General features: G+C 47.2%; 1 protein-coding gene across 2 annotated transcripts; it reads left to right on the top strand.

Annotated features, from left to right (window-relative positions):
* Nucleotides 1-27,982: 27,982 nt before the first annotated feature.
* On the top strand, nt 27,983-221,966 carry HIPK2 (homeodomain interacting protein kinase 2). Of its 2 annotated transcripts, none has more exons than XM_052638357.1 (15): nt 27,983-28,122; nt 92,331-93,414; nt 166,152-166,275; nt 166,665-166,784; nt 168,875-168,961; nt 170,908-171,092; nt 176,857-177,019; nt 180,563-180,689; nt 181,768-181,889; nt 191,182-191,324; nt 194,705-194,884; nt 198,992-199,273; nt 214,288-214,532; nt 220,178-220,338; nt 221,496-221,966. In XM_052638357.1, the coding sequence occupies exons 1-15, from the start codon at nt 28,104-28,106 to the stop codon at nt 221,964-221,966; spliced, it is 3,513 nt and encodes a 1,170-aa protein (XP_052494317.1). In that variant the 5' UTR covers nt 27,983-28,103. The 2 variants fall into 2 exon arrangements, with proteins under 2 accessions (XP_052494317.1, XP_052494316.1); XM_052638356.1 differs by having other exon boundaries at nt 180,482-180,689.
* The last annotated feature ends 23,226 nt before the right edge of the window (nt 221,967-245,192 follow it).

The following is a 245,192-nucleotide window of genomic DNA, read 5'->3' as shown; positions in this document are numbered from 1 at the left end:
TCTTGGAACTTAGAGTCCAGAGGGCAGACAGCCAAACCGCAAATAAACAAAATAACTGCAAATTAGGATGAAACATTTGGAGGAAATGAACATGGCAACAGGAATAATGGTGGAAAGGAGCAATGACAGTGCTTAGGGAGGCCCAGAAGGTCTTCCCTGAAGATACGATATTGAAGCCAAGAGCCCAGAGGTGAGAAGGCACCTGCCATTCAAGCAGAGAGAAGGGTGGTCCAAACGGGCAGTGGGCAGAGACCCTGGGTGAGGTGAGACAGCGGTGAGGCCAGTGTGATCAGGTGACGTGAGGTCTGGGGGAAGGAGGCAGGGAGGCAGTCATGTAGGACCTTGGAGGTGACAGCAGGGTTTTGAATTTTTATCTGAAGTGCAGTGAGAAGGAACGGGTGAGCTGGTACCACCAGACTGGCACATTTGTCTCCAGGCAAGAATACTGGAGTGGGTTACCATTTCATTCTCCAGGGGATCTTCCCCATCCAGGGATGGAACCCATGTCTCCTGCATTGCAGGCACGCTCTTTGCCGCTGAGCCTCCAGGGAAGCCCACAGAGCACAGTGGTGGATAAAAGAAAAGGAGGAGTACAGGGTGATCCACAAGTTTCCGGTGTGAAAACTTGCTCCCCACAGGAAGAGATGTGGTTGGAGGGTGCCCAGAAATGAACAGATAAGACTTGATAATAAGTCAGGCAGGGCAGGCTGAGGCTGGCTGCCAGGGCAACACAAAGACCTTCTGGGCTCTGAGACTGGATTCGGATGAAAGCGATGTTGAGAAAGTTGTTCTAGGATGAGTGCGCCATGAATAAAAAGAGTGGCGAGGCAGGCCAGTAACTAAGGAAAATGAAAGGGAAAGTCACTCGGTCGTGTCCCACTCTTTGCAACCTCGTATCACTTGGAGAAGGACATGGCAACCCACTCCAGTATTCTTACCTGGAGAATCCCATGGACAGAGGAGCCAGGTGGGCTACAGTCCAAGAGTCGGACACAGCTGAGTGACTAACACTTTCACCTTCCCCTCTATACAGTGGAAGTCTCCAGGCCAGAAATACTGGAGTGGGTAGCCTCCCTCCTTCAGGGGATCTTCCCAACCCAGGGATCTAATCCAGGTCTCCCACATTGCAAGCAGATTCTTTACCAGCTGTGCTACCAGGGAAGTCCACGAATACTGGAGTGAGTAGCCTATCCCTTCTTCAGGGGATCTTTCTGACCCAGGAGTTGAACCAGGGTCTCCTCCATGAGGGCAGATCTTTACCAGCTGAGCTACCACAGAAGCCCACCGCGGCAAAATTTAGGGCAGTGAGGATGTTGAGGAGTGACTGAAAAATTTGGAAGAAATAGTTAGCAGCCCTTGGAGATAAAGAAAAGAGAATCAAAGGTGAAATGAAAGATGAATGATACCAATGTTCCAGAAAAGGACAGGTGGAGAGATGAGGCAATTTCCGATAATGTTTTAAAATGATGACAGGACTCCCAGATGGAAATGTCCATCAGCCAATAAACACAGTTAATGGCATCAGATCTGATGTCTAAACTGGTTGTCAAATGAACTGCATGCTGATTTTCTCTTTCACACGTGGATTCACAATCTTCCAAAAATGTGAAGATACCAACATTCACTTAACATTCACCAACATTCACTTAACATTCAATCTGCATTTGCTAGTCAAACCATACTCAACATAACTAATCTCTGAAAATTCAGAAGTTTCCTTTAGGTTCTTACCATGCTTCAGGGTCACCATTAGGAACATGAGTTATGGTTGGTTTGAAACTTTGAGATAGAACTAACGTGGTTTGGGAAAACGTCCTCTTTGAACCTTGATAGATGAAATGTACAAAGACACTGATCTCTACCTTAGAGGGCTCCTGTTCTCTCCCTTCTCAAAATTTACACGTTCTTTTTCAGTGTTAGCACAGCTGACTAACCTTTTATTTTCTGTCTTTGCTTTCCCCACCTATCTCAGAAGCCATATGGTAGGCAGCTAATAATGTGGTTTGCAGAACAATATACCTGGCTGCGTCTGTTCATAGCACAGCAAAAATTTGCTCCACCCACTCAGTCTCCCCAATCCCCCCCTGCTGACAAGCCCCTTCTTCCCTCCTAGCTTCCATGTTTTATCTTCCTTCGCTTAAATGCCTTTTTCTCTTCCTGCTTCAACAACTTCTTTCTTTCCCTCTGGCTCACTTGTCGTCTGTCTCAGTTTGCCTGCTCACCCAACTTCTCCCCTACAGAGCTCAGAGATTCAGAACAACACTTGTCTGAGCAGTGACTGTCCTCCCTGACTTCTGTCTGTTAAAAAAGAAAGAAAGCAAGAAAAATCCTTGTCATCCAAGCTTCATGACTGCCTGGATTCCAGATAAACTAAGATTTATTATGTGTATACAATGGTGACCCCCAGGCTATGTACCTTGAATGAATATCACGAATCATCAAGGAGAAGAGTCGAAGCAAGCAGTGTCTTTTTTTATCTGGAAAACATTATTTTTGTAATTATTGAAGAAGATAATAAACAGAATCAAATTAATACTTTGCATGGCCAGAACAGCGGTTGAGGTCAAAAGTCACTGAGAGGGCAGCATGGCTCTCCTTGGGAAGCTGGAATATTGCGTCCTCTGTGTCCTGTTTGAGTGGACCCAGGGGACAGCAGAGCGACCCAGGGACACCTGGGAACCTTCATTTGCTGACCCTTGACTTAACACTTCTCTTTCCCTCTCTTCCCCCCAAAGCCAAAAAGCAAACAGGAAGGTAAAAGAGTTGGGACATTTGTTTGGGATTGAAAAGGATGGTTGAGTAGAGGGAAAGCTTTCCTTTTTTCTCGTCTCATAATGGATCACTTTCCACCCAACCAGCTGAATCACTGCACGATTAGCTTTACTTGTTAAGAGGAACCAAATACTAGGACTTTGGAATGGTCACTCTATCAATTCAGGCTTTTAAAAAACCAAACAAGATGATATTATGTAAGAATCAATGTGGGGCAAATGGCTAATACTGTGGCCAAAATCCTTGGTTGACCTCAGAGTAATCAATTCAGGCAAAAATAACCTTGGGGGAGAAGTTTCCTGGGTCAGTCACCTCTAACTATGTTCCTTCAAAGTTGAGAACAAGACTCCGTATTGGCCCTTTACTCACTAAACTGATATTATGTGGCCCCAAATACTCATTTTGTTCCAGAGAGATGAGGCTTTTCCTCCAAGCTTATGTTAGGAGTATAGACAGAAACCAAGAAAGAACTCTTTTAAGCAACTACCATGTCTTGGTAGGCCTTCTTTCCGTTTATGTCTGACTCACTAATTACATGCTAATGGGATTTTTCACGTTGAAATGTGTATTAAATGTTGAATCATTGCACTTCCCTGGCAATCCAGTGGTTAAGATTCTCCACTTCCACTGCAGGGGCCCAGGTTGGATCTCTGGTCCTGGAACTAAGATTCCACCTGCTGCATGATACAGATAAAATAATAGTAATGATAATAATCATGTCGAATCTTTCATTGACATTAGGATTGGACTGAGCCTATATCATGAGAACTGGAGAAGGTAATGGCACCCCACTCCAGTACTCTTGCCTGGAAAATCCCATGGATGGCGGAGCCTGGTGGGCTACAGTCCATGGGGTCGCAAAGAGTCGGACACGACTGAGCGACTTCACTTTCACTTTTCACTTTCATGCATTGGAGAAGGAAATGGCAACCCACTCCAGTATTCTTGCCTGGAGAATCCCAGGGACAGAGGAGTCTGGTGGGCTGCTGTCTATAGGGTCGCACAGGGTCGGACACGACTGAAGCGACTTAGCAGCCGCAGCATATCATGAGAACATAACTTAATATTAATAATTCAGTTAGTTCATTTAAAAATCCTGGATATTATGTCACCATGATATCCAACAGCAAGTTTAATTGACGTTAACACCAATAGATACAGCCTCTGAAAAGCTAAAACACTTGCATCGCAGCTACGAGTTGTATATTCTCTATCCCAATAGTCATAGACTCATAGTCAAACACTCATAGACTGTATTTTTAGGACAGTTTTAGAAGTTCAGAAATTTTATAGAAAAAGGAAGCAGAAAATACAGAATTCCCATTATTACCCCTCCCCAGTTTCCTCTGTTATTAACATCTTAACTTAGTTGACTTCCCTCAGTGGCTCTTTGGTAAAGAATCCACCTGCCATTGCAGGAGACATGGGAGACACAGGTTCGATACCCAAGTGGGGAAGATTCCCTGGAGGAGGGCATGGCAACCCTCTCCAGTGTTCTTGCCTGGGATATTGCAGGGACAGAGGAACCTGGCAGGCTATAGTTCACGGAGGTCACAAAAGAGTTGGGCACAACTTAGCAACTAAAGAACAACTACAAACCTTAGGATAGTACATTCGTATAGTTAATAAGCCAGTATTGATATATTATTGACTGAAGTCCACAGTGCACACTAGGGTTCACTCTTGGTGTTATAAGTTCTGTGGTTTTGACAAATGTGCAGTGACATGTATCCACCATTACAGGATCAGAGAGAATGGTTTCACTGCCCCCCAGATACCCTGAGATCTTCTTTGTTATCCTGCCCTCCCCCCGGGACCTCTGGAAACCAATGAGCTTTTTAACGTCTCCACAGGCTTGCCTACTCAAGAATGTTGCAGTTAGAATTACATAGCATCAGGCCTTTTCAGACTGGCTTCTTTCATTTGGCACGATGCATTTCAGGTTTTCGCACATCTTTCTGTGGTTTCATAGCTCATTTGTTTTCATCACTGAATGATATTCCATTGTACGGATGTACCACAGTTTGTTTATCCATTCTTTTTTTCTATTATTATATACCCCCCATGTACTCTGTATTCTACCTAATTCTATGAGGGCTACCAAGTATTCTGAAATAGCTTTATTTTCAAGGTTACTTCTAATTGTGACATTAAAATATATGTTAGACAAAATAACAGAAAAGTATATTTGAAAGCATTGAAGTATATGGTTTGCACCAGAGAAATGTGTCCTATGAGAGTGAAGTTCTCAAGGAAACATAAGTCTCTTGAAATCAGACACTTTTTTTTTTTGCCTATATGCGTCCAGTGTCCAAAGCATTCATTGGATTTTCAAAAGGATATGTTACACCTCCAGCTCATAGTAAGAACCATTATAGAGATGAGGAGGGTGCGCACAATCACTATGGCACAAACAGATGGAGAGGAGTTAGTGATGGGTTAGGGCTTGGCCTGAACACTGAAGGGTGATGGTAGGACCTGTTTTGGTGGAGCAAGCAGTACACTGCAAGAGCACAAGGGGGAAAGCCGGGGGCGGGGGCGTGGGCTGTGCAATGGGGAGGAAGAACAGACCTGAACCAGGAAGCGATGAGAGGTAAGGCTGGCTAAGAAAGAGAAATCCTTCAAAGTCCAGCAGTTACTTAATCTGAAATTATCAGCTGCAAAAGGTCTGCTACTGCTGTTGCTAAGTTGCCTCAGTCGTATCCAACTCTGTGGGACCCCATAGATGGCAGCCCACCAGGCTCCCCCGTCCCTGGGATTCTCCAGGCAAGAACACTGGAGTGGGCTGCCAGTTCCTCTCCAATGCATGAAAGTGAAAAGTGAAAGTGAAGTCGCTCAGTTGTGTCTGACTCTTAGCGACCCCATGGACTGCAGCCCACCAGGCTCCTCCATCTGTGGGATTTTCCAGGCAAGAGTACTGGAGTGGGGTGCCATTGCCTTCTCCGGCAAAATGTCTTATTCACCCCAAATACAGTGCCCCATGCCAACTGTCAGTTTGCACGCACGCACACACACACACACACACACACACACATTCGTGAGTGATACTCAGAAGAATATAGCTTTCTGGTTCCCTTTGCCACATCTGTGGGGAGAAATTCCCCTGTAGAAGAGCTCTAGATTAGCAAGTCCATGTGAAACCATGAACCCTGACCTGGAAGAAAGCGTGGAGGCGAAAGGAGGGATGGGTTCCCTTCTGTTAAGCCAGCTTCATCTCCGCTCTTGGCTCTGAAACACTTTGCTCATTTTCCACTCTATAGCATGGATGAGAAAACGCCCTGCAAACCATAGAGCACTTTGTAAATGTTCCTGCTATTATGCTGCCCCAACTCTGTGAAATATGTTTCCTTTTCTTCTCTGCCTTTCTAAATCAAATCCATCCCTAAATGTCTGGCTCAAAATTTAAGCTTTTCTTGACTATTTCAGCAGACTGTGATCTTCCCATCCCCTAAAAGTCAATAGAATTTATAATATGAATCTTTCATTTGGCCAGTATCACATGCTGCCTGGATATTATTTGTTTGTTCATTTCTTCTGGGTTTCTCTTCTGCCTAGCACTACAAGATGGTAAGAGGTGTTCACTGATTGATGCCATGTGCTAAAACAATGTCTGACACATTGTAGATGTTCAACAAATACTTTTAAAATGTACCAGTGACAAATAGGATACATACAGAGATGTTTTATGCTATTTTTCCTCCTCATGAAGTTTTAATTTATGCCATTCAACTGATAGATAACCCCTCAATTGCATGTGTAGAACTGGTGATCCTAGTTAGCCATGAATCTGGCAGGCTATAGACAAATAGCCCACATTGCCCTTCTTGGTGTAGGTCAGATGACGTCATATCGAACACACATTGCTCCTCTCTTCCGTTACCATTTCGCCAGTTTCCTACTAATGGCCTCTTATCTGCACCTCATGCGTGTGTGCTAAGTCGCTCCAGTTGCGTCCGACTCGATGACCCCGTGGACTGTAGCCCGCCAGCCTCCTCTGTCCATGGGACTCTCCAGGCAAGAACACTAGAGGAGGTTGCCTTGCCCTCCTCCAGGGGAGCTACCTGACCCAGGGATTGAAACTGCGTCTCTTATATCTCCTGAACTGGCAGGCAGGTTCTTTACCACTAGCACCACCTGGGAAGCCCCTGTCTGAACCTCAGATAATACCAAGTGGTGCTTATGACTTAAAAAGTGCATTTTTTGAGACATTTCTTTTGGAGGAGAGGAGTGAGAGTAAGCCTTTCTCTCCTCCCTCATTCATCCTTCGCAGCAGACTTGACCTTAGTAGACAAAGGCCTGGCTCAGAGCAAGCTCAGCTCCTATGACTGTCTAAGCAGACAAGGTGCCTGACCCTTCTCACTGTTCCACATCCCAGCTAACCAAATTTGCTTTGTGGAATTCATGAAGCATAACCACCTGCATGGCTATGAATGTTTTAATTCGAATACTGGAGTGAGTTGCTATGCCCTTCTCCAGGGGATCTTCCCAACCCAGGGATCAAACCCGTATCTCTCAAGTCCTTTACATCGGCAGGTGGGTTCTTCACCACTAGTGCCGCCTGGGGAGCCCAAAGTTCTCTGGTAAACTGACCTGAAAGACAGCATCTTCAACCTGTGGGAACTGCAGAGAGAATAAAGACAGGAGAGTGGTGATAATACAGGCCAGAAGCCAACCACCAAACAGATCATGAGTCAGGCTGCTTGGCTCTTTGCCTGAGAGGGAATGTCTCTCCACCAAATCTTGCAGAGCTGGGGTCCAGGTCTCAGCCTTGTGGTTTTGATAACTCTATTTTTTTGTTTGTTTGTTTGTTTGTTTTCATTTTAGCCAAGAGTCATCAGGATCTGATGAGTTGATTCACTCTAACCAAACCACAGACTGGCTTTGTTTTCTCCCCCACATCACAGCACCAGTGTATGAGAGCGAGAGATCTACAGTCCAAGTATTAGTCCTGTTCCCTTCTGTTGTATGGGCTTCCCAGATAGCTCAGTTGGTAAAGAATCCACCTGCAATTCAGGAGAACTGGGTTCAACCCCTGGGTTGGGAAGATCCCCTGGAGAAGAGAAAGGCCACCCACTCCAGTATTCTGGCCTGCAGAATTCCATGGACTGTATGTGGTCGCGTGGGGTCACAGAGAGTTGGACATGATTGAGCGGCTTTCACTCTCACTTCTGATATACACAAAACTGATAAATTACATTTCTAAAGGGGAGAGAGCTTGCCAGGCGTGGAGGCAGAGTCTCCAGGGCACTTGCTGTGGGGAACAGCATAACCTGATACACACACAAGTCCTGCTTTGGAAAGTGCTTTCCCAGGGGATAGAATGTTATGGTGTGGAGACACAGAGATGCACTCTTCCGCATCACTTTTTTCTAAATTTCATGAAAACTACCACCCGTTTACATGTCATCATAAAATGCATCTTTGGTTACTTCCCTGGTGGTCTAGTGGTTGAGAATTCGCCTGCCAACGCAGGGGACACGGGTTCTATCCTGGGTCCAGGAAGATCCCACATGCCGAGAAACAACTAAGCCCCCACGTCATGAATACTGAGCCTGCACTCTAGAGCCCAGCTTCTGAGCCCATGTGTCGCAACGACTGAAATCTTCACACGTAGAACCTGTGCTTTGCAACAAGAGAGGCCACTGCAACTACAAGCCTTGCAACGAAGAGAAGCCCTGGCTCAATGCAACTAGAGAAAGCGGGTGTGCAGCAACAAAGACCCAGCGCAGCCAAAAACAAATATTTTTTAGAAAAGAAAAGAAAATGCATCTTTGTTTATGTTTAATATCTTTATCCCCCCCTCACACTTTAAAGGGGCTTCCCTGGTGTCTCAGATGATAAAAAAATTTGCCTGCAAGGCAGGAGACTGGGGTTCCATCCCTGGGTTGGGAAGATTCCCTGTAGAAGGGAATGGCAACCAACTCCAGTCTTCTTGCCTGGAGAATTCCATGGACAGAGGAGCCTGGCGGGCTCCAGTCTATGGGTGCCAAAGAGTCAGACACGTCTGAGCAACTAACACTTTCACTTTTATTTGCCCCTTTAAAATCGGAGTATATGTGCCTTGCAATGTTGTGTCAGTTTCTGCTGTACAATGAAGCCAACCAGCTATATGCATACATATACCCCATCTCTCTTGAGCCTCCCTCCCACCCCAACCCCACCCCACCCGTCCAGGTCATCAGAGCACTAGGCTGAGCTCCCTGCACTGTACGGCAGGTTCCCACTAGCTGCTGTTTCACACATGGTGGTGCGTCCGTGTCAGTCTCGGTCTCCGGATTCATCCTCCCCTCCCTTCCCCCACTGTGTCCGCATGGCCATTCTTGACTGCCTCATCTCTATCCTGCCCTGCAAATAGGTTCATTCTTCTAGTATCTTTAAATCACACTTAAAATTCTTTTAATTCCAAAGTATGCAATCATTGGCTCAGTGGTAAAGAATCTGCCTGCCAATGCAGGAGACACAAGAGACACGGGTACAATTCCTGGCTTGAGGAAGATCTCCTGGAGGAGGAAATGGCAACCCATTCCAGTGTTCTTGCATGAAGAATTCCATGGACAGAGTCCACAGTATCAAAAAGAGTCAGACAGAACCAAGAAACTGAGCATGCACACATGCATGCAATCATTGCCAGAAAAGGAAAAAAAAAAGAAAAACACAAAACTCCAAAGATGTGCAAAGAAAGTTAATCGCCTCGCATCTCCATTCCTGACGCTTGTCCTGACCGAAGCGGAAATGACTGGGGTAAGCAGCTTTTTGCACCTTTTGCCAGGATCTCACAAAGACACATGCAGCACACTTAGGAGTTTTCAAATTCTTTTTACAAATGTGGGCTTACCTGAGGCACCTGACTCTGAAACTTACTTAATTCATCAGTGAATATAATTCAAATCCGTTATTTTTTAGTAGCCACGTCATATCCCCTGCTTTGGGTCGATATGCCTAGGGTCCTTCTTCAGATCAAAGTCTAGTCTTTGACCGTGACAAGAACAATAACGTATTAAACAGTAAAGTGGCAAACACTCCCAGGCCTACATTGTTACATATTGATCTCACTTCTAGAAACTGGATTCCCCAAAGAGAATGCCTTTTTTAAAGAAATGGTAGTTTCAGTTGTATAAGCTGTTTTTCATAAATTGCAGTGAATTTTGCTGACCATTTCTTAATGACACAAAGATAAGGACCTTATTTTTATCAGAAAAATCTGTCTCCTTATTACACAAAAGGGCTGTTAAAACCTATGGGGTGTGAATTCTTGTAAGAGTCTCTGTCACCATGGGAGAAAGTCCCTGATTTAAGCATTTTGCCCTTTTCGTAGTGTCTGAGAATGTTTGAGCTGGTCTAGCCCAGTGGGCACTTAAATAAATATTCGTTGAGTGTTGAATACATGAAGGTCATCTTGTTCAAGTTTCTCATTTCACACATGGGGAAATTGAAGCTCAGAGGGTTAAGTGAGGCACAGCTAGGGTGAAAGGGAGGAAAAAAGTCCAAGCGATCTAAGCTGCAAAGAGATTTAGGAGCTTGGAGTAGGGAGGAGAGGACTTTGGGGGGTTGCCATGAGTACTTGACACACACAAAGGTTGAGAGAAGACTTACAGAGTTTGTGCACTAAGAATACGATTCTTTTTTGATGTTTTCTTGAATGGCAGCAACCAGGGTTTAAATTTAACTTCCTTGTGATGATTTCTTGTGACCTCTATTTCTTTGAACATGACCTGGTGCAGACCCAGACCTTTGGTGGTTCCAGGACTGTGAGGTTTCCTATAATCTGCATTCCTTCTCCTGGACCCTCCCATAGACCTGTTTCCTAGTCCCCCTGTGGTTAGATGAAGCCACAAGACTGAGTTACACCCTTGGAGTGAGGACAGAAGAGAGGAACACCACGCCTAGGCCTCACCCATGAAAACCTCCCACTGGGAATCCCCATTCTCTCTTGTTTCTCAGCTGGAAGCCAAGGACCCCAAGGTCCCACACACCAGTGGAGGAAGCCTGAGTCCCTGCATCACTGCTCAGAAGGCCACCTGCTAAACACCGACTCTGGACTGTTATGAGAAGTCAACTTCCACTGTGTTAGGCTGATGTAGCTTTTGATCCGTTACATCAGCTGTGTTACATAACTGGGACCATGGCTTCCACAGTGCCTATTAGGGTTTCTTTTTGTTTGTTTGGTTTATGAATAAGCAGACATAAAATCCAGAACCTGTATCAATCAATGGTGCCATCATGATTACACCCACTAAGTCATACAAAGTTCATGTGGAGACCTAAACCTCCCACCTTAATTACCATGAGACTGAATACATAGGAGCAAGGGAGAAAATAGTCTGACATTAACATTTTTCCTTACTACCACATAACTTAATTTAGTTTGATCCCAGTGCAAACTTGATTTCTTTCCTCCAAGAGTTTAAGGAATCATTTCTCTTTTTGAGCATTGTTTTTTTGCCAATTGCTCTTGCCCAATCACTCATGCTATATTGGTTGTCTTGACAGGAGGGGAGATTTACCAAATAATTGTTTCAGTTTTTCTTGCTTTAAAGGTAGGACAAAAGGTGAATAGAAAGAAAACAGTTGTGGAGGAAAAAGAAAAGAGGATGAAAGGAAGCTAGCAGGACTTGAGATGTTCCTGGGCTTCCCGGGTGGCGGTTGTGGTAAAGAACCCACCTGCCAATGCAGGAGATACAAGAGACGCAGGTTTGATCCCTGGGTCAGGTAACTCTCCCAGAGGTGGGCATGGCAACCCACTCCAGTGTTCTTGCCTGGAGAATCCTGTGGACAGAAGAGGCTGGTGGATTACAGTCCATAGGGTCACAAAGAGTTGAACATGACTGAAACAACTTAGCACACACACAGGCACAAGCTGTTCCCATTGTCAAAAAATCATACTGTTTAAAAGTAGTGGTTGAAATAGGGGACATTTGAATATTTCTTCCAAGCATGAAACCCAAAGGATGCTCCTGGCCCTACCTGCACTTTAAACTATAGCTCCACTGGCTCTATAGCTAAGACAAATTATTTAGAAAGCCTGAGATCCTGATGCAGCCTGTCAGGCTAGAGTGATTGCCACGTGATCACAGGTACGTGGGATAAAGGGACATTACTGTAGAGAGGTAGGTACACTTGATGATGAGGAGGAAATGATGGAACATATAAACAGATGCCTTGGCATTTCACCCATGGGCCTAACTAGCCGTATTGTCCAGATGACAAAGTCAAAGTTGCTCAGTCACATCCGACTCTTTGCAACCCCATGGACTATACAGTCCATGGGATTCTCCACACTGGAGTGGATAGCCTTTCTCTTCTTCAGGGGATCTTCCCAACCCAGGGATCGAACCCAGGGCTTCCACATTAAGGGCAGATTCTTTACTGTCTGAGCCACCAGGGAAGCCCAAGAATACTGGAGTGGGTAGCCTATCCCTTCTTCAGTGGATCTTCCCAGCCCAGGAATTGAACCAGGGTCACCTGCATTGCAGGTGGATTCTTTAGCAACTGAGCTATCAGGGAAGCCCTCAGATGACAAAGCAGCAATTAAAGTTCAGTGGGGGTTGAAGGAAGAATTGACCTAGAACTAGACCTCAAAATACTCTAGAAGAAAATTCTCTTTCAGGATACAATGATCTGAGACCATAGTAAAAAGATCATCAAATCCTAGTCACCAGGTTGGAAATGTTATTAATAAAGAGATATTAAATGCATAGCTATAGCCTCCATGATGGCTCAGTGGTGAAGAATCAGCCTGCCAAGCAGGAGACGAGGGTTCAATCCCTGGGCCGGGAAGATCCTCTGTAGAAGGAAATGACAACCCACTCCTGTATTCTTGCCTGGGAAATCCCATGAATAGAGGAGCCTGGCAGGCTATAGTCCATGGGGTCACCAAGAGTCAGACCCGACTTAGTGACTAAACAGCAACAGCAGGGACAGGGGAGCCTGGTGGGCTGTCGTCTCTGGGGTCGCACAGAGTCAGACATGACTGAAGTGACTTAGCAGCAGCAGCAGCAGCAGAAAATGTGTAGACATTTTCTGTAACTTCTCCAATTATTACAAAACAGACCAAAAAGTGAACAGGTATATCTTGGGGTGAGGGTGTGTGCTAAACCGGTTGGAATGATACACCATCACACCAAGGAGGTGATTCTGCAAATAAGTAGGTGTCAGGCATACAGAACTGGGAGAGGGATTATGTCTTCTTTTGGTTATAGTTTACAAAGTGGGATTGATCCAAACTCAAAACCTTATAGCTTTTGTTTCCAACGCCCCTTTCCATTTTTCACTCCCTACCAGCTTGGACTCTTGCTCCAAAATATTTAGTGCTTCTCCCTTGCTGATAGAAATATAGAGTTGAACATCCTTGCTTGGTACTAAAGGCCACCCGCAGTATAGTTCCAACCTAACTGTCTACATGCATTTTGCATTCATTCTAGCTGAGCCTCTGTCCTCTGTTGAGCAGGGCAGTCTCCGTTCAATGCGTGACATTCATCCCTCCATTCCCAGCCCTGAGCCTTTCCTCCCTGCCTCCCCTTGTCCCTCCAGTCGGATCCTGTGATGCTCTGGGCACAGCTCAGCATTCTAATGCCTCCCTGTTGGTCTAACTCCCCGCTCCCAAGGGCAGTACACAGGATCGTGTGCTTGACCTGATGCTCTGCTGACACTGTCCAGAAATTCTCAATAATTTCTGAATGAGAGGCTCACATTTTCAACTTGCACTGGGCTCCACAAATTATGTCACCAGGCCTGTGGGTGGGAACTATTTATGTGGACAACTCCAACACACTGCTTTGTGTTTTTATTTAATTAAAAATGAAGGCAAAGTTTTTAACACACCCAGAGCACTTTCTGTGTACAAAGCAATTTTACACACACCACTGCACCTAAGGACTTCCCTGGTGGCTCAGCGGTAAAGAATCCCCTTGCAATGCAGGAGACTTGGGTTCGATCCCTGGGTCAGGAAGATCCTCTGGAGAAGGAAATGGCAACCCTCTCCAGTATTCTTGCCTGGGGAATCCCATGGACAGAGGAGCCTAGCGGGCTATAGTCCACAGGGTCACGAACAGTTGGACATGACTGAGCAACTAACACCACACCTAAACCACCAGACAAGCCCATGGAGTGAGGAGGCTGAGTTCCAGCAGCAGCTGTGGGTCTCCAGGCATTTCTGAATCCATTGGAAGCCTTTGGGCCTTTCCATTTTAGCCTGTGTTCACATTTCCCAGCACCTCTTGCTCTGTAATTGTTATAAAATCAAAGTTCAGAGTAGCTTATGCTCAGCACTCTGGCCTCCAGTACTCGTTTCCTTTAGCTGGTACAATCAAGTACCACAGACTGGCTTAAACACCAGAAATGTATTGTCTCACAGTTCTCGAGGCACAAAGTCTGACCTCAGTGTCTACAGGCCACGCTCCCTCTGAAACCTGGAGGGAGATCCACCCTTGCCTCTTCCTAGGATGCTGTGGCAGCCCTTGGCACTCCTTGGTTTGTGGGTACATCCCTCCAATTTGCCATTTTCACAGGGCCTCCTCCCAGTGTCTCTGCCTTCACATGGCCATCTTCTCATAAACAAGAACATTGGCTCTCTTGGAGTAGCTCTCACACTACTCCACCACCACCTCATCTTGATTTAACTAATTACATCTGTAATGGCCCAGTTTCCAAGAAAGGTCCCATTCTGAGGTGTTGAGGGCTAGGACTTCAACATGGCTTTTTTTGGGTGGGAGACACAATTTAACAGGTAATACTCCTCCCACCCCCACCCCTACCCCATATACTGCTAGTCATTAAGATCTATAGATTCCAACTCTAGAATGTCTCTCTCTTTTTCTTAAAAAAAAAATGAAAGAAAGAAAGAAAAAAACGTATTTGACTGTGCTGGGTCTTAGTTGAGGCTTGTGGGATCTTCAGTTGCAGCCTGTGGAATCTAGCTTCCCGACCAGGGATCAAACCCAGGCCCCTGCATTGGGAGTGCAGAATCTTAGCCATTGGACTACCAGAGAAATCCCTGGAATGTCTCTTGAAGCCAGTCATTTCTGCTGTCACACCACCATGGCCCAGGTCTCACTCATCCTCTGCCTCCTAATCTCCTGGCCTCTGATCTATTCCCACTTTGCAGTCAATAAGGACTTTTAAAACCCTGATCTTGCACCCTCTAACTTTCCGTTATCACTTTCTGTTATCTCTTAATACATCCCAATGTTTTGATGAGGTTTATAAGGCCATGTGTGACTTGGCCCACTGCCCCCTCCCATCTCCCTCCATTCCACCTTCCCCATCACTCTTCCTCTTGCCAGCCTCTTACTCATCCTCTATGCTCCAGGCAGACTGAATTCCCCCAGTCAAGGGCCATGACCTCTCATTCCCTAGACCCCCACGCTACCAGGAACTCTGACCCGCTCTCTTCATCCTTCAGTGTTTGGCTTACATATCACTTTCCTGGGATGTCAGGGCAAAATCAGCCCTAAGGGGGGCATCCACAACCCCCTCTTTTTTGTTATCTATCAAAGAGACTGTAAGAAGGCCAAACCAGTCCATCCTAAAGGAAATCAGTCCTGAATATTCATTGGAAGGAGTGATGCTGAAGCTGAAACTCCATTACTTTGGCCACATCATGTGAAGAACTGACTCATTAGAAAAGACCTTGATGCTGGGAAAGATTGAAGGCGGGAGGAGAAGGGGACGGCAGAGGATGAGATGGTTAGATGGCATCACCGATGCAATGGACATGAGTTTGAGTAGGCTCCAGGAGTTGGTGATGGACGGGGAGGCTTGGTGTGCTGCAATCCATGGAAGTCGTAAACAGCTGGACATGACTGAGTGACTGAACTGAACTGAATCAAAGACAATCCTGAAATTGACAGCCATGTAATTTCTGCCTGCTTCTTCCTTCAACTCCACAAGGAAGGCGAAGGTTTAAGTCCATCCACACAACAAAATCCCGAGGTGCTTGGGAGAAGAAAAACCTGAGGGTAAAATGAAAGGAGATTTAATTATTCTTGTCAAGCACTATGAGTTTGAATCCACATTAGTGATTTTCCGGAAACGCAATATGTGTGTGTATATATCTATATCCATATATAAATTACTTGGAGCCAATGGATTTTCCCTGATTATGGCTTTAAGGCTGAATTTCATGGGCCTCAGAATTTCATGAGTTACTCTCCTATGCATGTGCCTTTTGTCCATCAGAGCATTAATCACATTATACTCTTATGTGTATACTTGTCTCTCTCCCCACTAGACTGCAAATACCCAGCACAGGACCAGGTGCATGGTGGATAAGCCCTCTACAGATTGACTGATGAATGAATAAATGACGGAAAAGAAACGAAGTCACGAGAGATGAAGAGATTTGCCCAGGGTTGGACCACAAGTAGGATGTAGAGGCAGACATTGAACTTGGACTAGCCTAAAAGCCGCATCCCTGGGCTTCCCCGGTAGCTCAGTGGTAAAGAATCTGCCTAAAATGCAGTAGATGCCCGTTCATTCCCTGGGTTGAGAAGGTCCCCTGGAGGAAGGAATGGCAACCCACTCTAGTATTTTGGCCTGGAGAATCCCATGGCCGGAGGAACCTGGTGGGCTACAGTCCATGATGGGGTCTCAGAGTCAGACACGACTGAACACGCACACACAAGGCCATGTCCGTAGCCAGGGGGCGATGAGCTCTAGGAGCCCGACGCCTGGGTCTGCCTAGTCACAGTTGCATTGTCAGTATGATCATCCTTCGGTTTCCATGGGAGGGGTGGGATTCAGGATCCTCCATGGATATGAAAGTCTGGGGAGCCTCAAGTGATAGACCGATAGTAGAGTCTTCTCCTTAGAAATTACTCACTGAGGTTGGTCGAATCTGAAGGTGAAGAACCCTGGATATGGAGGGCAACCGTACATACGTGTTGAATGAGAGAGAAATAAAAAGAGGCTAATAAAAGAGAAAGGAAAGGAGAAAGAGAGATTGTAAAGATAAAGAAAGAGGATATAAAATGGAGAAGGAGAGGAGGAAGGGAAGTCAGAGAAAAGACAAGAGAAGTCCATGCCTCCTACCTAGACTCAGAGCTAGTATCTTCTGGCCTCTCTCACTCCTCTAGTATTTATGGTTTTCTATGGTGTGCCAGTGGAGAAGGCAATGGCACCCCACTTCAGTATTCTTGCCTGGAAAATCCCATGGACAGAGGAGCCTGGTAGGCTGCAGTCCATGGGGTCGAGAAGAGTCGGACACGACTGAGCGACTTCACTTTCACTTTTCACTATTGTGCATTGGAGAAGGAAATGGCAACCCACTCCAGTGTTCTTGCCTGGAGAATCCCAGGGACGGGGGAGCCTGGCGGGCTGCTGTCTATGGGGTCGCACAGAGTCGGACACGACTGAAGCGACTTAGCAGCAGGATGTGCCATACACTGTTCTAGATTTTCACGACACATCAGCAAACAAAAGACACAAAGACTCCAGACTTTGTGGCACTTACATTTTAATAAGGAGAATCATATGATTAAAAGTGAAATTAAAGATAAGAAAATAATATATTCAGTTCAGTTCAGTCGCTCAGTCATGTCCGACTCTTTGCAACCCCATGAATCGCAGCACGCCAGGCCTCCCTGTTCATCACCATCTCCCGGAATTCTCTCAGACTCACGTCCATCGAGTCAGTGATGCCATCCAACCATCTCATCCTCGGTCGTCCCCTTCTCCTCCTGCCCCCAATCCCTCCCAGCATCAGAGTCCTTCACATGAGGTGGCCAAAGTACTGGAGTTTCAGCTTTAGCATCATTCCTTCCAAAGAAATCCCAGGGCTGATCTCCTTCAGAATGGACTGGTTGGATCTCCTTGCAGTCCAAGGGACTCTCAAGAGTCTTCTCCAACACCACAGTCCAAAAGCATCAATTCTTCGGCACTCAGCCTCCTTCACAGTCCATCTCTCACTTCCATACATGACCACTGGAAAAACCATAGCCTTGACTAGACGGACCTTAGTCGGCAAAGTAATGTCTCTGTTAGTAAATAATAAATACTATGTAGAAAGATAGCAGAATAGAATAAGGTCAGGGATTCTTATCCTGGAGTTCGGTATCCATGAGGGGTTCGTGGATAGAATTCAGGAGATCTGTGAACTTACATGGGGAAAAGAAATGACTTCTTTATTTTTATGAACCTTAAATTCTCATATCTGACTAAAGGCAGCTAACCACAGGAGAAACTGCAGAACCTGTGACGTGTTACCAGTGGAAGTCACAGGTATTTTCATATTGTATTGACAGTTGCTATGGGTGTCTTGAATTATTTTTCATATTCATTAAATTTTGTAACTATTGGGCCTGCAGTTAGATTTTGTTATTTAATGTCTTTAATCAATAAAGAAACATACATTTGGTAAGTATCTCAATATGATTAGATTTTTTTGTAACCTTATGTATCTTTCTAAATGCATCTTAAAGCATTTCTCTAAAAAGCCTGTCCCTAGGCTCCACCAGACTGTCCAGGGAGTTCATGGAAGAAAAAAGGTTAAGAACATAGGGGAGGGGAAATGGGGTGCAGCAGAGGATGACAGGGGTGAGTAGACAGGGCGGGCAGTCAGTCCCACGCCTACAGTCTCGCTGCCCACAGGGCGGGCAGAGTCAGTCCCACGCCTGCAGTCTCGCTGCCCACAGGGCGGGCAGAGTCAGTCTCACGCCTAATGTCCTCTGAGCTGATGTAATCCATGCTCTCCTGGGCCGTCCCCAGGCACGGCCTTGTCTTTGCGCGAAGTTCAGACTCAGGTGCCCCGTGATGTATTCCTGTTATTCACCAATGTGTTTTCCCAATGAAAGAACTCTGACCTCTCCCTGCCGCTCACCACCTTCCCCTCTCAGTGGTTATTTACCACAGGATATAACACCTGGGCTTCCCAGGTGGCGCTAGTGGTAAAGAACCTGCCTGCCAAAGCAGGAGGCATAAGAGATGCGGGTTCGATCCCTGGGTCGGGAAGATCCCCTGGAGGAAGACATGGCAACCCACTCCAGTACCCTTGCCTGAGAAATCCCGTGGACAGAGGAGCCTGGTGGACTAGGGCTACAGAGTCAGACAACACTGAAGTGACTTAGCACGCATAACATTCAGGAGTTTAGAATCAACAAAACAGGGTCGAAAGAACACAAGGAAATTCAAGAAGATTAAAAAGAAATCTTACTTTTTGTTATTGTTCTGCCTTCTATTGAAACATCTAACTCAACCAGACAAATTAATCAGGCAGTATATGTCTCCTCAAGAAAAGATAAGCAAATCGGCAGTTTCTGAGTGTTGATGAAGTGTATCACCTATAGTGAATGGAATGTGAGCTGAAGATACTGCCATGTTTCAAAACAAATTCTTTAAAAATTCAAATTTATCTCACATGTACAGTGAAAGTCCTCAGGCTTTTGTGACAAAAGATCCTTTTTTAAAAACAAAAAATTACACTTTGAGGCTGCTGAAGAGTTTTTAAAAATCTACAAATAGACTAAAAAATAAAACTATCTGGAAATCACAAAATTAAATTTTTCCTTATACAAATGAAGATGCTGTGAGCTATAAGTTGGGGGCTTCCCTGGTGGCTCAGCAGTGAAAAAAAAAAAAAAAAAAAAAAACTCCGCCTACAATGTAGGAGATGAGAGTTTGATCTCTGGGTCAGGAAGATCCCCTGGAGGAGGAAATGGCAACCCACTCCAGTATTCTCACTGAGGAAATCCCATGGACAGAGGAGTCTGATGGGCTGTAGTCCGTAGGGTCACAAGAGTTAGACACGATTGAATGCCTGAGCGTACACACACACGAGCTGTAAGTTATGAGAGCCCCGGCCGAAGGAGACTTATGACCTCACTCCTCTGATTTAACAAGAAGCTTGAAAATTAGTGGTTCATGCCCAAGATGTCAAGGCTCTGGGTTGACACCTAACACAGGCTTTTCTCATACCAGTGGCTGCCCCAGGCCAGTGGCTGTTGAACTTCCCTTCTGTAACAGTATTCCTTAGGGAGTGAATTTAAAATGCAGATTCCCAGGCACTACCCCAGAGATTCCTGAGTCAGTAGGCTTGGGGTTCCCCCTGAGGAATCTGCATCTTTAGAAAACCCCTCTGGAGTTTTGAAGCAGGTGACCCAAGGACCTCACTTTGAGAAACACCATGTATCACCTCTCCCTGTGTGATCTCCCCGTTCCTAGGGATTAGTCACCCATTTTATACTGATGACTCAAAATTCTATCGCCCAGCTCCCTACACCCACTTGGCAACTGAGCATCCCTATCTGCATATTTCATAGGAACCTTAAACTCAGCAGTTCAAAATTGAACTCATTTTCTCCCCACACCTGGCATATACAGAATAAAGCCCAAATTCCTTGACTTGGCATCCAAGACCCTGCCTCTGTCTTCAGCCCATTCCCTGACCACCGCCTGGGCCTTCTTCTCCACGTTTAGCAACATTCTGACTTCTTACAGATCCTGGACACACATGTCTTTCTATACATTGTCCCCTGGGCAGAATTCATGCTGCTGGACTCAGGCACCAATCTTCCCCTGCCTATAAACACACTCTTTGCTGTTTGTCCTTCTGTGCCATCTTTTGACCACATGCACCCTTTAATCGCTGTGCTCACCACCCTGTATTACACTCTTTACCTGGCAGTTGTGAACCTGAGCTCCTCGAAAGTGGGGGAGCGGGCTCTGCGCCTTGTTCTTTTTTTACTCTCACCTGTTGTGCAGAGTCTAACACAGAGTAAGCAATCACCGAACATTTGATGAACTGAATTTCTGGGTGAAAAAGAAAGGAAGGAAGGAAGAGAGAAAGAAAGACAGGAAGAGAGAAGCTTGATTTGGAAAGTTGAAAGGAAATTCTAGAAGTGCTTTGTTATGAAAAGGGAGGGGATTGATTCAAGTAGGATGAAGGGATTAACAGCGTCTAACTAATGTTTGTCTAGAGATCAGCCAGGGGAGGGGTCGAAGAAGGGCACTCGATTTGGCATCCAGGAATTCACAGCAGAGTCGGCCCGGCCAGCCCTCGGCCATTACGGTCAGTCTCCCTCCGGGGGTTGCCACCGAGGGGCAGTCTTACCTTCATGCCGGTGGGAGGAGACTTCATGACACAGTTTTTGCACAGCACAAAAATGCTCAATCCCACTGATCAATCACAGAGCTAGCTTTAACTCGGCTTAACAGGACCCTCGGGCTTTTTCAAAGCGCTCTCCTGTGCCCACCCTCTTTTCCACACCCGCTCCTGAGCTGGTGGCTTCTCTCTGTACCCCTGTCTTCCTAGTATGTCGAAGTTCAGCCTGGACTGCATGTCAGGCAAGCCAAGCTGTTATCCATCTCCTCTCATCACAAACGTTTCGCTGCGGGGCTGGATTGCTTTTCTCCTCAGATCTGCCCTCACCTACCATTCCTGAAACCCCCAACACAAACACCCTGTCTTCTGTGTGTCTACATCACACCTTCTTTTACATTCATAGGCTGATTATGGTTTGGGGTGTTTTTTGTTTGCTTTCTTCTCTTTTCTGCTGAATGTTGTTCCCTCTCTCTGCCTTTCCTGAATCCCTGTTCAGGTGTCTGATCATTTTTCTTCTATGAGCAGAAGTGGAAAATGAATGCTGTTTCCCTATTCCCCTGATCTTGTAATTCCTCCAAGGCTGCCATTTCCACAATCAGATTCCCTTCACCCTGCCAAGCCTCGCTCTACCCTTTGCCCTTAAAGCCACAGCTCCTGTTTTTCCCGGTTTGAGGGCAGTGTCACATCCTCTGTGGCATAATACCGTGCCTCGGAAGGTTTTGTTTCAGGAGTGTCTTGTAGTTATTAAATATCAGTTCTGTGCAAAATGTCTCATTTAAGACAATCAAAGGTTTAAAGCAGAAATATGAAGTAATTTCTTTTTTAAAAAGTTATTTATTCAATTTTTGGCTGTGCTGGGTCTTCGCTGCTGCCTGGGGCTCTTCTCTAGTTTCGGTGCTCAGGTCTCTCCCTGCAGTGGCTTCTCTTGTTGAGGTGCGCAGGCGCTAGGGCCCTGGCTTCAGTGGTTGCAGCACGTGGGATCAGCAGTTGTGACTCCCGGGCTCTAGAGCAGAGACTCAGCAGTCGTGGCACAGGGGCTGAGTTGCTCCTTGGCAATGGCATCTCCCCAGATGAGGGATCGGATGCATGGTCCCCTGCATCGGCAGGTAGATTCTTGACCACTGAGTCAGCAGGGAAGCCCAGTAATGTCTTAACAGTAACTAAAGCAAATACAGGCTTGTACTGGGACTTGTTAAGAAACATACTCATAAAAAGGAGGAAAGGAGAGAAGAAATCATGTGTGGAAGAGGGAGAAAGACGCAGAGAAAAAGAAGATGAGACAGATACACCGTTAAAGGGGCAGAGGGAAACAAAGAGAGGCGTGATCTGAAAAGTAAAAAGTGAATCACCTCCCTGCCATGCACAGCCACATCCTCAAAGACAAAGCCACAGGCTCCCACCCAGAAATAAGGACCAGGAAGGAAAACAGGGGTAGCACACAGCAAGTCTGAGTGAGGGACAGCTGGCTCAAGCATCGGACGGACGGTGAACACCCTAAAAGGAAGAAGACAGGCACACCTGAATACACACACCTCACAGAGAAATGTCTCCATCTTGTGGCCTCGAGAATAGTGTGATGCCATGCATTTTCACAACTACAGGCACAAACAAAGAAAAGACCTTTCGTCACCAGTTCTGTGAACAACATGAATTTGAAATGAGGTCCAAGCTCCCCCAGGTTTGCTCTACTAACCCCTGAGAAAGATTGTGCCATTTTGTAGAAAGGCAGAGAGAACTGCTATAGAGGATTACCATATCCTTTCCAGTTCTCTTGCCTTTGCTTATGCTTCTCAAGTGTACCGAAGTTAAGTGGTCTTTCGGCAAACCAGAGTTCTCTGTAGTGTAAAATATTGGATTTGTTAAATGAGCTAATATTTGTTAACTTCTTAGGTGGCTCAAATGGTAAAGAATTTGCCTGCAATGCAGGAGACCTGGGTTGGATCCCTAGGTCAGGAAGATCCCCTGGAGAAAGGAATGGTTATCCACTCCAGTATGCTTGCCTGGGAAATCCCATGGATGGAGGAGCCTGGAGGGCTACAGTCCATGGGGTCACAAAGAGTCAGACAGGACTGAGCAGCTAACAATGGAACACTGTCTAGGAGCTCATGTGTTTATTAAATAAGCAAAATCCAATGCCCACAGTCTCTGAACCGATCATGCTAGCTCCTGGCCCTATCTCAGGTCTTAGTGCCCTCTGCTGGTATCTCCCTGACCCTTCTCCCCTCCTCCCGTCTCCATCTATCAAACCCTGCACATTCTTTTCAGCTGAATTAAGAACCCTACATTTGCCCCATAATTAGTCTCATGAAAGGCACTAATGTCACTCTTGTTGCTCAGTCCTTTGGATGCCCCCCCACCTGCGTCTCGTGTGACCTCCGATTAGCACGGCTGACCTCACCCCCCCTTTGCAGTGGTTTCTGCCCTGGGATGTCGAGGGGCCGTGCATTGAAGCTGTCCTGCTTCTTCCCTGCTCTCTCCTGCTCTTTTCTCTCTTCCCGTCTTTCCAACGCTAGTGCCCTGCGGGCCTCCGTCTCAGACTCTCTCCTTTCCAGCTCTCAGGCTGCCCCTCAGTGGCATTTCACTGTGTGGTTTATATCCCACTCTCACCTGATTGCAATCACTGGAGAGAAGAGAAACAGGTAAGTGGACTCAACCTGCCAGTTCATGAAAACATACCTAAATCCATTCAAAGAACATCTCCCCACCTATGCGATGCCAAGTGTGCTGGCTCAGTTGACCGTCTTCTGCTGAAGTTGTGTATCACGTGGTTCAGCTTTGGCCACAGTGACTGAAGAGCAGGTGGGGGTAGGAGGGGGCCTTGTCTGTTTGGCTCCATCATCTTCTCCTTTTATGGGACTCCAGTTTCAGGCTCATTTCCTCCTTCCTGTGGGAAGGAAGCTGCCTTCAAGATGTTTCTACTGGACACAAGTGATCTTTCTTCACTTTAATTCACCTCCTAGGGGGTGTATATTAGTTTGCTTGGACTGCTACACTGCAGGCAGCTTTAACCATGGAAATTAATTTTCTCACAGTTCTGGAGGCTCTGAGATCAAAGCGTTGACAGGGTTGGGTTCTTCTTAGACCCCTCTTTGGCTTGCAGAGGGCCTCCTTTTCCGTGTCTTCATGTGATCTTTCCTCTTTATGTTTCTGTCCTAATTCTCTTTTAAGAAGGACCCCAGTTGTACTGGGTTAGGGTCCACCCAAATGACCTTCCTTTAACTCAGTTACCCCTTTAAAGACCCCCCACCCCCATCTCCAAATATAGTCACCATCTGAGACACTTGGGTGTTAGGGTTTTAACATATGAATTTTGGGAGGACAGAGGAGGCATTCCAGAGAGTGAAACTGCCTAGAGTCACTCATGGCTAGACAGCAGCTAGGACGAAGTTAGAAGCAACTACTAAACATGGGTGAGTGCAAGCTCTGAGCCGAGGGACATGCAAACAAGTGTGTCATGGACCTTGCCCCAGGATGCTGCCAACCCAGTTGTGGGATCAGGGTGCTGATACAGAAAAGAAGAGTCAGCCATCTAGACTGGAGTGTGCAGAGCACAGCAGAGTGTGTATAACAGGCAGGAACTGTGCTTCCTAGAAGAAGAGATAAACATCAGCCGGATTGGTCACAGGGAGGTTTTCATGATAAAAATAACCACCTTTTATGGAACTCTACTATCTGTCAGCCCTTTGTACACATTTTATCTCTAATCTAATCCCACCCCAGGGGCCGTGGGGAGGACTGTACGAAATAAGTTACACCAAGTTCTTGGTGTTGTGCTTGGCATAAGGGAGCAAATGACAGCTAATTATTCATCAAACAAATATTTGTGCAGTACCTGCCATGTGTCGGGCAATGTGCTCATTGCTGGGGACAGAACGTCAGCCAAGATCGTCTCTGCCCCCATTGAGCTTACAGTTTACGTGCATTATCCAGTATGGTAGCCACTAGCCATATGTTGGCTATTAAAATTAACTAAAATGAAAAATTCAGTTCTTCAGTCACACCAGCCACACTTCATGCACTCCACAGCCAACCAAGGGTTACATTTCCATTCCTGCAGAAAGCTCTATTTGGTAATACTGGAAAGGGATGAGAGATAAAACCTGCATGGTAAAGGTCATGATAGAGACTTACAGGGAGCATGGAGGAACAATTACTATTCATGTTATAATCAAGATGTGGAAACTGAAACTCCGAGAGGATAAACTATTTTATCAAATTCACACAGCTACTAAGTGGAAGAGCTGGGATTGGAACCCAGGCCTGTCTTAATCTCATGCTCCCTCAGGCTGTTTTGTGGAGGAAATGAGTCAGGCACAGGTAGAGTCTGTTTAAAGACAGAAGATGGAGAAGCCATCCTTGGTGGGGAAGTAGCAGCTTGGACAAAGGCACAGATGGGCAAGGCTGGCAGAGGACCATGAGGGAACCAGTCCGGCTGGAGAGGCAGTGACTTGCTGAACTCAACTCATGTGCTTAAAAAGGTAAGTCAGAGCCTGCCTGCCTTGATTAAGAGCCAAGAAGCAAGGAAATTCAGCTCTGAGCGCAGAGGTTGACTCTTTGAAGGATGTTAGCAGGAGCATGGCATGGACAGAGCTGTGTGTTTTGAAGGTGGAAGTGCTTAGGGTAAACTGGGCTGTGACCTGTAGACGACAGGGGGATAGAAGGAAGGGATGAATGATGGTGTGAAGCAAAAAACACCAGAGTGGGAGCCAAGAGCTTAACCCCAAGGTTGATTGATTGATTGATTAATTGATTGGTTTTACTCTCTCCCTTTTTTTAAATTTTAATTTTATTGGAGTATAGTTGATTTACAATGTGGTAGTTTCAGGTGTACAGCAAAATAATTTCAGTTACATATTTATATTCATTCTTTTTCAGATTCTTTTCTCATATAGGTTATCACAGAATATTAAGTAGAGTTCCCTGCGTTATACAGTAGGTCCTTGTTGGTTATCTTATGTATAGTTGTGTGTATATGTCCAAAAGTTTGTTTTCAATATCTGTGAGTCTGTTTCTTTTTTTGGAAATAAGTTCATCTATATCATTTAAAAAATTAGATTCTACATATGAGTGACATCATGTGATATTTGTCCTTCTCTCTGACTTACTTCACTCTGTATGATAATGTCTAGATCCATCCATATTGCTGCCACTGGCATTATTTCCTTCTTTTTTATAGTTGAGTAATAGTCCATTGTATATATGTGCCACATTTTTATCCATTCTTCTGTTGACGGACATTTCGGTTGATTCAGCGTCTTGGCTATTATGAATAGTGCTGCAATGAACACTGTGGGACATGGATTTTTTCCAATTATGGTGTATCTCCAGATATACACCCATGAGTGGGATTGTTGGATCATACGGTAGTTCTAATTTTTAGTTTTAAAAGGAATCTCCATACTGAACCCCAAGATTTAACACTCTGTATCACTGGACAATATACTTCATTTCCCTGGGCCTCATCCTTTCAGTTCTAAAAGGGCATGGCTGGCCCAGATGATTTCTAGAGCCCCTTCAGCAGTGGTAGTCAAGGATTCTGCAAATCCGAATGACATTAGGCTCAGAGAAGCAGTGCAAAGTGTAGCATTAAATATGGGGACAAGGAAGACATCAGAGTCAAAGGTCATCCGTGGCAAAGGGGGAATGATGTGCTACTAACAAAACAAGGTGAGTGTATAAAAGGGCTTGTCTTTGGAGGTTTTTTAGGGGGGGTTTGTCACAGGGCATGGAGATGGGGAAGGATAAGTAAGAGGTGGCAGGAAAATAATGGTTTGTTCATTATTTTACATCCCCCAAATACAGACTTTAAACTTTTTTTTGGACCCATGACCCACAGCAGGAAATACAACTTGTATCCTGGTCCAGTACAGTTGTCCAGTATATATAACTGAAACAAAGGGTTTATGAAACAAATAATTATTCTAAGGGCAGTGGCATCTAATTCTATTCTAGTACATTCATTATTTTAAAAAGTTGGTTGCCGTCCATTGAATGTCTGTTATGATCAATTACTGCGTCACGACCCACAGTTTTAAAAACACTGCCTAAGAGGAAGATCAGGTCTTAAGTTGGGGGCGATGGCAGGCATCCCATCAAAGAACCCAAGACTAGCTGCAGGAGGGGACTGGCAAGCCTGGGGCTGGGGAGTCTGGAGCGCGTCTGCAGCTCTGTGAGGCATGAGCGTTGAGGAAGGCAGAGGCCTGGGAAACAATCGGTGGCAACCACTCGTCTCGGTGATAGGGGCTGGGGATTAACCCTCCAGACCTCGTAGACCTGAGGATGGGGGCGGAAACCAGATTCCCGCAGGAATCCAGCGAACATCCGAAGGCTGCATTTCATAAGCGTGCGCCGAATGGCTCCCGCATCTCTGACCTCATTTGGGTTTCCAAAGCTCCTCCACTCACTCGAGAGTCCGGGGAGGACCGCGTGCGCCCACTCCTCCATTCATTCATTCATTCCAAACCCATCTCGGGGAGCGCCAACCAGGTGCGAGAAAGGGCGAGCCGTCGGCGGCCGAGGCTTCCCTTCCAGTCGGTTCCCCTCCCGCCCAGCTGGCGCGCACACGAAGTTTTGGCTGCCACCCCCGCGGACCGGCTCCCCCTTGCCAATCAGAACCAAAGCGCGTGCACCGCCGCCCGGCGGAGCCGCCTAACCTCCCCGGCTTCCCGGGATCCGCCCCCCACCCACCGCCTCCCCGCACCAGCCCGGCCGCTCCTGCCCTGCGCTCGGCCTTCCCCGCCTCGCATCCGTGCCATCGGCGCTCGATTGCGCGCGGACTCCTGGCTCCGGGCTCGCTCGTCGCTCGCGCTCGGCCGCCGCTCCCGCCCCCGGCCCCCGCCCCCCGCCCCTCCCCCGCCTCCTCCCGCCCCTCCCCCGCCTCCCGTGCAACTTTTGCCGGAGCGCCCCCCTCCCCAACACACACAGCCATGCTGAGCTGAGCCCCGGCCGGGGACTGGCCGCGCGCTGCCCGCCCCGGCTCCCGCCCCACCGCGGACCCGCTCGGGGGCCGCGGCCGCTCGGCCCTCGGCCTCGGCCGCTGCGCCCGCCCGGCCGCCCCCCGGAGCCCCCGGGAGCCCCGCGCAGGGCCCGGGCCGCGGCGGCGGCGGCGGCGGCGGCGCCCGGCCCCCTCCCCCGGCGCCGGCCAAGTGAGGCGGTGATGCGGGCGCTGGCGGCCCCGGCTGCGCCGAGAGCGGAGACACAGGCTCAAGATGGCAGATTCCGACTGAGGCTGGGGGGGCCGAGCTCGCGCGCCGCGATCCCTTCTCCGTTGCCATGAATCGCGGACACCCCGGCCCCGATGGCCCCCGTGTACGAAGGTAAGCGGCGCCCGCCCGCCGACTCCGCCGACCCCCCGCCCGCCCGGCCGCCCGGCCCCCGGAGCTTTGTTCTGCCCGCGGCCCCGCGCCGGGCAGCACCCCCACACCCCCGGCCCGCAGCCCCCCGGCGCCGGGTCCCCGCGCCCCACCCCCGGGGCTCGAACCGGTCGTCCGCCCCCCTCCCCGCCACCCCCTCGGTCGCCCGGCGATCGGCCGGGATCCGGAATCAAACAGATCTTATTTCCAGGATGGAGAAAGAGGCGGGGGGTGGGGTGGGGGGTGTGCGACGGTGGGCTACTGGCCGAAGAAAAGAAATTGGGTGGGAGGGGGCGCCAGGAAAAAAGACAGACCCGTGACGGTGCTTTTTATTTATTTGTAAGAAATAAAGGTGATGCGGTGTAGCTTTCCATCTCCACCCCCCCCACCCTAAAGAAAATTACCTTTAGGGTGATCTGTTTCCACTCTCCCAGCTCCCTTCCCGTTTCCCTCCACTCCCCCCACCCCCCACCCCCCGCAACACACACACACACACACACACACACACACACTCCTTTATTCTTGCGAGCCTCAGATTTTGGGGGGCTGTCGGATCGGAATGTGCGGGGCTAGGTGATGAGAGGGGGGCAGAGAGGAAAAGTCCATTTCAGAGCCAGGCAGAACAATGAAATAGGCGAAAATCTCCCCGCATTAGCGTGTGTAAGGGAAAATGTAGTTTGGGTTTGCCAGTCGGGGAGGCGGCCAAGACGCTGGTCTCCGCCGGTCTGGATAAACCTGCGCGGTGCACCTTCACCTGGCGTTGGGTCCTTTTTCTCGTCTGTCTTTAGGAAGAAAGACAAGAACGGAAGGCACAAATACTCCGTTTCCCCTGCAGTCCCTCTTTCGTTTTTCTTCAGTCAGTTCTGTCAGTTTCCAGCCAGAAATCAAACCGGAATCAACTAAGTTTTTACACTTCGATGTGTGTTTTTTTTGTGTGTGTATGCTTGTAGTAGGAGGGATTTTGAACCAAAGGGTGTCTGATTTTTTTTTTTTTCAGTCATTTTCCTCGTGAAAATGTCTTTCTCATGAAATCATTGAAGTAGCAGCCTTTACATACTTTGAGCGTCAGTCCATCTGGCTTTCTTTCGGTTTTGTTCAGATACCCTGTGGATGAAATAGCAAATGAGAGGAGGCAAGGGTTTGTGCGGAATGGAGAGGAGGGGCGAGGTTTTAATCCTCTATAAATCCGGAGAACAGTCATGGCCAGTGAGACGGGGAACGCATTAATAGTTTTATCTCTGTTATAAAGGCAGATTAGAAAAAAGAAAAACTTATCTGAAAAGAAAATCTGTTATTAGTTCCAGAGCTCCAAATGAATTAGGTTTCTGGATGGAATAAAGTTACCAGTCAGGCCCTGGGTAACGAGGCTGTAAATAACCTATGGACTGTAAATATTTTTTTTCAGACTCTCTTAGAAACAAAGGGGCCTGTTTAGAAGGCAACAGAGAGATGTTATTCCAGGGGCTTTCCTCTTTGATTCTGAAGAACACAAGGTCCATTTAACCATTCAACAAAACAAAACAAAATTTCTGATCACTCCACCACACAGAATGGAGCGAGCCCGGTGGCTCTGTGAACATACTAGGAGGACCCAGTCGGGCATTCATTGTTCCTCTGAGTCTCTGGGAGGGGGCTACAGTCAATGCTCCCACTGTCTATGGAGTGTTAAAATGAAACAATTTTCTCTTTATTAAGTACCTCTTTGAGACTCCCTCTGCTGGACACTCCGGGTGAGCATTGGAGAAGGAACTTGGCGTTGAATTCAGAACTATAGTAAAACAGGCTGCTTTCCCTTTCTCAAGGGGTTGGGTATGTGGGTTGAGAGGTATTTTGTCAACTTTGTAGAAAGCCGTCCTGGGAACCGTGCTGTTCCCCTCCTGTTCTTCTCATCTAAATCCATACGGAATGTAGGCCATCCCCCTGCGGCTAAGCCTTGGCACTCAGGCTCTTCCTACCCTGCTCTTTTAGCGCATGACACCAGATAAAGACCTGTGGGTGTGTAAGACGTTGTGGTTTAAGCATAATCTCAGATCTCAAAGGTCTCAAGCTCACCTTTTTTATTTGCAAGCCTGCCTTCTGTGTCCCAGCCGACCTATGTGGTCACTTCTGCCACCCCTGGGCCCCTCCGTCTTGTGTGTGTGCTCTCTTGATCATTCCTGTGCATTGTGCCCTTTGATTCTGCGAGAGTTTCTTCGAATCTTTGTAATTCTCTCTTCCTCCTCACCCCTTTTGAACCAGTCCAGCATCACTGCCCGACCTCAGGCCTGGGTCTTTTTTGAAAGCAACTGTTGGTCATGCTCTAAAGCAGACAGGTGACCCCTCTAATCAGGCATTGCACTGCGGAACCCACATTTACTTCCTGCGATGAGTGCCTCTAAGACTTCAGTGACCTCCTTTTTCCCTCCTTTGGCAATGCCCCCTGCATTTAGGGAACCTGATTTTTACCACATCCCGGTCGGAGCACATGGACTCCTTGTGTGTATCCCAGAGGAGCAGGGCTTTTCCTGTGGAATTCTCCAAGAGCGATTTCTGATAGTTTTCACCCTACTGAAAGATTTGAACCCTGGATTCTTCTCAGGAGAAGGATAATGACAGGTGAGGCATTTAAGCCAGAATTCAGGGGTATATTCATTTATTTAAATAGGGTGCAATTGCCCGAGGCTAGGATTTGATGTAAAGGCCTGAGTGCATTAGTGGAGCATCCTGAACTGCCAGGTATTTAGAGAGAAGTGATCTGTTTGAAACAGGGTATGTTTGATAATACAAATCAATGGGTAGGAAAGTGTGATCAGCCTTCCACAGCCTGCTTTTAAGGATAGGTTTCTAAATAGCATAGTAGTTTTCAATGGCTTGGTACTGATCAAGTTAAACTTCTTTAAAAAGGTTTATTTTCTTTAGAAGGTTAAACATTCTGCTTGCAGTTATGTTTACTCCATCAACTTGCTTTGCAAGGCTTTTTCCAACATGTAGTGCAGAGGCCAACCACAAAGGTTTCTAGTGCCACAGGTGCTAAATTAGAGGACCCTAAATTGTATTCTGTTCTCCCTGGGCTGTGCCTTGTCCACTATTGTTGGCTCATACAGTCAGACTTCCCAAACTGTAGCATCAAAGTCTGTCATCAGATGGGCCTGAAGACACCTACCAAGAAATGGATTCTGAATCATCTTCCATTAAAAGAATTTGATGACACATGTTCAGAAATATCTTTTCCTGTGTTTATGTTTTATATTTTTAAAAGTGAGTGAGTATAAATATTGTTTTCCTTCTTACCACATTTGAGAAGTGAATCAAGGCTCATTAATTAATTTTAACCCCTGATCCTGGACAGTGTGGTACAATACTCGAATCAGAGAAACCTGGACTTTGACCCTAGCTGTATGGCTTTGGGCATGTTACTTAACTTCTCTGAGCTTTTTTTTTTTTTTTTTCCTTCTTTTCAAAGCCTTATTTGATTGTTCCAGGGCTCCATTAGAAATAAGTATATGTAAAGCATCAGGCTGTAGTAGGCATTTTCTCAGTACATGTTAAATCCCTCTATCTTTTGAGCTGCTTACAGGCATGATGACTCCAGGGAAAGAATAAGCCACAAATAGTTTAGAAAACCAATAATAGCAACATTTCAATTATTAATCTCCTGCCATTCCTTTTCCAGTTTGGACACCAGCAACAATAAGCCCCCTATGGCCAGGGAAGAAAGAGCCTCTTTTGACCCTCTCTGTGACCTTTCCAGAGTCTTTATTCCCACTGAGCTTCAGCTGGTTTCAGGTAGAGGATTTCTCTTCTCCCATGGCACATTCTCTGCAACTCTAAAAATGAAGCAACAAACCATTCAAACTGAGTTTCAGGGGCTGCAGCTGTGCCTCTGGGGAAATATCCCAAGGTATGAAAGATAATCTTTGCCCTTTTTCGGGATCCATTGGTAACCCAGACTGCCAGCCAGGAAAGGGAGCACCCTGAGGTGGCTTACTTACCAATGGCCTCCTCAGAGGGGAGACATCCACCCGATCACAAGCCAGGGACTAGATCCATGCATCTAACGTGATTTTCCTACAAAGAAAAATTTGGTGCTTTTTGCAAGTTGCAGCTGCTCATATTCTTCATATTTTATTTTTTGTTTCTTTATTTCTTCCTTCCTTGTGTAGAGACCGATCTTGAAGGAACCACCTTTGAGTGGAACAAAGTAGCGACGCTCTAAAGGGTATGATACGTGAACTTTTTTTATTGTTCTCCGAACATGTCATTTGCCAGTGCTTTCTGGTGGTCTCACGATGACAATTCAAGCTCTTCAGGTTGCTGTCAAAGGCGAGTTTCAGAATAATGCCAGCAGATGTTATATAACATCCGATGAAGCATGAACTTGAAAGGCCCCAAATCGTAATAGTTCCATTTCGTGTGGCAGTACTGCATTGGGAGGGGTGAGGATTGGAGGCAGAGAAAGAAAATGGAAAACCTGGAATATAGGAAGGTCTTTATTTTTCGTCTAAAAGAAGCCAAGATGCCTGAAGTTCATGGTAATAATTGTAGCTTAGTTTCTGGCACACCCTCTCCCTACACTGACCCACTTGTCCTCCTTACAGACCCACAAAGTAGATACCTTCACCCCCACTTTATAGACAGGGCACTTCTTTAGAACATCCATTCCACAGACGTTTGTGTGGGGTCCCTGTCCTTGAGTTCAGGGGGGATGGGAAGTGAAAATCAAAACTAAACAAGAGATGAACTGTGGTCTGACTCAAGATAGAATGCCTTTATGTTTGTGCCTTTAAGAACTTTAACCAGTTCTTAAGTCTTACATGATCATGTTTCTTTTCTTTTTTTTTAATATGCATTTATTTATTTTAATTGGAGGTCATGCTCATGTTTCTTGAGGTATAAAGGGAAGACCTCCATTTCTTTATTTTCTCTAGAAAGATTTTCTTTCTTTGGGATCAAAAAAGTATTTATGAATGCAGAAAATACCTATTACAAATCTCCTTAGAAATTTCCTTGGAAATTAGCATCTCTAATTTGCAGAAGATTCCATCTCCCTCTTTCATTACTTACATTTTATACCTTTGTAAATGCACCACGCTTCTGATTTGCACATGCTGCTTGGAGACTTTCTGTTTTTGGCATTTGGCGTCCTCAGCTTTATCACCAGTGGACCTATTCATCTTACATCGCTGTCAGAGAATGAATTCCTGACTTTGCTGCCTGGCTGAGATCCTTGATTCCGGGTAGCTTTGGGATATAGATCAGGTGGTCACTCTGTAGATCCCTCAGGGGAGGAAGTTGTGGAAGACCAAACTCCGCCTCGCGAGAGCACGGAGCTCAGAACAGGAGAGGACCTCGGGAGAAATGAGTTCACCCTGTTGCATTCAGGAAGGTGAATGGTCGTGACTTGGAATAGTCTGTTCACCCACAACATTTTTTTCCAGGAAAAGGCCACCCTAGAACTCCCTCAGTGACCAGTTCCAGCATTCTGTGAATCTGATGGTCAAGAAGCTCTGGGGTCGGCCTGAGATCTTGTCTGTTGTCATTCCAACCTGTTCTCTTTCACGCCTCAGTTTCTTTTCCTGAAACCTTTCATATACTTGAAGGCAGTAACTGAGTCACTGTTGCTTTTTCCTCACAGAGCCTGTTTTGGGTCCTCTGCTCTCAAAAAAGAAAAGAGCTCTCATTTCTCCACAAAACCAGAAAAAATGGTGGTGATCAAAGCTGGACAGAGTTCTGTAATAATGGTCCCCTTACTTCAGGGTTCTTGCCTCATGGAGAGCCCCTGGAGGGCAAGAATCAGGTCTGAGTCATCATTGTGTCCCCTGTAGTAGCCACGCAGTTCCTAAACCTAGTAGGTGCTTCGTAAATACTTGTTGAACTGATACTTCCTTTTAATATATCTAAGTAATAACTTACGTCATACCGGCCCTGGACTGGTTAGTTAGCTTGCTCTCTCCTCAGTTCTGATCTTTATTTTTCTTGTATGTACTTGTGTCTAACCATCCCTCACCCTAACAAGGCCATCTTCTGTTTGACCCTTTGAATTTCACCCTTCTGTTTGTAGCTCTCTAGAACCTTACTTAACAGATCCTACATACAGAATGCAGCTGACATAAGTCATTAAAACAAACAAACAAACATAAAGTTGAACTACTGTCGAAGGAAGAGGAGAGAGGGCTCAGAAGAATCTTGACAACTTGATGCAATATTGGTTCATTCAGGTTTAGAAAGGACACTTGTCAGATTCTTTAGAGGTTCTGAGTCAGTCAAAGCCATACCTGTTTTTCCAGGTTCTCTACAACGAGTCAGTGAGGTGTTCATGACACTGGCTACAAGTCAGACTTGTAGCCCATATCCCTCCATCTTTGGTCTAGGGCCAATGGAAAAGACAAAAGATGTGATGGGCAACATCATTCAGTTGGCAATTTTCTGATGGGTGACTTTACCATTAGAAAGTAAGCTACTGAAATAGTTGCCAATTTTTAAAAAAGTAGCAGACTTCTAAAACTGCAAAATAATTGTGTGGTTTTCCAGCCACTTATTTCTAAACATAGCATTGAAGAGATTTGTAGTGTTTTTGAAAGTGGTCTGTTTTAGCAATTCTTGCCTAACTTCTTTTACTCTAGTAGGTTCTGATTAATTAAATGCCACTGTGTTTAAGCAGAATTAAGATTGATTGACTCTTGCATGTGCTAATGCTGTAAACTTCATAAAACCTTGTCACAGAAAGAATGCGGTTTAATATGGGAGTGGACGAGGGATTTTCTCCCCAGGTTGTGCTGTCTGTCCTCAGTGAAAGATCGTTTTGAAACCTGCCATAACATTGGGTTATGGCACTTTGGGTTTATGTAGTTACAGACTGCATCCTGATAGTGCAATAAGTTTTGTTTTCTCCCCTATATTTGTACCATTTTCCTCTATATCAATATTACCCTTTGATTCAACTTATGGAGTTGCATATAACTGGCTGATTTTCCAAGGACTTACATAATAATAGTAATCCATCATGTCAGTCCTATTGAGAACTTCTCGTTTCATAGCATCAAGGAAGCAGATTTAATGATAGATGTGTCTGGAGTCCTTTCAAAAGTCACATGGTAAAGCACTTGGGAAAACTCTGGTTTGTTGGTAGTTGTGGAATTTTGATTTTTTTTTTCCTCTGATGAAGAATGAATAGAGCTCTGACCCAAAAAAAAAAAAAAAAAGCAGTGTATAAGTTCTTGAAATTTTGCAGAAATTGTAGAAAGGCAGCAAGTTACACCCTCCAGAGTTCTGTGTCTACTACACACTAGAATCCAGGCTGATAGAAGGAGTTTCTGCAGGAAAGTGAATTTCAAGGAAATTTGTAATGGTGGGTGGGGCTGGTGGGAACATACACTGCTGAAGCAGGTACAGTTTCAGCTCCAGCACACCTGTGATCACCATTACTCATTAACGAGTGTGACCTGCACCATCAGGAAGAGGTTAATCGATGGTCAATCGATGGTTGTTATGTTCTGTTAAGTGAGACTGGGAATGTCTCTAATGTGTTACAGAAATGTTTCCATTAGAAAATGGTTATAAATAAAGAAACTCTTTGATTTAATTGTTCATGACTTATTCCCCAGAAAAGATTTAAGGTCTCTTAAAGAGTTAAGTTCCTGGAAGAGGGGAAATTAATTCATATAGATCAGTTCTGTGGCTCGACCTTATTTCCAAAGATGTCAGATAAGTGAGGTGGTCCTACCCGGAGCGACAGCAGAAGCCGTCAGATCGCTTATGCTGGCGTAACCAGGTGAACAAGCAGAGGGCCTAATGGAATTCATTTGCAAAGTCATTTTTGCTTGGCTAGAGTGGTAAGCACAAAATAAAACAGCAGACGAGATCGGTAAGTGTTTTGGATCAGTTGTCCAAAGGCTTTTTAAAATGGGTGCTAATTTGAGAGGCATTTTATGGTGCAGAGAAGGGGACTAATATAATTGAAATGATTCTTAAACAAGGTAATTTTTCCCGGCCTGGGCATAACAGGAGTGAGGCAGCCAGAGCGTGAGCCATGTGGTGCAGGGGAAGGTGTGTGCACAGTGGTGATGGACCTGCGCTGCTGTCGGGGTCACACAGGAGAACGTGGTAGGGCACCAGGCAGCGTGCCTGACCCGAGGCTTCAGCGAATATTTACTCCTTTCCACGTTCCTCCCCAGCCCATATGGCAGTGGTCTGGGACCAGGGAAGCTTGCTGGTGTTAGCAGTACCATGATATTTACAGTCTGCCCTCTGTATCCATAGCTTGCACATCTGTGGAGTCAACCAACCACGGATTGGACATATTTGAGGAAGAAATTGCAGAAAGTTTCGAAAACCAAAGCTTGAGTTTGTTGTGCTCCTGGCCTCTATCTCCATAACATTTACATTGTATTAGGTGTTGTAAGTATCTAGAGCTGATTTATAGCACACAAGCAGATGAATGTAGGTTATGTACAAATGCTACGTATTTTTACGTAAAGGACTGGTGTGTACAAGGAGATTGGGCTCCTGGAACCAACATTCCTCAGCTACCACAGGGTGACTTATTCTGTATTTCTAAAGAATCTCTTCTTTTTTAGGCTCTCTCACAGTCTACACTGGCATCACAGTATTTCAGGATCTTACTGGGTTACAGTATAACCCCAGGGAAGGCTTCGCACACTTGTATCCACCTTAGACACTTGAGGAACCTGAGGCCAGAGCTGTGAGAAGAGGCTGCCTCGGCATCGTCTTGAGAGTAGGAGGGGGGCAGAGTGAGGCACCCCTGCACTGCGCTCCCCCAGCCGTGGGCACAGAAACTCCAGGATGTTGGCCACTGAGTGAGCTTCGATGGGCTGCACAGCCCATGGGAGCTCCACCAGGATGGTTCTCACAGGGCTGTCAGAACCACAGACCTTCTCCCCAAGTCCAGAGGGCGGTCCCGGGCTCCAGTCCCCCTGGGTGCCTTGCCTGAGCCTATCCCAGAGGGCTCCTTCCCACTATCCCAGGAAAGCAAGGCCATGTGCCTTCAGCACCAGTGTGTAAAGGGCCTTCTGTCAGGAAGGCATTCCTTCTGTTTCCCTGAGCAAGTTCTCAGCTTGTCACCACGAGCTACTTTTAACAAAAACACACGCACACAAAATCGCAGAAACCAATACAATTGTGACAGGTTTCACAGAACCTCAGAGCACTTTACAGTCATTAAGTGGCTTAAAAAAAAAATTGTTGGGGATTCCCTGGCGGTCCAGTGGTTTGGACTCTGGACTTTTGCTGCTGAGGGCCTGGGTCTGATCCCTGGTTGAGGAACTAAGATCCCACAAGCTGCGCCATATGCAGAATTAAATTTTTAAAAAATTAATTGATTTTAAAAAAGACTGATTTTCTAAGGTAGAGCTTCAAGTCATCCTTTCCCTTTGACCTGACCAAAGCTTGACCCTATCCCTGTTGTCAGGCATGCCATTGTAACCCCAGACCGAATCCCGCTGGGGTGGTCTTCCGTCTTGCACTGCTCCGCACCTCCCTTGGAGCTCCTCCATCTTGACGAGTAACCCTGCATAGTACTTGAACACAGACTTTCACGCGAAGGGCTGGCCTGACGTGACATTGGTGAATCCTGGGGCGACGGTGCAGGGCGGCCTGCAGCCCACTAGTTCCTGGGGTGCGTGTCCAGCCTACGACCACCTCCACCTCCCCTTGGACCTTGGGGTGCCTCCTGGCCACCTGCTCGGTCCCCTGCCTGGGGAAGGGACCTGCCCTGGGAAGGCCTGCAAATAGGCAGGAGACCTCTTGGACAGGGATTACCAGGGACCCAGAGCATGGTCTGGGAGAGCACCCTGTCCTTGGGAAGGGGTGTGGCTGAGACCTGCAAAGTATGGGGTTCAGGGCTGGAGCCCCGGGTGCCCTGTTGTGAGAGCCATGCTGATAAAAGCTTGGGCAACAAAGGCGACCCGGCAGTATTTCCTGTTTATACAAAGTCCTGGCTGCCGATTGCTTCACTGGATGCCCTGCTCCTTTCTTTCCCTCCTCCACCTTTATCTTCTACTTAGGGTTGCTCCATAAAGCAGGGTTGATGAAACTGCCCCATTTCCTGCTCCTGGCTGCGGAAAGTCTTTTCCTCCCACAGTGAAACTCACCAGAGAGCCCAGTGCATCCCGCAGCTCCTATGTCTTGTCCGTCTCTGCCCCAACACAGGCAGCCGCTCCTCCTCCTGTCCTCCCCTTTGATGTCATCTCACCTCTCTGCTTCCACCTGCTTATTATTTCCCACTCACCTGCCCACAGCCAGCCGGGCTCCTCCCGTCCCCGACTCACCTGCCCCCAGCCAGCCAGGCTCCTCCTGTCCCCGACTCTGTGTATCTTGGCCGTGTGTCCGCCTCGGTACACTCCTGTAAGTGTCAGGGTCCGAGAGCAGGACACTGGGCCTCTCTCTCTGGGAAGCATTTGTGTTGGGGAGCTGTTTGGGAAAAGTGCTCCTCCAGCTTTGGAAACTGTCAGTCACCCGGAGGGCCTGTTAAAACAGATCACCAGGCCCCACCCTCACAGTTTCTGTTTCAGTAGGTCTGGGGTGGGGCTCGGGAATTTGCATTTCTAATTGAGAACCCCGATTTTAGAGGAATGCACTCAGAATGAGAAATCAGTGCATATTTAGAGTCCGATGGTAGTTGCTTTGATGGAGATTTGCCTTGGGTGGGTGGGAGTCAGAGAGGCCTGACAGGGCCTTACTGCAGCTCTGGCACCCTTCCTAGCTGAGACAGCCTCCAGCCTCCAGCCTGCCTGCCTCAACTCCGGGAGGGATGAGGCGCCATCTTTTCCAGGCCCATCTGTACTCGCAGGGGCTCCTTTCTCTTCTCTCCCCAGAGCTGGTCAGTCTGTAGTTCATCCAGTTTAGTGCTGGGAGCCCAGAACTGAATGGGCAGGAATGTCTCCCACTAACAATATATGATTATTATTAATTGACATAACGCTATGATTTTCTCCATTTACAGAAGAGGAAATTGTGGCTTACAGAGACTAACTAACCTGTCCAGGATCTCATAAGGCAGGGCTGGAGCCCTCCTGACACTGGAGTGTGTTCTTGGCTTGACCAGCCAGCCACCCAGCTCCACATGGGGCAGTGGGAGGGGTGCAACATTCAGCGGAGAGGATGCCCGATAGGAAGGATCTGGGATCCTTCTTGGAGCGGGGGCGGCCATGGTGGGGGCTGATGGTGCTAGAGCATTGAAGTCACAAATGCCCGTTCCCCCACCCTACCCCCGCTCTGCTGTCCCGCTTGCCTCCTCTCCATCCATTAGGAAGAAATGAGATGGTGTCAAGGTCTTAGTCCGGTAGCTGGTGCAGAGGAGGGTAGAGTTCGGGCCAGCCAAGCCATGAGCCCGTTTGAGCAGCTAAAACAGGGATCTGAGGATAACCTTACTGAGACCTCTAAGAAAAGTTATGGAAAGATGGTAACAGCTAATAGTTACAGAGCCCTTGGAAGTTCCAGTTTTGTTCTCAGGCTTCAGTTCTGTTAAATCATTGTCACCTTGTAGTAATGCAGCAGGGTAGGTTATGTCCCCGCTGTGTTACACTCCAGAGGTAGTGGAAGGTTCAGCTGCTCCCAGGTGGCTGAGCTGAGGTTACCCCCATCCCCGGCTCCTCCTGCCCCCCAGTAGCCTGGACCCAGAGCCCCTGCCCCTGTCCACTAGGCTCTAGCTGCAAAGCAGAAAGTCCTTCCAGTCCCTTCCTTGATAAGAGAAATTTGTAAATATATTTGTTCTGCCCCCGAATATAAATGTTGTTTGTTTCAGTCAGAACCTGAATAAAGGTTTTAAAATTTGAAACGCTGATTCCTTTTGGTCTTCTTGAAAGAGAAGGTGTTGGGCGCATAGAACAGTCAGGTCTGAAAGATAAGAGCAGTGGAAGGACCAGCTCTGCCATGTGTTAAGCCAAACCATAAAGCTTCAGATTTGGCACGAAACTTGACAGCCCCATCAGCGGGCAGAATAGGTGCTCCAGATTTAAGGCCCCGTTGTCTGTGAGCATTTAATAGATGACAAAGAAGTTTCCACGAAGCAGTCGGGGAAAGGAAACCTGATTTAGCAAATGGGGACGGGACCACGTGATAGCAATTTGAAAAGTCTCAACGGATGTTATCACCTCACATCATTATACCAACATAAATTCTGTGTGATTAAAATGTTAAATTCAACAAAAGTCTGTCGAGCGCATTCAGGAAGCCAGCGATTGCTCTAGGTGCTAGGGGTGCGGCAGTGAGTGAAACAGATGAGCGCCCCTACCCTGAAGCAGCCTGCATTTTCATGGAGAAAGGTAAAATATATCAATGGATTTTTTTTTTTTAATCCATTTTTAAAGAAAGCTGGGAGGAAACAGAAGTGGTATTTATTAAACCTCCAGAGGGGTTGACATTTCTAAGTTTAGAATCTGTCAAAGAAATCACAAAGGAAAATATTGCTAGTTTTGTTAGTGTGACATTCCCCAGATGTTAAAGTTGTTTCTGGTTCTTCTATCCTGAATCATTTCTCAGTGTCACTCGGGGTAACATTAAGGGGTGTCTGGGTTTTAGGATCAGTTTTTCAAAGAAGCATTATTAGATCAAGGAGTATGACCATTAATCTGGTTCTAGATACAGATACTGGTTCTAGATACTTCCCTGGTGGCTCAGTGGTAAAGAATTTGCCTGCAGTGCAGGAGACGCAGGTTCGATTCCTGGGTGGGGAATATCCCCCTGGAGGATGAAATGGCAACCCACTCCAGTATTCTTGCCTGGAAAAGCCCATGGACAAAGAAGCCTGCCAGGCTACAGTCCATGAGGTCACAAAGAGTGGAACACGACTTAGCAACTAAACAAAGATACAGGCCACCAGGTTAACCTAATTTCCTCCTCTAAGTGTTTTTATATTAAACAAATCAAAGCACCTTGATAAAGATTTAAGTTCACCTGCCCACAAATTCAGGAAGGCGCAGAGTTCCTCCTGCTCTTGGGGGACCATAAGCATCCCCGAGGGCTTTCACACACCACCTCTGTGTGTCAGTGACTCCCAAAGTTGTGTCTTTACCTAGACTCCTTTTTTTGTGTGCTCCAAAGTCACAAAGCCCACAATCTACACGACATCTCTGTTTGGATGTCTCACAAGCATCTCAGACTTAACGTGTAAAAGAGAAAAATCTTGTTCAACCACCCAAAGTGTGTACTTCTCCCAGAAATCTGTATTTCCATAAACAACATCTTCTTCCACCCAGTAGTTCATATCAGAAACCGGAGAGTTATCCTCAACTTCATTTTACTTTATATTTAATCCATCACTGAATTGTATTGATTTTTGCCTCCCCAGTACAGCCACTCTTGTTTTTCACTGTGGTTACATTCTGTGAAGTCACTGCGGGTGCCACGTTAGGGGACGATGAACCACTGCCCCTAGGATTGGCTTTCTGTGAGTCTCTGGTCATATTTTCATCAGCCGATCACTGCAGAACCTTGTGTTTTATGTGTGTTTTTGTTGAATGACACCTTCTTTAATACACACTGTTGATTGATTAGTGTTGAACTTGCAGCCCACAGCACTATAACCCATGCTGGAATGAAGCTTAGCGAACACGTGTATTTTTCTGTAAGACCCGTCTCAGCCTGCTCACACTTAGAAACACTAGACACCCATTCATCATGATGCTTGGGGGTCATTTAAAAATCCCAAGCAAAAAACACCCCCAAATGTGAAAAACGTGGTCCTAAATAGACCATGGAAAGTAAGCTCGCTTATAGTATTGATATAAGAGCTGAAGCAAGAAGTCAGAGCCCGACCTCGTTTGACCTCAGCTGGGAACACAGGCATCAGGCATCACGCAGCCCAGATTTTTCCTGGCAGTGTGTGCGTGCCCGGGGTGACTGTGAAAGCACCTGCCGAGGATTGATTTTGAAGTTACAAATAAATATTAGCGAGATTATGGAATCTGCAAATAGCGACAATCAGTTTTACACAGTGAACTTTGTCTCTCTCCACTGCCACCCTGCTAGTCCATCGGTCAGCAGACTTTCTCGAAAGGGCCACATAGCAGATATTTTAGGCCAAACGGCCTCTGTCACAGCTACTCGGCTCTGCCCTGATAGTGAAAGCCCTTGTAGACCATACGTAAATGAGCAGGCGGGGTGGTGTTCCAATAAAGCTCTGTTTACCCAAACCGGCTTTGGGCTGAATTCTGCCTTCAGGGTATAGTTTGGACCCCTGTAGCATCAACCAGCTTCCCAGGTGGCTCAGAGGGTAAAGAATCACCTGCATAGCAGGAGACATGGGTTCCATCCCTGGGTCAGGAAGATCCCCTGGAGGAGGGCATGGTGACCCACTCCACTAATCTTGCCTGGAGAATCCCATGGACAGAGGAGATGGGTGGGCTACAGTCCTTGGCATCACAGAGTCCAGCACGACTGAAGTGACTGGCACACACGCAGCCTCGTCTAATCCAGCTTCACATCTTCTCTGCACTGCCTCTCGACCTGTCCCGCCCACCCAACCCTGCCATTCATTCTTGAGCTTCCAGCCAATCTCCACGTTGATTCTCAGTGTAGCTTAGATGTGACCGCTGTCCCGTTTGGGATGGCCAGCGGCTTCCCCTGACACTTGGGGTAAAATCCCAAATCCTGAGTCACATGGCTACCGTACAGCCCTTGTGGATTTCTGCAGCCTCACTTTAGGTCAGTCTTCCCTTTGCCCCTGGGTGACCATCCTCTGCTCCTTCCTGCTTCAGCACCTTTGCTCACAGTCTAATGTGGAAGGCTCGCCCACTCTCTGCCTGGCCAGCTCCCACTTACTCTGTAGTCACAACCGAAATGTCACTTCCTCCTGTAAAGTAAATGCCCCCTTTCTGATCTCAGGACACCCTGCTCTTTTTCTTCGTGGCGCTTGGCGTGTTCAGGCATCCATGTGTCTGGGTGTGTGTGTTTTCCATCTGCCTGCCCCATCAGACCACACAGTCTAGGAAGATAGAGCCTCAGCTGTCGTTTCTGTCTTCTCTGCTCGAGTCACCTTCACATGCATTGTAGACACTTCCCAAGACTTGTTAAAGCAGCACACATGACTTTTGTTTGTACAGATCTTTGTATGAAGATCTTTCTTTGTATAGAAACCTGCAGAAGTCACCCTTCTAGAGCCTCTAGTGTATCTTCTCAATTTGAGAGTGATGATTAAAGAAAGTCGTTCTGATAGCAAGTCTGTCAGTGGGTGTGAATGTGTCTCTGTTGTCAGAGGGTGACTCTGCCATCAGGCACACCTAATCCGTGGCTTTCTCCATGGGGCTCAAGTGCTGTGTTCAGTCCTGCTGGTCTCCTTTTTCTCCGAAAGATATTTTGAACTCTGCTGGTAACGTTTTCACACGACGGAAGTGAAAGTGAAATGTGCTTGACAAGGCATTTGTGGTACCCCTTTAGAACACTGACTTTAATTCCTTCTCTAAAAGCGTCACCCCACCCCTCTCAGACCTTAAGTGGTATTAGTTTTTTCCCTGCTGCTGCTGCTAAGTTGCTTCAGTCGTGTCCAACTCTGTGCAGCCTTATAGACAGCAGCCCACCAGGCTCCCCTGTCCCTGGGATTCTCCAGTCAAGAACACTGGAGTGGGTTGCCATTTCCTTCTCCAATGCATGAAGTGAAAAATGAAAGTGAAGTCGCTCAGTCATGTCCAACTCTTCTCGACCCCATGGACTGCAGGCTCCTCCATCCATGGGATGTTCCAGGCAAGAGTACTGGAGTGGGGTGCCATTGCCTTCTCCTACAGCATTGCTGTATAGTCTGGGGAAGAAATCTGATTTCTCAGAGAATCGTCTAAGCAGCAAAGTTCCAAACTGAGGAGCATCCCAAGAACTCTGCCTGCTCTCGATGGACAGACCACTTAGCATATTTTAGGAATATCGTACGTCGTCTTAGATGGTCTTTCATAGATTAGCAGTGATGAAATTTAAAACCTTATTTAAAGTCTTCAAGAGATGTACTATAGAAACATCACTTAGGCATCGCAAAAAGTTAGAAAATAAAAAGGCAAGCAAAGGGCTTCCCTGGTGGTCCAGTGGTTAAGACTCCTTGCTGCCCGTGCAGGAAGTGTAGGTTCAAACCCTGCTCAGGGAACTAGAATCCCACATGCCGTGTAGTATGGCCAAGAGATGCAAAAAAGTAAAGGAAGGCAAGCAAACACACCCCGCCCCCTTCTCTTTCCTTTCTCCAGAGATTATCGCTGCTATCCTTGTAGGTCTTTTTCTGTGCAGGTGTATGTACATATATATGTTCATATACTCTTTTCTTTTATACCAAAATGCTGCAGTAAGAGAGTTGCTTTTGTAACTGGCTTCTTTTTTTTTTCAATGAACAGTTTCCAACCTTTATTTCAGCACATGTTTTTCCTTTTGTTCCTTGTCCATATTCCCAAATGTCCTTTGAAGCCAGTTTGTTGAAATCAGTATCTAATCAAGGACCATGCACTACATCTGGTCGTAACTTTCTTTTCATTTCCCTGCCTGGCACACATTCTCTCTCTCTCTCTCTCTCAAGAAATGGGCCAGTTGCCCATAGAAGCTGTGGTCTTCTAGATGAGCAGGGTTTCTTCCTTGGGTGGCGCTGAGTTTGATTCTTCATCTCCTGTATCCTGTATGTAGGGGCTTGATGAATTCAGGTTCATCATTTGGGACTAGAATACCCCAGTGTTGATTCTGGGCACCAGCTTCAGTGTCCAGGGACCCACTCTTAGTGATGCTCAGGTTAACCTCTGGATGAGGGTTACGACAGCCTGGACCCTCCCCTGTCCATTCCTGTTTTCACCCGTGAGACCAAAAAGTGCTCTGTGAGGTATAACTTTGGCATATAGACCATTTACTGAGGGGTTTAAACACCAAATAATAATTCTTGGCCTGCTGAACTCATACATTTCATCAAGTTTTGTAAAATGGTGTTTTCCTAATTCTTTTCATATCCTATGTAAAGGAAAGCTTTTCTTCTTGCATTGGGGCCATCTGGTTACCCTGAACCCTAGTTCCTACTAGGAAGAGAGGGTCTTTGCTAATACTCACCCTTTCATCAGGCTTCCCAGGTGGTGCCAGTGGTAAAGAACCCACCTGCCAATGCAGGAGACATACGAGAGGGCATGGCAGCCCAGTATTCCTGCCTGGAGAATCCCATGGACAGAGGAGCCTGGCGGGCTGTGGTCCACAGGGTCGCAAAGATTCGCAAACGATCGAAGTGACTGAGCACACACATGCAGGCACCCTTTAATCCTTCATTGTCATTCATAATAGCTATTTAAAGGAGTGAGAAATGAGGGGTTTTTCTGCCTTTTTCAATCATGTAGTCACGGATTTTTATTGATTTGGCATGTTTTAATCATTAGTCTTGTTACAATTCTAGGCAGTGAGACCCCTTCAGCTAGCTCACGTGACCTCTTAACAGGACCTCTGCAGTCTTGAAAAGCTTTCCTGCTCAGTGGCACAGATGCTCCAGACTCGTCTTGGACTTTGCAGTGGCCTTGGACAGTGGTGGTAGACACCCCAGGTTGGACGTTAGGAGTGACTATTGCTACAGAGATGACTTTTTTCTAGAGAATTTAAGTGGACAGAACTGGAAAGTACATCTTGTTAAAAATTAAGAGTTTAGATACATAATTAGTTTAGTTTTAATTACCCTGTGCTTTGACTTACTTTCCTCAATGGTATCATTGTAACTCCTTTCTCTTCTCTAAGAAAATCTTTATTCTAGAAAATCTGTATTTCTTCTTCTAAACATAAGAATTAAGTTTCAGAATACTAATATTTATATTATTACAAATGCTAAAACTACGAAAGAAAGTTCAATACATCTTTGTATTTTTGTCTTTCCCTTGGCATGCATCCATCTATGGATATACAGTTGACCCTTGAACAACACAGGGGTTGGGGTACCAACCCCCACCCCTACCTCCCTCAAAGTCAGGATTTCGTGTATAACTTTTGTCTTCCTCAGAACTTACTACTGATAGCCTGCTGTTGACTGGAAGCCTTACCACCAACTTAAACAGTGGATTAACTCACATTTTCTATGTTACCTGTGTATGTTAGTCACTCAGTCGTTTCTGACTCTTTACGACCCCGTGGACTGTAGCCTGCCACGCTCGTCTGCCCATGGCATTCTCCAGGCAAGAATACAGGAGTGGGTTGCCATGCCTTCTTCATGTTACATGTATATCTATATATATTTTATGCATTCATGACATAATCTAACTTTTTCTTGATTTTTGTTTTGATATTTCTAGGGCTACACAGTTCATCTGTAAGTTTTTTCAAATTGTTGCAAATCTACAAAAAAAAAAAAAAATGTCAACATGTTTACTGAAAAATAGCAGTGTATAAGTGGACCCATGCAGGTCAAACCTGTGTTGTTCCAGGGTCAATTGTGTAATTAAAACTGTGTTCTGAAATATCTAAAAGTAAATTTTTCGTCAAGGTGACTGTGTCACAGTTTAGCATATAATTAGGTTCGTAGCTTTCAGCTTTGAAATTTTAATTAAGAAATTTTATAATTTAACTTTTTTGAGAGATGTAATGCATTTTCTTTGAGCCCCCTTTTCAAAGAGCTCAAAGAAAATGCATTACCTCTCTCAAAAAAGTTAAATTATAAAATTTCTTAATTAAAATTTCAAAGCTGAAAGCTACGAACCTAATTATATACTAAACATCACTGACTCGATGGACGTGAGTCTGAGTGAACTCCAGGAGTTGGTGATGGACAGGCAGGCCTGGCGTGCTGCGATTCATGGGGTCACAAAGAGTCAGACACGACTGAGTGACTGAACTGAATGCGTTTTCGTGACCAAAAGGTCAAAAGTATACCAATATTAAATGTAGATGACAGGTCTATGGGAATTTAATAAGTTATTCTTTCTACATTTCTTGTTTGAAAATTAAAATAATTATATTTAAACTATATAGAAAGAATCCACTATATATGCACAATGAAGTTTTTAGTTTGTTCTCTCAGGATAGCCATTTTTATTAGTGTCTTGCTTGACGCTTTGAGTCTTTTGTTTGGCAAATTCAAATTGTGTGAGAGTGTGAGTGTTTGTGTACAGGCTTATTTATACAAAAGATAACATATATATTGTTCTACATCTTAACTTTTCTCTTAAGAATATCTTCTGGAACTCTCTCTATATTAGTATGTAGAGATTATCCTCAGTCATTTTTATGGCCACAAAGTACCTATTTTGTTGACATATCAGGTTAATGAAATATTAACATAATCTTGAATTGTATCCAGTCCTCTGCTGTTAGCAAACCATCTGTAGTGTGTCATCTTATAAACATGTCGTTGCATACTCATGCAGGTGCATCTGTAGGACAGAATCCTGTAAGTGGGATTGTATGGTCAGAGGGTAAGTGCATCTGTAACTTTTAAAAGACATTGACAAATTCCTTCAGTTAGGATTTGTATCGTGTTTCACTAGAACAAGGCATAAATGAATGTGCCTGATTCCCCAGAATGTTGCCCATAGACTCTGTTGTCACACTTTTGGATTTTTGCTTGTGGGTGAGAAATGGTATTTCAATGTAGTTTTTTAATTTGTATTTCTTTTATTATAAGTGAGGTTCCCATTTGTTTAAATGCCATTTGGTATTTATTTTTATACCAGTTGTTTTCCTACTGTTGTTGATCTTTTTCTCCTTTATTTCTAAGAGCTCTTTACATATTGTTTGTGATACGAGTTGCAGATATTTTTTTAGGTTGGTCATGTATGTTTTGATTCACTGATGGTGGTGTTTTTTGCTCTTTAAAAATCTTTTTAATTTTATGTAATCACTTTTACCTTTTTGTTTATAGCCTCTGCCTTTTGAGTCAGAGTTAAAAAGACATTACCTATTTCAGGTTTTAAGTTCCCTCTGGTACTTCTGTGATTGTGTTTTTCCATTTATATCTTTGTTCGTTTGGTGTTTATACAGGGTAAGCTCTGAGACTTGGTGCCAGCCTTATAGTTTTCCAATATACAGTTGTCCAAACATCATTTATTTAAAAGTTTATATTTTTCCCACAGTATCATAATGTCTACTTTATCGTATAGTTAATTCCTGTAGTGTAGGCTCAGGGATCTATTTCCAGACTTTCTTTTTTTCTATTGGTCTGTCTGTTGCTAATCATTGAGATACATGTTCTCTTTTAATATATAAAAGGACTAGTTGTCCCTCATTGCTGTTTTCAGAGTTTTCCTGGCTGTTCCCCTTGTTTGTTTTTCCATATGAACTTTGGAATCAACATGTCTTGATTTTAGAAGAAATGTGTTGGTATTTCCATTGGGATCACATTAAATTTATAACTTGCTCAGAGGGAATTAACATCTTTACGAGACGTTGAGTCTTACCTGAGTTCATGTGTGCTTTCCATGTGTTCTCTTTTGTGTACTTTAGTAATGTTCAAAGTTTACTTAAAGCTTACTTAGTTTACATCTTAACTTTATGCTTGTAAATAGTCTTTCATTGTATTCTAATTGGTTGTTATTTGTATGTTGAAGACTGTTGATTTCCATATGTATTTTTAGCAGCTTTACTGAGATAAATGGTTTACTGTAGTTCACCATTTAAAGCGTGCAGTTCAGTGGATTTTAAGATACATGCAGAATTGTGCAGTCATTAGCCCTATGTAATTTTATGTTTCCTTCACCCCCAAATAAACTCTGTGCCCCTAGTAGTTATTCCCTGGTCCGATTCCCCCCTCATTCCCTGGAGACCACTAATCTGCCTTCTGTTACACAGTTCCATATAAATGAAGTCATGCAACACATGATCTTTTTTGTACCTGGTTTCTTTCATTTAGTGTGATGTTTTCAAGTTCTTCCCATGTTGTACCTCATGTCTTTTTTTTATTTTAATCATAGCCATCCTTATGGGTGTGAAGCAGTGTCTCATTGTGGCTTTGATTTGTGAATTTCTGTGTGTATTTAGTTTCTTTTTGTCACTCACTCTAGTGAGACTTCATGAGGACAGGAGTGGGCTTTCAGTTCTAAATCCCCAATGCCTAAATAGTCCCCAGCAGCCTGGCAAATATTTGGTGTTACTAGATGCTTCCTGAATGAATGATTGGATCTATTTTATTTCTAGACCACCTCTACTTTTAAAAATTACCGTGTGGTTTAGCAAACATAAATTAATTATTTTACCCTAGGCAGAATGTAATTAGAGGATGGATTTTTTTTTTTTTCCCTAGGAAGGAAAGTCGTGTGTTATATCCAACAGCCCTGTAAAAACAATTTTGTGTGATATATGGCTTGTGATGGCTAATGCTACATTAGCATGAATGACTGAGAGTTGCTGAAACTTATGTCTAGGAGACTCATTATCTTTGCAGGAGGATGATTTTATGCCCTAGATGCTATTGTTGGAGACGTCTTTGTAAGATACATAAGATAAACATGAGAAATTAGGTAAAGGTGTTCTGGTCCTGGGAAGGGAATTTTGAATGAGACAGATCAGCTCAGGAACATTTCAGAAGTTGTACGTTTACTAGGGGCTGTGTTCCAGAATTTCTTTTAGAAAGTGGTTGTGTGGATACACAATAGAAAAAAGTGGTACATTTAAGATCGAGGTCTCAAGCCAGCCTGAAAGAACATTGAAGAGCACATGGCTGATGAATGAGTGTGGGTAGGGGGCACGGTGCATGGGAAATCTCTGTGCTTTCTGCCCAGTTTTGCTGTGAACCTAAAAGTGCTGTAAAAAAAAAAAAAAAATCAAAGTATAATAAAAATTTTGAAAAAATAGCATAACTTAAAAATATATTTTATAGGAAAAGAGAAATAATTTAATGTCAGAAAAATAAGACTGAATACAAATTACTTCTCTTCAATATCAGCATATGAAGAAAGATACTTTATAAAAATAGGTAAGATTGTGTGTGTGTGTGTTTACAGGAGACTTTTGATCATTGTCCAAGGGTTTCGAGATTGGCAATACTGGGTTTTTATTTTGCCTCAATTTTGTTCAAAAGATGTGACTTTCTGCAAGGTTACCCTTATGTTATTAGGCGTTTATGGGTTGAGGGTGGGAGAAAGAGACAGATTGATTAATTCACCGATTCCTTCATTTAGATAGATTTCCTTAAAGCACCTGAGAAACGGGAGCAGTAGGATAGAATGTGGTCCTAAAGCATCTGAATCAGCTACAAGAAAACATTCATCTGAAAGGCACTAATTGAGAATTGAACGGTGCGAGACAGAAGCAGTATCTGAGGGGCAGGTGGGTCAGATGGAGAAGGCGATGGCACCCCACTCCAGTACTCTTGCCTGGAACATCCCATGGATGGAGGAGCCTGGTAGGCTGTAGTCCATAGGGTCGCAAAGAGTCAGACACAACTGAGCGACTTCACTTTCACTTTTCACTTTCATGCATTGGAGAAGGAAATGGCAACCCACTCCAGTGTTCTTGCCTGGAGAATCCCAGAGACGAGGAGCCTGGTGGGCTGCCGGCTATGGGGTCACACAGAGTCGGACATGACTGAAGTGACTTAGCAGCAGCAGGTGGGTCAGAACAGTAGCTGTGGACCCACCTGGAACCAGTGAGCTGAGGAGCCACAGGGGGCACATTTAATCAGACCCTCAGGAAGAACGTTTTCATGCTGAACTCTCTACACGTGGACAGCCCTCCTACTGGAGGTGTTGGAAACGAGCACCTTCTGGTGGGACCGCTGGAGAAGTTGAGCTTGGTGACTTTCAGAATTCCTCCTGAGAAAGAAGGTACCAGTCCTGGTGTGTCTGATGAGTGAGGGTCCAGCTCTGCTCATGACCTCCACTCAGAGGTGCTGATACATCGGTTCTCTTCTCCACCAGTGCCAGTGAAGCTTCAGCTGGGCATTTCCTTGACCCCCAAACTAGGTGACGGCATGGAGTAGCCTCCCATTCCTGCTCCTTCTGTTATTGAGAGAGACTTGGATAAAGTCACTGTCGCTCTTCACATGGTTCTGAAATGAAAGGACAGGGTGCCCAGTGTGCTGTGTCCTCTCCCCAGCCCTGCAGTTCAGGCCTGACCCGCACCTTCCGCCCACTTTTTAAGGATGTAGATGCAGGGATCACCTGGATACAGCCCTGGGCCGGAGCAGGGAGCCGGCTCCTAGCAGTCCCCGCTGCCCTCCACACTGCTGCAAAGCCAGGTTGGGCAGCCCAGCTGCTGCCCTCCTGCTCCTCGGTTATTCAGTGCAACCTTTAGTCTAGGAAAGGTGCCAGTCTTCGCTTCCAAGAATCATATCTCCCTAAATGGGGCAATCTGCTTCAAATGCCTTCTCGCCTGGCGCCTTCCCCGTCCCATGATTGGCACAATTAAAGCAATGGTTTTACCTTTTTAACTGCATGTGTGTATGCATGCGTGTGTTTTCATGCCTCTCTGTGCGTGCGTGGCCATAGGACCAGCACACCGTGCTTCCACCCTCAGAGTGGTCATTTTCAGAAGTGTGAAGTCAGAGATTAACATCTACTTCTGTGTTTCTCTTACTGGGCTCAACCTGAAACAATGTTTCAAGCAGTCTGGCTATTATGATACACTAGGTTTTTTGCACGCATGCTGGACTGAGAGATACCTGTCTCTCTGGGTGGTCCCAAGTTGGGATTTTGCTCCATCGCTCATGACACTGGGTATCTTTCTCCAGTTATCTCTCCCTTTTCGCTTCCTGCACTCACCATTCTCCATCTGAGAGAGAGAGAGTTGGGGCTGGCCTCAGCAGGATGTGGAGAAGCCTCCCGTGGTTGCTCATCCTCTCTGATTTCAGTTCAACCGATAAGCCAGCCCCTTCAGCTGAGCTCCTTTGGACTCTGAGTTTTCATTACCTGCCCCTCGTCTTAAATCAGAGGCTTCTCTTTAGGGCGTGCCGGTGACAGCTTGCTGCCCTCTCCTATGATCAGATAGCCGGTTACTGCAAGCACTTTACTCTCTGCAGTCAACCTTGCAGCAGCAGTGGGGGCCCACTGGGTGTAGAGCCCTGCATTAAGTGGTTCAGCCGGAAACAGAAGACGCCTAAAGACACCAAAGAACCTTGGGGCAGACGGCCACCCACGCTCTCCCAGCTTAGAGGACACGGAACTGGCGTTGACTTCCTGGCCTCAGGGACAAACCTGTACTCACTTCTGCCTTGTCTGTCACCTGGGTCCCCTTGCAGTTAAATCACATGTGCAGACATTCAGGCCATAGCAGTGGTGTTGGGCTGACATTGTAACTTAAGGAATTTTCGACCTGACAAGTAGAGCCCCTCACCTTTCAGCCAAGCAGGTGTGGCCAGTACCCCACATGCTGGGCAGAGTTTTATGGTTGTTTCATTTCTACTGTGAGGAAGTACAGACTAGTGAGAAGTAGGGTTTGCTTTACAGAAGATGACTTTGGAGAATCATTCCCTCCTAAGCAAAAGCCTAAAGGCGTGAGAGGCTATTGGGTGTCGTGGTCCTGACCCCAGGGAGTTAGCTTTGGGTGCCTTCAGGAAGATGTTCGGCTTCTCAGTGGTCCGGAAGGAAGATGGCTGTGGCTCAGTGCAGAAGGGAGAGGGTGAGTGTGGAAGTGAGATAGTCACAGGGCAGGGAGGTCTGGCGGTGGGGTTCCTGGATGGCACAGGAGCCTGACTTCATTTTGCTGTGCACAAGGCCACGTGGCAGCGGGAAGAGCGCTGTGATGCGCTGTCTCTCAGGCGTCTCCAGGACAACAGTACAGTGTCATGGGGACCACAAGAGGTGCAAAGACTCAGAGTGGGAGCGACTGACCCCTGAGGTCAGAGGACGGGGGCGGTGGAGAGGAAGAAGACATAGCCCCCGTCTGACCGAAAGGAAGATAGATCACTGTGTAGGAAGGAGCGGAGGTGTGGGTGGAGTGGAGTACATTGAAAAGATTATGCTTGTTTCTGAGCTTGCGTGTTGGTGTGGAAAAGATACAAAGACAGCGTTGTCAATGACCTGAAGAGCAGTGCATTTAAACCTGGGGGACAGTCATACCTGGTCCAGAGAATGCAGAGTGTGCTGCCTGGTGGAGTACGAAGCTCCCCTGGCCTCCCGGATCCCTGTCCTCTGCATTCTTTCGTAGAAGGGCAAGAGCTGTTCATCTGTTAGTGAGCGGCAGGGTAGAGGGGAATTTGGTGCTTGTGTAGAGTTTCTGAAAGCGTTAATCAGACGACCCTGGAGGCCTCCCGATGTTCCAGGGGGAATCTGGAGAGCCACATTTGGAGCAGTGTTCTCAGAGGAGGGTGCAGTTCTTAGGGTGTCTGCCTCCTCCAGCTCTTCGTCATTTCTCACTTATCTCTGTGTCTCCTAACGGATGCGTTTAGTGTCCGGCACTTAATGATGATAAAAATTATTGTGTGTGGTTGGCCCAGCAGAAAAGCACGTGTGTTCATCCATCTGCTGGTCCAGCCATCTGTCTGTGGTTCCATCCATCCACGTAAACGCGCACCAAACAAGGAGCCTTCCTCATGACCCTCAGCCGTTCTCCTCTGCCTTCTTACAGGTGGAACCAGGTACATGCCCTGCCCAGATCAGGGGCTCCCAGGCTCAGGAAGCTGTCAGCTTAGACTCATCAGGATTGGATTCTGAGTCCTCAGGGGAAGGTGGGAGGTGGTGATGGAAGTGAGGGAGGGTGATGTGTGAACCAGATTCAGGCTCTGCCAGAGGGAAAGTAGAGATGGCTATAAGGAAGGCACCTTAAAGTGTCTGCTGCAATGTGTTGGTTTCTTTAATGTTTTGTTCTGATTGTGTCTTTTTTTTTTTTAACTGAAGCAGTTTTTAAATTTGGCTCTGTTTGCTATGATAATTAGTTCAATTGGGTTCTATTCAATTAATTATTTATACCTCACATTGTTCTACAAATTATGATCGGCTTTATAGTATAAACACATAGACTATAATAACCCATACAATACAAAAAGGAGTTTAAGAGCAGAACTGGAAAAAACACAAATCGATATAGAAGTTCAAAGCCAGGAGGAAAAAGGAATCTCAGATATGCCAACAGTGAGACCCCTGCGTTGGCTTCAGCTGGGCCTCCCATCGTCTCTGAGCTTCAGAGGATCAAAGAGCAGTGGTTACTTCAGTAATTCTTGCTGCCAGAGAAGGAAGACGTCCCACATCCTCAAGAGAAGCAAAGAGTTTTTTTGTTCTTTGAAACTCAATTTTGCGTGTGGACTTTTATCTAGGAAGAACTGAGTGGTATCACGACTGGGGTGTTCAGCATCCCCACGGCAAACGAACAGCTGGGCTCTTATAGCAGTTTCTCACATCAGCCCTCATCGCAAGCGCCAGGCATTTCATCAGAACGCAGCTCAGTCAGTGGAATTCAGGCCGCCTGCTGGTGTGGTGTGATGCGATGCCCAAAATACCAGTGGAAATGCTGGTCTCTGTGTCCATCAGTCTTTACTGCCATCATTGCCTTTAACAGAGATGTGTGTGTGTGTGTGTGTGTGTGTGAGAGAGAGAGAGAGTAGGTATGTGTGTATATGTGTGCAAAGTGAAGTGAAAGTCGCTCAGTCGTGTCCAACTCTTTGCAACCCCATGGACCATACAGTCCATGGAATTCTCCAGGCCAGGATACTGGAGTGGGTAGCCGTTTCTTTCTCCAGGGGATCTTCCCAACCCAGGGATCGAACATGGGTCTCTCCCACATTGCCGGAGGATTCTTTACCACCTGAGGCACCAGGGAAGCCCATATATGTGTGTATACATATGTTAATATGAGATACTGTGTGTGTATACATATGTTAACATGAGATACTGTTTGCGTGTGTACATATGTTAACATGAGATACTGTATGTGTGTACATATGTTAACATGAGATACTGTGTGTGTACATATGTTAACATGAGATACTGCGTGTATACATATGTTAACATGAGATACTGTGTGTATACATATGTTAACATGAGATACTGTGTATACGTATGTTAACATGAGATACTGTGTGTATACATATGTTAACATGGGATACTGTGTGTATACATATGTTAATATGAGATGCTGTGTGTGTATACATATGTTAATACGAGATACTGTGTGTGTGTGTGTGTGTGTGTGTGTGTGTGTACACATACATGTATATATTATGGGGCTTCCCCAGTGGCTCAGCAGTAAAGAATCCACCTGCAGTGCAGGAGCCACAGGAGATGTGGGTTTGATCCCTGGGTCAGGAAGATCCCCTGGAGGAGGGCATGGAGAATCCCATGGACAGAGGAGCCTGGTGGGCTACAGTCCATAGGGTTGCAAAGAGTTGGACATGACTGAAGCAACTTAGCATTCATGCATGTGTGTGTGTATATATGTAGAGAGAGAGTTCACACACACACACACACACACATACACACACACACACACATATGAAGAGATGGTTTGAGGTTATATTCCATTGCCTACCATGTTTTCTAGCTCACTGAGGCTGGAAATCGACCTGGTAAAGTTGACATCTTCTGTAGAAATTGAGGACTCTATTTGAAACACTCACAGAGGAGAGTTCTATTTTTGTAAATAGGATAATTGGGTGGAAAACTGTGCTAATATCTATCTTTATTTAACCACTCCCAAGGACGAAGCCTAACAGTTAAAACCATGAGGTTATAACCAAGAAACCACCATTCACCCAAGGACAGTGTCATCTGTATGATGTGGGGACCTCAAAAAGAGTGGGGACCTCAAAAGCCGGACCATCCAGTGCCATCCCGTCATCTCAAGTGTGTGAATCGAGGGTGGGAATGAACAGGGAGGGCAGGGCAGGACCTGCAGGGGAGGGACAAGTGGGCAGAGATGCCACCCCTAACCGCCAGGAATGTTCTGCAGTGAGTAAGAGTTTATTGGGGAGGAAGGGTTGGGGAGGGGCTTCTGAGGTGGCCCTAGTGATAAAGAACCCACCTGCCAATGCAAGAGACCTTAGAGTTGAGGATTCAATCCCTGGGTCGGGAAGATCCCCTGGAGGAGGGCATGGCAGCTCACTCCAGTATTCTTAGCTGGAGAATCCCATGGACAGAGGAGCCTAGCGGGCTACAGTCCATGGGGTCGCAAAGAGTCAGACACTGCTGAAGCAACTTAGCACACTCTCACAGGGTTTGGGGAAGTGTCAAACGAGGCAGTGATTGTGTCCTGACAGAGGTGATGTTTATTCTACATGATGTCCCATGGCCTTTCCAGCCTTGTGTGCAGATGTGAGCAGTGATGGGTGGCAGCATGGCACGGGTTGTTATCTAGTGTGTTCAATACCGCAGAAGAGAGTGGGGGTGGGATACAGAGGGAACGGTCATTTATAGAGCTCAGGCCTATCACGAAATGGTTAGGGGTGTGGCTTTGCCATCAGAGGGACCTAGCTCTCAGCTCTAAGCCTAAGTGTGCACGTTCAAAAATGGGCATAATGGTGGCACCCTACCCCATGAATACATCATCAGTGCTCAGTAAACATCATTATAAGATTGATGACCATCAGCAGGTCTTTCTCAACATAATGTGAGTTGAGTCTCATGTTCCCCATATTGTGTGTGCTAAGTTGCTTCAGTCGTGTGCAATTCTTTGTGATCCTGCAGACCATAGCCCACCAAGCTCCTCTGTCCAGACTCTCCAGGCAAGAATACCGGAATGGGTTGCCATTGCCCTCCTCCAGGGGATCTTCCGAATCCAGAAATCGAACCTGTGTCTCTTTCATCTCCTGCATTGGCAGGCAGGCTCTTTACCACTAGTGCCACCTGGGAAGCCCACTCCCCATTTTACAGATAGGTAAACCGAGGCTTGAGAGGGTTAATCACTTTGTCCAAGATCTTTCATCAGTGTTGAAGCTGGGAGTCAACCCAGGTTTTCTAGCACTGAAGCCTATTGTTTTTCTCTGCTCCATGCTGCCTGGATTTATAGATAACTCTCTTGTATCTTGCAACTCAGATGTGTAGGCTGTGAACCAAAGCACCTTTCTGGGTCCCCAGGCTGGTGGATGACTTTCTGTCCTTGATGACCACAGTTGATAAGCTTGGGCAGTGACCTGTGTGATGGACTGGAAAGCAGAACTGTGATAAGGAGTCTGGGTGAGGAGAGAATTTTTTTCCCATCTGTTTGTCGTGTTACCTGGTGATCATACCTATACAGTGAGATGGTTTGATTGGATGAATGTGGAGGAACTTCCCAGCACTGATTTGGGGGCCGTGACAACTATGACAGTTTTCCTTTGGCACTTCTGCCAAAGTCCGGGTTTTGGTTTTTGGTTTTGGACCTTGTTAAATCTAGTATCGTGAGCTTGAATTGCCTGGATGGATAATGGAAACAGCGTTATGTGGAGTAAGCTTCCACCTGGGTCACCACCTGCTCCCACAAACCTCAGTAGCTTCTTACGAATCTTCTTGTATTAATAGGAGAATGGAAAACAGATGGTGTGCCAGGAGGGGTGCTTTTTCTTGGAGGCTTGAGGGCCCATTGTGGGTTGAATTGCGTCCCCCTCCAGATTCCAGCAGTGAAGTCTGAGTCCCCAGAACATGACTTCATTTGGATATAGGATTACAGCAGATGTAATTAGTTAAGATGAGTTCGTACTGAAATGGGGGGACCCTAATCCTGTATGACTGGTGGTGGTGGTTGTTTAGTCGCTAGGTCATGTCCAACTCTTTGCAACCCCATGGACTGTAGCCCATCAGACTCCTCTCTCCATGGGGATTCTCCAGGCAATAATACTAGAGTGGGTTGCCATGCCCTCCTCCAGGGGATCTTCCCAGACCAGGGATTGAACCCAGGTCTCCTTCATTGGCAAACAGATTCTTTACCACTAAGCCACTAGGGAAGCCCCTAATATGACTGGTATCCTTGTTCAAAGGGGGAAGTGTGGACACAGGCATGCACCTTGATTGAACATATGTGAACAGAAAGGCAGACAAAATCACTGAAAGACTTCAGGTGATGCATTTTCAATCCAGGGAGCATGAAAGGTTTCCAGAAGCCAGCAGAAGCTCGGAGAGGGGCGTGGAACACATCGTTCCTCAGAGCCTCAGAAGGAGCCAGCCTGCTGACCCCTGGACCTTGAACCTGTCGTCTAGATGATCAGTCAGTTTCTGCTGTTGTAAGTCCCCCAGTTTCTGGCCGTGGGTCCCAGTAGCTCTGGCAAGCTCCAACAGAGCCTGTGGAGAAACAGCAATTTGTAAACCGGGAGAGGGCTGAGAGCCAGTCACACGCTCGGGCTACTGTTTGCTCTGGCGCAGGAGCTGGATGCAGGGCTGAGGGCTCAGGACGTAGAAAGAGGAGAAGCACAGGCAATCAGACTGCCTTCTGGACACGAGTGCTTGCTGTGTAAGGGCCATTTCTCTGAGGTGGCCTTTTGCCTTGCTGGAATTTTTTTAAGGAAAGCAATTTGTCCGTTAGGGTTGGAAATATATTTTCTTCAGGACATGGTGGTGGTTTAGTCGCTAAGTCGTGTCCGACTCTTGGGACCCCATAGACTGTAGCCTCCCAGGCTCCTCTATCCGTGGGATTCTCCAGGCAAGAATACTGGAGTGGGTTGCCATTTCCTCCTCCAGGGGATCTTCCCGACCCAGGGATGAAACCCAGGTCTCCTCAATTGCAGGCAGATTCTTTACCCACTGAACTACAAGGGTAGCCCTTCAAGACTTAAAGTGATGTTTAAAAAAAAAAATTGGCCCCCTCTAAGTTCAAATTTCACTGTGTGGAAATGCTTTGTCCAATATCTCTTTCTTACTGATTATAATGTTCCAGATCCACGCCCTCCAGCCTGTTAGCCAAATGCTGCCTGTGTAGCTGTGTGGTACTTGAAATACGCCCAGTGTGGCTGAGGAACTAAATGTTTAAAATTTTAGTTTCTACCTGTGGCTAATGGCACCATGTTGGGCATTGTGGATCCAGAACATAAGAGTAATAGTGGGAAAGGACCCAGAGGAGAAGACTGAAGTGTTGAGTCTTTACTGAGGTTCAGAGGAGGGTTGGGTTAACTGGTCACCCTGGGTTTGCTAGTCCCCCCATGTGTGGCCCTGTCCTCACCTACTGGGGCTCTGAAAGTGTGAAAGTGTTAGCCTCTCAGTCACATCCGACTCCTTGCCACCCCATGGACTGTTGCTTGTCCATGGGATTCTCCAAGCAAGAATACCAGAGGTGGGTTGCTATCCCCTTCTCCAGGGGATTTTCCCAACCCAGAGATTGAACCCGAGTCTCCCGAATTGCAGGCAGATTCTTTACCATCTGAGCCACCAGGGAAGCCAGTGGGGCTCTGGTGGGAGTCAAAGAGAGGTAAACACAAGCAGACGTCTCTAGATGCTTTGCTAAAAAGATGCTTGATACAGGGCTTCTTCTCGGAGTCCAGATCATCTTAGACGGTGCCATACTTTGTAGAGAGATGGGGCAGGTGAACGAGTGGGAGCGGAGCGGGTAGGGAAGCTGGGTCTGTGGGTCCAGAAACCTCGAAGTCTCTTTCAGGTTGTGTGTACTTGCCCTGACCTGCCCAGAGGGACACAGAGACCCAGCGTTAGGAAGTCGATGATGTCTAGGTTAGAACACCTTCTCTGAAGGCAGGAGGGTCACGCCTGGAGTGTTTTGCACTGGATTTGCTGTGTGCAGATGCCCAGTAAAAGTTCCCAGAGCTCAGCACCCCCACCCACCCCACTGCACTGACGGCCGCTGGGTGGAACATGTGGCCGGGGTATCCTAGTTTGGAGAGTGCGCATGGGAGGTTTCAGAACCTAAAATGGAACCACAGACAGACAGGCGCTCTCAGATGCAGTTTTGTATGGAACAAGAACGGTTCCCCTTGACCGTGCAACCAGCCCTGGACAAATGACTGTTGTCATTGTCTCGCCACTGGCTCTGGCTCAGGGCCCCATACCATTTAAAAATTGCTCCTTTTTCCAGCTCTAACTTAGCTATGATTTTGATTTCACAGAGAAGCAAACGGTTCACCAAGTCTTGTGATTTTTCTAAACCCCAAGTCAAAGGAGGGGTGTCACGCGGAGACGCTTTATGTGAGGATGCTGTCTGTCTCTGCCCTGCCCCGCTCCGCTCCAGCAGACTGGACTTAAGTGTGTGTGGGCCGGGGTGGGCGGTGTCCCAGAGGGAAGGGGCGAATTCTCCTGACCGAGCTGGGAGCCGAAATTGTCTAGGCCTTAGAGGGCTGCTGCTGCTGCTGCTGCTGCTAAGTTGCTTCAGCCGTGTCCGACTCTGTGACCCCATAGATGACAGCCTACCAGGCTCCTCTGTCCACAGGATTCTCCAGACAAGAATACTGGAGTGGGTTGCCGTTTCCTTCTCCGGCCTTAGAGGGCAGGGGTTTTCATTTGAGAGAGGTTAGAGAGAGAAACAGGGTTGAAGGAAAACTGCTTGTCAGCACTCAGTAGCTTGTTCTCATGCCTAGGGGCTTGGAGACCTCAGTAAGTAAGGATCCTTCATCGTGGCTCACACTCATACAGACAACGTGAGGGTGTCTTAGCCCACCGAAGCAGGGTCTCCCTCTTCTCCAAGAACTCATGAACTCACTGCAGACAATATTAAACAAACAGCAAGAGACCAAGGGATGTGAGGTAAGGTGTCACAAGCACCGTCAGAGTGACACCAAGAAAAAACTCTGAGGTCCCAGACAGCCGGGGGTGTTTGATTTGATCTGGTCTTTGAAGGATGGGCTTAATTCGGATGGGCGTCCAGGGAGCCCGAGGGTCCTCCAGGTGGCGGTCCCCGAGTCTCAGCTGGCGACAGTGGGTGACTAACTTGGTCTGACCAGTGCAAGTTACAAATCACGGGGTTTTCCATTTGAATGCAGTGATTTGACTGTAGTACTGTCAGCAGATGGAGAGTTCAGAGGGACTACGCTGAAATAATTAGTAATTTGCAGGTGCAGCCAGTGGCCCCGGCGTCTCCGTGTGCCGTTCCGTTCCAGCAGCATCCACGCTCCCGGCCCCATCTGCTCTGCTCTTCCTGGCTCTGTCTTTTATTTAATAACCTCTCTGTGACCTATTCACCTGAGGTCACCCACCTCCTGTTCTTCTCTTTTCCTTGGCCGCCACTTGCTGTGTAGGATTTTACTGGTTGTTGGGTGGCAGTGACCTCTTGAGTCAGTGAACATGTATTGAGTCTGGGACGGGGCTTGCGGGGAGCCTGCGCAGGAGGAGGGTGCGTGCTAGGGCCCAGTGAATGGGGGTTAAGAGTCGTGGATTCCAGGCGCCGCCCCAGGGACGTGTGGAAGGCAAGCCTGGAGAATGGTGATGATGGCATAGTCATGGGAGAAAGGGAAGACAGGAGGAGGAGGCTTGTGGGATCGAGGTTATGAGATTGAGACTTTTTGAAAACCTTATTGATTTATTTTTGGCCCTGCTTGGTCTTTGTCGCTGCACACGCTTTCTCTAGTTGCATGGAGCGGGTCTACTCTCTAACGGTATCGTGCCGGCTTCTCACTGCGGTGTCTTCTCTTGCTGTGGAGCAGAAGTTCTAGGGCAAGGGCTCAGGAGTTGTGGCACACGGGCTTAGTTGCTCTGAGGCGTGTAGGATCTTCCCTGACCAGAGATTGAACCCTTGTCCCCTGCATTGGCAGGTGGATTCTTAACCACTGGACCACCGGGGAAGTTCCTGATCTGTGACATTTTAAGTCTGAGACAGAACATCTCTGTGGAGCCAGCGAGCAGGTATTAAAGTATTCAAGACCCCATGGCTGTAGCGGGAATGCCTTCGATTTCAGCCTCCTGGTGACCCAGGCGGTAAAGAATATGCCTGCAATGCAGGAGACCTGGGTTTAATTCCTGGGTCAGGAAGATCCCAAGGAGAAGGGAATGGCAACCCACTCCAGTATCCTTGCCTGGAGAATTCTGTGGACAGAGAGGAGCCTGGCTGACTGCAGTCCATGGGGTCACAGAAGAGTTGGACACAGTTGAGCGAGTAGCACTTTCACTTTTCTCTCCCTGCCCTTCTCAAGTGGTTCCTGGAAGAGTCACTTCAGATTACGGGGGAGGATGTTCCTTAAGTCCCCCAGGGCTTTATCCTCATACTCAAATGCTAACTTCTGAACTCCCCGCTCCTGCTAAGTAGTTCAAAAGCTCTGAGGGATCCTTGGAACAGTCGCACCCTGGTGGGACTTTTCAGAGCCCTCCCAGGGTCGGGAGAGAAATTGCAGGGTAACTGCAAAATAGCGTGAGCTCTAACCGGCTTGAGTGATCTCCTGGCTGGATTGCGGGGGTCAGCCAGCACATTTGAAGGTTGCTGAATACCTGTTGACCCGCGTGCCCCAACTGGGTGAACTCCGTCTGCCTTTTCATTCCTGACTAATTGCAGCAAACAATACACCCTCTCCTCTTCTGTAGAAGGAGAGGGGTGAACGTTCCCACCAGCCTTGCCGCCTTGGTGGGGCAGGTCAGTTGACTGCCTTGAAGCTCTACTTATTCATCTGGAAAATGAAGGGACTTGGCAAGATGCCCTGCAATGTGACTTCCAACACTAGCATTTTTATGTCGGGCAGTGATCCTTTGTCTGGGGCATGCTATTTTTTTCCATAGGAGCCATTCTGCTGTTGCCAGGTAGCTTGTCATCTTGGCAAGAAGCAGCACGATGAGGTGGCCTGAATATAACCTTTGGAGTCAGTGGTCAAAACCGTCACCCCAACCCACGGCCAGCCGGGTACCTCTTGCCAGTTTAGCTGTTCCCCGACAGCCCTCAAGTCTCCTCACCTGCAGAAAGGGAATGATGGCACACACAGTAGCTTCACTGGGTGTTAATATGTATCAAGCACCTACCCTTGTGGCTCTTTTTCAAGCAGTTTTATTGAGATACAATTCATATAACAGAAGATTTATCCTTTTTGAGTACAGCTTAAGTTTTAGTACATTCACAGAGTTGTGCATCGGTTACTACACATCTGACTCCAGAATATTTTTCTCACTCCTGCAAAGAAATCCCAGACCTGTTAGCAGTCACTCCCCGTCCTCCCCTCCCCCTCGTCCTTAGAACTTCTCATCTGCTTTCTATCTCAGTGGGTTTGCCTGGCCTGGACATTTCATATAAATGGAATTCTAGAACATGTGGGCTGTTGCGTCTGGCCTCTTGCGGAGTGTAACGTTTTCGCATTTCGTTCACGTTGTAGTGTGTATCAGCGCTTCAGTCCTTTTCATCGCCAGGCAATGTTCATCGTATGGTTGCAGCATATATACAGCCCCTGGTGGGCACTGGGTTGTTTCCACTTCCTGGCTGTTATGAGTAATGCTGTGAACACTGGTGTACGGGTTTTCGTGTGGACGTGTTTCCTCCCTTCTCTTGGTGTCTCATGATTTTGATTTGCATTTCTCTATTGACTAGTGTTGATGAGCATTGTTCGTGAGCTTATTAGCCATTTGTGCATCTCCTTTGGAAAAATGTCTACTCAGATTCTTTGGTCATTAAAAAAATTGGGTTGTCTTTTTTTTATTGTTGAGTTGTAAGGCTTCTTAATTTATTCTAGATACTGTGCCTGCCTTTAAAATCGACGTGCAGTCGATGTTAATTGTTCCTACCAGGTTCCTCAGAAATCTGTAACCTTTTAGGTGACATCTAGAACGAACTGCTCAGACATTGAATGCCCAGTATCCTGAGTCCTTTTTTATATATATATTTATTTATTGGGTCTTAGTTGCATCATACGGGATCTTCATTGTGCATACAAGACCTTTAGGTTGCAATGTATGGGTTCAGTTGCTCTGCAGCATGTGGGATCTAGTTCCCCGACCAAGGATCGAACTCATATCCCCTGCATTGGAAGGCAGACTCCTAACCACTGGACCATCAGGGCAGTCCCTGAGGTTTTCTTTTCTCTTTCGGTCTTCAATGCTGGGCAAAGCTTTCTCTCATTGCGGTGAGTGGGGATTATTCTTCCTTGCGGTGAACAGTCTTCTCATTCTGGTGGCTTCTCCTGTTGTGGAGCACAGGCTCCGTAGTTCGTAGCACATGGGCTTTAGTTGCCCATGGCATGTGAAATCTTCCTGGACCAGGGATCGAATCCTATCCCCTGCATTGGCAGGCAGATTCTCATCCACTGTACCACTGCAGAAATCCAATATCCTGAGTCTTAAATGCTTCTGTCTCTTGTAAAGCTCTTAGCACAGAGCCCTCAGCCTTTTTGATCCTAGAGCCCAAATTTGGAACCTAGAACATCAGGGGTAGTGATTGAAGGGCTAGAAAGGAGCTCTGGTGGGACCTGTGGAGCAGTGGCTATTTCTAAGTCTTATTTCTTTTTCTGGATGGAGAATGTAGCAGGGGGTGATTGTACAGCTTTCTTAGCTGTGGCTGCTCTAGGGTATCCTTCATCCTGTGCTGTGGGCACCTGGGTGTTGGGGCTGAAGATCACGTGGAGGTGCATCTGAGAACATCATCTTCTTTCCATAGTGCCACTGCCATGGTGAGTCACGTCTTTCCCAAGAGCTATTTGGCAATTTCAAGTCATATATAGAAATATCCCAAGGGACGTCACGGGTCTGTTTTAAAGAGAAGGGAGCTTTATGGGAAACCCTTGAACCTACTGAGAGGACCTGGAAATGATTCTGTGTCCTGAGACCCATACTCAGCATCTGAGACATGTCCTGTCCCTCCTGCCTCTGTGTCTTTGCAGCCCTTGTCCTCTCTCTCCGTTCCCCCCGCCTGGCGTGGATAACTACCCGCTTTCTGCCGATTCAAATCAGATCACCCCTCAAGGCCCAGCAAGGTCTCCCGCCCCTCCCAGAAGCCTCTTAGGGCCTCTAAAGTTAGGGTTCCCTTCTCCCCACACACCAGGGGAAGGGAGCCTCCCAGAGAAGCAGAGGTCTTTGGCAGTCCAGCCTGGACCAACCCCTTGGGAGCAAGCACCACCAGTTTTTGAAACTGCCAAGTCATACATCTGCCCTGAAGACATGGCCTTACCTGGGATGTGGATTTCAAGGGTTTTGGACAGATATCATTGATTCCTCCCCTTAAGTCAGTTAGGACAGTTTCCGATCACTTTAATGCCCAGGAAATTCCCTCTAGAGGACAAAGCCAGTCCAGGTGCGTTTGGATGATGGCTCCTTACTTTTAAAGGGCAGGAGCTCCCTCCAGATACGCAAGTCCACTCTCAGGCAGCTTGTCTCTGTCTCCTTCCTGCTTCCCTGCACATGTGGACCTGCCACCACCTGGCTGCCACCTTCTTGATTTCTCAGAAAAGCCCACCCTACCTTCAGAAAGTGTGTCATCTCCTTGGAAGGGTGAGATAAGTCAGAAACTTGCCCATTGTTAGAGCCAACACATTCCTTGGAGATTATCCAGTCTAATATTTTCCAGTCTACCATGTTGACCGAAAACCATTAAATGCTTTATGCTTTATTTATCAAAGGAATGCTTTATATTCCTTTGATAAATAACTCTGGGCTATGGGGCATGTTTGTGTGGCCCTCTTGGAGATTTGCAGTGTGCACTGGTGTGTTGAAGGCTCTGAGAAGTCCTGCAACAAAAACAACAGCTTAATTTGATTTAACCCAGCCTTCCTTAAACCATTTTGATCTCAGGTTTTGTTCTTCTTTTTTCCATAACAGATATTTATAGCTCCCAGGTCACTAGGCACATTTTGGGACCCGTTACCTTGTTCAGTGACGAGGAAACCTGTGTTCAGAAATACTAAGTGACATGCTCAACGTGAACACAAAGCCAGACTTGAAACCAGAATTTCCAACTCTCAACCCATTGTTCTTTTTACAAATAATAACCATATCATGCTTGAAAGAAAGTGTATGATGTTTAAAACGTTGTCGTTCACATTATTAATGAAAAACACACAGACTTTAGAATAATAGTGACCTGTGTGTGAACCCTGGTCCTGTCATTTTACTAGACTGTGACCTTCAGCAGTTAAGCCTCTTGGTCTCTCTGCATCTCTTTCTTCTTTTGTAAGGAGAGGGTGACAGTTACAGCCTCACAGGGTTGGTGGGAGGAGGAGGTGAGATGATACATGTACAGCTCAAGTTTGTGTTCATATCTTTAATTCCTCAGACTTTTCTCCTTAGACCAGGTGCTGGCCCCCCCTTCTCTATGATTCTGAAAGGCTTAAGCATATTACAGACACCGAGAAATCAAGAACAGTGATCAGAGTGGATGATGCTGATTTACAGGATGAAGTCACGTGGGATAGCAGCAATTACCTATGGAAATGCAGAGCTGCATTGAGCTGCTAAATATTCATGGAATTAAGGGGGCACCGATGGAAGGATGGGCTTGAACATGTAGACTGCGAGGGGCCCGGTGGGCAGCCTCTGTTCAAGGTAGGAGCCCTTCAGATCTCAAGCCCCCCGCCTTCCCTTTCTCCATCCCCGCAACAAGGAAATGTGGTGGAGGTTCCTTATAAAACACATAGCAGTTTGCCTTGGTAATACAGTTTATTTTAAAACATTTGGCAACAAAGTTTGTCCCAGGCGGGAGACGTAAACCTGCACGTGACAGGTTGAGGTTGCAGGAGAATGGGGCACTGCAGGGCCCAGAGTTCAGGATGGCGGAAGGGGCTCCCAGGGCTGTGATAGGGCCCAGGTTTCCCCAGGGCGGAAATCATCCTCACCTCCCCAGCCCATCACCCCAACCACAAAACTTGCCCATGTGACTTTTGCAGAGGAATTTAGTATCTGTGGTTTTCGGTCAAGATGGGAGATTGGAAAAGATTAGATCGAATAATCTCCAAGGAAACTTTTAGCTCTAACAGTGGACAACTTTCTGATTTATTTCACCCTTCCAAGTAGATGACACACTTTCTGAGAGTAGAGTGGGCTTTCCTGCGAAATCAAGAAGGTGGCAGCCAGGTAGCGGCAGATCCGCACGTGCAGAGAAGCGGGAAGGAGACAGAGACAAGCTGTGTGAGGGTGGACTTGCGTATCTGTCTAACGGGAAGCTCAGACATTTGTTTACCACCAGCATGGAGGGACCACAAAGGAGCCTGATACCGGGTCACCAATTGCATCGATGAGGGCAGCTTTCCTGGGATCAGTCCCAGCCCTCGGCCTGGAGTGTATTAGGACTAACAGGCGACAGGCCCCGAAGGCCCTCTCTCTTTGACACCACCCTCACATCCCCACCCCCTGCCACCGTCAGATGGCCCCCTGGATCCCCCGTGGTCCTCGCCTCATTCTCTCTGCCAGTTTCTTGGCAGGTGGTTTTGGGAGCAGTCTGCGGTCGGTAGTAAATCACCCTCCCCGGGCTTTGCCGTGGCGAGGGGGCCAGTGGAGAGGGTGCTGGCTTGTGTCTTTCTACAGCTGCCCTGGGCACACAGAGCCCTTTGCCTGGCACCAGTGCGCAACGTGCCAGCCTGGCCTGCCCTGCCAGGTGCTGGGACGGTGCGGGGCTGGGCGTGCGGCTGGCACCCAGCACATCACAGCTTCCCTAATTTATTTACCTCAAATCAAACAAACCCCAGCTCCCCGGCTTTGAATGGTGACTGTGCAGTTTCACAGAATGACAGAAGGGCAGCTGTGTCTATGGAACTGCCTTCTGTGGGCTTTACCCGAGACCGCTGTCTGGCATGGCCCCTGGGGACTTCAGAGGCCACTCTGGAAAAGAGCGTGGCAGCTCCTCAAAAGGTTAAACCCGGAGTTACCACACAACTCAGCAGGTCCGCTCCAGAGTCTCTACCCAGGAGACCTGCAAACGTCTGTCCACACGGACTCCTGAACACGAGTTCTCGGCAGCGTTGTCCAGAAATACGGCCAGGAACTAGAAACGACCCAGATGTCCATCAGCTGACGAATGCATCAGCGAATGTGCTGTATCCAGTCCGTGGCACATTTGGTAGCAAAAAGGAATGAAATGCTGATACATGCTACGACATGGACGAACTTTTAAAAATGAGGTTAAGTGGAAGAAACCAGACACAAAAGGCCACGTTATCTGATGTAATTTTTATGAATTGTCCAGAATAGGTAAATCCATGGAGACAGAAAGCAGATTAGCTGTTGCCAGGGGCTGGGGGAGAGGGAATAGGACTGCTAATGGGTGTGGCATTTCTGTTGGGGGGAATTAGAATATTTGGAATTATTTAATATATGGTGACGATGATCACCCAACTCTGAATAGACTACCAGCCACTGAACTGTGTTTTAAAAGAAAGACTTATGGTATGTGATTGTAGATCAGTAAAGCTTTACTTAGAAAATTGCTCTGAACTTGCCGTTGCAGTACAGTCCTCTGTGGACATAGATGTATAGGCTAGGAAACAAATGAAAAGAAGGGAGAAGAGAAGCACCGGGTGGCGGGTTTGGGTGAGACATGCTTGAGGGGACATTGAGTGTCCTCTGAAATCCATGACATCTGTTCAAATTTGGGGGATACCCTGAGCTTCCTAGTTTCAACCCCCCATCTGCAAATAAGTTCCAGTTGGACCCAGAGTTCAGATGAGAGTTCACCTTCATCCACTGAAAACACATTTTATTTGGAAATAATTTTAAACTTAACAAAAGTAAGAATAATGCGAAGAAGAGCCCCCTTCCTTCACCAAGTTCACTGGTCATCATTTTGCACCATTTGCTCTAATCGTTTGCATTCATTCACACGCTCCCTCTTTCTCACTTCTACTCTGTTGTCACGTGTGTGTGTGTGCATACATATTTATATATATGTAAATGCTACTTGCTCTGAATGATTTGAGGGTGAGTTATAAATATCATGGCCCCTGATTTCTGCACCATCTAATACAGTAGCCACTAGCCACAGATGGCTATTTAAATTAAAAGTAAATAAAATGTGGGACTGCCCTGGTGGCTCAGTGGTTAAGAATCCACCTTGCAATGCACAGGACTCGGGTTCAGTCCCTGGTTGGGGAAATAAGATCCCACATGCCACAACTAAGACCTGACACAGCCAAATAAATAAATATTTTTAAAATATTTTTTAAGAAAGTAAAATGTGAAAAAGCTCCTGGGTCACACCAGCCGCACTTTCAAGTGTTTGTTCAGTAGCCACATGTGGTTGGTGGTGACTGTGTGGGTCAGAGAGGTTTCAGGCGGTTCCAGCTCTGTGCAGTGCTCCAGTGGACGGCCCCGCCTCCCCCACTTCCTCGTGTGTGTCCTGGGTCCTGAGGATAGGGTGCCGTGCAGTTCCCAACTCAGGAGAACTTAGCCCTGATTCAGAGCTCCTGTCTTAGCCACAGTTCGTAGTCCAGTTTTGTCGGTAGATCCAGTGATGTTCTCATTCCTTTTGGAATGAGTTCTGCAGTCTTGCCTGTGGCCCAGATCGGCCTGGTCTGTGCTCTGGGGAAGCGTGTGAACCACATAGAGACGGTTCAGCTTTCTGTTGGGGGTTCCTTCCCTGTGGCTCTACTTTTCACCAACTTGAATCCTTTCTCTAACTCATGTGCTGGGGCCAGCTTGCATTTCCTTAGCTCAAAAGTGACATTGCAAGAAACTTCCCTGGCAGTCCAGTGGTTAAGACTTCACCTTCTCATGCAGGGGTTGCCAGTTCGATCCCTTGCCAGGGAGTTAGGATCCCACGTGCCTTGGGGCCAGACAACCAAAACACAAAACAGAAGCAATATTGTAACAAATTCAGTGAAGACTTTAAAAATGGCCCATATTAAAAATCACTTGACATCTTTGTCATGGGCTGGAGAACCCCCTCCCCTGTTCTACACTGATGTGGGGTGTCTGAGCAGGTGAAGAAGCTCTGCCCTGAAAGTGGCAGGAAAGATTTCCTGTGAGAAGAAGACAACTGGCCTCCCAGCAGCTGCACTCTATTGCTTTACTCTGACAACTTTCCACACTTCACCCTGCAGTCAAAAGAAAGCCTTGTCTTGTTGCCCGTTGGTTTTTTGTTTTGTGGCTGTGTCGTGATTCCGGGGCTCTACATCGCTTCGCAGGGTGGCTGGGGCTCCAGGGAGCCTCCTGCCGGAACCCATCCTGGAGTAGAGGCTAGGGGAGTCCCTGCCTGGGGTTGCCCTGCCCACTTGCCCAGGTGCTTCCAACCCTGGCCCATCTTCGGGCTACTTCACCCCCATCCAGGGAAAAGTGGACTCTGGTGATCTTTCAACCATACTTTGGATGAGATGTGGGGGAAACAAGCAAATTACAGAGCTGTTTCTACTGGTGTCGGCTCACCCTCCAAGGGGTTCCTGGTGACTTCATGGAATTTTACGGCAGGAGTAAGAATAGAAAACAGATTCCTGGGTTGCTGACTTCACTTCCACAGGACACCATCCCCATGACTCTTACCGTGTGGAGAGCGTGAAAGCTGGGAAACAAGAAATCTGCAGGCTTATGCCGTCGCCTTTCTTATATTTCCATTCTGCCCTTTAGAACCTACGCTCATACCTTCTCCCACCTTGTATTTTGATTCAGCATTTCTTAGAAAAATGTTCAGAAAAAAGATAAGAATCACTGAAGAACTCAGTGGGGATCTTATATGAGCCATATAGCTTGAGCCAAGAAAGAAAGGAGAAATGGAGTCATGCAGAGAAAGTGGAAATGGAGCTGATAGCTTCATTTTCCAACTGAAAAAGAATGCAAAGGGCTTGGCTGGCAGGGTCAAGACCTTGAGGCGGGGCAACAGGCGCAGTGGAGTTTCTGCCCTTCCTCGCCTTCTTGAAAATTGACACGGGAAGGACTTGCAGTACCAGGTCCCCTCCCCATTTGGAGGAGTAAGCTGAGTGCATTTGATGCTGGTGAAAGAATCAGAGCACTGGCAGACACTTCCTCCAGCCGTCAGAGAAGAACGTAAGTTCGGATGCTCTGCATTCATATCTTCTGTATATCAAGAGGTACCCTAGGGACTTCCCTGGTGGTCCAGAGGTTACGACTCTGTGCGTCCAACACAGGGATTGCAAGTTCAGTCCCCGGTCAGGGACGATCCCACATGCCTGGTGGGGCAGCAAAAAAATTTTTTAAAAGAAGTAGCTAATTGGCCAAATTGTTCTGAGTGATCTGTGTGTTTCTGTAAGGGTTTCTGTGTGTCATCCCTTGGGGTTATGGGTCTAAGTTTAAGGGCTAAGGTTCTGTGTTCTCTGAGAGCGTCCCAGCTTCCGCCGAGGCCAGCATCACAGGACAGGGACGCATAGGCCCAGCCTGAGCACTGGTTCGTTTCAGGCCTTGGAGATAACATGCACTGAGTATTGGGCAGGCTCAGGACTGGGCAGGAGGGGGCGGGGTTCTTTGCCAACGAGTACCCCCTGCTGTCTGCTGTCTGGGTTTCCTCAGGGAAACACTGCAGCCACCCTATCCCTGGTGTGTCCGAGCTCTTTCTGGCAGCAGAGTCCCCATTCCCTGGGAGCCCCTGTGTTCCCAGGGCCCACTGCCCAGCCGGCCTGGCCATGCCCACCAGGCCGTGCCTCCCGTGGCCATGCCAAGAAAGGGACCAGCCTTTCCCTTGGCTTTCACCGTGACACAACATCATTGTGGATGCCTCTCCTGGTTTCTGCCTTCCCCGCCGGTTGCCAAGGTCTTTAACTGCCCCTTGGTCTCTTGTCTGTGACCTTGCTTTAGTTCCAAACGATGCCATGGTTCCTCCAGGATCTTACCTCCCAGAGGAGCCTCCAAGGTGAGCAGATTGCCTCCAGACTTCTGCCGCAAGTCCAGTTTTCCATCCCACAGCCCTGCTAGTCCTTTCCTCCCCACCTCTCTCCACAAGCACCTCTGCAACCCCTCAACCTCTCCCCACAAGCACCTCTGCAACCCCTCACCCTCTCCCGGATACAGGCGAAGTCTGGCACAAAGGCCCTCTGCATCTAACTCACTCCAGTCTCTCCAGGTTAATTTGCACTCTCCCTGCAGGAGCCCTCCCTGCAGTCAGACCCTTCTTCCTTGTGTTCCCGCTAGATGGCTTCTGCCCTGCTTTTGTCTTAAGTGATCTTATTTTTACATTGTACCTGCAGAAACTACCCCAGGTCCTATGGGCTTATAAAACACCAGCTTTCATCTTAGTCCCTAAGCCCAGTGTGTGTCCCCTGGCCTCTGTGTGCCATTGGCCCCCTTCTTCCTCTTGGGGTGTTCTCCTGTGCCTCCACCCTCCCTGTGACCCCTCTAGCAGTCGGTCAGTAACGGTTATGCCTGCCTTCTGTAGTCAGTTATCTTGTCTCATTATCACTCATCTCGTCGGTCTCTTGAAAAAACAGTCGTGTTGTTTTGCATGCTGCCTGTAGCCTTGCTTCAGCACTCCAGGCAGTGCCTGGACACAGCAGGCGCTTAGTCGCTATTTCTGGATGTCCACCGCGGCCTCTAGAATCCTCAGCTTGGCAGATCTGGAAATCTGACTTTGTAAACTCATCAAGCATTCTGAGGTTCAGCAGGACCGATTCCTGCTAACCAATTAGAGAAGACTGATTGATCTGAATCATTTTAAGACAGACCTACTCCTTGGCATGCATCTACAGGGGCATTCCCTGAGTCACAAGGTCCTTTCCGGAGTTCCAGTTGAAAATCAGAGACTACTTACCGGGCACAGAATTTGAGCAGTAGGCATTCTGTGCTTTTCCAGATCTCTATAAATTATGAAAACATTCTCTGCTCCAGGGATATTTCTCTCTCAAGAACCAGTATCCGGCATCTAGATGCAAATGCCTTCTTCCCCCCCCCTCCCCCCCCAAACAATGAAAAATCTCAGACTCTTATTTATAGACTTCCCTGGGACAACGTGGCTTATTGTCACATCAGCCCTCTTTATTTTGGGATGTTCTGTACATTATAGTTCCCAGATTTATAGATATTCTGGTTACTTATATTTTAGGCTTATCGTTTTTGAGTCACAAATAAGATGACATCTTACCTCCTGGTTTGTGATTGTTGGGGATTCTTTTAGGATACGCAGATCTCTGTTTATGAAACAGGCGGGTGCAGCGTAACCCGCCTCCTAGGGGAGTCACAGATGCTGTGGCACACGTCTAGGCGTCTCAGTCCCAAATCCCATACGAGTCAGGAATCCAGAATGGTGTTTTGGCCATTAATGAATCAGTGGTACCCTGGACATGTGAGCAGTGCTATTTTTAAACCCATTGCTCAGTGATAAAGAGGGCACAGACTGTGCCTTGCCAGGCTTGTGAGCGTGCCGTGAGTAATATCCATGGTTATTATGATGCCCGAACTTGAATATTCTTTACCAAGAACATAACCATTGCATCATACAGCTGGGGGCAGGTTGTGAAAAGTCCATTTTCCCCGGAGAACGCAATAGCATAAGCTGGTTCTCCCACAAGGACGAGGAAGCCTGAATTCTGCAGTGCCAGACTCCTGCTTGGATTTGGAGAACAGCTTCCCGTTTTTGTCACCGGGGAGTTATTTGCCTCAGAGTTTCCAAACGAGAGGCATTTGTGATGGGTGATCCTCTACCTCCTGCTTGCTCAGGAAACTACCAGGCGGGGATGAGTGGGTGCACACCTGAAGTCACTAATCGCTGTGAGGGTCAGAGCTGTCCCGTCATTGGACACATTGATCTCAGGAAGCATTTTCTTTCCTTTTTTTTAAACTAATTTTTATTTTCACTTGTAAATTCTTGTTGTTTTTAATTGGAGGAAAATTGCTTTGCAGTATTATGTTGGTTTCTGCTGTACAACAGTGCGAGTCAGTCGTAATTACATGTATATTCCCTCCCTGGGGAGCCTCCCTCTCCTCCCTGCCTCCCACCCCTCTAGATCATCCCAGAACACCAGGCGGGGCTGCCTGTGCTATACGGCGGGTTCTCACTGACTATCTGTTTCACACGTGATAGTGTATACATATCAACGCTACTTTCTCCATTCGTCCCACTCTCCTTCCTCCTCTCAGGAAGCATTTTCACAAAGCACAGAAGCGATGCTAAACTATGAAAGCTGAGGATTGAACGATTTAGAATTTTTTAAGTTGTCTGTAGAAATGTGTGCTCTGACATTGATGGGTGAGGATGCTGAGCATCCAAACGTAATTACATTCAACCTCGTTAATCCAGACTCATTAGGGAGCGCAGCATTAAGGAAAAGCACAGTGCTAGTTAGGACAGACTAAGTTTTTCCGCGGCAGCAGACGCCTTCCAGCGTCTCAGGGTCTTAAAATGACAGGTTTGCTCCATCATCTTGCTGCGGGTCCCCCTTGGGTCAGCTGGGATCTCAGCCTCTTCTCGTCCTCATTTACTTCCTACTCCCACCCCTGAATCATCACTGGTTCCCTTAGCAAGGGATAGAGGGATCAAATAGGCCAGTGGCACACTGGCTGTGAAAAGCTTCTGCCCAGAAGGGGCACTTCTCACTTGGCCACTTTCTACTAGCCAAGTTTAATCATATGGCCAAGACTAATTGTAAGTTACTTGGCTTTAGCTGCTGCTGCTACTGCTGCTAAGTCACTTCAGTCGTGTCCGACTCTGTGCGACCCCATAGACGGCAGCCCACCAGGCTCCCCGGTCCCTGGGATTCTCCCGGCAAGAACACTGGAGTGGGTTGCCATTTCCTTCTCCAATGCATGAAAGTGAAAAGTGAAAGGGAAGTCGCTCAGTCGTGTCCGACTCTTCTCGACCCCATGGACCACAGCCTACCAGGCTCCTCTGTCCATGGGATTTTCCAGGCAAGAGTACTGGAGTAGGGTGCCATCGCCTTCTCCTGGCTTTAGCTACTTGAGGTATAACAGGATTTTCAAAGTGAAGACCTCAGGACAGTTTATTGGGATAGAGAAGAAAATATTGGGGCTTCCCAGGTGGCGCTGGTGGTAAAGAACCCGCTTGCGAGTGCAGGAGACATAAGGGACACAGATTCGATCCCCAGGTCAGGAAGATCCCCTGGAGGAGGGCATGGGAGCCCACTCCAGTATTCCTGCCTGGAGAATCCCACGGACAGAGGAGCCTGGTGGGCTACAGTTCATGGGGTCGCAAAGAGTTGGACACGACTGAAGTGACTTAGCGTGCCCACACAGAAGAAAGCATTAGACTATGTATATTCTATTTCATCCTTTTAAATATTCTGCTTTTGTGTTTTTAATAAACAATAGTAAAATAGAAATACATGATTTATTAAAAATAAATATCACGTGTTAGGAGTGTTCAGTTTTTTGTTTTTTTTTAACTGATTGTCAATCAGAAACGCTCAGGTCATAGTTTATATGGTGGATACAAATGTGCAATGAGTATGTTGTACATAGAAACTGAGTTCCATTTATGACCTGGAGTAGTGCTTTATTAAAAAAATTTTTTTTCAAAATGAAGTAGAGTTGGTTTACAGTGTTTCAGGTGTACAGCAAAGTGGTTCAGTTATACATATATATTCTTTCTCAGATTCTTTTCCATTATAGGTTATTATAAGATATTGAATATAGTTCCCTGTGCTATACAGTAGGTTCTTGTTGATTATTTTATATATAGTAGTGTGTGGGAATAGTGCCTTTCATTCAAATGTTACATGGAAAAGAAATGCAATACATTTTTAAGGTTCAGTTCAGTTCAGTCGCTCAGTCGTGTCCGACTCTTTGCGACCCCATGAATCGCAGCACTCCAAGCCTCCCTGTCCATCACCAACTCCCGGAGTTCACTCAGATTCGCGTTCATCGAGTCAGTGATGCCATCCAGCCATCTCATCCTCAGTCGTCCCCTTCTTCTCCTGCCTCCAATCCCTCCCAGCATCAGAGTCTTTTCCAATGAGTCAACTCTTCTCATGAGGTGGCCAAAGTACTGGAGTTTCAGCTTTAGCATCATTCCTTCCAAAGAAATCCCAGGGTTGATCTCCTTCAGAATGGACTGGTTGGATCTCCATGCAGTCCAAGGGACTCTCAAGAGTCTTCTCCAACACCACAGTTCAAAAGCATCAATTCTTCAGCGCTCAGCCTTCTTCACAGTCCAACTCTCACATCTATACATGACTACTGGAAAAACCATAGCCTTGACTAGATAGACCTTAGTCGGCAAAGTAATATCTCTGCTTTTGAATATGCTGTCTAGGTTGGTCATAACTTTCCTTCCAAGGAGTAAGCGTCTTTTAGTTTCATGGCTCCAATCACCATCTGCAGTGATTTTGGAGCCCCCAAAAAATAAAGTCTGACGCTGTTTCCACTGTTTCCCCATCTATTTCCCATGGAGTGATGGGACCGGATGCTATGATCTTCGTTTTCTGAATGTTGAGCTTTAAGCCAACTTTTTCACTCTCCTCTTTCACTTTCATCAAGAGGCTTTTTAGTTCCTCTTCACTTAAGTAAAACTATGTCCTTCCCAGGTGGCGCTAGTGACAAAGAACCCACGTGCCAGTGCAGGAGATGTAACAGATACAGGTTCGATCCCTGGGTCATGAAGAAGCTCTGGAGGAGGGCATGGCAACCCACTCCAGGATTCTTGCCTGGAGAATGCTATGGACAGAGGAGCCTGGAGGGCTACAGTCCATAGGGTCACAGAGTCAGACATGACTGAAGTGACTTAGGATGCATTGCACAGGTAAAAATATAGAGTTATTATCTGAATCTTTTGAATCCGTCCAGTTTCCTCTGTGTCTTCCTCAGAATCCTTGGAAGTTGCTTTTTTCCTAACCAGACCTCCCTTTCCATGGGGAACAGCATTTGAGACAAGTGACAAATGAGCTCTTGTCCCATTTCATGTTTGCCTTGTCCAGTCATTCAGAAATAGCGTACTGAGTCCTTATCCAGCCAGGCCTGGTGCCGAGGGGCCCCTGGTACCATGGAGCTCCGTCCATCACAGCCAGCCATGCATTATCCGGGCTGCATGTTCCTGGGCCTCAGCAGACCAGCTGACCTCTCCCTACTCCTCTGTCACCAACACAGAGCTCCCCCTGGGCCAGACTGTTCTGTGAGAGCATGACCCTGATGCCTCCCCTTCACACCAGGACCATAAGCGGCACCCATTTCAGAGATGAGAAAACTGAGGCTCAGAGAGGCTTCATCACTTGCTGAGACCTTGCAGCCAGCAAGCAGCAGAGCCCGTATCAGACACAGTGGCCAGGAACTCAGAGATGACCTGAAATGAGCCTTCGGAACACAAACCTTGTTGAGTTGGGACTAGCTATGTCACTAGCTGCCATCCTCTGTGCCCCAGAGCAGGACACATGAGAGCTTTTTGACGTCTTCTTCGCTGTGCTCTGGGAGGGACAGAGCAAGACCCGGTATCACCGGAGTGGGCACCTCCCCTCAGGCCGTGTGCCAATGGCCAGCACTGTGGGGTTGCTGGGTCATAGCAACACCAGGACTGGTTTGATGGCAGTGACTCACAGCATAAAAATGTCCTTGCAGCAGCCCAAAGAACCGCTGCCATCTACACAGTGTAGAACAGGCTATTGGTTGCCTGGCCAAGGGATCCCTGTACCAGCTGATTTTTATATCTGCATCATCTGCCCACAAATATTGTAAATAATATTGTGCTGCATTTTTATTATGCTTTATAGTTAGTTGACAAAGCACATCTCAGTGTTGCTTTCTTATTCACCTGTGCTCACAGTACCATTTCACTGCAGTCTGTTTCTCACTTTTTCCCCGTCTTTCTCATTTCTTTTTCCTTTTCCTCTTCCCCAACCTTTCTCCCTTCCAGCATCCCAGCCTTCTTTCCCCGCCATTCCTCTGGTTTTTATTCCCTTTGCACTGTCAGGAAATGCTTCTTCTATCTTTCCCAAATTGATCGCTAGTTGAGTTTCATCAGATGTCACTTTTAAAGGCAACTAAGAGTAATGAAAAAATTCTCTAAGGAGCAAGGGAGCTGTAACATAGAGTTACTGTTGTAAACAGCGGTCACCATTTAAATCAAGTGAGAAGGATTATATTACTGGGCTTTTAAAAGGAAGAAGGAAGGAATTTGGTCTCTGAAGAGAACCCAGGGGAAAGAGTTCTATGCACTTGGCTTTATGGGCATGGCTGGGACTGGATGTGGTGGTTGATGGTGGTAGTCGCTAAGTCACGTCCAACTCTTGCAACCCCATGGACTGCCACCTGCCAGGCTCCTCTGTCCATGGGATTTTCCAAGCAAGAATACTGAAGTGGGTTACCATTTCCTTCACCAGTATCTTCCCGACCCAGGGATCAAACCCTGGTCTCTTGCACTTCAGGTGGATTCTTTACACACTGGGCTACCAGGGGGTCTGAATGACATCTTCACAAAGTTTTCTTTGCAGGTGGATAGCAGTCTTATGAGGGAAGTGTTCAAAGAAATGCAGAAACCCGAGTACAAGAGGCAGTGAGCAACAGGTGTTGCACTGAACACGGGATGTCCTGGTTTCTCTGAATGACAGCAAGAAGCTGAGGTTTCTTGAACTGGCAGGTGTGAGGAAGTGCGGCGGGGACTCCTTAACTGTCACTTAGCTGGTGAGGACAGACTGAATTTTTCTCTGCCTTCTGGAGAAGTCATGTGGTTGTAAAGTCACACGTTCAACACAAAGAACAAGTGTATTTGTACAGAGGGGGTGTTTAGTACCACCCCCCGGCCTAGGACCTCAGTTCCAAAACTGAGATGAGAGTTTAGACTGAGGATGCTTCTACTGTCTTTCAACCAGGAGGTGGCAAAGACAGGCTCTCAGGGCAAACTGCCATTCGGCCAGCGTGACTCTGCAATTGTTATAAGTACTTTATCACAGCTTGAGCACAAACATGTTTTTTCAATGAAATGCATCTTGAATTATATTCCAGAGGGTATACATTTCTGAGGACTGCTACAACAAAGTGCCACAAACTGGGTGACCTAAATCAACAGATACTTCTTCTCTCAGGTTTGGAGCCTGCAGGTTGGAAGCCAAAATGTCAGCAGGGCCAGGCTTCCGCCGAGAATCTGGGCAGAAGCCTTTCTTGCCTCTTCCCAGCTTCCAGTGCACCCCCCAGCCAGCCTCAGCATCCCTTGGCTGGCAGCTGCATCCATCCAGGCTCTGCCTCTGTCTTCATAGGGCATTCTGTGTGTGTGTGTGTGTGTGTGTGTGTGTGTGTGTGTGTGTCTTTTCTCCTTTTTGTATAAGGACACCAGTCATATTGGATGAGAACTCACCTTAACACCTTAACTTGATTGTACCTGCAAAGAGCCTGTTTCTAGATAAGGTCGTTCACAGGTACTGGGGATTAGAACTCCAACATATCTTCTGAGGGGACACTTACTAATATAATATACCTAGAGTAACAGAGTAGTGTAGAATAATGTGTGTGTGTGCACATACTCAGTCATGTCTGACTCTTTGTGACCCCATGGACTATAGCCCACCAGTCTCCTCTGTCCATGGAATTTCCCAAGGCAAGAATACTGGAGTGGGCTGCCATTTTCTTCTCCAAATATAGAGTAACATATTTACATAATTTGTTGGGTACAAAAGAGTTGGCAGCAGTGCTGTAATAAGAACAGCAAAATGAAAAAGAGTAAAGTAGATTTTCAGTTTTGATCCTGAGTGCGCCAAACATTTCTGAAGTGGAAGCTGGGTTCACAAGACAAGTTTGTTGTGGGCTGGTCATGGGATGGGTAAGGTTAAGTAAAATGTATAATTGGGTAAGAAGTGTTTAAGAATAACTACTTTTTGGGGCCTGAAAGAGGGGAAAAAATCAAAAGCCTACTAGATTTTTAGTCTTGATTTGGTCTTGCTAAACCATTTCTGAAGGAAAAGCAAATTCAATTGAAGGCTTCCCTGAGCATCACCAGACATAGGGGTGGCCCTGAAGAACAGAAGTGCCTCATCCTCACCTAGCCTGCAACTGATTTATCTCTTCAGTGTCCTCAGGTCTCCTTCAGAAATGTATGTGCGCCCAGAACCAGAGCTAGAGGGACTTCCCTGGTGGTCCAGTGGCTAACACTCCACAGTCCCAGTGCAGCGGGCCCAGGTTCAATCCCTGGTTGGGGAACTACATTCCACATCACAGCTAAGAGTTCTCATGCCGCAGCTAAAGGTCCTACATGCCACAGTGAAAATTGAAGATGCTCTGAGCCAGCTAGCCAAATAAATAAATAAAAATAAATGTTTTTTTTTTTTAAAGAAACTAGAAACTTAGTTTACTCTCCCATTTTGGTGTTATTAATATGTGATGTTCAATTCTCTTTTATACCAGAATGACTGCCATTATTCCTTGATATACATTGCAGAGATATTCCTGCATGACTCTTTTGGGAAGCACTGCATAAGTCACCTAAACTTATGCAGAATTTAATTTAAAGTAATCACTTAGCTTTTGCTTGTATAATATTTAACTAAGTGACATCTCCTCCAGGATCCTTTGAGGCAAGACATAGGGAAGTCACAGCGTGGACTGTCTTATCTCCAAGGAGGGAGAAACAAAGAGAGTTCTTAGAAAATAATGACAACATGTCCTGAGAAAGTTATGCTGTAGCAAAATGCTTTTGGTTTCCTTAAACCTACCATTAAGTGTTGAATTGTCTCCCCACCTGTAAAAACTCATGTGTTTAATTCCTAATCCCAGGACCTCAGAAGGTGACTTCAGTTAAGGGAGGGTCTTCACAGAGGCGGTCAAGTTACAGATTGGTGAACCTGGGCCCTCGGCAATGAGAACACCAAGTCCTAACCACTGGATCTCCAGGGAGTTCCATTGAAAACAGTTTTTGAGTTTTGAGTGTATATATATGTATGTGTGTGTGTGTGTAAAATTTGTTTTCCTCTCATTGATTCTCCAGTTTCCTAAAACAAGCATGCATGTTTTATCATATCTTTCTTTCCTTCACCAGAATCCTCTTGGATTGGCAATTTTCAGATTGCTTATGAACTCTTGGTAACATGGCCTCTAGCTAATCAATCTGTAGGCTGCATGTACCTACCCACGGCAGTGAAAGGCTGGTACATCCACAGTGACTTATGGCCTAGTCCCAGGCAATGAGGCAAAGACATAGAAAGGGGAATTTGGGAGGCAGAAAGAGAAAGTCAGTCGGAACATGGAGAAGGGCTGATTTGGATGAATAATGAGCCAGTAGGTAGATAGGTATGTGGAGAATTTGTAAATGGTAGGAAGAGGATATTTTGTCAACTGAAGAAACACAGCTTATGGTAGAATTTGCAGATTCAAAGAAGATGACATAAAGGATTTTGAAAGTCTAAGAGAATCCCATTTCTTGGGAAAGCAAGGAGCATACCATGGTGCTTTTGGTTCTTTTCCCAGGGGAGCACCCCTTCTTTCTCTCCTCCTGACCCTGTGGGGGGGAAAAATGGGTTGGTGGCTTATTCTCAGCCAGGCCCTGTAGCCCTTTTTCTGTTCCCTTAATTGTTTTGTTTTTTTTTTTTTTTTCCGTCGTTTTATCCTTGACATCTCCGTGTGACTCATAGTGTTTGACAACGTCTGTGCCCCCAAGGATTACTTTATTTGCCATCTGCTCTACTTTCTACACCATTTCTCCTGGGGAGCAGCTTTTCCCACATGGATTCCATGTTCATAGAGGTGTTGGGGACAGCCCTCAGGTCAGCGACCCCTTGCCCATTCTCCTCTCCTCCTTTTTCTCCTGGTACCTATAGAATGCCTCCGCTCTGTCATTACTAATCCTACAGTGAAATCTCTCCCAAAGCAATATCTCCCTACTGGACTCTGCTCTCATCTTTGGCAACACCAGTTCCAGCCATAGAACACGAACCTTTGATTTCAGTCTTTTTCCCTTTCCATATTTTTGTCACTCTGACCTGCTCATCTTTGTTGGGCCACATTTTGGGCTCCACCCCTTTGCCCTTGGGCTTGTGCATGGACTGGTTCAGGGTCACCTTGCCCTCTTCCCCCTCTGATTCATGCTGTACAGGCTGAGCCCATCTTATTGATTTCCATTCTCTTTCCAAATGGTTTATCTTCATTTGAGATTCAACTCAGCAAATGGGAAGTAGATGCTTGATCGTCAGTGACCAGCAGCTCCAGACACTGTGACTTTGGTAAATTCAGCACTTCCTTGTCTTAGAGTTTCAGTACGAAGGGTTGAACGCTGTATATTTCAACTTGGATCTCCTCTCAGTGTTTGTCATTCACCTTGTTTGAAAACGCATTTCATTATCCCATCCCCTAAGAGAAACAACACTTTCAGACCACCTCCCGTCTTCAGTGTCACCATCTGTGGAACCCCACTCCTTTCAGCCCCCAGACATTACTATTTGATTGCTCCCTCGCCTCTGCCCTTTCGTCCCGCCCGTCAGTGTGTCTTGCCTCTCTTCTCTGCACAGTCTTAGGTTTCTGCTGCTCCCTTTCTGTTCTTTCAGGCAGTTCTTTAGTCCAAGTCCTCCCTGCTGGGAAAGCCCAGGTCAGCTCACCCAAGACCAGTGTTCTGTCCACTATGCCACTATGCATCAGAGAAGTGAATTTACCTCTTTCAGGAGGTAAATTTATGTGAATAGTTTTGAATGGTTGTATTTCTCCAGTGTCATCCTAGCCAGAGGACAGAGAAATGCCAGTGACTTGGGAGCACTGTTGTGGAGTGCATTGATTTCCCAGGTGGTGTGCAGTCAGCCTACCCCCTACTTTAGATCAGTCTCCTCTCACACGTCAGGTTTCATTTTTTTCTTGGCTGTTATGGTACTTCTCCCCTTAGTTGATGCTTTGACTCCAAGACCCTAAAGCATGAAGAAAAAAGGGTTAACAGCACTGATTTGTGAGTCAGGCAGACCTCAGTTCAGATCCCAGCCCTGCTGGTAGTGGTAGAGTGAGCTTGGACAAGCTAAATCATCTCCCTAAACTCAACTTGGACTACTGTGGTGGCTCAAATGGCAAAGAATCTGCCTGTAATGCAGGAGGCCTGGGTTCAATCTCTGGGTCAGAAAGATCCCCTGGAGAAGGGAATGGTAACCCACTCCAGTATTCTTGCCTGAAGAATCCCCATGGACAGGGGAGCCTGGTGGGCTACATACCATGGGGTCACAAAGAGTCAGACGTGACTGAGCAACTCACACACTTTCACACTCGGCTTACCTGTCTTTAAAATGGGAAATGCAGGAGAAGGAAATGGCAACCCACTCCAGTATTCTTGTCTGGAAAAGTCCATGGATAGAGGAGCCTGGCAGGCTGCAGTCCATGGGGTCACATGACTGAGCATGTATGTATGAGGGTGGAGGGAAATGGGTTGGTAGCAACAAACTGGTAGAACTAAAAAATAAAAATAAAAAATAAACTGGGAAATGCACTTGACCTTACAGTTAGTTGTGAGGTGTGACCTTATAGTTGTGAGGTGTGCACACCTAGAGTCTGACAGAGCAAACCCAGTCACAACAGCTGCTCTCCAACTTGTTAACTGCATGTTAGATGACAGTAAGGTGAGTATCTGGTGGTAGGGCTTCACACCCGCTTCTTCAGTATTCAAAAATTACTTCTAGAAGGTTGAAGTTATCAGAAGAGGACAATTCTGGATAAGTAGACTGTTGGGGCACCAGTGTAGACTAGCAGTTATGTTGGGAATGAGCCTTTGTTAATGTATGACTGCTAGTAAAAACTCCTAAGTTGCTGTTTCCAAGCAAAGCCCCATCTTCCTGAGGGCAGGGGCCATAGTGCTGGCTGCAAGCTCCCAATGCCCAGTCAGCAGGAGCTGGAACACTGCCCTTCAAAAGACATAACGTCTTTCTAACTGCAGCTCGACTCTTACTTTGCCTCCCCTGTAAACCTTTGCCTAACTGTAGCCTATGGTGATTCCCGCCTCTGAACTCCTGTTGCGTTTATTTTGGCAAGTTGTTTATGTTGCTCAGAATTGCCAGATGTCCTTTTTACTTTGCATTGACCTTGGCAACCCCATGGGATTTTAAGCTCCTTTAGCACAGAGCCAGTGTCTTAGATATCTTAGGCTTCCTTTTGTACCCAATTCCAGCCTTTTTATAGAGAGAACCCTGAATGGAATCAGTAGTATTGTGATTGTGCTTATTGATAAAGAATTCTGTAGAGCTTGTGGTTGATTCTAAACTGAGTTCTGGTGGGACAGACTATACATTTAACGTTAAACAACTAGCAGATAATTAGACTTTGATGGAAAACTATATACAAGTTTCACGGACATTTAGTATACACTGTTTTGGAAATGTATCATTTAGAAATGGGCTAACCTGAAATTATCTTGTACTTGTGAAATAGAAACTTGACAAGCAGGATTACTGTCATTAAAATTTTATGAATATTGTTATATATGTCAATGAAAAAGTTTTTTCTATTACCTTTCAACCCCCAGAGGCATCAAATTATGGTAATCAAGGATTATACTGATAACTCTTTTCTAAGTGTTTCTAAATGTCCATTCAGATGCATTTTTCTAACATTCATATATTTTTTATATTTTTTGAAATATTCTGTGATTTTATTATGTCTTATGTGCATAATGTGATTCGTAAGGGAGATATAGCAGTCAGCTAGGTGTGGGAATTAATCCATCCTTTGAGTTCTGGATTCCAAAAAAAAGAAGAAAAAGTCTGTAACTTCTATCAAATGCTATTTGGTAGAAGTGTGTGTCCGAAGGACTATAAAAGTGGTGAAGCTGGCACCTTTTAAACTAAGGTGATCTCTTTTTTTCCCTAAGTTTTTGTTTTCATTGTTGTTGTTACGTCATGTGGCTTGCAGGGTCTACCTTTGCCCCTTGGAATGAAAGTGTGGACTCTTAACCACTGGACCGCCAGGAAATCCCCAAACTAAGATGTTTGTGATTCCATTCTCTTTAATAATGTAACTGGATTCTGGTGGTGATCTGCAACACCAAAATTAAACTTTACATCCTGATAAAAATGGTGCCACTATTTGGCTTGTAATTCCTCCCCTTGAGCTTTGAGAGATTCCAGTGCAATTGAATTCAGTTTAATTTTTTTTTTTTTTAATCATAATCGAACCCTCACTCATCCCTGTAGTTTCACCAGAGTCTGATCTTCCAGTAGATAATTTTGGGGTGGTGAAATGAAAAGGAAATGTACTCAGATGTGAAGCAACTCTTCAGTTCATCTAATTGTGAAATATAAAATTATGAAGAAACTAAGCAAATAAGTGGGAAAAAATGAACTAAATAAGCCAGTCCTTTGACAAATGACCTTTTAAAAATGCTTGTGACTTAAGAGCTCAGAAAGATCATGAAAACTTTTTAAACTAACCTTTTTTTTTTTAAGGTGGAAAAAAATTATTCTTAACCCTAGAAAAATAAATTTCTCATTGAACTATTAAGACAAAGAAGGCACATAGAATTACCCAGGTTTGAACTTCTGGGGCCAGGGTCTGTTTTTTCCGCTTTATTATAGGTACCTAAACCCATCACTTCACTGCCTAGTTTTCAAACTAGGACCTTTGTAAGAATGAAAGTAGGGTGGGTGCCCTCATTAATTGAATTGTTGTGATGGGTAATTCCAGATTGTCCCAAAGTCAGACGTTTGTTTACTCTGTTCATGAAACATCTGGCCTGGAGCCTGGTACAGACTAGGTGCTCAAGATTTTAACTTCTGGAGAATCATGAGACTCCTAAGTAATAGGGTTTGAAATGAAGTGTGATCACATCTATGGACATAAATGGCCTCCAACTTCCCTGGTGGCTTAGGTGGTAAAGATCCACTTGCAATGTGGGAAACCTGGGTTCGATCCCTGGCACAGTGTAAAGAACCTGCCAATTCAGGAAACACAAGAGACGGGTTCAGTCCCTGGGTCAGGAAGATCCCCTAGAGTAGGAAATGGCAACACACTCCAGTATCCTTGCCTGGAAAATTCCATGGACGGAGGAACCTGGTGGTTTCTATTCCATGGGGTTGCCAAGAGTTGGATATGACTGAGCGACTGAGCACGCACTTTTAAAAATAGTATTTTGAGGTGCAGACTTATATGCATGCTTTTTTAAAAACATTTTATTTATTTATTTGACTGTGCTGTGTCTTAGTTACAGCATGTGAAATCTAGTTCCCCAACCAGAGAACGAACCTGGGCCCCCTGCATTGGAAACAGAGTTCAGCTACTGGACCACAAGGGAAGTTCCACATGATTTTTTTAAAATGCAAACTGAGGATGTGAATAAAGTGACCAAAAGAGAGCCCAGGGCTTTTCTTTGCCTTTAACACACAGGCTGTCAGAAATGCACCCTAAGTATCAGGAGCCTGGATTTGTGTGGGGTGTGTGAGAGAGAGGTCTTTTGTCTTTGTTGGTAAGAAGAAATACCTTCTTACAAATCATGGGCTTTAATTCTGCTGACTCTAGGGTGTATCTTAATGCCCATTTTATTGGGGCGTATTTCATTTGCCCTATGCAAGGAAGAATATATTACATACATACAGTTGTATTAGTTGACTTAAACTTTAATAAATTTAAGTGCCTCTTACTGATCACTTTTATAACATCCACATAAACTTGTATCGGTAACATTAAAAAGCACACAAGGCCCTGATGAATATCTAATAGTCAGTGTTGATGATTCTGACCTCGTTATGAGACAGATGGTAACAGGGCTATGCCTTTTAGAAGCCAGAGTTCTAAGTTATGGTGCCTGGCTGTGGGCTCATTTGAGTGACAGTGTGACCATCGTGTCAGGAGTTACCTTGGGAGGCTGCTCAGGCTTTCGTGAATTGGGCTGGCTCTCATGGCCCCTCTAGGGAGCAGGTGTTGAGTTTTGCAGATTTATCCTACAGTGATTTCCCAGGTCCCTCCTCATGAGCTTAGAACCCCCCTCACACCCGAGTCTCCCACGAAAGGAGGAGAAAAATTCTTTCTCTTCCAAGAGCCAAATAGGAAGGACAGAGATGACTTTAAAAGCAATTGAGATTGTTCGTAAGATCGAACCGAAAATGTCCATTAAACCCCCTGCCTTTTCTGAAAAGAAAATCGACCAATAAGGAGGGTGGCAGGCCTTCCAGAGTACAATACAAGAGTTCAACACAGAGAGAAATGAAAGGAAACAGGACTTCCCTGTGGTACAGTGGGTAAGAATGCTCCTGCCAACCAGAGGGACGTGGGTTCGATCCCTGGTCCAGGAAGAGCCCACAACTTTGTTGCGTTCCTCAGAGCAGCTAAGCCCATTCACTGCAGCTCCTGAAGCCCGCATGCCCTAGAGCCTGTGCTCCTCAGCAAGAGAAGCCTCCGCAGTGAGAAGCCCGAGACCCTCGAGTAGAGAGTAGGCCCTCCTCACCGCAACTAGAGAAAGCCTGTGCAAAGCACCAAAGACCCAGGGCAGCCAAAAAGAAAAAGAGAAAGGAAAGAGATGAGAGGAAATAGCTCTTCCTAGACTGGGAACCATAAACACTGTTGCCTTCTTACTCCCCAGCCTTGGGGAGTTGAATAAATCGAATGCAAAAGGTGTGGATTGGGCTTTCCGGGACTCCATTAATCAGGAGGTTTTGTTCCAGAAAAATACTCTCAAAAAGAAGTGTTTGGATAAGTTTGTTTATTCCTGTAGGATTAAGAGTAAGTTACGCAGCTACCAGCAGTCTTTTATCTCTTATAGGTTGGAGATTTAAAAATAAATTATTGTTGTTATTATTATTGGAGACTTTCTTTCGCTATATTTTCTTTGAGCAGTTTGCTTCACAGAGCAAAATGACCTCTGCTAAAGAATAAGGGTAATAAGACTGTATTGGCAAACCTCCAGGTCCAAGATAAGTAAGCTTGGGGATGTAATGTACAATCTGATGACTGTAGTTAACAAGCTGTATTGTATCCTTGAAAGTTGCTAAGAGAGTAAATCTTAAATGTTCTCACCACACACACACAAAAGGTAAGGTGTGAGGTGATGGAGGTGGTAGCTAACCTTATGATTATCATTTTGCAGTATCAACGCATACCAAATCATCATGTTGTACACATCAAACTTCCACAATTTCGTATGTCAGTTACATCTCGTAAAGCCAGGGGGTTGGGAAATAAGACTGTATCAGGACCTGTGACTGTTTCTTAGAACAGTGGCTGCTGATCTTATGAAGGGGCAGCAGTGGCTATACCAGGCCAGGCTGGTGTGGCAAAGGGCATCTCTAGCCATGCAGATCTCCTCTCTGATCCTGGGACTCTGTCACCAGAGATAGTGAATGACAGTTTCCACAATTTTATGACCCTTGGCTGTCATCCCAGTAGCAAACAAGTCATAAGCCATTCTCTTCCCCTTTGTAAAATTCCACTTCTATACCCTGGCCTTTCCACCAAGATTTTTTGAAACAGTGAAAACAGAGAATAGAATTGCATCTCCTTTATGTAACTTGAGCGTGTTTTTTCTGCCACCTCTAACCTCTTCACTGCACAGCCCGTCCCCCTCCCCCCACAGTTCCTTGGCCTTAGTCCTCCTGCCTCGAAATACCAAGGATGGAGAAGTTAGGGGCAAGCTTCATACCAGAGAATAAAGGAAATGCTTACTGCTTTGCCTTTTCAGGGATAAAGTTACCAAAAGCCAAGGAATTGGTTGTCTATATATTGTATAAAATATCTGGAACAGTTGTTCATTCGCTCAGTCATGTCTGACTCTTTGCGATCCCATGGGCTGCAGCACGTCAGGTTTCCCTGTCCTTCACCTTCCCTGTCGTTCACCATCTCCCACAGTTTGCTCAAACTCATGTCCATTGAGTCAGTGATGCCATCAACATCTCATCCTCTGTCCTCCCCTTCTCCTCCTGCCTTCAGTCTTTCCCAGCATCAAGATCTTTTCTAATGAGTTGGCTCTTTGCATCAGGTGGCCAAAGTTCGAGTTCAGCTTCAGTTTGCATCAGGTGGCCAAAATTGAAGTTCAGCTTCAACATGAATCCTTCCAATGAATATTCAGGGTTGATTTCCTTTAGGATCGACTGGTTTGATCTAGAACCGTATGGTTATTTAATACTGGTGTATATAGAATAGTCATTTTCTGTGCTATTGTAGAATTGAGGGGAAATTGACAAAAAACGGGCTCAGTGTGAATTCTGAATGAGCAAGCCGGAATAGTCTTGTCAGGCAGAAGGCTGTCTACAGAAGTGTAGTCATGTCACACAAGTAGATACTGGAGTTCAGGAACCAAACAAGACAGGAAGCCTCTGTCAGATCTGTGAGGTCAGGGTCAAGGTGGGGTTCAGAGCAGCTGTTGGGTGTTGGGCTGAGGTTGACCCTGGGAAGTCAGAGCACATCGAGGATGAAGTATAGATAGAACGTGATTGCTGACACCAGAACAGGAGCTACCTAGGCTGTGCCCTGGTTTGGGTGGAAAAATATAAGCAGGTTTTTCTTTATTCTCCAGAGAGAGGCCAGGTTCCATAGGTACTTGTGACTGGTGATTACTCTATTGCTAGAGAGCTAAGCTCTCCTGGAGGCCTGGTCAGATAGAGTGCTTCATTCCATCAACCGAGTGCCTCCTATATATAACAATCGTGGCTTAATGCTGGGAGAAAAAAGAAGTGTGGGGTGTCAACTGTAGCGCGTGCCCTCTGAATGTAGCCTGTTTATGGAAACATGACTTAAACATGGGAAAAGTTACATAGCACAAAAGCTAAGTCATTCAACTCAAGACAAGATATTCTGCAAGGTAGAAATGAATTTGTGAGCAAATGGGCAGTGCATGTGGTAAGTGGCTTAGAAACAGAGAATTGGGAATATCACTGTGCATTGGCGGTACCTGGGGAGAAGAGGCATATGAATTGTTTTATCTTTGAATAACTTGAGAGAAGCGGTGAAGGCATGCCAGGTGGGGGTCGGGGGCACTGCACAAGAGCGTGGTGGTGGGAAACGAACGAGACAGTCTAGCAACAGGGAGTAGAACATTTTAATTAAAACTGAGGGTTCAGGAAGGTTAATAGTTGGAGGTGAAGCCAGCAAAGCAGTTCAGATCAAAATGTGAAGGTGCTAAGAGTCCTCAAATTTATCTTCTAGACACTAAGGAATCATTGAAAGTTTTGGGGCAGAGGCGTGACATGCCTAGAAATGTTCTAGGAAGATAATCTGGTGGCTGAATATGGGCAGATTGGGGGAAGAAAGAGCGCTCAGGTAGGCCAGATGTCTGTGCTTGCTTCTCTCTACTGGAGAGTGATAAATGTTTTCACTGTGGAAGAGGCAGCAAGAACAGAAACAAAGAGGTGGTTACAAGAGACATTTTGGAGGATGGAGAAATAAGAGTCCACACCTTCTTGTCCATGGAGGCAAAGAAGAATCATCAAAGACAAATCCACAGTTTTGGAACCAAATGACTAAAAGAATATTTTATGAACAGACATGGGGATGTGATCACGGAGGTGAAATGGCTACATTTTTAGGAAAAGACAGGGAGTTCATCTTTGGAACATCATCTATGATATTGTAGCAGGAGGCAGAAATAACCTTCCTGGAAGGCACAGCAGAGCAGTTGGCCTGTGATGACCGTGTGGGGGTCGCGAGAGCTTAACTCCAGAGAGAGCGAAGTCCAAACATTGGCGATGCCCAAATTTTAAAGGAGGAAGAGGAAGCAGCCAGCACAGTGTGCAATCAGATGCAGGATGGGGAGTTTACAGATTCACAGGGCACACAGATAAGAGCATCAAGAAGGAAGTCGTGGTCGGCAGTATCAGATCGGTCAGTTGCCAAGAGGGCAAAGAGAGTAGAGGCTGAAAAAAGGCCACTTATTGGGCAATTAGGAAGTTGTTTACCTTCAAGAGGGCATTCCTGTTCAGTGTGTATGTGTGCATGGGTGGAGCGCGATTAAGGAGTGAGCCTTGAAGACAAGGGAGCATCAACCACTGCTTACAGGTGAGAAGAAGGGAAGGATCAAAAGGGCAGGATTCAGCTGGTACTCCCCCTCCAAGCTGAGACTGTCCGTGTGCACGGTGTGAAAGCAGAAGAAAAAGACTGTCATTGATTCTTTTGGCAAAACTGTATTAAGTACCTGCTAAGAACTTGGATCCGGTTAACATAGAGAAATTGAAAACCGAAAGAGAACAGATCATGGAGGGAGTTCAAAAGGAAATGGGAGAGGCTGAATCCTGAGAATTGGGGGAACTTTTAGCGTCAGAACAGGGAGACCCTTCTTCTCTTGAACCGGAGAGATGGAAGAGAGGATGGAGGATGGGGACAAATTCAGGGATGTTTTGAAATGAAGAGAATAGAGGTGGAAAGCAAGGCTGCTGGCCTCAGGCTGCTGGACAGTGTGGAAAGTGGGTTGTTGCTGAGAGAAAAGGTAGATGAGGTCAAAGGGAAAATGTTAAATAACCACCCACAGGCAATGCTAGGGGCTCAGAAAGACACACACTAGGATCATTAAACACCAGTGGTGCTTGAGAGAAGCCCCACTCTCTGTGTGCTTTTATAGGAAATGTTTCTTAACTACGCTTTAGAAGATGGGCAATGTTTATTTCTGCTTTTACCTGCAAGGATTTACCCTTCCTCATCGCCTCGTTACTTTTCCTTAATTCGTTGTCTGTGAATTTTTGTTTGTGTCCAGCATCACCATGGTTACAAATTGCACAGCTATTCCATAGTTGTGGTCTTCTAGATTACTGAGGTCTCTTAAACTGTGGGTGAGGTTTTGATATGAAATAATAGTACTTTCTAGATAAACTGATTGATACGTGACTTTAGCAGGAAAAGTGAGTGAATAGAGCCCATGAATTATGCTACCCTTTACCCTAGCCAACTCTCCCCCACCCCAAAAAAAATGTTGATAAAATGATTTCAGACTATCTCAGTGAAAACGTCAGACCAACTGCTGGTCAGTTCAGCCCTACAGAATGGTTTAAGGTGAGTAAGACACCAGGGGGTAATTATGGTTCATCTGGAAGCTAGCAGATCATGAGTGGCCCTGTGATTGGACCTGTGTGGGAAGCTTTTTCCTCAAATGAGCAAGCCTGACACTTGCAGGGCCTGTATATGGGCAGGGAGTACCCAACCATGTGAGACAGCTAAGTATACAGTAGGTAACCGGGCCACCTGAGGCAGCCTTCAGGTTTAACTGGGTTGCCACCCGATGAGAACTGAGGAAGAATTTGTTTCTATTGCAGACAATGCTTATTAGGAAAAAAAACCAACATAACAAGCTAAATTCTGGAATTCTAATTCCATCTCCGAGACTTGGCCGTACTCCCACCCTTCGAGTCTTCTACCGGAACTCCCTGGGCCCACAGGCTTAGTGGCCAGATTGTGCTTCTGGGTGGAACAGAGTCGATTTTCCAACCTTTTTTTAAAATTTATTAATTTTTTGGCTGTGCTGGGTCTTCATCGCTGCATGCGGGCTTTCTGAAGTTGCGACAAGCAGGGGCTCCTCTCCAGTTGCGGTGCACGGGCTTCTCGTTGCGGCGGCGTCTCTGGATGTGGAGCACGGGCTCTAGGACGTGCAAGCTTCAGTAGCTGTGACGCGCGGGGTTAGTCGCTCCACGGCATGTGGGATCTTCCCCGACCAGGGATCGATCAGGCGTCCCCCTGTCGTGCAAGGCAGATTCTTCACCCCCCGGACCACCAGGGAAGCCCCTTTGCCCTTGTTTTGAAGTGGAAAGACAGTATTCTCGAGGACCCACACCGCCGATCAGAACCCAAGGGGCCATGTCACGTTCATTCACGCGAGGGCGACTAACATCTCTCTCTCTCCTCCCGCAGGTATGGCCTCACATGTGCAAGTTTTCTCCCCTCACACCCTTCAATCAAGTGCCTTCTGTAGCGTGAAGAAACTGAAAGTAGAGCCGAGTTCCAACTGGGACATGACCGGGTACGGCTCCCACAGCAAAGTGTACGGCCCGAGCAAGAACGCGCCACCGTCCCAGCCAGCCGCCGCGACCGTCAGCGCCTCCCTGCCCATCCCCAACCCCAGCCTCCCGTACGAGCAGACCATCATCTTCCCAGGAAGCACAGGGCACATCGTCGTGACCTCAGCCAGCAGCACTTCCGTCTCCGGGCCCGTCCTCGGCGGACCGCACAACCTCATGCGTCGCAGCACTGTGAGCCTTCTTGACACCTACCAAAAATGTGGACTCAAGCGGAAGAGTGAGGAGATCGAGAACACGAGCAGCGTGCAGATCATCGAAGAGCATCCACCCATGATTCAGAACAATGCGAGCGGGGCCACCGTAGCCACTGCCACCACCTCGACTGCCACCTCCAAAAACAGCGGCTCCAACAGCGAGGGGGATTACCAGCTGGTCCAGCATGAGGTGCTGTGCTCCATGACCAACACGTACGAGGTCTTAGAGTTTCTGGGCCGAGGGACGTTCGGGCAAGTGGTCAAGTGCTGGAAACGGGGCACCAATGAGATTGTGGCCATCAAGATCCTGAAGAACCACCCGTCGTACGCCCGCCAAGGTCAGATTGAAGTGAGCATCCTGGCCCGCCTGAGCACGGAGAGCGCCGATGACTACAACTTCGTCCGCGCCTACGAGTGCTTCCAGCACAAGAATCACACGTGCTTGGTGTTCGAGATGCTGGAGCAGAACCTCTATGACTTTCTGAAGCAGAACAAGTTCAGCCCGTTGCCCCTCAAGTACATTCGCCCGGTCCTCCAGCAGGTCGCCACCGCCCTGATGAAACTGAAAAGTCTAGGTCTTATCCATGCCGACCTCAAACCGGAGAACATCATGTTGGTAGATCCATCCAGACAGCCATACAGGGTGAAGGTCATTGACTTTGGTTCTGCCAGTCACGTGTCCAAGGCTGTGTGCTCCACCTACCTACAGTCTAGATATTACAGGTAAGGCCGTGTGCCCTGAGATAAGAGATGCTGAATGTCCAGCAGCACTCACAGAGCGTGTGCCGTGTTGGTCTCTGCCGGGGAGATAAAATTGCTGCTCTCGGTGGTCATGATTTAGTCGGGAAATTAGGACATGTGCACTTGGAAACAATGATTAGAAGTCACGTGAAAACAGAGCCAAGTAAGATTCTTGGCGTAGATGTTCAAAGTTGGGAGGGATTCCTGGCAGGGTGGGGCTGGGGCTAAGAGCAAAGGCATGGCAGGGGAGTCAGGTCGTCATGGACGGATAGAATCCAGATGCAGATGAGGAGAGAGAGGGACACACATGATGAAGACACTCCAGCAAAATGCCCAGAAAGACTCACAGCAGATTGGAGGACTGCCCACCTGGCCAGAACAGAGGATCCGTGGTGGGTGGAAGAGCTGACCACAAGGATAAGCTGGCACCGGGATGCTGGGGTCTTAGTGACCAGACGAAGGGGTTGCAGTTGCGTCTGTAAACGTGGAGTAAGCACCAACGCATTTGCGCAACAGAGGGTTATGGGATGAAAGTGATGCTCTGAGAAGGTGGTCCGATGTCCCTGTAGGAGGAGGAGGCCAGGGGGAGGGTCTGTAGCCTGGGGACCAGGCCGCCTGCTCTGGTGATGGGAGAGCTCCAGGCTTGGGGTCAGGAAGATGAAGGATTGTAACACCCTTGGTTGGAAAATGTGAAACTTCCATTCCTTCACTCAACAAAGATTTATTTCACTTCTGTCATGAGCTAGGCGCAGCGCTGGGGATGGGAACACACCCAGGCCAGCAGGGGCAAGGCCGTCACCATCCTGAAGTCTGTAGCATACAGCTTCCCACCCTTGGCTCCATGTCAAAGTCACCAGCGGGTGGATAGAGCTTTAAAAGAAAACACCCGATTTAGGTCCCAGTCCCCACAAGCTGAAGAGACGTCTCTAGGGGAGGTGTCCCGCACGGGTGATTGTCAGGGCTCTCCTGGGGCTCTCAGCACACAGCTGGGGTTGAGAGCCGCCGTTCAGGAGGGACCCAGATGAGAGCCCTGGCTCGGGTCAGGGAGGCCTCGTTGCTCTGCTCACTAAAGTGTGTGGCTGGGCTGGTTGCCTTGTTCCTGACCCGTAAACTGGGTGGGTCTGGGCACCAGCCGTGTGGGGCTGGTGGATGATGGAGCCAGGACATGGCTTGGGTGCTCGGCTCTGAGTCCAGCATGTGGTGGGCGCTCAGGGCTTGGATAGGAACAGGAACAAGTGAGTCTGTTCTGGGAGGTGGCAGTGGGCGGCGCTTGAGGGAATGTTTGAACGGTCCAAGACTCGTGGAGGTTGGCAAGAAACGAAACTAAAACCCAGGAGAGGATGGGGGCTGATGACACATTTAGGAGGTTGACACGTGGGTGGTGAAACCTGAATCCCTCGACTTCATCGTGCCCAGGCCCTGTGGGCCCGGCCCCGAAGGGTGAACACGCTTTCCACTCACCCTTCCGTCCCGGCCATGGAGGAGGTGAGTGTGTCCAAGCCACGTGGGCACAGCCAGCCCATCAACCCATTCTGAGGCCGTCCTGGTGCCTCCCCAGCTTGTCTGCCCACCCCCCAACCTGGCCAGATCTGCACAGGTGCCCTCACCCCAGGGTCTCCTGACCCAGCCCGGCCCTCACCCTTGGGTCTCCATCCATGACCTCACGCCCCCTCCCCTTGATGGTCTGTGGCCACGAGACAGGCATCCCCATGGTCCCCCACCTCCCTCATCTCAGTCCTGACTCAAACAGGATTGCAAGCCATTCCACCTGTTCCATCCACCACCATCCCCTCATCCCTTCTTGAGCATCCAGGGAGGAGCCTCATGTCCATGTCCCCTGGGTTTCTGGAGGGGTAGACCTGTATTGCTCACCCGGTTCCTCTCCACTTACCTGCTTCTTAAGACTCTGTGGTCAGCTGTTGGACCCTCAGCCCCGGAGCCAGGCAAAGAAGGAGGCTGTGAGCCTGGTGCCGTGGCCGCCACGGAAGGGAGCCTGGGCTTGCAGACCCCAGGGGAGGGCGTGAGGAGGTGGTTGGGTAGGGCTGGGATGGCAGAAATTCTCTTGAAAGTGCCCTTCTCTCAACGTGCGGTCTGGGTGGCATCATGTAGGCTCACCCACCCGTCTGAGGGATAGTCAGCGCTGTGGCCAGCTCCCCGCTGGCACTTGGGGGTGCCAGACCAGCATGCCAGAGGCCACTTCTTCCTGGGTCTTGGCCTGAATTTAGGGTGAACTGCAGCAGGGTCAAGATGCTCAGGCTTTTATTATTTTGATAACTTGATGCCATTTAGTGAAGAATACTGGCTTCATTCATGTTTACTAAAAATCGAGCACAGCAATCCTCAATGCTTAGTCCTCAGTCGTGTCCAACTCTTTGCAACACCATGGACTGTAGCCCACCAGACTCCTCTGTCCGTGGGGTTTTTCAGGGAAGAATAGTAGAGTGGATTGCCATTACCTTCTCCAGGGGATCTTCCCGACCCAGACGCTCCCCTGGTGACTCAGTGGTGAAGAATCCACCTGCCAGTGCAGGAGATGCAGGAGAATTGCAGGAGAATCGGGGTCGATCCCTGGGTTGGGAAAATGGACAGAGGAGTCTGCTGGGCTACGTACAGTCCATGGGGTTGCCAAGACTTAGATATGACTTAGTGACTAAACAACAACATGCTTAACGTGGATCTTAGTAACCTCAGCATACCTTTTTTCTTTCCTTATTAAATGGAGAACTTTCACCTTTTCACTTAAAAGAAGCTGTTTACAACTTCTCTTCGGTAGCTCTGAATTCCCAGCATCACTACTTTTGCACTTTGGGGCTGTTACTAAGTAAAATAAGGTCTACTTGAACATAGGCACTGCCATATCACAGTCAGTCTGATCGTCGAGTTGGCTACCAGGAGATTCTACTGGGGGCTCACAGGCAGAACATGCTGAGCGAAGGGAAGATTCCCGTCCTGGCTGGGATAGAATGAAACTTGATGAGATATTATCACGCTCCTCATAATAGCAAGCAATTTAAAACTTAAGAATTGTTCATTTCTGGAATTTTTCACTTAATGTTTTTGGATTGAGCTTGACTATGATTAAGGGGGAGGGACTACTGCATTTGATTCTATATCAATACCAGTTATTTTTCTTTTTTTTTTTTTGGAGCAAGCAATAAGTTGATGCTTGGATATTTCCACTGTCAGTGTGACCAGCAGACTGAAAACAAGACTAAATATTAAGCGCTACCCAGGAAAAACAAAAAGACATTCCATTCAGGCAGGAGATAGTGATTAAAGTGTGTGAATTTTTGTTTGTTTCTGCTCCAAGCTGTTCAAAATACTCTTGTCTAGATTTCATTTGAAATACTTAAGACTGTTACCAGGACCAAAGAGGTAGGAGGGGTATGCATGAAAACTTAGGACATAAAAAATGGCCAGTAATCTCCTTCAGAATAATCCAGCCTTTTTTGCCTGGTTCAAAAGGTTTCAGACACTATCTTCAAATTGGGGGTGGAGATATATTTTAATTCGGTTCAACTCATCACATGTTCATTGGGTGTCCTGTGGTGGATGTACTGAAGGGTGGGAGAGATAAGACACAAGATTTCCAATCTGGAGGAGTTTATGGTTTCTCTGAGGAGATTAAAAGACACAAGCAGATTGCCTGGAGTGTAATTCTGATACTTTGATATTGCAAATGTTTGATCACTCAGCAGATACTCATGGAGACTCTAGGGAACCCGTGATGAGAAAAACCAGTAAAAGAGATTCAAAGTCAATGAAAGATTTTGCAAGATGGGTTAATAGGGAAGATTTAGAGAGCACAGCTATATATTGAAGGACGGTTGAGGTCTGTCTTAAAGGAAATGTGAGATGGGGGTGGGGGGCAGCCTGAGAGGCACGGAGACTGGAATAAATAAGGGAATATGGTGGGGGTGGGGAAAACGACATGAGATCTGCAAGTAGTTGGAGGCCTGGGTTGGAAAGGAAGGGTTAGGCGAGAGAGGCCAGACAGTGGAGAATTTTGATTGAGGCTTCAGGGGCTTGGATTTAACAAAGGAATAATTCAGTGACATTAAGAATATTAGTGAAGTTTATCAATTGAAATGGCAGGAAAACGTTTGGGAGAACGCAGAGGCTAGGAGACAACAGTAGTTATTCATGAATAAAGGGAAGAGGCCATAGATTATAATGGGGATTCCCCCACCCCCAGCAGTATAAACGTGAACATGTGTTTTTTGGCTGCTCTGGGTCTTCTTTGCAGTGCAGGGCTTCCTTTGTTCTTGAGCACGTGGGATCTTAGTTCCTCTTGTTGTTCAGTCACCAAGTCATGTCTGACTCTTTGCAACGCTATGGACTGCAGCATATCAGGCTCCTCTGTCCACTGTCTCCTGAAGTTTGCTCAAACTCATGTCCATTGAGTCAGTGATGCTATCCAACCATTTCATCCTCTGCCACCCCCTTCTCCTTTTGCTTTCAACCTTTCCCAACGTCAGAGACTTTTCCAGTGAGTCAGCTCTTCACATGAGGTGGCCGAAATATTGGAGCTTCAGTATCAGTCCTTCCAATGAATATTCAGGGTTGAATTCCTTTAGGATTGACTGGTTTGATCTCCTTGCTGTCCAAGGGACTCTCAAGAGTCTTCTCCAGCACCACAATTCAAAAGTATCACTTCTTCGGCATTCAAACTTCTTTATGGTCCAACTCTCACATCTGTACATGACTACAGGAAAAACCGTAGCTCTGACTATACAGACCTATATCGGCAAAGTGGTATCTCTGCTTTCCAATACACTGTCTAGGTTTGTCATGGCTTTTCTTCCAAGGAGCAAACATCTTTTAATTTCATGGCTGCAGTCACCATCTGCAGTGATTCTGAAGCCCAAGAAAATAAAGTCTGTCACTACTTCCACTTACAAGGGAACAAACCTGCATCCCCTGCATTGGAAAGCAGATTCTTGACCACTGGACACCCAGGGAACTTCCTGTGAACATTTTTAATGCTTTTAGATTCTGGTATTGTGATTGCAGAGTTGGCTAAAGGGAATAGGTTGGTTGGTTGGTTTTGCTGTCTTTTGTTCATGGACTCTGCTTTCCCTAAGGCACAGTTGTGAGGCTCTGGCCTCCAGAACCTGGTTTCAAGTCCCACCAGTGCTATCAAATAACAGGCTCTGGGAGGAGAGTTGAGAGATCTTAGCTCCAGTCCTGGCCCTGTGCGTCCCCAGCTGACTCTGTTCCCCTGAGTCGGTGTATTGATAGAATATCCACTGTGAGCCATCCCCACTCCCGCATCTGGATCCCATTATGACCAGGGCCTGTGCTTCGTCCATGGCCATTGGACAGTTTCCTCTCCTGTGGGCTGACCTTGATCTCATTAGCTCACACTGGGGACCCGCCATCACCTCCTCCTCATCAACAGGGAACACAGCATCTTCCAAAACGCCTTAAGTCACTTCAAAAAAGGGGCATAACTTAATAAAGCCATAAAGAGTTTCCAAAACTGCAAAGCTTGTGCAGATTAAAAAGTGTAAAAGATTCCTGAGTAGAAGTTAGGTTTGATTGAAAAGAAGAGCTCTGAAAGCAACTGCAGGCGTTAGCCTTTTCAGTTAATTTGTCTTTCATTACTAGTAGATGCAACAGGAAAGGGTGCTAGTTTACCCTTGAGAATATTGAGTGAAATCTTTAACCCACTGGCAGTCTCATTCACTCAGACCAAGGAGGTGGTTTATAAATATGTGAAAGCTTTTAGAGTTGCAATCTCTTTTCTGAGAAGTAATCAATAAGTTATCTGGGCTGTTAGGTTATCTTTAGTTTTCCCTTGCTCTTCTCTCAGACCTTGAGTTGTGTGGTGAAATAATTTGAAATTGGATTTTGCTTTAGTATGAAGTAAAGTGAGAACCCCCCGGTTTTTTTTTGAGTGTATCTCTACCCCAGTGTTCTAGTCCTTCTTTACACATACACACACACACACACACACACACACACACACACACACGTGCACAGTCACGCAGATAAACCCAGATGCCACAATATAAGCCCACACCTGGGTGTGCTTGTGAACATCTTGGTGATAGAAGCTAGCCGTCAACTTTAGCAAAGATGCTGATGTACACGGATGCCCACCACATGGAGAAGGACACATACACACAACTTTACAGACACTGAAAAACCACGTACATTCACAGATCACGTGAGCCAACCAGAGTGATGCTGGAGGCCAAGGGCCCAGGTGCAAAAGCAGTGTTGATGCCCCGGAAACTTGACCCAATCGTCTGCCTTGCTGCAGAACTACCATCCACGTGTCCGGAAACCTGAGGATGGTAGGGCTGGAACCACTCTTGAGCTCAGGGTATGAACCATTCATTTTCAAAGTGTGATAGAAGGACCCTTCTTCCACAGTACCAACCAGGTGCCTTTTAAACATGGACATTCCGGTTGCAAAACAGATCTAAGAAACAGGCTTTCTGGGTATGGGGCCGGATGATTTAAACAAGCTCTGCGGCTCATTCTTTTTTTTTAAGCCACTTTATTGAGGTATGACTGACATACAAAAAGCCTTACATGTTTAATATGTACAACTTTATGAGTTTAGAGGTAAAACTATCACCGTAGTTAGTGCGCTAAACAGATCTATCACCTCCAGGAGTTTCCTCCTGCTTTATTTCTTTATTTATGTTTTAAAATTATTATTTTGTGCTTTGAGAACTGTTGCTCAAGTTGGCTTGAATCCCAGAGTCCGTCATCCCACAGAGGGCGTTACTACTTGCCCCGTCAAAATGGGAGCGATGGGGCCACTGTTGACAGCCTGGCGTGGAACTGTTGACCTTTCACCTCAGTGGCTGACAGCCCCTCCTCGAGGCCCAGTTGTTAGATTCCTTGTGGTCAGACCCTTTCTGCTTCAATGGTGGTGACTGAAGATCCAAAAATAGTTGGCGCATGGGACAGGAGGGGTTTATGTGGGTTGGTAAACTGACGAGTGGGTGGTTGGGAGGAGGTGGTGATGGGGGTGGGTGGGCGTGGGGAAGCATTAGTGCCTGGCGGAGACATTAATACACACGGCTCTCTGCATAAATCTGCAATCAGTGTAGCATTTACGGCTAGGTAGTTACCGAACTGTCCCCGTAGCCACAGCTGGGTTTGAAGCCGTAGTCCTCATTTCTGGATCCAACAAGTAATTTTTTGAATTCCGAAGATGTACCAGACGCTGTGCTTTGTGCTGAGGTTTCAAGAGGCGAGTAGGAGTGCCCTCAGCCATGCGGCTCTACCCCCAAGCCTGTCACGGAGTGAGCTGTCCCCCGGGGAGGCAGCGGTGGTGCGTTGGGCTCCACTGTCCTGGTCCGCCCCAGCGCAGATGTCTTGTTAAATCCAGAAGGCAGAGCGCATTGCCTTTGAATGGCTCTGACGGTCTCCCTGGGTGTCACTCAAGTCTTCTGAGTCCTGGGTGCCCTCCCCAGTGAATGCCGCCCCGCCCGCCCCCCCCAACCTGTCCTTGGTCCCTCCCAGCAGCGGATCTCTGCCTCACAGCTGGGACAGACCTGGCCATCCTCCTACACCCCCTCACCAGGCTTCCAGAGGAGGAAGAGGGGACGCCCAGCCTCAGCCTCTGTGGGGCAGCTCCAGTGTGAACTTCCCTTCCTCCCTTGGTTCCATCAGCTGCTGGCTCACAGGGCCTTAAAGCCAGATGGAGGAGCTGGGCTCTTGGTGTTGAGTGTTGGGCCCTGGCCCTCATTCCTGGAAGATGGAGATGGTGACATTGCAGAAGCAATTGTCATGGGTTAGGTCCCCAAAGCAGAGCCCAAGGCAGGGCTAGGGTGCTGCACGTCTGTGTGGGAGAAGACCTCAAGAAACTGGAGGCAGGGGGTGATACCGCAAGGATTTAGGGGCCTGCTATAAGCCTCAGGGATCTTCCCCAGGCAAGGGGAGGCTGGGGCTCTGGGGCTTCCGACCCCAAGACCAAGGACCCTCAGGGGCGTTGCCTGTCCTGTGCCTTTGTGTGGGCTGAGCCTGTTCGAGGTCTGGGTGGGCTTGAGCAGACGCAAGGGAGCCCGTGAGGCAGAACAGACCACATGACTGTGGCCAAGATCAGTGGGAAACGTGACGCGGGCCCCAGGAGCCACCAGAGTGCGAGCTCCAGCCCCTGCCCAGGGATCCGCTTTGTCCTCCTCGCCAGCTACAAGTGTGGCATTTTTAAATAGAAAGGGAATATAGGCGAAATGCCTTTGTAGACAAATTTAAGTATTAGAGGCTAAGAATCAGGAACTGAACTCCAGGTTTTGGTTTTGGAAGAGTTGGAGAATCTGACTTAAAAGCTCAAAAAAAAAAAAAAAAAAAAAAGAATCTTGCCTCCACCCCACTCCCTTTTGGTCTGCCCAGCCTGCTGGCTAGACATGCAAGATGGGCCAGGCTCTGAGAGCGAGAATACCTGCGCAGGGGGAGGTGCCTGAAGCATGCATCTGTCGGAAGCAGTGGGGTGAGGGGGAGGCAGGTTCTTTCCATTAGTGCTCAGTACCTGTTGTAGGTGCTGGTCCCCGAGGCACCTGTGTCAGATGGGCTGGTGACCAGCTGGCCAAATGAATGGACGAAGGAATGAATAGATGGGTGGACGGATGGTTTCAGTGGCCTCGTATGTTTATAGCTCAACTCATACTGTTACACAGCAGAAACCCCCCACATGCCCAGCTTCTTGTAGTCTCTTCCTACAAGTTCTTTCACCGTTGCCCTAAACCTTGGGCTCATGGCATCCAGCATCCCCGAAACCTGGATCATATGGGTCCGCTTAATCAGCCTTTTGGGGAGCAGACACATCTCACCAAAAATGTTCATTCCGTCTTGCCTTTCCACCTGTGAGAGTTTAATTTGAAACCCGAGGACAGCTGACTTGCCTTTTAACAGATTAGTTCCCTGAAATCAGCCAGCATCTGTCATGTCCCATTACGCCTTTACAGAAAATTAGAAATGACTTCCCAGCACAAAGAAAGGGCCGGGCGCAGCAGGACCTGACAGGGAGCCTTGCGCATGTGGAGACAGTGCCGTCCTCCAGGCCACTGACCCCTTCTCTGCTTCCTGTTTCGTGAGATGTTCCAAACATGCTCGTCGCGGGCCCTGTAACTTTGTCTTCTTCCTTAGGAGCTGAGTGTACAGAGCTCTCCCACAGAGGATAAAGTAAATCACCCACCGCTCAGTGTGTGCCCGGCACGTGGCAAGCACTCAGCCCACTAGCTGCTCTTACTACTTTTCCTGCTGCTGCTGTTAGCATCATTGTCATCATTCTTACCATCCTCACTCGGTTGGCAGAGACCTGGATGTGAATTCCAGATCTGCTGCTTTATAGCTGTGTGACTCCAGGTGAGTTCCCAAACCTCTCTGAGGCTCCCTGTTCTTTCTCTTACAAGAGAGATGTAACAGCGGTTCTTGAGGTTTTTCTAGGGACCAACCAAACCAGATGGCTGGTGTGTGGCTCACCCATGTGCACCTTGCCTCCACCATTCATAACCATCGTGCTCCCCGCTGGGCCCCCTTGCTGGTTTATGTGCCTGTGGCTTAGCATCTGTTTTCTTTGACCTGGTATCATTGTTAGCTGTCAACATCCCCAAACTCCTTGGGGTCACGCGTCACTTCTTTTTCATCTCTTGTACACGTGGAGGTCCAGCACCTCCTTCATATTCAGCAGGCGCTAAAAGAGTGTGTTTGGTGGGCTTCCTTTGGTGTCAGGAAGAGACAGTGTCCAGTGCAGCAGTGAAGGGGTCGGTGTTTGAGAAGAGGAGCGACATCTCTTCCTGAGTCAGGAGAGAGACACGGGCGCAGCATTCTCAACTTGAGAGCACGGGCCCGGCACCCTCCTGCCGCTGCTCGCATTTGCTGCTCGCGAACAGCTGCTGCTGTTCAAATCTTCTGCTGCTGTTCAGATCTTCTGCTTGACTGGGGCACATGAGCCTCAGGGTGGTGGGGAGCCGTGTAGCAAAACCTCAGGGTGGTGGGGAGCCAGGCACACAAGCCTCAGGAAGTTACAATGCGTCTGCCACCTGCTGTGCTTCCTGCGTCCACTCTCCATCTCCGCCAACATCAGAAAGATCCAGGGCCAAGACTAGAGTGATAGGCAAGACTCTGCTCAGGGACTCCCTGAAGGGGTATGTGTGTGTGTGTGTGAATGTTGTATGTTTATGGCGTGAGTGTTTGGATGTGTGAATGTGTGTTGGTGTATATATGTAATGTGTATGTTTTCGATGTGTGAATGTGTGTTGATGTGTGTTATATATGTGATGTGCGGTTGGTGTGTTGTATATGTGATATGTGTTGTTATGTGGGAGGTGCGTTGGTGCGTGTGTGTTGGTATATGCTGTATATGTCTGTGTTGTATATACGAAGTGTGTATTGCGTGTGGCATATGTGTTACTGTGTATTGTATATGTGATGGGTGTTGGTAGGTGGGGATGTGTGAGTGTTGGTGTGTGTATGTGTTGGTGTATGTTGTATGTGTCTGTGTGTTGTATATGTGGGGGGTGTATTGTGTATGGCATGTGTGTTAGTGTGTATTATATATGTGGTAAGTGTTGGCAGGTGGGGGGGGTGTGGCTGTGGTTGGTGTGTGTGTGTTAGGTTGTGCGGCTCAGTGGCAGGAAGTAGGCTGGTCTCCTTGTTTGCTATTCCTTCAGATCTGGCTTCGTGCGGCTGCAGAAATGTACCCTCCAGTCACAACTTAATTTATGTCAGTATTAACCATAAAAATCAGTCTTTTGGCCAGAACATGAGGGAGAGACCGTGGGCAGTGTTTATTTACCATCCACTGACCTCCAGTAAAGGATTTCCAGTCTTCTTCTCTTTGTAAATTAGAACTTATATTGGCAAATAAAAATGCACTAAGTGTGAACCCTCAGAATAGAAACAGCTCTGGCACCGAGAGTCAGATGTCGTCATTGTAAAAGGTCAATATCCACGGCAGGGAGACCTTTGGGAGGTGGCATGGCTCTGTGTCCCGACTGTCGAGGTGGTGACGGGCTAAAACTCACGAACGTTTAGAATCTATTTACCCCGAAAGATCTCCAAGGAAACTGTTAGTTCTATTAAACCCTTAAACTTTATCTCGTGTCGTTTCTCTTCCTGTTTTTGTTGTGTTGTGTTGTGTTTGGGTAAAAGAGATATCTTTGTCCATCCTGTGACAGGATGGGCAGTAGGGCAACAGTCATTACTGGAAACGGCCGGCCCAGGGAACTATGAAAACAGCTCTGGGGAGTAAACAGCTGCTGATGACGGAAGCGTTTCTGTCCCAGAGCTTCTTTACATGTCCTGTTCCATGTGCCGTTCATGGACTTGTCCTCTAAAATTGAAGGACAGTGACCGCTAGAAGCAGAGGCATGAGGGACTGTTACCTCTGAAGTCTCAGAGTGCAGAGAGAAGACGAAGACGACCCTGTGGAATCTGGCCATCCGGCCTTACTGTGCCTGCAGGGCCCTGCCCTCGGCTCTTACCTCATTGTGGCCTTGGCCAGCAAACCCGGGAGTGAAGCAACGTCGTTTTCGATAAAGTAGCTTTCCTAAAAACCAAGCTTTTCCCAATGGCAGGCCTCCCATCTGTGGGGACATTGGGTTTGCACCGAGGAGTGGCTGGTTTTGTAGGAAGGGTCTTTTATCCCCTCAGAGAGGGCACCTGTGCGCCATCTTGGAAGCAGTGGGTTCTGCTGGGTGTGTTCTGAGTGACGGGCCTCGGAGAGGGGCCCCCTGTCCCCAGCAGTGATCCCGGGCCTGGTGAAGCCAGTTCCCAGCAGCATGACCTGGGCCTCGCACCCCAGTGACTGGGCCATGGCCCAAGGCCACACGCTGGGCCCAGAGCCACGGGCCCTTCCGTTCCCGCCCCCCTGACAGGAACTTTTCACTCGTTTCCTTGGGAGAAACAGGAGCGTCTGCAGCATGTAAATGTCGTTTCACTGCGCCCTCTGCAGCTCTGAGGGGCCGGCTGAAGACGTTTTCTGTGACTTTCCTGCAGTGGGAGGTCCGTCTGTTTGCAGATCTGAGCTCATGGCCACCCCTGCCGTTTCCCAGGCCTCTCTCATCCTCTCTCTCTGTGCCAGTTCCAGGGAGCACAGGGCATCCTTGCTTGCCCTTCCATGTGTCCTTTTCTTCTCAGAAGATGCCCCCCTGGCTCCTTTGATTCCGTGTCCCTTCCTCTGTTTCATGCTGCACTCCTATGTCCTGGTTCAGAATCCCGAGTCCTGTTCCAAGGCCCCAGCTTCTCCCTTGCCCCCTACCCGCACCCTCAGCACCTGTGTGAGCCCACCCCACTCCCTCAGCCTGGCGTCCCTCCCCACCTTCCCCAACCCCCAGACCCTGAAACCTAGCCCTGTCCCGCTCCTCTTGTGGAAGCCAAGTACCAGACGAACCATAACCAGAAATAATCTCTTCCTCTGGAAGCATTCGGATATTGATTAACCTGGCATGTTATTCACTCGTCCATTTGACCTCCAAGGAAATTATACCCTTCCTGGGACCAGGGTCTGGCTCTTAGACCCCATGATAGAACCAGGGCTGATGTTAACAACCCATGTTCCAGGGAGCTGGCATGACCAGCCACCACTGGCGCATCTCGGGAGGTGAGATGGAGACAGAGACCCGGGTCTCAGTGCCCCGCCTACCGTGTGACTCCTGGTGGGTCTCCTAACCTCCCTGACACGCCGTCTCCTTAGTTGGACCAGGTGACATAGCACACCTGGGCCGTGGGCACCTGGAAGGTCTATGTGAGTTCATCCCTCTGTGCTTAGCCTCACGCAGCCCTGCGAGCCTCGGGCATAGTGGAGACCATCACTGTGTTACTATTTCTAACCATGCCCGGCCTTTCCTTTCTATCCCTGGCTTTTCCTTTTTCTTCTTTTCTTCTACCTGTGTTCACAAGGTACTCCCACACTAATCCAGGTGTATCAGCAGCGATGGGACATCTGTAAACCCGGGAGACACGATTAAGCAAGACCTCGGCTCTCAGAGTGTTACCAGTTAATTGCTTTGCTGCCCCTGCAAGAAATGTACTCATGTTACTTCTCAGTTTGGGGCCATGTGGACCCAAATGAGGTTTCTGCTGGTGCGGACAGAAATAGTAAGATCGAAGACAGATTTTTTTTTTTCCTGAAAATGAGCCATTAGCATTTTCCCCAACTTTTCCCAGTTGGTATTGTGTCATGGTTCGTATAGAAAGACCCATATCTTCATCTCGTTGCTTTACTTTACAAGCTCTGTTCAGCAAGGGATGTCAAACATCTGTGTGTGTGAGGCTGCAGACCGGTTGTGGACACACCCCCCACACCCCCACCCCCACTCCCCATCTTTGGGGGATGAGCCACAGCTTCTCTGGAAAGAGCATCTCTTAGGAACACACCCATGTGGATGGAAGTCTCAGGAACATGAAGCCATCAAAGAAATCAGCAGAAGTGCTGAGTCTCCAGACCCTGTCTGGGTGGGAGTTAACAGCCTGTATTTGCCTGGGCCTTTGGCTATGATGACGGCTTGCATTTTCTACGCCCCAGGGACATGGCTTTATGTGACCATTGTCACCATCTCACTGTGTGGTCAGTGCCTTGTTAGGGGTCACCCACGTGTGGGTGACTAGCCCCACGGGTGCAGCCTGCATGTCCCACTCTGTCCAGGCGATTCCTGCCCTGGTTGAGGTGGGCACCACCCCCCGACCCTGCCCCAACCAGCCAAGGAACCTAGAACAACCTCGGATGCAGAGGCACAGACTGGGTCTGCCCGCAGGCCCAGGAATGTATTTGATATGAGCCACCTCCTGTCCCGGCTCCAGTCCTACCCACTCTCCTCTGGAGGGACCCTGGAGCCACGATTGGTTTTCCCGCCACATTGGGAGGCACCTGCCTAGTTCGGCACCCAACACTCGGATTTGCATACTACTTGCTTTCGTTTGTTGCTCCTCCCTCTCCTGGTGTTAGTGAAACGGGGCATCCTTGACACACAGGACAGGAAGACATCCGCGCCTGCTCGGAAATTAATGAGTCTGGGTGGGAGTGCACGGTGCAGGTACGCAGCTGCAGTGCACGGGAGTGTCCTTTGGGGGTGTGCCGCACGCCCGCGCCTCGCCCCGCCTCGCCCCCTCTGAGGATCGAGGTCAGCCTTGGCCCTGAGAGTTTACACTGAAAAATGTAAACAGGCCTGAGCTGTGGTGAAGGGTCCCTCCGCACAAAAATCTAACTTCTTGCTGTGGAAGGAAGGCACCCGCAGAGGGACCTTGTACATATTCATGGGATCCTTCCTTCCATCTAGCCATCGAGACTCACCACACTTAAATACTTTCAATATTGCCTGCACAGCATGAGAATTGCTGGGTTTGTTTTGCCACAGAAATTGAACATTTCTAACGAAACATGACAACCTCGCCTTTCTTAGCAGGTGGTGGGGGGTGCTCTTCTGCAGGGGATTTGTTCCCTGCCACCCCTGGGAAATGAGATCATGCCAGGTGCTGGCCAGGGAGGTGGAAGAGCCCAGTTCTTCATCTGGATCTCACGGTGCTTGCTGCCCAAGCTGCCCTGCAGTAACAGAGCAGAGCACCCCACCCCCCAACCCCAAGTCCTTAAGGATGGAAGCCAGGGCTTATTATGTTTCTTATTTATTATACCCCCCCTTCTTCAAGGTCTTAGACTTCATTCATTTCTCTATTCATTTGTCTTTAGTCACTTTGCTCTCCGGTGCTTCTCTCCCTGTCTGCTGTAAATTCTTGTTGCATTTAAAAATCTGTATTTTATGCCTCCTTGCATTTGAGGTAACTTTTGGACTTATGTTTGTTTTGTAGTTGTGTCCTAGGTATTAGTCCTGGGCAACTAGCTAGATTGTTAATGTCCTGAGGGTTCTGGTGATTAACATATTCTTCCATACTTATGGGAGGGGGTTGAGGATTAGAGATTTCACAAGAACTGTTAAAGGAAAGCTGTTACATAAATTCCCTAAGCCTTTCATAGCCACAAAGGTCAGCATTAATAATCGTTTCAGGGCTTTTTTTCCCCCATAAATTAGATATGTTTAAAAGAACTATTTCAGGAGGCTTCATACATTGCTGGTGGTCAAATAAAATGGCACGGCCACTTATAGAAAGATTTGGCGGTTCCTCAAAATTGTAAACGTAGAATTATTCCAGAAGAACTGAAAGCAGATACTCAGACAAATGCTCATATGTTCATAGCAGCATTATTCACAATAGCCTGCAGGTGGAAACAGCCCCAATGTCCAGTAGGGGATGAATGTTTAAACAGATTGTGGTGTATCCCCACAACAGAATATTATTAACAGTCAGCTATAGAGAGGAAAGAGGGACACACACACACGCACGCACGCACGCAGCATGGGTGTACATCCGAAACCCTGTGCTGAGTGAAACGAGCCAGACATAAACGGTTGAGTGTTGTGTGATTCTCTTTATATGAACAGAGTGTGCTAAGTTACTTCAATCATGTTTGACTCTTTGCAACCCCATGAGGCTTTGTAGCCCACGAGGCTCCTCTGTCCATGGGATTCTCCAGGCAAGAATCCTGGAGTGGGCTGCCATGCCATCCTCCAGGGGATCTTCCTGACCCAGGGATTGGACTCACATCTCTCGTGTCTCCTGCATTGGCGGGCAGGTTCTTTACCATTAATGCCACCTGGGAAGCCCAGCAACAGGGCAGATACACCCATAAAGACGGGATGCAGATTAATGGTTGATGGTGTAGGGAGTGGGGAGGAATGGTGAAACTGCTGAATGAGGAAGAGGTTTTTCTTGGGAGTGATGGCAAAGAGTCGGACACGACTGAGCGACTGAACTGAACTGAACTGAGGAGCAGTGAATATACTACAACTTCAGCTGTAGTTGTTGAATATACTATTCAGACAACACCGTGAATATACTAAATACCACAGAATGGTAAATTTTATGTGTACTTCACCTCAATAAATTACTTTTTAAAAAGAAAGGAACTTTTTCAGGCTAAAAAGTTGGAATGGGATGAGATATTACCAGGACCCGGAATTGTTAAAAAAAAAATGCCTGCTTGAATGTGAGTAGCTTTGAGAACTGTATTTGTGTGGTAACTATGAGAGCTGATTTTAAAATCCTTACAAAAGCAGATTTTTTAGGTTCATTTATACTTTTCTGGTGCTGGGTCGAAACACTGAAGTTTTTTTTTTTTTTCTTTCTTTGACTTGGCTAGAGAAGGAACAGCTTTTATTTATTTATTTTTCATTATTTATTTGGCTGAGCCATGATTTAGTTGCAGCATGCAGGATCTTTAGTTGTGACATGTGGGGTCTAGTTCCCTGACCAGGAATCAAACTTGGGCACCCTGCACTGGGAGTGTGGAGTCTTAGCCCCTGAACCACCAGGGAAGTCCCAGCAACAGCTTTATCTTTACTCTCTTTGAGGGCTCCGGACACCCAGGGTATAAAAGTGGAAGTCGGTGCTGCTCTGAGGAGACTGATCTTACCTGCAGGGCAGGTGCAGCGTGAGCTATGAGCCGGGGGTCCTAGAGCCGGGCTGCCTGCCTGCCTTGCTCTCTCTCTCGCTCTCTCGCTCTCTCTCTCTCGCTTGCTCTATCTTATGAGGGAGACTAATCTTGGTCTTAAAAAAAAAAAAAGACCTTTTTTTTATAACACTTTTAGTATTCCTAAAGTATATGGTATTGCTGGTTTTTAGAGCTGGCAAACCTGAAATAAAATTCTAGTTCTGCAGCTTCCGGACTGTGTCCTTGAGTAGGTTATTTAACCTTAATCCCTACATCAGGGACAACACTGTCTTAGAAAAGCGTGAGGATTAAATGAATCCATGCATGCAGGGCCTGGTCTGTGGAAATGCACAGAAACGTCAACTTCTTTGAAGAGGAAACCACTGAGAGTGTGTCCCCTGAGAAATGAGTACTCCAGGGAGACACAGGTCCCTTCCTTTCGTGCTTGCCTCCCATCTGGCCCTTTCCGCCCTTCCTTACATCTCTGCCTCTTCTGTGTCACACCCTTTCTTGGCCCTGCCCTTTAGAGGAAGTGCAGAGTACCTGAGTTTTATTTGTTTTCACATCAGTTGTCTTCCCTAGTAAAAACTTTGCGTTTCACCCTCCCCCACCCCAGACTGCCACGGAGATAGTTAAATTTTATTCTCACTAGCCTTTAGATGAAAGACAAATTTGCATCTAACCACATGTATATGTAACATGTGTTAAATATATACTTATTTTAATATGTAAATGTTAAATGTAAACACATACATATGTTAACATGTATAGTTAACAAATCCTTTCAACCTGAGACCAAAGTGAAAACTTTCAGCAAAACATTAATTGGCACCGTGAGCAGGATTTGTGAGACATAATGCCACTGTTTAAGAAAAAAAGAGATTAAAGTTGATGAAGGTTTTATTCCCAGATGGGAAGATTCACCTTATTGCTGTTAGCTAGTAAATGGGACATATTCTTTGGATTATGTGAGAATTGGAACCTTAAATTAAAGTGAGCCAAACCTTTAGAAGGCTCAGCTGATAGCTGATAGCTCAGCTGGTAAAGAATCCGCCTGCAATGCAGGAGACCCCCTGGTTCAATTCCTGGGTCAGGAAGATCTGCTGGAGAAGGTGACCCACTCCAGTATTCTTGGGCTTCCCTATGGCTCAGCTGGTAAAGAATCCACCTGCAATGCAGGGAACCTGGGTTCAATCCCTGGGTTGGGAAAGATCCCCTGGAGAAGGGAAAGGCTGCCTACTCCAGTATTCTGGCCTGGAGAATTCCGTGGACTACGTAGTCCATGGGGTGGCAAAGAGTTGGACACAACTGAGCGACTTTCACATGTATATTTACGTATTTGCTTTTTCCACCCCGCCCCTACCATCCACAAAACCGACCTAAGTTCCACAAACATTCTCTTACACCAAGAGTCCTTGCCTTGGTGTCTGCTGCCCTGCAATACGCTTCTCCCTCCTGCCCGGTTCTCCCACGTATACAATGGGTCTGCTCTTCTCTAAGTCTACGGCTTTTCTTTCCCCCTTCGTTCAGGAAGCAGTTATTGGATACCTGTCATAAGCCAGGCAGTGTGCCATGATGAATCCAGAAGTAGACCCCTCTCTCAGGAAGAATCCAGTAAGGAAAATTAGAAATCACTATGATTAAAGTTAAGCTGTCTTAAATGGCAGAAGATTTCACTAAACTCTGTTTTTATAGCTGTTTTACTCCCCAGTCATGCTGCCCCATCATTTGGGGTAATTTGTCCAAGCCATCTTTTTTGGGAAATATTAGTGACTAGTTTTATAAAGCTTCCTTCCTTAGAGTTTTCTGCTTTTTTTTTTTTTTAATGTGGCCCATTTTTAAAGTATTTATTAAATTTGTTACAATATTACTTCTGCTTTATGTTTTGGTTTTTTGGCAGTGAGGCACATACAGGATCTTAGCTCCCCGATCAGGGATCCCGGGGATTGAACCCACACCCACTGTGTTGGAAGGCAAAGTCTTAACCCCCAGACCACCAGGGAAGTCCCAACAGTTTTCTCATGAGCGTACACTCTGTCTCCTCTCAGAAGTTTGTATTGGTTGTAACAAATCATCTGTCCCCTAAGTCATTCAGTACAACAGCTCTGGTTTGTTGCAGTTCTGTGCTCTTCTCCGGCCTCTCAGAAAACTTTCTAACATCCTCAAGCTCAGATAGATCCATTTCTACGTCGTGAGTACGGAGGTTTTCCTCCCGGTAGCAGTGATGTCAGGTAACTGGGCTGATACTATCAGCTCCGTTTCATGGTTGGGGTGGCCCCAGGAGGCGGTGTGGTGCGACGCCACTGCCCCCCAAGGCCACCCAGCTGGCCAGTGATGAAGGGTGGCTTTGGGCCTCTCGATGGCTGTTCAGTCATGTTTAGGCCTCCCCCTTCGCTCTGGAGCCACCGCTGTGATGGGCACTCTGATGACAAGGGAACGCTGTTCCCAGAGAACCAGCTGCCAGCAGCCTCCCCCTCTATCGCCGGCGGGCCAGTGGGAGGCAGTGTGAATATTAATAAACCATAGGTCACTTTTATCGCGTTTTCATTGGGTTTTCGTGGAGACGGTGTTGGTGAGTGAAGCCCAGGCATTTTGTTTTCATGACAAATGGCGAAGACGCAGCCAGAGGAGGGCATGTTTAGGAGCAGCTAGCCAGGAGCAGCTGGCTCCTAACGTGGGGCGACCCTGGGGGTTTTTACGTTATGACTGTCATCCGAGGCAAGGCAGATAAGCAGCGTCGTGCAGCAGTGTTTCAGGGAGTTTCTGGTGGGGCTGCCGCAGCATCTCGCCCCACACGCGATGCCCCGTTGCTCGCCCACAGGTGGCTTGGGAAGCTCGCCCTGCCCCGCGCTCACTGCGCGCCCCCAGCCCTCAGCCCCCGCCTTCTTGTTGCTCCTCAGCGGCGTCCTTCCACCAACCAAAGCAGACACTGCCTCCCAGCCCTCGCGCTCCACCATCTGTCCCCATTCTTGCGTGACCGCGGACAGCACTGAAGTGCACACAGGTGATCGGGCCAGCAGGTGGCTGTCGGCTTGCCCCGACCCCTGAACCCTCGCCTGGGGCCCTTTGAGACCCAGGTAGACCAGAGCCGAGTTCCCACGTGTCTCCAGAGACCGGAGGTGGTCCTACCTGGAAGAACGTGCCTTTGGTCCCGCCCTGGGGGAAGATGGCCCAGGGATCTCTGAGCCAAGTGTGGCTGGGGTGTCACGGTCAGTGCACGTCCTGTCTGCGGTGGAGATGGGCCTGTGCCTCACTGGGCCGGGTGACAGAACCTCACTCTTGCTCATCTCTGTTGTCTGGTGGCACCCTGATGGTGCGCGTGTCTGGGCAGGACTGACCCTGTAAGAGCTGTGGCAGTGCGAATTTTGCTGAATACATCTCTCTCGTGAGCCAGGAAAATGAAATGAATTTCAGCTAAGTCGAAATTAAATCGTCTTATTTCAGAAAGGTCCAAAGAGAAGCTTGAGAAACCCAAAGTGCTGAGGAAAATACAGGACACCTAGACTTAATCATTCTTGATTACTTATTGAATAGGAAAAAAAGTATGTTCCTGCTTTTTCAATTCCAGATTTTTTTCCTCATTTTAGAATGAATTATTTTAAGGAAAGCTTGCACTTTTTATGCACATAAAAGTGGCTTGAGGTTGGATTATTTTATTGGATTATCATTCCTTTCATGTATTTGATTTGCAGCAAGTATTCATTAAGTGCTTACTGCATGCCCCATACAGTATTTTAGTTCTCCGATGAATGTGGATTTTTGTGAGTTGCACAATATGGGAGACTCAAGAATATCTTGTGTGTATAAGTTTTTCCAGGTGACTGAAACTTACCGATTTCAATACATACTTGAAAATGTTTTCATTTTTCTGGACAGAAATCTAACAGGAAGACATCAAAGCACCCACTGCCTTCTTATATGGAGTAGAAGACAAAGGCTCTGACGTTTAATAAACACCTGCTAAAGGCCAGGGACTACCATCATTATCCCCATTTAATAGATGAGAAAACAGAGTTTCAGGGAACTGATCGTCACATGTCACAAGGTTCATAACTACTGCTGGTGGATTTGGGCCCAGAGTGTCAGACTCCCAGACACAGGTTTCTCCTACCAAAGCGTGCTCTCTCCCCAGCTGAGCCTTGTCTTAATCCCTCAGGGATATCATTATGATGTGATGAAATGTGCTCAACTACAGACATGCACTTATGTATTCTACGTAGATGTTGCATTCTCTCTGTTCCAGAGTTAAAGGCTCCCGTTATCTATATTCATTGAGTTCTTAAAATAATAACTAGAGCTGCCATTTATTAAATGCCTATTATGTGCTGGGAACTTTACATACATTATCTCTTTTCTCCACGACTCTTGCAGCTGAATATTATCCCTGTTTCATAGAAGAGGAAATGGGCTCAGAGAGGTTAAGAACCCCCTACTTCGGGATCATACAACCACTCAGTGATAGAGCTGGGTCCTTCTGCCTCCAGAGCATCCACGTTTTCTCACGGTGACTGTCCCCTGGTCCTCCCAGTGTTCAGCCATCTCTGCTCACTGCTATCAGTATGCTGACCCCTCCCGCCTGCCACAGTTCAGTTCAGTCGCTCAGTCGTGTCCAACTCTTTACGACCCCATGAATCGCAGCATGCCAGGCCTCCCTGTCCATCACCAACTCCTGGAGTTCACTCAAACTCACGTCCATCGAGTCAGTGATGCCATCCAGCCATCTCATCCTCGGTCGTCCCCTTCTCCTCCTGCCCCCAATCCCTCCCAGCATCAGAGTCTTTTCCAATGAGTCAGCTCTTCACATGAGGTGGCCAAAGTACTAGAGTTTCAGTTTTAGCATCATTCCGTCCAGAGAAATCCCAGGGCTGATCTCCTTCAGAATGGACTGGTTGGATCTCCTTGCAGTCCAAGGGACTCTCAAGAGTCTTCTCCAGAACCACAGTTCAAAAGCATCAATTCTTCAGCGCTCAGCTGTCTTCACAGTCCAACTCTCACGTCCATACATGACCACTGGAAAAACCATAGCCTTTACCAATGGACCTTTGTTGGCAAAGTAACGTCTCTGCTTTTGAATATGCTATCTAGGTTGGTCATAACTTTCCTTCCAAGGAGTAAGTGTCTTTTAATTTTATGGCTGCAGTCACCATCTGCAGTGATTTTGGAGCCCTAAAAAATAAAGTCTGACACTGTTTCCACTGTTTCCTCATCTATTTCCCATGAAGTGATGGGACCGGATGCCATGATCTTCGTTTTCTGAATGTTGAGCTTTAAGCCAACTTTTTCACTCTGCTCTTTCACTTTCATCAAGAGGCTTTTTAGTTCCTCTTCACTTTCTGCCATAAGGGTGGTGTCATCTGCATATCTGAGTTTATTGATATTTCTCTCGGCAGTCTTGATTCCAGCTTGTGCTTCATCCAGCCCAGCGTTTCTCATGATGTACTCTGCATAGAAGTTAAATAAGCAGGGTGACAATATACAGCCTTGACGTACTCCTTTTCCTATTTGGAACCAGTCTGTTGTTCCATGTCCAGTTCTAACTGTTGCTTCCTGACCTGCATATAGGTTTCTCAAGAGGCAGGTCAGGTGGTCTGGTATTCCCATCTCTTTCAGAATTTTCCACAGTTTATTGTGATCCACACAGTCAAAGGCTTTGGCATAGTCAATAAAGCAGAAATAGATGTTTTTCTGGAACTCTCTTGCTTTCTTCGCCTGCCACAGTGACGTTCTAATCTGTTCGTGACCGCAGAGTCAAGTAACCAAACTTGTTAAAAGTAATACAAAAATATTGGCACAGGAGCCAGAGGACCTGGATTCTGGCCTCAAGGCCAGATGTGTGACCTTGAGCAAGTCATTAACCTCCTGAAGTCTCAGAGCTGGATGCTCCTAGTTTCTGCCTCGCAGCTGAGCCTTGATCACACATGTGGGGAAACTCTGTGTGTTCCCTCCACCTAGTGTGTGTAGACTAAGTTATGTTTGGTACAGATGCATGCAACTTTTTTTTTTTTTTGATGCACATTGACATTCTTGTGATTCATATATTGAAAAATGTTGCTTGACTACCATAGCGTTTTGGCATTTGGTATTTTCCCAGTTGGAAGATAATAGAAGTATAGTTGCTATCATGTGGCTCTTACTGCCCCGCTCCCGTTTTACAGAAGAGGACAGAGTTTTCCTCAATGTTCAGGACATTCCCGCTGATGCCGTGGCCAGTGCTCACTAAACACAGGCAGGGGTCCCTTAGTTGATGTGGTCCCTGGGCCTTTAACCCACCAACGTCTGCCTTGCGGTGCTCCAGACCCGCCGAGCGCAGCTCCCCCCAAGCACGCGCCCTGCTGTCCCTTGGACATCTGTCATCTCTGCTGCTCCTTGTCCTCAGGTCCCTGCCATCAGGCCCCTGTGCCCCGGGCCCCTTTTGTCTCTGACCCCGTCAGGGGAGCTCTGTGTCTCTCAGGATTGCTGGCTCATTTCTCCCGACCCTTTCCTCCTCTCTTTCTGATTTTGAGCTAGGTATCTGTCGACCCCAATTAGTCTCTCGCAGCACTCAAGCCATAATGTGAGAGTTGTGAGCCAGTTGAGTGGAGGTCAGGCGTCACCCTCCAGCCAGTGGAAGTGGGGGACAAGCAGGGATGTGCGACTTTGCATGGGGACAGCTCCACTCTGGGCTCATTAGAAGAAAGAGAGTGAAAGAGTTAGTCACTCAGTTGTGTCCAATCCTTTGTGACCCCCTGGACTGTTGCCTGCCAGGCTCCTCCATCCATGAGATTTTCCAGTCAAGAATAACTGGAGTGGGTTGCCATTTCCTTCTCCAGGGCATCTTCCCCACTCAGGGATGGAACCCAGGTCTCCTGCATTGCAGGCAGACTAGCAGAAAGAATCCTGGACAACTTCAACAGTCTAGCGAATACACATAAATGATATTGTATGAAAATAACTTGGGGCTGTTTTACAGGAAATATTTATTTTCATTCCAAATGAGATAGCAAGATGATTCTTTCTCGTAGGAAAAGATGTGACATGAGTAACTCCAAGGTCATGGCACTTGTATTGGCTAAACCTTAATCATGAGAACTTCAGGGGTCTGCTTTGTGGGTGAACTTCATTGTGGTGATTGGATTAGGTGGCTTCCTTAACACCAGCGAAGTGGGGCCACCTCTCTCTGCCTGTGCCCGACTTGGTCTGTGTTCCCCTAGAGGGAGCAGGCCTCCCTGACAGAAATGCACCATTTCCCCAGTTCCTGGGAGAAGACCAGAGGGTCCAAGGCTGCGTTTACCCTCCTCCCCTGGCAGATTTGGCGTTCAGCAGGCGCCTCCTGGCTGTCACAGGGCTGTTGCTCTTCCATCACTATGCCTGACTCCTGTGACCCCATGGACTGCAGCACACCAGGCTCCTCTGTCTTCCACTGTCTCCTGGAGTTTGCACAAATTCATGTCCATTGAGTCAGTGATGCCATCCAACCATCTCATCCTCTGTCTTCCCCTTCTCCTCCTGCCTTCAGTCTCTCCCAGCATCAGGGTCTTTTCCAGTGAGTTGGCTCTTCGCATCAGTCTTTGCAATGAATATTCAGGGTTGATTTCTTTTAGGATGGACTGGTTGGATCTCCTTGCAGTCCAAGGGACTCTCAAGAGTCTTCTCCATCACCACAATTCAAAAGCATCAGTTGTTAGGCGCTCAGCCTTCTTTATGGTCCAAGGGGTAACAGGATTATTCTTTAGCTATTGTGCTGGGTCACCAACTGGCAATTATGTTTTCAAGTTGAGAATTTCTCTTCATATGCCTTATGAATATTGGAGTTTGACTTGCAATGGTATCTGAAAACATGAACTCTTGAACTAGAAGTAGGCCTTGGGGGTAGAGGTGGGAAGATAAAAAAGAAGAATAAATCAAACTAGAAGTATAAGTATATTTTAATACACAAAAGCTCCACAAAGTTCCCCAGAGTCTTGTCAGTTAATGGACCTTTTCACCAACCTTTTTTTTTTTTTCCAAGTTCTATCCTGGTAACATTAAATATACACATAAGCAGAATGCCCTTTGTAGTGAACAGTCATATTTTTAAGTTGGTTGTCCAGGCGTGGGTCAAGTGGGAAGTGGGAAGAAGTGATTGTACGTGGGTGAATAGGGATCATTGGAGACACACGGGTGCTGGACAAATATTACCTCATACCACATTATTCAGGGAAGCATTTGATGCTAAAACTGTATGTCGGAGTTGAAAATAAGTTAGAAGACCAGCCCTCTGAGATGTGTACCTGTAGCTAGGAGCAGACGCCCCCTCCGAGCACAGCCCCCGGGAGAGGACCAGACGGCAACTGACAGTTCTCACCTCCTGGCTCTTGACACTGCCCCAGACTCTAGAGGTGAGAGACAAAGAAGCCAGTTCTCCCAGACCTTCCTGGCTTTTCCAGATTCAGGCTGCCCTCAACTGCATCTGACATGAAGAGGTCAGGTTGTCTCTGGTGGCTCAGACAGTAACAGAGTCCGCCTACAGTGCAGGAGACCCAGGTTGGGAAGATCCCCTGGAGGAGGGCATGGCAATCCACTCCAGTATTCTTGCCTGGAGAATTCCGTGGACAGGGAAGCCTGGTGGGCTACAGTCCATGGAGTCGCAAAGAGTCGGACACGACTGAGCTACTAAATGACAACAGTCCAGTGAGCAGCATCGGCCACAGGGCAGCTGGTGAGGAGGAATGTGGAGAAGTTGGAGGAACCTGCAGAGCCAGGAAAGAATCTGGTGGATGAGAGTCCTCCATGCCAGAGCCCCACGGTCAAGGAGGAGCAGGACCTCAGCAGGCTGGGGCAGTGAGCAGGACAAAACGTGTGTGCATGGCTGTGAGTATGGGTGTGTACATGCAGTGGCCACTGGACTTGTCCCTCCAGACCCAGTGGGACATCTGTGTCTGTCAGCCTTGGCAGCAACTTACAGCGGGCTGGGATGACAGGAACCTGTGTTGCTGGAGAACAAAGGCAGAGTCACCCCCAGATGTGCTCAAACTCAGCTCTGCAGCATGTGGCTAGGAAGGGCCCTTTGTCCTCTCTGTAGGAAATTTTGTTTCATCTCATATCTAGATTGTTCTCTCAGCCATCCAGCCATCCACCAGCCCCCAAACTGCCTCACAACATTATCAAATACAAACCTGGTCTGTTTTGGCCAGAATGTCATTTATGTTGGAGCAGCAGGGGCTGATCATTAGACCTGCTGTGTGTTGCTTCATGTTTGCAAGTTGAGGAATCCAGGGAACTAATATTTCCTCCCCAGTGCTGGCCTGTGGGTCCTGGCAAGGGTGCCTGGTGGTGGACTGGACACACAGATAGGGGGATTGAGACAAAGTTGGGGGCATAACACCCATAATAGCCTTTGTTCAAATTAAAACCGAAATTCTTAAATAACATCAGATGTTCTGTGTTCAGCACGTTTATCCATTTTCTATACCAGTGTGCTCTGTATCCCAAGCACCTGACAATGCTTGGCACATTTTAAGAATCCAGTGAATATTTGCTGAATGTTCCAAATAAACTTTTTAAAGTGGTAGGCATTTAGAATTTTGAAGAATACATAAAGTTCCATCACTGATCACTTACCTTTAACAGCTTAGTTAAATCCTGGATGAGTGCGTATATCTCTATAGACACCCCCTCCTTCTTCTGTGGAATGGCCCCAGGGCTGTGGATGGTCTGGCTTCAGAAACTCTCTCGGGTAGCATCCCTCTCTCCCCTCATTTGCACGGAGCCCTGTTTCACCTCGTGATGAATAGCCATGCCCTAGTAAAGGAATCATTTCATAGACCAAGTGACCGGAGTTTACCCTCCTGCCAGAGAGAAGGGAAGAATTTTTATCTTTATTTATTTATTGATTTTTTTTTTAATTTTAAACTCCCACCCCAGCCGTTTAGAATTATTACCTGAATTTTATAAGAGCCAAAGTTTGGTTATAATTATTTCTTTTGCAGAGGCTCTAACTTAGAGTCTGTTGTAAACATGTCTCAATGGAGTTGTTTGTTTGGATGTTGGAAGAACATATATATTTTACTAGTGAACATTATTTTTTAAAGTGTTAACATTTTTGAATAGAGTTAAGTTTGAGTTTCTTTACAGTTTTTCATGATATTCACCAGGTTGCCATGACCCAACTTGGCCACCTGAACAGCCCAGCCCCCGGGGGTCCAGAGAAGATCTACCCTTATTCTATAAAGTTTCCCAACCACTAACCTTGGCATTAATTCAGAAACAAGAATATTTCCTACTAACGTCTTGAAATGATATTTTATTAGTGACATGAATTGTTGAAAATATTTAAAACATTTTTAAAAATCTTTCCATATTTAACTTGTTTAAAAGTAATCATTGTACATCCATGTTAGTAACAGCATAGTTCAGAATAGTCAAACGATGAAAGGGACACAAGTGTACATAGATGGATAAAGAGTCCAGCAAAATGTGATGTGTGTGTATAGGATGGAATATCATTCAGCCTTAAAAAGGAAAGAAATTTTGACACATGCTACAACATGCATGAATTTTGAAGACATCAAGTGTAATAAACCAGTCACAAAAGGACAAATCTTGTAGGATTCCTCTCATATGAGGTACTTAGGGCAGTCAAATTCATAGAGACAGAAAGAGTGGTTGTTGCCGGGGAGGGGGGTGGGGAGAGGGGAGATGGGGTATTGTTATTTAATGGGTACAGACTTTCAGTTTTACAAGATGGAAAGAATTCTGGAAATGGAAGGTGACCACACAGCAGTGTGAGTGTACTTAATGTCACTTACCCGCACGCTAGCCTTCCTTCAGATCTCAGTTGGTGAAGAATCTGCCTGTAATGCAGGAGACCCAAGTTCGATTCCTGGGTTGGAAGATCCCCTGGAGAAGGAAATGGCAATCCACCCCAGTATTCTTGCCTGGAAAATCCCGTGGACAGAGGAGCCTGGTGAGCTGCAGTCCATGGGGTCACAAGAGTCCGATACGACATAGGAACTAAACCACCACCACCGCCCGTATGCTAAAAAAATATATATATGTTTGTGTTTATAGGTATATGTCTGTGGATAGACAAACAGATAAATATCCTTTCTCCAATTCTGAGCCTGTTAAATTTTCACAGCCATTGTGTAAAGCATCTGCAGCCTTAAAAATCACAGGCGGAAAAAAAAAATCTCTGTGTGTGTGTATTGTGAGCAGCCCAATGGAAGCCCACATAAGAGGAAACTGAGGCCTCCAGCCAACAGCCAGAAAGTAACAGAGGCTTCCTGCCAATAGCTGTGTAGGTGAGCTTAGAAGCAGATCATGTTAATTACAGCCTCACAAGAGACCCTGAACCAAACCACTCAACTAAGCCGCTACTGTATCTCCCACCTACAAAAACTATGAGATAATGACGGTTATTTTAAGCCACTGAGTTTCATGGTAATTTGTCAGCCTTGCAACAGATAGCTAATATGGTGTCTTACAGTATTTTTATCTTGGTACATGTAACCTACGTGTGTATGAAACACACAAGCTTGATGCGGTCATAGTGGTCGTAGTCCAGACTCTTGAGTTTGAAAGCCAACCCCCCGCAGTGGGTAGTACTCAGTATCACACGAAGAGCAAGGTTTTGCTCAGTAATTACTAAATGGCCTTATGGGACAGTGTGTCAGTGGTGAATGTGCCTCTTCTCTAAGCGGAGAGGTGTGTCCTCCATCTACCACGCAGAAAGTCTCATCCTGCTGCTGTGTCACTCCCCAGAGGCCTGCCTCTCCTCCCACCTTCTCCGCATCTGCTGTCCTGCAGATATAATAGTCCAGAGGAGTCCAAGGAGGGAGTTTGCAAAGCACACAGCTTAGAGTAGAGAGCTGGGGCCGGCCGTCAGACTCCTGACTGGAGCCGTCTGGCACACTTCTGCCCCCTCCATCGGAAGGAGGAACAGATTCCTAGTGAATACTTCAGGAAGGATTGCTGTTGACCCTGATCCTAAGTTTTACCATTAGGTACATTCGAATCAGCAGTAGACACGCGGGGAGCACCCACCGTGTATAAGCCAGGGTGCCTGTTGTATGGTGAGCAGAGGAGCAGAGCCTTGTTCCTGCTCTTAAGGGGTGTTCATGCCTCTGGGGGCCCAGGTTGAGTACATTCGTTACTGCCCTGACCCCCGAAAGGACCCTGAGGAGTTTGAGTGATGAGGGAGAGCTTCCCATCAGAGGTGGTATCCAAGCTGGGCCCTGGGAAATGGAGAACTGCATTCTCCTTCCTTGGTTCTCAGGACCCTTCGTCCTGACCCTTTACTGCACATCTGTGCTGACAGATCCGGCTACCACTACTCAAGTCTGAGCTTCTTGAGGAAGCTCATCTAGAGGTGGGTGTTATTTAGTGTCTGTATGTGTCTATCACAATGCTTGACTCACTGGATGCCTCAGCGGATCTTTATGATTGAATGAACAGATGAAAAAGTGAGTGAATGTACATAGTGAATGATTGATGAGACTGCAAGGTAACCGGGGCTGAGTTGTAAGGGCCTGGGATGCCATGAATATTGAGCTAATAATTGGCACCCAGGGGTGTTTTCCTTCTCACGTGGAAGCAGTGTGGCCTACAGTCAGTGACACCAAGGAAAGGTGGAAGCTGGGGGCCACGTGGGTGTGTTCCTGTGAGCCCCGGCATCACCCAAGGTCTGTCCCCAAAGAGGCACAAGCCGTGTGCCAGCAGTAGAGGTGGCATATTAGGAGAAGGAACCAGAGCTGAGGGATGCAGTTGTGATTCCTGGGCTAGAAAAATCAGAGCTGTCGTGGGCTGGGGCAACTCCCAGTCCAGGGGGAGGCACTCCTGAACGCCGGTGGCTCCACGGAGATGTATGGCGAGATTCCGGCCCGGAGAACTGGAGGCCCTCTGCTCCCAGGACCCCGTGGATGCTGCAGCGGACTGGGCTTGGCCAGTGCAGGTCCAGGCTGCATTCTGGACTTTGCTCAAAGAGAACCTCTTGTCCCTGGAATAACAGAACATGTCACGTGAGAATCTTTGAATGTGCCTCCGGGTGGTAGCTGCGGCAACCTTAATTTCTGTGGAGTGAACAGAGCTTAATTTGAATTCACAGAAAATGTGACTTTTTTCCTGCGTGGCATTTAGTGATCATTGGAGATCATTTTTCACAGTCACCTCTTTGATTGTCCAGGTTGAGGGGAGGAGGAGATGGGAAGGTGGGTGGAGCTTTGGGGTTCAGTGTGTAAAACAGCAGGTAGTCCGGAAATCGGCTCTGGAAGTAGATTCGTGCAACATGGAAGGACCCGAAAAGCAGGATTTCTTCCTCTGTACTCACCTCCATCCTGTCCGCCGTCCTCATGTGGGTGGCAGTGGGCTTCCATTATCAAGACTTGCCAAGAACGAGAGGGATTAAAAGCCAACACCAGAGAAAAGGTCACATTGGTTTCGTGATGAGGCAGGAAAGAAAGTGGCCCAATTAAGACTTCAGAGGCCTGCCTTTAATGGCCTCTCCTGTACGTTTTTATCTGGAGAGGCGTGTTACCAGCTCCCCCAAAGTGCAAAGTCTACCCGAAATAGAGATTGAAGAGTGGCTTTGTCATATAATGAGTCAACATCAGCCGGGCGGAAGGATGAATATAGCATCACGATATTCTCCACGGGCAGGCACCCCGGCCCCGGGGGGTGCTGTGGTCTAACCAGAGGCCCTGTGGTCTGTCAGGGGTCCTCATGACGGACAGGAGACACAGTCCACGGAAACGCAAAGGACACGCAGCGCCACCCTCGGGCTGTCCTCCGAGCTTTATCAGCTGCTGTGTCCTGAACCGGGAGGGCTTTTCCCTTCTGTCCTAGTTGGAAAGTTCTGGAAGCACATTTAAACACAAACATGCCCACAGGCGTGAGCAAGAGTCTGTCTTCTAAAGACTCTTGCGCCATCTGAACATCAAGTTAAAAAATGACCTGCCGCTTTGGAGGCATTCTTCAAGCCAGTTTTGGATACCATCCCTGGAGACATTCGGTACCATGTCTGTCACGGTCTGTACTTTTCAAAACAACCCTTGTCCCCGACAAAGCCTTCATAAAGCAGCATACCTCAGGCACCCAAGGCATCCCCCATGGGGCAGGATTTTAAGTCAGCAACATAAACTTACTATTGGGTAAAAGTGAGTCGCTCAGTCATGTCTGACTCTCTGTGACCCCATGGACTGTAGCTGGCCAGGCTCCTCTGTCCGTGAAATTCTCCAGGCAAGAACACTGGGGTGGGTTGCCATTCCCTTCTCCAAGGAGATCGTCCCAACCCAGGGATCAAACCCAGGTCTGCCACATTGCAGGCTGATTCTTTACCATCTGAGCCAGCAGGGAAGCGCTTACTACTGGGTACTTGAGCCTGAGGCTGCCCGCTCTGGGGCTCTTGTTCCAAAGCCACATGCCCGCTGGAGCTGTCGGGGCACCAGTTAAACTGGGGTGATAATCAGGTTCCCAGTGGGGAGGAGCCTTAGTAGAGCCAGGTCCTTGGGAAGCAGGCTGGTTCCGACACAACCAGTCCTGGGGCAGAGGGGCCCTTCCCTGGGACCTGCATCCCAGCTTGGTTTGAAAACCACTTAGATGTGGGCTAAATTCTGCTTGAAGAGTCTTGGGTGGGGGGAGGGGCATTTTTCAGAGATCAATTTGCTTTAGCAAATTCTCTGTTCGCCTTGCTTGCCAGCCTTCCTAGACCCCGTCCACACTCTCCCTCAGCTTCATCTGTAGAAAGCTTTGCACCCCAGGGTTCTGGCTTTGGGTACCGAGAGAGACTAATGTCCGTGTCAAAGTGATTCCTGATAGAAGGCATCCTAGGTGTTAAATATTTATTTTAAGCAGAATGTTCTACTTCTGAGAGGTTAAAGAACAAATGTAATTTCATGCAGAGGCTTTTACTAGTCAGGGTGTGAGTGTCTTTTGGCTTTTTTTTATTTGGCTCTGCAGCAGCCAACTAACAAAATGCGTTCCTGAGATGAGCTGACAAGAGTGCAGAAATGAAGAAATAAACAAAAAGCCATGTTAATTTCAAGCTTCAGTAGGAATACAAAAAGAAATATTAACATTTGCTGAATGACAAATAATGAAACGGCTAGGAATTTTTAATGCTTCTAGCAAGGTTTTTGTAAGCTTTCATGGAATTTTCTCCCAGTCAAGTGTAGCACATTTATAACTGGCAAGCGCCCCATGAAGGTGTCTTGATAGGAGGTTTAATTTCAGGATGGTCCCTCCAAGCATATGGGTTTCTAATACGATTCCATAGCCCCATTTCCACTGCTCTAATCTGTTTGGAGTGGCCACATCTCCTTAGCATAATCTTCACAAGTGCTTGTCCACAAAGTATGAGTCACTTTGCCTGGCTAGAAGGATGGTGACAGAGCTGTTGTGTTGTTATTTTGTTGTTTGGGGTATGTGTAAAAAAAATACTTATGTTAGCCTCCAGCTCCTACTTAATACCGGGTTTCTTTTATGGTCATGTTCTTTAGAAGTTGGTCCTCTCACTTTAACATCGAATTTATTGAGAAATATTAAAGTTCTAAACACTTATAATTTTTAAAATTTATTTTATTACAATTCTTTCCATCTTTATTGAGATACAGTTGACATATAACATTGCATACGTGTAGGTGTACAATGGGTTCAATACACCTTTCTTTTTTTTTTAGTGTTTGTTGGAGTGTAGTTGATATACAGCGTTGTGTTCATTTCAGGTGTACAGCAAAGTGAATCAGTTATATGTTTACATATATCCATTCTTTTTTAGACTCTGTTCCCATGTAGGTCATTTCAGAGTATCAAGTAGGGTTCCCTATATCATACAGTAGGTTCTTATTTAAAGTTCTAAAATTTGTATGCACGTGGCAGGTAGACATAAGGCACTATTAACTTAAACTTTCTTTAATTCACTTTAGTCATAGTTTTTTTTTTTTTCTTTAATATTTATTTGGCTGTGCCAGATCTTAGTTGCTGTATGCAGGATCTAACCCAGGCCCCCTGTATTGAGAGTAGAGTCTTAGCCATTGTACCACCAGGGAAGTCCCTGGTGACTGTTTTTTGAGCACCCACCGTGTGCAAGGAACTGGGTGAGTGGTCTTCTCCCAAGGGGCCTCTCCTGCCAGGTGTAGATACAGAAGCATGAGGTGTTTGGTTGTAGAGAGAAGGTGCCCTGGCAGGTCAGAGGCAGGGGAGCTTCATCCAGCTCCTCCAGGCTGTCGAAATCATCCTCACCTGTCTGTCACCCCTACACACCCAGGACCGGCCTTTCACTCCGTGTACCCAGCGCTGAGCACACAGCGGGTGGCCCACAAGTGTCTGCTGAAGGGGGCTGTTGGGAGGAGCAGATGCGTACTATGGTGGAGGGGCCTGTGAGGTGGGCAGAAGAGAGCGTGGGACTCTGACAGTCCAGCAGTGAGTGTGAGGAGACCCTAGGTGAGGAGGCCGGCCTCTTGGCTGGAAGGCCCAAGGGGGACGGTCAAGGGCTCTGCATGGCGGGGCCCAGCCTCGGGATGTCTGCTGAAGGGTCAGCAAGCCATGCCCCACGGGCCAGCCCCGTCCCCTCATCGCCAGGAGACTGTGGCTGCCCCTGTGCCCACTGGGCCGAGGTGAGTAGTTGCAACAACGTGGCCTGAGAACTGAAATTGGTTTTTACATGTCCCTTCACTGGTGGCTCTGATGGTAAAGCGTCTGCCTGCAATGCGGGAGACCCGGGTTTGATCCCTGGGTCGGGAAGATGCTCTGGAGAAGGAAATGGCAACCCACTCCAGTACTCTTGCCTGGAAAATCCCAGGGACGGAGGAGCGTGGTGGGCTACAGTCCATGGGGTCCCAAAGAGTTGGACACGACTGACCGACTTCACTTCACTCACTCACAGAAGGAGCGTGCCGGCCTCTCCTCGGGCACAGGAACAAGGATGAGTACAACCAGGGACCTCAGGACCATGTTGTAGAGGGACAGCCTGCACTTGGTCCTCCTGCGCAGGGGACTGCCCTGATGGGAGGAGTGTTTGAAGACCGTTGCTGTGGCAGTGATTTGCACCAGGGAAGGAGCTGAGTGTAGGAAAAGCACCAAGATCCGCAGTCAGTCACCTGCTGAGGCGTCGTGGAGGGAAGTGCGTGGTTTTGAGTCTCAGATGAGAGTTGGCTTGGCACACTTTGTCCCTGATCTAGAAACCCTTGCCCTCTCTTAGTCCTTACCACTCGCTGGGGGTCCACCTCAAAGCTCCTTCCAAAAAACTCAAGTCAGTCCCACTTAGCCGACTGTGCCCTGACTTGTGGTGCTGTTTGTGGGACATGGGTGTCCTGTCTCTAAGCCTGTGAATATACCCTGAGGCCAGGGGCTTCAGCCAGCCACACCTCTCTCAGTGGTTAGCTGGTATTTTTAACATCACTAGTCAGTTAGAAATGTTTGGTGACGAGACAGTCACCAAGCAGGACGTGTTGTTAGAGAAAACATACCCTATCTCGTTCCATATTTTAGTCAGAAAACATCAGGCATTGTTTTCTGACTAAACATTGTAAGAACAAGCATCTGTCTGTCTGACGAAGCAACGTCCATCAGATAGAGTGGTTAAACCCACGTCAGTCATTTTGGTACAATAAAATAAAATTAGACACAGCGCAGACGCAGAAAGATGAGAGTGTTTATCCCAACGTTAATTTAAAGACTGATAGAGGCAGGTGCTAAGGTGTCTGGACTCCTCGGACAGTTCAGTTCGATGGTTCTTACAGAGAAGAGCCTGGGTGAGTGGAGGGGAGGTAATGGCCGGGGGCTGGAGCCCCAACGTCACATCCAGCACCCCTTTATCATCTTGAGGATATGAGAAGCAAAAACGTCAGATGCATGAATCCAGTTTTACTTGGTAATATTCATTAGTGACCTAAATCAGCGGAGAACCTTCTACTTAATGGAGTAATTAATTCGCTCCGGTAATTGACGTTGGAAACAGAAGATGAATTGATTAGCATGATTGCTGTGTTCCTTTTTCTTCCTTTTGTGGAAAGGAGCCGCTGTCGGGTCCATGCCAGGTTTGACATCAGGGGCCAGGCTGGATCAATTGGCCTGAGATTCGTTTCTGCTCTTCTCCTCGCAGCTTGTCTGGTGCCCCGCTCTGTGCTCCTATTCCTACATCATCCACAAGCCAAGGGCCCGTCTCCCCACCTTTCCCTCCAAGGCTTTACCTGCGCAAGCTCCGCCCACACCTCGCCCCCAACCCACCATGGATTCAGGCTGTCTTGGTCCTTGTGGATCCCTGCTTTAAGTCACCATTTTACCTAACCAATACCAAGCAGTTTCTCGTGTGATGTTTCTTGCTGCTTTATATGTGGGATAAGGGGAAAGGATTAAAAGATTAAAGACAGACATCTCCCTCACATTGCATAGTGTGAAATCCGACCTCTCTGCTCTGGTAAGCCGCCTTCAGCACCTCTCAGAGGGACGGAGGAGAGGGTGTCAGGCAAGACACCGTATGCGCTGTGAAGGCCACACAAGTTGTAATTACCGGCACCATAATTATTTTGGCGTATGTGTAGCTTCTCTGCTGCACCGTAATTATTTGGGGGTATGTATAGCTTCTGTGCTGTGTTTATCCTGAAGATCCCCAAACCGAAAGTCAACAGGTTTTTGCACACCACTCTTTGTAAACGGGCTTTACCCTCGCCAGACAACGTGCTGCAAATAGATGGTTTTAAAAGCAGACTTCCTCCGGGTACCTGCTGCCCTTGCAGGTCGAAGGACAGCGAAGTCCCACTTGAAAGAGTGAGAGGAAACTCAAATGCAGGCACCTGGGCCCCGCCCTGCCTGAATCTTCCCGCCCTCCCCCCCCCCCCCCCCACCTGCCCAGAGTCAAACACAGATGGCCCCACAGACTTCAGTCCCCAGGGGCTCCCCAATCTCATCTTCCTCCATTTAGTCTTACAAAAAGAAGCAGGCGAAGCTGGACTGCCGCTCGGAGAGGGGGAACTTGGCAGTGTGCTCAGAAGCACTGGTGACTGGCCGACTCTTCCTCTGTGAGGGGGAGAGCAGAGCTGACAGAATATGAATGAGAACCAGAGTACATCACTGTCAAGGTCAGGCGCCCGCCACCGCTCTCTTCATTTGCTGCCAGCCAGCGTGCTCCTTCTGTTTCTTCCCAGCTGACACCCTTTCAGGCTCCACGTTCTCAGCCCATCCCTGGGCCCCAGAGTAGGTGGGGGTGACTCTGTAGGTCTCTAATAATCAGTTCCTGGCCGTCCTCTCCCTTGATACCTCCCTTTCTGACGCCCCCCCCCCCCAATTTTTTTTTTTTTTTTTCATTAAAGTGTTCCAACCACTGCTTTTCTAATCACCACTGTTCTAACCACTGGGACTTTCTGTTCTAGACAGATTTATGGCTGTTAAAATATTTGTCTTAATTGTTGCAGGTGGTAATTTTGCCTTCTTGGCTTTGTTCCAACTTGCATTATTTTTTTTTTTGCAAGAAGGATACTGAATGCATTATGAAATATTAAATCATACTGTGACTGAGAATGGTAAAATTTAAATTCTTTAAATATGGGAGTTAAAGATGGGATAGTCATGTAGAAGACAACCCACCCCGACTAAATAAATCATGATTCTGGTTTAATGACCTTAATTGACCCCAGAATTAATAAAAATGTTACTTTTAATTATTTTTTTTAAAGTTCTTATGCTCTAGAGACAGGACTTGAACTGACCTTTCTACAGTCAGTTTATGATTAGTTGATATGACATAGTTAGAACTGTCCCAATTTTTCTTATAAGTTTGACTAGTCTTCCATATCAAAGATATTGTATAATCTCACACCAACTTAAATGTAACGTCTTTTCAAATCACTAAGTCAATAGCTAATCAATTCTGTTAGCATTCCAAGTATTATGCGAAGTAGGATGTAAATTCCGTGAGGGCAGCAGTGTTTGCCGGGCATGTGTTCACTTTATTCGCTGTACTATCTCTGGGATCTAAAACAACACCGAGCATGTGTTGCAGTCACTAGATAAACTGAATGAATGAATGAATAAGTGAGCTATAGACAAATTATAAGAATTAACAAAAATCTTTTTACAGAAATGCAGAACAGTATATCATAATGTTAAATCACGAATGTGTCATTTTCGACTAAGACTGTAAATACCAACATACCATGATTGATTGTACTTCACAGATAGTATGGTTTTTGCAAATTGAAAGCTTGTGACAACCCTGCCTTGTCAAATGATGGCTAGTATTTTTCAGCAGCAACAACATACTTTTAAATTAAGGTATATGCCCTTTTTTAGACACTTAATAGACCACAGTATAATATAAAAATAACTTTTATATACACTGGAAAACCAAAAACTCATGTGACTCACTTTATTTTGGTGTTCTAGAACCAAACCTCCGAGGTCTGTCTGTAGTGAACAAATGGGAAGAATTAAAACAGTCTGCATTGCCCATCTCAGCTGTAGCACTCAATGCCCAGACTCTGGTAATGCCCGTTTCTAATAGCTGCACTGTAGTCCCTGCATTAGAACTTCACTCAGAATTGAAAGCAGTGTAAGGGAGTCCAGTCTGTTTGGGTGCACAGATCATAGGAATAGTTCTTAATCGACTTTGATTTTCTGATCTGTATTCAGCAGTCTTTATAGAGACTGGCATAAAGCTGGGTACACAGCAATCACAATATTAGAGAATGTCACGTTCACAGTTCTTTTGAAGTCTATAAATACAAAGGTAATCAGTGTGGTTTTCTATAAACCTGTCTTTGGTATAATTACTATTTCTTTTAATTATTCCACCTTTACTCTTGTAATCTTCTGTTGTGTTTGACATGCCAGCTTCACGTCACCAAATTCCAGTTGTAATACTGTGTTTTCAAGTATTATAAAAATATCTTAATGTTCTTTCTGTTGCAAATTACTCCTTTGGGTTCACTGTTTCAAATTGTGGGTTTTAAGAGTGTTACTTTTCAAGTTGTAATTAAAACTAGAAGATGTAAAAAAAAAAAAACTTAAGATGTTTAAAGTTGGTTGAAAACAATCCAGTTTGAGTATCAGGATAAGAGGTGCGGCCCCACCCCCACTGCACTCCCTTCACTGCCGATTACGGGAATGATCAGTAATTAAGTCAGGTCACTCCTTCCATGTAAGAGTCTAAAATCTTACTGATGGTACAGGCCCTGGGAGGACCCTTTAACTCTGTCACCCCTCCATCAGTTGTGCGAGATGGAAGAACAGCTTGTCCACTGATGGAAGAACAGCTTCTTGTGTGACTTGTGAATCTTCTCAGGCTGGACTCTCCAACCTGTAATGAGATGAAAATGTTTAGCCTCTACTCTAAGTTCTCACCTGCCCAGCGTCCGAAAGCAATTTGAGAACAATTCACACCAAATCTTTGAGTAGAGCTAGTAAAGAACCGGGGCTTCCCAGGTGGTACAGCGGTAAAGACTCTGCCTGCCAATGCTGAAGACACAGGAGACATGAATTTGAGCCCTGAGTCAAGAAGGTCTCCTGGAGAAGGAGGTGGCAACGCACTCCAGTATCCTTGCCTGGAAAATTCCGTGGACAGAGGAGCCTAGCGGGCTACAGTCAGTGGGGTCACAAAGAGGTCACAAAGAGACATGACTGAGGGGCTGAACACAAAGCACAGTAAAGAACTACATTTACCTGTTAATGGTGCCACACTTTGCTCTTAGAACCTCCATAAATACAAGATTAAAATGATGGACCTGACAGGAAGTAAATAAAGTTTAATTATCCCAGTTTAAAATTCAGCCATGGGTATGCCTGTGCCTGGCTGCTGTGTTGACCTCATTGCCATATGACTGCCATCAATAGCTCTTTATATTTAACCCATTTCCTCTAAAAGCCACACTAACACATTTCTAATGTGTGTAGACTATTTTTTCTCATCACAGTTGATGTAGTCGCACAATCATTATTGAAGTCTTTTGTGAGATATAATCTTTCTGATTATCCTAGGATTTTCTGCTTCATTGCTTAAGGTTTTTGGTGACTGTGGTAGTACTGTTGCTCGTGGAACAATTTGGTGAGACCCAGGAATTTCCCACTGTGTTTATGTGGTTTCAGGGTCATCTTTCCATTCGCCAGATGGAATCTCTGTAAGAACAGTACTCATCAGATAATTTATAAGAAACTTTTACAGCTGTGTTTTCTCTTTAACAAATGAGTCTTGGAAAACTGGATTTAAGAAGTTTTTAAGATGTTTCTCTCAGTCTGCAGGAGACAAACTGTTTATTAGCGTTGCAGGCGTGCTAGGTCGCTTCAGTTGTGTCTGACCCTGTGCCACCCTGTGAACTGTAGCCCACCAGGCTCCTCTGTCCATGGGATTCTCCAGCCAAGAACACTGGAATAGGTTGCCAGGGGATTGTCCCACCCCAGGGATTGAACCTGCGTCTCTTAATGTCTCCTGCGTTGGCAGGCAGGTTCTTTACCACTAGCACCACCTGGGAAGCCCTTATTCATGTGACCTCTGTTTTCATTCATGTAGCTATCTCCCCTGCCAGATCACCAGCTCCTCAAAGTGAGAGATCGCCATTGCTGTTTATGGTTCATCCTTTTCAACGACTTAAGAGCAAGCTGAGTACACAGTGACCCACTGGCCTAGGGGACAGATTGTGACCTCCTTAGTAGGAGGAGAGATTCTTCAAGAAAGGTCACTCCCTACCCAGAATAATAAACCCTCCACTTTTGAATGTAATTGTTATCTAAAGGGATTAATTAACCCCAAGGAAGGAATGTTAAGGCCATGTTCTTGGTCTTGTTTTTGATAAGAAAATTGAATTGAACCTTCTGTAAATTCTACACCTCACATTAGAAAGCAAAGGTTAAGTTGATCCTGCCACTTAAATTCTTCTGTGGTTGATTATTTGCAGAATATCTTGAAAGTTAAAAGGCATATAGACAAAAATCAATCAACGTAAGTAGTTACATTTAGAGGAATAAAAGACAGTCATCAGTTGCTTTTTACTTCTCCATTAACCACTTGAATTCAGAGCTGGATTCTGTATCAGCTAAATAGAACAGCTAATATCCAATCAAATGTGTAATTTTAGCATTAGCCAGACAATCCCAGAAAATCTGAATAACATTTGTAATTTTCGTCACAAAAACAATTGCATTAAATTCTAATAGAATTGATTTCATTTGTTAATTTCTTCTAAGTCAGTCTATAAGAAATCAGCTTGACAAAGCAGGTGAGTGATGTCTCACCAGACACCCAGTTAAAAGTAAATCATGTCTGGTTCCCACAACAGGTAGCATTAATCAGACTTACTTGGTTAATAGTAAGTCATCTGACTATTGTTGCATGAGATATTGTTGATTTTAATAGACTCAAATATGATATAATTTTAATTTATTTAATCATAAATGCTCTCTTCCCTCTTACCTAAAAGATAACCCAGGTGAAATAGAAGGTATTCACTGCTTATTACATATAAAGCCAGATTGTTCTGTGTGTAAAGGAAATTAACCACTCTGTTTTTGTGTATTGTACAAACATACAAACTTTCTCCAGGGACTATGGCTTTTTTGGTAAGAGCTTCCCCGTTGTTATTGGTTTTCTTATAATAAAAACCAACAAGTCAATGCCATTTCGGAAACGGCAGTCACTCTTTTAGGATCCTGCAGCAGTGACTTACTGCAAGAGGTAGATCAAAATCATAAAGTTGAATGTGAAACTCTGTGTTTGTCCAATGCTACTAAAGATCAACTTAGCCAATGATAGCGGCAGCCATAAATATTTTTAAATCCTTTCACCTGATCGTCTCATTCCTTAAAATTATGACTAACTGATTTGTGAAAGTGAAAGTGAAGTCGCTTAGTCATGTCTGACTCTTTGCGACCCCCTGGACCGTAGCCTACCAGGCTTCTCCATCCATAGGATTTTTCAGGCAAGAATACCAGAGTGGGTTGCCATTTCCTTCTCCAGGGATCTTCCTGACCCAGGGATCGAACCCGTGTCTCCCGCATTGCAGACAGACGCTTTACCCTCTGAGCCACCAGCATATATGTAATTATCCAACTATTGTTGGACAGTTGGATATTAGAATTGAATGTCAGAGACAACAGGACCGAGAAATGAGCAATGAAGGATAAAAGCTTGAAAATGGAGTATTTATTAATAGTCAGGTGGAGTCTGTATTATAAGTATAAAGATCAAAAGTATACAAGAGGGGTTGCAGACAAAAGAATGCAAAATTGTATGTGGACTGTGATTAAAATGATATGAAAAATTTTAAGTGAATAGCTCTTGTGTTAGATTAGTAATCTAGATTTCTTTAACGTTCATTTTTTAAAATATTGTTACAAAGTTGTTGAATACATTGCTTAGCATATTTTTGTTCTATAGCACTTCAAGGAGGAATTGAAAGGATCAGCCAAAATGACTGCAGGTTATACCATCAACCATAAGGTATCTCTTGGTGCCATTTAGCAAATGACTGTATCCATTGGTGGCATCCTCAAAGAACGCCTGCACTTCCTAAGCGTCCTCACCAACTCCCAGAGAGTCGTTTACATGGTGGAACAATTTCTTCTGGAGTGTCGTATCTGTCTAGTTAAAACCTCAAGGAGGAAGATGATATTTGCCAGTCCATAAAATGACATTTGGCCACCTGACCTTTGACTTTTAAGAAGTGCCAGAGGGTCTTTAGTGGTTCAAGTGAGCCTTGGATTTCTGCGTTATCGTAGTGACATAGTGACAGGCCCTCACAAGAGCATGCCTTGGCCAGCGCCCCTTCTCGAGTCTCAGAAGGCTGAACTTGTGGTCGCTGGGTTGTGGGTTAAAGACAGCTGGGCCTTCCCACCTCTTTGAAACTCTGATTTACCTAACACACATATTGACCTTTTTAATGAAAAGAAGGAAGGCCCAAAGAGTGAAATACTTGCTGTTCACCTATACCAATAAATTATTTTGAAAAATTGCAGTTTCCAGAGATGTACTCACCATGTCATCTCTTTTTTCTAGGTGTACTTTTTTCATATTCTTCTTTTTTAAAATTTGATTGGAGTATAGTTGCTTTACAATGTTGTGTTAGTTTCTGTCGTACAGCAAAGTGAATCAGCTGTAAGTATACACATATCCCCTTTTTTTGGATTTCCTTCCCATTTAGGTCACCACAGAGCATTGAGTAGAGTTCCCCGTGCTATACAATAGGTTCTCCTTAGTTACCTATTTTATACAGTGTCAGTAGTATATATAAGTCAATCCCAGCCTCCCAATTCCCCCTTGATATCCATATGTGTGTTACTACGTCTGCGTCTCTGTTTCTGCCTTTCAAGACAGGTTCAGCATAGTTTTGCTTCTGCAATGTTGCTGGCCCTCGTAGAAACTGACTTCTGGCTACTAATGGTCAGTGCCCATCGGCAGAGAATATTAAGTAACTGCCATATTGAAACCACCCTCTAGGCATCACCATGGTTTTGTTTTTGTTTTAAAAAGTTCCGCTTCCTGACTTAACTGATTTTAAAGAGCTCACAGTCTAGTTGGACACAGAAAAACTGAAGAACATTCCCAAAGTTCAAGATGAACTGGTCACTCCATAAGTATTTGCACTGAACCCCCAGTTCTGGGTGATCCTCAAATGAGTAGCAGGCTTAGATTAGCTGAGGCCTGGGTGTCCCAGCTGGAGTGACTATGCGTGTAAGAGAAAGTCGAGTACCAGGTACCAGTTTTAAAAAGGGATGAATTTGGTAAGGTAGTGAGAATAAAGAGCAGTTGTCAATTTCTGGAAAACAGGTAATGGAATAAAAATTATGACTAGGGGACGGATTGATTGATGAATATGGCCAAGGGGCTGAAGACAGTCCACCCAGGAGAGCTGGGTCAGTGCCTGTATTGCTGGGGCATCTGCTGAGAAAATGGGGAAGACAAAAGTCAGATCTTTACAGAAAAGGAATCTTCTGGGTTTCATAAAGTACTGAATGTGAGATAAGAAGAAGGAAGGGTAACCAAGGGAAAGGAATTCTAAGCATTTGGAAACTGTTGTTGTGCGGGTGTTGATGACAGGCTGGGGACAGAGTACCTATAATAAGACGGAAGAGGGATTCCAAGCTGCCTGTTGGGTGTGTTGTCGCTCTCCAGTATCAGTAGTATAGAATTCGGGACCAGAGATTAGACTTGTCCGTTTTGTGTTCTTCAGATGAGTGCACACGCAGAAGGAGGACCCAGGTGAAAGTTAAGGGGAGGGGCTTCCCTGGTGGCTCAGTGGTATTGAATCCCCCTACTGATGCAGGAGCCACGGGTTCGATCCCTGGTCCGGGAAGATCCCACATGCCGTGAGGTCACCCAGCCCGTGTGCCATAACTGCTGACGCCCGTGCTCTACAAAAGAAGTCAGCAGACAATGAGCAACCTGCGCTTCACAGCTCGAGAAAGGCTGTGTGTAGCAATGAAGGCCCAGGACAACCAAAAATAAACAAAACTATTAAAAAAAGGAAAGTCAAGGGGAGGATTAAGTCAGTGGTGGAGAGGGGAAAAGAGCCAGCGGAGAAATAGGGCCACAGTGTGATCTCAGACCCACCTCACGGCTGCCACAGAGGCCATCCGAGGGGACACTCTGCGTCCTCCACAGAGAATGTTCTAACACAGCAGTGCGGACAGAAGCCACGTGGTGAGATGAGGGAGAGAGTTTTCAGGGGGATGAGCTTATTGGAGTAGTTGAGAAAGGAGGATGAGAACAAAGCAGATGCCAAGGGGAAAGGGAAGATGAACACAGAATGACCCCGGTGAGGGTTTTTTTCAGTCAGAAGCCTGGGTGTAGAGGCGTGGCGGGTAGAGGGTGGCGGCAGTGAAGCGAGGGGTCAGGTGTGAGGACAGAGGGTCCCCGCAGGAGCCACTGCTCTGTGGCACGCCCAGGCACCCCTTCAGCCTGTTCGTGACAGTTGCTGGGCCACACACTCTCAGAACACAGGTGAGCTTGAAGGAACTCTGGAGACAGAGTTGAGGAGGTCTCTGGGCTAGTTGCTTCTTATCATTAACTGTCTCTAGTTTCCAGGTTGGAATGTGGAAAGTGCTGGTCTGTCAAGGTTAAACTGTACCCCAGAGTCTAACTGAATTTAGCTTTTACATCTTTTCTGTGTGTCGGTTTTTTTCAAATGTCTCAAGAGCCCAGTTTTACCTGCAGTTATTATTTAAATTTCGTTTGGTCCCTAATGCATATAAACAGCATTGTACGTGCTAAGTTGCTTCAGTCGTGTCTGACTCTTTGTGAACTGTGGACTGTAGCCCGCCAGGCTTCTCTGTCCATGGGATTCTCCAGGCAAGAATACTGGAGTGGGTTGCCATGCCCTCCTCCAGAGGATCTTCCTGGCCCAGGGATCGAACCTACGTCTCTTAAGTCTCTGCATTGGCAAGCGGGTTCTTTACCACTAGCACCCTCTGGGATGCGCTCATTTATACCACAGAAACCCACAAATATTATAGATGACCTGCTCCACCCCCACCCAGCGTCAGCGGGCCAGCACACCACCAGGATTGTCCAGAATAAAGAGTGTCTGTTGGAAGCTGTGAGCTTCTGGAATGTGAGACAGCAGATTGGAGAATGGAACATCCATGTTTACGTTCTTTGGACTTTTCAGATTTTCTTTCCCTCCATTATGTGCAGCTCCCATTGTTGGTGCTCAAAGCACTCCTATCTCCTGCCAAGATCTGAGGCCTGGGAGTTTCTCTGTCACTGGATCTGCCAGGGAAACTCAGATACCTTCTGTTTCTTGGAATAATTCTTTCCTTGTTCAGTATCTCGACTGGCTAGCCCCAAGCAAGAGGCAGCCCTACTCTGTTCTCAGCACCAGCCGAAAGAACTGTGAGTCACAGATGAGTTCAGCCATCGAAACAGGATTTGGAAACACGTGGGCCACGGAGAACACGTGGTTACAGGCATAAGAGCGAAGCCCTCCCTGCAGGCCATATGGCCCACAGCAGATCTCAGATCAGCCTCCGTGCCCATGGTTCGTGGGCAGAGAGTAAACAATGATTTTCATTCTATTGTTTCTCTCTCACACTTCTTTTTACAGAGAGGATTTGAAGAAAGCCTGAGTCAGGTATAAGGGAAAAGCAAATATCCTGTGGTAGACAAGACAGCAGTCAGCTGTGGTCATGCAAATACTATAAGTTTGTTCTGAAGTTCTTAGTCAAGAAATTGATTGTTTTTACTTTTCTCATATGTCTACTATATCCCACTTGAAACCCCAAAGGCTTTTCTGTTTTCCCTAGTGCTGCTTTCTCCCCATTCCCCAGGAGAGAGACAGTAGCACCCAGGAATAGGTAGGCTGTACCGGGGGGAACAGTCCATCTAGTCAAAGCTATGGTTTTTTCAGTAGTCATGTGTGGATGTGAGAGCTGGACTATAAAGAAAGCTGAATGCCAAAGAATTGATGCTTGGGAATTGTGGTGTTGGAGAATACTCTTGAGAGTCCCTTGGACTGCAAGGAGATCCAACCAGTCCATCCTAAAGGAGATCAACCCTGAATATTCATTGGCAGGACTGATGCTGAAGCTGAAACTCCAATACTTTGGCAACCTGATGTGAAGAACTGACTCATTGGAAAAGACCCTGATGCTGGGAAAGATTGAAGGCAGGAGGAGAAGGGGATGGTAGAGGATGAGACGGTTGGATGGCTTCATTGACTTAATGGACATGAGTTTGATTAAGCTCCAGGAGTTGGTGATAGACAGGGAAGCCTGGTGTGCTGCAGTCCATGGAGTCACAAAGAGTCGGACATGACTGAGCAACTGAACTGAACTGAACTGACCTGGGGGAACAGCCCTTCCAGGAAAGTTCATATTGCCAGCCAGTGAACAGTCTGTATTTGATAAAAAGTTTTCTTGCCAAATAAACCTATCCAAAGGTGATTTTTGAGCCGTAGAGCAAGCTAGTCTGAACCTCAATATCCAGTTGTTTTTAACATGCAATAATGTGTTGTGAAGCTGTAAAGAGGTCTGTTTTAGAAGTGACTAAACCTAGTGGCACCAGTGGGAAAGAACCCGCCTGCCAATGCAGGAGATTTAAGGAACGTGCGTTTGATCCCTGGGTTGGGAAGATCCCCTGGAGAAGTATTCTAGTATTCTTGTCTGGAGAATCCCATGGACAGAGGAGTCTGGCGGGTTATGGTCCATGGGGTCACAAAGAGTTGGACACGACTGAAGCAGCTTAGCAGGAAACCCAGTGAAGATGAGCTCTGTCCTCGTATGGAGATTAGAGTGTGAAGAAGGGTCCGAGAGACATGAATAAAGGCGTAAAGGTGAGACAGGAAGAAAGGGCAGGAAAGAGAATGCAGCTGTAGCACCACCGGGTCCCAGGCTAGGGACACATCCTTAGCACGGTTTAGGCCAAGGGCAGGGAGTAAAGAGGAAACGGGTCCTACTGCAGAAGCTGTAGGATGACAGGAGGCGGTGACTTGATGGTGGTATTAAACACAGGCCTGTCCCAGGACCCCAGGAGGCCAGGGAGCAACCTCACTCTAGCCTTACCAAAGCCCCAGCCTGGGGTTGGAGCTCTGCAGAGCCCACAAGGCTGGGGCTTCTGTAAGCCCCTTGCTCCTTCTGGCAGCAGAAAAATAGGGGCCCTGTTGGTTTTGGTTGGCCACATGCTGTCTGAGAAATGGCCTCACTGAGAAATACATCTGCTGGTCAGCATTCGCCTTCTGCAGTCAGAGCTTCAGGGAAATGAAGCCCTCCTGCCCTAGACTGTATGTAAAGAGCCAGCTCCGTATCTGTGAAATCTAGAAAAATGGTACTAATGAGCCTATTTGCAGGGCAGGAATAGAGACGCAGTTATAGATACGCAGGTGTACAGAACGGACTTGTAGACGCAGGGGGAAGGAGACGGGGTATGAGCTGAGAGAGCAGCGTTGACATATGCACACTGCCATGTGTAAAATAGGGAGCTAGAGGGGGGCTGCCACAGAGCATAGGGAGTGCAGCTCGGTGCTCTGTGACGACCTGGAGGGGTGGGATTGGCGGGGGGATATATGTATTCTTAGGGCTTCCCTGGTGGCTCAGCTGGTAAGGAATCCTCCTGCAATGTGAGAGACCTGGCTTCGATCCCTGGGTTGGGAAGATCCTCTGGAGGAGGACATGGCAACCCACTCTAGTATTCTTGCCTGGAGAATCCCCGTGGACAGAGGAGCCTGGCAGGCTACATACAGCCCATGGGTTGCAAAGGGTTGGACACGACTGAGCAGCTCAGCACAGCACGCAGCACACCTGGCTGATTGACGGTTTCTGCAGCAGAGACCAGCACACCATTGTAAAGCAATTATACTCCAATTTTAAAAAGTAAACAAAAACAAAAAAAGACAATCTGGGGGAAAAGAGTCAGCTTCTCCGCTGGATACCTGGGGTGCTGGCTAGAAAGATGACAGCAACTCAGGTCATTTTCTGTCTCCTGTGGTTCAGGAGGAGAACCTTCCTTAAGAAAGACTGGCAATGCCTGACCTTCTGATACAAAATCATTAAGTATTTTAGCAACTTGCCAAGGTTCTGCCTGAAGAGGACTGCAGTAGCAGCTGGACTAGGGGGCACTTGGGATTGGGGATATACAGACCAAGGTCTTAGCTGCCTTTGAAGCATCTCCCAACTTTGAGGTAGCCATCAGAACTCCAGTTCCCCCCCACCTCTTTACCCAAGATGAATTCTCTTATTAATAAATCAAATCTATGCTTCCAAAGGCTCTCCCCCATCAGAACTTCTAGTGTTTGGTTCGTGTTGGCACTGAGATAGTTTCTATGAAGAAAATTTTGGTTTTGCCTCCCCATTTCTCATGGAAATTATTCCATGAAAATAACTTAGTGGGGTTGAAAATTCTTGGCTCATTGTCCCTTAATAGCTTGGTCATATCTATAACATACAGTGAATAATTGAGTGAGAGAATTAAGCTTTGACTAATAGTCTTTCACGTGCATTGACACTTCATTGATCTTTACCCCAATATATAAGGTGACCAGGTAGGAATTATTCTTACCATCTTAGAGTTGAGAAAACTTAGGCTCATAACAATTAAGAGACCTACCCAGGAACAGGTGTAGAACCCAGGTCTCCTGATCCCTGATCAAGAACTTTTAAAGGGAATCTGGAAGAATGGTGGCCAGGTGCATGGTGTGAGGCAAAATAAGACAAGTCGTGTTTCAGTAAGCACCTAATATATAAGACTAGGGGCAGAGGCATGGGTGTCCAGGAAAAGAAGATGTCGTGGTTTTTCATCAAGAAGCTTAAAGCTTAATTGGAAGGATCAAACTGCTACACCTAGAAAGAATTAGCCTTAGTGAAGGTGAGTGAAGGGAAAGAAGAGAGTTCTGGAATGCACCAATAAGGTCTCTGGAGGAGGAACTAGAACTGAATGTTGGGCAGATACAGGACTGCATAACCAGAGACCAAGGGACTGGGAGCGGAAGTGGGGAGTTCATGTTTAATGGGGGCACAGTTTCAGTTTAGGAAGGTGCAAGATTCAGGAGACAGATCATAGTGAGACTTGCACAACAGTGTGAGCATACTTAGTGCTACTGCACTGTACAGTTTAAATAGTACCTTTCATATTATGTGACTTTACCACAATAGAAAAAAAAACTTTTTTTTTTTTTTAAAGAGCTAGCAAGCAGGGCCTTCTGGCCAGGGGTCATTTGGTGGAGGCAGAATGTGCAGGAACTGTTCAATCTAGAGATGAGGAGCTAAAGGTGAGGTCCACAAGCTCCACAGAGGTCAGGCTGAAGAGTTTGGACTAGTAAAGTGAAGAACTGAGTAGATGAGGTCTTAATGGAACACTGGGGTCATCCCGAGTCTATAAACAGCAGGATCGTGACCTGCAAGGGCAAAAGCAAACAGTATCTAACAGAGAAGTCTCCAGGCTGGTGTGATGCCTCCTGTGAGAGGCGGTGAGCAAGGGGGCACGGAGAGCAGTCTGGGGCTCATGGTGGGGAAGAGCCTGGGTGAGGCTAATAAAGAGTGCTGAGCTGGACTCTGAAGATGTTTACGATTTGAATAGGAGATGGAGAAGGCGCTTCAGGTGAAGATGACATGCAGAAAAGTAAGGAGTAAAAAGGGAAGATACTGGCTTGAAAGAAGTTATTAAACAGAAACAGGATGGGATAAAAAGATGGGAATGGCTGCTCAGGGGCTGGGAGGCAATTAGAACTTGGATTGCATGGGGTAGCAAATTGGAGGAAGGAAGTTGGTATGATGAAAGCTGTTCTGGGAAAACAAGCCTGGCAGCGTCTTAGACAGGATTGGAAGGGAGAAGGATTAGAGGCAGAGAAACCAGCCAGGAGACTGTCAGAAATCTGGGTTAAGCCCCTGGGAGTCATGGCACCAAGAGGGAAAAGGTGACTGCGAAACAGAGAAAGCAGAAGCTTGGGATTTCAGGGAAGATGCCATGGGCAGGTATGACTTGAGGGCCCTAATTCTAAACATGATCAATAATGGTTCCACTGGGATACAATGGGGTGATATGGGAAAGGAACCCCATTTAGAAAGGGGAAGGCGATAGTTCCATCTGGGGCGCCCAAGTAAAGATACTTCCATCTTTGAGACTATGGGCCTAGAGGTGGAGGGGTTGGGACTGATGTCTGATGGCCGACGCTGGACAGTGAACCACAGTGAACAAGTGCCACTGGGGGGACGGGGGTCCAGAGTAAGGAAGAGGAGGCAGAAAGGAAAGACAGGAGTGACAGGAGAAACCAGTGGAGAGCCAGTGAAACAGTTACACATCTGAATGGATTTTGAAAGTGGTCCAGTGGTTAAGAATCTGCCTTCCAGTTTGCGAGACATGGGTTCGATTCCTACTTGGGGAACTAAGGTCCCACATGCCTCAGGGCAAAATAAGCTACAACTACTGAATCTGCTCGCTAAGTCCGACCACCACAATGAAGACGCAGTGCAGCTCCCCCCAAAAAAGAATGAGTTGAAGATTATCTGCTATCAAAGAGAGGGGAGGATCTTCCCTTGCAGCACAGTGGATAAGAATCCACCTGCCAGTGCAGGGGACAGAGGTTCGGTCCCTGGTCCGGGAAGACCCCACATGCTGCAGAGCAGCTAAGCCCATGTGCCACAACGACAGAGCCTGCACTCTAGAGCCAAAAGAGCAACTACTGGAGCCCCTAGAGCCTGTGCTCCACAGCAAGAGAAGCCCCCGCAATGGGAAGCCCACACACCGCAACAAAGAGTAGCCCCGTGCTCACCACAACTAGAGAAATAGCCCTCGAAAAGCAGCAAAGACCCACTGTAGCCAAAAACTAAGTTAATAAAATTTTAGAGAGTAAGAGTAGGGAGGCTAAGGATGGGAACTGAGAAGGCCAGTGGGTCTGCACAGAAGGAGGTTGTGTTGCTACAAGAGCAGTTTTCCTAGTGGTGGGGGGCTCCCGCGGGGGGCTTCCCACCCACCTGAAATGATGTGCTGGGCTCCGGACTCCCTCCTCCTGGCCTTCTCAGCTCTGACTGGTTCTCCAGGGGCCTGGCAGGAGAGTGCTCTTTCTTTCAGATCATAGTCACAAGTAATTAATAGTTATGTTTCTAAACTACAGATCTAATCACACATCTTAAGTTGGACGGGTGAGTTACGTGGGCAGTAGCGGAAGGTCTGAGGGGAAGGGGAGCCCACCGATCAGAGGGGGCATAGGGCGGCCAACACTGCTTTAAAAGGAAGAAGGAGGGACTTCCCTGGTGGTCCGGTGGTAAAGAATCCGCCTTCCAGTGTAGAGGATGCAGTTTCGATCCCTAGTCGGGGAACTAGGATCCCACACACTGCAGGGCAGCTGAGCCTGTGCAGAGCAAGAGAAGACCGCAGGCTGCAAGAAAAGACCCTGCAAGCCGCAAGGGAGACCCAGCACAGCCAAAAATAAAAATTAAAAAAAAAAAAAAAAGGGACGAAGGAGAGAAGGGAAAGGAGAAAAGAAAGAAGTGAGCACATCTGAACCCAAAGCAAAGGCCTTGCAGCGGGGGATGAGCAGCGGCTACAGAGGGAGGCAGACGGTACTGCCGGCCCCTCCTTCCTGCATCTCCAGGAACCCAGGACCGGCCACTGCAGCTAACGGCTTAACTCATGATACACCTTCCTGATCGATGTCTGCTCATCTGTCACCACTTGCTTCATCTGCTCTTGCTTTGTTTGTCTTCTCGGTACTTCTGCCCACTGTTTCCCTGGTCTGCGTTTATTGCGACTTTGCTCCCTTGACTAAGCATGGGTACTGACAACTGACGTTGACTCTGCACCTTGTTGGCACCTGGAGTTCAGCCACTGGCTCACAGACCGCAGCTCCGGCTGAGGACCCTCATCCTCAGGGATGCTTTCTGATCCTCGTGCATTCCTCCATGGTCATAACAGCCCTTCACGCTAGTGCGTGGTCTTCCATTGCTCTGCGTCCCCTCTGCCTGTGTAATTGCATGTGATCAGAAGGAAGGCAGAATTGAATCCTAGAGCCATGGTGTTGGCAAGGACTTGAGAAATCACCCCATCCAGCCTCCCACTCACGAGGAATCCCTGCAACAGCTTTTGTTTAACTTATTAAATAAATAGCTTTTCTCTCAATTTAAGCTGTTCCCAAAATAAATATTGGGTGGGCGATCCAAGGAGAGGTTTGAGAGTTGATATTACCAAGAATATCAAGACGAGCTCACTTTTTGAAAAATCAGAACTTGGCTGATTGTTAAGAATCCTCATCATGCTTGGCCACCACGCCCTCCATGGAGACTGCACTGATGCTATCATGGGGGGAACCAGGGGATCAGATGACAGGTCAGCGAAACCCTGTCCACAACAGGGCCACTCCTTCCTAAATGTGCGCAGGGTGGCAGCTCCTAAGATGTGTTTCGAGTGACGTTTACCTTGAAGGGCCACGCTCAGGCAGGAGCCACTTCTCTGCGTGTCCCATACCATTAAGGCCATTTGAACATGGTTCTGTCAGGTCTCTGCGCCATCAGGACGCTGTTTTGCTTCTTTGTCATCCAACACACTAGGCTGCACGTACACAAAACTGTTTCATGGTACTAAGGACCAAGTTTTTAGGGCCAGGTGAGTGTGGTTTGCTCCCCCCCCCCCCCCCACACACACACACACAACATCTGGGAAGGAAGAAACATTGAACAAGTGGAAAAGCTTTGCTAACGTGACAGAAAACTTGGCATCATCTGTCATGTCCTGGGCTGTGCCTCCTGAGGCTGTGTGGCTCACTTCCTTTCTCACTTCTCACCCTCAGTGGCATTGCCACAGGACGCAAAGGCTCCCTTCCAAGGCCCGTGTGTCAGGCCTTTACAGTATATGGCCCCGGTGTTGCTGTTTGGTTGCTCAGGCTTGTCCGACTCTTTGTGACCCCATGGACTGCAGCACACCAGGCTTCCCTGTCCTTCACTGTCTCCCAGAGTTTGCTCAAACTCATCATACCCACTGAGTTGGTCATGCCATCCAACCATCTCATCCTCTGTCACTCTTTTCCTCCTGCCCTCGATCTTTCCCAGCATCAAGGTCTTTTGCAATGAGTTGGTTCTTTGCATCAGGTGGCCAAAGTAGTGGAGCTTCAATTTCAGCATCAGTCCTTCCAGTGAATATTCAGGGTTGATTTCCTTTAGGTTGACTGGTTTGATCCCCTTAATGTCTAAGGGACTCTCCAGCACCAGAATTTGAAAGCATCTTCAGCGCTCAGCCTTCTTTATGGTGTGGGAGGTGTGGTTTGTCCCATGAAGTCTTCACAATATTTAATAATCCCCAGTGCCATCTTCTCCAGTTACTCATGGTTAGAGACAAACACCCTTGTGTCTGTACTTTCTGAGTAAAGGAATCAAAGAACAGCCCATTATCTGACCTCAGGACCAGTGCACCGGAAATGCAGGGGTAGTGTTTGCTGCCCTGGTGTCATAGGTCCCGGTGTCCCTTCCTTGTTCCCCTGGACACTCCTTGTGTTCTCCTGCCTCTGCGCCTTCACTTACAGTTTTCCCATCTGCAGGCTCTCTCCCCTCTTGGGACCCTCTAAAGTCAGCTGAAAGTCTACCACTTCTAGTGTGTTAGTCTGATTCTTTGTGACCCCCTGGACTGCAGCCCGCCAGGCTCCTCTGCCCATGGAATTCTCCAGGCAGTAATACTGGGGTGGGTAGCCATTACCACCCCTAGTGGTCACAGTAAAACCTACCTCCTTGTAGGTCACAGTAAACCCTACCTCTTCCCAGCCTGGATCGAGTCACTGAAGTCCACTAGAGTGTAAGCCCCAGAAGGGCAGCTGCTAAGTTGCTTCAGTCATGTCCGACTCTGTGTGACCCCATAGATGGCAGCCCACCAGGCTCCACCGTCCCTGGGATTCTCCAGGCAAGAACACTGGAGTGGGTTGCCATTTCCTTCTCCAGTGCATGAAAGTGAAAAGGGAAAGTGAAGTCGCACAGTCGTGTCCGACCCTCAGCGACCCCATGGACTGCAGCCTACCAGGCTCCTCCGTCCATGGGATTTTCCAGGCAAGAGTACTGGAGTGGGGTGCCATTGCCTTCTCCGCCAGGAGGGCAGAGACCCCCCTCAGCACCAGGACAAAATTGATGCTTGATAAGTATTGTTGAATGAAAGACAGCGATTACTGTCTGTAAACTTAGTGGCCATCTGAGGTATATCCCTTCTGTCCATGTTCATCCTTCTGTCCACGTCCACCGGCTGCTAAGCTTCTCGAGGACAGAAGCCATGACTTTGTATCACCCTCTAGCAGAGTCTGGACACACGAGGAGCTCCATAAATACTGGTGATCACATTTACGACACGGTCAGTCAGTAATGTTCCCTGAGCTCGGGGTGGGCTGGGGGGTGGGGAGGCAGGCAGATTCTCGGGCTCCTGTAAAAACCACCTTGAGCAGCTTTTTAAGGAAGCCCAAGGGCCCCTGACCTCCCACTCAGCACTTGACTGTTTAGAAAGGATAGTCTTAAGAGCATGACATTGTTAATACCGCATTCCTCATCTATAAATTTTCAAAGGACTGTATAGAAATTGTTCAGTAATCAAGTTATCCAGGGATTGGTTAGTTAATTCCCGAGTAAGTCACTCTGAAAACTGATTTTAATCCTATTTCAAATGGAGAGTTGGGAGAGGGCCAAAAAAGGGTATATTATTGTTTCTTGTAGGAGAGACGAACCCAGCGGATATTCACTGAGTTATGGCGCCAGAGCCTTCCTTTCTTCTGGTATTGTGAATTATTGTGCTCGTCGAAAGCCAGGTCAGCAAAGTGAGACTCTGGCATCCCACTTCCTCTCAGCTGAGGTCTTCTGTAATGGAGACCTTCATAAACAAACACTGCAGACGCTTCACGTGGGATCCTTCTAAAGTTCATGCTGTTTAATGTAAAGTGTAATCATTATTGTACATTCCTTCTAAGTTCTAAAGTGTCCCTGGCTTCTGGGGTAGCTGGTGATGAAACGGTTTTTGTTTAATAAAAGATAACTAGCTTTCTCCCACTCAAAAAAGTCTTCAGTATATAAGCTAAAAGCAGTCATTTTGCTTAGCTCCTCCATTCGTCCTTCCTCTTGCCTCTTTCCTGTGGGTGGCAAGCTCACACGCCTGTAGGGCCAGGCGGGTAAAGTCAGCGAGCTGTGAAAGCACAGCAGGAGACACACCTGTACACCATGTAAGGGGGCAGAGCTCCCCAGCCCAGGCTAGTTGCTGCCAAGCACAGACCTGTAGCCCTGAGTTGCCAGAGCCTCAGAATTTCAAGAGAAGCCAGATATCCAGATTTTTAAGAAATACCACTTGATTTCTAAATGTTAACAACTAATTCAAAAAGACTTTTTAACTCTTTGCAGGCCAAACCATTTGTGTGTCTGTGTCACGCGCTTCCTGCGGGGTAGCGGCTTGCCACCTTCGTTCTGTCTTTCAGGCATTCCTGCCTCTGGGCACTTAAAAGTCCCCCTTGGTCATCGGTTTCACTGTGCCACCTACTTTTTTAAGAGGGTGATCACTGACATCCAGAGTGTGTATGCCCGCAGGGAAGGGAGCAGGAGGAACGCCTAGTACAGCGATGGGCACCAGGCAAATGGCCAGCTAAGGCTTGTCTCGAGAGCAAGTCTCAGGCTTCTTCTGCATGATCCCTTCTCTCTTAGAAGTCTGGTCACACGTGGGTTTTAGTTACCCATCATTACATAACGTATGACCTCAAAATTCATTGACTTAAAACAATAATATACATGTCTTGTCTCACAGTATCTGCAGGCCAGGAATTTGAGAGCAACCTGGCTGGACAGTTCTGCTCTAATTCTCTCCTAGGGTTGCAGTCAGGTTCTCTAGGGGGAACCGCAGTCATCCGAGGGCTTGGCCTGGGCTAGAGGGTCTTCCTCGGTGGCTCTTTGTCCTGGCTGGTGTCAGGCTGGTGCAGGCGGTTGGCAGGAGGCCTCGGTTTCTTGCTGTGTGGGCCTCTGCATAGAACTGCTTGAGCATCCTCACAACATGGCCACCGGCTTCTCACAGAGTGATCCATCCAAGAGAGAGCAGGGTAGCAGCTGCAACGTCTTTTATAAGCTAGTCTCAACAGTCACGTTATTTCTGCAGTATCCTGTTGGATTCAGTGTGGGAGGGGATTCACTGTTCAATATGACAAGGTGAGCATCTAGGAGCCATCTTGGAGGCTCCTAGATGCTGTGTGTCACGGCTGTGCTCACAGTGGTCACTAAATCCTTTTATTTTGGTTGCACTGGGTCTTCATTGCTGCTCGCTGGCTTTCTCTAAGTGTAGCAAATGGGGGCTGATCTTTGTTGTCTCATTGCAGTGACTTCTCTTGTGAAGCCTGGGCTCCAATAGTTGCAGCATGTGGGCTTAGCTGTTCACAGCATGTGAAATCGTCCCAGATCGGGGTCGAACTGGTATCTCTGGCATTAGCAGGCAGATTCTTATCCAGTGTACCATTAGGGAAGTTCAGTAGTCACTAAATCCTTTTTAAACAGATGATCACTGAGAGTAGTTTTAAAAAAAAAACCTAAAGGAATAACATTTATGCCCTAGTGATTTATCCCTAATATTCATCTCATTTACTATTGTGTTCTTGAGATGAACCTTGGGAATTAAATACCCTATTTTCATATCCTGTCTTAAAACTGTCATCTCCAAATGTGTCAAAAAGCACTTTTCAAAAGTGGATTTAAAAATTCTACCTGTATCACCTCTCACAGTGATAGACTCAGGTATACTGTTTGCTTTTCAGAGAAGGGCTTTCAATTACTGCTTCCCTCTGCTTCGCGGGGTTTCCCTGTTCTCATATTCTCTGGATTGTCTGAGATGACACTTCTCTAGTGAGCCTAATAATGTCTTTTAAAGATTTGAAAGGAAAATCCCCAAGAAGTAGTGTCCTGAGCCAAGGATGGTACCCACTTTGGTTTATTAATATCGTTTATGAAGACTAATAGCCCCCAGAGACTTCCTGGGGCCCTCTGAATTGGTAGGAGAGGGGTGCCAGTTTTCAGAGAGTCAGAAGTTCATGGCACTGTATCTATTTCGGGTATCCCCTGTGCCAGTCCCCACCCCAGCTCCAGCAGCAGGACCGAGTGGAAGCTGCTGCCTGCTTCCAAACATAGACACACAAAACACACACACACACCACATACATCCCTCAGGCTGCACCTCGCAGACATACAGACACAACACACACACACACACACACAAAACCGCCCTCAGGCTGCACCCTGCCTTTGCCTCCTTTAAGACCACTCTAAATACTCATTTTAACTACATTTCGCCTCAATAAAAATGTTCAGGGGAAGGAAACGTGCCCCACCGTGATTTCCCCTAGGAAAATCCCTGCTGGTAGCTAGCTAGTGCTTATTTGTTCAATAAACAAAACCTTAGTCTGGGAATTGAAGGTCAACACCAGGCAAATCCACACTGGTGTGCCTTGCGCAGTGCTCTGGGGCCAGCGCGTCTGCGTGCGCACCACCCGGGTCTAGGGTGGGGGGTGCCGGGGGAGGGGCGGGGCCCGCCTCGCCCCGCCCACTCCACCTTAGCCCTGGTCACCGAGAAGGGCATAGGTAGATGGAAATGAAATGCATAATTCATAAGGCCCGTAGTGGCGTGCGATCTGTGGAAGGGGAGTGGTAATTACAGAACTGAGAAAGGAGGCTGCAGGCGTGTAAGTAACCTTTCTAGGTTAGAGGCTGCTGTGACAGATGGCCCGCATTGTTCTATTCCTGACCTTTTCCTGAACTTCCCTTTAGAAGAACAGAGGAAATACACTTCTGCCTTTTCTCATATTGTTTGCGAATAATACCTTCAGATGCCAGCTTTGAGCGTGTTTGTGTGCTTGGGTTTGGGGGTTTTGCTTTCCTTGTCCCCTCCCCCACTCTGGCCCCAGGCTTTGCTGCTTCCCATAGTAAAATCTAGTCCCTAATTACTTCATCCCAGTATTAATGGTAAATACAGAGGCTACACAAATATTTGTCCATATTGAACACAGTTAGTACTGGAGAAGGAAATGGCAACCCACTCCATTGTGTTGCCTGGAGAATCCCAGGGATGGGGGAGCCTGGTGGGCTGCCATCTGTGGGGTTGCACAGAGTCGGACACGACTGAAGCGACTTAGCAGCAGCAGCAGCAGTACTGGGAAAGAAAAATAACCACATAGCATCGTTTCCCCACCTCTGCCCCCTGCCTTTCCCTCCCAAAGCTGGCTCCCCCAGGCAAGCAGGACAGGCCTGAGAACCATCCTAAGGATAATGCAGATGGGTCGGTGACAAAGGTGTGGGATGTGACCTCTCAGTAGGGATGATGGAACCGATGACAGACCTTCAGCCCCACCTTGCAAAATGGAGTCATTTTCACCAGCTGTTAAGGTGCACCTAGGAATGAAACTCACATTTAAACTGCTGATGCAATTGCAGAGAAAATAAAAAACATAACCAGGCTAGGGAACATGTGCCGTATTTCTTTTATCAGCCTTACCTCTACGCAACCCCAAGTCCTCGGTGTTGTACATGCCACACTTCCTCCAGCGGTATTAATTTCCTGGTCTGAACTGTGAGTCCCCAGTGATGGCCCTGTGATCATCTGAAGCCTGTCAGCCTCTGTAAAGTCAGGGGACCCCAGAAGAGAGAGGGAGGAAGACATCTGTTTGATTTTTCACACAAGTTAGCATCGTTAAAGAGTCAGGCAGAATTGTTCCTCTTAGCCACCAAGTTGAATCTAGAGTTGAATCTTTGGGGGTATTTGGGGTTGTTTTGTATCTTGAAAAACAAACCCCTTTTGAGCCTGAATGAAAAGGAACTAGACAGTTGAGTCAGAAGCTTTCAACGAGGAGTCACAATTTGATTGGTTAATGCTGATTGAACACCTGTTGTGTGCAGAGCACCACCAGGCTGCTCTCTGGCGGCTTAGCACTTCCTTAGGAAGCAAACATAGGCTCTGTCTTCTCAAGGAACTTTTGATCTCATGGGGAAAGCCAGGACAAGCCTAAATGTACACATACAAAGACCTGCTTACATAACTGACACTCTACAGAGGCAAGGGTGACAAGCTCGGTTACTTTAAATGATTTTTCAAAACTTCGTACCAATGATGACTACCATTCTTTCAAACATTCATTTAATTGCATGTTGTTTCTTTTTTTTTTTTCAGTTGTATCTTTTAAAATCTCCCTAGCTGCCTCCTCTCTTCCCATCTCCATTTGTTATTTCTTTCCTCAATTCTAGATAAATAGTTTCTTCTCTTTACCTACCATTCCTCCATGTCTTTGATACAAACTTCCTAGGTCAAGCCTCTCCCATTAAAAATAAAGGATTTCTCCATGGAAGTCCCCATTATCAGAGAAGTACTAGACAGGGCTCACGTGTTCTCTATCCTTTCTCTTGCCTGACACATAAACACATGCATGTGCGTACTCAATCATGTCCAACTCTTTGCGACCCTATGGACTATATAACCTGCCAGGCTCCTCTGTCCATGGGATTCTCCAGGCAAGCATACAGGAGTGGATTGCCATTTCCTCCTCCAGGGGATCTTCCTGACCCAGTAATCGAACCCACATCTCCTGCATTGCAGGCAGATTCTTTGCTGCCTGAGCCATCACGGAAGCCACACGCACATCTATGATGCATAAACAACAAATAGTAAGAAGTCCCTGTGTCTGCTGCTTCCTTAGAAAATGGCTTTCGTCAGCAAGCATCTGTGTGTTGAACATTGAGTGCATCCTGCAGGGTTTGTGGTAGGAAGAGGAGGCTGAGACCTCTGCCTCTCCCAACCCGTGAGTGTGGCGCATGACCACCCGTATATGTGGAGGACTCACCCGCACAGCACTTGTGCCAGGTGTGCAGGGATGAATAACAGATGCCCACTGCCTCCAGATGCTATCGGTCCAGCCGAGAAGCCGCTGGTAGACTTTTCTCGTTTTAAGAAACAGTTATCAGGGCAGGGATGAATGAAAGACTGGAATTGGCAGATGTGTTGTGGGGACACAGACTCAGAGAGAGCCTTGGTCAGGACAGAATTCTAGAGGAGGCAGGATTCGAGTTGGAAGCTTGACGGCCAGAGGAGGTCTTTCCATAGAGGCAAACTGGGGGTGCAGCTGGGGGTGGGGGGGAGGGCTGTTGGAAGGGATGCTGGGCGTGCTGCCAGGGCCTCGTCCTGACCACCCTGACGAGTCTGGGTGGTTCTGCGCTGTCACCCCTTGTGCCCCCACCAGGTAGATCCCCCCCTCCCTCAAGTCCATCTTCCTTTCCTTTTCCTCCACCTCCTGAGCCTCAGCTGACTGACGTGCAATGCCCTATTTCTACACTTGGGTTAGTCTACTCAGCTGGAGTGGGGTTCAGTGCTCCAAGGAACAAGATGAACATTTTAATCTCTTTTGCTGAAGGCTGCTCCATTCCAAAGGCAAGATCCGAAAGTCCCAGCTCTTGGGTTACAAAGAGGCCCCATTGTTTGGATGAGAAAAACAAGTTTCTCGACAGATGAGCAGTGGCGTTCTCATCTGGGGGGACAGCCTGCTCCCCTTCCACCGGCAGAAACGTCTTCCCGGCTCTCGTCTGCAGTGTGCTGTAGGTCTGTCATGGTGACGTCCCTGGCTGTCCCCGGTGGCCTCCATCCCTCGGTCCTGCAGCAGTCGAAGAATGGGGGCCCTTTCAGAACATGCATCAGCCCCTGCACTCCGGCAGCCCCTCATGTCAGCTGCCAAAAGCCAGCTTTGTTTTTCCTCCCTGACCCAAGCGAGCACAAGAAAGCAAACTGGAGTTTTGTTTTGTTTCCAGTTCCTCTAGGAAAAGTTGAATATTAGGTTTTCCCTAAATCAGCTGCCTTTGGCTAGAGACCTGGGATTTATGCCCACTCTCTTGTCCTAACTCCCATTGGAACAAACAACCAGCCACCATGGGGCCCGCATCTTTGCTCTGACCAGGGCAGGTCCGAACAGACCATGGTTTAAGTCCCCTCTGCCACATGTCCTGCAGTAGAATTGAGTGAAGAATGGTACCTCCATTCTCCTCCGCCCATCTGGTCTCCTGGCAGAGCCAGCCTCATCCACCTGGCTCTTCTTCCTCCACGCACCTGTCCACGTTCAGACAGGATACTTCCCACACTCTGTGGACCAGAACCTGCTCTATCGGCCGGGGTGGCCACTGGCTTTAGTTGAAAACTTGCTTAGGTAGCATATCAGCTGGCTTTGGCCCTTCTTTCTCTGTAATTCTCTACCGACAGTGCAGTAGCAGGAGGGAGGCCTTGTCTGAGGATGGAAATATCCCCGTGGCTACGGGGAAAGTCACCCTCCAGCATGTGTTCAACATCTTTACTCAGCGGGCTCCTCTCCATATCTCAGGTTTCGGCTCCGACTCTCTCGATTGGTACGTCTCCAATCGGTGACACTGAATGCATCTCCCTTTCAAAGAAGGAACGGGTTTATCACCAGGCCCTGTATTCCTCACCCCCATCCATCAGCCATAAAGACCACCTTCTGATTTAGCCCTGCGAGTCACAGAGTCAGCTGGTGCCATAAGAAGGGAAATAACCTGAGATGAGCCTTGACTTTGCTACCGTTCACTTGCCAAGAGCTGGGCATCAGGGGACCCCACGCAGTACAGCATACTGGCTCTCCAGCCTCGTGCTGGTTCAGTCCAGACCTGAGAAACATTTCTGAGAACTCACTACGGGTCAGTGGAAGCTAAGTGTTAACCAATGGAAAGTTTTCCACTGAAATCAATAATTTCTTATAAGTAATAGTACCTTCTTAGTGTGCTTTCATTTGGGATAGAGGCTGTTGTTCTGTCACTAAATCATGTCCAAGTCTTTGCAACCCCATGGACTGCAGCATGCCAGGCTCCCCACAGGCTCCCCTGTCCTTCACTATCTCCCAAAGTTTGCTCAAATTCATGTCCATTGAGTCGGTGAGGCTATCTAACCATCTCATCCTCTGCTGCCCCCTTCTCCTTTTGCCTTCAATCTTTCCCAGCATCAGGGTCTTTTCCAGTGAATCAGTCTTCACATCAAGTGGCCAAAGTATTGGAGCTTCAGCATCAGTCCTTCCAGTGAATATTCATGGTTGATTCCCTTTAGGATTGACTGGTTTGATCTCCTTGCTGTCCAGAGGACTCTCAAGAGTCTTCTCTGGCACCCTGGTTTGAAGGCATCAATGGCTGAGCCTTGAGTTAACTACTCAAAGGTGTGAAGGAGACCCCTCCCTTCTTCCCGGCCTGACATCCCACTTCTGCCCCACTAGGGGTGACACATAACCACTCTGAATAAAATGGAGGGGCTGCATCTGCCATGGGTCTGGAACTGAAATCCCAAATTCCCTCCCAGCTCAGAGTAGTGGCCTCAGGAAGCAAAGGGTGCCAGCCTGTGACAGTGCCACGTGGGTGAGGCCTACCTGGTATCAGCAGACTTCCCAGGGAAGCTCGAAACACATTTCCAACCCTCAGTTTCAGTCAGCAGACTAGCAACAAAGCAGAAGAAACAGTCAACCAGCAGAACTAAAAAGAACATCCGAGGTTTTGTCTTCTTTCTCCCCCATAGCCAGCTGCCCCGGGCTTTGCGCTGCACGCCTGCCCTCTGGTCTGGTCCTCCTATTAAGAACCTGATTCCTGGAGATGTGGGGGCCACACTGTAAGATGAACACACTCCTGTACCGGCCCCGTGTCACCACCGCATGCAGAGAGGGGACAGTGTCTGCATGCAGGGGAGGGGCTTGGTGATGCCCACCGCGTCTCTCCACCCAGCTGTGAGTGACACTGGGCGTTGCTTTCTGATAAGTCATGGAGCCATTATGTTTTTGCTCTATGCATTTCTTTTTACATGTGTTGTTATTCACAATCAATCAAAGATTTTTTTAACTTTATAAAAGAACCTGGAGCTGTACGTGTGTAAAAAGAATCTCTAGGTGTAGTTCAGTTCAGTTCAGTCACTCAGTCCTGTCTGACTCTGCCACCCCATGGACTGCAGCACGCCAGGCTTCCCTGTCCATCACCAACTCCCAGAGTTTCCTCAAACTCCCATTGAGTCAGTGATGCCATCCAAATATCTTCTGTCTCCCTCTTCTCAATCTTTCCCAGCCCTCAATCTTTCCCAGCATCAGGGTCTTTTCCAGTGAGTCAGTTCTTTGCATCAGGTGGCCAAAGTACTGGAGCATCAGCATCAGTCCTTTCAATGAATACTCAGGACTGATTTCCTTTACGATTGACTGGTTTTGATCTCCTTGCAGTCCAAGGGACTCTAAGAGTTTTCTCCAACACCACAGTTCAAAAGCATCCATTCTTTGGTGCTCAGCCTTCTTTATGGTCCAGCTCTCACATCCATACATGATTACTGGAAAAACCATAGCTTTGACTAGACAGACCTTTGTCAGCAAAGTACTGTCTCTGCTTTTTAATATGTTGTCTAGCCTTGTCATAGCTTTTCTTCCAAGGAGCAAGCATCTTTTAATTTCATGGCTGCAGTCATCATCTGCAGTGATTTTGGAGCCCAAGAAAATAGTCTGTCATTGTTTCCATTGTTTCCCCATCTATTTGGCATGAAGTGATGGGACTGGATGTAGATGTACCGAAATCTGAGATTCCATTTCCCTGGCCAACAGGTGCTTCCACAGACATTTACTGAGCACATAGTTTCACCAAAAGTATGAGCATAAAATCTGGTAATATTATAGTCCCATGGGATGTTGGAAGGCAAGAGCAGGCTTTCTCCAGCATCCCCTGACTTCATGATAACAAGCCCCAGAGACCCAGGAGATACAGATCACCGGGTATCGGGTGGGCTGAGTAGACACAGTGCGTTGTGCATGCCAAGAGGATAAGGAATTCCAGGACAGGGTCCATGTCTTCAAAATGACCCATTATGAGATCTAAGTCATTCTTCCCAGGAACATTTCTTAAAGCGATTTACAAAGAATTAGAGGCTAACGTCAGAATATCCTCTAGATATCTGGGAACTGGTTTCCTAATTATACCAATATTGTTAGAAGCCTTTGGAGATTATAGTTATTGAGTTCTAGATCCAACCTTTTCTTCTGGTAGATAAGCAAGAAGGTTGGATTTTAGCGCTGAACTCTGCAGAGCTGAAGTACAGCTGGGAACCAAGGGTCAGCACAGAGGTGGGGAATGGGAGGGTGGAGGTGTGTGTATGTGTGTGTGTGTGTGCGTGTGCACGCGTGCACACACGTGCATGCACACGCACATATATTTAGTGTTCACCAGGCAAGTCTTCCTCAGAGTCAAAATGTTCATTGCCAATACAGATCAAAAAAACTTCCGCTCTGATTCTAACATTGTCCTGAAATGGTTAGTTGACTCAAGGAAACGCACTTCCTTCGGGAGACTGTCCAAGTATGGCGTGAGAATGACGTCACCAGCACAGTCAAACCCTGATTATATATAATCAACTTTCCAGGTGGTTGTGATGCTTTGTTCTGATGTCTTGAGCATTTCTGTTTGTGAGAACTGGAGATGCTCAATTATAGCAGCATCACCAGTGAGGCTCTTGACTCCTCATAGCATACACACAGCTTTATGGCTGTCAGCAGTGGCCCCGAGAAAGAACTTCTAGAACCCCTCTGAAACAAGTTCATTGCATATGTAACATCAAGCTGGGACCACCACAGGCACCAGTTGGGTGTGTTCCCTGGCTTCTCCTCTGGAGTCAGAGCCTTGTCATTGTCAGATGACAGCGTCCTCCTCGTCGTACTACAAGGCAGATTTTCTTAGAGGAAATCTCTCCTGTGGAGGGTGTGTGGTGCTCTCAGGATGCACAGCGTTTGGTTAGACCAGTCTCCTTATCACCTTGGCTCAGGGAAGGCCCACACAGTGAGCAGGCTCCTGGTCCACCTCACCCTGTGGTTTGTTCCTGGAGCTCTGTCTCTGAGTCACTTTGTCTTTCACCCATTTGTCAAGCTCCTCAAAGACAGAGCTGCTTCTTTACTATCTCCAGTTTGCCAAGGAAGCTGTATCTTTTTCAAAATCAAACCCCAGGTTGACCTTGGATTAGCCAGGCCTCAGTTGCTGTCGCCACTTGGACCTTTCTGGGTCCCCCTGACATGGTACGAATCCATCTTCTAGAAATACTGCCCTGAGGCACTCTCCACCGTTCACCTTTCAGGTTGTCTTCTGTGAAAATCCTTTGGGCTTTGGGGTCCAATTTCCCTAAAATAGCCTCCTCCGAGTCCTCAGATTTCTGCCACTCCTAGGGTCCTGTGTGGCCTTGATGTAATCCTTTGCCTCCCAGTCCAGGCCACCAACTCAAATAGTGCCTCTGAGCGGGTGTCAGCCTTTCCAAGTCTCCTTACTTTTGCGGCGGAAACATAAGATTTAACAACCCATCTGAAATACAATTTTACATTTTGATTGCTTCTGCCCCAGCCATACTGAGGTTACTTTCAATCTACATATATTTGTGGGAACAGGCTTTTTCACTGCAGTTCAATTCAAGAACACCTCATAATATCAGTGATTATAAAATACCGTGGACTAACAGAGTGTCTTGCTTCCAGAGAGTTCAAACTGCTTTATAATTCTACCAAACGTGATTTATCTTCATAAGCTGCTGCAGAGACAAGGGAAAAAAGCAAGATTAATAATCACATTTTATAGATGGTGAAATAAAAACGCGGAGAAATTGAGTAACATTTTTCCAGAAATGCACAGTCCTTCCTGTGCTCTCTGATTAGTGTTGCAGATTTATTGCCCAAGTTGGGAGTGGCCGCGAACCTTGCACTTGTGTTATTAGTGTGGATGATGGAGACATGAACTTGGCTGGGGAGGTTGGGTGAGGAAGGGCTTGTACTGTGAAAGGTGATGCAGGGTTAGGGTCATGCTCTCCAGTAGGAAGAAGTCGGGAGTTGTGGATGGGAAGTTTTCTTTCTAAAGCTAAATGACAGGGACTTCATTGTTGGTTATATTAACCTTTGCACCTTTTTTGTAAAGATAAATGAAAAAACTCTTTAATGGTTATGCTTTAATATATTTAAATAGTTTTCCTAACATTTCAATTTATAAGGAAGAAAATGGGCCTTTAAGATGAAGAAAGGGGGACTTCCCTGGTGGTCCATTGGTTGAGAACCCGCCTGCCGATGCAGAGGACATGTGTTTGATCCCTGGCCTGGGAGGATTCCACGTGCCATGGGGCAGCTGAGCCCTCGTGCCACAACTCCCGGGCCCACGCTCTAGAGCCTGTGAGCCACAGCTGCTGAAGCCCGGGTGCCTGGTGTGCTCTGCAGCGGGGGAGGCCACTGCAATAAGAAGCCCTCACACCGCAACTAGAGAGTAGCCCCTGCCCGCTGCAACGAGAGAGAAGCGTGTGCAGCAGTGAAGACCAAGTGCAACCAAAAAAGAAACAGGATTAATAAAACTTCTTTAAATGAGGGAAAGGGATGCTCTTTATCTAATTGCAGTCACATGGCCTTAGACACATGGTACATAATCCGTGAGTGATGTACTGTCTGCTGACTGCTTTCTCTGGGCCAGGCCCTGTGCTAGGTGCTCCTGTGATGCTGTTTCATTTTATCCTCCTGCCAACGTCAGGAAATCGATATACAGCCATGACCTGATGGCACTGGTCCTGAGTGTTCCCACTCAACTCAGGTGGTGTGCACGCCTCTGTTGGAGGTCATTCCCCCATAGGGTCACAACATCTGCATGTGATCTGGGAATGCCTCAGCAGATACATGTACTGTCAGGAGAGCCACTGGAGTGAAATATCAAAGCTTAATCACTGCTGTGTCGAAAATGACAGTTGTCCGTTCTCTTTCTATAGAAAGATAGAATTTTCTATGTCTTGCTATGGAAATGTTGGAAAGGAACAATCTTTCTTAGGTGCAAATTTTGTCTGACACTTCGTGTGTGTTTCAAGTATTTCTGATGTCCCAAAATAGCAGTGAGGAGCCTCTGTAAGAGGATTCCGTGGGCTGGTAAGGGAAGGTTGAGTCCCTGACACAGCCTAGGCGGTTCTGAGCCCAGAGGGGAAAGGCCATGTCCCAAGCTGGCAGTCCTACCCACTAGGGACCCAAACTGAGAGACCAGAAACAGCCCCCATGCAATAAACCAGGATGTGATTTTTTTTTCTTTTTTTTTAAAGCATGTAAACTTTGAAATAGAAAGGCCAAGTAGTCTGCCTCTTGTCATAGGCAGTGTTGCCAAGGAGATGGCGCCAGCTTCAGGGAAAACTGGTGCCTGCTGAGGGTGTGGGTTTGAAACAGAAAGGTTTATTCCTTCTCCAGAGGTGTGGTGAGCACCTGGGTACTCCAGGTGTCTGTGCTAGGTGCCAGAGGTGCAGCCAGAGGCCAGGGATGGACGTGTACTCACCCCACCCTGTGCCTGGAGGCCACCTCGCCCAATCACCTCTCCTGAGAAGACCCCCAGGCTTTGCCTCACCTGCGTGTGCTGGGCGCTCATTATATGTTGGCCACAGGCCCATTGTTGCCTCCGACTAGACAGTGAACTCCTGGAGGAACCGCAGGGTCTGGTTTCTGATCATCAGCACCCAGCACAGTGCTGGGTAGAAGATGCTTAGGAAAATGGCAGTTGAATTATTCCCCACTAAGTGACTAAATAAGGGGTGCTAAACTCTGTCTTAGGATAACCCCTGGTAATAATGGTTTCTCCACTGAAGAATAAATACACCTTAGCAACCATCGAATGTGCTTCCGGTGCACTGAACAGAAAGAAACCGATTTTAGACTTGACTTTGAACATCGAGGAGCTTGGAGCCTTACAGACCAGTGGAGCAGGGACCAGGCATCTGCCCGATCATAGCAGAGGGGTCTTTGGTTCCCCAGGGATTAATGAGGGGCCAGATAAAAGAAGTGCCTTCCTGAACTGAGGGCTCGTGTTGAGCAGATTTTTATGGAGCATCTGCTGTGTACCAGACTGAGGCTCAAAACACAGGAACACAGGCCCTACCCTTGGGATAGTGGAGGGCGAACACCCAGACATGTATATACAACAGTTTTTGTTGTTGTTCAGTCGCTCGGTCGTGTCTGACTCTTTGCGACCCCATGAACTGCAGCACACAGGCTTCCCTGTCCTTCACTATCTCCCAGAGTTTGCTCAAACTCATGTGCATTGAGTTGGTGATGCCATCCAACCGTCTCATCTTCTGTTGTCCCCTTCTGTCTTCAATCTTTCCCAGCATCAGGGTCTTTTCCAATAAGTTAGTTCTTCGCATCAGGTTGGTCAAAGGATTGGAGCTTCAGCGTCAGCATCAGTCCTTTGGGTGGTCAGTTAATATTTATTGGACCGATCTGGTGGTTCTTGTCTGAATGTTCACCATGCAGTCCACCAGCACCGAGAGCAAGGTGTGTTTGAGTGAGGAAGGGGCGGGGGAGGACAGGCTTTCTCAGAAATGTGACCAACGTGTCATGTGTGCAGACAAGAGGACACGGCCTTTGAATGGGGGAGAGTTTCAGAGTAAATTGGAAAAGGTTGAAACCAAAGGCAGGAGACCAGTAGGGGTTTACAAGAGAGAGCTGGACCACAGAGGGCTCCAGCAAGCCCACAGTGTGGAGCTGAGTGGAAGATGGCTTCTAGAGGAAGTGGGAAGAGATGGGCCTTATCAGCCCTGCCCATTCACATGCACAGAAGTCCGCTTTTCCCCAGGTGAAAGGCTCACGCCTGGGCTCCCGTTCCTTCATGAAGATTCGCCCCTTCTACCCTCCTTTGTTTGCAAGCCTTAGAACTTTCCATCTGAGTCACATATTTTAGCACTTTTCTTATATTTAATAAAGGTTTATTCAATCTACAAATCCTTACTGATTGGCTCCTAAATGCCAGACCCTGTGCTGCCCTCGTGGACGTAGCAGAGGAGACAGACGGTGAGGAGGTTATTGGGAAAGTGCTGTAAAGTGACATTTATGGCACCGGAGATGGAGACTGACTGGGGTCGAGGGACGCCTGTCGGCGGCAGTGACAATTAAGCAGAGGTTTGAAGGATGAGCGAGAAGGAAGCCGCCACCTGAGAACCAGCGGAGAAGGCATTTGACGCCAAAGCAACAGTTCCTCGGGAAGGCTCAGGAAACTGGTTAGGCTGGGGCTCACTGAGCTGGGAGAGTGGATGGGTGACAGTGCCGGGTGGGCGGGGCCCAGCCAGGGGAGGGACTGAGATTTCCTTCTCAGGGAGGCAGGGAGCCTGGGAAGGACTTCGAGCTGAGGGCCTGTGACCTGTTGAGCTGGTAGAGAGTGGACTGGAGGAAGCAGTGATGGAGTGGAAAGACAGGAAGGCCCAGGTGAGGTGGTCAGGGCCAGGGCGGTGGCAGCAGAAGCCGAGAATCCGGGGCCAGTTGAGCTGCTTCGGAGCTGCCGTTATTGAATGGCAAGGACGCAGAGGGAAAGAGAGGAATCCGAGATCAATCCCAGGTTTCCAGCATGAGTAATGGGGCGGGGTGGGGAGGTGGGGGCGCGAGAGAAATTCCATTTAGTGAAACAGAGGACAGAAGGAGGAATTATTTGGGGTGGGAGGGTGCAGAGGAGCAGAGTTCCCTTTTAAAGACAAGTTGAGGTGATTGAGAGAGATTCCGACGGAGATGTCAGGCCATCAGAAACATAAAGCTGGAGCCAAGAAAAGTCCAAGATGGAGACAGACTTTTGGAAATACACAAAATGGGATTTAAACCGCTAAGAATGGCCACAGTGACCGTCACAGTTTCCCAGCGTGCAGAGACGAGTACCACAAAACACATGACTCAGAATAACAGAGCCTTGTTCTCTCACAGTTCTGGAAGCTAGACATCCAAAATCAAGGTGTCAGCAGGGCCGTGCTCCCTCTGAAGCCTCCAGGGAGGGGCCTTCTTGCCCCTTCTAGCTTCTGCAGGCTCCTTGGCTTGTGACAGCATCACTCCAGTCTCTGCCTCCATCTTCACATGGCCGTCTTCCCTCTGCGTCTGTGTCCAAATCTCCCCCTTCTTCCGAGGACACTGGTCATGCTGGATTGGATGAAGGATGCACCCTGCTCCAGGACGAGGTCATCGTAACTGATGACATCTGTAGTCACCCCATTACCGAAGAAGGGCCCACATTGAGCTACCGAAGATTAGGACTTCAGCATGACTTTGGGACACAGTTCAACCCCATAAGAATTACCTAGAAAAACAACGAAATGCGAGAAGAGAAGGGGTCCTGGGGCTTTGCCATGGGCAGCACTTGGACAGAGGAGGACAAGCCGTGAGCCGCAGAGCAGAGCAAATGCAGGAGCACGTAGTGTCGTGCGAACCAAGATTGCCTGTTTCAAGACTGGGTGGAATGACCAGCCGTGTGGAAGAAACACGGCCCTCAGGCTCCAGAGCTGAGAACTTGACCAGTGGGCGCAACGTGGCCCCTGCTGGCCTCGGCGAGCTCCACGCTTGAATGGAGCGGAGGGGCAAGTCCAGTGAGAGGAGGGAGGGAAGATGCGAGAGACGGAGCATTGGAAGCTGCCAGAGATGGCTCTTCAGAGACTTGGCTTTGGACGGAGAACAGAGAACTAGGGCAGCAGCTGCAGGGGCTGAAGGGATTGGGAGAGGTTTGGTTTTGGCGTGTTTTGTTCTTGCGTTCTGTTTTACAGTTGTTAGACGGGAGACACTGGAGCAAGAGTGTGCGCTTGGATTAGGTCTGTGTGTGCGTGTGTGTGTGTGCGTGTGTGTATGTTTTTGTGCTCAACTTCAGTTGTCCCCTGTGCTTTGGTGTCGCCTCCCCAGCAGCCCATGGGGGACAGGGCTGCACCTTCTGTTTCTTTTGTCTCCCAGCTGCCCTGCCTGATGCCCACACATTTGCTCACTAGATCACAGCAAAAGAAATCCTCTGCCGTACATATCGCGACGCCAGGAATTGCTGTCATTCCGTTTTCTGATGGACTAAACAATTTTTTTTAATATTTACTTACGATTTATCTGGCTGTGCCTGATCTTAGTTGAGGCATGAGAACTCTTAGTTGCAGCATATGGGATATTATTTCCTCAACCAGGGATCGAACCTGAGCCCCCTGTATAAGGACCTTGGTGTCTTAACCACTGGGCCACCAGGGAAGTCCCCAACTAAATGGTTTTCACAAGTCCCATTCCTGTAGCGTGAGTCTGCTGTTTCTTGCCCAAGAACATCACTGGCATGCCCTTTGCATGACAGTCTTACCTGTTGGATTCTGCTGGGCAGATCATCAGGGAACAGAATCCGGGAAATGGGTTTCCAGGGGTTCCCAGTGGTCTGCTTAAGGGCATGAAAAAGTGAAAGTGAAAGTTAGTCGCAAGAGTGTCCCACTGTTTGCGATCCCATGGACTGTAGCCCACCAGGCTCCTCTGTCCTTAGAATTCTCCAGGCAAGAGTACTGGGGCATGAGGGCCAGTTAATTAACCTGATAGGAAGGACAGCCTCATGGTCAAGTCCAGAGATGGCCACACGGAACCAGAGCAGCCTGTTCCTAAGACCCGACCTGGAGACTGGAGTGTCCAGGCTACAACGGGCAAAGGGACAGGTCAAAAGAATGGGAGACAGAGGTGCCGAGATGCCTGATTCTGAGCCAGCAGCAGCTGCCACAAGAGGGGCTTCTCAGGACCAGAGCAGGTACCTCCCCAAGGAGAGGCTGGAGTCTCCATGTGAGAGGAGGCAGGTAGACACGTCTGACTCTCGAACAGAGAGGACAGAAAGCAAAGCAGGTTCTGCCACATGTGTAACAAGAGCATGTTATTTTCACTATCATGTTCTTTTGAGACACTCCCCTCTTTTCAAAAAGATGTGTTTTTTTGTGTTTTTTTTTTTTTTAATCGAAACCACCACGGAAGAGATGGCATTGCTGGAAGCAACCTGCGGTAGTCTCTTCAGTTCCACGTAATGATCTGTGGCTCTGGAAGCCCTGGTGTGTGGGGGCACCGCTGGACACAGTGACCTAGGCCAGGACCAAGGTCCCATGACCCAGGACAGTCCAGCACGGATGCCTCCCCAGCCTCCCCAGGGCATCCGTGCTGGAGGGCAAGAGCCATCCCCCACATCCACGTGAACTGCCAGCAAGTAGGCTGGGAGGAGACAAAGACCAAGGACAGAGCGAAGTGTCAGGCACAACACTGGAGCTGAAGACACCCAGCAGCGAGGGGGCAGGGACATCTCGCTCCCCGGCCCTCCGCAGCAGTCCCCTCCTTCCAAGCCCACGGAGACCCAACCTTGGCCTCGCCGCCCAGACCACAGTCTCAGCGCTCGAGAAGCACCAACAGTAGTGCTGCCTCTCCAGCTCCAAGGAAGGGAAGAGACTCCTTTTTACAGCTGAAAAATCAAAAGACTTGATAGCAAGACCTTTTGGTTCTTATTTGTTTTTTCAGAACCATTATGTAGAGAAAGAAAGAAAAAAAAAAAAAACCAGCAATGAGAGCCAGTTTAAAGGAGCAGGCAGGGAGATGCTTTGTGCAGGGAAAATTCAGCTCAAAGCTCCAACAAGTGGAGGTGCTTCTGGCACCCCCTCCCTCCCTCCTCTCCTGCTGGCTGGGCAAAGATAACCCCAATAGAGAAAAGTCTCCCAGCTCCCGGGCTCTCTCTCCAGGCTGCTAAAAAGGTGGAGTTGCATCTTCCTGGATCACGCCATCAAAGGGACCGTTGATAGAGAAAACAGAAGTTGGGCCCGTGCATCAGCAGAATGCCTTGAGCCACGTTTTAAAAAAAAAATCATAAACTGAGTTCATATCTCATGCTCCGAGCGTGGCTTTCTCCAAAATGTGAACCTAGCAATCATGACCATTTCCTAGAAAAGCAGAGCTACTCTTGTGGTCTTTGGTTTTGATTACCAAGTACATGTGAAATTTTCTCTTTGAGTTTAGGTGATTTCCTTCAGAAGTTCCAGCAGGTAACCAGGTTTATCATGTGAAGGAATATATTTTCTGAAGTTAGGAAAGGGTTTATAATGGAATTCTGATTTACACCTGAACTACAGATCATGAACCAGGTACTATAATTGTCATAGGAGAGAATTCTTTAGAAGGTAATGAAAAAAAAAACTAGTGTTTCCTTGGAAAAGTATGATACAAACTCCTAAAAAGGGATTGTTGGCATAAACAGATACTGGATTTAATCCCATTCTGTGGGGAGGCAACTTGTTTTATATATGACTGAAAATAGAATACCTGTACTTCAGAATTCCTTTGTAAAAACTGAGCATCCTTGGGACTTCCCTGGTGACCCAGTGGTTAAGACTTGGAGCTTCCACTGAATGCTCAGGGAGCAGGTTTGATCCCTGGTCAGGGAACTAAGTGGAGAAGGCCATGGCAACCCACTCCAGTACTCTTGCCTGGAAAATCTCATGGATGGAGGAGACTGGTAGGCTGCAGTCCATGGGGTTGCTAAGAGTTGGACACAACTGAGCGTCTTCACTTTCCCTTTTCACTTTCATTCATTGGAGAAGGAAATGGCAACCCACTCCAGTGTTCTTGCCTGGAGAATCCCAGGGACGGCGGAGCCTGGTGGGCTGCTGTCTATGGGGTCGCACAGAGTGAGACACGACTGAAGTGACTTAGCAGCTTAGCAGCAGGAAACTAAGATCCTGCACGCCACTCGGCAAAATTTAAAAAAACCTGGGCATTCTCTAAAGGTTGATTTCCTGGGTTTTCAGCTACAAAAGATAATTCCTGAGTATCTCAAAGGCGTTGATTAGCTCGTCTGGCTGGAGCGTGATGGTAGTGAAGCAGTAGCTGTGGTTCCCTCTGGGTCTGCTCTACAACCTCAGACCTGCTGTGCATCTCAGCCAGTCACCTAGCCAGGCACCCTACTGATGGGAGGACCAAGCCAAAGGATGCAAGGATCATTGCAACCCAGCTCAAGAACAACAGGACCTTGCGGGGGTCAGTAACAGTAGCTTGGGTTCAAAAGACTGGATTTTTTTTTTTTTTTAGAATTCGTATAGAAATAGCTTCCTGCTTTTCCAAATTGCTAATGACTGTTTTTTTCCATTCTTCCTTTTCAGGGCCCCTGAGATCATCCTGGGCTTACCATTTTGTGAGGCAATTGATATGTGGTCTTTGGGCTGCGTCATTGCAGAGCTGTTCCTGGGCTGGCCACTGTATCCAGGAGCTTCAGAGTATGATCAGGTGGGTCCAGACAGCACAGGTGTTCTCAGCCAGCTCTCTTCATTTGTCTGGATGGGCACCCCATCCATAACCTGACATGGGGTGGGGCTCTGAGGTGTGATACTGTCTCCCAAACCTTCCTTCCCTTCAATCACTTTTTTTTTTTTTAATTTAGCCACAACCTTTATTGAAGCATCTTACCTGTGTTATCCCTTCAAGTACCAGTATCCAAGTTTACAATTGAGGATCGCCTGGCTTTTCTTTCTTTGTTCTTCCTTTTCCCTTTTCCTTTGATTATTTCATTCTCTCCCTATAAAATTGTCGTTTTTCTCTGAGACACTAGAGCTGTTAGTATCCCACATGTATGGTGACAGAAAAAGCCCTGACCTCATTCCCATCTTTCCTTGCAGATCCGGTATATTTCACAAACACAGGGTTTGCCAGCAGAATATTTATTAAGTGCGGGGACAAAGACAACTAGGTTTTTCAACCGGGACACAGACTCGCCGTATCCTCTGTGGAGGCTGAAGGTAGGAAGAGCGCCCGCCTCATTCCTCACCAACACCCAGCTTATGGGGAAGAAGGTCCCCACAAAAAGTGCCCCCATTCGCCAGGAGCCTTTAACCGAGGCACATGGGTCCTGGCTCTGACTCTGATTTGGCCATGGCGGGGTCGCGACTGTGGATAATACATGGTGGATGGATTTTTGAATGTTCAGAAAGCACCGCTTTGCTTGACCTACTGCCTTTGCACCTCAAGCTCTGATTGCTAAACTCCCTCAATTTCATCCAGTAAACCTGGACGACCCGCCTGGTTGGCTGCTGGATAGAGAAATGAAAAAAGTGAACAGTCCCCCGCCCTTAAGGAGCTCCCAGTGCAGAGGGAAACTGAACCTGTGTGATAGCCCTGCCCCCTCCCCATGGCCAGCACCGTTTCCGGCAGGAACAGAGTGTGGGAGCCTGGAGGAGGGAGCCTTGATTCCTGCTATGGCAGAGGATCGAGGAGGAGCATTTAAGCCAGGCCCTGAAGGATGCAGAGAGCCTTGCAGGCAGCTACACAGTATCTGAAGGCTCCGGGAGGGGTCTGCTGGCCCTGGCCCTGCCGGCAGGTGGTGTAGCGCCTCACTACACACCGTAAACTCGGGCGGCTTGACTTTAACGGAAACATATTTTGTTTTCACTTTGATCTGTGCCTAGTAATTAAAATTAATGTTGTTGGTTTTGTTTTTTTTTTTTCCTGGGAAGGAGAAAATAATATACCTCTTAAGTGTGTTTTGTGTTCATTTTAGGTGTTGGTTTTTTTTTTGCAAGAGTGTAGGTGGGTATTTTTTTAACAGAAACCACAGCCAAACTGTAATACATTTAGAGATAATGCGTGGTCAGTGATGGCAAAAGATTTAGAAAAGAGATCTGGCAGCTGAGCAGGCCTCTGAGGCTCCTGATGGGAGGCTGGCGTTTGGCAGCTGTTGAGGGTGAGCGGCTCAAGGTCAGGTCCAGTGAAAAAGAGTCCTGGCAGGAGGAGGCTGAGGCTGGCCATTACTGTGTCTTAGTTAGGAGATTCAGGCCTTCTTGGCCAGCTGTTCCCTCATCGAAGCCTGGATCTTAGCAGCTCCAGGTGTGCTGTCCTTGAGTGAGTCTTGGAGGATCAATTACCTGTGATCCATGAATAAGTCCAAAACCCCATAGTCATTGGAAACAGCAGCTTCCTAGACTAAGGCCAGTTCAGGAACTGGACGTGTGTCCCCTGGACCCAAGCAGAGGGGACTGTCAAACAGACTCCAGAGCCAGCAGTCACGTGACCTTGGCAAGCTCCTCAAGCTTTCTGCCCTTCTTTGCCCCTCTGGAAGATGAGCTGGTAATCGGCCTCCCTAAATTGGTTGTGAAGGGCATTACGTGAGTTCACGTGCTTTGAAACAGTACCTGGGGACTTCCCTTGCAGTCCAGTGGTTGAGAATCTGCCTGCCAATGCTGGAGACTTGGGTTTGATCCCTGTTCCAGGAAGGCTGCACATGCAGAGGGGCAGCTAAGCCTGTGCCGCCCAACTACTGAAGCCCACGTGCCCTATAGCCCATGCTCCACAATAAGAAAAGCCACCACAATGAGAAACCCCCTGTGGCCACAATTGGAGAAAGTCTGCACGCAGCAAGGACCCAATACAGCCAAAAATAAATACATAGTTAAATAGATGAATAATTTTTAAAAAGTAGTGTCTGACACATAGGGAGAGCTCTATGTATAAGAGTTTGATAAATTAAAATTTTACAATGTGTGGACCAAAGGCTTCTGCTTTTCCACATATGAAACCTAACCACATCCCTTAAACTTAGGGGAGAACATGGTTCTTGGGGTTGTGGCATATACTGCCTTCTGGGGATCCTCCAGATCTGACTCAGAGCTGGCCCCCCAACAGTGTTCATGGGAAGGGAGGAAGGAGGAGGGATGACCTAAGTGTGGAGCAGGAAGAGAGGAAGGAATTCTGGGCAGGTCCCTTTAAGAATCCTGTCTGCTCTCTGAAAGGTGGGAAAATATCCTCAGGGGGAAAAGCAGAGGTTGGCGGGTTTGAGTCACAAGGACTAGGAAATAATTCATATTACCAATGGCCCGGTGCCTCTCTTGACCAGACACCAGATGACCATGAAGCAGAGACGGGGATTAAGTCGAAAGAAGCAAGGAAGTACATTTTCAACTGTTTAGATGACATGGCCCAGGTAAGCTCCATGGGTGAGTATACAACGTTAGCCCTTTCAGAGCCAAGCGCAACAACACTTCTGCAGGAGTAATTAACAGAGGGTGGAGGGTAGAAATCCACTTGACTCCAATGTGGTGGCTGACTTTAACCTTAAACAATGATATGTTGGCCTTAGGAAGTATACCATTGGGTGTGTGGAACATTTTTAAGACCTTACACCAGCTCTTTAAACAGCTTCAGTTTACTGGCTCTCAATTGTAAAATAGCACTGACCAATCTGACTGATGTCTTCATGAGAAGAATTCAAGCCCATTAGTTCATTTGAGTACCATGATGAGTTCTCTAGTGCCACTTTAACAAGGGGCCATAAACTGGTGACTTAAGACAACAGCGTTTATTCTCTTGCAACGCTGGAGGCTGGAAGTTTGAGATCACAGTACCAGCAGGCCATGTCCCCTCTACCAGCTCTAGGAAGAAACTGGCCCAGGCTGTTCTAGTTTCTGGTGGCCCCCTTGACTTGTATCTGCATCCCCCAATCTCTGTCTCATTCATGTGGCCTTCTTTTCTCTGTGTTCTCTGTGTTCCCTCTTTTCTCTGGGTCCAAAATCTCCCTTCTTTCTCTTACAAAGACACCAGTCATTGGCTGTATGGCCCACCCTACTTCACTGTGACTTTAACTTGGGTACATCTGCTGAGACTCTGTTGCCAAATTAGGTCCCATTCCTGGGTACCAGGGACCAGGACATCCATCTTTTGTGAGCACACAACGCAATGCAGTCAGTCTCTCTCAGGTCATCTTTGTGTCCAGAGAGAATTCTAGAACACCAGCTATTTTTAGAATAAAACCTAGTCTAAAATCAGGGCAACCCAAAGTGAGTTTTTCTTCAAAGCAATGAGAAACACAGCTCCAGACCAATGAACACTTAACACACTTCTTACTGAAGATAAGTGTAACCAAAACTCATGACTCCAAGTAAAGTATACTTGTCAGTTGATTAGAAGCTTTGATTTTCTGAGAAAACTGAAATTGCTTTCCAGTACATGTCTTGGGGCTTGGGGGGAGAAAGCACCACAAAACAAGCTTTTAAAGGTCATGCTAGTATAGGTTTCCCAGGCAGTACAGTGGTAAAGAATCTGCCTGCTGATGCAGGAGACACAAGTTCGATTCCTAGGTCAGGAAGAGCCCCTGGAGAAGGAAATGGAAACCTGCTCTAGTATTCTTGCTGGGAAATCCCACGGACAGAGGAGCCTGGTGGGCTACAGTCCACAGGGTCAGAGAGAGTCGGACACAACTGAGCACACTCACACGCCGTATAGGCTTGCTCTTGGAAGAAAAATCTTGTGTTCAGATATCCTGCCTGCCTTCGCCAGAGGTGGTCCCAGTGAACCCAGGGATTCAAATAACTCAGACCCTGGCTCAGGAGCTGCTAGGTGTGGGAAGCAGACCCCAATACCTCTGTTGGAAGGTTAAAGAAATAAACCTTTTTGCATCTTATTTTTTACTGCTTGGTTGTAATTATTGTTTTTTAACCATGGGGAAATATGTGTAGCCTAAAATGGTACAACTCTAAGTATGCCATTCAGTACGTTCACATTGTCTCAAGCACAGTCTCCAGAATTCTTTTCATCGTATGGTTCTTTTCAGTGAGGCGTGATGCAAGGTGCATTTCAGCCTAAGTGATGAAAGCAGGAGCCAGCTGTGCCTGCACATTCATATCTGTGCAGGTGCCCACAGGGGCCTCCCTCTTCCCTGAGCAGCCTCCCCCGGCCTCTCCTGCAGAGAGAACAGCCGTGACCTGCGGGCAGTGATGACCCGTGGCAGCGCCCCCACGGGGCAGACACAGCCTTCTGGGGGCTGGGAAGGGGTGACCAAGAGATTAGGATGGAGCTGCAGCACACAGAACGGAGGGATGGGGCGAGGGAGGCCCGGCAGAATCTCGGTGACTTGTCCCCACTTGCTTGCAGGTGAACATGACAACAGATCTGGAAGGGAGCGACATGTTGGTGGAGAAGGCCGACCGGCGGGAGTTCATCGACCTGCTGAAGAAGATGCTGACCATAGACGCCGATAAGAGAATCACTCCAATCGAGACCCTGAACCACCCCTTCGTCACCATGACACACTTACTCGACTTTCCCCACAGCACACAGTAGGTGTCCTGGTCGTTGCTTTATCCCAGGGGTCGGCAGACTTTTTCTTTAAAGCCCCCGGTAGTGCATATTTCAGGCTTTGTAGGACTTCCCTGGTGGGTCCAGTGTTCAAGACTCTGAACTCCTTTCAATGCAAGGAGTGCCGGTTTGATCCCTGGTCGGGGAACCAAGATCCCACATGCCTCGAGGCACCCCCCCCAAAAAAAAAATCAGGCTTTGTAGCCGTATGGTCTCTGTCACAACAACTCAGCTCTGCCATTAGAGTTGAAAGCAGATGTAGACGTTACAGAAATCGACAAGGGAAGCTGTGTTCCATTAAAACAGTATTTATAAAAATAGTCGGCAGCCACACTGGGACCCTGGGCTGAAGTTTTCTTAACACCAAAAAGGGAACAGTGGGGCATGAGAGGGCATGAGGCCGGGTGGACCAGACCTGGGGTGTCTGCACGAAGGGAGGTGCTCAGAATGGCAGTTTCTGTGATGCAGAGCCATGTGCAAGCCAGAGGTCATGCGTGGACTTGGTCCCGTGTGGATTGGGATCTATTGGTTTGTTCATTCATTCATTCATTCACTGGGCTGGGCCAGGGGCTGGAGGCAGTGGGGAGCAGAGCAGATGGGCACCCTGCCCACTGGAGTTTAGAGTCTATAGGAGAGAAAGTGGAAAGTGAAAGTGAAAGCTGCTTAGTCGTGTCTGACTCTGCGACTCCATGGACTATTACAGTTCATGGAATTCGCCAGGCCAGAATACTAGAGTGGGTACCCATTCCCTTCTCCAGGGGACCTTCCCAACCCAGGGATCAAACCCAGGTATCCCGCATTACAGGTGGATTCTTTACCAGCTGAGCCACTAGGGGAGCCCAAGCATACTGGAGTGGGTAGCCTATCCCTTCTCCAGGTGATCTTCCCAACCCAGGAATCAAACTGGGGTCTCCCACATTGCCCGCAGGTTTTTTACCAGCTGAGCACCAGGGAAGCCCCTACAGGAGAGAGGAAGGCACTGAACCAAAGATCCCCAAATAACCAGGCTGTTCTCAGGGGATACGAAGGGTGAGCAGAGCATGCAACAAGAGGACCTTGCTGGAGGCAGGGCGTGGATGACCCACGGATGTGACCGCCCAAGGAGAGGGAGCCCCTTGGTGGAAAGGCCAGCAAGAGTGGAAGGGGCCTTGCCAGGTGGAGACCCCAGCACGGGCAAGATCAAGCACCCGGGGACAGGGAGAGATGAGACCTCAGGATAAGCCAGTGGCAGGGCTTCCGTGTTATGGATTTCGCTTTCTCCTAAGAGTAATGGGAAGTCATTAAAGGATTGATGGCCGGGGAATGGCTGATTGGAGTTGTGTTAAACAAAGATCGGTCTGCTGTCGCTCGATCAAGTCAAATAAGCTTGGAAAAAATGCCCATCAGATCTAGCAACTTGGAGGTTGCTGGTAACTTATGGAGAGCTGTTTCTGTGGATGGTAGAAGCAGAAACCAGTTTAGCAGGTTGAAAGATTGAGTGAGAGGTGAAGAAATAGATGGTACCCTTTCAGGAAGGAAGGCTGTGAAAGGGGAGGGACAAAATAGAGGGGTGACTCAGGAAGGCCCAAGGAGGGGGTTTCTTTTCATATGAAAGAGACTTGAGCATCTTAAGAGGCTGATGGGAAGTGCCTGGTAGTAAGTAAGAGATTACATGGCTATGCAAGGCTTAGCTAAAAGAAAAAGGAAGTGAAGCTGGGAGGGGTCCATAGAGACTGAGTTGTCTGATCAGCTCAGAGAACGCTTAGTACAGTAATAGTTGAACTAGCCAGAGGGGTGGAAAGTGTGCCTAGGAGGTGGGATGCTTGAATCTGTGGTTGTGGAAATGGCACGATTTCAGGCTTGACAGTCCAGGGAGTGGAGTGGCTGGAATTAACAGGTCCCTGGAGATAAGAAGGAACTAAGGAGCCAGGGAGTCTGACCAGGAATCAGGGTGACCTCCAAAGGGCTTCCCTGGTGGCTCAGACAGTAAAGAATCTGCCCGCAATGCAGGCAACTCGGGTTCAGTCCCTGGGTCAGGAAGATCCCCAGGAGAAGGGAATGACAACCCACTCCCAGTGTTCTTGCCTAGAGAATTCTGTGGACAGAGAAGCCTGGTGGGCTACAGTCCATGAGGTCATAAAGAGTCAGACACAAATGAGCAACTAACACTTCCACTTTTTCACTTTTCGAAGTCTCCCAGGTGGGCAGGACTGAGCTAGTGGCCCGGCCTTGGTGCTTGAAGGGGAGAGAAGAGAAGGGAGGATTAGTTTGAGGAGGTGCCATACACAAAGCACCACTGAGTGGCTGAGTGTTACAAACAGCAGACACTCATTTTCTTATTCTAGAAGCCCACGAGCTAGGTGTCCAGCAGAGCTGGCTTTTTCTGTGGCCTCTCTCCTCGGCTTACACATGGCCGTCTTCTGCCCGAGTCTTCCTGTGGTCTTCCTCTACGCTATCTGTGTCCCGATTTCCTCCTCCTCCTAAGGAATTGGGTCAGGGCCTGCCCTAATGACCTCATTTCACCTCTTTAAAGATCCTATCTCCAAATTCAGTCCCATTCTTAAGTACTAGGGGGTTAGAACTTTAATATGTGAATCTGAGGGGCACATTTCAGCCTATAAACAGAGTCAAGAGAGAGATCACTTCAACCTCTGAGGCACTTAGGACATGAAAGAATAAACAGCCCTCTCCCTGGGTGTCTGCAGGGAGAAGCAGGGTGCTCAAGAAAGCAGCAGATTTCAGGTGGCATCAGGAGAGAGAGGGATACATGGAAAGAGCCCAGCTGAGACAGCCACGGGTCTCCCATGAGCCCTGCTATAGCCAGAATCAGATCAGGTCAAGTCTCAAGGCTGGATTTGACCCTCAGCAGCATACGAGAAATGAGGGTGTGGCACCCATCACTAGTGGTGCTTCCTCTCTTTTCAGTCTGTTCCTTACTAGCTGTTGTTGAGCAAGTCAGATTGTATTGCAACAACCAGATAGTGCCTCTACTTTAGAAGCATGCTTGCAACAACCAGACTCAAGTACAGAGAAGGAACTGGGACCCATCCCTTGCAAACTCTCATTACGGGATTTGTCCTGTTTCTGGGTATGGGAGGGGTAAGTCAAGGGGTGCCAGTCTGAACCACAGAAGGCAGACTTGGTGATTTACTGCATAGGGCCCCCATAAAATCAGTCTTCGTGTCATCAGGAGTGAAGTGGGATGGCTGAGAAACAGCTGTGGATAGGAGATGGAGGGGTGCTCGTTAGCGGGTTCCTGGTAGCCAGGTGCACTGTGAGACACTTGTGCATGCCCAGCTGTGTCCAACTGTTTTGTGACCCAATGGACTGCTACCCACCAGGCTCCTCTGTCCAAGAAGTTTCCCAGGCAAGAATACTGGAGTGGGCTGCCACTTCCTTCTGCACAGGACCCAGGGATCGAACCCACACCTACCGCATCTCCTGCAGCAGCGGGTAGATTCTTTACCACTGAGCCACCTGGAAAGCCACCGGCACTGTCAGTGAGGCAGTCACATGCATAAAGTTTGAGTCTTGGCTGAATGACCTCAGGGTGTGGTCTTTTGGTTCTGCATGGAAGCAAATCAGGGTGTTTCACTGTGGGTGAAGACCCAGCACGGAAACCATGGGCATCAGCTGGCTCCTAACTTAGGACCTGGTGTGGAACTAGGGGAAGCACTGACAACTTAGATTTCAGAAAACAGGCCTCAGAAGGAAAGAAGGGTTTTGGAGCACAAAGTAGGCCTGATCCCCAAGTAACCCTAGAATCTGCTGGGCAGACCATGAAGAAGTCTGGGGCCAGAAGAAACCTCCAGCCCACCCCTGCAGCTGGGCCAGGGCTGCCCCAACATCTAGATTATCAGATGAAAGAGACTCCACTCGTTTCTCCATGCCAAGATTCTGGTGCTCGAATTCCTTAAAAACCATTCTCAACATTAACCCAGTGTGAAAGTACTTTCCTCTGAAACTAAAAACTCAGATCGTTTCAGTTAGAGAATTCTGAGTCTGAAAGCTTTGTGTTGAATTGTCGAAAAGCCACTGATGCATTAAATACAGTCCAGAAGAACACAAAATCCATTGTTTTATTCTTTCAGCCTCCATGTGAAAGCACTTAACAGTAGGTTTGGTACTGAGTCGATGCTCAAAACGTGTTGGCGTTGCTAGCATTAGTGTTTTTAGCTCTTGGTCACCAGAGACCTTCTCTCTAGGTCATCAGGCAGTCACTGTGTACTTAGTGTGCATTGAGTGGCCAGTGTCAGTCATGATTAACTCACAAAGAATGTGTAGGTCAGTTCAGAAAATCTTTCATGGAGAGGATGTTTTGGGATAGCCCGCAAGCACCTGCTTGGCCCAGAATCTAGCTTACCCGTAGTACAGTATGCAGTTGTCATCTTAAAATGGTAGGATTTTATTGTTACTACACTACTTATAATTAAAATATGTATTTTAAATGGAAATTTAAATGGGATCTTGCTATCCTAAATATTAGCATTTGAGGAAAAAGTGAGTTTAATTAGAAGAAGACCCAGAAGTGAATGGCGTGGCACGTGTGCTCAGTTGGGTCTGACTCTTTCAGACGCCATGGAGTCCACCAGGCTCCTCTGTCCATGGAATGTTCCAGGCAAGAATGCTGGAGCGGTTGCCATTTCCTACTCCCGGGTGTCTTCCCGACCCAGGGATCAAACCCGCGTCGCCGGCATTGGCAGGCAGATTCTTTACCTCGACGCCACCTGGGAGGCGGAGACGTGAATGAGAAACAATGTACAAACAATTGAAGATCCTGTGGTGGGTTTTCAAACACTTGGTCAAGGCCACTTATGGCTTTCTTTGCCCTTGATGCTGGTGTCCACAACACTTTTATACTTGAATTTCATAATTAAGAGTTTTGTTTTGATTCAAAAATGCAATGAAAGAAGAAAAAGAGAATTTTATGGAACTGGGTAAGAATCAGAAAAAAAGAAATGAAGAATGAAGGAAGTTAAAGAGAATGTACGTGTCTATGTGAAGACTACCATTACCCAGCTCTTGATCTTGGCAAATTACCTATCCCTTCTCTTTATCCTTACTTGCAAAATAGGGGCAACAGTTGTCTGTCTTCCCCTCGTGGTTGTTGTAGGACTGAGGGAAAGAGTGCTTGCGAACAGACACGCCGTCAGTAAGCTTCACCGCTGTTATTAGTTGTTAAAATCATTATTCTCCATCCATGCACAATCCAGGGAGGAGCAAGAGTGCCAATAGGTCCTGACACCAGGTTGGCTATTCTTTGGCTGACCCCTAGATGGCGCTGGTGCCCTGGGTTAGCTGGAAAGGGTATGGGCAAGGAAGATGGCAGCAGGTCATCCATTGCTGACCAGTCCCAATCAGAGAACTTACATGTTTATTTATGGGCCAGAAACCACTTTGAAAGCCAAGAATGAGCTGTGGAAATTGGGAGGCAGATCAGCAGCAGGAGGAAATGCAGTGAGAGCCAAGAGGTCTGTTGTGTTGGTGGAGAACTGTTACCCACCCAGGATGAGGAGGCGGCAGTGAGAAGGTTCGGGGTGGGCGGGGGCGGTGGGGGGGGGGTTGGAATTCCTGTAAATATCACCAACTCTTGCAAATGTAGACACTGCCTGAAAAATCCAGGAACCTGAGACCCAAAGTGAAGTGTCTCAGTGCTTTCATTTATTAGATTAACTCTCTTCTCTTTTTCTCTCTCCATTTTCTCTCCTGTAATTCCATGTTACTCTCTTTCCCTGACACCTTTGTCTCTGCCTTTTGCATGAACAGCGTCAAATCATGTTTCCAGAACATGGAGATTTGCAAGCGTCGGGTAAACATGTATGACACGGTGAACCAGAGCAAAACCCCTTTCATCACGCATGTGGCCCCCAGCACATCCACCAACCTGACCATGACCTTCAACAACCAGCTGAACACTGTCCACAACCAGGTGAGTAGGGGCCAGAGGGGAAGGCAGACACGGGGCTGACACAGCAAAGGTCAGGGATTCTGTTTTCCCACCAAGCTGAGTCAGGAGACAGAACTCCATATCGCGTACAACAGACAAAATCCCTCTACTGTCACGTTCAACTCTGCAAGAAGGTGTTTGTCTTCATCGTTATTTCCTTTGAGATCCTCAGGCATTCTTTGTATTAACTCCTAGCCGCTTGAAAGGTCCCAGAAGTGACTCACTAAGAGAGTTATTTCTGAGATGGTACCTCCTACTGCTTTCCTGTCCTGCTGTGAGAATAAGGTAAAGGAGATGCTGGGATCCTCTCGTGTCTGACATCCGCCTGATGGAGAATTCTAGAACTGGAAGGGATGGATGCTAGCGGTCATCCAGCTCAGGCCCCCACTCCTTGTGTCCACACTGCTGGGCCCACATGATCTCCTTTCAACACAGACAGAACCTGCCCTTTGCCAAGTCATGTCACCAGAATCCCAGCAGTGAGAACCAAAAGAGGACCCACAGCTTTCAAACCTCTTGCAGAAAATTTGCGGAATCTAGCACCTAATATACTGCTGGAAATATGGATGACACCCAGGAAATGTGTACTGTATGAAGAGCCTCCAAGGCCTCGCTCAGGCAGCCTCTGGTATCTAAGAGACTTTAACTTTTATTCCTACCTACCAGTTTCCCCAAAGAAAGTGTCCCTGGATTTTCTTCAGTATCAGTCTTTAACGATGACAACACACCTATGTACGCACACACACACACCACACCCCTCAATAGCAGAAGAGCATATATGTTCCAGTGTGAGTACTCTGCCTGGCCATCCACTCTTTTGATAGGTCCCCTTCTCTCATGAAGAGTCACTGACCCTGCTTCCCAGGCCATTCCCGGCACGTTTGGTTGCTAAGGCCCAGCGTTCCTTCCCAGCCTGTTCCTCTCCCACTCTGCCTACCCTCTAGGAGAGGCCTCCTAGAATCTGCTGCCCCCCGGAGGCCACTGGTGTCCTTTCCATTCTCAGCCGAAAGCGTTCATTTCTCTAAGGCCTGGAGTCCCGTGTGATAAACATTCCCACCCAGCGCCTAGCTCAGTCCTCAGGCTAAGGCAGCCACCGCCAGTCAGGTGAACTCCTGGACAGAATAACCACTGTGATTCTGCTCTTCGTCACCAGAGTCCCAGCAGAGTGAGCAGGCCACCTGGCTGGTGCCCTGAGCAGGGAGGGTAGAAAATGCATTGAGAAGGGAAGTTGGGCCTAACTGTGACTGGAAGGAGGGCCAGCCTAAGATGCGTACACGGTGTTCGTTCAGCAGCAACTGGAGACTTGTGAGCAGAGGTTGGTATCACACAAAAAGTAGTCATTTGGAAAGGATGTTCTAGCCTCTGTGCTCAAGAAGAATTAGAAAAGAAGAAGTGGAGGCCAGAACATCACTAGTCAAGGCCTTACAGGTCCCAGGCTCCAGGACAGAAGGCCTTAGCAAAGGAAGTGGTGACTAAAAAGAGGGAGAGCGTTCGGGGACATTTGGAAGGAAGGAGCAGCAAGACCAGTGGCTGGCCAGAAGGGGGAGCCACTGAGCACCCGTGTGGGAGCCTGGAGGAGACTCCTCCCAGTGCCCCAAAGAGGGAAGCCAGGAGGCAGGAAGATGAGGGAGTGTGTGGACTCTGGTGTGTAGAGGGCAAGCGGCTAGTGGTGTCTGAGGGGAGCCTCCAGGAGAGGTGAGGCTGCAGAGAGAACAGAGGACAGAAAGGAAACACAAGTCATGCCGTTGGTAACAACACAAAATGCTGGCCCCATGCAAATGACTATGTATAAAATAGATGAACAGCAAGGACCTACCGTGCCGCACAGGGAACTGTATTTAGTACCTTTTAGTAACCTATGATGGAAGGGAATAGGAAAATCATATTTATTCCTTTCACTAGAGTTTCCTTTTGTTAGAATATATATACATAACACAACATTATAAATCAACTACACTTCAATAAAAAATAGTGACAAGAGATGCTGGCCTACATGTGCCACACATGCATTCCCAGTTACACTGCCTGGAGGCTGACTGTGTGATGCTGCGCAAACAGACAGTTGTTGTTACAATAATATCTTAAAATCTAAACATGGGCAGTACCTAATTTGGTGATTACTTTCAAACAAATTCTACGCTTTGCACTGAAATTCAGCATAAAATGTAAGTATAAAAGACATTTAAATGAGACTTTATCCTTTTCATCAAATCTGACATACATGCCTGCCTTTCCTAAGGTCCTAATTTTGTATGTTTCCCAGTAGCCTTGTGGCTCTTGCCCTTTTTACTTTCTTAGTCCTTGTAGCCTCTAGTAGCAAAATCTGTCATACACAAGGTTGAAATTGAAGCCATGGGTTACTCCACCTATCTTACTAAAGGATCAGCATGAAGACTAAGATGGGGTGAAACTGGAGAATTCCCAATGTAGAATTCCTTTTCCTTCCATGGCCTTGCTTCACATGGAAGTTCAGCCTCAAATGCTATCTCTTTCTGAAAAAGAAAGGAGAGAGGACATAACTTCAGTGTCTGTCTAACCCATCTCCATTTAACTTAACCCATCTCAAGTTCTCTTGACGCCCTGACATCTTCTCCTTGCCCTTTAACCTTAGTTTCTGAATGCCAGCACGAGAATGCACCGAATTCCAACAAGCAACCCCAGCCTCAGCACGTCCCTCTCCATCTCTGTTTCTGTAGTGTTATTTCTTCGCAGTAACTGTGCTCTGTGAACATCTAAGGGCATCTGTGAAAGTGCTACCCTTAGACCTGAGCAGAAGGGCTTGCTGCCCAGGCCCTCCCCAAGTGCGTGTGTTTCCTTCCGTGTCAAGCTCCGGGAATCTGAGACCTGGGGCCTTGAGGAGCCACTTCCTAGTTTCATCCTCCCCAGTAAAGACTAAGTCCAAATACCTGCACCCAAAGACCGTCAGTCAGGTTGTGGTACAGAGCTGGGGCCTGGAGAGAAGGCAGGCAGGCACTCGGCTCCATATTCCAGGGCCCAAGCCAAGGAATCCAGATTCAGACTGAAACCAAAGCCTTCCAGGTAGTTATGAAAGTGTTTATGTCTGAGTGGGAAGGCAGATCATAATTCTTTCTAGCCAGTCCTTAACTTTGCAGTATAGACTTGACATGCAGGCATCCCGTGTGCACTTGCAGGCCCTGCAAGTATTAGGAACAGGCCCTGAAAATATTAAGAACAGGCCCGAATCTAAGCATCAAAGGTGATTCTGTGTCCTGGGCTGCAGGTGCCTGCTTTCCCCTAAGTCTTTCCAACTGTATTTCCACTCCCGTTTTCGCTTTTTTTTTTTTTTTTTGGCTCGTGGTTTTCATTCACTCGTTTGCTCTTCTTTGAGTTCATTTATTTGATTTAGATCCGTGTCTCCCAGCATGCCGTCTCCCTCATGTTTTATTTGTGTTTATTTTTGTCTAATCCCCACCATTCCTTTAGGCTCCCACCTCCACCAGTGCCACTCTTTCCCTAGCCAATCCCGAGGTCTCCATACTAAACTACCAATCTGCACTCTGCCAGCCCTCAGCAGCATCCATGGCTGCGGTGGCCCAGCGGAGCATGCCCCTGCAGACGGGAGCCGCCCAGATCTGCGCCCGGCCCGACCCCTTCCAGCAAGCGCTCATCGTGTGTCCACCTGGCTTCCAAGGTAAGGCAGAGTGGACCCAGCCTCGCACCTGCTTCCACCAGGACCGCCTCTGCGGTGCTGGCCTCATGCTTTTCTGTCCTGCTGAAGCCCTCTTTGTTTCTTTCCGCGAGAGCCCTGGCATCACTGAACTTGAGGGCCCCCATCCTGTGGCAGCCAACCTAGAAACAATGGACGTAGGCTTCTGCATCAAGTCCGTTCCTTGTTATTCGTACCACCTGCCAGCGGTTTTGTCCTGGCTCAGCCACCATCTGTAAATCAGCACATTGTGCGCGCTCCCATTGTTATGCTGATGTCAGCCCTCGCGTTGCCTCCCGTGGAATAGGCCTCTGTGTGGATTATCTATAGCACACTGCCAACCTCTGACAGTGCACTAGTCCCCGTTCTTGTGAAGGGTATAAACCTCCCTGAAAAGTACTTCCTGGCCAGTCCCCCCCACCTCTGGCCAGGCACCCCGGCACTCTTCTCCTGAAAATTCTAAGCAAGAGTTGACCGGGTCCGTCGTTATAGTTTACCTTGAAAACTCGAGAATTTGGTTCCGAAAACCCCCTGGTGTGAGTCTTTGTGGTTCAGTTTAAGTAAGTTCTGTTCCAGCAGCCTTACCCTCGCTCCCTGGCTTTGACCCAGTCAGATGTATCTTCATGACAAAGGCAGCTGTTTTCCTGCTGTAATTTGTCAGCATAACTGTTCCACTTTTGGCTTTAAAGACTCCTTAATTTGACTGAGTCTTTGAAAACATTCAAAAAGGTCATTTTGTTTTGTTTTTTTTTTCCTAAGTTAGAGGGAATTCCCTGGTGTTTCAGTGGGTAGGACTCCACGCCTCCACTGATGAAGGCCTGGGTTCTATCCCTGGTCAGCAAACTGAGATCCCAACAAGCCATGTGGCATGGCCAAAGGAAAAAACACAAACTTTTTTTAAAGTTAAAAACTGAGGCAGGGAAGACTTCCAAAGGATCAGGCAGTGTCTGGTGGGGACTAGTGCAAAGGGAGGCTGAGGGCTGACAGCGGGCTAGGAAGGTCTCCTCATCCAGCGCTTCCCAGTTACTCAGCCCTCCTCCCCGTCACCCCTTTTCTGCTCTAGGATTGCAGGCCTCTCCCTCTAAACACGCTGGCTACTCTGTGCGAATGGAAAATGCCGTTCCCATCGTCACTCAAGCCCCAGGAGCCCAGCCTCTTCAGATCCAGCCAGGTCTGCTTGCCCAGGTAATTCTTTCTTTATTATCACTGCTGTTACCACGATCCATGTTAATATTGTTCACAAAAGAGACACATCTCTGATAATTCCCTCCCTGGCAGTGAGTTAGATGCCTCAAGTCATTAGAATACATCAGTAATATCCCAAATGATCCCCAGGTGAATCACCCTCCTAACTATCTAGCTTACAGTTCCAAGAAGAAATTTAGACACAGGGGGAGTCTGGGGAAACTTATTATTATTATTGTCTCTTTGTAATGCAGATTAATATGAGAGACCTAGGTTTTAATCCTAACTCTACTAATAACTCTCTGTGACCCAAGGCAAGTCAGTTAGCATTTCCTTACTATAAATTGAAACTATTTTTTGAAAGCAGATTTGGAGATTCTCTGTTTCCTAGTTGAAAACCAGGATCACAGATGCTTTGGGCTGGAACCTTCCTTATCTGTTCACATAGGTACTCTGGTAGATTCCTCAAATGAGATCACAGAGGTGAAACTGGTTGAAAATTTGTGACGTGTTGTGAAAATTTTAGGCTACAAAGTGGTGTAATGATAATAAGTAATCGATCCTTAATGTCGCTTGAACATTAATAACAAATACACTTTCGTTGTGCTGAGCACGTCATGGTTGTTATGGATTTAATCCCCACAGTATGGTATTTGTCTCCTTCTGCCAAACAAGCCACAGGCACTGGCTGAAAGTCACACAGCAGTTAGGTGACAGACCCACCACACAAGCCCGGGAAGGCTGACCCCAGCACATGTATTTTAACCCGTCATTTGCTGTACTGTTTCTTCATCATGGTTTCTGAGGTTGGGGGTCAAGGATGGATTGACTGAAATGTTGTTAGTTTAAAGCACGTTTGTTTTTTAAATGAAGTTGGTTCCCAAAGACACTTTATTTATATAGTGTCTTTTCTTGAACAGAAGTTTGGGGGTTAATTTTAATGTAGTCAAATTGCATAGGTCTATTTTAGTCTCATGGGGTTCCCTGGTGACTCAAGGGTACGGAATCCACTTGCAATGCAGGAGACACAGGTTTGATCCCTGGGTCGGGAAGATCCCCTGGAGAAGGAAATGTCAACCCACTCCACGACAGAGGGGCCCGGCGGGCTACAGTCCATGGAGTCACAAAAGAGTCAGATACAACCGAGCAACTAAACAACAACAATTTTGGACTCACTCTGTTCTAGTCCACTGGCCTGTCTAATATCCTACTGTCTTTACTATTGATTTTATAACTTTAATGTATGTCTTGATATCTGGTGGAAAAGCCCTGATCCTATCACGTTCTTCAAAATTTCCCCGTCTGTTCTTGTCCCTTTGCTTTTCTATGTGAATTTTATCCTCACCTTTACATAAGAATTTTCATTCCAAAATGAACAAGACAAAAACCCAGAACCCTGATTTGTGCATATTGGACCTGCACTGGATTTATATTCACTTTGAGGAAAATCGACATCTTTGTAATGTTGTCATTTCATCCTTGAACATGGTAAATAATTGTATATGTTACCTTTTATTCCTTTCACTAGTTTTCCTTTGTTAGAATCATTCCTAAATATTTTACAGTTCTGTTATTAATAACTTTATTGACTATATTTTCTTATTTCTCTTTGGTTAATAGGATTATAACTGGTTGTGCTCCACTGAGTTTGTTATCCAGCAGTCCTTCCAGACTGTGATTAGTTCTGATCGTTTCTGTGAATTCCCTTGGATTTTCTGTGTAGACTATTTTTTCATTTACAAGTGATACAATTTTGTTTCTTTCTTTCCAATCTATATAATTTTTATTTATTGTTCTCGTGACACTGTGCCAACAGTACCTCCAAAACAATGTTTAATAAGAGCATTGATGTTGAACATCCTTAACTTGAACTTTAAAGGAAATTCTTGATGTTTGCCTCTAGAGATTTTGTTTAAAGAGCGGTTCAGTTCAGTTCAGTCGCTCAGTTGTGTCCAACTCTTTGCAACCCCATGAATCACAGCACACCAGGCCTCCCTGTCCATCACCAACTCCCGGAGTTCACTCAAACTCATGTCCATTGAGTCAGTGATGCCATCCAGCCATCTCATCCTCTGTCGTCCCCTTCTCCTCCTGCCCCCAATCCCTCCCAGCATCAGAGTCTTTTCCAATGAGTCAACTCTTTGCATGAGGTGACCAAAGTATTGGAGTTTCAGCTTCAGGATCAGTCCTTCCAATGAACACCCAGGACTGATCTCCTTTAGGATGGACTGGTTGGATCTCCTTGCAGTCCAAGGGACTCTCAAGAGTCTTCTCCAACACCACAGTTCAAAAGCATCAATTCTTTGGTGCTCAGCTTTCTTCACAGTTCAACTCTCACATCCATACATGACCACTGGAAAAACCGTAGCCTTGACTAGACGGACCTTTGTTGGCAAAGTAATGTCTCTGTTTTTCAATATACTATCTAGATTGGTCATAACTTTCCTTCCAAGGAGTAAGCGTCTTTTAATTTCATGCCTGCAATCACCATCTGCAGTGATTTTGGAGCCCCGAAAAATAAAGTCTGACACTGTTTCCACTGTTTCCCCATCTATTTCCCATGAAGTGATGGGACCAGATGCCATGATGTTTGTTTTCTGAATGTTGAGCTTTAAGCCAACTTTTTCACTCTCCTCTTTCACTTTCATCAAGAGGCTTTTTAGTTCCTCTTTACTTTCTGCCATAAGGGCGGTGTCATCTGCATATCTGAGGTTATTGATATTTCTTCTGGCAATCTTGATTCCAACTTAGGGACACTTTATCAAGTTTGCTAATTTTTTTAATGAATTAATGTTTAACTACATCAAATGTTCTTTCTCCACCTATTGAAATATTCCTGTGTTTTTGTTCCTTCAACTGTTGATGTAGCAAGTTATTTAATAGATTTTGTAATGTTAAATCATCTTTGTATCAATATTTTCAAGGTGAACTTTATTTGATCGTGTGGTACTTGATGTGTTTGTATGCTTTTCAATTCTGGATTGTTTGTGAATACTGCAGTTAGTATTTTTGCATCTGTGTTCGTACGTGAGGAAGTAGCATGGATTTCTTTTTCTTATAGAATCTTTATCTGTTTTGGTCATGGAGACTACATCCAGGCTCATAAGATATGGTGGATATTATTACTTCTGTTTTCAAGAACAGCTTGTTTCAGATTGACGCTAGCCATTCTTCATCTCTTTGTCCTTACGTCCAGACTGAGACTGCAGATGCCCAGTCTCACCAGTTTCTGGTGGCACACAAAATTCTGTCCTACTGAAGGTTTAAACAGACAACCTTCAGTATATAAAGCACACCTGTACTCCTTCCCCTGTCTCTCTGTTCCTCATAGCTCCCTTTTGTTTGCACAGTTTGGTAGTATGGAGTTCAGAAAAAGCCCTGGTAGATCAAGAGAACTGCCACTCACTCCAGGGCACAGCAGCCTGTTCACACTTCATCTGCCTGGGAGCCAACATTCAGGCCAGTTTCCCAGTGCTGCTCCTCTGTGAGCCAAAACCTGCACAACTCACATGTGCTCCTAAAGGGGACTTAGAGATCCTTTTTTTGTGTTTGCATACTTAACCTTAGTAAGCCAAGAACCATCTCTGAAAGAAATAATACGTAGCATCGCTTACTAGCTAAAGTAGATATTCCTTGTTGTTCAGTTCGGTGGAAACCAACAGGCCCATCACTTCCGAATTTGTCTTAGTCCTTCAATCATAGCAGGGAAGGGCTTTACCAACTGCCTACTTGAAAAGGAGTCCTTAGAGCACTATAAATCTCCAGGTGGATTTAACCTACAGCTCTAAGTGGGAAAGTGAACCAAAATTACATGTACAAGGATTTTAATTGCTACAGTGTTTATAACAGGGAAGTGCTGGAAGCAATTTGAATGTTGATCAGTAGAAAATTTGTTTAAATTGATAAGGGCATAAAATAGAACACCATATAGCCATTGGAAAAGAACATGGTAGATCAAAGTGTCTTGACATGCAGTGTTGTCTAAGAGATATTAACTTAAAAATTAAAAAAAAAAAAAAAACAAGAACTGTCCTGTCCTATCCAGTGTCATTGTGTGTCTTTTTTGTTTATTGATTGCTTTTGATTTTTCTTGTTTGTCACCCAATCCATGCCAATATGTTAGCCTGTTAAGGTGGAGCTTTCTCCTAGATATATTTTAATGATCCCTTCAAAGGAAAAAAAATTAGCAACTTGCAAAACTAGGCAGATTCTTTACCCTCTGAGCCACCAGGGAAGCTCTAAAAAACTAGTATGGCAGCTGTTTTTTTTAAAAAGCAATAATTAAACATTAACACTGATGCCTTCATTTTTCATGGGATTAGGTTAGGTATCAGGCAGAGGCACTCCAAATATTATTATTTTAAATATATCCCCAAATTTCAGTATATTTCTTTTTATTTAAATGTTTAAACCTTTTCAAGGAATTTGTGCGTGTTTAGAAATGGTGTTTTGAATCCGTCCCTCATGTTAGCTTTGTTTGCTCTGCCATTTGCCAACCCCTCCTCACCAGTAGCATCATATGTCCCTAAAATGGGAGACAGTCCCTCTGGTGCACCCCGAAGATGTGTCTCTAGAAATAATCACACCCTCTCATTTCAGTAACACGAGGGTGATCATATGGATCGCTTTACCAGTAATGCTTTTTTGGTATCGCCTAAAAGGAGCTTTCACCTCTGTCCGCCCAGCCCCCAGTCAAGAACTGGCATCTTGACCACCATCAGAAATTGTGAATGAGGGACTTCCCTGCTGGTCCAGTGGCTGAGACGCCACGCTCCCAATGCAGGGGGCTCAAGTTCAATCCCCGGCCAGGGAACTAGACCCCACATGCCATGATTAACGTCATACGCCACAACTAAAGATGCTGCCTGCCACAACAGAGGCTGAAGATCCCACATGCTGCAGCTAAGACCCAGCACAGCCAAATAAATAAAATAAATTTTTAAAATTTTAAAAAAGAAACTGTGCATGAGCCAGTAAAGGTAGAGAGATGGGAAGTACACGCCTTGATTGAGATGGTATCTCACTTTTCAAATGGCAGGATCCCGAACCCCCTTGGACCATCCAGAGCCCCCACGATATGGAGATTTCCGTTTGCCAGATCCTTGTAGACTCCGCCCTGCTGTGAAGAAGTTGTGTGCATTCTTCTAGCCAGTTAACTCCTGTCACCTGAACCCCTTTAAATGCTTCCCTGAGGATAAACCGTTGTCTTGGATTCTTTACCCTTTCCAAAACACAAAACTTCAACGCTTCTCAGAACCTTCTCTAGTCATTTTCAGCAACCAGTCTTTCCAACCATTCTGTCTTGCTGTCTGTGGCAGTCTTGCTGGGTGCCTGATATTGCTAATAAATAAGGAAGACTTTTTCATACGACTCTTAGGCACCTGATCCTGAGTTGGGCCATCGTTTCTGTGTATCACCTCCATAGAAAGTGTAGCATATTGGCTGAGAGCATGGGCTCTGGAATTCCACTGCCCATGTTCATATAGCAGCCTCACCACTCACTGGCTGTTTGACTTCAGAGAAGTTATTTTTGAATTTAAATTTAATTCTTTTTCAAAGTAATACATGTGTCTAATTGTTACAGTTAAATGCCACCACAAACGTCTAAGAAAATAGTAGTCTCATGCCTATCCCACCCCCAATTTCTGTTCCCCCAAAACTATCATTTTTTAATTAATCAACTTTAAATGGAGGCTAATTACTTTACAATATTGTGGTGGTTTTTGCCAGCCACTGACATGAACCAGCCGTGGATGTACATGTGTCCCCCCGACCCCATCCCAAGCCTATCTCCCACCCTCCTCCCCACCCTATCCCTCTGGGCTGTCCCAGTGCACCGGCTCTGAGTGCCCTATTTCATGCATTGGACTTGGACTGGTCATCTATTTTTTTAACTGTTTCATTTAGTTATTTAAATCCATGTTTCTAAATAGCATTCTTTAACTGTTTCTTACTGAATTTTCCACTTTAGGTATCAATCAACCATGGAAGAATGCTTAGCCCTCTAAACCCTCCATCCCCAGAACACACAAGCCTACTCGCATGCACACTCTGTTCCTCTCTCTCTCACTTTTCCTTTCTCCCTTTTCCTCCCTTGTAAGTTTTTATTCGACCACTTTATATTATCTATATAATTATTATCATCAATAGTGTATTATATTATTCTCAACTGAGCCTCATAACATACTATGATTCTGCTTCCTTTCCTGTATAAGTTGTTTTTCCTAGAATTAGTATTGTCTCATCTTTTCATTGGGTCAGTTTCCTCTGTATGTATTATTAGGCAGCCCCAAAGTCTTCCAGAGCTCTAAAAGGCTTGTGTGTTTAATATATTGGTGTCTTTGAGCATATTGAGAAGTTAAGTGGCTGTTGTTTTTCCTCTCTTTCTGAAAGCTTTCTAAGACTTTCCTTGTCCATGGTGGACATAGTATCCATGAGATTCATGGCTCCATGCTTTCTCATGAGTCTTTTAGAATACACTGTCCGGTACATCCTATTTGCCCTTTTTATCTGGAGAACTTTCTTCTATTTTTGCCCTTGTTAACTTCTTCCCCTACATTTTCTCTGTTCCTTCTTTGTGGAATTCCTGCTAGTTGAGCGCTGGTACTTCTAAACTGATCTAATGATTTTCATATCTCCCTCCCTCACCCCTATCCACCTTTTCCCTATATATATTCTATCTATGCTACTTTCTAAAATTTTCCCATCTGTATGGAAGTGTTCATTTCTGTTGTCATTGTTCCCATTTCCAAGAGTTTTCTTGCTCTCAGAATGTAGATATATATCTTTTATATCTTGTTTCATGGATATATATACACATTTAGTCTCTTTGAGGACACTAATTACATATATTTTTAGATTTTCTTCTGATTCCTATACTGTTGTTGTTCCTCAGAGTTTCATTGTTTGTTTTAGTCTCCTTCATGATAGAAACTTCCTTTAAAGTCTGGTGGTCGTTGGCTCTTCATTCATATCTAAGACTGAAGGACTAAAAACTATCTGGAAAGCTTCAGGGGCAGCGGGGTGGACTTCTCTATTGGATAAGGAGTGAGCTCAGCATTTTCATTGGCAGGTCCCCTCTCATCGAAAGTATCTGTAGTTTTCTCTTGGAATAGTCAGTTTCCCTGGAGAGAATCCAGCAGGTTCCTGCTTGAAGATTGGGGGTGGGGTGGGGGGTAATAATCCTTCATACCAGGAATCTGAGGGTGACAGAATCCCAGGGTTTAATATTCCGACTTTACCTTCCGTTCCTTCAGTCTGCTAACTTAGTAATAACTCTTCTGTTTTCCAGCTTCTGAAATTCTGTTCACTGTTATTGTCCCTCCCTGTTCCCTGTGTCCTTATGGATCTATATGTATTTTTTCATTCCTTCACTGTCATTTTAGTTGGGCTTAAAAGAGGGAGAGCTATAAATGTATGTTTAATTTACTGTGTGTCCAGGCAAGCTATGTGTATCAGTTTATTCACCTGAGAAATGGGAGGGGAGAATAGTCCCTACTCACAGGACGGGTGTTAAGATAAAGTCAGAGAATCTATTTATGGTCTTAGCTCTATGCCTGGCACACAATGTACATCCAGAAATATTGGCTCTAATCTTCCAGATTATACAGTAGTAATAAATTATAGAAATATCTGATGCAAAGTGTTGTCTCAAATGAGTTGAACATATCCATCAGTGATAGAGGTCCAGAAATATCTTTTTGCCCCATCTCTTTGAGGTAAAATGCTAAGATTCATTTTAGAGAAACAGGGAAGAAATAATGTCCTTAGCTTGATATCAAGATTCATTATTTCAAAATGACATTAGTCAAAACACAGGCTTTTCATGGAATCTGAAATAAGTTCCAGACCAAATCAGTAGAATTCTTATTGCCAATGAGACTATTGTTCATTTAAGCTTTTGAGCTCATAATTACTTTAATCAATTAAATTATTTTTCTGCTTACTGTGTTTGAATTCAGTAAACCTGAAATACAGTTAAGTATAGCTAATTGCCTTTGAATTGCTTCTTTCATTTTATCAGCAGACATTTCTTAAGCACTTATTGTATAATCTGTGGTCCCTGAGCTTTTTGACTATATTTTAAAAGATCGGTAAGCAAACAGGCAATATCTAAAAGGCATAAGAGGTCTCACTGAGTCTCACGTGCAACAGTGTAACAGGACAGACCAGGTGAACTATGCACTCACATCTAAGAGGAAGCCGTAGCATTTTAGTACACATCACTGTTTATGAAGTTTTGACTCAAATTTATAATCCATTTCTAGAAGTGCTTGTTTGTTGATAGGAGCCAAAACACACATATTGAACATATGCAGAGTTTCTGGAGCACTACATTATATTAATTAGCCAGTGTTAGTCATCTCCAGCCTGACGGAAAGAGAGAGAAAGAGCTAAGATCCCAAGTCTTTAACTCCTTGACCTTCCTAAGAGGTATTTTACCTTAGCAGCGTTCCTTCAAGTGTCCAACTTTCGACAGCTATGTTCAGGGTGAATCATTTAATAACCAAAGGCAAGCAGAATAGTGATTGAAGATACAGAGGGCTCAAAACACAACACACACACATGTGCACGCATGCACACCTGTAAGTCTATTCAAGGAGGAATCGGGAAAGTTCATTTTCGACTTCTTAAGAAATAGCTTGGTGTTTATAAAAGATCGAACTGTGACTTCCTCACTGTTTCGTTTTCTCCTTGAGGAGTCAAGGTATTCTCAGTTAAGCTCAAGATCCCAGCTAAGAATTTTACTTCATGCCTATTTGCCCTTGGATACAGGCAGGTGTCAGATACTTGGTGATCTCAGGATTATGTTAACTTAGATTCAGAAGATAACACAAGTTGCACCTCTACATTCTAACTGCTAAACAAAAGGTAAAATATTAAATAAAGGATACTAGGCGGAAAACTTCTTGAGGGCAAGGAGTTACCCTTGTATGATCCAGCTCAACTCCCTTAATCTCTTGTGCACAGTTGTGTCACAAAACAAATCAGTAAGTGAACTTTTGGGAATTTTAAACGTTGTTCATTAGAGCAGATTTATAAATAAATCATTCTTCAGTGTGAATGAATCGCTTCCATATAGTTCGTTGCCCATATACCTACCTATTATCTTCTGTTGACTTCACATGTGTTCATTTTATCTGCCCTGGTGTCTGAGTTCAGAGAGTAGGTCTCCACTGTCGCACCTATCAAGGGGTCTAGCACAACCTTGAGCACAGAATAAGCACTTGACTCATGCCAACTGATTTATGATTGTCAAACATAGTGATAGCAGGTGACCTCTGTCCTACAGCAGGCCTGGCCAAGTGGGACCCAGCAGATTCTGCTTCCCCCGGCGTGGCAACAGCTGACCGGCGTGGCCACGCACACTTCGGTGCAGCACGCAACTGTGATTCCTGAGACCATGGCCGGCACCCAGCAGCTGGCTGACTGGAGGTGAGCAAGGCGCAGGCAGGGCTGGGATGGGAGGCACGTCCGCCGCTGACCCAGAGGGCAGCCAGGCTGGCCAGTACCAGAATCCCCTGCTTTGTAGAGGGCTTTTTAAATTAACAAGATAGCATGTGGCCTACCAGGGTTCAATCCCTGGTTTGGGAAGATCCCCTAGAGGAGGGCATGGGAACCCATTCCAGTATTCTTGCCTGGAGAATCCCATGGACAGAAGAACTTGGCGGGCTACAGTCCATGGAGTCACAAAGAGTCAGACATGACTGAGCAGCTAAGTGCATGAGCGTACCGTGTGGCCTAAGACTGCAGTGCAATGAGAGGTTATTTTTAAGTAAATGTATAATGGAGAAGGAAATGGCAACCCACTCCAGTACTCTTGCCTAGAGAATTCCGTGGACAGAGGAGCCTGGTGGGCTGCTGTCCATGGGGTCACGCAGAGTCGGATACGACTGAAGAGACTTAGCATGCATGCATGCATTGGAGAAGGGAATGGCAACCCACTCCAGTCTTCTTGCCTGGAGAATCCCTGGAACAGAGGAGCCTGGTGGGCTGCCATTTATGGGTCTACACAATCGGACATGACTGCAGCGACTTAGCAGCAGCAGCAGCATACCAGGACACCAGAAAACCAGCTTGGTTACTTTAGGATCTGTTATCATTTTGAACTCCAAACTCAGTTTCATCATTTGATTCACCAGACTTGGCTTGGGATGATTTTTGGTTGTTTCTCCGAATTCACTTCCACTCCCAGAAAACAAAGATCTGTTGTCCATGAAAGGATGCAGAAGAGATCCAGGGGCTCCTTAGCAATTCTAGGAAGTGTTCTCAAGGTGTTTTCACACACGAGCATGCTGGAGTCACATCAGACCTCCTGGGGGAAGACTTGACAGAAGGGGGTTTATTTGGACTGGTAAACTCTGCTCTGTTTGCTGAGTGTGTCTCTTCAGTTGATGCTCATATCTTTGAGATCAAAGTACACTTTCCACAGACCCCAGAGACATCCAGCTGACAGCCACAAGCACACCACAACCCCTGCACCTGTTTCCAGAACCTTCCACCCCATCCTACTCACCAACTTCATCACTGACACGTGACTCTATTGTTCTTATGGCCACTTTCCATTCTTCTTATACCATGCCACCTATGCCATCCCAACACCACCCTCAGTGCCCACCTTCACCAGTGCAGAGCCAAATGGCAGTCCCCCAAGTTGGCCCCAACTTCTCATGGCCCTCTGGGCTGTCTCTCTTTCAGCCGAAGCATCAGGGTAGGTCACACCCATCACCCTCTGACAGTCCCCAAACCAGCCACGGAACCTCCCGACAGTTCTTTTTCTGTCCCATAAATCTGCCGTGAGTGAAAAGCTCTGATGAAAGGCAGAGAGACAGGGCCCCAGTCTAGCCTCAAGTGCAGCGTCCTCTGTCCTGCCATTTAGTTTTCTACTTACTAATTTACTAATTCTAATTTAGTAGAAAGAAGAGAGGAACGGAGGCCATTTATCACAGTCCCATTCACTTTCCACTGACACCACCCCCCCACATCCACCACCTCTCACTGGAAGCACTTTCAAGCCAGGTAAACTGGGCTCATTTCTGGCCCTGCGCGACCTGGGAAAGTTACTAAACCTCAGTTCTTCAGTTAAGTAGGGACAGTAATGCCTATTCATCCAATTGTTGGGAGGTTTAAATTTAAGATAAAAGACAAAGCACTTAACTGGATTTAACAGGTACCATCCAGCACCAGCCTTCCCTGGTGGCTCAGTGGGTAAAGGATCCGCCTGCAATGCAAGAGACCTGGGCTTGATCCGTGATTCTCGAAGATCCCCTGGAGGAAGGAATGGCAGCCCACTCCAGTATTCTTGCCTGGAGAATCCCACAGAGGAGCCTGGCGGGCTACAGTCCATGGGGTCACAGAGTTGGACACGACTGAGTGAATAACATTTCACTTCATACCAGCGCCTGATCCATGACAGGCAGCAATAAATCTGTTATCTGCCCTTCCTCCGTTCACAGCATGAATGCTCAGCAAGACCACCTTCCCTCTCCAGCTCATTAGCAGCAGCAACCAAGTGGAAAGCTGTTTGACCAGTTGTTATTTTTCCTTACCCCTTTTTCTCCCAGAAGACCACACATATGCTGTACTTCCATTTCCCTTTGTCTTTCAGCATTTACAGCTTATTTAATTCCAGAGATACTGACATTCTTAACTCATTCGTGCACATGTTTTCTCTCATCCCTCCTCATCTCTTACCTGGTTACCACAGGAGAGACCTAAAGCCAACCCAGTTTCTTTTCAGTCTCTTCTCCATTTCATATGTAGCCCAAAGAACATCTGGAATCATGGCTAGTGCTAGACCTGTGTCAAAGGGAAAAATGTCATGTCTGTAGAAGAAATAGCAACAAAGTAAAGGAGTTATAACATCAGTTTTTAAAGTTCACTTAAACGTCCAAAAGGCTATCAGGATCTCTACGAAAGTGTCTCCCTACTTCTCTTTGTGTTCAATTTTTTCCCTAAATTTCATAGGATTTTAAAAATTCATATGAACTCTCCTATAGCCATGTATTAAATGGGTTTTTATGGGCTACTCTCTAAATTCATCATCACTCTTAATATTTCTGTGGGAATAAGCCTAACAGCAGATCTCACATACAACAACCCAGATCTCACATAACCCATTTTCAGGATTATGACTGCCAATATTTCTATCAACGTGTGTCTGTTACTAATTTTCACTTAGTTCCAAACTCTATACATGTCTAGTCAACCTTCAGTTAATCTAATTGTTCATTCAAAAAGCATGTAACTCACTGATCAGCTGCTACATTCCTGAACATTGTGCTAACTGCTGAAAGAATTCTAAAGACTATTAACACTTCCTAATGCCAGAAAGACATACCTCCCAGTCTTCAAAGTTTGTTTTTCACATAAACTGCAATATTCTTATTTACAAAACGGTATTACTAAGATATCCTGCTTACCTCACAGAGTGGAACAACCCATTGAAGGCGCTTTGTAAATTATAAAATACACAGCCCAGTTAGCTGTTTAGGGTCTTGAAGAGCAGAAGGGAATATTTATTTCCTCTCCCCAGAACTTAAGCTGAGTCCGCCTACTTGGCATTCTCCCCACTTGAAATATGCCCTTTCTCACTCACCAACAAATTGTGTCCACGCCACTTAAACATTCCTACACCAGAGACACTCAATGAAGTCACCTGGGAAGGCTCATCTCATCAGCAACTATCCCCCCTGTGTGAGAACTACCTTTTGATTTTAATTTGACTTTTAATTGCGGGGAGGGAACTTTATCTTCTAAAGGAGCTCTGTTTCTATTAAACCATCAAAGAATCTGTTTTCCCATTTCCCTTTCAGGAACACACATGCTCATGGCAGCCATTACAATCCCATCATGCAGCAGCCTGCGTTGTTGACTGGTCATGTGACCCTTCCAGCAGCTCAACCCTTAAATGTGGGCGTGGCCCACGTGATGCGGCAGCAACCTACCAGCACCACCTCCTCCCGGAAGAATAAGCAACACCAGTCCTCTGTGAGGTAGGTGTGTAAGAAGTGTTAGAGAAAGAAAACTTCAAGGAGATTGGAAGTTAAAGATCTGGATCCCTGGAATGGGATTTTGAAGGAGGCACTCATCCTGAGGTCTCTGTGAGTGCTGGCTCTACCAGCACCCTAAGGGTGGGGCCCTCAGACCACAGTGTTCAGTGTCCCCGTCTTGAGTGATTCTGTCCCCTTCCACTTATTTAGAAAACACTCAGACTGCCCTCTGAAGATGCATTTTTGAAACTATAACTTTTTTTTAGAAGTAGTAGAGAAATGTGCTTTATTTGAGTCTAATGTCAGAAATTTAACTCATTCAGCTATTTGCTAAAATATAATGGCACCCCAGTCCACTGCTGTTGCCTGGAGAATCCCATGAACGGAGGAGCCTGGCAGGCTGCAGTCCATGGGGTCGCTGACGGTCGGACATGACTGAGCAACTTCACTTTCACTTTTCACTTTCATGCATGGGAGAAGGAAATGGCAACCCACTCCAGTGTTCTTGCCTGGAGAATCCCATGGACGGGGGAGCCTGGTGGGCTGCCGTCTATGGGATAGCGCAGAGTCGGACACGACTGAAGCGACTTAGCAGCAGCAGCAAGCAGTAACTTTGGTCAATCATAGACACTACCAGAAGAACAATGATCTTTCCCGTTTCCTCTAAATCCAGTTTCATCTCCATGAACTCTTCAAAAAAATGAAGATTGACCAAAGGCCATGTGCTTTTGTTCATTTTATATGGTATTTTGGAAAAGGTAAAACTATCGAGTGTGTAGACTGAAGATTGCTGGGAAAGATTGAAGGCCGGAGGAGAAAAGGACAGAGGTTGAGATGGCTGGATGACATCACCGACTCAATGGACATGAATGTGAACAAGCTCTGGGAGACAGTGAAGGACAGGGAAACCTGCTGTGCTGCAGTCCATGGGTCGCAAAGAGTCAGATACAACTGAACAACGACAAAGCTATAGGGACATAGATCAGATCAGGAGCTGCTAAGGACTAGAGGGAACTTTTCAAGGTGATGACAAATTTCTGTATCTGCATTGTGATGGGAATTACATGACTGTACATTTGTTAAAACTCATCAAACAATTCAAAGGGGTGACTTACACTGTATGTAAATGACACCTCAATATACCTTACTTAAAAAAATCGAGATTTCCTAACAAAAAAATCGAGATCAAAATTGTATGGCTGTAAAATTGTTCCTACATCTCTCTCCAGTGGCTTGGAGGTCCCTAATTGTTTATTTGGAATAGGTTAATCAAGAGAAGTCAAGTAATACATGAAATGTCTAGTGAATTTTGTTTTTATACTTCCTTGGATAGCAAGATGCCAGAAATTAGATCTGCCTCTTTTCAGTTTTTTTCATGTGAAAAGTAATCCAAGAGCTGACTTCCTGAAGTTGTCATCCTTCCTGAACAAGATTCTTATTTGGTTGTTTCTGACAGCTTAGGGAAATTCATGTCAGATCAGTGGCAGGCTTCCAGAATGCTTTTGTATGACAGCTTTGTGATAGAACACCCATGTCTGTGTTAGACTGGGTGGCACCAGAGGCCCCTGGCTCAGTCCTCATGGGCTGTCCTGCTCAGTCTGGTGTGTGGTCACCAGAACCGTGGTCTGGCTTGAGCTTGGCCTCTGTATGCTCACTTTGGCCAGGTAGGGGCAAGAAGAACCCTTAGCCTCTGACCTGTTGGTAAGTCCCTCTTTGTTGCCTTCTTACCACCCAGCTGGCTTTAGAAGGCTCACTGCCAGTGCATTTCAAGATCAGTGGGACTATAGTGAAAATTATGGGTCTGCCTATTTTAAAGACCAATGCCTTAGGCAAAACAATTGGAAAAACCAGAAGGCTCTCCCGTTTAGCAGACGGTACGATCAGGCATAGTTTTCTTTAAAAATGCCAAGTAGACATATTTTAACTGCTCGAGTAGTGAAAACTTAATCTCAAAATTGTACCATGTTAGTAATAACAAATACAAAGTTCTCTGGTAAGTACAAATAATAGAACAATCAGTGAAACTTCCTTCTTATTAGGAGCCCCCCAAAAGGAACAAGCAACATATCTGATACCAACTAAATAGAAAATTAAATAGACCCACCTTTATGGAGTTATTTTCATCTAATTACCTTCCCTTTAGCTAGAAGGTGCTAGAATCTCTAAGGACATATCACAATCTTAAGTTTCATTATAGGCTGGCTTTGGTCTCATTGTATAGATACAACCAAGGTCAGCAACAGTTGATGGGGAGGGGAAGGGTAAGGTCTTTTTTCTCTAAAGTTACCAGAAACTACATTGGCGTTTTTGATAAGTAATTTCCAGTTGATCAAAATCAAGAGTTACAGGTCCCTTAAGCATACATTTTCCTTTTGCATTTTTCCTGGTTTTTCATTGCAATTGAAACAGACTGGTAAGCTTCCTGTGAGGCTCATGTGTCAAAATCCAGGATTTTCTTTGGGTTTTTTTTTGGTTGCACTGCGAGGCATGTGGCATCTTAGTTCCACAACCATGGATTGAACCCATGTCCCCTGCATTAGAGGCAGAGTCTTAACCACAAGACCGCCCATTAAGTCCCCAGAAAAATTAATTTTTGAAAAACTATACCCCCACAGATACTTTTATGGTCATGTCCTTTTCCCAGAGGAGGAAGGAGGCAAAGCTACCCTTTAACCTTAGATCTTTTAGCTCCAGGAAGTTTTAGGAAATGAGTGTTGTCATTGAATCAGTGATAAACCAGCCATGAGCAAGGAAACGAAAGCTTTATGTGCAAATATCTTTTCTTCCACCTCCCTCCAAAATAAGACCTCACTCAGTACACTGGGGAGGATGACAAGATTGAACTTAGGAAGTTGGGCTTTGACCCTGAAGGCAGGGGGCTGCGTTGGGGCAGACACCCCTGAAATCAGCCCCCACCACAAGACTGGCCCAGTCCTTGGGCATGGTCCTCTGTCCTCTCCTGAGAGCCCTGGCTACCCAGTTTGTCCCTCAGCAGGTAGAGCCCAGAGAAGCCAGGATGCTGCCCTGTCTGTGAAGCAATTGAAAGAAAGAGTCCCACAGGCCACTGCCTCTGCAGTCTGGTTAAGCCCGAGTGCACTGGTCCTCTATCCGATTTATGGAGGGCAACACGGGGCTTCCCTGGTGTCTCACAGGTTAAAGCGTCTGCCTGCAATGTGGGAGACCTGGGTTCGATCCCTGGGTTGGGAAGACCCCCTGGAGAAGGAAATGGCAACCCACTCCAGTATTCTTGCCTGGAGAATCCCATGGACGGAGGAGCCTGGTGGGCTACAGTCCACAGGGTCGCAAAGAGTCGGACATGACTGAGCGACTTTACTTTCACTTTCTACAGTGAATGGTGTCGGATTCGTGATCTCCGAAGAAGATACAACTTCAGGACCAGGGAGCAGGCTTGAGCACTCAAGAGCTTTTGTATAGCAGTTTTATTAAAGTATAAAAAAGGGACAGAGAAAGCTTCTGACACAGACATCAGAAGGGGGAGGAGGAGTGCCCTCCCCCATGCTAGTTTTAGCAAGCTGTTTTATGTCTGTTAGAAAGCTATTAATCATACAGAGACACCTCAAGACTGAGGGAGTTTCACCAGGCCCCTCTCCCACAATATGCATTTTTGAGACAGGATGGCACGAAGTATGTCATCCCCAGCCATAAAACAATTGATATGAATACTGGTTTGTTGAGCTGTTATCAGCCAAAAGTTAGTCTTAGGTGGAACCATTTTGAAGAAAGGCAAATTCCAAAGCAAACACATAGTTTCATTAACATAGCTTAAGAAAAACATTTCCGTAAGAAAAACGTGTTGGTTAGCTCAAGGTTTGAGAAAAGTTAAGTTCAGGTGGAACTAAGTGTTGTCATGGCAACATAGAATTTTAAGAGAAAAAATTCGACACTTGTAGTTTGTTTCCTCCTGCCGCCTAAGGGAGAGATAAAAAAATGTCTGACACTTGCAGCCTATTTCCCGTTTGGAGACCCGTGGCCTTCCTGCCTGTGACCCTCTCAATTTGGCCATGCTGGTGTTTCTAGACATTTGGGCTTCTTGCAAGAACCTGGCAGCTCTGACTTTCTCCCTGAGTGTGTGTGGCTTTATCGTTCCAGAAACGTCTCCACCTGTGAGGTGTCCTCCTCTCAGGCCGTCAGCTCGCCGCAGCGGTCCAAGCGCGTCAAGGAGAACACGCCTCCGCGCTGCGCCCTGGTGCACAGCAGCCCCGCCTGCAGCTCATCCGTCACGTGCGGCTGGGGTGACGGGGCCTCCAGCACCACCAGGGAGCGGCAGCGGCAAACGATCGTCATCCCCGACACCCCTAGCCCCACGGTCAGCGTCATCACCATCAGCAGCGACACGGACGAGGAGGAGGAGCAGAAGCACGCCCCCACCAGGTGAGCCATGACACCTTCAGACACCAGGAAGGAGCGGAGTGGGGGTGCGCGGTGCATGGCCGGCTCACCCAGAGACAGTTGGGGGTGGGCCTGGACCACTTCCTCGTCATCCAAAGTGATGATTCATCCTTCTCTCCTGGCCCCTGAATCCTGGCCTTGGCATGTCCTGGAGCCCTAAAGTGAGTTCAGAGGATGGTGCAATAGATCGGGGCTTCTCAGGTGGCTCAGATGGTGAAGAAGCCACCTGTAAAGCAGGAGACCTCCGTTCAGTCCCTGGGTGGGGAAGATCCCTGGAGAAGGGAATGGCAACCCGCTCCAGTATTCTTGCCTAGAGAATCCCCACGGACAGAGGCGCCTCACAGGCTACAGGCCATGGGGTTGCAAAGAGTTGGACATAACTGAATGACTAACACTTCACTTTCTACTTTTCAAACAGATTTCTATAATTATTGAAAGCCAAAAATAATTTTGAGTCAATTTGGTCTTAAAAAATAGATATAGGCCCTCTACATTTGGGGGATGTGAGTCCATGAAAGTCAGGCACACAGTGCCATTATATTTCAGCCCTCATAAGCTAAAAATCTCTGCCTCGGGCTATTGAATGTATTCCCAGTTGGTCAGGCTGTTTCTCAAACATTGCCTTGGCTCGCTCAGAATTTGAGGTAATTGTCCAACTAATCAGAAATTTCCCTGTGTCTGATTAACCCAGTCTTTCAAACTGCCAGGTGGCCTTTTACCCAGAGAACATTACTGTTTATTCCAAAGTAGTAAGAACTCATTTCACTCGCTGTATGCTTCTGGGGGAGAGGAAAGAAATATTTATTATATTTGCAAGACTGTTAAGCCTGGTGCCAGAGCCTCTTTCCTATACTTGCCAGCCAGACTGAAACAGAGTTTGGTGTGAGTTTGGGCTGTCTGGTGGTCCCCTGGAACTTTTCCCTCCAAAGAGTCGGTCTCTGGTCGTTAGCATCCCCGAGCCTCGGGACCTTGTAGATCTGAAATCTCACAATCCCAACCTGCTGGCTCTTCCCACTGGGACCCAGGACCCGGCAAGGGAGGCCTGCCAGTCAGAGCACATCCTGTGACCCAGTGTGAAGACAACATTCACATTTGGGCCCAAATTATTAATTCCTAATTGGATACAATGTCACTGATTATAATCACAAGTCCTTTTGATTAGATAATAAATTCTTACCTTTGAAATCATTACACGATGTACAGATAGACTGATTAAAACATTGTCACTACAGCTATTCCTTCCTGCATGGGGTATTCCCTTCCCACCTTTATAATGAGCTCAGCATCTTGTCTTTTCACGAGAAGCCTTGTGTAGCGCTCATTCCAGTGTCCTCTTTAATGGCCCAGCCCAGTTCAGTGTGTCTCAGAGAAGTGTGTGATGGAGCATTTCTGTCCTAGCATTGGGTCAGGTGCCAGAGGGGCCAAGGAACTGAGGGCTGGGGCATAGTGCTTCACTCCCAGCCTGCCTGTTCCAGAACTGGCCTCAGTTTCCTTTGGAGACTCAGTTTCCTTTGTTTCCTTAGGAGAGCAGTCCCAAGCTGAGTCCATGCCCTGTGCCTCCCAGTCCCTTCCCAAAGGGAAAGGCTCCTCCCAGCCGCAGCCCGGGCCCTGGCCTGGAGCAGCGTGTTCACACATCTGTGGCATCAGGCATAAGAAGGACAGGCAACCTCACAGGCCCTTTGCCACAACTGGAAAAAAGCAATTTTAAAATCTGACAGTTGACTAGATTGGAATATTATTTTAACATTTGCATTGACACAGAATCTCAACATATGTGCTCAGGAGAGAACCGAATAGTGGTTCTGAGGGGAAGAAGGATGAGAAAACCATTTCTCCACCCATCAGGCTGCTGCCAGGGCTGAGGGCACAGAGCCAGCCGGAAGTACAGGCTGCCTCTGCAGCAGCCCCAGGGCCCAGAAAGAACAGAGCTGAAGCATGTGGCAGCATGGGAGGATCTTGGTGTCAGTGAGTCACAACTTAGGGGAGGGCAGGGGAGAGGCCGATGGGCAGGTGCATGTGTGAGTGACAGCCAGAGAGAGTGAGTGACAGTGGGCTGCTGAATACCGGAGACTCATAACACGGAGGACGCGGGGGCCGGCCTGCCTGCCTGCCCAGGGTAACAAGAGGCACCAGAGACATTCCGTCAAACATGGGAGGCTGCCGTTTGAGGCCAGAGCGAAGCCGAGAAAGGCGTCAGCTGTCCACAGGTGTGATGGGAAACTCACAGAATGAGCAAATTGTTTCAGAGAGATCAAATAACTGTTGCCTTGAAGAAATGTTTGAGGACCCAGAAAGGCAGGAGAGGGTATTGGAACCTGAGGAGGATAAAACAGAAACCAGTAGCTATTTTATTGATAGAGAAACCATCGTGTAATGTGACCACATTAATGTGACTGCATTTTGTAATGAGGAAAAAGATAGGGGGAAATATGAGTACTCATTCTCAGAAGTCAGACTATCGTAAAATTTAACTGGGTAAATATTTATTGGCCCCACTGGTAAGATATTATGCTCGGAACCGCAGGTGCTGCATAAATAAGGTAGACAGTCTCTGTCCTCAGGAGGTTTGCAGGGTAATAAGCAAGATAAGACACGTACAAATCTTCATAACACAAAACAGGTTACCAGGCCTCTAAAAACTAGCAGAGGACTGTAGGGATTCAAAGGGGGAACACCTTGAGGAAATAGGGGAGAGGGGGCTTTTCAAGGTCAGTGGCCCTGATATGCTTAGACAATGGGTAGAGCAGGTGAGGCTGCAAATTCCAGTGACATAAGTGGTGGGCAGAGCCTCACAGGTGGGCAGAGGGGGATCAAGAACAGGTGGGGGTTCGCTGATAAGAGAAAGTGGGAGATCAGGACAAAAGGGATTTCAGAATGGAAAGGAGGATTTGGGGGGGAATCTCCCCTTAGGTGGGCGTGGCCAGCTTTCCGAGGAGATGAGGAGCTCCCAGGAAAGCATCAGTTCTGGGAAAACAAGAACGGGACATGCCCCCAGTGCAGTCCACTGGGGAGCCGCCTGGTCACCCTCGGACTGGAAGCTTCTCTACCCGTCGGGGCTCCATTGTGAACCGTGGATGCGTCCCTCCTTGACCCTGACCATCCTCATTCCCAAACCTAATTTCTCCCAGCTGTGAGCAACGTGATTCTGCTCTTCTGTGTTTTGACCTCATTTCCTATTTGTGGCTCAGCCCCAGTACTAGCCCTGTAACCCTGCCTGAAATGCCAATGGCTTCCCCTCAGCCTCATGACAGCCTCTAGAGAGTTGAGGGAGGGGGTTGGGGGTTCCTGTGATGCTCACGGGGATGGTGAGCATGGGATCACGTGGCAGCATCTTTTAGAGCCGACCTAAGACAAGTAATCCTAGGTGGCTCAGCGGTAAAGAATCCACCTGCCAATGCAGGAGACGAGGGAGATGCAGGTTCGATCCCTGGCCCGGGAAGATCCCCTAGAGGAGGAAATGGCAACCCACTCCAGTGTTCTTGCCTGGGAAATGATATGGACAGATGAGCCTGGTAGGCTACAGTCCATGGGGTCGCAAAGAGTCAGACATAAGTTAGCCACTGAGCACATAAGCACAAGCGTGTCAATAAATCTCCAGGACCAGGTGACATTGTCTAGAATTCTCAGGGGAATGCCAAGGCAAAATTATCATTCCCAGCCCCAGCATGTGGCACTGTTAGCTGCCAGAGCAAACGGACACTCAACAACTCCTGCTTGTGCGAAGGACTCCAGAGTGTGAGGGGCAGGCTGGGGGCGAGTGAACCAGACAGGAAGGGGGTTGTAACAGACATTCCCCAGGAGTTTTCACCTGCACTGTCTCTGCATCATTTGATGAGCTGACACAAGGCTGGTAGTTGTAGTCCCATTTAATAGATGAGGAAACTGAGGTCTGAGAAAAGTAAGTCACCCAGACTGGCAAAGGTTCCAAGTAGCAGAATTGGGATTCAGGCTCTGTGACAGTGAGGAAATGGCAATCTTAATTACTGGCAAAAATAATTTATTTCTCCTTAGTCATTAATTCAACACATTATAAATTATGTCCTCGGCCTCCTCTGACCGTAACCATGCCCACACCCATGGTCTCACCTGCTGTGTGCAGGGCACCAGGCCAGGGCAGTGGGGAGTCCAGGGCATGTTCACTGAGCCCTGACTCAGGCCGGGCATTGGTTGAGTGCAGCTGCTCTAGCAGCAGGCCAGGCAGAATTCATCTGTTCTCATTTCTTCAAGAAGGTTTGAAAAAGCGAGGAGGCCAGGCAAGACCCATTGTCTTCTTTTTCCATGTTGGATGAGGGGGCTCTGTGGTCATGGCTAGAGTTGTTTGTGTAAGGATAGAAAACAGATATTTTTTGGATTCCCCAGGATTAGGTAGTAGAACCAGTCTTACTTTAAATACACATAAATGATTTTGATGAGAGGAGCAGCTGACTCTCTGCATATGCTGAATAAGCCATCTTTTCTCCCTTGAAATTTCCTTGGAGAAGGCTTATGGGTGCCCATTTTATTATTCAGACCTTTCTGCCAACCTTGCCTTGTGCTGAAGCTGTTTTTCAGGGGCCATGAGGCTACATCATACAGGCTTCCAGAGTGTGTGACCAGAGTGGCTCATTTCACTCATTTCAGCTGATCCATTAGAAATCATTTTGCCCGGTCTCCATTATTCATTCATTTATCTACTCATTCAGTTATCTATTTCTGGTAGACGGGGTTCATTTACCGAGGTCATCAGGGCACCACTGTATCCTGCATCACTTTGCAAGTGATGCTCAGAGTGTTACAGCTAATCTGACCAAAATGTGAACTTCCCTAGGAGACTGATTCATCATTATCCCTAAGGATTTTAGACAGGGGTCATTCTGAAACTGTTTATCCCCCAAAAGTGAGACACCAACCCCCCACAATGTTCTTTTTGACACTAAATTGAAAATCCAGATAAGTTACTACAGAAAAGTCACAGTCAGGAAGCTGATGTGCTGCTGCCCAAAAGACGGCCTGAGGAATTAGCATCCACTTAACAGGGCAAAGCGCACACACCCACTCAGGCCAACTTCGTGCTGTGCTGGTGGCATCAGAGCCAGGCTTGAGGAAAGAAGCAAAGGAACCCAGCACACAGTGTCATTTGGAGGGCTTGTTACTTTGCGGTGTTAAGTTAAATCTGATGAACCAGTTTCCATCACCTGACTCTTCCTGGGAGATGTGAGTTTTGAGGAGAGTGCCCCATGGCTTCCTCTTTCCTGGGCTTCATTCAGAACATCCCAGTGGTTAAGGGCTGCACTTTATGAAAAGACTGCATTTTGAAGACAAGACACTGCACCCAACTGTCTCCAGCCACCAGTCCTCCACTTCTCCGTGTTACAAAGCCGTTACTGACATGTAGCGACGCCCTGCTGTCCTGCCTGCCTTCCACAGGCCAGAGGGAGGAGCGCAGGAGCAGCTTGGAAAGCACAGGCAGAGCCGTGCCCAGGGGACAGGCCCAGCATGATCAGGAGAGGCCTGCAGGCATGCAGAAGGCGGGGGCAGGGTGAACACCGGCTACTGCGTGTGATGCCTGAGGACCAGGCCACCCCTGGCTCCTTCCAGACCCCATTTCAGATTTCTCCAGAAGGCAGTCAAGTTGAAAGTGATCATAACGGTGACATGTGTATATGCATATCTTGGGGCTTCCCAGGTGGCGGTAATGGTAAAGAACTCACCTGTTGGTGCAGGAGACATAAGAGATGTGGGTTTTGATCCCTGGGTCAGAAAGATCGATCCCCTGGAGAAGGAAATGGCAACCCACTCCAATATTCTTGCCTGGAGAATCCCATAGACAGAGGAGCCTGGCAAGGTACAGTCCATATTGAGAAACATACATATGTATATATATGGATATGGATATGGATAATGTAGCTCAAATGGAATATATGCACCAAATTTAAAATGTAGAGGGTTTTTTTTTTTTTTTTTTGGTCCTCAGTCAGTTCACTCAGTCGTGTCCAACTCTTTGCGACCCCATGGACTGCAGCATGCCAGGCCTCCCTTGTCTATCACCAGCTCCCAGAGCTTACTCAGACTTATGTCCATCAAGTCAGTGATGCCATCCAACCATCTCATCCTCTGCCATCCCCTACTCCTCCTGCCTTCAGTCTTTCCCAGCATCAGGGTCTTTTCCAGTGAGTCAGTTCTTCACATCAGGTGGCCAAACTATTGGAGTTTCAGCTTCAGCATCAATCCTTCCAATGAATATTCAGGACTGATCTCCTTTAGGATTGACTGGTTGGATCTCCTTCCTGTCCTAAGGACTCTCAAGAGTCCTCTCCAACACCACAGTTCAAAAGCATCAATTCTTTGGTGCTCAGCTTTCTTTAAGTTGGAGGCCACGTGATACATCGGAAGGAGCACGCTGGCCTGGGGGCATTGGCACCCCAGCCCCTCCACTCACGTGCAGAGCTAGTTAAAGGCTGTTGGCCATTTCTCTCTGGTTGGGTGGAAAGGGAGTGGGACAGCACAGTGAACAGCTCGCACCCCCATGCAGGTGGCTGGGCCAGCAGCTGTCATCTCCATCACTTGGGTAGCTGTCCTTGCGAACAATCCCACGCCCCATGCCTCTGTTGCCGACTTGGCCCCTGGTGGAACCCAAAGGAGGACCCTCAGTTGCCTTACATTCTCAGTGCTCATGGAGAGGAGGAGCTGTGTAGCTGGTGATGAAGAGGGAGTGCAGGCTCTGGACAACACAACAGGAAAAAAAAAAAAAAAACCAGTAACCGAATTTAAAAGTGGGCTAAGGATTTGGACAGAGTTTACTTAAAAGAAGATGTACCAGCAGCCATATGAAAAGTGCTCAGCCTCCCTCATAATCAGGGAAATGCAAGGCAAAACCATGGTGTGATATCACCTCACACGTGGCAGGATGGCTGTTACCAAAAAGACAAAAGCTGATAAGTGTGGATGGAGAAAGTGGAGACGTTGGAAGTCTTGTACACTGCTGGTGGGAATATAAGTTGGTGTAGCTACTACAGAAAACAGTATGGAGGTTCCTCAAAAAAATTAAAAACAGGGACTTCTCAGGTGGTCCAGTGGTTAAGACTCCATGCTTCCAATGCAGGAGGTGCAGGCTCGATCCCTGGTCCGAGAACTAAGATCCCACATTCCGTGGGGCACAGCCAAAAAGTGAAAAGTAGAACTGCCATGTGATCTAGCAGTCCCACTTCTGAGTGTTTATCCAAAAGAATTAAAATCAGAACCTCAAAGAGATACCTACGCTCCCATGTTGACTGCAGCATCAGTCACAGTAGCCAAGAAGTAGAAGCAACCTAAGTGTCCATCAGATGAATGGATAAAAAAAATGTGACCTGTGCATACAGTGGGATGCTATTCAGCCTTAAAAGGAAGGAAAATGTGCAGTATGCGACCTCATACATGAGCTATCTAAAATAGTCTAATTCACAGAATCAAAGAATTAAATCTCGGTTGTCAGGGGCTGTGGGTAGGGGGACATGGGCAGTCGCTAATCAACAGGCATAAATCTCAGTTACAATGAATAAGCTTCAGAGATCTGCTATACAGCGTCACTGATTGTATACTTAAAATTTTAAGAAAGTAGATCTCATGTTGCATATTCTTACCACAATAAAATAAAAAGTTTTAAATAAACTAAGACCACACTCAGTCACAAGAAGAAAAAGGAGCAGAAGAACGCTAGCGCTTGGTTCCAGCCCAGCTCTGTCCCCAACCAGCTATGTGACCTTGAACATCCAAGTGACCTAAAGTACCCAACATTTTCCTGTTCTCAAAATGAAAGTTATCATTTTCTCTACCTCATAGTCTGGCGGTGAGGATTCAAGGGGATAAAACATGTAAAGGACTTTGAACAGTAGTTGTGCATTCAGTAAACATTATCTATATTTCAGTAATCAGTGTCATAATAATAGAAGAGCAGTTTTCACCTACAGTGTTGAGTATGGCATGGAAAGTTCATTGGTGGAGATGAGTTTTGACTCTGGTCTTGCAGGATGGAATTGACCGGCAGATGGAAATCAGAAGCATAGTCCAGGTAGGGTCTTACAGAGAAGGGGTCGCAGAATTGTGTCTGATTCTCCAGCCATGTTTTCTCCATTGGGGCTGATTTCTTTGCTTCTTAGCTCCTTGTTTCTTTTCATCACTTGAAAATGATGAAAATCATCTATTGCCATGACAACACAATGCAGTCGTGAACTCCGGCAGCTTTGTTCTTTATCCAGAAGTGACGTTCTGTCGAGGGCATTTAAGCAAGGATTTCTCATTCTGCTCTTGTCACTGTCTGTCTCACTTCCATTAACCAATTCATAATGGGATTGATAAGCTATCAATAATAATTAGACACTGTCGTGGGGTGAATCCCAGCAGAATCGACATGGAGGAGCTAAAAGAATCCGAAGTCATCGTGTCAAATGCGTGCTCATTTTTAAATTGACTCATTTAACAGCTTGCCTTTTGTTCTTTAATCTGCATAGTACATCAAGTAGAGCACAGAGATTCTAACAATAGAAGAGATTAGAAACAGAGCTATCAAATTAATTCACCTCTTCTAAACCTGTCACATGTAAATCCAAAAATGTAGGTATATCAGCATCAGACTGTGTTGTACCTGTCTGCTCATCAGGCATGGGGACTTCCAGCTCCAAAAAAATAGGGAGGAATCCCTGAAGAGCTCAGAGAGGTTTTATCCCACACTCCTGATAGATATCAAGAAAATGACATGCAGAATTCCTCTACCCCTTTGGTGGAAAGACTCACTACCTGTTAGGTTTCCATTAGAAGATGCCTTTCAGTTCTGAGGGGTCATCTAGATCAGCTGTCAGCTTTATAAGACTCTTGCCAGAAAGCCATCCTCCGGTAACAGGAAGCTCACTGGTTCACGAATTGGCCCACTGTATGTTCGGATAATTCCAGTTGTCAGAAAATTCTTACTCGTATTGAGCTGAAGCTTCTCTGCAATTTCTAAACTTGAGTAAAGAATTGCAAGTATGTCCACCTTGAATTTGGTTATAGCTTGGCCAAAATTAGTGGGGTGGGGTATGTGTGTTTAATTTGTCCATTTTCTATTTGTGTGTTAGTCCCTCAGTCATGTCTGACTCTTTGTGACCTCATGAACTGTAGCCTTCCAGGCTCCTCTGTCCATGGAATTCTCCAGGCAAGAATACTGGAGTGGGTGGCCATTTCCTTCTCCAGTGGATCTTCCTGACCCAGGGATCAAACCCATGTCTCCTGCATTGGAGGCAGATTCTTTACCGTCTGAGCCACCGGGGAAGCCCTATTTAATAGACTACTCAGAACCTAAGGAGGATATGTAGTCAGCAGGGATTGTCTTGGTCTGGGTCTCCGTGAAAAATACACTTACTAAAAGGATTTATTTTCTCTCCAAATTAGAGTAAAACAAATCCTCTTTTAAATGTCTTTAATAATAAATATTTAGGAGACCACAAATGGCTCCTTTAAGGCCACTCTCCCTAACAATTTCTTAGCAGGTTAGAGCTGGAGGGACATCCAGGGTCGCCCCAGTATATCCAGGCCACTGCCCAAGGTCACACCAATAACATGGACAGCCACACCAGGCCTAGAGCGCCAGCTCTGAGGACACATTTGGCAACAGCCAGCCTCTGTCCTTCACGTGGGGTCCACCACCCAGAGTCTGTGCACCTGCAGCAGAACGTTTCTGCGTTTAGGGAGGTGACCAGATGAGTCACTGTGTGTGTGTCATTTAATCAGGCGGAACTGGCTGTGACCGAAGTGGAGAGTGAAGGGCGGGGCAGGCTAGCCGCACGCTCACAGTCTCCCAGCGCTGACCCTGGTCCTGGGAGCATTTTGTGATGGTGCCAGGAGTCAGGGGGGTTAGAGCTGGGGGCGTTTCCTCTAATAACATCTTATTACACTACAGACTGCTCCCAGGCCCGCCCCACCCCCCACAGAGAGCAGCTGTGGCTTCTTCCACCAGTTTTTTTTTTTTTTAAGGCAGCTCCCCTTCCTCCCAGTGTGTTGTGGGTTAGTCACTCAGTCGTGTCCAACTCTTTGCCACCCCCTGGACTGTAGCCCATCAGGCTCTTCTGTCCATGGATTTTCCAGGCAAGAATACTGGAGTGGGTTGTCATTGCCTCCTCCAGAGGATCTTTCCAACCCAGAGATCGAACCCGAGTCTCCGGTTTCTCCTGCATTGCAGGCGGATTCTTTACTGCTGAGCCATCAGGAAAGCCCCAGTGCTCCTTCCCATTCCCACAGCTTTCCAGAACTCTTGTTGCTCTCAGATTTCATGTCCCTACTTTGGAGGCTTGGGGATCTTTCCCTGGTGCCCCACTTTCTAGTTCTTCTGCCACATCTGAGTCGTTCATCCCCACCTACCTTGTAAGTCCCATTTGCTTTCTTGTCCCTGAATAAGCACATGGACATTAAAACTTGAGATAGAATTTGCGTACCATAGAGTCCACCCATTTAAAGTGTACAATTAAGTGGTTTGGGGCCTATTACATTTTTTTTTTCAGTTGTGCCACTCAGGTTCAGTTCAGTCGCTCAGTCATGGCCGACTCTTTGCAACCCCATGAACTGCAGCACGCCAGGCCTCCCTGTCCATCACCAACTCCCAGAGTTTACCCAAACTCATGTCCATTGAGTCAGTGATGCCATCCAGCCATCTTGTCCTCTGTCGTCCCCTTCTCGTCCTGCCCTCAATCTTCCCCAGCATCAGGGTCTTTTCAAATGAGTCAGCTCTTCCCACCAGGTGCCCAAAGGATTGGCATTTCAGCTTCAATATCAGTCCTTCCAATGAACACCAGGACTGATCTCCTTTAGGATGGACTGGTTGGATCTCCTTGCAGTCCAAGGGACTCTCAAGAGTCTTCTCCAACACCACAGTTCAAAAGCATCAATTCTTTGGCACTTAGCTTTCTTTATAGTCCAACTGTCACATCCATACGTGACTATTGGAAAAACCATAGCCTTGACTAGACGGACTTTTGTTGACAAAGTATATCCCTGCTTTTTAATATGCTGTCTAGGTTGGTCATAACTTTCCTTCCAAGGAGTAAGCGTCTTTTCATATCATGGTTGCAGTCACCAACTGCAGTGATTTTGGAGCCCCCAAAAATAAAGTATGATGCTGTTTCCCCATCTATTTGCCATGAAGTGATGGAACCAGATGCTATGATCTTAGTTTTCTGAATGTTGAGCCTCAAGCCAACTTTTTCACTGTCGTCTTTCACCTTCATCAAGAGGCTCTTTAGTTCCTCTTCACTTTCTGCCATAAGGGTGGTGTCATCTGCATATCTGCGGTTATTGATATTTCTCCCAGCGATCTTGATTCCAGCTTGTGCTTCATCCAGCCTAGTGTTTCTCATGATGTACTCTGCATAAGTTAAATAAGCCGAGTGACAATATACAGCCTTGACATACTCCTTTTCCTATTTGGAACCATTCGGTTTTTCCATGTCCAGTTCTAACTGTTGCTTCCTGACCTGCATACAGGTTTCTCAAGAGGCAGGTCAGTTGGTCTGGTATTCCCATCTCTCTATATATAAATAATAAAGTTTGCCACTTTAACCATTTTTAAGTATACAGTTCAGTGACACTAAATACATTCACTGTGTACAGCCATCACCACTATTTCCAAAACTTTTCCATCACCTCAAGCAGAAACTTTGTACCATTAAGCAGCAACTCCTCAAACTCCTCTCCCCACCCCCCAGCCCCTGGTACCCAACCTCTAATTTACATTCTGTCTCTATGAATTTGCCTATTCTAGGAATCTCGTATAAGTGGAATCACACAATATCTGTCCTTTTGTGTCCGGCTTATTTCACTTAGCGTAACATTTTCAAGATTCATCCATATTGTAGCATGTATCAGAACTTTATTCGTTTTTATGGCTGAATACTATTCTGTGATCAGCTCATGGGCACTGAAGCTATTTCCACCTTTTGGCTATGGTGATTGCTACAGCAGTGAACGTTAGCATACAAGTGTCTGTTTTGGCTTTCAACTCCGTTTTGTACTTACCTAGACCAGAATCACTGGGTCATACAGTGACTGTTTACCTCAAACTGTGTTTGAGCAACAAGCATGTGGGCCTTTTGCATTTCAGCTGTTATAAGTAGAAAGTGTAGTTCTTTATCCCCTGCAGGAGGAAATGGCAGCCCACTCCAATATTCTTGACAGGATAATCCCATGGACAGAGGAGCCTGGTGGGTTACAGTCCATTGGGGTCGGAGAGTCGGACATGACTGAGCACGCGTGCATGTAGTTTTTCTTAATTAAGATACAACCATTTTATCAGTTAGAATGAAGAACTATAAGTATATGCAATCAGTTCATTCCTTGCCTTCTTCTGAGTTCTTAATTATCGTCTGCACAGCTCACTTGACAGTTCATCATGGAAGCCTTTATGACATCCTTTCTCTTTAACTGATTATTTTAAAACTTTTAGCGTGTAACATGTCATGTTTTTATACAATCCTTCACTGAGATTTTAATCATCTCCTAGGGTGGAGACACATATTATATTTCTTTATACAGAAATTCCCTGTAGCACCTAGCATAGATCGCCAAGGATTCTAACTGATGAGTTTTAACTTCTTTCCTATCAGTCTTCTGGTTTATTCCTAGACTGGAAACTTTTCCAGAAAGTCTGTTACCTTCATAGTACTCATTTTGCCTAGAGATATTTTTTGCCTGCAAACCTGTTTTCACATGTTAAATGAGGTAACACTAATAATAGAAGCTAGTTTTCTTAGAATACTTAAACTCTGTGTTGTGTACCGTTCAAAATACTTTCTGTGTATTTTCTCATTTGAGTCTCAAAACAAGCCTGTGATGTAGGTTCTATTATTATCTACATCTTACTGGTAAGGAGATTGAATCGCTTGGAGGTTGAACAGTCACCCACGGCCACCAACACTTGCTGAAGTTAGACATCGGTCTGCTGGGCCTGTGTCCTCACCCACAGTGCAGAGAGGGGCCCTTCCACCCTGATCCAGGCGGGACAGAAGGTACAGCCCCAGGAGGAATTATCCAGCCCAGATGTCAGCAATGCAGGCTTTGGGGAGCAAGGCATCAGGCCTCCTGGGGCTCCAGTTTCTCATTTCTCCACTGCCCTCAGGGGTGGGGCAGAGATCAATCTTGGAATCTGGCTGTCACTGGCTGTGTGACCTTGGGCAAGACACCTGGGTTGGCAGGTGGCAGTATTGTGGCTCCATTAGGCGCTCTATAAATACCGGCTTCTTAGCCAAGTGGTTGGACACTGACCATCTTACTTAGGCAATCGATATTTCTTAAAAATAGATGATCAATATACAAAAATAGATGTGATCCATTTTTACACCTTTCACAATAAGCAAGCAATTCCATATCTGTCATCCCACCAGCCTCTCACTGAGCTGGGAGGCAGACAGAATTGGTTCCCAAAGTGACAAACATAAATATCTCAGGAAAAAAGAAATGTGCTGGCCCAGAGCCAGGCAAAGTGTGTTCCTCCCCAGCAGTGTATGAAGTCTCGGTTCTAGAACGAAGACCAGGGGTTCAGAGCAGCACTCTCACAGGCATCTTTTACCACCACCCCACCCTCAGCCCGGCAGTGGAGAAGCTGTAGGAGGGTCAGGACTTCCCTGAGATGGGGACCTGGGGGTCTTGGGTGGCCTGCATGGCAAAGCCATCGCCCTTCCTGTTCTCAGAGCGGAGAGGTGGCTGAGGCTGTGGGGTCCAGCTCCAATTCCTCAGCTGTGTGTGGGATTAGCGGGGTCAGCACCTCACTTTCCCATCCCTCTCACTGCATCCCAGCCCCTCTTGGATGTCTTATCCTCTCTTGCCTAAATCGGTGGGGTCTCCCAGGCCCCACGCCTAATAAAGCTCATGCTCTTCCTTCCCAGGGGTGTTTTTCTTCCACACCACAGCCTCGGGCTGCCGGGGTCTGGCTGGGTGCTCTGTGTGCTTTTCTGTCCCTCCTTGGTGGCTCAGAGGGCGCTGTGTAAATTGGAATATCTCCTGCCTTATCAGTAAACAAGAGTGTCACAGCCATCAGCGATTTCGGGCCTCCAAATGTAATGTCAAATGGAGTATTTCCTTCCATAGTAAACAGGGATGTCACAACCTAGCTATTTTTCCTTAATTAACAATAATCTTTTGATGTTCAGACTACTTGACCCTTGCTACAAACTTCTGTATAACCTGATTCCTCCCCCTACCTCCTCGGAACAGTTATCTCAGGATCACTTGAGATGCTGTCTCTCGGCCTCCCAAGTCCTAGGTCGTTGTTGTATAGCCGCTCATTTGTGTCTGACTCTTTGCAACCCCATGGGCTGCAGCACGCCAGGCTTCCCTGTCCTGCACTATCTCCCAGAGTTTGCTCAAACTCATGTCCATTGAGTCAGTGATGCCAGCCAACCATCTCATCTCTACCATCCCCTTCTCCTCTTGCCCCTAATCTTTCCCAGCATCAGGGTCTTTTCCAGTGAGTCGGCTCTTCACATCAGGGGGCCAAAGGATTGGAGCTTCAGCTTCAGCATCAGTCCTTCCAGTAAATATTCAGGGTTGATTTCCTTTAGGATTGACTGGTTTGATCTCCAAGCGGTCCAAAGGACTAGGAATTCCCACCACACAAAGGATAACTCAGTTTCTAGGTCGTGCCTGTTTTTGAGTGGACAGCTGCCCCAGAGCTCTGGGCTACCAGTGCTTCCCCCGCAGGTCTGCTGAGCCCTGCTGCATGGGGGAGAGCCCAGGCCTGCCCAGAAGGTTCTCTCACTCCATTTCCAGAAGCTTCTGTGGGCCCCACTCCAGCCCCTTCTCTTGTCCTCACGTCATCCCCACCCCCACCCCCGCCGGTGAGACTGGTGACGCCTGGGTTTCCCCATCAGGGTTCTCGAGAACAGAAGTCACATTCCTACCCTCTCTCCTGCTCTGCCTCTCTGCCCCTGCCCGCAGCAAGTGCGGCTCTGCCCAGCCAGTCAGGCGTCTCACCGCACAGCCTCTCACGGTCCTGGTTTCTCCCTTTGCGTTTCCAGCACTGTCTCCAAGCAGAGAAAAAACGTCATCAGCTGTGTCACGGTCCACGACTCTCCCTACTCCGACTCCTCCAGCAACACCAGCCCCTACTCCGTGCAGCACCGCGCCGGGCACACCACCACCACCTTTGACACCAAGGGGAGCCTGGAGCCGCACTGCACGGGGAACCCCCGGACCATCATCGTGCCCCCCCTGAAAACCCAGGCCAGCGAGGTGCTGGTGGAGTGTGACAGCCTGGGGCCAGGTAATTCGGGGGCGGAGCTGCCAGGAGCATCTCTCTGGAGGCTGGTTTTCTGCTTCCTGCGGCTCGAAATCTTGTTACAGGAGCACTTAATAACCCCTGGGTCTGGGGCGTGGGTGGTTAGTAGATCTTCACCAAGGATCCTGTTTGAGAAGATTCCTTGTTGTCAGCCCAGGTGGCCAGAGATGACCTCATATCTGTCACAAAAAGTCCTCCCTGTGATGATGGCTGCCTCATTTCTAAACTGTATCTCATGGATGGATGGATGGGTGGGTGGGGAGTTTGCAAAGAGTTTGTCACCTGAGTGGGAATAAGCCTGGTCAGCCCTCAGTGTTTCCTACTGAGGGTGGCTTTCTTTGCTCTCAAGGGACCGTTCTCAGGAACCAAATGTTCTGGAATTATTCCATCTGGGCACCCCTTAGGTTTCTCACACCTGGTGGCAGTGCAAACATTCAGGAAAGTAAGAAGGGAGACTTTCTTTTGTAAGAGGGGTGAATGCAAGAGAGAAGGCGGGTAAGGGAACCAGTGGGTCCTAGGGCCAGTGCACCCATTTAGGAAAAGACACATCTGAAAGTTAAGAATCTGAGCATTGACTCCTCAAGCCTCTCCTTACCTCACACCCTTAAGTCCTCAGGTCACCTGCATATAGCTCATTTATAAAGATTACAGCCTTAAATGCACACATCTTGGTGTGAGGGGCTCTCCTGCTTAATTAACAGTGAAGGTGTCAAGACTATGTTGTTGAAAACCTTAAGACCAGCAAGAAGAGAATGACATATTCTTTTTCATCTGTAATCCAAAATCAAAACAGCTCTGAAAACCAGATTTTAAGTTCACAGCAAACTCAACTGGTAAAACCAGACCTGAACTAACCAGAGGCTGTTTGCAGGTCCCTTTGTCATGTTCCTATTTGTGTCATAGTCATATCTGTGCCACTTAGTGAAATGTCCCCATATTTTATAGCAGAAATATTTACTTCTTTTTATTATGTGGTTAGTACCCAAGGCTCCTTTGGGGGTAACCTAAAATGTTGAATATGTATCAGATTCCCTTATAAAATCTGAAAGTCTTGATTTCAAAAGTGTCTGACCTCAGGGATTTCTGATCAGAGATTGTCAATCTACAGAATGAGATGATGAGTGTTGTAAATTGAGGATACCCGTGTTCCAGGACCTCTCAGAGAAACTCCGTAGCAGTAATGGCCCCTTTACAATTCAGGACAGTGGTCTGTAAGAGCTGGCTCAGAAAAGACCTTACCCAGGTCCTCTGGGAATTCATAAAGGCAGGGGATGGGGGTGGAGGCGGGGTGGTGAGTAACTGATGCTGAAATTCCCTTGGCCTTTTAAACACAGCGGAGGATGCATGAGAGAGTGGTGACATCATCACAGGTTAGGCATCTTCCAGCTCAGAGTTTTGTCGGTCTTGGTGCTGGCAAAATTGGGAGTTCTGAAACTTTAAGATGAGGTGGTCCAACCCCTAGTTGAGACAGGTGAGGAAACCGAAGGCCAGCTTTGCCCCACCTAACACAGCGGTTTTCTGTCAGGACCCAGAACAACAGCGAGGTGGATGGAGGCGGCTTTGAGGAGCCCACTGGTCGACCCCTTTCACATTCTGTTGCCCGTTTCCACCATCAGCTGTCATGCTGTGGGCCGCCCATGGCAGTTTTGAGGACACACCCCACTACATTTCCACAAAGACTGTTAGAGCTGAAGGGATGAGAATCTCTCAGGGATACTTCGGACCAAAAAAAAAAAAGGAAGTTATTCTCAGAATTCTCAGAAAGGCTGCTGGTTCTAAAGCACCTCATGCTGCTATCTCTGGGGAAGCCCGTGGAGTGATTTCCTGATATAAAGAGAGATGTATGTTCCCCTGTGAGGACCTGCCTTCCTAGTGACAGCAGGAGGCAGGAAGGAGCGTCATTCTGGTCCCTGTTGGCCCACCAGCCTGTGGTGTCTCTCAACACTGACACCCACCATTAGCGCCACAACCCTCCTAGCTCAGCTCAGAAGAATCAGGAGAGCAGCCTTCCTCGGCCTCCTGGGGCCCATTCGGCCCCTTTATGGCCAAAGTGTGAACTGCAACCTTTGCGGGGATCCCGGGGTTCCCTGAGCCCTCTCAGATCAAGACAGAGGCCGTGCAGCCAATAGTCCATTTTCTTTCATTCTTGTTTTGGTCCTTTTTCTCTCTCTGTGAGTCCCAGTTCAGAAAGGATCCCTGAGAATGTCTCACATAGCCTCCTCAGGTCTCTTGGGGTAGTTAAGGTTCTTCTGGAAAGCAAGAGAACGAACTCTGCCCTTTCATAAGGACCAATGCAGGACTGAGGGCAAGGTCAACCACTAAGTCCTGGATGGGACAGAACTCCTTGATCTGAGCCACTGGAGGCCCAATGCCTGCTTTCTGGGCACTGCATCACCCTGACCCAGTGACCCCTAGGCTCCCAGTTTCCCTGTCCCAGGAGACAGGACTTGATGGTCCCAAGTTGAGGCAGACATCTGTTCCTTGAGCATCAGCCTTAGCCAAGGAACAGGGATCAATAATAAAGACAGCAACCATAGCTAACACCATTAAGAGCCTAACACATGCCAGATACTAAGCATTCTGCGTCCTTTAACTCAGGTAATCCTCACAACGACCCTAACGTAGTTTCCATTACTTTCCCAGTTTTCCACATAGGAAAATAGATGCACAGAGAGGTTAACTCCACCACAGCCATGCGGCTGGCCCTCCAGGGTTCACCCGGGATCTGAAGCACTCTGTTCACAGGGGCTACCCGTGAACCCAGGCCTGTTCCCAAGCAGCAGATCTTTGAGAGCAGCTAGGAGAGATGGAGGGCAAGAGAAGGGGACAACAGAGAATGAGATGGTTGGATGGCATCTCTGACTCAATGGACACGAGTTTGAGCAAACTCCAGGAAATGGTGAAGGACAGGGGAGCCTGGCGTGCTGCAGTCCATGGGGTCACAAAGAGTCGGACACGACTTAGGGACTGAACAACATGGCTTAGGTCGAGAGCTCTATACCTCCTTCCAGCTCCAAAATATGCCCCAAGAACTTGACCTTCAGCACTTGCCTTCTCCTCTCCGAGGTCACTTCATTTCTCTCCACAGGAGGAAATTCCTAGTTTAGTCTCTTGGTTCCTTTCAAGACCCTCTTCCCTGATTCTGGGGTCCCCTGCTCTGGCAACTTAACAAGCTCTGACGCAGCCCCCCACCCACCCCTGTCCCTGTGATGATGGTGGCCTGGCCCTGTCACATCCATTTCATCTGAAGCTCTCTAACCTCTTCACTTACAGGCTCAAGCTGTGGGTCCCTTGCACTTAAGAGTTTCTCCCTCAGATATAATTACCACAAAGTGCCCAGAGCGTTGACACAGGAGCAGAGAGGTGCCGGCCCCAGCTGGGCCCAGGCAGCCTGCACAGCTGGTGATCCGCAGGTCAGGGTGGAGCTGAACACCAGCACAGTAGCCTCATGGCTGAGTGATGGAGACTGAAGTTGTCCTGATAGCCAACATCTGCAGCTTTCCATCCTTCACCCTACAGTGGGTCCCCTGAACACCTCCCTCCACCCCCACCCCCAGGTTTTGGGGGGCCTTTGAGAGTCTAACCAAGTTTGGTCTGAGCACAGACCCTGATTCCATGATGCAGGTCAGCTGTGTCCACCAGGGCCAGGCTGGCTCCTGCTCTCCTGGAAGCTTGTGAAGAATACAAATTCCTGGGCATCTCACTCTTCAGTGGGTAGGATGGGTGGCCACTGGGCACCAATACACAGTTGAATCTGGGGACTCTGCTAGGTGGACCTGCCCCTTCCCAGCAAGGTAGCTCTCCTCCTACTGGGGCAGGGGGATGGGGGGAGTGGCTGTTGCCTCCAGGTAGGAGGCTCCTGTCACCCTCAGTGCTCCCCAGTCTCCTGCTCCCAGGTTCCCGATTTGCGTTCACTTTCCAGCTTTGTCTCCATCAACAGTTAATCAGTATTCTCTCTTGCCGGCCCCAGCCTCAGGCATCTCCTCATCATGACTTTGATCTCATCACCCTGGGATTTGTAATAGAATTGATCCAACCCAGTTATGTCAAGTGTGCTTCATTAATTGTTAGCATCCCTACCCCCTAGAACAGCCAGAGTGCAGAGTATGCTCAGTCACTCAGTTGTATCTGGTTCTTTGCGATCCTGTGGATTGCAGCAAGCCAGGCTTCCCTATCCATGGGATTCTCCAGGCAAGAATGGGTTGCCGTGCCCTCCTCCAAGGGATCTTCCAGACCCAAGAATTGAACCCGCATCTTCGCATCTCCTGCATTCACATGCGGATACTTTACCACTAGCTCCACCTGGCAATGACCAGATGTGCTCTTTTTACACTCACAGTCCCGGGGTGCCTGACTGAGACCGTGTTAGGCTTTTGTGTTTCCCAAAGATGCTCATCCCCAATAAATCTTCCAAATTCTCACAACTGACAGCACGAGAAATAGCCCTGCCTTCTGAGGTCCTGGGTTCGTCTTGCCGCTTCTCCTATTACTGGGGTCTTCTCTGAAAGTCCCTACTCTGGGAGGCTCTTCAAACGTGGATGGTTTTAGAGTCGGGGAGTCTGCAGAGGACACTGCATTTTTTGGCAAGTGTCCGAACTCCCTGTGCCGAAGGCCTCTTGGCATTCACTGTAGATCACTTCCTCTTCATCTAGACAAAGCTTCAGGACAGGAATACCTGATGTCAGGAGAGACATTGAGAGGCAGGCAAACAGTCACTCTCCATTCCGTATGTCCTGTGCCCGTGCATGTGGTTCTCTGACTTTGCCCCCTGGAGACACAAGTCCCACTCTGCTGGGAATTTCACAGGTCACTTGGCACCAATAATGACTGAAATGGTTTCTTTAATATAAACCGCCTCCCCCTCTTCATTTTATTCTGGTTGTTCCCCCCACCTCTGGATATATTGTTGTTCAGTTGCTAAGTTGTGTCCGACTTTTCATGACCCCAAGGACTGCAGCACTCCAGGCTTCCTTGTCCTTCACTATCTCCTGGAGTTCGCTCAAGCTCATGCCCATTGAGTCAGTGATGCCATCCAACCATCTCATCCTCTGTTGCCCCCTTCTCCTTTTTCCCTCAGTGCTTCCTGCATCAGAGTCTTTTTCAGTGAGTCGGCTCTTCACATAAGGTGACCAAAGTATTGGAGCTTCAGCATCAGTCCTTCCAATGAGTATTCAGGGTTGATTTCCTTTAAGATTGACTAGCTTGGTTTCCTTGCTGTCTGAGAGACCACAGTCCCTTTTTTGAGACTCAGTTTTCTGTACCCTGCTACATCTGTCACTGCGTCTTTGCATCTTGGCAGGTGGCCCCCCACTGCACCCCTGGCTGGAACACAAGGAACCTCAGAGAGCGCTCCTTTCGCCTCTTAGACGACCCTTAAGGCTTTTCAGTGTCACCAGATAGTAATTCTAAAGTCCATCAGGGTTTGCTCACAACCAGTGGAACAAGCTGCAGCCCAGGTGTCAGTCCAGAGTCAACATCATCACTGAGTCTGGGGTCGATGTGGCTGATGGGGGATCGTCCAGTCTCAGGACTGTGTCCTCGGAAGACTACTGTTGTCCCCCTAGGGCAGGGTCTTCTGGGCAGCCAAGGACCTGTGACTGACCTGTGCCCTTTTCCTCCTCCTGACACAGTCAACACCAGTCACCACTCGTCCTCCTTCAAGTCCAAGTCCTCCAGCAACGTGACCTCCACCAGCGGTCACTCTTCAGGGAGCTCGTCTGGAGCGATTGCCTACCGGCAACAGCGGCCAGGACCACACTTCCAGCAGCAACAGCCTCTCAATCTCAGCCAGGTAAGCACACATGCCACCCCCTCCCGCCCCCCACCCCTCCTCCCACCAGCTCGCCGGGTGCCCTGGGGTAGCAGGAAGTGCCCCGGTGAGCTCTGGTCATCTCCCTCTGCTGCGGGTCACCTTGGAGAAGGTGGATCCTCAATACATGGAGAGCCAGTCCAATACGAAATGACTTGTCTGATGTTCCAAAGCACTTAGTGATGCCGTGCCTGCTTAAAAATAGTCTGGCCCACATGTTGCCGTTTCAGCCCAGCAAAGGGTAAAACACTGGGTCCAAGCCCACTTCAGGCCAGAACCCCAGAGACAGACCTAGAGTCCAACCAGGCCAAGCCTCCTGAGTCATTACAGCGGAGGAGGCCTCACACAGGGACCCCAAACCCAGGAAAAAGAGCTGGCAGACTTAGGAGACAGTGGTTGATGCTCAGGGGAGTATCAACCAGGCGGTGTCTCCACGGCCAGCACTCGGCCTGTGTGTCTAGGATCACTCAGGTCTGAATTGCAAAGTGGACTCCAGCCCTGCTTCCTTAGTAGCTGGGAGGGAAGATAAGACCACGTGTGTGTTGTGACTTAGAGTCTCCAGCTGAGAGGGTGGCTTCATTTGTATGTGACTTCAGAAGACGGCGATGTTTCTGAGAGCCTGTTTGGGGAGCAGGACTTCATGGTGAGGCAGGAAAGTGGTCCGCACTCAGAGACGATCCCGTGTGACACTTCACAGCTGCAGGATGTCCTCGGGAGACATGCTGTCTCCTGTTGCCTCTGCAGCTGGCTCTGTTGGTGTGTCACCCGGCCCAGGAAACAGCGGGGCACCGCCTTGCTTCTCGGACAGGTTGATTGATATTTTTCCCAGCACGTGAACGAGGCGTCTTCTGTGATCCCTGCTGCGCCGCCCTCCCCACCCTCCTCCTGACTCTCCTCCCCACCCTCCTCCTGACTCTCCTGCCCACCCTCCTCCTGACTCTCCTCCCCACCCTCCTCCTGACTCTCCTCCCCATCCCTCACTTCCGCCTTCTCCCCAGCCCTCACTTCTGCTTTCTCCCCAGTCCTCACTTCCCCCTCCTCTTCCTCCCTCTCTGCCCGCTTCCCCCCATGCTCTTCAGCGCTTGCGTGTGTCCAGTCCCCCCACCCCCCTAAACGCGGTCCTCCTGGTCCTTCTCCAGGCTCAACAGCACATTGCCGCAGACCGCACCGGGAGCCACCGACGGCAGCAGGCCTACATCACTCCCACGATGGCCCAGGCTCCATACTCCTTCCCGCACAACAGTCCCAGCCACGGCACTGTGCACCCCCACCTGGCCGCCGCCGCTGCCGCCGCCCACCTCCCCGCCCAGCCCCACCTCTACACCTACACGGCGCCCGCAGCCCTGGGCTCCACAGGCACCGTGGCCCACCTGGTGGCCTCCCAAGGCTCGGCGCGTCACACCGTGCAGCACACTGCCTATCCGGCCAGCATCGTCCACCAGGTCCCCGTGAGCATGGGCCCCCGGGTCCTGCCCTCGCCCACCATCCACCCGAGTCAGTATCCAGCCCAGTTTGCCCACCAGACCTACATCAGCGCCTCTCCGGCCTCCACAGTCTACACTGGATACCCACTGAGCCCGGCCAAGGTCAACCAGTACCCTTACATATAAACACTGGAAGGGGAGGGGACGGGAGGGAGGCTGGCCAGAGGGAGAGGAGGAGGGACGGAGAGGGGAGCTGGGGCTTCTGTACTGAAGATGCCGCACAGAAACAATGCAAACGGGCAGGGGTGGGGGGCTGGGACGGGACACAGATGAAACTTGAACTAGGAAGTAGGAGGACTGAGAGCGGAGGAGAGAACATTTTGAAAAGGAAGGGATTTAAGGAGGGGGGAAAATCTATGCTTTTTATTTTAAAAAAGAAAAAGGAAAAAAAATAAAAATAAAACGTCAGTAACAAAACAAAAACCACAACTCACGAACCCATTCTGCACCAAACTGGAAAGAAGAAGAAGAGCCACGGAAGATTCCAGAAGTAGGGGGAGGGGGGCCTCCGTTTTTGAAGAACTTTATGAACTTTTCAAAGATTATTTTCATATGGCAGCAAGTGACGTTTAAGAATTTGCTGTCAGGGACACCTGATATGGAAATCGAATAGATTTTTAATGATTGAACGTAAGGATTAGGGATTTTTCCAGAACTCTGTAATGGGTTGGGAGCCGTCTGGAAAGGACAGGCCGTGGCCTGAGAAGGCTGGTGTCTGGGGGTTGGGTCAGGGTTGGCGGAGCCTGGTTCTGGCCCACTTGCCTGGACCAATGGAGAGGGCAGGCGGGCAGCTGGGCTGAAGGAGGACCCCGGGAGAGGGTGTGTTTTCTCTTTCTGAGCACTCTGGATAAATCCCTAAGCAATGATATTCCTCAAATGTCATTAATGATGTGTGTTGCAAACTCTCGCTTTTTTTTTTTTTTTTTTTTTTTGGTCTTTTCTGAAGACATCTCTTTGAGTGCATCCCGCGTCTCAAAGCGGAGGGCTTGCGGCGTGGCCAGCACCCTGGTAAATGTAGCAGTGTGCAGCTGTGTGCTGCTTTGTGTTCACCCCATCGATACCAACAGACTATCCTCACTGTAATTGCACAAGAAAGGCGATCTCACGCAGGCACGTCCCCCGCGCGGTGATCCCGGTGCGCCCTCCCACCCCCGGCACCGCCTCCGGCTCTCGCAGACTTGGTTTTTACATCCTTTCCTCCTAGTGCCTTAGCGACCGGGGACGCGGTTGAGGGTTTATTTCCATGGTACTCCAAGAAGCCGGCTGAGGCACATCTCAGCCTCTCAGCCTTTCTTCTGTGCTGTTGCAACATTTTACTCTGGTCTTTTCCTTTTTTTTTTTTTTTTTTAAATTTTTTTTAATAACCTATTGTCTTTCCCCGGGCTGTTTGCTAGCAGAGGAGTGTCAGGGAACTGGCAGGGGCTAGGAGAGCCGGTGGGTCAGGAGAGGGCTGTGGGAGGTGGATGGTGGTGGGTGAGGCTGACGCTGGAGATGGCTTGGCGTGGCTTTTTCCTGGTGAACAAAGCAAGAGAGACTGACTCCCCACCCTGCACCCTCACCTAGTTCTGCCCCCAGCGGGCTAGCTCTGCCATCTGTAGACCACAGATCCCATCTCAGTTTCAAGAATGCTGGCCTTGCTTCTGACGCAAGGAGCAAAGGAGAGGAGCGGCCTACGGCCTCCAGGCCCGGCACTGGCTTCCGGCTGGTCGCCCGCTGTTTGCAGGCGGACCTGGTGGCCCGCCCCGTGTTCTGACCCGCCCCACACTCCATTCCGCCAGCCCTGCCCATCTGGCCTCTGCTTCCACCCTCCCACCCCACCAGGCTGTGTTTTGCTCTCAACCATTTCGCCTGATCCCTTTCTCTGCAGACAACCGCCAACCGTCATTTGCTGCTAAATCTTTCCTCGCGTTACCCAGGCTTACCCCAGGCATGCCTTCGTTTCTGGTCTTTGAGGGTTCGGGTGGGCAGAAGGCTGGAGGGACATTCACAAGGGTAAACCGGTGATCTTGGACCGCCCTTGGGAAAACACACCCAAAGACAGTCAAGTTTCCAAGGAAGTTTGCCGTTTGCCCTCTGTGCATCATTGATAACGTCCTGGAAATTTCCTCAGGCTTTTAACACTGGTGGGGGTGGGGGTGGAGCGGTCTCTCTATCCATAGCAAATTACTGTTACACATGAAAACATTGGGAGGTGCTGTCTGGTCCCAGACGGGAATTTTAACTGTGGTCCTTATTGTTTGATGCTTGATGCGGAGCCCCTGACCCCAAAGCCAAGTTTCCAAGGTGCAGAGAGATCGCTCCCGGGTTCGAACAGCTTTCTGCACCCACCCTCCCTCACTTTCCTTCCCCATCCTGCGGTCTCCCTTAACAATCTACTGTGAAAGGTGTTTTTAATCTTAATATCCGACCTAATTCAGTAACGAAGCCCAGCCCTTACGTTAGCTCTTAGCTGTGAAATGTGAAATAACTCTGGAAAATATCCCCTCTCCATGCATCAATTCTACTTATCCTACAAAGAAATCGGTCCCCAGGTTGGAACCAGCTTAGTCCCGGCCTCAGCCTGGAAGGAAGGAAGGACCCCGTGTCTGCCGAGGAGCCGCCTGCGGCAGGACACGATGGTGTCTTCATGGCGCCACAGTCAGTGCATCTTTTATCTGGATGTGGGGAAGTGCCGCCATTCTGAGACAACCAGAAAGTGGTCCATGGGGATGGGGGCGGGGAATGTGCCAGAGGACACGTGCGCCCGAGCACTGACGGAGCCACGCCAGCCTGCAGACGGGTCTCTGTTCTGGACTCGCGAAATCCAGAGGGCAGCAGTGCCCCGTCCGACCCTCCCCGTGCCCAGTCGCACAAGTCATGGCTGCAAACGAGCCAGCGTTTTTGCCTTATTGGGTAGCGTACTGGACCCCTGGTACTGTTCACTTCCAGCGCTTTCTAGATCTGATCTTTTAACAGGAAAAGACAACGTAGCCTTCCACTTTAATGAAAATTATTTTGTCTACTTAAGTTGGAAGTTACTCTTTCACCTGACATTTTCTTTCCTTTCCTTCCTGATCAGGAAATGAAAGTTTCATGCTGCTCATAAAGATAATATTATTGTACTAATTATTTTGGTTATTAACCTTTGTAATTATTATCCTAATCATCATTTTGATATTTTAGTTGGGGTTTTAAAGTGCACATTTATTCCAAGTATCTTTGTGTTTTCTCTTTAATATTTAAATTTATTTTATTATATCTGTGAGTATCTGAGTAGACAGGAGGGACATCCAGATGTCCAGTTTTGTCAGACCAAAAAGAAAAGAAAAGAAGGAAGGATTCAGGAATCAGGAAAAAGCTGTCAAGAATGATCCACCAGAGAACAAAAGCCTGAAGAAGAATCAAAGCCTTTATCTCTCTGTAAGCCAACTTGGGCTTTGGACAGCATGGTTCGTGGTCACCATCAAGACTAGATTTTTCTAGACTCTCAGTGGCCTGGGAAGAGATCTGAGGAGTCATCTTGGAGGCTGAACCCTCAGCATGGTCCTCTCTGACCTTCCCTGTTCTTCTGAAATCTGCTGAATAGACCCTGGGCCTGCCTCACATCTTATACTGACCTGTCAAGGAAAAAAAAAAAGAAGCCCTCTGCCCAGAGCTGACCCAGCCCCTTCCCTAAAAGTCCTCCCATTTCCCATCAGCCCACCAGAAGTGTGGCTTATACCCTTCAGTGTGTAGATAATGTTGCCTCCTAGAAGCCACTGAAGGTAATGAGCTGATGGAAGGTGCTTAGGCAGGTGGTACCTTCCCCTGGGAGATGTCAGCCTCCCTGCCCCTCACAAACCACACTGCCCACTTCTTCAGTCCCTGCCCTCACCCAGTACATCTCAGCACACAATTCTAGGGACAAACTGTGGAGCCAAAAAAGTAATAATAATAAAAGAGGGATAGTAGGAGGCCAGAGGAGCACTGACCGTGTCCAGCAGATCCTTGGACAGTGCGGGCTGCTGCCCCCCTGAACTCGGCCAGTGGAGGGGCACAGTGGGGCCTTACAGCGATGCCCACTGGGCTCTGACTGTGCCCTTCAGGCCACCATGCTGGGTGCCATGGGCTTTCTAAATCAGCTTGAGGTGCCCACATGCTGCCCACCAAACCCAGAAACTACCAGGCCCCAGGTGGGTGAAGGAAGGCCTGGAATGACGGGCTTCACTGAGAGTAATGAAGGGAGATGCCAGGCCATGCCCAGCCCCCCACCACTCAGTGAACATTAGTATCCTCCCCATGTCCCCACCTGCCTTTTTCTTCCAACCCAAGCACAAAACTGCGGGTCTGAAGCCCTCGGAGAAGGCCCTAGTGGGAGAGATGAGCCCCTCTGTGGGTTCCTTAGCAGCTGCTTGAACTCCCACCCCACCCTCCAACCCCGAGTCGCCCTGGCAGGTAGGCTGAATAAAGGCTGCCCATCCCAGGACGCAGCTCCCAAGTGGAGAGATGCCAACCTAGTCTTCATGTAGACCACAAATAACCTAGAACATCATCTGCTCTGGAATTGGCTCCATCCTCCTTTACTGAAGCAACGTGGTTATGGCTCAGAGGAGCAGGCTAAAAAAGACAGGTCAAGGGGAGCCTGGGAACCGGAGCGCTGGGAACCGCAGGTTGGATTTGCTTCTGCTCGTGCGGTCTTGCGGGTGCCTCGGGTGTTTGCGCCGCCATCTCTGTGCGTAGTGCCTCCTTTCACGATGTTTTGGCTGTTTCCAAGGGAAGGGTGAGCAGGCCGATGGGTGGGAGAGTCTGAGGCTTGGTGCCAATTAATACTGTGACGTGGAGCATGTGGTTGGTCGAATTCAGAGGGAAAGGAAGGGTTGGTTGTCTCCTGGACTGTCTTTACATTCTGGCCTTACTGGTGGTGAGTGGCTGGCGGGCTGCAGGAGCCTGAAGACTCAACCCGCCCAGACACCAGATTGTGGGATGTAAGGAAGGCAAGGAAAGATCAGCCCAGCTGCTAACAGGTGGATTTCCCTCGACCGGATCTCTGGAATTGCAGACACTCATTTTTGAACAAGCTTGTGGTGGAGGATTTGGGTTGTGTGAGTGTGTGTGAGTGAGTGGAGCAGACTTTCTTGGAAACTGGAGGAAGGAGATGAGGAGGCTTAAGGAACTATTGCTGATGGGCTGTGGTTGATGAAACGTGGTGGGTTGACGGGCCAGCCCCAGCTTTCATCCTGGGTTCTCTGGTGCAGGGGGCGGGGTGGGATGTGGGGCTCTCCATGGCCTGTTAAGTAGCTGCGGGGACAGAGCAGAAGAGAAAAATGAGGTGCCCTCCAGCAGCAGAGAGGCCAGGGCTCCTTCTGCGGGTCGCAGACCTTGCCCGGCGCTGCTCAACACCAGCCCAAGTGATTCTGCCATGAAATATTCCAGCCCCGGGGACCCTACTTGCTTCTTGCCCCTTCTCTGTGTTTTCTTTCTGGTGTGTCTTAGAGATTTCAAATGGGGAAGCCTCAGAATTGAGCAAGCTAGAGCTGTCCTAACCAAATTGGAAAGGAAGGTGAAAGTGTTCCTTTCTTTAGCCAAAGACCCTCTCCTCAAAGACACCCCCAGATGTGGACAGAATGGCATTCCTCTCTCCTTCCTCTGCCGGCAATAATAACTGTCAGTGATGCAATCCCGTTTATGTCCTTCTCTTGCCTGACCTGTGTGGGGTTTTTTGTTTTTGCCTTTATTTTAAAACTGTGCTCATCTTGTAAGTGGAATGGAGGTTTGTAACCCCCAAATGCTGCTGCTGTCAGGAAACTGGAGGTACTGCATGGATCTGTGGGCGGAACTCACCTCGAGTTACCTCGGGTATCCGCCGGAGCAGACCGGCCAGGAGGTGCGGCTCTGTCTGGGTCAGGTGCACGCAAGGACCGGGCTCAGGGGGTCAGTACTTTTCCGCTTTGATGCCTTAGGACTCTCACTTCCGAGTTCCACAGACAGGACTCAGTGGAGAGTTGGAGATGGCGAACTGATATTTAAAGTCTGTAGAAACCCCTTGAAGGCTTTTGGCACCCTCACTCACTGGAGTGACCCAACCTAGGAGAGGTTTTTCCCATCCTTCTGGCAGCTCCCAGGAGTCCAAGAGAGCCAGCTCTGAGCCAGTTCTTCATTTGAGACTCAGTGAGAATCTGCAGAGAAGTGACCCTTCTGCAGGGCATGCTTGCTCAGGGTACCTCTGCCAGAAGGGAGCTTCCTGACGCCCCAGCTTGAGTCCCAGGAGCCTCTGCGAGCCCCTAATTGCACTCTCATTGCATTAGAATTTCACATTGACTGTCTCTTTGTTAGAACTTGCCATGTCCCTCGAGTAGGAGCCAACATTTGTTGAATGCTTTCAATACACCAGGCTCATCCCAAGCCCTTGGTGAGCACAGCCTCCCGGTACCCTCAGGCTCACCCCTATTCACAACACCCCTCTCCTCCATTTACAGAGGAGGAAATTGGTGAGACAGTCGACTCTCTGAGAAAGTAGGCTGTGTTAAGGAAAGGAAATACAAGGATTTGGGGGTGGCCCCAAATCCCCGAGCTTCTAGTGAAATTTTGTGTTCTTGAGACCTTTACTAACTGAATTTGTTTCCCTTGTTAAATAATCATCAGTGAGTGGCCTCGTGTTTCTGGTGAACCATCTAATGATGCTCCCATTGACTGTATGCCAGACATTGTGCTGGAAGTCGCTCCTGTTTATCCCGTTTCGTTTCATCTTCATAACAGCCCTATGAAATCAGCAGTACTAGTCCTTTACAGATGAGGCAGACGGCTTGGTGAACTGGTAACCAGCCCAGGGTCACACAAGCCAGTAGGGAAGGCCGGCCGTGACCTGGGTCTGCCCAGCTCACAGACGCCAGCCTCAGCTGTCTCCTGGGTGTGTGTGCGAAGAAGGGCCTCACAGGAGCGTTGCCCCGCACCACCCCTGCCCTGTGCGTGGAGCTCAGCAGAAGGTCTGTATGTAGAGGGCGTCCTGAATCTGATCCAGGCAGCAAGGGCAGAATTAGTTTGACTTTTAGAGAAAATCTTAGGGGAGTCTCTTTGGATTAATCACAGTAGAGTTCATTTTCAATTCCTTTTCAGTGTACCAACTAGCTTTAGTAGTGCTGCTGCTACAACAGACTCTTACAAGAGTGAAGAAAAAAAAAAAAGTGTTCTTTTCTTCTTTTAAAAAAATATTTTTTTCTTGCTTATAGTTAATTCTAGAAAGGCAATACTAAAAGTATATATTTTCTTCAAAATACTATTTTTTACTGCACTGATAAATATCATAACGACTCTGGTCTCTGTAATCGGTCCACTCTTCAGCTCTGGGTAGAACCAAAGGCAGGATTCACACCAAATTTGTAAATATCATGTGTGAGTCTGGTGTCCAGGAACTGTTTTTTCTTTGTGTTTAAAAATTTAAAAAAAAAAAAAGGAAAAAAGAGAGAGACGAGATCAAGATGATGTTTAGAAAGAGGAACAAAATTAAGTTTTCTTTCAAGATAGTTTTCTTTCTCAAAGAAATGGGAAGCAACAGTTGTGCAAACTGAAGAAAAATTAGCCAACTTTCAGGATACAAGGAAGGAGAGCCTCAGGCTGAGGTGGGAGATTAACAGTAACATAGAAACATGTTTCCTTTGGTTGAAAGGTGGCAAGAATTTAGCAATGCTTTAGAACTAGATTTTTAATTTTGTGGGAAACCATTACCATTTGTTACAAAATATCTCTGCAGTTGTTTGGAATGGGGTTTTCAGTTTCTTTTCCTTTGAAAATTTCCTTATTGACTGGCTCCAGGCATGTTTGCCTCAATTCTTAGGTAGTTTACACAAGTTCTAGAGCCTTCTAGAGCTTTAATTCCATTGGAAGCAAACCCAGCTAATCAGAATTTGAGATCCTGGTTGGTTTGAATAGGTATTCTGGAATTCTTGACAGAACACCTGAAGACTTCTTTTTTTTTTTTTTTTTAAAGAAGGTTTTAGATACGTTATCTTACACAAACTGTGACCTGATGGCAATAATTACCTCAAATGTGGGCATTCATCCTGGTTTTAGCCTTTTTTGAAATCATGTAGCCAGCTTGCTCTTGGAATTTAAAAGACTATAAATATAAACTGTGTGGGCTGAAAATAACAATTACTGCACACCCTGGTCATTGTTGCTTAAGTGAACTCTGAAAATAGGTAATCTTTACAACAGAAGTTAAACCAAGGGAGAGAATATTCTTTGTGTTTTGTAATCAAATGTGAGTTTCAGATGCACATGTTTAAGTATATATGTTTTTAGCTACTGTAAAATGCTGTTAGCCTTCTAAGATATCAAGAGAGTCACGTTTTAAATGCATAAACTATAAACAATTGACTGTGGATAACTAAACATATTTCTGGCCACGTTTTATAGGTAAAGTATTTTATAGTTTACATTTAAACTGGTACTTTTTAAAGAAAATTTCTGTTTATAACTGACATCTTCAGACCCCAGCAATGGCATCTTCAGTTGGAGGCCACGTTCCCCCAAGGCAGGTGTGTTCTGCCCCTACTGTAGCCCACCATGAGCATTTCCATCTGTATTGCTGGTTTCCATGGGAACTCGAGAGAATGTAAAGGGATTTCCAGGTTGAGCAGGAAGGGGTGAGTCCACAGCCTGGGCCAGGTGCAAAGATCTGCCACGTGATATGCACACTGGTGGTCAAGGCCTTCTCTTTGACATCTTGAAAGAGGCAGAGAGAATAGACATCTAGTTCATTGATTTTGTCTTGATTTGAATGTTTAATTTATTAATCGACCCACTGACTTCCAGACACCAGGCAGTAGAAGACACTGGGATTCAGATGGCCCCGAAGGTACAGCTGCTATTTCTGGGGCCCCAGCAATACTCTGATTGGTGTTTTGCAGGGGAGAATTATACACCCCCATGCCTATATTTACTGGTTGGGTTTTCCGTATATCTGCTGTCATTTATTCCTTTTGTCCTTTAAAACAAAGTAAGTGTAAAAGGATATGTTTACTTTTTACTCTTTATCAAACTTCTATTTGAAGCCTAGGTCATTAGGAGGTGGGAGCTAGATTTTTTTTTTAACAGCTCATAGTTTTATTCAGTAAACAGAGGGTAGGTAGTACATCCTCCAGGCATAAGGGCGGGCCAACCCCAAAGAAGAGGCCTAGACTTTTTTTTTCCTAGAGATTGTAAGGGCAGCTGAGCAGGAGGAAGGGACTGGAGACTGAAGGACAGCTAGGGGGGCAGATGATGAGATCCATCCAAGTAGAGGTCACAACTGAGAGGCCCCGTGGCCATGCAGAAGCAGCCTGGAGGGCACCAGTTGCCCTAAGTGTTTCGGTTCCTTCTTTTGTGCCACAGCCTTAGCACAGAGGACCTGCTGTGATCTGAAGGGCATTCCTTTAGCAAATAACACCTTAAAAACTGCAAAACACCTGGGACCAGGGAACTGGTGGTGGTTCTTAATGCACTTGCTTTTTCCTTGTGAAATCTGTTGATAGCACGTTCTTATCACAGTATTCGGTTGGAAATGTCACTGTAAAATAGTTTTTGTCTTGCCCCTCCTAATTCAGCTATCACTTTTCCTCTGTTTGGTTTTCTCCCATGATTTAAATAACAAAATATATTTTATGTCATTGTCTTTGGGGCTTAATCATATTTTTAAAAAACAGAGGAATAGAAATTAGCTTTTTCTTTTAAGTAAATATGCTGTATCTGAAAAAAGGGCTCTGCCTTCTCTCTCGTTTCCTTTCAGCCAGCCTCCACGCCAACCTCCCAGCACCCTTGCCCCCTTCTTGTGTTGGGGCACTGCTCCCCGCACCGCCCCCACACGTGGCCACCTTGGTCTCCACCCTGCTGTCCCACAGCCCCATCCATGCCTAGGCACCCAGGACGCCCAGGAGGCTCTCAAGAGCCAGGAAGAAGGACCCACTTAGCCTTGCCAATGGTGGTCTTGCCTCCCTGTTAGCTATTCGCCTGCTTGGTTGAAGGGGCAATTGATTTATTTTTATTATTGTTATTTTAATAGTTTGGCTCAGGTTATAAGGAAGAACTTGGGAAATGGAAAGTGACTTGACCATGCCCATCCTTTGTAGCTTTCTGTGACTTCTGAATGGAACCTAAAGCGTGCCCCACCCCAGTTCCCTCTCCTCCCTTGCGGCAGATACTCCTGTAGACGTCTCCACGGCACGTGGTTTCTCCCTGCCGTCTCATCCTTCCCGTCACTTTCCACTCTTTCACCGTTGCATTACTGCTCCTTTAAAGCTTTCTCCCATGGCTTTTCCAGGGCACAATCATTTCCAGCCCCCAAAGCACCTCCTCATCCTCTTTGTGTGCGTTTCTTTAACCAAATGAAGTAGACCCGGAAGTCATACTTTGGGGCGGTAGGATTTCTAGTCTAGGAGAATCACTGTATAGATAATAGATGTTGATATATATGTGTGTGTATATATATATATCAAACCAAATTTCGGATAGGAAAAGTATAGCTTTATGGATGAGGAAGGAGAGGAGCTTTTGGAAGCTGGTTGGTATATCAGAGGAGCCGGGGATGACCCAGGCTGCACCGTCGCACATGGACTGGAAAAGCAGGATGCAGGGGACCCAGGCACCACCTCGGGCTGCAGTGGAGGCAGGTGGCCCCGAAGGGTACTGCTGCTCTCTCTGGGTCCCCAGTAACAGGGCAGAGATGAGTGTGGGGTGGGGGGGGGGGCGGTACAACACATCAGAATGACTGGAATTTTCCATCCCGTTTTGCTTTGACCACATGTATTGAGCTGCAGCCTCTGATATTATATCCCGTTTCCAAAAATGGTATCCATTAGGATGGAAAGAGAAGGCATCTGTAGAAATGTTTACCTTTCAACAGCCCACACATCAGGACACTCTGGATAGAAAGACTCACTCCCCAGAAAGAGCAGGGAAGAGGAGATCCGGTGAGGCTCGGTCGCCGGTCCAAGGAACGTGGCTCCTCCCCAGGGCCATCTCGCCCAGATCTTTCTCTGCCAGGTCATCTCAGCTCAATTACCCTATGGAAGCCCTGGTCTGTTGTGTTCCTTCACTATACGGTTTCTGTAATAAAAAAAGAAAAGTGTTAATCCATGTTAATCTTTGTGAAAATTATTGCGTGCAACAGTATTTTCTCGTGTACCTCTTTTTCCTATGTGAATTGTCCCTCTTTTCTTTTTTTATTTATAAATGTCTACTTTTTTTAAAAAAAGACAAACCAATGTGTTGTAGGCCTATATGTAACCTATTCCTTAGTCTCATATTATAGGTATGTTATAAGAATGGATATTTTACTTGGCTTTAGAATGTTTTACAAGAAAAATAATTCTTAACTGATCAAGTCCTTGCTACTAAAATGCTTGTGTTTTTCATCATGACGTCGTGTGCTTCTAAATTAATGATCATTTTCGTTGTAGAAAAATGGAGTGAATTTATATTAGTCTTGGAAACTAATAATAGCATTGTAAATTTATGAGATGATTTTAACAGAAAAAAATTATAGAAGAATATAGTTATTTTAATTGTAATATTACTAACTGTAGGGTGAGAAAGGGGGGGTCCCGTTGTGGTGAACTATGTTATAGCTTGTTACTCACAGTTTCTTTTTGATCATTTTTTCGGTCTCTGAGGTGAAACGAGTTATTAATTAAAATTTGTAAACTCACATATGCATATTGTATATGTGTAGAAATGTAATCACACTTTGTCTTGGAATTACATTAAACTGTTTGGAATCACTGTACACTCGCCCTGGCACGTTTATTTATTCTAGAACCAGACCAGTTCTGAGACTGCAGAGGTTGTTAATACGAGTCACAGCTTAAGTTATTGAGCCCTCTGGAAAATATTTAATACCTTTGAACACATTCATAACCCACCACTGCATTTGAAATCTGCCAGTGGGACTGTATGTGCCTGAAGAGGGGAAGTCTTAAGGTCATGTCACTACCTGCTCCTGGGCAGCTGGATGGGGGGTCGTCTCACTGCCACTGACTCACCTTGCTGTTTCCCAGCTCCATCCCAAAGGCCTAAGGCGTTGTTGTCATCTGCTGTCCCAAGCACTCCCCAGAGTCATCCCAGATCTGGGTGAGGGGTCACCATCCTGTGCATCCAGGCCCACCATCTCACCAGACTTCAGTGCCAGGCAGCCCCCCACTCACCAGCACCAGAGCCCCGCCAGCACTGCCCACCAGCGCTCTACCACCGTGAGAAACTCCACATCCCTCTGACTGGGCCTCCTCACCCTTCCAGCAATCTTTTATGTATATATATATATACATACACATAATGTGTATATATACACATAATGTATACATATATACACACACACATACATAACCACCATAAAGTGGTTAAAATATACATAACAAAAGTTACCATCTTAACCACTTTAAAATGTACTGTTAATGGCATTAATTACATTCACAACGTTGTGCACACCTCACCACTAGCTATTTCTAGAACTTTCATCGTCCCAAACCACCTCCTACTTTCTGTCCCTAAATTTGCCTTTTCTAGGCTCAACAACAACAAAGACACTTCATGTAAGAGGAACAGTACAATATTTGCCCTTTTGTGTCTGGCTGCTTTTACTCAACAGTGTTTTCAAGGTTTGTCTACTTATGTTATAGCACGTATCCGAATTTCGTTCCCTTCAAAGACTGATACCACTCCATTGTTTGTGTACACCACATTTGGTCTATCCATTCATCTGTTAATGGACAAGTGAGTAACCACTCACCTTCTGGCTTCTGTGAACCATGCTGCTGGAAAAACAGGGGTGTAAGCACCTGAGTCCCTGCTTTCAGTTCTTTGGGATAAATACCTGAATGTGGAATTGCTGGGTTATATGGTGATTCTTCACTTTTTGAGGAATTGCCAAAATTTTCCACAGCAGCTCTACCATATTACACCCCCGGCAACTCCCGTTTCCTCACCCAGCACTCTTATCCTGTCTTGCGTGGCCAGGGTTCTTGGACCTCAGGTCTGCCAGGCTCCTGGGCCTCCATTTTCTATGTCTCCTGGTTTCATAAGGTCTCCAACCAGCCTAAGCTCTCCCCACCCACCTCCTCTATTTTTTGGCCGTACCACCTGGCTTGAGTGGTATTAGTTCCCTGACCAGGGGTTGAGCCCACACCTTCAGCAGTGGAAGCATGGAGTCCTAACCAATGGGCCACCGGGGAATTCCTTCTTCCCAGGTGGTGCTAGTGGTAAAGAACCTGTCAATCCAGGAGACACAAGAGATGCAGCTTTGATCCCTGTGTTGGGACAATTCCCTGGAGGAGGGCATGGCAACCCACTCTAGTATTCTTGCCTGGAGAATCCCATGGACAGAGGAGCCTGGCTCGCTACAGTCCATAGCGTTGCAGAGTCGGACACGATTGAAGCGACTTGGCATGCATGCCCTTTTTGCTGGTACCCTGAGCTTCCTGCTACACCTACTTGCTGTGAATTCAACCATCCATTGTTCTGCTTCTCCACCCTGGCTCCCAGAACCGTGGGGACCTCGGGCCAGCACCTATGCTCGTCATCGGCTCCATGTGTGGCTGCTTGGAAACTTGCCATTCTCTCCAGCTGCAATCTCTGCTCTCCAGAGTCACCTAGAGAGATCCAGGCCCCCACAGGGCTCTCTCAATCCCACCCCCTTCCGAAGCCTGTGCCTCACAAGCCTTTCTCCCTTCAGCCTCAGAGGAAGAAGGGCCTGCACCCAGAGTCCCTTCCTCTCTTCAGAGCTCGCTCTTGTCAAGCATCTGCCCTTTACCCGGGATTCTCCTGCTTGTCTCACACCGGGTGCCCTTCGAGAACCAGCCTGAGTCATCCCTCTGGTGGGCTTGTCCTCAGGCTCCTGATAAGGCGGGTGTCCCTCACCACAACCTCTTGTGCATAATTCTTAGTAAGCCACACTGTCAACCTTTCTTTCCTGATTTTCCTTCCCCATGGACCACAAATGCCTTGCAGGTAAGGATTTTTCTCTCATCTCTTATTTCCATGGCGTCTATTACCCTGCTAGGCAGAGTAGAAGGTCAAGAAATATTTGGTTAAATGAACATACTACATCAGGCTGCATTCAGTGCCCAATCAACCCACCTTCCTGCCAGCCAAATTCCATGTGTCCCAGAATTCAGGACAAATAAATCCTAAATGCAACTCAACCAAAACTCAAGTTCCGTAAAAATCCATGCAAAAAATTTTGACAGAACTTCAGAACTTGTCCAACAAACTTCTTCAAGTGAGAAATGCACTCCAGGGATCACAGCCCGTGGAAATGGAGGGAGAAGCAGAGCCTATGTTCCAAGTGAGATAAGAGCGTGTCAATGGGAGATACAGGGCAGCTGTGTTTAAGATCGCACCATTAGTGTCTCTGGAAAGTTATTTAAATCTAAAGTGAAAAGACAGAACAAATACTGTATATTAATACATACATATAGAATCTACAAAAAATTGTTCCGATGAACCTATTTGCAGGGCAGGAATAGAGACACAGAGGTAGAGAACAGATTTGTGGACACAGTGAGAAGGGGGTGGTGGGAGAAATTGGGGGAGCAGCATTGATACTCGGAGAAGGCAATGGCACCCCACTCCAGTACTCTTGCCTAGAAAATCCCATGGGCGGAGAAGCCTGGTGGGCTGCAGTCCATGGGGTTGCTAAGAGTCGGACACGACTGAGTGACTTCACTTTCAGTTTGCACTTCATGCATTGGAGAGAGAAATGGCAACCCACTCCAGTGCTCTTGCCTGGAGAATCCCAGGGACGGAGGAGCCTGGTGGGCTGCCATCTATGGGGTAGCACAGAGTCGTACACGACTGAAGTGACTTAGCAGCAGCAGCAGCATTGACACTGTCATGTGTAAAATAGATGGCTAGTGGGAAGCTGCTGTAGAGCACAGGGAACTCAGTGCTCTGTGATGACCTAGAGGGGGCAGGATGGGGGAATGGGTGGGAGGGAGGTTCAAGAGGCAGGGGATATATGTATACACACTCCCAGGTGGCTCAGTGGGTAAAGAACCTGCCTGCCAATGCAGAAGAGGTAAGAGATGCGGGTTCGATCCTTGGGTCAGGAAGAGTCCTGGAGTGGGGCTTGGCAACCCACTCCAGTATTCTTACCTGGAGAATCTCCATGGACAAAGGAGCCTGGTGGACTATGGCCCGAAGGGTCGGTCACAAAGAGTCGAACACGACTGAGGCTACTGAGCTCACACGCATGGCTGATTCACATTGTAGTACAGCAGGAAAATAAATAAAATTTGTAAAATAATAATAAGTGAAAAGACAAAGCTACTGCTGTTGATATGTTCCTTCAAGAAAAAAAAAAAAAAACCTGCTTTCCTTGAACTGATGATGAACAGAAAGTGGATTTCTAAAGGCCAGTAATAAATACTATTTCCCAGCAGAGCCAAAGAGACCCTAGAGGAGGGCCAAGCCAACAGGTAGGTGGCGCTCTCACCCAGCAGGCAGCTCAGGACTCTGCTCCCTGGCGCTTTGCTTTTGCGGGGAGGTGCTCCCACCTCACCAAGCCCCACTTCCTTTGGGGGCGTATCGCTGGGTCCTGGAGGTCCTGCCCGGGAGGCTGTTCCAAACAGCCATGCGCACTACGTTTTCGGTAAGAGTCTGATTTACATGTTTCCTAACTGTTCCCTGGGAATAGCTAAGCTTAAGCAAATAACCCCTCCAGTATTCTTGCCTGGAAAATCTCCATGGACAGAGGAGCCTGATGTGCTATACGGTCCATGAGGTTGCAAAGAGTCAGACACGACTGAGCAACTAAGCACACACACACACAAGCAAATATCAAGTAAGTGTAAAAGCAGAGAATACACCAAGAGCAGAGTGTAAATGTAACACTGATGGGGCGGGTGTCTTCATGACCTCTCCACTGTGTTCAGTCCCTCCTGTCTGCCCTGGGACCCTCCTTCCCCCACCTGGCACGACATAGGCCCAACTTGATCCATGCAAACATCCTCCAACAGATCTTCCTTAGAAGAGCTACTTTCCTTACACTGCCTGGTGCTGCTTGAGGTTGGAAACCATTCCCTCCCACCACCAATCCCTCCCCCAACACCATATTCAGCAACAACCCTAGTCCTCACTCTACAGGGAAGAAACAGCCAGAAGTCAGATAGTCCTCCAGTCTTGTGAGCCTGAAACCGTGTACGATGATTAATCAAGTCCATTCCACCTGCCTCCGCTGATCCAGAGCACTTTCACAATCTCGTGTCCTCCAAGCAGCTCGTAATCTGAACAGTAAGATCTTTGCCTGAGTTGTTTTCTAAGAATTTGGAGTTACAGCTGCATCTAGTTCAACTGAGCAGGGTAAAATGGACAGCCAGCGACCCTCCAGCTGGACCCCTGCAGAGGCTGGTAGCTTAGTTACATCTGCACAGACAATGATTCCAAACCTTTTTCCAATCACGGTGCGTCAGCAAGACAATGTTGGTTTGGTAAGACAACCATCTAATTCCCATTCGTGAGTGCTGTCTTCACACGCCCCCATCTGTAGATCTAGTCCCCTCTACTGACACACTCTGCATTTGACAGCACATATAAAACAACACTGGAGTGCAGGTGCCCTTCTCCAGAAACCGCTTAATATCTGCTTCTATGTCTTTTTGTATTCTGTTTGGATGTCTTATTGCTCTGGCTCTCAGACTGTTTATCTGCGGCAGACTGAGTTCCAGAAAAACATCTACTTTATTGACTACACCAAAGCCTTTGACTGTGTGGCTCACAACAAACTGTTGAAAATTATTCAAGAGATGAGAAACACCAGACCACACCTGCCTGCTGAGAAGTCTGTATGCAGGTCAAGAAGCAACGGTTAGAATCTGACATGGAACAAGGTACTAGTAGTTCCATATTGGGAAAGGAGTACATCAAGGCTGTATATTGTCACCCTACTTATTTAATTTATATGCAGAGTATATCATGTGAAATGCCAGACTGGATGAAGCACAAACTGGAATCATAATCACAAGGAGAAATATCAATAACCTCAGATATGCAGATGACACCACCCTTATGGGAGAAAGCAAAGAGGAACTAAAGAGCCTCTTGATGAAAGAGAAATAGGAGAGTAGAAAAGCTGGCTTAAAACTCAACATTCAAAAAACTAACATCATGGCATCCAGTCCCATCACTTGATGGCAAATAGATGGGGAAAAATGGAAACAGTGACAGACTTCATTTTCTTGGGCTCCAAAATCACTGCAGATGGTGACTGCAGCCATGAAATTAAAAGCTGCTTGCTCCTTGGAAGAATAGCTATGACCAACCTAGACAGCATATTAAAAAACAGAGGCATTGCTGACAAAGTTCTGTCTAGTCAAAGTTATGGTTTCTCCAGTGGTCATGTGTGGATGAGAAAGTTGGACCATAAAGAAAGTTGAGCACCAAAGAATGAATGCTTTTGAACTGTGGTGTTGGAGAAGACTCTAGAGAGTCCCTTGGACTGCAAGGAGATCAAACCATTCAATCCTAAAGGAAATCAGTCCTGAATATTCATTGGAAAGACTGATGCTGAAGTTGAAGCTCTAATACTTCAGGCCAACTGATGCAAAGGACTGACTCACTGGGAAAAACCCTGATGCTGGAAAAGATTGAAGGCAGGAGGAGAAGGGGATGACAGAAGATGAGATGGTTGGATGGCATCACTGACTCCATGGACATGAGTTTGAGCAGCTCTGGGAGATGGTGATGGACAGGGAAGCCTGGTGTGCTGTCATCCGTGGGATTGCAAAGAGTTGGACACAACTGAATGACTGAACTGAACTGAAGCCCATGGACCATACTGCTTATAAGAGAACAAATTACCCACTGATAGATAAAAAGCTAGAAGGGGAAAAGTGGGTGCTTGGAAGAAGCCCTTCTAAAGGAAAAATGATTGCCCCAGGTCTTAAGATAGCACTGGCCAATGAGGCAATAAGAGAGAAGGCATTATCCGTAGCAGAGTGATTCAGAGCATGGCTTTGGAGTCAGCCATATTGGGTCCAATTCCAAGCTCTGTTGTCTATGATGGTAAAAGCCGGGAGATCACTTCACCTCTCAAGCCTCAGATTTCTTTTCTGTAAAACAGGGATAATGCAAACGGTGGCAAAGACTAATTGGATATTCTCAAAGCCATTTCTTCTTCTTGCTGAGCACACAGCCAGCTTATATTTCCTAGGTTTCCTGGCACATATATATGGCCAGCCTAGGACTTCCCTGGTGGTCCAGTAGCTAGATTCCAAGTTCCCAATGTAGTGGTCCTGGGTACAGTCCCTGGTCAGGGAACTAGATCCCAGATGCTGCAACTAAAATTTCACACACCAGAACTAAAAGTTCCCGAGTGCTGCAAGACCAAAAATCCCAAGTGCCACAACTAAGATCCAGCACAGTCAAATAAATATATATTTTTTAATAGCCCTAAAAAAAACTCTCCTACTTTTATCCACACTCTCTTTCCTCAATTTCTGGCGAAATGAGGAAGAGCTAATGAAAGACTGTGAAGGCTTGGAGAATTGTGGGACCGCTGAATGACTTCATGGCCTCCTAATAAAACCACATCTGTACAAAGCCACAAAGAGTAAGAAAATGCCTTTTTATAATATTTAAGCCACTGAAATTTTGGGGTTGTGTGTTATAGCGATTGCAGTTTTGATCCCTAGGTTAGGAATATCCCCTGGAGAAGGAAATGGCAAACCATTCCAGTACTCTTGCCTGGGAAATCCCATGGACAGAGGAACTTGGTGGGCTACAGTCCATAGGGTCACAAAGAGTCGGACACAACTTAACCACTAAACGACAACAATAAATTATAGCAATTAGCCTATCCTGACTAATATAGACATTGGTTCCTGAAAGTGAGGTACTACTGTAGCAAACAGGTAAAATAAAATCCAAGGCACTGGCTTAGCAGCTGGACAGAGAAATGAAGAAGCTGATTTCAGGAGTTGGAATCATGGTGACCCACGCTTTGTTTTAATAAAACATTGGATGCACATGCAATTAAAAAGCCTGATCAGTCTGCTGAAAATATAGAACTAACGAGTCAGTCTGGTAAGATAACAGGATAAAAGGTATGACAAACCCAAACAGCCTTAATTGGAGTCCGGGAAGGAGAGAAAAGAGTCAGGCAGGAGAAATATTTAGAGACAAAGGTGATGAATCTTCCAAAGTTTATGAAAACCTCAACTTTGAGAATCAAGAATCTTGTGCAGGGCTTCCCTGGTAGCTCAGTGGTAAAGAATCTGCCTGCTCATGCAGGGGACACGGGCTCGATCCCCGGGAAGATCCCACATTTCGAGGAACAACTAAACCCGTGCGCCACAACTATTGAGCCTGTGCTCTAGAGCCTGGGAACCACAACTTCTGAGCCCATGCGCTGCAACTATTGAAGCCTGAGTATCCTAGAGCCCATGTTCCACCAGGAGAAAAGCCACCACGATGAGAAGCCTAGGCACCGCAACTGGAGAGTAGTCCGTGCAGCAACAAAAACCCAGCTCAGCCAAAACTAAGTAAGTAAATATATTTATTTTAAAAAAAGAGTTTCATGCATACAACAGGCATACAGCTGAAAGATATTTCTCAGCCTCCCACAACCTTCCTGGTCAATGAACTGTGGATGGAATGTGTGCCACCTCCAGCCCTCTGTCTAGTCTAGGGTGAGATACGCTATGATCACAACAAACCCCAAATCTCAGAGGCTTTCTCACTTACACATCTGCTGCAGATTCAGACACCCTCCAGGGAACCCATCCTCCACATACTGACTTAGCATTTCAGAATGCTTCAGTCTTAGGAAGCCTCCAAACAGAAAAATTATGACTGGCAGTGGAGGAGGGGGCAGTATAGAATATGGAGGAGTGTGCACTGGTTCTTAAATGTTTCCACCAGGAAATGACATGTCACCTTTCCATGGTTAAAGCTCTGGTGTCACCTGACACCCACCTTCAAACAGACCCGGAAATACAGTCCTTCTACATACCCACAAGGAAAGGAAAGGAAAAATTGGTACCTGGTAGCCTCATCTACCGCATCCCCTAAAACACATCCTGTGTGAACCTCTGTGTTCAAAGGCCCTGGATCCAGCAACGCTTTTCCATGTGGTTGACCTGCATTAGTCTGCGGTGTGAGCTACAAAGGGATCTGTACTCGGGTAAGCCTCTGAAATGCAGGTATTACAGAAGCTAGCATATTCCAATCCCCTACTCAGTTTACATCATAGTGAAAAAGATAATAACTTTTTATTAAGCACTTGCTATGTGTGTGAAGTGCTTCGCACCATGCCTGGCCTTATTATAAGTTCTTAATTCACATTCATTGTTATTATTCCAATTTTGTCTTAAATGTGTATGTCTTTGTTCAGATGGATTCTGTGCTCGAAAAGATGCTAATCAACATTGCAGGGTGGCTGAGCATCATATCTTTTTCTCTAAAACATCTGCAAGTTTTCACACTTTCTGTGGGCAGCTGGACTGGCACTGCAGATTTCTGAGATCAGAGACGGCATGGTATAGAGGGAAGGAGCCTGTGAACTAGGAGTCAAGATCAGTTCAACACACATTTATTGAGCTCCTTTAGTATGCACCAGGCTCTAGAGAAACAAAGGAGCATAAGAGTGGATCCCCGCCCTCTAGGGGCTTACACTTCTGCATGGATGGTGAATAAGTGAACAAATAAAGCATGATACGTGCAACAATAAGAGGATCAACAAGGAAGAGAGGAGCCATAAGACCTGAGGTCTAGCTCTGCCACTAGATGCGTGACCTTGGACATGTTATTTAACCCTCTCTGGGCCTCATGGATAGTGAGAACACGGTCGATCATTTTTTATCCCTGAAATTCTAACATCTACTGTTCTCATAATCCTGTGAGGCAGGCCAGGCAGGCACAATTTCTACTTTATTAGAAGTAAAGCCTGGGGTTTGGGAGGTTGAGCACAGCAGTCTGAGCTGCACACCTGCTCATTGGTAGAGATAGTCCAGACTAGACTCCAGCAGGTCTTCAGAGCCAAGAGGAAGCACCTCCCCTCCAGGCTGAGAATGTATCTCTGATGGGTATGACAGGAAGTTTTCTGGATGCTCCCCCCACCCCGTGTGAATCTCGTACTTGCTCCCAGTGTGAAGTTCTTTACCCCCTCCTGGTGTAAGTACACAGCTGACAGTGGACATTTCTGAAAACCAAGTGGTGTTTCACACACAGAACAGCGACATTACCATAATTATCCTGGAGATCACAGGAATCTTCAGCAGCCAACCCCAGTCACTGCTGGAAGCCCTCCCTGGGCCCAGTCTCTTGGTCCTCTGTGTATGATGCAAAGAACATCTTAAGAGGTGGAGGGATTTCTCCCTCTCGGCTCACGTGTTCCAGGCCACCCCCACTCAGGCCGTCCAGTATGTACGTGCTTAGGCAATGTGAGTGAACTCACTTAACTGAAGCAAAACAAAGATCTCATCTTGGCCGGACCTCTAAAATCATGCCACGCCCACCAAAGCCTAAAAGACAAGTCTCTGACAGACAGCCAGTTTGCCCCCATGGCAAAGGGTGAAGAGATGACACTCGCCAGGAATCTTATTGTCACCAACAACAATTTTTTTGAGCATATGTTATGTGTGCTACAAAGAGCCAGCAACACACAATCCCTGCTATTCAGAAGCTTATAATCAGACGACAAGAGCGGTCAGATGAGTGAGGAGATGCATCACAGATGAGAAGTTCCACACACTCGGCCGTGTGAGAGGCTCAGTCTTCGGTGCTGGAGGTGTTGGGGGAGGGCGTGGTCACCGAGGGCTGCTGCCGACCCGGAAGCAGTCCCAGGGAGCGTGAGCTGGACCCTGAAGCGAGAGAAGAGCAGTCGTCAGTATTTGCGTCACTCATGCTCTATAGGAAATTCCACCTGAAAACCATATGAAGGCGATAAAAGTGCGCAGGGAAAAACAATCACCGAAGGGCACCCCACGTCCTCTCCCAAGGTGGCTCCTTCTCTCCCTCACGCCCTAGGCTTGTGATGTAGATAGAGCAAGCCCCTTAACCGCCCTGAACCTGTTTCTTCATCTGTTAAGGCTGTAGGAGAATTAAGCAAACACCAGTGAACCCGCCAGCACAGCAACGAACCTTACCCCCCAGTGTGTCCTAATAAAATCCCTCCTCGCGCCATCTTCACAGCCAACGTCTGAGGGTGGCCTGGGAGGCGAGCTCCAGCCTTCCCGGCCCCCTCCAGGGGTTACTCAGAGAACAGCGCTGAGGTGTGGCTTCAAATCCACCCCGGCTCCCAGCTAAGCACACTCTCAACTCCAGGCGAGTTGCCTCAGAAGGGAAAATCTTCCAAAGGGGCTGAGGAGTGGGGCTGGAGGGTGGTCCTTTGGGGCTGAAGGGTGCTCCTTTGCACCTTGCCCCTACCCTTCTCCTTAGCTTGAAGTGAAGTGAAGTGAAAGTCACTCAGGCGTGTCCGACTCTTTGCGACCCCATGGACTACTATGCAGTCCATGGAATTCTCCAGGCCAGAATACTGGAATGGGTGGGTAGCCTTACCCTTCTCCAGGGGATATTCCCAACCCAGGGATCGAACCCAGGTCTCCCGCATTGCGGGCGGATTCTTTACCAGCTGAGCCTAACCGCCCCCACCCCACCCCACCCCACCCCACCCCCAGCCCCCACCCAGGGAGACAGCTCTGAGCTCCAGGCTTAGAAACCCGCAGAGGGTCTGGACTCCATGCCGCCGCCTGTGGCCTCAGGAGGAACTGCACGCCCACCCAGCCTGGCTCTCTGTCCACCAGGGAGGTGTGGGTGCCTGGCTGGGTTTGTTGGTATTTTGTTTTGCTTTTGGCCTTGCAGGGCAGCGTGCAAGATCTTCCTCGTCCAGGGATCGGATGGATCGCGCCCCCTACAGTAGAAGGCGGAATCAGCCGCTGAACCTCCAGGGAAGTCCCTGGCTGATTTATAACCTTTGAAAGGATTTTCAACCTTTCTCAAGTTTGGCGTGCGGTCTTTTGTTTTGCTCTTGTGTTTCCTTCCTGGGTAGGAATAGATAAGAAAGCTCTGAAAACACCCATGACCTTGGGTCAGAGTTCCTTTTGTTGTTGTTCAGTTGCTCAGTCCTGTTTGACTCTTTACGACCCCATGGACTGCAGCTCATCAGGCTTCCCTGTCCACTACCTCCCTGAGTCTGCCGAAACTTATGTCCACTGAGTCAGTGATGCCTTCAAACCATCTCATCCTCTGTTGCCCCCATCTGCTCTTGTCCTCAATCTTTTCTGCAAGAGGGCCTTTTCCAGTGAGTCGGCTCTTCAAATCAGGTGGCCAAGGTTTTGGAGCTTGAGCATCAGTCCTTCCAATGAATAGTCAGGGTTGATTTCCTTTAGGATTGACTTGTTTGATCTCTTGTAGCTTTAGAGTTCCTTTAGC

This window comes from Budorcas taxicolor, chromosome 4 (assembly GCF_023091745.1).
Source record: "Budorcas taxicolor isolate Tak-1 chromosome 4, Takin1.1, whole genome shotgun sequence".
Lineage (NCBI taxonomy): Eukaryota > Metazoa > Chordata > Mammalia > Artiodactyla > Bovidae > Budorcas > Budorcas taxicolor.
The sequence above is the reverse complement of the archived record's forward strand: the minus strand, read 5'-3'. Positions and strand labels throughout refer to the sequence as shown.

What these genes read in the sequence shown, in the direction of transcription:
- HIPK2 (XM_052638356.1), top strand. An exon ending in CTACAGTCTAGATATTACAG is followed by an intron (nt 93,415 to 166,151) that starts GTAAGGCCGTGT and finishes CTTCCTTTTCAG; the next exon opens with GGCCCCTGAGATCATCCTGG. An exon ending in GTGTGACAGCCTGGGGCCAG is followed by an intron (nt 214,533 to 220,177) that starts GTAATTCGGGGG and finishes CTCCTGACACAG; the next exon opens with TCAACACCAGTCACCACTCG.